Source organism: Miniopterus natalensis, chromosome 15, assembly GCF_054644295.1.
Source record: "Miniopterus natalensis isolate mMinNat1 chromosome 15, mMinNat1.hap1, whole genome shotgun sequence".
Taxonomy (NCBI): domain Eukaryota; kingdom Metazoa; phylum Chordata; class Mammalia; order Chiroptera; family Miniopteridae; genus Miniopterus; species Miniopterus natalensis.
This window is the reverse complement of record NC_142095.1, coordinates 36,563,569-36,850,624: the sequence shown is the minus strand read 5'-3', so window position 1 is coordinate 36,850,624 and position 287,056 is coordinate 36,563,569. Positions and strand designations below refer to the sequence as shown.

The 287,056-nt window shown below is 45.7% G+C and overlaps 4 protein-coding genes across 6 annotated transcripts; 3 read left to right on the top strand and 1 right to left on the bottom strand.

Moving 5' to 3' along the window:
* Positions 1–9,836: 9,836 nt before the first annotated feature.
* Positions 9,837–35,313, bottom strand: PRKCD (protein kinase C delta). Of its 2 annotated transcripts, none has more exons than XM_016210218.2 (18): positions 35,210–35,313; positions 22,811–22,933; positions 21,495–21,694; positions 20,126–20,186; positions 19,795–19,957; positions 19,678–19,709; positions 18,418–18,503; positions 18,027–18,156; positions 17,284–17,384; positions 16,614–16,713; positions 16,294–16,394; positions 16,008–16,181; positions 15,712–15,803; positions 15,072–15,134; positions 13,931–14,069; positions 13,596–13,784; positions 12,887–13,015; positions 9,837–10,536 (listed from the first exon to the last, which is right to left on the bottom strand). In XM_016210218.2, exons 2-18 carry the CDS (start codon positions 22,923–22,925, stop codon positions 10,378–10,380), a joined length of 2,034 nt encoding a protein of 677 aa, XP_016065704.1. In that variant the 5' UTR covers positions 22,926–22,933; positions 35,210–35,313; the 3' UTR covers positions 9,837–10,377. The 2 variants fall into 2 exon arrangements, with proteins under 2 accessions (XP_016065704.1, XP_016065705.1); XM_016210219.2 differs by having other exon boundaries at positions 16,294–16,391.
* Positions 35,314–64,399: 29,086 nt separating this feature from the next.
* RFT1 (RFT1 glycolipid translocator homolog) lies at positions 64,400–101,285 on the top strand. Of its 2 annotated transcripts, XR_001602986.2 has the most exons (14): positions 64,400–64,462; positions 67,998–68,083; positions 70,012–70,128; positions 71,477–71,666; positions 72,465–72,566; positions 75,179–75,316; positions 82,303–82,381; positions 85,563–85,613; positions 86,328–86,458; positions 87,555–87,699; positions 94,024–94,129; positions 98,033–98,282; positions 98,596–98,876; positions 100,637–101,285. XR_001602986.2 is itself a non-coding variant. In XM_016210220.2 (13 exons), the coding sequence occupies exons 1-13, from the start codon at positions 64,400–64,402 to the stop codon at positions 98,761–98,763; spliced, it is 1,626 nt and encodes a 541-aa protein (XP_016065706.1). In that variant the 3' UTR covers positions 98,764–99,006. The 2 variants fall into 2 exon arrangements, 1 of the variants encoding a protein (XP_016065706.1); XM_016210220.2 differs by lacking the exon at positions 100,637–101,285 and having other exon boundaries at positions 98,596–99,006.
* Positions 101,286–128,113: 26,828 nt separating this feature from the next.
* Positions 128,114–234,982, top strand: SFMBT1 (Scm like with four mbt domains 1). Its single transcript, XM_087825028.1, has 21 exons — positions 128,114–128,205; positions 183,847–184,004; positions 192,743–192,837; positions 200,644–200,884; positions 203,185–203,273; positions 206,392–206,638; positions 207,309–207,403; positions 208,362–208,463; positions 210,089–210,239; positions 212,263–212,345; positions 216,380–216,506; positions 220,226–220,339; positions 222,565–222,607; positions 224,120–224,184; positions 226,310–226,449; positions 227,265–227,374; positions 227,907–228,082; positions 231,870–232,048; positions 232,230–232,475; positions 233,349–233,477; positions 234,320–234,982. The coding sequence occupies exons 2-21, from the start codon at positions 183,977–183,979 to the stop codon at positions 234,458–234,460; spliced, it is 2,601 nt and encodes an 866-aa protein (XP_087681154.1). The 5' UTR covers positions 128,114–128,205; positions 183,847–183,976; the 3' UTR covers positions 234,461–234,982.
* Positions 234,983–241,791: 6,809 nt separating this feature from the next.
* On the top strand, positions 241,792–286,742 carry STIMATE (STIM activating enhancer). Its single transcript, XM_016210223.2, has 8 exons — positions 241,792–242,009; positions 271,605–271,653; positions 273,871–273,966; positions 277,657–277,778; positions 282,452–282,576; positions 283,496–283,573; positions 284,345–284,494; positions 286,323–286,742. Exons 1-8 carry the CDS (start codon positions 241,850–241,852, stop codon positions 286,437–286,439), a joined length of 897 nt encoding a protein of 298 aa, XP_016065709.1. The 5' UTR covers positions 241,792–241,849; the 3' UTR covers positions 286,440–286,742.
* The last annotated feature ends 314 nt before the right edge of the window (positions 286,743–287,056 follow it).

Here is a 287,056-nt window from a genome sequence, read left to right as displayed (position 1 = left end):
CCACTTAGTCATTCTTTTTTTATATATATATGTATTGTTATTGATTTTAGGGAGAGAGGAAGGGAGAGGGACAGAGAGAGAGAAACATTGATCGGCTGCCTCCTGCATGCTCCCCACTGGGGATCTAGCCCACAGCCCAGGCATGTGCCCTGACTGGGAATCAATCTGGTGACCTCTTGGTTCATGGGTTGACATTCAACCACTGAGCCACGCCGGCCAGACATGGTGGTAATTTTTGATTGGATACCAGACATTGTGAATTTTACCTGATTGGGTACTGGATATTCTTGGGCTTTGTGCTAGGATGCAGTACCCTCTGGGTACTCTACACAGTGACCCTGAATCGTGAGGTTCTCCAGTCTGGCTGTGAGAACAGGCACTGCTCCCTCTCGCCCATTCAGATGCTTCTTTCCTCAGGCCTTGGGTTTCCTCACATGCGTGCACTAATGAGGCCCCTCTGCAGCTCTCTCATCTCCAGTAGGCTGCACTATTAATTCTACCACCTGGGCTTCCCTGAACCCTTACAGCTCTGTCTTCCCAACTTAGAGTCCACTGGTTCTACCTCGCTGGGCCTCAGCGCGGAGGCTGTCTCCAGGCAGTGAAGCTGGAGTAATCACAGGGCTCTCCTCCTTCATTCTCCATCTCTCAGAGAGCACTGTACTGCCCTTGGTGGCCAGATGCTCAGCTGTTTCATCATTTTCTCTCTCTTTTTTTAGGTTGTGGGGACTTTTTTAGTTTAGTTTTTTTTTTTTCTTCCCTTTTTGGGCAGGAAGGTTAAATATAGTCCCTTTTACTTCATGTTGACTGAAAGCAGGATTCTACATCATCCATTTGGAAAAATTGTGGTAAGTTTATGTGATGGAATATCATACAACCATGAAAAGGAATGCCTTACCCAGTCACAGAAGACTGCATATTGTGATTCTATTCCTACGAAATGTCCTGGATAGCCGAGTCTATACGGTCAGAAAGCAGAGCAGTGGTTCCCTAGGGCTGAAGCTATGGGGACACTGGGGGGTGATGGTGAAAGGGTATGGGGTTTCTTTTCTGGGTGATGAAACAGTTCTAAAATTGTGGCGATGGTTGTATAACTCTATGAATATACTGAAAACCGCCAAATTGCACACTTTAAATGGGTCAAAAAGAACAGAAATGCACTTGAATTTCAGGGTTTTGCAAAAGTTATTTTCAAAAGCATGCCAGGAGGAAATCTGGTGGCAGAAGGATCCTCTGAGCACAGATAACTTTATATGAAGCTTAAAAACCTGCAAAACAATTCTCTAGACATGTCCAGGGACACCTCTGGCCTGTGGTGCAGAGAAATGCACCACCAAGAAGGGGCTGTTTCTCACCAGAAAAACACAGCGGAAATTAGGCTTGTGTTGAGGGTGGGGTACAAAGGGTGGCAATTTTGTCACTAATGTTTTATTTCTTAGTCTGGGCAGCATCAGTCTCTATGCCTTCCTTTATGTCTAGGTCTTTTTTTGGGGGGGGGGTTAATCCTCACCTGAGGATATTTTTCCACTGATTTTTAGAGACAGCAGAAGGGAGGGAGGGAAGGAGAGAGAGAGAGAGAGAGAGAAACATCCATGTGAGAGAGATACATCAACTGGTTGCCTCCCACACCCACCCCGACCCAGGCATGGGGATCAAACCTGCAACCGAGGTACATGCCCTTGACCGGGAATCGAACCCGAGACCCTTCGGTGTTCTGGTCAACGCTCTATCCTCTGAGCCACACTGGCCAGGGCTAAGAGTCTTCTTAATAATATTGCTTGTCAGGTAAATCACCCAGCCTTTCCCCTGACGTCAGGTGCCCCCTCCCCTGTGCCCACAGGGCACCCCATGGACAATGACTTCCCACTGTGATGAACACAGACAGGTTTAGGAGCAACTTCCTGAAGCTTGTTTTTGGTTTCTCCCAGAAAAACGCAATTTTCTCTTCACCCTCGCCCATGCTGTACCTCCGCCAACCTCTGAAAGCCCTGAAAAGCCTGCCACGCACCTGAAGGCAGCTTCCTCTGCCCCTCCGCCCGGGGCCACTCCGCTCTCTCCCTCCAGCCCATTTGTCACTGTCACACTGCTGCTGCCAGGAGTCCCCCCATTAGCAAAGCTGCCCCTGCCGATCCCAACAAGCAATGTTGGTCTCCTAACAAGCCCCACCTTTAGGCCGCAGCCCCCCCCCCACCTGCACCGGGCTGCTGGTGCAAACAGCTGATTAAGCCCATTCCTCTCACCTCCCGCTGGCACCTCTCCTGAGAGGAGAGCTCACTTCCTACCAGCCTCATGTAGGCCTGGGATAAGCAGGGAGCAGAACCTGTCCCAGGTGACAGGCTGACCCCACGCAGCCCAGGCCTGCCCTTCAGGGGACCACCACCCTTGAGCTCAAACTCCCAGGGCCCTGAACCCTTGGGGCTCCTGCCCATCCCTCTGCCTGGGACCCCTTCCCTGACCCCAGCCTCTCGCCTACCATTCTTTTTAACTTCTAAAAACTTGAAATGTCACCTCCATAAAGAAAAGCACACAAGCAGGGTAACAGACCATTTTAAAGGGATGCTGGGTACCCAGCAGTCAGGTCAAGAGACAGAACGCCTACCTGTTCTTTAAAAAATGCTTTCTAAAAATTATGGAACATTTTGAACATAAAGCACAGAGATGAAAATAAGCATCCACAGGCCCTCCACTGAGCCCTATGAACCTCTAATGGTTTTTCTTACATTCAGGTTTTTTCAAAGAGGCAAAACATTGTAGATGGAACCCCAGGCCTTTTCCTCACCCCGCCCCCCTCTTCCCTCCCCAGGAAGAAGCCAGGGTCCTGGCCTGGTGCTCTCACCCCCGCAGGTCTGTGTGCCTCACAGGTGTCTGCACCCCTGAGCTCGGAGCCGCCCTGCTCTGCGCTTCCTCGCCGCACGCGCCCTCCCCATGTGCTTTCCCCTTCACCTGGTCTGAGTTCATCTATGCTGCAGCAGGTGAAAGTGGGTGAGCCTGGATTCTGCTGCAGGAATTCACCTCCAGTCCTTGGTCTAGTCTGCTGAGGACCTACCGGTTGTTTCCAACTTTGCACTTTATAAACGTGGCAATGACGGTTTTCGCACTCACGGCTCTTGATATCACGACCAAGGCCTTCTCAGCAGTGAAAACACAGTCTTCACTCTCCCAAAGGGCGTCAAGGTGTCTTCCAGGGGAAAGGGACCCATATACATTCCCATCTTTGCTCCTAGGGACCCACCACTTCGCCTCTCAGCAATACTTGGTATTAGCAGACTTTAAAAGTGTTGGGGGTCTGACATTCTTTGGATCTCAGGATTAGACGTCTCCCCTTTCACAAAGCCCTCCCCAGTCCCTGCTGCCCTCCTAGGAAGAGCCAGCAGCTGCTGTGTGCGCCCTCGTGTGCACCCACCACCCCCTGCACTGTAACTGTCTGCTTACAGCTGCCCATGAGACCACAAAACCGGGGCCTGTTCCTTCTTTGCACCAGTTTCTCACCCTCCTGCAGAGTCCCCACCATGCAGTCAGTGCTCACTGAATGCTCACAAGGGAATTAAGGAGTTCCGCCTTCACTTCAGGGTCACGACCACAAATGTACTAGAAAAGCCTGCAGCACAGGCTATGACTTTAGTGGCTGCTCAAGAAACATCACAGAGCCCCCATATCCCTGTCCTGATGCTACCAGCAGGGGCTACCCTTGGGGGCCTGTGAAGGTTCTCCTGCTCTGACTCTGGAACATGCTGGGAAAGGTTATGAGGACCGAAGGAGAGACTTCAGTGTGGGCCATGAGACCAAACGAGGGGGCAGAGAAGGGGACACGCTCTAGGCATCGGTATCTCTGCTGCTGTTGCAGCTTTCAACAGAATTTCATGAATAAGTTATTAAAGGCAATTTCCTATTTGTATTTGAAACCAACACCTCTGTTTCAGAACATGGGAAGAGCTCTAGCTTCCTGCTTTGTTACTAAAAATCTGTGTGATATGAGGCAAATCACTTGAACTTTCTTTTTAAAAAAAAATGCTTTTATTCATTTTAGAGAGAGGAAGGGAGATGGATAGAGAGCTAGAAACATCGATGTGAGAGAAACATCTATTGGCTGCCTGCCTCCTGCCCGCTCCCCGCTGGGGATGGAGCGCGCAGACCAAGCATGTGCCCTGACCGGGAATCAAACCACTGACCTCTTGGTTCGTGGGTCAACGATCAGCCACTGAGCCACACCGACCAAGCTAGTCACTTGAACTTCCTGAGCCTCCGTGTTCTTATCTGTAAATGTAGTTAGTAATTTTTCTGGTCTTACCTCTCTCACAGGACTGTTGCCAAGATAAATAAAATGACAAAATGATTTTTAAAGTGTAAAAAAAAAAGGAAGAATTTCATGACAGTGGTAATTACTGCCTTTCATATCATTTGGGTTTAATTTGTGTCAAGAACTGGGACATTTGACATTCAAATGTTCCTTATCATAATTTAAAACCACATGAGACCCACTTGCCATTCATATCAGCCTTAGACACACTGCTGTAGAGCTGGCTGAGGGTCAAAAGACCATGGCGAGGGAGAGAGTAAAGAGCCCTGCTGCCAGGTCTGGAACCTACTCCTGACTCGCAATCCAGGGCTCTTCACTCCACTCCCACCCTAGGAGAATTGTGCCCCCTTTCTAAAGGACCCCTGATGCTACTAGCCTGGGCCCGGCCATGCCTTATACTTACAGCATTGTTAAGGCAGCACGCACGAGGACATAGAAAATGTTCATGGAGTTAAGAATAACAATAATAGCCTTAGATTCCCGAGTACTTATTATGTGCAGGGCTGCACCAACAGTTTTCCATGCATCGGCCTCCTAACAACCATGTAAAGCTGGTACTCTTATGCACAAGCTACAGGTGAGGAAACAGAGGCTCAGAGAAGCCAAGAAGCTGGGGATGGGGCCGGCAGCTGTAGGCTCAGGTCCGTCTCCAAGCTCTGCGCCCAATGGCTTGGCCATGAGCACTGTCACCTCCTGGCACATAGCAGGCTGAGTATGAGTCCAATATAAACAGGGGCATTTGATATCCAGCTATCGCAAACCTGAGCCAGGGTTTAAAGACTTTTTTTAAAACATACCTTGTTTCCAAACAGGACATACAAGAATAATTAACTAACAAGATCTTTTTTTTTTTTTTTTTTAATATAGCTTCATTGATTTCAGAGAGAGGAAAGGAGAGGGAGAGAGAGATAGAAACATCAATGATGAGAGAGTCATTGATCGAGCCCGCAACCCGGGCATGTGCCCTGACCGGGAGTCGAACCCTGATCGCCTGGATCCCAGGTCGATGCTCAACCGCTGAGCCACGCCCGGCCGGGCTGGGCGATCTATTTTTAATTCAAGGCAAGTATTTTGTGAAGTGTGTTATTTTTAACTTGTTAATGATACCGTGTGTCTAATTGGCTTAATTGTTTCTGGACTCATGATTTAAAACCCAGGAAATGGCTCAGAGAGGCCTTGCCAATACTCTTGATGGCAGGTTTCTAATGGACTGTGCCCAGCTGCGGCTGCCTCGCTCTTGAACTAGGTCCCAACCCTCACGTGGGGCTGTGGGCCTCCATCACCCACCAGCTGGTGGACATCCACTTCTGAGGTCCCTGGGCTTTGGTCACCTGCTGCTCTTAATGCCCCAAGTCAGGACTGGGAGCCACCCCTCCTTACCAGATACCAGAGCAGGGGAGCGGAGCAGAGTCAGGGGCAGGACTGCACTGGGAGTGTAGAGCGTGCTCGCTGGACACTGCCAGATCCCTCACTCACCTGTGCTCATTCACCAGCACTTACCCGCCGCCCACTGTGTGCGGGGCTCAGTATGATCTGCAGTGGGCGGAAAGGAGAAGGAGTCAGGCTTCTGCCCTACAGCAGGAAGAAGGTTGGGAACACACCTGGCTGCTCTCTCTGAGGCTCTCCCTGTGTGACCCTGGCCTAGCCCCTTCCAGTCTCCAGCCTCAGTTTTCCACTGTGGATCCATGGAGATTCCCACTGAAATTCAGGATCTCTAAGGGTCCTTCCAGCTTCAAGTCAGCCTACCTTCACCCCATCCTAGCTACCCTCCGCTGTCCCTGCCTGCGACCAGGCTCACCTTCCTTCTTCCCGGTGCCCCTGAGGACCAGGACAAGAGACCCTCGGTTCTCCCTGATAGCTCTTGAGCAAGTCCCTGAGACTGTGCTCATCTCTGCAGGGAACACAACAGAGCCCCCAACCCAGAGCTACTGGACAAATTCCTTAGCCTCTCAGAGCCTCTGTTCGCTGATTTGCAAAATGGGGAGTCATTTCCTCATGAGGTTGTTGTGAGGATTAATTGCTGTCAACAATGCAGAGAAAGCATCAAGCACAGTGCTGGTCCCAGAGCATCACTGTCAGCTCTGGAGCTGCACACAGTGAGTGCTAGATCATGCTGTTGAGTGACAGCTCCAAGTGATGCCCACCCAGCTACTGGCACAGAGCAGGCACTTGTGCCATGAAGGAGTGAACGAGTTTGGGAACAGAGCCCAACCCTGCCACCCCACCCGCAGCTTGAGTGTCTGCCACCACAGGTGAAATCAGAAAGCTAACTCCCCTCTCAGAAGAAAAAGAAAAAACACCTCTGAGCAGCACATATGAGGGCCTTCAGAGTATGTATTTCACAGCAGAAAAAGAGGCTGAGGGTCTTCTCAGGCCACTTAACAAGCCTGATTTGGGGGGTGGTACTAGATTTCCAAAGACTTAACTTGCTGAGGCTAGAGCTAGTGAGCCTTGACTTCAATCACGTGTAAGACCCAGGGGGTGCCTCAGGGCCCCAACCTCATGGGTCTGGCCTAACCAGGGCCACACTGACGCAGGCCTGACTTACACATTTGGGGGGCCTTTCTTTGCCCCTCTTCTCCTTCTTTGCTACCAGGTTTTGTGTTCTCAGTTGTGTGCCCTTCCCCCTTACCAGCCCTAAGGAGATGAGGTACCTGGGAGGGTGGTCAGGACTCAGAAGAACCAAAGCCAGCCCTGCAGCCTGTATCCTCCCAAAGGGCCGTCTAAGGTCACCTGCTGGGCACAGTCAGGCTGCAGGAGGGGGTCGAGGAGGAGGCAGGTGCATGGTGGGCTGAAGAGGTCTGAACCCCCAGCCTGCTGGAATGAGGCCAAGGGCATTAGTGGGGCTCCTAAAGCCCACTAGCCCCTCCCACCCTAGCAAATGCTGCACACCCCCTATTTCCTGCTATTAAAACCGACAGAAACAGGGACCTCCCAGCTCATATCAGTTACTCCCACCTTAAGAAATAATAGATTGAGGAAATGTGACTGCAATGTTGGGTGAATGCCAGAGAATGGGGTGAGCTATGGACTAGCCCAGAGAACCTCTTAAATGTTAGGGGAGATGTCTAGATGTGTAACCTTTGTGTCTCTGAGTCTTTGTAAAATGGTCCTCCACAGATTCCTCACAGGAACATTTCCTCAGGGACTAATGACAGGAAATAGGTTAAGAACCCAGCACTAAACCTGTGCAGAGTCCTCCCGGGTCTGCAACTGCGGACCACCAGAGGGCACTGCAGCCCTGGTGGCTTCTATCCACCGCTCACCAATCTCCTAGTCTCCGTAGGCGTGGGGCAGAGGGCCTCCGCACACAGGGCCTGGGCGGTGATTTTGCCTTCCAGGTTGTGGCCTGCTCAGAGCAGGACTTCCTGGCCTCACCTGGGTGACTGGGCAAGATGCAGACTCCTGGATCTCACCCAACTGACTCCCAATCCTGGTGCAGGTTGGACCCTCCAGGGAGCTTTAAAGATACTGATGCCTGGGCCCCCTCCAGAGATCACCATTTTATTAGACCTGGGCAACCTGGGCATTGGGTTCCAATGTACAGTCAGGGCTGAGACCTGCTGGTTAAAACCTGGCATAGTGGGCATGTCCATGTTACTCTGCCTGGCACACATTTCAGATGGGGTGTGTTGCTCCCACCAGCCCTGCAGTGGAGCCAAGCTCACTGCTCCTTCATGCATCTGCTTGGCCGGTGGGGTGGGGCAAGCCTGCCGGTTTCCGGACCCCCAGGTCCCAGTGAAAGTGTGGCTCTGAGCCAAGCCATGAGAAGCATTTCCTGAGGCAGCCGGATCAGGCTTGGCGCCTGCCCAACTCTGGGAACAGGCCTGGAGCCCACAGCCTCCCAGGCAGTGTCTGGGTCTCTGACAGCTGCTTCCTCACCCCAGGTTGCTTGAAGTGGGCCCCGGAGGCCCAGAAGTGGGCCCCGGAGGCCCAGCCTCTGTCCCTTCCTGGGCTTTGCCAGGCACCATAGGGTACCTGCATCAGTCCTTAAGGGGCTCCCCAGAACTGGGCACTCCATAAGGAAGCAGGGTGTGATGATCCTGTTTTACAGATGAGGAAACTGAGGCCTGATGAAGACATGTATGGAGGTTCCACAGTGTGTGACAGAATGGAACTCAACCCCAGGCTCCTGATTCCAGGCACCATGTTCTTTGCACCACCCTCCACTACCTTTGGCTGATAAATGACTTATTCCCCCATTCCTCACGGGAGGAAACGGGCTCTGGGTGCAAAGCTGTCTTGGAGCTGCAAAGAGGATGGTGAGAGGCTCTGAATTCAAACACCCACCGTATTTTTGTTCTAAACTCACTCTGGACAGCCCCAGTGTGTGTGGGGGCCGGGCTGTGTGTGTTCCCAGGTACCTCCTCTGGGCTCCTCCAGCCCCAGCATCCCCCAGCACAGCCCATGCCATGTCATCCCCAAGGTTTGCGCTGCTCTGTGCAGGGCAGGAATTCAACTATGTTTTCCTGAGAGGATGGTGGGTGGAGAGGGGAGGGGGACATTTGGTCTCTGGGGGAAGAGTTCGGCTCCCTGATCCCCACAGTTCCCTCCCCTGGCCAGCCCCAGCCCCAGCCCCAACCCATCCTACTCCTCTCCAGCTGTGGAAACTTGTACCTCAGCCCAGAAAAGTGAACTTGCTGGAAGTCAGCTGCTTCGCTGCTGGGACCAGCCAATCAGGCGCAGGGCGGGGAGTGGGGGGGGGGGCTCACCCACCTCTAAGGACAAAGGGCTGAGGGCTAGACCAAAGGGGCTGGGGGGGGGGGCTGCCTCAAGGCCTGTGCCCCAGAGACAGAGAGAACAGAAGGGAGAGAGAGAGAGGAAGAAACAGGAAGCTGGAGAGGGAGAGACACTGAGGTGGCGGGAGGAGACACGGCTCAGGGGACACTGGAGCATGGCGATCAACCTAGACTCAGCCACTTGGCACTTTCTCACCTTTTCCTTCTACCCTGCTCCCCTCCCCTTCTCCAGGTAGGCAAGGGATCCTGAGAACTAGATTCTAGAACTCAGGCACAGACTCCTCTATGGCAAGGACAGAGATAAATAGTAATGAGATGGGCATTACATCTAGCATCACCTTGCCTTGTCTCCATTTTACAGATGAGGAAACTGAGGCTTAAAATGATTAAGTGACATGCCCACGTTTTTTGGCCGCTCTGCAATTTGAATCCATATCTGCCTGAAGCCTGAGCTGTATTAACTTTCTCCTCCCTGCCCTTCTTTCCAGTTTGGGCCAGCCTCTAGGCTTTCACTCATCTCTTCCAGCCAGGCCTTCACCTCTCTGCTTTTCCAGACTGGCCCCTCACTCTCCTGAGACACTGCCTGCAACTGGAACCACCTTCTCCCATCACCCCATAGAGCCATATGGGGCTGCTTAAGCCACCCAGAAAAACCCAGTGCCCCAGAGCCAGAGGAAACCCATAAATATAAACACATTTGCATGAAAGCACAAGGGTCTGTGCTTGCACCCATCAACTCAGTTAGCTGTCAAAAGTGGGAGCAGCCACCAGCTTCCTGGGACAAACACTTCCCCACAGCTAGGTTGGTACCATTTGGTGTTTATTTAGACACACAAATAAAAGAACCTGGTGGTTCAAACAGCTTGTGCTCCTTTTTTTTTTTCTTGTCATATTTATATATTTTAAAAGATCAACACATTACCAGTCCCCCATGTTTTTTTCTCTACTGAGCAATATATACAGCCTGTTTTATATATATATATATGTGTGTGCGTATACATATATATGCATATATATATAATACATTTTTTCGATACTACATTCAAGTAATGAAACACAGGATTTACAGTTTCCCTCTGAGGGCAGAGGAAAAGCAAATTCACACTCAGTTCACAGAAGAAGTACCATTAAGAGCCCAGCCAGATAGGAGCCAAGGCCCCTCTTGGGAGTGAGGGGGGCCGGCAGCAGCAGAAATCACCACAGTCACACTGTTGCTTATCGTGGGGGGCGGGCAGGTGCTGATGTAGGGGTCCAAGCCTGCTCTGCCCAGGTTGGGTGGGCAGGCCGTGCTGACTGACTCAGGTTCCTTGGTTGGGATGGGTTGGGGGGTCATGTCTGGGAACCTCAATTTTCCAAGAGCCTCTCGAAATTGGGATTCACAAAGGAGAAGCCAGCGAATGCTGTTTGGTCCATGGAGTCGATGAGGTTCTTGTCGCTGTAGGAGAGGCGTGCCTTCTCACTCAGGAACTCCTGGTCGAAGTTGCTGTAGTCTCCAGGGGACTTCTGTGGGCACAAGGTAGGGGTGGGTGAGCAGGACCCAAGGGGCACCCTTCTGAAGGTTCCCAAACACCAGAATCCCTGTGGGGCCAAGCTAGGCCAGAGCTATCCTTAGTAAGACCAGAAAAGGGAATCTTTCCTAACAACCTGGGAGAAGCCCAGCTAGAAAGTGGATGCTGTTTTTCCAAGGGGAAGAGGGAAGCCAGCAGGGAGCTCTGGGCCTGGATAAGAAAAGGTGAGCATGTCCTGGGCAGGGTCTGGCAAACTATACCCAGGGGCCAGACCCTGTCTGCCACCTGGTTTTGTTAGTCCCACAAGCTAAGAATGGCTTTTAGCCTGGCTGGTGTGGCTCAGTGGTTGAATGTAAACCCATGAACCAAGAGGTCACAGGTTCGATTCCAGGTCGGGGCACATGCCAGGGTTTTGGGCTCGATCCCCAGCGGGGGGGGTGTGTGTAGGAGGCAACCAATTGATGATGTTTCTCTCTCATAGATGTTTCTCTCTCTCTTCCCCTCTCTCTAAAAAAAAATTTTTTTAAATCAATAAACATAAATAAAAGGCTTTTACATTTTTCTTTTCTTCTTTAAATATATCTTTATTGATTTTAGAGAGAGGAAGGGAAAGGGAGAGAGAGAGAGAGAAACATCAATGATGCGTCATTGATTGGCTGCCTCCTGCACACCCCCCACTGGGGATCGAGCCCACAACCCGGGCATGTGCCCTGACCGGGAATTGAACCTCGATTTCCTGGATCCTAGGTCGATGCTCAACAGCTGAGCTACGTCCAGCCAGGTTACATTTTTCAATGTTTAGGAAAAAAATCAAAAGCAGAATATTTCATGACATGAAAATTAAATGAAATTCACATTTCACTGTCCATAAATAAAGTTTTAGTAGCACAAGACCACACCCACTCATCAACATACTATCTATGGCTGCTTTGAGACCATCTGGCCTGCAAAGCCTAAAGTATTTACTACTGGGCTGTTCACAGGAAAGGTTTGCCAGCTCTGCCTCTGAGAACACAGTGAAATGGTGATACAGATCTCAAGCTGATGGCCCTCAGGCCACACTGAGCTGGCAAGTACAGCATTTTGACTAGCAGTGGGTTTTAATGGCATTTGAGCCAATATGTTAAAATTGGGCAATGTGACATAAAAACCCAGATTTCTGGTCTTTTGAAAACAGGCAAAGCAGCCTTGAACCCATTCCAGGGCCCATACTTTCCTGGTGCTAAAGTGCCCCTGGGGCCGCTCACCACAGGCCCCACCACATCCCACTGACGGGCTGCCGATCAGCATCCCCTTGTTTTCTTAGTGCAGAGAAATCAATCTGTCCCTCTTTCTATCATAACCGAGCCTGAGAGAAGGCTGTATGATTTTCCTGCAGCCTGCCTGCCCTGGGAGTAACATGCCCAGCCCAGGAGGCATCGAGCTTGAGGTCCCTGGAGCAGGAAAAGTGCTCTGCGACCTCCAGGCACAGTGGTGGGGCACATCACATGACACAGGCTGCCCAGTGGGACAGAGTGTCCTGATGGAGGAGGGGAAGCAGAGGAGAGGAAAGGCATGGGAAGGAGGAACTGTGATCAGAGAAGGGCCATAGAATCCAACTTCCGAGGTGTTTGGGGTGCTCGGGACTCTGGCCCCAACCTGTCTCTGCTCTCCTGCTGGCTCCTCGGTGGCCTCTGGATTCTGGGCCTTCGCGTGAACCACCCCTTCTACCTGCAACGCCTCCCAGCTGCCTCGAGCCTTGCCCATGTCCCACTTCCTCTCAGACGCACCCCATTCTATGCATTCTGGGCTCCTGCTAACAGACCCGCCTGATGACAACTGATCATGTGTGGCCTTGTGACAGCTCTCGTACTGTTGTGTTATATCACAAATGATCATCTGTGTTCAAGTTTCTTGTCTCTCTTGAGCTGGGGCTCCTCGAGCTCTGGGACTGGGCCTCCCACTCTGCTGAGTAGCTCAGCACAGTGCTCTGCACGTAACAGACACTCAGCATTTATTGTAAAATGGATTGGATAGGGGGAGGGAAGGAGGGAGGCTTTAACTCTGATTCCCAAAGCACAGTCCCCTGCATACAGTGGCACTAAAAAATGTAGGCTAAGGGATGGCTGGATCCACAGTTCCCAGTGTTTGTTGAATAACTGAGTGAGGAGAGAGGGTGAGACTATCAGGGTAGAGGCTGTGACTGAAGGTGTCAAGGAGGTCAGGGAAGCAGGTTTGCTAGAAGTAGAGAGAGGAGAAAGCACGTAAATGCAGGCAAGAGGCACGGCAAAGGAGGAAGTGCCCACCCCGAAGGCAGAGGGGCAACACTGAGTGCATGGCCCCCATTGAAGCTGGAGTACACATACCACTTTGGGCTTGAAGGGAGGCTCCACCAGACGTTTCTCCAGCAGAACCCAGTTGATGGTCTTGAAGAAGGGGTGGGCTCTGATGTTCCCACTCACTCCCAGCCTCCTGGATGGATCCCTTTCAAGCAGCTGCAACCCAGCAGAGGCCCCGGTTAGCACCCAAGGGCTGCAGGAAATTGGAGCCTCAGCAAACACCCAAGTAGACCCAGGGCACCCAGGCAGGCCTGGCAGAGCCCAGTGGTGCAGTCCAGGGCCACTGGGGCTGAGGGGATCTTCCCTGGTGGTATGTTCCCAGGTCCCCCAGAGACAACAGGTTGTGGACAGGGGCTGCTGGGACTCTTGAGTGTTGGCTCACAGGGGCTGTCCCCTGAGTGTTTGCTCTCTGCCTGGCACAGACCTGAGCATCATACATTTATGTGTCTTCCCAACAACTCGGGTTCTTTCCTAGCTCCATTTTGCAGATAAAGAGACAGACTCAGCGTTTAGCCTCAGGTCTGTCCGTCTCCTGATCTAAGCTAACAATCACCATGCCAGGCCGATCCAGTGCAGGGTACTCAGACAGGAGCTCCCGCAACTGTGGCAAGAGAGCAATCCCCCCAACATGTCACCACTGGAGCATTAGTGAAGCTACTGTTCCAGAGGCTCCTGGGGTTCCCGCAGCTCCGCATACCAGTTCTCAGCCCTAGCCGGCCTCGCCCAGGCCTCCCACCTTTTCCAGGATGTCCTTGGACTCCTTGGTGATCCAGCGGGGGTAATGCGGCGTGTCCACGCGGATAGACTCGAAGAGCTCATCCTCGTCGTCCCCATGGAAGGGGGACTGACCAATGAGCATCTCGTAGAGGAGGACTCCGAAGGACCACCAGTCCACAGAGAAGGAGTACTTCAGGCCCTGCAGGATCTGGGCGGGGAAGGGGCCGGAGCTGAGGGGCCGCGGAGCAGGACCCCGTCGGGCGCCTCAGCCTCCCGGTCTGGCGCAGACATTGCTGCCCAGGAGGCCCCCCCGGCTCCCCGCCTGGGCTGGCGGCGGGGCGGGGGCCCGCTCACCTCAGGGGCGATGTAGTCAGGGGTACCGCAGAAGGTGCTGGCCTGCTTCTCCCCGACTACGTTCTCTTTGCACATCCCAAAGTCAGCGATCTTGATGTGGCCGTGCCTGTCCAGCATCACGTTGTCCAGCTTGAGATCCCTGAGGGGAAAGGGTAGGACAGGGGTCTTCAGGAGCCAATTCCGCTCCTGTCCCCCCGTCCCATTTTCACCCTGTAAGCCTAGAATTCTTCCCAAGGGGACAAGGGGGGGAGGAAAAGGCAGTGGAAGGGAAAGAGGCACCAAAACAGGTGCTTCCTGCGGGCCACCTACTTAGGTGTTACATGCTGGACACATGCCGTCCTACTTTCCGGAGCCCAAAATGAGACTCAGAGAGGTGATGTCACTTGCCCAGGATCAACAGCTGGTCAGCAGTGGCTCTGGGTTCAGGTTTGTGTGACTCCACAAGGGCAGGGACCATGTCTATTTTTATGTAGTTGGTTGAGTAGATAACTTATGTACATGGTAACAAGTACTAGAAAAGGGCAAACAGCACATACGAAGTCCACCTTCCACTAACCTCGACGGCCAGGCCCTCCCTGGAGCGACTCTAGGTACTGACAAAGCACAATACAATACGCATCTTACCTCACCTTCTAAAACATGAACCCTAATATTCAATACACACTGTCCCATGGTTGGTTTTCCACTTGACAACCTATCCTGGCATCATCCCTCAGCCTTTTTGACGAGCGCATAATAAACTACTGTCGGACGGGACGGTCATTTATGGGGTGGGAATTTATGGAACCAGTTCCTATTGGTGGAAGCTGAGAGTGCTCAGAGGGGGCCTCGGAGTGAGACCGATTGCACTAAGGGAGACACTGTGCCACTCGGTGCCACACTCCCACCAATGGCGCCGAGTACGGGTGAGCAGTGAATTCCCAGTCCCTGGAGCTATGCCAGCCTCAGCTGAGGGGCCACCAGGAATTCTAGCAATGGAGTAGGAGGTTTAGGCAAATACCCAACTCAACAGTGACTCCAGGCCGAGGTGGGGCCATAGCTGGACCGGGCTCCACTCAGAACATCTCAGAGAATATGATGGGGTTGGAGCTTCCCTTCCTGAAAGCTCCCCCCCCCACCCCAGGTCCCCACTACTCCATACCTGTAAATGATGCCTTTGCTGTGTAGAAACTGCAGTCCACAGACTATCTCAGCAGCATAAAACCTGGATAAGAGAGAGACAAAGTGTTCTGGAATTTCTGCAGACCAGCCCTTACTTCTCCCTGTTCCCTCATCCCCACCTCCAGGGGCAGGAAATGTTGCAAATAACTCCATGGGCAACCTGGGCCTGATCAAGCACATCTTGTATCAGGCAAGTGGAGGCTAGCAGCCAAGGCAGAAAAGGAAATTATAAGGGAAAAGCTCCAAATAAGGCAATTTTCTGTCCTAAGAGTGTATGCATTCGAATTGATATACATATGTATGCACATGCACGCACACACAGTTTGGGAGTGCATGCTAGTCCGAGGGGTCACACACTGGGGTTCTGTGTGACACAAGATTACCATGTGTGAGGCTTTCCTGGCTGAGGTCCAAGGAGGGGACAGGACTCGGCACGTCTGTGCTGTGCGCCCAGCCAGAGGTCACCCACCAACCAGGTTTTCCACACAGTGGGGGGCGGCCCCGGCTACCCCCAATCTGTCCAACCCCAGCTCTAGTCCAGGGTTGCTTCTCCAGGGAAAGGAAAAACTGAATGGAGGGCAGCCTGGCAGTGGCTCTCCCCCGACAGGGCCCTCACATACATGGCACGGTACAGCTCGAAGCGGCCTTTGTCCTGGATGTGGTACATCAGGTCCCCACCGTTGAGGAACTCCATCACGAAGAACAGGTGATCCTGGGGCGGGGAGGGTGGTGAGCAGAGGCACAGAAACAGGAGGGCCACCGACGCAGGGCCAACACTCCCTTGGGGACATGAGAGGAAGGGACATGGCCCTGCTCTGGGAGTAGGAGGGGGACACAGTCCTGCCTCGAGCGGTCTGAGCGGGAGGCTGAGGGGAGCTGTAGCTCCTGGGGCAGTGACAGTGGGGAGGACAAGCACCTTGGTCTGGAAGGTGCAGAAGAGGTGGGTGAGGAAGGGGTTCTCCCAGGCGAGGGCCAGCACCCGCTTCTCCACCATGGTGCACTCGACGTCGTCGTCGATCAGAACCACGTCCTTCTTCAGGGCCTTGACGGCGAAGAACTCCTTTTTGCCCTTCAGCTCTGCAAGCAGCACCTGACGGGTGAGTGGGGATACTAAGTAGGACAGGCCCGGGCCAGAGGCGAGGGCGCCACAGCCCCACCCGACCAGGCCCCTTGGGCTGCCTCAGGGCCGTGCGGCCTCTCACCTTCCCGAAGCTGCCTTTGCCCAGGACCTTGTGGAAGATGAAGTTATCGATGCAACACCTGGTGCTGCCCTCCCAGATCTTGCCGTAGGTCCCGCTATCTGCTGGAGAGATGGCACTTTCGACTCAGGTCTCTGTTGGCAGAGTCCCCTCCCCTGGGGCTCAGGGGTGGGCTGGAGTAAGGGGCCTCAGAGAGGAAGGGGTTCCTTCTCCATGGTGGTGTCTCCTCTCAGGTCTCAGTGGACAATGGAGGGAGGCCAGGCCCCATCCTGGGCCCTAGTGGGAAGCAGGGGCTTTCCTGGGGGAAAAAGGTCCAGCTTTACCTTGGGTTTCATCTCCAAAGACTCCTATTAATTTCTTCTGAAAATTCTGGTAGATCCCAACGGGCTCTGCAGACTCCGTCTCTGACTTCCGGGAGGATTTCTAGAGAAGGGGGTGGGGGTTGGTCATACCATGGTCCCCAGTGGGGACCAGCAGAGGCAAGGCCCGAGACCTCAAGCAGCGCGCACGTGCGTGCACACACACACACAGGCACGCACTCTTCCAGTGGCACAGGGATGCCTGGGGGGTCTGGAAGGCAGTAATTACAAACGAAAGTTTTATAAATTGGATACCACCTTCTCAAACAGTTACTCAATAGATTTTTGTGTTGCCTTCACTTGTGATTGATTCTAAAATTTTACCTTAAAGTTTTGTGGTATCTCTCGCACCCCACCACACCCAACATACACAAACACACAGGCTTTTAGTTTCAAGTGTTTCAACCTTGCCCCCCTTTCCCCCCCAGGTTCACCCCCAAGTACGGAACTGCTGGAAGAACTCATTTCTAATGGAATAAGGCCACCACCCTCTGCTGCCCAATTCTTGACCTGGATCGTCCAGAGGTGGGGTCTTGGGTATAAAGCCCCCACTGTGGCTCCCCAGGAGTGGGTGTGAGCCTTGACTGCCCCAACCCCACTACCCTCTGTCCTGGGTTCCCACAGAGCTGCCCACCTGGGTGAGTTGGTTCAATGCCTCAGCCAAGAGTTTCTGGTTGATGCCGCAGAGGTTGGCAACCTTCTTCTGGCATTTATGGTGCACATTCATGCTACAGTCTGGGGTGAGGGAGAAGCAGGCCCATCAGGGCCCCTGTCCAGGCTGGGCAGCCAGCAGGCCCAGCCAAGGGCAGCGAGGGGTGAAGGAGAGAGCAGGAGAAAGGAGGGCTTTGGGGGGATCTGCTGGGTTTCCTGTCTTTAGAAAAAATGTATTCGATGCCATCATGAGCACTTTAAATTTTTCATTATTTAAAGGAAAGGAAAACTATATGGGACCTAATTATGACCCTTCAAAGAATGTGTGGGACAACCTAGACAAGTCCTTTTTCCTGCAGGGGTCTTGTTTCTCCCCTATCAGTGAAGCTGGTGGGGAAAGGGGTGGTGAGGTGCATTTGGGGAGCACCTGCTCTTGTGCGGCATTGACTCTCTGGGTCTTTCTATACTCTGACTCTTATGTTACATTTGAGGATGCAGAGCTCAGAGAGGTGGGGCCTCCTGTCCAGTGATCACACAGCAGGTAAATGGTAGAGCCAGTGGGGCCAGTGGGGAGGGGTCACCAAGGCCTCCCCATGTGGGGTCCCCCAGCGAGAAGGCAAAGGCAACATCAGTTAAGTGGGGTTTATGGGGTCCCGATGGGTAGGCACAGCTGGGAGCGCCCCTCCCCCACTACCCCCACCCCAGCCCAAGCTGGGTGGCACCCACCTTCACACTTTAATCCCTGCTTCACCAGCCCCCAGAGCAGGCTGCCACAGTGGTCACAGAAGGTGGGGCTCATGTAGTTGTAAACCTTGAACCGGTGCGGCATGTCGATGTTGAACCGTTCTTTCTGGAACTGGGGTGGAGGGATCACAGGTCAAGGGTCACATGGAAGCTCCAGCCCCTTCCTCAACCCCCAGTTCTCCCCCAACCCCATGCATGGCAAGATGCCAACAGGGCTCCAGTGGGGACTGGGCAATCCAGAGGTCCAAGGAAGGATCAAGAACAACGGGAGGAAGGGTGAGTCCCACGGGGGAGGGGGAGGGAGAGCCCAAATCCTTCCCATCTGGCCAAGCCCCCCCAGATCCCCAGGGCGTTCCCCTGGACTCAGCCTCACTATGGTGTCCCGGCTATTGGCAGCAGTGCCAGTGCACCGGCCGATGATCTTGTCGATGCATTTCTTGTGGATGGCGGCGTTGCATTCTTGAGGAGGCGCAGGCCCAGGAGGCGGGGGAGAAAGCACCGGGAAGGGCAGGGTCTGTGAGCAAGCCCGGTCCAGCCCCCTACACAAAGCCACCGTTCTCCCGACCGCCCACACCCTCACCCCACAGAGGCCTTGGGCCCAGAGGTTGAGTTTTCTCTCCTCCCGCCAGCCCTCGGAGGAGGGGCCTGGGAAGGAGGGGGCAGGGAGGGCAGGCCAATCTGGTGGATCTGAGGTTAGAAAGGCTCAAGGAGTCCCGATGGGCACAGAGTGGGACAGAAGTGAGGGGGATGGGGTATAGCAGTGAGAGAAGTGGAGGTAAAGGAGCCCCCTTTCCCTCTTCTATGCCCCAGGACAGCAAATAGCTCCCAAGCTCTCCGTCATGTACATGCACACAGACAGATGCACCCTAACTCAGACATAAAGACATACACAGCATGTGCAATAATGACAAGGCTTCTTACATAGAATGCTTACCATGTACCAATCACACTTAAAATACAGCTTTACATATTTTATCCCACTTGATCTTCATAATGACACTATTATCCCTATTTTATAGATGAGAAAACTGAGGCACAGAGAGGTTAGGTAACTGTGCCTAACGGGCTACAGCTAAGAAGTGGTAGAGCCAGGATTCAAACCCAGGCAGTCTGGCTCCAGAGCCTGTGCTTACAGCTGCCGGCCCACACTGCCTGGTGTATGCACCCTCATGGAGGTGTACTCAGACGTGTCCACCCATATGCACACATATCTAACAGGAATACACATGCAGCCAGGCGTGTGCAGCCAGGGGTGTGCTGGTCCAGGTCTGACAGCCTCTCTGGGGGAAAAGAGGCTTGATGTGCAGCACTGGCTGATTTCGCTGTAAAAACTCCAATGTGTCCTATTTCAGGCTACTAATGTGATGTCACCGAATGCAAAGAGTTGGGAAGAGATATGCAGAGCTGACTTCATGAGCTGGAGCAGGCCAGCTCTGGCACTCATGGAGCGTAGCTATCTATCGTACACACGTGTACTCTGATGTGGAAAACCTCATGTGCACACACTCAAGCACACAGAGTCTTCATTCAGACATGCAGTCCCCAGCATGGGCACACAGGCTCTCCTATGAACACAGCCAGGCACTTCCAGGCACACGGGTGTGTGTACAAAAGGAATTGTGGAGACACTTACGCCTGCATTTGTAGCCTTGCTTGTTGAGACCCCTGAAAGGCAAATCCCCAGGCAGGGTGAGTAGGGGAGGCACTGGATGTGCCCTCCCTTCCCCCAGCAGGCACAGCCAGCCCTCACCAAACAAATTCTTTGCACACAGAACAGAAGGTAGGCTGCCTAAAGAAGGTGGCAATAAACTCGTGGTTCTTGATGTAGTGGATTTTGGCCTGTTTAATAGCTCCACGGCGGTTCATCGTTGGGAACATGGCCTCGTCTTCACCCCGCAGAGACTGCTTGCAATCTGGGGGACATGGAATGGTGAGGTCAGCCGCAGCCATAGGAAGGACACCCCTGCGGTCCCTCCCAGGGTGGCCCTGGATAGATTGCTGATGGGGGCTCCTTCTCTAAACCTCTGTCCTGGCTCTGGCCTCTGAACCTATATCCCCAGCCCAGGGAAGGCAGGTCTTACCTCCGTCTTCCAGGAAATACTGCACAGACATCAACACCTTGGCTTGGGGTTGCAGGTCCAGCTGCAGGGGTGAGGGTGGGGGTCAATGAGGGCGGGCCCGGGCCAAGCCCAACAAAGAACCCGCCCCATGGTTGGCCCCCCAAGGCCAAGGGAGCCTTGGCAGCCTAGCAGGACACCTGTCTGCCTGGTGTGGGTAGGGATGGGCCCCGCCCCTGAGCCCCGCCCCCCACCCCCCACTCAAGGGTATTATTACATTTGGGGAAGTGAAAGGATCCTGCCCACACCCAGCCTGGCCACATGGCCTGGGAACAGAGTGGGAAGGGAAACTCCCCACCCTCAACACCTCTGTCCACTTAACAAGGATATTAGAACAAAGGCCTCGTGTCACCTGCGGAGACACAGACACACACACACTTTCACACCGTGCTGTTTCTCTGTCTGTCAGGGGTTCTGCACGTCCAGTCTCTTCACACAGACTGGCTGGTTCTAAGGGCAGGACCCTCACCTTCCCAGGACCCAGGCCTGGTGGCTGACATTGTCCCTTGCAGTAGTGAAGTGAGAGCTCAGCAAGCGTCTCTGCCTGACTGGCCGAGACACCCACCCTGTGCCCTGGTCAGTGCAGCCCTGAGTCAACTTCTCTCTTGGCCTAACCCCTTCAGCCCTCACTGGAGGCTGACCAGAGTCCCTGATCATCACAGGTCTTTTCCGGTGGGGACACCTTGGCTACAGGAGACCACATGTAACCCTGGGGGGCAGGGGATGCTCTGCCAACGCTGGCACACTGTGACCACAAGAGCCACATGTGTGTGCAGAGTCCCAGTTTGGCAGGTGAGTAGTGGGCCTGGGCCACCAGCCTTCCCATTCTCCCACTTCCTCACTGTTGAAGATCATAACTGCTGTTCCCTAGTGCCTTCCTGGGCTGGAATATCAGCAAAGATTCCAAGCAGAACTGGGAACAATGGGTGCCTCTGAGAAAGGAACCTGGTGCCTGTGGTGAGGGCTGGACATACCCTTACATTCAGTTTGATGTTTTACTATGGGCACATCCTGCCTTTACAAAATTAAAAGGGAAAAAAGTAGTTGCAATAACAAGGATGGCTCTTATTAGCACCCACCCTGTGCCAGGTTCTACAATTAGCTCTTTACACCCAGTTGCTCATTTCATCAGAACAACCCACACTGAGGTAGGGTCTTTTAGAAGCTTCTCCTTTTTACAGATTTGGAAAGTGGCTCAGAGAAGCAAGGATATGGTAAATTGCAGAGCTGGGGTTCGAACTCAGTTGTGTCAGCTGCAAGGCTGCACTGAGCAGCTGCTCACTCCCAGTGCACACACGTACACATACACAACCGCAGCTCACACGCCCCTCACCCAGAACTCAGCCTTGCCGTTGTTCTTCTTGCAGCGCTCAGCCAGCACTGACACGCCCACCGTCACCTCGGACATGGGCTCCTCGGCCGCCCGCATCAGCACGATCTGGATGACGCGACCCTCATAGATGTGGGCGTCGAACGTGGACTTCCACTCAGGGTACATGGTGGGCTTCTTCTGCACCAGCGTCTTCCCGCGCTCTGCAATGCATGCCAAGCCAGTCACATCAGGCCAAGGCCCCTCTGTCCCTCCCTTCCCAGCCTTCAGCCCTGATAGAATCTGCCTGGCTCTCTCCCCAAGGGCCCACCTTGGCTTCCCAGTGTCCTTGGGTCTGAGTCTCCACTGTTCAGTCTGCACAACTGTTCTGCTCACCTCACCAGCCTCATCTCACTCAGAACACAGAACTGCTGGCGGCACCGCGTGGGCATCCTGCCAGGTCCCATCTCCAGGCCTTTGCTCCTGCTGTTCCCTCTTCTTGTGACTCTCTTGTTCCAGCCCCACTTAGCTGTCCCCTTCCCTATGCATTCACTCAGTGAACATGTGCTGACAGCTGCCACACGCCAGCCACTGTACTGGAGGCAAGGAACATGGCAGAAAGTTACACCTGGTGCCTGCCCTCCCGGAGCCTCAGTTGCAGGCAGAGACATGGACCAGTTCATGTCCCCAGTAAATGTTAAATCATAGCTGCAATTATAGTGGGCAAGGCCAGTGGTTCTAGACCCACCCATGTCAGGGGGCCTGCTCCAGCCTAAGAGTTGGGAAGGCTTCCTGGAAGAAGAGACAGCTCAATTGAAACCTCAAGGATGAGCCAGGGTTCACCAGATGAGGGCAGAAGCAAGAAGGAATGGTCTGAGATGTTCACCTCTTCCAGGAAGATGTTCTTGACTCCAGCCCGGGACAGTGCCTACTCTCAGCTTCCCTATCACAGGACTCATTGTCTGGCTCCCCCACCTGACTGTAACCCCAGGAGGGCAGAGCCAGGTCAGCCCTAGAGCACTGCAATGTCCTCAGTGCCCAGCACAGGGCCTGGCACAGATGGACATGTGGAAATTGTTGGGTGAAGCCAACAGGGGAGGAGCCAGAGCCCGGAGCCCCAGTGAGGGGTCCATGCAGCCAGTGCTGGAGGCCCTGTGGGTACTCGGTGGCCTCTGCTGTCCTGCATCCATAGCTGGGCTGGGCAGGGAATGAGGAAGAGTAGGATCCCAAAGAGGTTCTGGGGGAACAAGGCCCTGCCACGGCCACTGCCTCCCACTGGGCCTGGACTCCCAGCCCCACGGGCCGCTGCCACCTCTCCAAGGTTCAGCCTCCAGCCCTACCTGTGCTGAGTGCCTCCTTCATCTTCACAGCACAGAAGGGCGGGTTCGCCTCATCCGTGGCCTCCAGGGAGCCCAGCTCATAGGAGTTGAAGGCGATGCGCAGGAATGGTGCCATGTTGGGGCCTGCGGTGGGGTTGTGTAGAAAGAAGGGGTGAGGCTGGAAGCAGGGCAGGGCCAGCGGGAACAGCCCTGAAAGGTGGTCAGGTATCCACTCTCTCCAGGGCTCTCCAAGCATTCAGTTTGGCCCACATGGTGCTTAGAATGCACTAGTCCCAGCTGACAATGTTAAAATTGAGAGGTTTTATTTAAGTCAAGACTTGTGGCATCCTTGGTAAAACTAGAAGATGGGATATCGGGTGAGAGCTGGCTGGCATGGCCCCCCTGGTTGGGCACCCCTGCCAGTCCACTCCAGGCAGGGACCCTCTTTCATGTGTCTCCAAAACCTACCTGGGCCCTGGGGGCATCTGAGTCTGTGACTCCCCAGCTGTTCTTTTGCAAAGTCATTCAACGCCTCCTTTAATACCAGCTGAACACATCTACTACTATGTGCCTGGTACCCAGCATGTGCTGGCCAAGATGTGAAGGGCAGTGCCCCCTCCTTCCCATACCCAGACCCCCACAGCCCTTCTTGATTTTCAAAATTTTGCTCCTAAATACCCAGGTAGACAAGCAGGGCCAAAATGACCACCCCCACTTTTCAGACAGGGACACTGACACTCTGAGGCCAAGCCAGAACCTAAAGCTGGGATTCCACTGATTCAGAGGCCAGCGCAGTGGAAGGCCCGCCCATATCAGTGTGCCTGACCCTGCTGAATCAGAGCCCCTTGGGGTCAGGGGCCTCTTGCCTTCCCGGAAGTCTGCCTGCACTTTCAAACAAATTATTTTCCAAATATAAAACTATTTCAATGTTCAATGTAATGCTGAATTTGTTTTTTAAACCACACAGGTTGGCCCCACGCTCCCCCATTCCTCACGTTCCTCAATTCACGGGAGATGACCCTGAGGGTCTTCCGGGCTGTCACTCATGAAGGATGCTCACATGTGCAAGCCCATGCTTGCACACTTATACACCTACTTGGACAGTGGCTCCGGGTCTAGGCCCTACACAGGTGGGTGTTCTAGAACCCTGGTTGAAGAAACGCTCACTCATGTATATGCACATACATATGTACTCATACTCCATCCTGAACATCCTGCTGGCAGAGTGGCAGACTCAGACACCAAGCCCTACCCATGCACATGTATGTACACACATGCAGCAGCCACCCCGCCCAGGGACAGCTCCCTTGGCTCCTCCACAAGGCAGCCAGAGCAGCAGCCTTGTCTGCTGGGAGCTCCCAGCCCAGATGAGCTCACAGGAAACACTGACCTCAGCCTACGGCCCAGCCCAGTGGCCTGGCCAGTCCTCTGAGGCCAGCAGCCAGAGCAGAGGGGAGGGACCAGTAGGGGCAGACGCCATCATGTCCCATGCCTGGGCCTGGCTCCTACTCAGAGGGAGTGAGAGTGGGTGTGCGAACTCACATCTGAGCCCAGGCCCCAAAAAGCCTTCATCCTGAGCCCAGCCAGGCCAGCCACCATGATCTCTTGGTAGAAGGGAGGGAGAGCCAGCTGTGGGCTGCTGCTGACTCCTCCCTGGGCCAGAGCACGCATGAGTGTGTGTTAGTGTGCGTGAGGGTACAAGTGGGTGTGACTGCACAGCTGCAGAGCTGTGTGTGCCTGCGAGGACATGGCGGGCGCTCGGGCAATGCTGAAGTGAAGGGTGAGCTGCGTGGGCCTAGCTGGGAGTGGGTGTAGGCGCCTGGGTGAGTGTCCCAAACCCCCAGGCAAAAAGGACATCGTGCTCTCCTGCCGCCTTGCCTAGCCCAGGGTCCAATGTCTGGAGCACCCAGGTGAGTGCTCCCTGGGAGTCCAGAAGGATCAGCAGGGCCCCTCCCTGCACAGCATATACTTGCTACATGTCTGTATCCACACGCCCTGGGCCTGAGCCTCATGCATCCTAACAAGAGAGCCTTGAAACCCAGGGGGGGCAATAACCTCGAGACCCAGGTGGGCAACAACTGGAGTTCTGCGTGTCTCAGAGGATGAGGGCTGAGTGGGAATGTGGGCAGCCCCAAAAGGAGAGTAGTTGTGCTGCAAGGGGCTTGGCTCCTGGAGAGGAGGTCAGGGCAGCCCCTGGTAGCAACACCCCAACACCAATGCTGTCCTGGCTGTGGGACTCCATGCAGGACACTTGGCAGCTTTGAGTCTCAGTCAGCCCCCATCTACAGATGAGGAAAGGTCCCTTGGTGGGGGGCTATCATGATAAGAACTCATGTAGGAGAGCCAACATCAGCCCCACAGGCCCCGGGGTGGGCTCCCTTTAATGCTATCACCCCTTCTTGCTTGCAGCACCCACTTCTTACCTGTGCATCTCCCTTCTCAGTTTGCCAAGCACACTCACATCCCCCACTGCATCTATCCCACCTGCCCACCAGCCTGGGAAGACAGTCCTAACAACTGAGCCCACTTCTCAGATAGGGCACCCAAGTCTCCAGGAACACAGAGCTACTCACCCACAGCAGCGAGTGTGCCAAACATCTGCCAGCAGCTCCTCTTCCCCACTGCCTCCCCTTGGGGCCCAGCCCAGATGGCCCACAGACTTCATGACTTCCCCTGCCTCCAGGTGGCCTGGCAGGAGCCGTCCTTGGGGAACACCGGGGTTACGTGGAGGAGGGGAGAGTGGGAGTGTCAGAGAAGCCCCGGGAGGGAGAGGCAGAGCCTCCAGCTCTCTGTAGCCACACTCAGAGCAGCTGCTGCTCACAGTTAGCTAGAAGCCACCAGGGGAAAACCACAACCACAGTGGGCCCCGGCCCCAAACCTGTACCGCCAGGCCGCAGTGCCACAAGGAGGGAGGCCTGCTGGGGATCTCTGGTAGTAACCCTAGGGTTAGGTCACCTCGTCCCAACCTCCTAGGACTAAAACTAGAATACGGGTCCTGCCATGCTCTACCACCTCTTCTACCCCAACTGTACTGCCTGGACCCCAGGGGAGAGAGAGACATCGTGAGCTGGTATCTCCTTCCATCAGTGTGTGACTCTGAGAGGTCCTGGGTCCCTGCACACCAGTCCCCCACGCACAGTGGAGCCAGGGTCACCCACCTACCTCACAGAGCGTCTGAACACTGGTGGGAAGGCCAGGGGGTAAATTAACGGCACAAAAGCAAGGTGTGCCAACTATTTATAGCCCCATGCAAATAGGCCCAGGCTCACAGGCCTCAGAGGAAGGCTGCTGGCTCAGCCTCATCACCACTCTGCAGCGCCCTGGAGGTGGCAGGGGCTGGACCCCACACAGGGCTCCATAGGGACCAGCTCCTTGGAGCCAGCTGAGGCCAGCCAGGCCTTTCCCAGCAGCCTGTGGGCTCCTAGTCTCTATTCTGCTGCTTCTTCAGCCCATGGCAAAGGCAGCCCAGTGAAGTAGAGAGCACTGGACTTGGAGTCAAGGGCCTCAGTGCAAATCTCAAGCCCCACTTATAAGAAAGATCATCACTTTCTGAGGCCAATAATGCACTAGATCAACCTTATTATGATGGCACTAGATAGTCTACCCCTGTCAGGTCCAGGAGATGGGTATTTGACTGGAAAAAAAAACAAGGCTCAAAGAGGCTAAGTGATTTACCCAAGATTACACAGCCAGTAGTGGTGGAAGAAGGATTTGAATCCAGGCATGCCCAATGTTTTGGCCCACAGTGTGCCATGTCAGAAAGAAGAGATGAGGGGGCAGAAGTAGAGAAATAAATGTGCCAGGAGCAGCACACACAACACATTCACGAGGACAGAGAAACAGAGGTGAGGACACCAGGAGACAGGTCCCCTGTGCTTGATCACAGTCTATCCACCCAACCCCCTGCAGGCAGGTCCTAGGCCTGACTGTGAGGACCACCCCCTTCTATAGGACAAGGGGGTACAGGCCCCTGAACTGCTGCCTTCCCTCCTGTCCCAGCTGCTTGGACCAGCTTCCGGTTCTCAAAACAGGGAAGGCTTGGCCATACTAGATTCTGGTCGTAGGGGATAAAGGCTCACTGGCCCTGCTCCCCAACCTGCCCTAGACCAGCAGCTCAAAGGGAATGGGAGGTAGTGCTCAGCTGGGCCAGAATAGGCATGCACCTACTCGGGGTGACGGAAACCTGCTCCTAGCCAGTCTGGGGCAGTGGGCAAGGCTGACGTTGAGCTGACCAGAGGGACTGGTTGGAGCTCCCAGGACACAGAGGACAAGTATGCACATTGCACATCCGGACGTGTGCACGTGAGTGTGTTCCAGCAAAGGAGGCGGGGTGGGGGACAGAGCCTGAGGGGTGGCACCACCAGGAACAGGAATGCATTTTCTAATTTTTCTACAACCATGTGTAAATTGTTTGATAATAATTTTGTTAAAGGGGAAAAATAAAACCAGCAAGCTTCTGGCTGAGGGAACTGCATATGCAAAAACAGGAAGGCCTGAAAGTGGGCCATGTATTCAGAGTGGCCAGAGGTGAAATCTAAGGTGGGCACAGGCCAGGGGCAGGCTGAGGCACGCGGGCTTTCTCCAAGGTCAGGCTGAGGCCAGGAGGTTCCAAGCCGTGGGGAGAATGAGTAGGGAGGAGCCAGGAGCGGTGACAGGAGGGCGGGGTCCCTGGGGAAAGGGAGAAAGTCTAGGCAGTGGTTGATGTGGGGGTGGGGGGGGCAAGAAGGAGCCCTGGCTGGGGGATGAGGTGCCTGTCGGGGGAGGAGCAGGTGCGGGGAGCATCTCCTGCTCTGGGACTTGGCCATGACCTGAGACCATAGCTGGTCCTCCTCCCAGGACAGGCCACATAAGGGCTGGGGCACAGGCCCTGGTGGGGAGCCTTGGCAGGGTCTCGCTAACCTTCCCCTCCCCCACCTCCTGCTCTTCTTGCTGAGCCCATTTCCTGGGTTGTGAAACCTCTGTGGCCTCCTCCACTTGCTTCCGTAGGGGAAGGCCGCCCGGGGAGGCCATCCTCCCAGCCCAGCTGCTACCACCGGCCTGCCCAGCCTGGCAGCTTCCGCCACACCAGGCCCTGGCTCTGTTGCAACTCTGCCAGGGTCAGCCCTGCTCCCTCCTGCTGATCACAGTGCCACTCACTCTTCTTCCCTTCCACTACCTGGGCCTCCTCCTTCCTTCATTCAACCTTCAAGGCCTTTGTGGGTTGGACCTTCGCAGGTCCAAGCAGGGTCTGCATCTCTAGAAGGGCCTAGTCTGACACCACCACCACCCAGTCTTGGTGGTGTCTTCCGTGGGCAGGCAGCGGGCACCACTCCAAGGCTGGACAGGTATTCGTGGGGAGAGTTGCACTGGAGGCGCATCTCTGCTCCTCAGAGGTCTAAGGGAGAAGACCTCAGACCCACCAGCTGATCTCTACTCTCCCTTGTTCACTGGACCTCAGCCTGCCACCTCTTGCTTGCCCGGCAGACCTTCTGAGAGACCCTCCCTCCACGCTCACACACACTCCAAAAGCCTGGCCAAAGCCTTTCTTGTCAGTCCCCCCTTTGCTCCTCTGTCCAGTGGGCATCACCCTGTGGCCTGTAAGGCAGAATCAAATGCCAGGGAAGGGCTAGGGTGGAGGGAACCAGGTCAGTTCTGCGGGCAAGGGGACCCTCATTGTCCTTGGTTTCCCCATCTATGTGGGCATGTCACTTGCTGAAGGCCCATCTCTTTCCTCTAGCTCACCCTTCTTAACCCTGGTGGAACACCTAAGTGTCCTGGGGACATTCAAAAAAGTCCACTGCTGGGCCCAGCCCAGCCCACTGGAATCAGAGGGCAATCAGTGGAGAGGCATGGGCAGTGTGACCAAAACTTGCAATTGCAAAAGGGTGACAATACCTTAAGAGCCAATGAAAGACCTGGGGCCTCTTCCCAAGAAAACACATGCATGTGCTACCTACATGTGACGGGGTAGGGGCTGCAGGTCCCCAAGGCCCAAGCCTCAGGTCACCCCAGCTCTCCTCAGGCCCAGTCAGCAGGCACCACAGTGACAAGACACAGCAGACCCACGGAACTCACAGCTTGGTGGGGACAGTCACATAAATACATAATTAGAGGGGGATATGACCACTGCTCCGGCAGTGAGCAGGGTGAAGGGAGCGAGAGGGGCTGGGGTAGCAGGGGGGCAGGGGGGGTCATGGAGGGCTTCAATCGGAGCATGAGCAGAGGTGCCATGGGTCTACCCAGCCAGAGGGCCTGGAAGGGTCTGAGAAGCAGGACTTGGAACCCTGGCTGGCATCAGCTCACAGCTGCCTCTGCCAGCACGTGTGGAGGCAGGGCCTCCTTGGGGCACAGCCCACAGCAGGAACAGAGTTTGAGTCACTCAGCTAGCCCTAGGATTGGCGAAGCCCTTGGCTCAGCCAGAGGGAGAAACCCCTGAGTACCCCGAGGAAGGAAAAAAGGCCCCTTCACAGCAGGACCGAGGACAAAGGGGCCTCTGTGAGGAGCCAGGGTGGGGGGTATGTCAGGACCTCTCCCAGAATAACCACATACCTGGGCACACACGGCACACCCACCAACCCAAACACAGTAGCACATGGGGAGCCTGCTTGCATTGGATACACATACACAGAGATAGCTGTAGCCACAGGCATATACACACTCCTATGACAACTCAGTGACGCACACACTGAGAAACACACCTGACTCACTGGCTCTCACAGGCTGGCAGACATCCAGGCCCACGCAGACCATACGGGACATTATTACCTCCGTGTATTCATCAGCACTGAGACATCCACACGCACACAGGGTCCCATAGCTCATAATGTACACTCGGGCACAGAGATAAACACAAGCCTGGAAGGACCCACACATGTCTGACTAGGATCTGGCCCCAGGAAAGTCCAAATGTAGCTTTTTCTACAGCAGCTCCTGGGGCACAGTGGCTGGGAGATGAGGGGGAGGGAAGGGAGCTGGTGTCAGGCAGGCTGGGCTTCCCCATTGAGGGAGGGGAGAAAGTCCCTCCTGGCCCAGAGCAAAGTCCAAAGTGTGCCAGGGAAGGAGTGGGCAGGTTAGGCTCACTGCTGCGCAGGCCTCCTCCACCCACCTGTCTCGGGAAGTCAGCGGAGGATGAGGCAGTCACAGGCCTGGCACATGACTTTCACTGGGCAGAAACTGACAGAGAGGTGAACAATTGACCCAAAGCCACAAAGCCAACAGGGCAGCTCCCGGGGAAGGCAGAGAGAGACCCTCTGGCCCCCAATGGGGCAAAGGCATGTGCACATGGTTGGGGAGGGAACAGCTTCTCCAACAGTCCCCACAGAGATGGGCCCCACATCTACCCCTCACCCTTCTCTCTGTGCACCCAAAGAAGCCTCCTCCTAGAGTCCAGTGGTTTTCCTGATTGTTGACAATCACCTTTGTGTTTGGGAGAAGGCGAGATGGCCACCTAGGGCTTTTGTCATCAGTCCCCACAAGGAAAATAGGCCCATAAGATGCCTCCCCACTTTAGGGGAGAGGCAGGACTGTGCTGTGCCATCCCATGGCAGGTGGGGGCCTGGGTGTGGGCTGGACAGGTCTAGTTCAGATCTGGTCTGCCTTGGGTGACTTGAGAGCTTTGCCAAGGCACTCTGGGGTCATCTGTAAAAGGGAATGATCTAGCCTAGGAGGTTGTGCTGAGTGCAGTTCCTGGCACCATTTCCAGCTCTCCCTGGTAATTACAAGGGCCTCCAAACTTTGTTGGATCAGTGGGTAAAGGGGCTCTCTCAAGCCACTCAGCCCTGTAGTCACCTGCTTTGGTCTGCTGTTCTGGGAAGAGGCCAGGCTGAGCAAAGGAAGCCTGAGTCCACTGGCAGACCCCAGCTGCTGTCCCTCTCAGGGCCTCAGTTTCCCTGTCTTGAAAATGACTACTACTTCTAAGTTTTCTCCAGCCCTGATACTAAAAGACCCTGCAATCCTCCTATCTAGCCCCCCCCCCAATCTCATCCCCAACACCCACAGCCCACAGCAAGCAGACATCTGATCTGGCCTTGGGCATTATCGACTGGCTGCTCCACTGCACCTGTTTACCCAACACAGCCACAGACATGATCCAAAGCTTCCGGGGCTGTTGTGAAAACAGCAGCTCAGCCACCACAAGCCTGCCCTTCTGGGCACCTTGGCAGGGACCTTCAAAGGACAGCCATCCAGACCTGTACCCAGAGCCTCCACCAAACGCCCGCTGAACCCTTTCCTCCCCAATCTGGGCTGTGCATGCTACCTCTCAACTTTCAGCCCAGGCCTTCCTGAACCCACCTGCCTCCATGACCTCAACTCGCTCTAGGGGTACTCAGACACGTCCAAGACAGACCTGCTGATGTTCCCCCACGCAAGTGCTCCCATCTCCTAGTAGCCCCAGTGCTTGCCCAGTTAGTTGTTCAGGCCAAACACCTGAGGGTCGTTTTCCTCCTCCCCCTTCCTCCCTACACAGCAACACTATCATATCTATCTCTGCAGTCAGTCCTGAAGTCCTCTCTTCTCTCCGCCTGCTGCCCCTGTCCTGGCACCACTAGCGCCCCCAGGCTCTGCACCTGCCTGCTCACTGCTTTCCATCCTCTGGTCTGGCTCCCACAGTCCCTCTGCCCCAGCGGCTAGGTGGGTCTTTTAAGATCTAGTCACCCCCTGCCTAAGCTCCCAGGATCCCGTTTCCCCTCTGATAGACCCAGATTCCTCTCCCTGGCCTGCCCCACCCAACCTGCCCTCATTACCTCCCTGACCTTCTCAGCCACTGCCCTCTTCACTCCTCTGCCCCAGCCACAATGAGCCCTTTTCAGTTCTCTGAACAGACAAGTTCCATCCCACTTAGGAGCCTCTGAGCTTGCTGTTCTGCCTTCCGGCCATCTTCCCCAAAACATACACTGGCTACTTCTCATCATTCAGGTCCCTGATCTGTCCATTTCACAGATGAGGCAACTTGAGGGGCAAAGCAGTCCAGTCCCTGGCTCCAGAGTCCATAGCAGTAAATATCCAGCAAAAATTTGAACCTAGGTCTGCCTGATGCCTGCAGAGGTCTTGCTCCTATCCCTTCAGGATGCCCTCACACTCTCAGCTGGTAACTGCCAATCTCCAGCCCTCTAGCCTCCTAGCACCTGCCAACTACCCCACCATTATTACCACTCCCACACCCAAGGTCCCCAGCCTCTTGGCATCGGACAGCAAAGGCCAAAGCTCAGCCCAACCCTCACTGGGCTGAACTTTTGTGTGTCCCTGGGACAAGCAGGTCCTTGCCATCCACTGCCATTTGTCAAGAGTGTATGTGTAGAGGGTATTTCTAGCTCCCCCCACTCCTCCAGCCTCCATCAGCCCCAGATGTCCACCCCCAGCCCCAGCCCAAAGGCTGACTCCAGGTCTGAAGGGTAGGCAGACTGGCAGGAGGGCTCACCATCCACCCCCTCATTGCTAGCCTCAGCTTCTCCAAGCCCAATGTCCTGGGTGGGGAGGTAAGCGGGGGCAGAAACCAAAGAGAGGCCTGAGGGGCAGCAGGAAGCGGCAGACTGCCTTTCCTTTCTATTGTCATAAGATCTATTTTTCTCCTTTTGAAAGAGCGAGGGGGAGAGAAGGAGGGGCTGGGCCCCTGAGTGGGCACAGCTGCTCCACCCTGAAGCTCCTCTTCCCAGAGGACATGGAACCTACTGAACCCACAGAACCCTCCCCACCCTGCCACACTGCCTCTGAAGGCAGAATCAAGGGGGCATCAGGGAGCCAGAGACCTGGCTTCTCAGCCACCTGGCCCTGTGACACTGGGCAAGTGCCCAGGTCATCTGACATAATAAACCCGTCATCATCCGTACCACTTGCTGTTTTTGAACAGTTACATGAACGGGGGTGCTAAGTGCTTTACATAACTACTAACAATGTGCTGGGCACAGTGCAAACTACTTTGCATACATTACCGGTTGTTTCTGGCACACCCCCACAAAGATGGATGCTATCATCCTCTCATTTGTCAGAGGGGGAAACCGAGGCACTAAGCATCAAAGCCACTTGCCCAGGTTCATTCATACAGCTGCTTGGAGCTGCCTCCTCCCAGAGATGAAGCCCAGCCGTGGCCACTCACACACAGGGGGCCGTGCCTGCCGTTTCTAACGCTCTGAGCCTTGGCTTCGAGCACAAGAGAAGCAGGGATTGTGGGGACTGTGGAGGGCTTCATACACGAGGGTCCCTGAGCCTCTGTCAAGGGCTGGCCAGCCCAGGCACTGCAAAGCCTGGTCAGTCGGCCTAACCCACTGGCCAGACACTACTCCCCTCACAGGCAAGGCCGGCGGGGCAAGCCACGAATGCAGGGCTGGTCAGTTCCACTCTGAAACTACTTCCTGGGCAGCCAGAGGAAGTGAGCCTCCGGAAACACCTCCGACAGATGGGCCTCTCCCCTGGGACCAGGCCTTGGAAAGGGCACAGACTGCCTCAGGAGAAGTCCTCTTTCAGCCTTCCAGTCCTCCACTTACACCAGACATGGACACTGTGGGACACTGAAGGGCTGATAGGACCCCCACCAGCCTGTGAGCACTGTGGCCCAATGACCACAGGCAGCCCACTTCCTTCTCTGTGGCAGCAGCCACAAACGGTGCCGGCACAGCTGACATGGCCCTTCCCCCACACCCTTGCTCCCCCAACTTCAATGACAAGCCCTGGTCAGCCTGGAGGGGTGGGCCAGCTGGGCAGGATAACTAGTGAATGCCTGGGCAGAGCTCACCTTTCATTGTGACCAAGCCCCCTGGGACACCTGTGGTCATAGCCACACCTCACATCTCGCTCTCAGTACCAGAAACAAGCTGGGTTATGACTCTGACCAAGGACCCCCCCGATTCCTGACCCAGAATGGGCACAGTGTGGTGTGTGTGGGCAGGCATCTGAGTGCATGCTGGCTGGGTGAGCGTCTATGTGCATGTTTGAGCATGCCTGTGGGTAAGTACACATGAACACCTGTGTGCATGTGTGTGCACGTGCATGTGCAGGCACTCGTGGGTCTGTGGGCATGGGTCCCAAGTGCAGCCTCAGTTTCTGTATCACTGTGTGAGTATACATCTATGCCGACTAGGTAGATGTTGTTTTAGAGTTGAAAGTGGCTGGCTCTGGTCTGGTCGGGGTGGCTCGGTTGGTTGGGTGTCATCCTATGCACCAAAGGGCTGCCAGTTTGATTCTACTCAGGGCACATACTCAGGTTTCACGCTCAATCCCAGGTGGGGAGCGTGCAGGAGGCAGCCGATCAATGTTTCGCTCTTGCATTGTTTCTCTCTCCCTCTCCCTTCCTCTCTCTCTCTAGAAATCAATAAAAATATTTTTAAAAAAGAAAGTGGGCTGGCTCCAAGGCTAATTAATTGAACTTCTTAGGGAATAGGGCTCAGTGCTGGGAGGGGATGGGCCCCTTGACCTCAGGTAGCACAGGCCCCGGCAACGAAGAGCCCATCACCTCCTCCCCACCAGATTCGCAGGTAGGCTGAATAAACAAAAGAAACCCTGTTTTTGTTCAGCCCCCATTCCCACCCCTGCACCCCTACCCCCTAGTGAGGCCCACTTGTCTATTCGCGCCCCTAAGACTTGTAGGCGCTTGGCAGCCAGAGGGGTGGCAGTGGGGAAATGGTCAGGAAGGACTCATGGAGAAAAGACCACCTTTGCCACCCCTCCCCACTGTCACTCCCTAGGTTCTGTGCCCTCAGCATCTCCTACCCTGCCCCCAGAATCCTGCTCACTGGGCTCTGGATATGCAATCGGTAAGTTCACAGGGCTGTCTTCATTACAATGCAGACTAATGGAGGCAAAGCTGGCGTCAAAGAAAAGAATTTCTAGCTTTATGAATGGCCTCCGAGACTGCAGCCTTCCCCAATATTCCTTAGCAACTCTGCCCAGCTCATCCTCAATCTGGAGGCGGTGAGGGAGACTTAGAATCCTTCCTCTGGCCCCAGAGAGGCTGAGGAAATGTAGGAATGGGTGTAGAAGAGAGCTCAGTTGTACCAGGAGCTGGAAGACTTCATTCCATTCCCAGTGTCCAACCCACTCACTGTAGGACCCAGGGCAAACCTCAGTTTCCCTGTGTGATGATGACAGCCTGAAGCAGAGATAAGGGACATCGGAAAAGCTGATACATCCACCTTTAACCCTTGGCTCACACACCACCTTCTCTCTAACTGACCAGCAAAATGTCACTACTCCTCACACCAAACCACTGCTGGGCGCCAGGCTTCTGAGCTCCAAGGTAAAAACCTTGGCTACGCCAGAGCCAGTTCCAGGCAGGCAGCCCTCATTCACTGCTGCCCTCTCTGGGCACCCAGGCCCCACACCCAGACCAAGGACTCTGTGTGCTGCCCCATCCCGACCCCCAACCAAGTCCCAGGGAGTGAGGGGAGGAGCCCAAAGAGGACGTCCACCCTGTCCACTGTCCATCTGTCTAAGAGGATCTAGTCTTACCTGGGGTTCCACGCTCCACCTTGCCCTTAGTCCTGGTTCCTGCCACCACCACCACCACACAAAAATCACCAGGAGAACAGGCCTGCTGCCCTCACCAGGGCCAGTTCCCAGCAGACCTGCAGGAACAAGAGAAAAGAGCTGAGCTGAGAGGCGTCACCAAACAGGCCCTCCCCAGCATGACCGACACAAGCCTGGCTCAGCCTTTTCTGACTCTTAAAACTTCAGATCTCTTTGAACTTGACTTTCTCTTCTGTGAAATAGGGTGTTGGCCCAACTTTTCCAGGGCACTGGGCATGTATTCACTCCAAGCTAGGGGCTGGAGTGCTATCTCAGCCCTCAGCGCCTTTCCAGGCTACATACAGAAACAGCAAGAACTCTGTTCCTAATCCTCCTGTCTGCAAGAGGTTGCCCTGTGGGCCTGGGAGAAGTAGGGTGCAATCAGGTACCACTGCTTTGTGGCCTGGGGCAATTCTTCTGAGCCTCAGTTTGTCTCATCCTTAAAATGAGGAGCATACATCTCCCCAGGTGTATGCTGAGGCTCCAATGATGTGGCCTGCCAGCTCCTGTGCTGGCCTCAAATTGGGAGTGACAAGTGAATAGTGACATGTTTTTGTTCCTTGTTTTACATGTTCTAGTTGAGACGACTCTCATATTACTGCTGTGCCCATTATACAGCTAAAAACAACAACACCCAAGGCTCAGAGAGATCCTTGAAGGAAAGAATGGCAAAGGCAGCAAGGTGCCCTGGTACCCTGAGTACTTTTCCTGCAGGCCAGCAGGCTTCCACAAAAGATTCCCCTCCCCAGATATGAGCCCCTCTTCCAGCTGAAGACCCCCATCACCATTCCCTGGGGGCTGAGGCATCCTCAGGCTTTATCTTTTTGTTTGTACTTTATGTTATTTCTAATTTTAATTTAATCTCCAATTAGCTGTGCCAGCTAAATGGTGTCAGTGCCCTGCAGTCACAGCTCCAAGTCAGCCCCCCCAACCCCCCACACACACACACACAACACCACTCTTCCCCGCACCACTACTTCTGAGACTGGAGGGTGGGGGCAGAGGGGAGTTGTCATGTAGGATGAACAGGGATAGATGCTGGTGGGGTCTCAGTTAGCAGTCTAGTCAAGGGGATGGAAGAGGGGCAACAGACACATCACCAGCAAGAAATTGGGTCGGGGAACTATTTAGGCTTTTTTTAGCCCCAGCTCCCAGGAGAACGGGGACCATACAGTTGGGGGAAAGTAAGTGGTCACCAAATAAGACTTAGCACGTGCTGAGATCTTACTATGGGCCAAAGCTATGCTAAAGGACCTTTGACACAGGACCTCTAGTCCTCACAACAACCTTCTCCCTTCTGCAGATAAAGAAACAGCCTTAGAGAGGCCTAGCTCCAGTCTCTTGCCCTTAACAGGCACAGTGATTTCTGTGCCCAAGTCTTTCCTAGATCCAGAGGTCTTGGTCACAACACTACAAGCCCCAAGCCTTGCCCTCTGGTGCCTGTCAACTTGGGAGAATAGAGGAAGGTAGGAGACAGAAGCCTCCCCCCTCTCCCCAGGAGCCAGGGCTGGGCTTGTGTGTGCTGCATGCACACCCAAAGGCTCACAGCCTCCCACATGCGTGCGCACACGCACACTGGGGCTCTCACCTTCCCTCCCAGCACTGTCACCCCAGGGCGCAGGAACCACACACCTTGTTTCATCCCCCCCTGCTCCTGACACCCACGCCCAACCACTCTCGGTTCCCCACAATCAGTTACTCCCCTAGCACCCATACTCACAGTTTCATACAGTCAGACTGTGAGTCTCCCACCAGTCATAGGCCCACACCGGCAATTGTGCCCCCAGCCCCAGTCCTATCACACACCAGATCCCTTACACCACCCTACAGCCAGACACAGCTGTCCAAACACCTCCACAACATACACAGACACCACAGCTGCCCTCTGCTGGCCTGTCCACCACAGCCTAACTCAGTCCACAGCAGGAACGAGGAAGCCCACGGGACCAGTCCCTTCCCTTGGTGACCAGGTCATCCTGATCACAGTGACTCAGTGGCAGAGGGGGAGAAAGAGCAACATGTGAATGCACACATATACACACACTCGTACAGACACACTCACACATAAGCCTGGTGGGCTGGCACCCTAACACCATGGGCTCCCACAATTAACAGCTTGAGTGTACTCATGGCTAGTGGGTCACCACTAGTGTGCAACATAGGACCATCTAGACACACAGGGATGCACACACACAGGCACACAAAGACACACACACATACGCCAACACCTAGAGGGGAGTCTGCCGATAAAGAACACACCAAGACATAGCACACAGCACACAGAGCCCCAGAACACCCAAACATACATACACACACGTAAATCACACATTCAAAGGACACACAGGGGCAAGTTCCAGGCAGTGACAAAGAACACCCGAGCATACACAGACACACAACACGCCCACAAGCCCATATCCAGAGGCGTCAGCTCAAGGAGACAGGATCCATGCAGACAAGGTGGGGACAAGAGAAGGGGACAACCCTCCACTCTCTGCAAAATTTTCTGATCAGGTTTAAGTGGGGGGCTCAGTGGAGGATTTGGGGGAGTGGACCAGTTCTGACGGTGCCCACCTCCTGCCCCTTCACCCTGGCCCTCCCCACCGCCGCCCCTCACCTGGCAGGGCCCCCGCGGGTGTGGCGTCTGGTTTGGGGAGAGGCCCGGGGCAGACAGGCCCTAGAAGGGGCCACGAGGGCAGGGGGCTCGGAGCCGCACAGGGCAGGGCGGGAAGGGCGGGAAGGGGTGGGGGTGGAGACTGGAGCCACGCCCAGCCCCGAGACCCAGGGAGACCGAGACTGAAAGGAGATAGAGCGAGGAGGCGGCGCCGCGCGGGCCCGGCGGGGACCAGGGGCGGGCGGCGAGGCCCGGCGGGCGGCCTGCTCGGGCCCCGCAGGAGAGCGAGAGGCGGGGGGCGGCGGGGGCGGCGAGCGGGGCCGGGCCGCGGCTCGGGCAGAACTGGATCTAGGGGCGGGGGGGGGGGGGCAATGGGCACGCGGAGGGCGAAGGACAGACGTGGACTCAGGACAGGCGGACGGGGGGGACCCAGAGGGGTGGGGACCGATGGACGGAGAGAGGGCCCCGGAGATTCGGGAGGGACTTGAGGACGCTCGGAGGGGCTGGGGGCGCAGGCGGGCGGGGAGCCCCGGAGCACTCGGACGAGACGGCCCGGGCCCCTACGACTGCACGGAGGAACGGACAGATGGGGGTGCGCGGCGGGTCCCGGAGCGCGGCGGCACTTTATCTGGCCGCGGCTCAGTTTCTCAGTTTCAGAAACGGGAACCGGAGCGCGGCGGGGGAAGGGAGGGGCGGCGCGCCCGCAGGGTACCCCGATCCCACGCCCGGGCTCGGCCCTCACTCACCTCCAGGCGCAGGGCCGGGCGCCCGGGGTCGCGGGGCCGGGGGTCCGGCTCCCGGCGCGGCTGCGGGGCGTGCGCGCGGACGGGAGTCGGGGGACCGCGACCCGGACGGGCCCGCTGGGGAAGCAGCGTCGGGGCCTCGGCGCCGAGGGCGGTGCGGGGGGCGCTCGGCGGGTCCCCGCGCGGCCACCTCCCGCTCCCGTGCCGCCGCTCACGGAAGTGCAGAGGGGCGGGGCGGCGAACCTCACCCAGGTGCCGGCCCCGCCCCGCCCCGGGCCTGCCCCCCCGGAGCCCCGCCTCCGCCCGCAGGGGCGGTGGGCCAGAGCCTCCGCCTCCCTCCCGCGGGTCCTCGGGGCCTGGGCCTCTCCGTCCTCCCGGCACGCCTCGCCCCCGCCCCCATCAGCGCGTGCACCAGCCCGTAGAAGGAGCCCCACTTTACAGAGGAGGTTGAGACCCAAGGATTGCGGGGGGAGGGGGGGCCAATGCCCCCCCCACCCCCAGCCTCATGCACCCAAGCCGGGAGGCGCCTGCTGGGGTTCCCCAGATCCCGGCGCCCACGCCGGGGACTCCCCACGGGCCAGCTGGCCCGCCTCGCCTGGCCTCTCTCTTTCTCTTCCTGTTGGCTGGAGTGCGGACGCGTCCGGGCTCGGTGCCCGCCGCCAAGCCGGCTAGTCTGAGCCCTGCGCCTAGACGGGCTGGGAAGGCTCCAGGGCGGGAGGCTCTGGCTGGTCCCCCGCGGCTGGGCGGGCGATCCTGAGCGCAGCCCCCACCCCGACTCCCCACTCTTCCGCTCTCCTGGCCAGGCTTCCAGAGCTCGCCATCGCCCCTAGCAGGCGCCTAAGCTTCCCTCCCAGACTTGGAACTTTGGCTGTCTGGCATAACTCATTCATTCATTCATTCATTCATTCATTCATTCACTCACTCACTCACTCACTCACTCACTGAGTATTCCCTGGGCTGAAGTGTGGGGACGGAGTGGGGCCCAGGGAATCTATGCCCCTGCCCCCAGAGCTCAGAAAGTCAAGACACTGGCTTTATACTCCAAAGAAATGTCACTTTCCAGAGGCAAAGAAGAGAGTTCCAGGTCCCAGGCCTCCTGGGGGACCACCTAGAGGGGATAAGAGTCCAGACAGCTCTTTTTAGTTGAAGCCAACGGGATGAAAATGGGAGGCAATCCTGAGCAGGCCTGAGCTGATGAAGGGGGCCATGGCTGAGACAGTGCATGGCTAGGATTTCAGTCTTCTCAAGGAGCAGGTGGTGGCAGCTGTTACAGCAGAATGGGCTTCTGGGAGGATGAGTGAGGCAGACGGCAGGACACAGGAGGGGCTGGATGGGGGCAGAAGGGCTGTCACATTGTTTAGATGGGAGAACCCTGGGTTGGTAAAAAGGGTAGGTCACAGGGCTGTGAGGATGGGGGGTGGGGATGTTCCATGTGACCCCCAGGGATGGAGACCCCTGGCAGAGATGTGGACCCTGAAATTCTGTTTTAAGTGTGAGAGGTGCGGAGGGGGGAGAGGGAGTGTCTGGACTGCAAGAGAAAAAGTGCAATGACTCTTCCCACCAGAGAGAGGGGGGGCCTGGTGCCCTGGGAAGGAGGGCCTAGTCTGAAAATGGTTAATGTTCAGGTTCCCCCCCCCAGCTGGGTGTGCCTCAGCGGTTGAGCATTGACCTAGGATCCAGGGGATCGCTGTTTGATTCCCAGTTGGGGCACATGCCCAGGTTGTGGGCTCCATTGCCCCATCAGGGACATGCAGGAGGCCGCCAATCAATGACTACTCTCTGTTTCTATTTCTCTCTTTCCCTCTCCCTTCCTCTTTCTGAAATCAATAAAGATATATTAAAAAAGAAAAAAAATGTTCAGGTTCCCAACCCTGATGTCTGTCCCCCACCCCACTGGGGTAAGCTCTTTTTACCAAACTGGGCCCGTGTAGCCACACTGGACTACCATTTGGGAAACAGACCTTATACCTTACTCCTCACAACCAGGCCTTTGAACATGCTGGTCTCAGGGCTAGGGTGCCATTTCCCACCCATCCCCATATATCTCTACCTGTGCGAGTTGTGTTCAGACATGCTACTCCTCCCTGAGCCCAGCTGTGAACACGTGGGACTTAGCTGAGCTGAGGGACCTTATTCTGTATGTATTCATCAGTGTGCTTTGTGTCCTGGTCCTCCTCACCCCCACCCCATGGCTTCCCCGGGAAGAGTGAGCCAGGGGAGCCTCAAGTGACCTTTGCCCACCTGGGATCACGTTTCTTTTCTGGCTCCTCCCTCCAGGTCCACAGTGGCCAACCCAGCCTCTCCCACAATATCAACAACAGGCTCACCACTGGAGGGAGGGCTGACTGGTTGGGAGCGCTAGGTCGAGCCACCAGACCTTTGCCCCAAACCCTAGGTTCACCTTGGAAAATGGAAAATAAGAATAATGTCTATCACTGATGGAGCTTCCCCCGTGCCAGGCCTGTGCTGGATACTAAATTCGTGCGATCTGTTTAGTCTTCAAATCCCCTTAAGATGAGGCCCACTATTAGTGCCACTTTTGGTGATGGACAAATTGACAATCACCAAAGACAGGTATAGCCACTTGGCAAAAGGTACACATCTAATAAATGGCAGAGGCAGGATTCAAACCAAGGTCTTCTGGCTCCAAAGCCCATATAGTGGTCCCTCGGTTTTCGAATGTCTCCATTGACGAACGTTTCGGTTTATGAATGCCGTAAACCTGGAAGTAAATGCTTTGGTTTTCAAACATGCCTCAGAAGCCACACATGCCACACGGTTTCCAATGAGTGCAAGATCCTGAGGCCTAGCTGTCGGCTGTTGATCCCTCAGTTCTCGAACGTTTCAGAACTTGAATAGATTACATTAGAAAACCGAGGTACCAATGTATTTTACTTCAGTGGTTCTCAATCTCAACATTGCTGACCTTTGGGCTAGATAATTCTTTGTTATGGGCGTTGTCCTGTGCATTGTAGGATATTTAGCAGCATCCCCGGCCTCTACCCACTAGATGACAGTAGCACTCCCCTCCCTCAAGTTGTGACAGATAAAATTGTCTCCAGACACTGCCAAATGTCCCCTGGGGGCCAAAATTCACCCCTTATTGAGAACCACTGCTTTAGAGTGAGGCTGGTATTGCAAGAGCAAGATTAAGTTAGGTTAGACGCCAGAAAGCACTTTCTTGGCCCTAGGATTATGCAGGCCACACAGTGGCCACAGCAGAGGAGGGATGCAGGTGGGCTTTCCTCCAGAGACAGATCCTGGGACTAGGGGCCCCAGGGAGCACAGGCTTTTGTGAGGTCCAGGGAGTCCAGGCCAAGCTCAGCTAGAGCCAGTCTGCAGGCTGGAACTGCTCTTGTGTACCACATTGGGTGGATCAGTGCAGGATCCACATAAACTTGCCTCTGTTTCCCCATAACCTGCCTGGACCCAACCTTAGAAGGGTCTGTTAAGGCCTGGGAGCAAGCCATACTGTGTCACATGCTAATTACATGACCCTGAGCAGACAACCATATCTCTCTGATCCTGAGTCCTCACCTGTGAAAGGGACTGATGACAGACCCATGCCACAGACTGAGTAAGGATTAGGTGAGATGATGTGTGTGGAGCCTCAGCCAGCATGGACACCTGGTGAGGACTCAGCTCACATTGGTCAGGGATACAACAGGTATGGTCACTTTGCTGAGTCACAGGCTGTCAGCCTTAGAAGAACCCTTGATAGCCTCTTGTGACATGGGGCATAAGTCTCCAAGCAGGGCAGGGCTCATAGCAGTCACCCAGAAGTGGTACTTTCCCTTTTCTCCCCTAGGTTTGCAGCCAAGGAAGTGGGCCAATCAGGGGTAGCACTGGGCAGTGTCCAGACTCCTACCCCTAGCATTCAACCAGGGCTGTTCCTATGTGGGCTCCCTGGAGGGTTTGTTCAGAGAAGGGCCAACCTGACCCCTGCAACCACTACCCCACCCAAGGGGTGCCATGAACTTGGCACCCCCAGACCCCTCCATAAGAAGTCCAAGACTCAGCTAAGCAAACTAGAAAAGGCCTAGACCTCCTTCTGTCCCTGGAACCCACCCAGCTACGGGCAGGATGAGGTCCCCCATTGATGCCTGTGAAGAGTTGGTCTTTGTCCTGGCCTTTCCCCTCTCACTCCCTTTCTGTTTCTTCTTCTTCGTATCACCATCCCTGTCCCTGAAACTGGCTGCCAGCACCATTCGCCTCACACCCGAGGACTTGCCTGGCCGAGGGACAATGGGCTCATGTTTCTAGAGTGAGAGGGCCAGGCTAGCAGGGATAGTTCCTGAGCAACTGATAGGAATGGCAGAGCCTTGGAGGGTCCCACTGGGGATAGAGCAGGTAAAGAAGGGCACTTGGGACATGGTCCAACCTGTGGTCAATGCCTCAGGCCACCAAGATGGTCATGAGCAGAGATTTCAGCCTCAGACACTGGGTAGGGAGCAAGTGAGGGCAGTAGCCTTGGGGACAGTGCCACCTGGTAGGGAAGTGTCAGGCTAGGGGGCTGCAGGGCCCAGGTCACATCCTGGCTCTGTGACAGCCTCAGCCTCCTCATCTGTGGGATGGAGGTGATAATGGTAATATTGGCCTGGTGGGTTATTGAGAGGATGGGCTCAGAAGCACAGGTGCAAGGCTCCGTCTGTGTTGGTGTTAACTATCAAACAAAGAGTTGGTGAGGTCTGGTTTATAACAGTCCCCAAGTTCTGTCCTCAGTACCGCCGTGTTTGGGTGGAACTTGAGAAACACTGGGGGTACCCAAGGGGAAGGTGCTTTCTGGGAGTGCCGGGCACAGGGTTTTCCCGGGGCTCTCACAGGGGTACGCAGCCCCTGGACTGCCCCAGGCCTGCGTGACCACTGCACAGCCCCTGCACGTGTGAGCCCCTCTGCGGGCTCCCCTACTCCCCCGCCTTCTGTTCTGATCTACCACGTCACACACCAGGTCTGACATCTGAGAGCCGAGGGGCTCAGTCACCCACAGGGCTGGGAGGGCCGCGGGCCTCAGTCTTCCTCGGATGAGGCAGCTCGCCGAGCCCAGGCTGGCCCGTGGGAAACAGAGGGCAGGGGTGGGGCTGTGCTAGAGGGTGGCCCTAAAGCGAGGGGGGCGGGGAAGAACCGCAGGCACGCCAGCGGCCACGGTGCGGCACCCCCCTTCCCGCTCCCCTCCCCCTCCCCCTCCCCTCCCCTCCCCCTCCCCCTCCCCCTCCCCCTCCCCCTCCCCCTCCCCCTCCCCCGCCGGGACCTGGATCCCGGGTGCCAGCGGGCGCTCAGCCCCGCCCCGCCCGCCTCAGCCTGGGGCGGAGGCCCCGCCCAGCCACGTGACGCAGGCCCCGCTATAAAGGACGCGGCTCTATTCCCGGTTCGGGCAGCCACCTGGAGGCCCGACCCGCGCGGTCACCTGTGCCCGGGCGCCGGGCGCCGGGCGCCGCGCTCCTCTCGCCCTTCCCAGCGACGGGCTCCGTCCAGGAAAGTCCGGGAAACTTGCACACGCCCATTTCATACATGGCGCAGCCGAGGTCCTGGGTGTGAGAGTCGTCTAAGGCACCGCAGCCTGTCCCCTAGCTGGGAACCCTGAGGACAGGGGCGGGATCGGGATGGGGATGGGGATGGGGATGGGGAGGGAGAGTTACAGAAACCAAGAACAGTCATGACACCCGTTGGCTGTTCTCAGGAAGAACAGAGCAAAGAAGGGAAACAAAGACAAGTTAAAGAGGAAAGTCAAAATCTCCCATAACTGCACAGATCTCCCCAGGCAGGCCTACCCTCCACACTGTCAGTGTATCTTAGAAATTGTTCTGTTGGAAGGCACAATCAGGGCAGGCTTTCTGAAGGAGGTGGCGGAGTAGTCTGGGGCTCAGGACCCCTTAATCATTTTGCCCCGGGACTAGAATGGGGGGATTATAAGCTCCTCACCAAGACTTAACCCAGGGTTTGTCAAAAGCCCTTGGCAGGGTTTTGAGCAGGTGCTGTGGGCAGTGCCTGGAGAGAAGTGGTTGGGCCAGTTGGACCAGCAGAGCCTGAGCAAGGTGCCCACATAGCCAGCACCCTCCTTCCCAGGTCCTCCAGGGGTATGAGAGGCCCTGGAGCACCAGAACACCCCTGCCAACCCACTGCCCATCCTCCCACACTGCTCCTCAAGGTCCCTGCTTCTGCTCAGGCTGAGCTTTGCTCCTGGAATGCCTTTCCATCAAGCCCTTAGCCATCTAACAAGGCCCCTCCTCCAGGTAGCCTTCCAGATGCCTGCCCCTAACCAAGGGGGTCCTTTGCTCCCTATGAGCCCTCTCCTCAATTTAACTCCACCCCCACCTCTCCTGAGGAACCGACCACATAGTATAGAGGCTCCAGCATGGAAGAACGTCCACAATAATTGGCTCTATGACCCTGAGCAAGTGCCAGCCCTCTCTGAGCCTGTTTCCTCATCTGTAAAATCCCCACCCCTTGGGGCTGCTCTGAGGATGAATTGAAATGTTGGGTTCAACCGGCCCAGCCCTATATTCAGCACTAGAAACAGGCAGCTGGGCAGTTCATGTCCCTCTCCCCCAGGGCTGTGAGCGCCCTTGGCAGAGACATGTCTCCTCCCCCGTGCTCAGCAGCCTGTGGTGAGCAGAGGCAGAGGTTGGCAGGGGAGGAGCCTCCCCAGGGAGCTGAGTCTCACCCTCAGGCTACTGCCCACTCCACCACCTTCACACGCCTGGGCCCTGTCCCTGCCCACAGGCTTCTCTGGCCTGAGTCTGTGGCCAAGATGGCCACAGCAGCTAGGCAGGCAGCCAGACTGCTGGGCAGGTCTGGGGAGCAGGAATGATGAGCCCTTGGGGCCAGAAACACAGCCAGTTCCCAGGCCAACCCCTCAGGGCCTTTGGGCATGGGGCAGTCATCCCAAGGCAGTGGAGGGAGGGGTGGAAGAAGGCTAGAAGTTCTGAATAGGGTGTAGCATTTGGGTCAAGGACTGGGGTGCACAACCTAAGCCCTCCATGGGCCCCATGTGGGACCCTTTACATCCCTCCTCTAGGCCAGTGAGGTGAGGACAGGCCAGCTGAATCCAGCTGAACAGGCTTTGCTAGTGTGGACACCGAAACTGAGGCCTCAGCTTTAGGTACTGTGCCCAGGATCACAGGAGCTGCCAGGTGTGGGTAAGATATAGGACTCTGCTTGGGGGCCTTGCAAAGAAGATAAACTAGACTTTCCACTGGGCCTTGGGTTTCACAATCTGGAAGCCTGAGATATTCATGGGACGTCTGCTCTCATTCCATCATGTTGCAGTGCAACCATGCTTGTCAGTCCTCTGGGGAGGAGGGTAGCTCCTTGTGTGGGCCACTCCTAGCCTTGGGGGCATCTCTCTGGAGGGAAAGCTGGAATGTTGAAGAGGGAACTTGGGGGAAGTGTGAGTGGGTTTGAGCACTGGGCCGTAGGGGCTGCAGTGGGAGCTTTCTGTGGAATCTGACTTTGGATTCTCGTGTGCACCTAAGTGCCAGTTGGTGTGTATATGCATGTGAGGAGGGCAGAAAGGAAGGGGCTGCAGAAATGTCCAGTTTTCCCTACTGTTCCTCAAGACCCCTCCTTCCACACCACCCACATGAAGCCACTGGAATCTAGAGGAGAAGGCCCCAAGGAAGCCTCCACAACCCCCAGGCTTTCAAGAAGGCAGGTGGGGGGTGTTGTGGGGGCACAGTTATGGTATAAAGGAAGAAAAAGGAACTTTTCTTCCCTCGAGCAGAAGCTTTGCTCCAAGGGTCAGGGGAAAATTCCCAGCTCTTGGGCTGATCCAAGCAGACCTGCACTGGACAGCCTTCTGCCCCGTCCCCATGTTTAATTTCCCACACCCCAGCCAGGCCCCAGGTCATTGTGGAAGTTTGTACAGGTCTTTGTCTCCTCAGTGCCTCAGTCCCCCCCCATTCCGACTTCTTCGTTCATTTGTCCCCACTGCCACCACCCTGGTCTGGGCCACTGTTGTCTCTTATCTGTTTTCCAGGCAGAAACCGGAGAGGGAAAGATCAGGAGAATAGGCGTTCTAGGCAGAGGAAACAGCAAGAGCAAAGTCCTGGAGGCAGGAATAATTGCAAGCTTTAAATGAATGGATAAATGAAGGCATGACCTTAATTATTCATATTAATGCTGCCTGGGTTTCCTGGGCCCCATAGGGCAGGCAATGCAAGTGTGGAGATACAGAACCAGAGACCTCTACCTGCCCACATACACAGCTTGCTCCCCCAAGGCAGTGCCTGGGGCTGATCACAGCCTGCTCCATGAGCAACAGGTTACACATGGAGGGTACACATGGGTGTGAGTCTAGGGCAACTTCACCAATCTGCCCTCTGTGAGTTTGGCAGTTCAGCCCTTAATGATGGGCTTCAGGGACTCTGACCAGCAGACTCATGGGTGAGAGTGTGAGTGTATGTAGGGAGCTCCTGGACCACCTCTAAGACCTTTCTTTTCCTTCACTGTAGATTCTGGAACTTTTACCTATAGGTCTTTGGGCTCCCTGGTGCCATTGTTCTGGCATGTGCCCTTCTTGGGGCCTATCGAGTTGAGCCTTGGACGCTGTATGTCTTTGTTCCTTCCCTAGCTGCAGGGTCACCCCCTAAGGGCCATGTCTTCTCCTGATCACTCCTGTGCCACCACACTCATGGCCCCCACCCTGTGATGGTACACTGTAGGCACTTAGTAAAGACTGGCTTTCCCATGGTGACACCCCTGTGCCCAGAGATGATGCTCAGTGGCATTTGTCAACTGCACATGCATTGGCTTCCCCAGCACCCTGGGCCTTCATGTGGCAAAGGCTGGGAGCACCAGCTCCATGGAGATCAAGCTGGCTGTGGTTGGCCTGAGACTCTGGGCTCCCTGCGCTGCATTGCACCATGGACCTGGCAGGCCCTGCTCTGCAAGCCCCTCTGGAGATGCAGAAACCCTGGGGAGTCAGATGCAGTAGGTGGGGATGTGCCCCCCAAATCAGGAGCAGCAGCACATGATTAAGCAGCTTGGGGGCAGACCCATCTGTGCTAATGCCCAAGAATGTCCCTGAGCACACAGATGCATACAGGATTCTCTCCCTACCTGGAGGGTGACTCCCCAAATCCTGCCTTCTCCCTGCTTCAGGATGGGGGTTCTTGGGGTGGAAAGTCATCACTTCCTTCGTCATCACCCCGGTAGTCTCCAGCATGAATGAGTGTACAAGTATGTGTATGCACATGCATTCTTTTGTGTGAGGAGCCTGGAGTGGGGGCAGCACAGGGGAGAGGATGAGTGTTCAAGGTCACTGGGAGGGCAAGGGGAGGGTCAGGTTCCAGCAAGCAAGGGTATGTGGCCTCCGGAGATGGCTCAGGCTCAGGGTCTGCCCTTGAGGCACCCTTGCTCCAAGCCACCCCAATGGAAGTCATGCCAGTTTCTTCTCATGTAAGCCCCAGGCCTGGGTGGCTGAGGGGGAAAAGGGAAGCGGGCAGAGGGGAAGAAGTAAGGACGGAGAGCCCACTCTGGGTCTCCTGGGTCCTCCTGCCTCACATTCTGCCTCCACGCTATGTCCAAGAGCCTCTGGAGCACTTCCCATCAGCTTTCCCAGCTGCCCCAAGCTCCCGAGAGCAGCCTCTGCCCCCAGCGCCTGGCAGAGGTGGGTCCGTGGAGACCGAGGGATCCTGAACCCTTGGACCTTGTACTCAGAGGTCAACATCCTGGCCTCCTACCCAAAGAACTCGACCTTCATCCATGTCTGGTAGCGGTCAGCCGGTGTGGGGCTGCCCAAGGGCACTGTCTGGGTATCAAAATAAAACCTGACAATTGCTGCCTCCACCCAGTGCCACAGAGCTCTGCCGGAAGGTAATTATAGGTGGCCTGGGATGGCAACTCTGCCCACAGCTCAGAGCTCGGCAGGCCCAGGATCCGCAGGGCTACAGGGAGCCCCTGCCCTCCCCATCTTGTTCTGCCCCAGGTTCAGAGCATCTCATCTCCAGCTCCAGGGCACTCCACAGCCTACATGCCTACGAATCTTGGAAGGCATCCCCTGAGAATCTGGGTGAAATCTGGGCTCTACAGCAGACGTTGAGTGCATGAACTTGGTTCCAGAATCATAATAAGGACTATAACCCCAGCCCGCACATATCAAGCACTCACTGCCAGCAGGCCCTGAGCTAACACTTGGCGTTCATTAACTCTCAAGCTTCCCACAAAGCCCTTATAATGTGGGTACCATCATGAGCTCCATGGGAAACTGAGCTTAGGGAGACTAAGTGACACACCCATTGTCACATGGCTGAGAAGTGGCCAAACTGAGCCTCACACCTCAGACAGCTATGAAGTCCAGGCCAGAGTTCACTGTCACTAGGTCAGGCTGCTCCTAAAGCCACAGGAGCAAGGGTGGGACAGTTGGTAACTGGCCTGGGTGGAGTCAGACAAGTAATGGGTATGAGGCATGGGCAACTGGCAGGGGAAGGGCAGAGCTCCCCTTCCGGAGGCTCGTTCCCCATCTATGAAAGCTTGTGCAGACCCTGCCTACATGATTGTCCAAGGGGCAGTGAGAAGCTGGGGAGAGACATGACGTCTGACTGCCTCACAGCCCTCATAGCCCTGCCACCTCCCCCCTGGCCCAGATTTCCTCAGCCCAGAGGGAGCATCCTGCCTGTCCCTGCCTGCTCTGGTCCCCACAAGGTTCTCCCCCTACAGAAGCTGTGTGAGGGCAGGGGCTCGTGCAGGAGCTCCACCCAGGATCGCCCTAGGCCCAGTGGGAATGTCTGAGCCTGCTGGGCATAGAAGGTTTGGGCCCAGCCTCCTGTATGCAGCACAAGGTGCCACTGCCTAGGCCCTTGCCAAAATTTATCTGTGGCATTTGCCTTGGAAAACTCCTGGTTCCTACTGACTGGTGAGGGCAGAGCGGTGGTTGCCCTTGTCCCTGGGCTCAGGGTCGCAGTCCACGCTAACAGGAGGTTCCTATGGGCATCTCACTCCTCACTGGCTGCCTGTCCTCTCCCATTCTCTTGTCCCCGTTCTCCTCTGGCTTTTGCAGATTACCATAGCAAAGAGGTCAGTGTTCATATTTCTCATCTCCAAGTGGAAGCTCCGAATGACTTCTGTACTGACCTTGTTAGTAATCAACAAAGAACCCACAAACCTTTATTTAATCTCACTCTGTGCTGAGAGCTGAGGAGAGGTGAGAGGGTGGCAAATTTGGAGTTTGGTTACTGTGCCCACCTCTGTGCTTGAGGCAGATGTTGCTAACTGATCACAGCTGTTCCTACTGAGCCTGGAGGGATACAGCTCAGAATCCTCAACACAGCTCCAGGGAGCCTTGGCAACCAGCTGAAATGGACACATCAATCGAGACCGCTTTAACGCCCCTCCTGCAGCCCATCTGCAGGAATTGAGGCCAGGGTTCAGCCAGGGCTTCTTGCGCAAAGCTGTCCTGGTCCTGTCTCACCTCACACTGCCTGTGCCCTGATTTCTTTTCCTTGTTCTCAGCGCCTGACACAGGATGGGGAGAAGGCAGACAGGATCATCTGTCTTTGTGTCTCAGATTCCTGTGAGGCTGTGATGGCCTCGTTAGAGACTTGGCCCCAAAGTGGCATAGTACCTTTGGATGGAAGGCACCTGGGCTGCTGCATTCGAGCACCTTCCACAGCTGCCTACATCTGGGACCTGAGACCCTCCCGAGACGCATGTCTTGTCAAAGCTACTGTGGGGCCTGGAGATCACAGGTGCTCACTGTGCATACCTTCCTAGGTCAAGGACAAAGCCCTGACCAGTCTTGCTTTTGCTGTCATTCAAACATACAGATTAGCCACTCACTGGGTGCTAGAGCTTGGGGGGGGGGGGTGTCAAAGGCCTCCCTGAGCAGAAACAGAGGGTCCCTGATTCAAGGAGCTTGAGCAGTGGAAAGAGGCATGTTCAAGATGGGTTACTGAGAAAGTGTTAGACTCAGGGTCAGACAGGCAGAAGGTGAATCCCAGCGCTGCCGCTGGGCCTCAGTTTTCTTGTCTGTATAATAAGGATAATAGTAATAACACAAGAACACCTGCCTCACAGACTTATTTCAGGATTAAACAAGTTAATTTATCCCATCCTTCAACATTATTTGTTGAGCACATACTATATGCTAAGCTCTGCACTCAACTCCAGGGATATGATTGTTCTCTAGGGGCTGACAGTCAGAGGGAGAGCAGACAGGTCACCAGGAAACAGCCACACAGAGTGAACAGAGCCCAGATGGGGGAAGCCCAGTTGCCGTGAGAGCCAGAAGACTCTGACCTCATCCAGGAAATCAAAGAAGTCTTGGAGGAAGTGGCTCCTAAAAAAGGAGGATGAATGAGCCAGGCTTAGGAAAAAGAGGCAGATCCAGACAGTGGGGAAAGGTGTTTCGGGCAGAGGAAGCAGCCTGAGCAAAGGCTAGGCAGTGAAGATGGTGCGTATGAAAATGCCCAGCACTGGGCCTCAGCATTTGTTTAAAAAGTACAAGGCAGGAGAGGGGCCCAGACAGATTGGCCCAGGTGCTGGATGTGGGACAGATGAACTGGGTTGGGTCTGTCCAGGGAGCTGCATTATTTACTGACCTAGCTATAAAATATTTACACGGGCTTCCTGATGATTTATGGTGTTTGCTTTCCTACCTTGGGGCTCCTGGCAGGTAAACCCTGTGCCTTGCAGCTCACCCCTGGGAGGAGTCCCAGGGCACTGGCGTCAAGCACCTAACTGAGCCAGGAGGAGGGCTCTGGTCCAGCAGGCCAGGCCCTTTGGCAGCTCTGAGATCTTCTAATGAGGCATGAGCTCCATGGCTTAAAGGCCCCACCCCAGAGTCCCTTGGACAGAGCCAGGAATCCAGAGTGACAGAAGTCCCAGCTGTGGGGAGAGGCAGACCCAGGCAGTGGCCCATTGCTCACTGGCTGTGCAGTCTCAGACAAAGTGCTGAACCCCTCTCATCCCGTTTTCTCCCCTGTAAAATGGGATTGACAGTAGTACAGTGTTTTGAGGAGTAGATTGAGATGAGCTCAGTGACAGCTTGAAATTCCTACATGTTTCATTAAGCGTCTGCAAAGTGTAATATTAGGACAGCCTGTCAACTGTAGCACACCTCAACTCTTATAAAGTGATTTAAAAGTGTTCCAGGTGGGAAGTGGGTGATTTTAACCTTCTCGGGTTGAGAGCCAAGAGCCTGCAGAAACCTTAGTATGGTCTGAAACCTCAGCCTCTATGGGAGGAAGACCAGTCCTCTCCTCCGCTCAACACCTCTCTTGGAGTTTTTCTAGAAATCTTTCTTATAATCTTTCCAGAAACTGACCCAGTTTACTATTTGTTTCTGGAAAGGAAAAAAAGGAATAGCCTAGAACAAAGGGAGAGAGGTAGAGTGGGCTGTCTAAGTAGACCTCTCACCAGGCCAGGTGGTGCCTCCTACTCCTCTAAGGAGGAACAGCCCTCAGGCAGACAGAAGGTGGAGCCCTTGACAGCTGGAATCACTCTTGGCCCCAGGGAGCGAGAAGTTTGGGCCCACAGCTGTTGGACTCTCAGGCTCATGAAGATTAGGCTACATGGAAAACTGGACACAAGACTGGGTCCCTTCAGCCTGGGACAGCAGGATGGAAAGACATCTGTTGGGCAGGAATGGTGAGGTCAGCAGATTCCTGAGAAGAGTTGATGGAGAATTGTGGCTTATGTGGATGAAAAATCAGCTCACACACTTGAGGGTTTCTTCTAAGGCCTCCTGGACCAGCCTGACCAACCTCTTCATTGAGCAGATGGCCACACTAAAGCCAGAGAAAGGAGGGATCAGAAAGCCATGTAAGATCAGATTGGGGAGCACTGGGGGAAAGGTGGAGGGAGAAAAGAAGAGACACCTTCTAGGTGAAGTTTCCAGCTATGGTTGCACCTCTTCTGTGGCCTCAGATCCCCCTAGACAAGCCCAATGAGGTTCTAGCTTCTGGATGGCCCAAGTATCAATCAGTAATACTTTAGTGAGAATCAACTGATAAGTTTCCTTAAGTACTGTATTTCCACAAAGCAGAGAGAAATTGACACAGAGCTAGGGTGAGGGAAGGCAGATCTCCAAAGAGAAAGGGGGCTGAAGGAGCAAAGGATGGATGTCGCAGGCAAGCCCTTTGATCCTGTACAAGTGGCCTCACCTCTCTGGACTTCAGAGTTCAACAGGAAAAGAAAAGCCACTCAAGGTATTCTGAACAGAGGGAATTGAATCTAGGGAATCCATTACACAGATAGATAAAAAAACGTAGAGAAGCTATACTGGGAAAGGGAAAGCAGCCTACAGAGTAACACCAGCAGGAAGCCACTCCACCCTTCTGAGCAAAAGGAACAAAGGAGGAGGGACTGGTGTATGTGTGCCAGCCCTGGAGATCCCCCTCTCCAGAGCCCAGCAGCCTGGTGGATTTTCCCCACCATGTTTCTCAATCGGGTATTTGTGGCAGCAACTTCCCCATTGAGCACACACTTCCCTCCCTGGCTGCAGCTCTGGGGCACACAGCTGTCTGGAAAACCTACTGTTTACTCTGCTGGGCTTGTTTATGGACTGGAGAGGCTGGGGCCTGCACGTCACCCCTAGAGTGCCCAGAGGGAGAGCCAGGCCTGCTGGGCCCAAACACCAGGGACTTGGGAAGAGAGCTAAGGTCTGAGACCCTCTGAGCAAGTCCTCGGAAACCTGGGAAGTTGAAATTTCCACCCTACCATCTAGGCTCCAAATAGTACCAGCCTGTCAGAGTCAGAGGCCAACATTCAACCAACCAATGGATCTACAAATCTTTACTAAGGCACCATTAAGTCACCTTGGTTTTACCTGACTCCAAACCTGTGAGGTGAGTATTATTAAAAACTCCCATTTTACAGATGGGGAAATTGAGGCTCTGAAGGGTTAAGTCACTTGCCCAGGGTCCCTACACTAAGATGAGGCTATGTTATTTTACATTTATTCCCCTCAGCTCTGAGGTATAGACGTGGAGAATCCTTGACATTCACCATTTCAACATCAGGAGTTTCAAGTGATTGAGAGTGACCACAAAGATTGGGGATTTTCTGTCATTTGCAGCATTGCTGAAGCATGAATTTGACCCCTTCATAGGTCAAGGCTGGTGGTGGGAGGGCGTCACTGACCTTGAGGCTTAGATGAAGTGAAGCAGGCTGAGCTCCTCACCAGCACCCTGTGGGAAGGCATGGGGGCTACCGGGCTCTGGGCTCAGGTTACCCGCACCCCTCCTGCAGTGGCCTGACCTTGAGCCAGTCTTCTTATCTCCTCAGCTGTAAGATGAGATGCATAATCCTGACCTTGAAGGGTTCTTGTGAAGACGCAATCATGCATGTAAAGGTCCCAATGTTCCTGGCACACAGTAGGGACTTAGGACAATGATGCTGATCGTGGCCTTGCAAATGGCATAATTCAGGGCTGCGTTGCAGGTCACGAGGCCTGAGACCAAGGAGCTCCAAGGGCAGGCAGGGTGATCCCAGGGGACCAGGGCAGCTAGGACCCACATCAGTGAGATGTGAAGGTCAGGCAGGCAGGAGGGTTGGGGTGTGGGCTCAGGGGCTGTGGCCTTTGGAGTCACAAAGACCTGGGTGTAAATGGCAGCTCTGCCCCTTCCTGGTGGTGTGACCTTGTGCAAGTTACTTCAACAAGGCCTCCCTTTCCTCACCTATAAACTGTGGGTGACATCAATACCCATTTCCTAAGGCATGTCGAACAGGTTAAATGCAACCGCACGCCTGGAGCCCCTGCACACACACACACACAAGCTCACATGCACTCATACGTGCACTCACACACTCAATCTGTATGCATACACTATTACACCCTCATGTACACCCTCACGTACACTTGCTCACATGCATACACCACACAACGTAGGTGAACACTTGCACACATATACCTTCTCACTCAGACACACTCACACTCACATACACTCTCACACATACATTCACACATCTACACTTGAATGAACAAGTCACACATATTTGCACTCATACATGCTTACACATTCATTTGCACACTGTCATAATGCACTCATTTGCACCATTCAAGTCACACATGGACTCACACAATGCCTACATGCTCACAGTCATGCTTGCACATGTTCACATACTTTCACCTGTACACAAATGCACTACACAGCTCTCACACACATGCTCACATACTCAAACTATGTTCACACATACCCACTCCTGCTTCCACCTGCACACTCACACACATACACTTACTGTCACACATGCTCTCTCATGCGGTCATGCACAAACTCATCCAGTCACACACATATGCACACACTCACACGCACACATTCACATACACCCCTCTGTTGCACAAGCCCAACCCCCACCCATCTGGCAGCTTGTCCCTCCAAAACCACCCAGGCCTGGCCTCATCCGATGGCTGTTCCCTGCTCTCTTTTCCCTCTTGGTTATATTTATTTTTCTTAGCCACGATGAGCATATTTGGAGAAGGATCTATTTTCACCCTATCTGGAAACACATTTCCCCTCAGCCATGAGCTCGGCAGATCAGTGAGAAGGCTCCTGGCCACCGTGGCACTGGCTGGGAGGGCCGAGACAAAGTCAGGAGGGAGACCAGAGAGCCATAGAGGCCAGAGGGCTTCCTGGAGTGGTCTGGTTGCCCGAACGAGGGCAGCTGCCTCTGAAATCCTTTTTGGGTAACCCTGAACTCAGGGTAGCCGTCCCCATAAAGGTAGCTGTGGCCAAAAGAGTCTGGCACCTCTCTTTGCTCCTTTCATCTGACTCAGGGGTGCCCTTGGCTTCTATAACCTCTCTTTTCTATAAGGGAGCCAGGCCTTTATACGTCATCTTGTCCCTCTCAGTTTTCAGATGACAAAAATAAAAAGTACTAAGAGCTATATTTAGTGAACATTTCTTCTGCCCCCAACCTTTGTAAAGCCCTCTGCATGCATCATTCCATTTCAGCTTAAGAGACTGCACTATTATTCTCCCATTTCACAGGTAAGAGAACTGAGGTCCAGAGAGGTCGGGGGACATGCATAAGACACACAGCAGTTGGGATAGAGCAGCCTCACTGCCTCTAGCACTCACCCTGCAGATCTGCCTGGAGATGACCGGGGAATGTGTAGCTGGCCCTGGCTGGGGGGTAGGGGATTTAAATTGGGACTCCCTGAGGGTGCTTACCTGCTCTGTTGGTGACCTGGGTGGCTGCCAGGCCTAGATAGCTGGCTGCCAGGTATTGATCACGCTGGTGTCAGGTGTGGCAGGCCCCCAAGAGGGTGCCTTGTACAGACAGAGTCTCTGAAACCTGAGGCCCTTGTCCAGTCTGTGCCTCCTCCTTTTTTGGAGCAGTGTCTCTTCCTTCACACACATGCTCCAGCATGACAGCCCTGGGATGAACAGCAAGGGAAGCCTCATGCCTCAAGCCGAGTCCCTGACTGTGTGTCCCTTCCCAACCCCCACTATGTCAGCACGCAGTTGGTGCTCAGTAAGTGTTGGCTAAAATAAAAATCATTTTTAAATTGGCAAAGGATTCGAATAGACATGTCTACAAAAAATATATACAAGTGGCCAATAAGCACATTAAAAGGTGCTTAGCATCATTAGTCATTAAGGAAATGCAGAGCAAAACCACAATGAGATAGCACTTGGAAGCCCCTAGGATGGCTGTGATAAAAAACATGGACTAAGGGAAGTCCTGGTGAAGATGTGGAGAAATTGGAACCTCGTACCCTGCTGGTGGGAATACAAAGTGGTACAGCCACTGTGAAAACAGGGTAATTCCTCAAACGGTTTAACATAGAATTACCACCCAGGAGAACTGAAAACACGTCCACACAAAAATCTGTACACAAAGGTTCATGGCAGCATTGCTCATGATAACCAAAAAGTGGGAGCAACCCAAATGTCCATCAGTGGTGAAAAATGTGCTATATCCACAAAATGGAACATTATTCACCCATAAGAAAGAATACATGATACATGCCACAACGTGGAAGACTCACAAAGACATTATGCTAAGTGAAAGAATCCAGATGCAAAAGACCTCACTCTGTCTGATTCCATTTACATAAAACGTCCAAAACAGGCAAATCCAAAGAGACACAATGTAGATAAGTGGTTGTCAGGAGCTGAGGAGATAGGAGAAAGGGAAGAGCCTATTCATCAATATGGGGTTTCTTTTGATGAAAATGCTCTGGAATTAGTCGTGATGGTTGTACAACTCTGTGAATACACTAACAGCCACTAAATTGTACACTTTCAAACAGGTGAATTTCACCCTAGCCGGTTGGGCTCAGTGGTTAGAGTGTCGGCTCGGCGACTGAAGGGTCCCAGGTTCGATCCCAGCCAAAGGCATGCGCCACAGTTGTGGGCTGGATTCCCAGTGTGTGCGGGAAGCACCCAATCAATGTGTCTCTCTCACATGGGTGTTTCTCCCTCTCCCTTCCACTCTCTCTGATAATCAATGGAAAAAATATCCTCAGATAAGGATTAAAAAAATTAATAATAATAATAAATAAAACAGGTGAATTTTATGGTCCTGAATTAAAAAAATAAATATTTTAAAATATTTAAACAAGCCTAACAAAAAACATCAAAAGAATCTCTCCATGGGGTGGGAAGAATGGAGGTCCAGAAATATTGCATGCTTTTCCAACGTCGGGGGAATGTTATTAGTCCTGTTGATGAAAATGATGCCAATAGCTCCCGTTTGTTGTGCACACTCCTGCGTACCTGGCAGTGTGCAAGCCTCTGAGTGCATGATCTCATTAATTTGCACCATAGCCCATGTGGCAGCTATTATCATCATCCCCATTTTGCAGATGTGGAAACAGAGGCTCAGAGAAACAAAATGTCTAGCCCAAAAGGCATTTGAACTCAGATCAGTTCTTTTCCAAATGGTGGGGGAAATGATTCTATGTGACCCGGGCTTTTTTGTTTGTTTTGGTTTTGTTTCTTGCTGTTGTTATTGCTGTTTGTTTTGATTTTTTACATGGCACTTGGGCCCTCAATGCAAGAAGAAAGACAGGAGTGCGAGTTGGTGGAGCTGCAGCAGCTAACAGACTGCCAGGGCCCAGGGGGACCTGCGCTGTTCCTGGCTCCAGTCTGGTCCCTAGGATGGGATCCTTCAAGGGCAGGTCCTGGTGAGCAGCCTTTGAGAAACTGGCCCAGGGAGAGTCTTGGACAACTCTCCACACAGGACTGCTGTTCCAAAGGGCTGGAAGCACCACATGTGTTCAGGCTAGAGGCCTCTGCTGGCTCTGGCCCAAATTCTTTGGGATTTTGGATAAATGAGGAGGGCTGCTCCATTTTACCTCTGTGTGACCTTTCTCCATGTGTAGCCCTGGGTCCTGAAAGCCAGGCCCCAGGGATGACAGTTCCTTACTCCCTAGCATGTGAGAAGCCCTGGGTGTCTGTGCCAGGCCCTGGCCAGCCATGAGTATGCCAGGGCCATTTCCTCACCAGGAGCTGTTTGAATCAGCTTGTAGGAAATGGTAAAGGGGAGCCTCTGAGGTTTGACAGCCTGGCCTCAATCCCAGCTCTGCTACTTACTGGCTGGGTAACTTTGAGCTAGTCACTTTATTTTTCTGAGACTCAGTTTCTTTATCTGTAAAATGGGGATAAGAACGCCTAAGATTATTATATCACTATCATAAGCCCACCTCATAAGATTGATGAGAGGATTAATTGAGGTGATACATGGAAAGTGGGGGTCTGATAAAATACAAGTCATTATTACACTTATGGAAACCATGGACCCAGGATCAGAAAGCATGAAGGCTGACCCCTGAAGCAGTGCACATATCTGTACATTGCATGCACGCACACCTTCCTACCCCCATAACAGTCACAAGTTGCACGCACTGCATGGGGTCTGACATTCACACTTTCCCTTCCATACTCACATGTAAACTCACAAGCATGTATCCATTCACCCACACGCAGGCTTTATCTGAAGGTAGGCCCTGGCAAATAGGCCTGCACACACATGCAAATGCACCCTCACTTCCCACATGCCTGTGAACATGTTTCTGAGCTTGTATTCATTCACACATGCATGTTGATATCCGTGAACTTGCTGTTCTTTTCAGGGCCGTCAGCCTGGCACTGGCCATAGACCAGCAGGTGAAAGCAAGTTCCCTCCTTTGCTTCTTGTTTGACGAAGCCCTCTGCCCTTCAAAAACAGCCCCTGCAGGGAAACTCCCCTAATACCCCAGCCAGAAAGATCTGACCCCAACCCCTGAATTCCCCTTGCCCATTTTTTCCACCTCAGCCTACTTAGTATCACTCTCATGTTTTCTCTGAGAGGGACCCTCAGCTCTGAAGGGGCAGCGACAGTGGCTCATTCACTCTTATGCCCCCTCCCGAAGCCCAGCACGGGGCGGTGGTTCAGGAATAGAGGCTGCAGTGAAACAAGCCAGGCTGATGTGTGGGCACCGCAGGATACTCTCTTGTCTCTGCACAAATCAATGCCCAGAGGAGCCAGCAAAGCCAGGGCTCTGTGACTGCTCGCCCCCAACCCACGGGCAGACACTGAGACCTAGGGGCCACACTGTACACCCTTCCATGCACAGAATTTCCCCAAGGCCCTCACACAGGCACAGCCTCCAGCCCCTGCTGCCCTGGGCGCTGACCCACAGCCCAATCCTAAAAACAAGACCCCTGGCAGCCGAACAAGCCTGGGGGCAGATCTCAGGACTTGCTTTGCCTGCTTGAAGCAGACAGACTCTTCCAGCCCAGAGAAGGAGGCAGGTTTTCCAAGGTGCCTGAAGATCTGCCCGTAGGCAGTGCTTCTCACAGTCTGGTCCACTGTATCAGAACCACCCAGGCTGTGGGTTAATGCAGATTCCTAGGCCCACCCAGCCCTCCTGAATCAGAGTTGCTGAGGTAGCCAAGGAATCAGATTACTAATAAACACTCTGGTTCATTCCTGGTTAAGGGTCTGAGAGCCACGCTGCCCGGTGCAAATTCTGGAGCCGCCATTTATAAGCCTTTAGGCATGTCCTTTAACCTTGCTGAGCCTCAGTTTCCTGGAGATAATCATGGCGCCTGCCTCATGGGCCTGCTCTTTTTTCTTTTTCTTCCAGTCCTCGCCTGAGGATCTGTTTATTGATTTGAGAGAGAGAGGGAGGGAAAGAGAGGGCGAGAGAGAGAAACAGTGATATGAGAGAGAAACACTGATCAGTTGTCTCCCGTACGCACTCCGACCAGGATTAAACCTGAAACCTAGGTAGGTACCCTGACTGGGAATCGAACCTATAGCCTTCTGGTGTATGGGATACGCTCCAACCAACTGAGCCACCCGGCCAGGGCTCATGGGCCTGCTCTTGGAGTAAAATGAAATCATGAAAGTAAAGTGCCCAGCACAGTATCTATGGACACAACAAATGTGGACCATGAGTAGCACAGCCCTGTTCTCATGCCCAGGGACTTCTGAGTGGAAGACAGAGCCTTGGGGTTCTCTTGAAGGGATGGACCCTGGTGGAGGTCTTCCACTGGGTGGGCAACAGAAAGCCTTGGCAGGGCAGGACCCTCACTCAAGATGCCCCCCACCCAGTGCTGGTGTATGGGACAGTGCCTGGCTCTCCTGCCTCCACCCAGCTGAGGTCCAAGGCCTCGCCTGCCCTAGCTTTCACCCTGCCTCCTCACTTGCTGGCAGCCTCCCTCCCTGCCCCGCTGCCCTGGGAGCCTAACTCCTTGGCGCCAGCCCTGGAGGTCTCTCCAGCTTAGTAATAAAATAGCCAGCTCCGGTCAGCTTTCCTTGGCAAGGAGGCCACCTGGCACAGAGGGCAGGAGGGAGGGGGGAAGCCTGGGGAAACAGCTCCTTAAGTGACCACCAATTATGGTCTGGTATTCTCCAAGGATCACTTGCTCCCCAAGCCAGGTGACCCCTGGGCAAAGAACCTTCTGATTTGTCTTTCTTCCTCTCCTAGTCCTTCCTTATTCACTTACCCACACACTCAGTCACTCAGTATTGACATGCCCACTGTGTGTCAGGCACTGGGGCTCAGCAACATTGGCAAAGATTTCTGTAAATGATCAAACAGTAAATATTTTCAGTGTTTTGGGCCAAACTACTCCACTTGTGTAGCAAGACAGTAGCTGTGTGTAAACAAATGAATGGATGTGTCTGTGCTCAAATAAAACTTTATTTGTGGACACTGAAGTTTAAATTTCATATGATTTTCATGTGTCCTGAAATATTCTTCTTTTGATTTTCCCTCCCAGCATTTAAAAATGTAAAAACTATTCTTAGCTCACAGGTCATACAAAGCAGGCCACAGCCAGTGGGCCACAGCTCACCACCCTGAGCTTAGCTCTCCACACAAAGACCACGGCCTGTGCCATGCTCTGTTGGTGCCAATACTGTTAACAGAGGCGAGGCCGCCAGAGAGGCTCAGTGTGGCTGAGCCACGGCAGCCCACCCAGAGCAATATAACGTCTTATCTGTAATACCTGCCTTGTGGATTGTTGCGAGAATGAAGGAGTAGCACGTTCAGACAGGTGCCTGAGGTGGGGATCAGTGGTCAGGGCCCATTGACTCTCATCAGGATTCCTTCTCCCCCACCCACTCCAGCTCCCAGCATGGCTCTGGGCACAAAGTTCCTGCTCAGTCTCTCCTTGCTAAGTCATAACTTTCAGAAGAGAAAAAGATCCATGACTCCTTGCCAGGAGCCCCTCCGGGTCTGTACCCTGGACTCCTGGGAGACTTTGCCCTTCAGACTTAGCTTGGAGCATTTCCCTTTGGCTTCTTTGCCCCCAGCGAAATGATCCCCTTGTCCCTCCCAGGCCAGCCCACTTGGATGCCCAGGGTTAGGAGCTTGTGGACATGAAGAGCTCTTGGCTCCAGGGATGACCTGTGAAGGAAGCAGCTGCTTGGCTGGGGATAAAGGAGCAAGAGCTTACCTCCCCTGCCAGTCCAAGGTCCATGGGGTAGGCAGGCTGCCAGGCCAAGGCCTTGGGCACCTCAGCCCTTAGGCTGAATACTCCGACGCTCCAGCACTTTGCTCTCCTCTCTAGGTACACTCCTCTCCCAGGTGGGTACCCGGTTTGCTCTGCCTTCCAGAACATCACCCCTTCTTACCCCTCTAAGAGCCTCTATTACCTTCTCTGGTTTTCTTCTTCTTCTTTTTTAAAAAAAAAAAATGTTTTTATTGATTTCAGAGAGAGGAAGAGAGAGATTAAAAACATCAATAATGAGAGCTGATCATTGATCGGCTGCCCCCTGTACCTCCCCTACTGGGGATTGAGCCTGCAACCTGGCCATGTGCCCTGACCTGGAATCAAACTGTGACCTCCAGGTTCATGGGTTGATGCTCAACAACTGAACCACACAGGCTAGGCTGGTTTTATTCTTTCATAGTCCTTATCACTATGTGAAATTTTATTGTTTGTTGTTAGGGTTGTGGTATTTTTTTTCCTCCAGTCTCCCTTTCACTAGAATTTAAGCTCCTTAAGGGCCAGACTTTCATCTACTTTGATTCTTATCATTACCCTCACAGGACAGATAATATCCCCTATTTAATAGTTAAGCATACTGAGGTCACTCAGTTAGTGAGTAGCAGAATGCAGATTCGGGGCCAGGTCTCTCTGACAGTCAAAAGCTCACATTCTGTGCCTCCACAATGAGATAGAGCTTGATTAATCTGCAAGATGGGGATAGGGGGGTACATAGGTCTTGAGACCTATCATCTGTTTCCAGCAGCAGTAGAATCAGGAAGTATTTATGGGAATCCTAGGAACTTTCTCTGCTATCTTGCAGGAAGAAAAGCCAGGTTGGCTTCCCTCTTGCCTTCTTGGAGCTCATAGGCTGTTTAGGCAGAGAAACATTCTAGTCTCTTCATTGCAAAGCAGATTGTACTAAGAGCTTTAAAGGATTGCAAAGTGCTTTATAGGTGCTGTCTTAGTCTGCTCAGGCACCTGCAACAGAATACCATGGACTGAGTGGCTTAAGCAACAGGAATTTATTTTTTGCAGTTCTAGAGGCTGGGAAGTTCAAGATAAAGTACTGGCTAATTCAGTTTCTGGTGAGAGCCCTCTTCCTGTTTGGAAGCCAGCTGCCTTCTTGTAGCCAGCCTCACATGGTGGAGAGAGAGTTCACTTCTCTTTTGTCTCTTCTTATATAAGAAGGGCTCTACCCTCATGACACAATTACCTCCCAAAGACCCCACCTCTAAAAACCATCGCACTGATGATTAAGGCTTCAACGTATGAATTTGGGGAGGACACACATTCAGTCCACAGCAGGAGTTGATGGTGGTACTCAGAAAAGTCAGGACAGCCCTAGCTGGTTTGGCTCAGTGGTTAGAGCATCGGCCGGCAGACTTAAGGGTCCCCGGTTCCATTCCAGCCAAGGGCATGTACCTTGGTTGCAGGCTCAATCCCTGCCCCCGCCGGCGTGTGAGCGGGAGGCAATCCATCCATGTGTCTCTCTCACATCAGTGTTTCTCTCCCCCCTCCACTCTCTCTGCAAAGCAATGGAAAAAATATCCTCAGGTGAGGATTAAAAAAAAAAAAAAAAAAGACAAGTCAGGACAGTGGCGCCTGAGGTTGGGGGGGGGGGGGTCGTCATCAAGGAAGACACTTTGGGCAGAGAGGGCAGCAGGAGCAGGGACCAATGAGACAGGGCCTGTCTGAGGAACATAGAGCCTAGAATGTGCCGGGAAAGGGCAGTGATTATATATGTAAGGTGGTCGAGAAGGTAGGTTGGGGTCAAATCACAGAAGGCCTAAAAGCGATTGGGGAAGTCTGCACAGGAGATAGTAAGAACACCAACAGAGCCGCTGACTGTGCATGTTGGGTGCTTTACATTTTAGAAACACTTCCCGTCCATCCCTCCGCCGGGTCCGCACAGCGGCAGCCGCAGGCAGGGGAGGCAAGCTGAGGCTCGGGCGCCCGAGGCAGGCAGGGGAGGCAAGCTGAGGCTCGGGCGCCCGAGGCAGGCAGGGGAGGCAAGCTGAGGCTCGGGCGCCCGAGGCAGGCAGGGGAGGCAAGCTGAGGCTCGGGCGCCCGAGGCAGGCAGGGGAGGCAAGCTGAGGCTCGGGCGCCCGAGGCAGGCAGGGGAGGCCAGCTGAGGCTCGGGCGCCCGAGGCAGGCAGGGGAGGCAAGCTGAGGCTCGGGCGCCCGAGGCAGGCAGGGGAGGCAAGCTGAGGCTCGGGCGCCCGAGGCAGGCAGGGGAGGCAAGCTGAGGCTCGGGCGCCCGAGGCAGGCAGGGGAGGCAAGCTGAGGCTCGGGCGCCCGAGGCAGGCAGGGGAGGCAAGCTGAGGCTCAGGCGCCCGAGGCCGCGCCGGCCGAGGCGCAGACAGGAGCAAATCACTCCGCCTCTCTGACTCTCACCTTACTCACCTGACAGCGAGGCTCAGTTCTCAGCACTTTAGAAAGGATTCCACAAAACCACATGTGAAAATGCTGTATTTAGCTTCTGGCCTCAGTTTTGTTTTTTTCTGTTAAGTTGGGTCACTTCCTGTCCAGCCTAATTCAGGGGGCTGGGGCTGTGACCTTTGCCTAAGGCAAGAAGCTTCTTAATGCGGTCAGGGAAGTCAGTGTTTTGGGGATAGTAAGCTGAGAGCCTCAGGGAAGGGACTTTGGCTACTTTACAGCGTTTCTTCGCACCGGTCGCTATTTAATCTGAGACAGGCACAGAAAGCGCAGAACCTGCTGCAGAACCGAGAGGAGACGCCGCGCAGGCGCACTGGCGTAGCCCAACCCGGCCCCCTTAAGGGCCATACTTCTCATGCCCCGCCTCCGCCCCCAAATCACCAATCAGCCAGCGAGGTGGTCCGTGACGCTATCTTCTCGCGACGAAGCCGGCTGGCGGCGGCGTTTCCTGGTGACGGAGCCGGGCGCCGAGGCCATGGGAAGCCAGGAGGTGCTGGGCCAGGCGGCCCGGTTGGCCTCCTCCGGTCTCCTCCTGCAGGTACTCTCTGCCCCGCCGCCCCAAGCCGTCCCGCAGCCGGGGTTTGCGGGGAGCCCGCCTGCGGGCAGGCTCAGTCCCCGTGTGAATCCCGCTGCCGAGGGGCTCCACGGGAGGAGGAGGCGGCCGCGGCGATGGGGCTCCTGGGCCCGGAGCCGGGAGCCTGCGCTCAGAGTCCTGGCTCGGAGATGGCAAACAAGCCACGTTCGTTTTGAGAATTGTCGTTCCCATATGGCAGTAGGAGAGAGATCAGGTGGCACGGGTGTTTGCGGTGCTGTAGAATCTGGTATTTTTTAAGGCAAGGGTTTCATTTTCTCCATGCCCCACCCCTTACCCTCAAACACGCTCCTCACATTCCCTGGCTCCCACTTCCAGAGAGACCATACGGCATAGCTAGCAACAGGGACCTGGGCTCAGGCACGCCTGAATTGGTATCTTGGTTCTGCCAAGTTCTTGCTGAATGAACCTGGACTTCACCTGCTAAGCCTCAGCTCCTCATTGGAAAATGGGGGTAATAATAGTAGTAGTAGTAATAATAGTGATAGTTGCTGCTAGGCTAGATTGAAGTTGTTCAGATCATTGCACTTAGCACAGCACTCTTAGAATGCACTTAGTAAATGTTGGCTGTGTCTTCCTTCTGGCTCCGTGACCTTGGACCAGTCACTTCACTGCCTCTGCTTGGCCCTAATTTTCATCATGTCAGATGATGTACATGCCACTTGGCCCAAATGGTATCTAAAGATCCTTTTAACCCTAGGAGCCGGTCATTCTTAGTCAAGCAGCTCAATTCCTCTGTGTCTTGCTCTTGACCCACTCAACCCTTCCTCACAAAAGTCCTGAATCCACCTTGCCCTTATTTTAGAGAATGAGCATTTCACTTGGAGGTTAGGAGAAGGCACCAGGCAGCCTTGGGCTCAAGTTTGGGCCTTGGCACTGGCTAGACGCCCATCCTTGGGAAGATCCCCGGACTTCTCCGAGCATCAGTTTCCTCATCTTAAATGAGAACAATAAGATGCCTGTTATGTGCCTGGCACCTTATAAGTAATTAATAAATGGTAGCTATTTTTATGACGGTCATTAGAATTTTTTAAATGGTCATAATAGGGTTGCAATGACATTGGGGCAACTCACTTTGCTCTGAGTCTTACTTGCTTCATGTGCATTTACCTGGTTGCTTTTAAGGGTCAAAAATTAACATATGTGAAAGAGCTTTTTTTTAAACTAAATTCCTTTACAAAGTAAAGTGGAGACTGTTACTAATAAGCGCCACTATGTGGACCAAATACTGAGTAGCATGAGCAACCTCAGAGCTTCATTGGCTCAAGCTTTTATTCAAACCAATTAAGAGATAAGGAAAGGCCTTCGACATTAGATTTCTTAGACAAGAATAACTTTGACTTTGAAGTTAACATAAACCTGTATATGGTTTTTAAAAAATAACCATAATCTTTAGATTTCTTGAGTGTTTTAATTCAATCTCGTATGCTTTCTCAGCTTACAGTGCAGACACTTGGGGTAGCTTTGCAATTACTTTGTAATCTGCAAGAATTTGAGATTCCTTTGTAATCTGTCTTAACTCTGAGCTGACCACAGTGGAAGTATTAATACCTTTCACTTGTTTGCATTTTTCAAAAATGCTTTTACCTACACAACCTTGTTTGTCCTTGTTATCAATCCTATAAGATAGGCAGCCTCATCTGACAAAGGAGGAAACCGAGGCATATAAATAAACATTCGAGGACAACAGGGCTAACAGTTAAATGGTGACTTGAGATTTTCAGCTGAATGCTTTTTTCCATTAACAGCTCAATGAATTGGCTTCAAACCTTTAAAACTGAGGACAGAATTTGGTATGTATGTACGTACAGGGATGGGCAAAAATAGGTTTATAGTTGTGATACAGATAATACAATAATTAATAACAATACAAGAATAAACTTTTGCATACTCACAACTGTAAGCCTACTTTTGCCCACCCTTGTATATACCTGTATGTTTCTAAGGAGAGCTACAGAGCTATCCCCAGGCTTACAAAAGGCCCCATTTCTCTCCATAAATGTTAAGATTGTGATATCTTTGCCTTCGAGACCTTGCTGCTCTGTGAAACTTCTCACTTTTTGGTTTTACCTTTCCCTGGAGATTTTCAGACACTGGTGGTTCATGGCATACTTTGATTAATATTGCAGCTGTTCATAGGTAACTGAGCATATTTGACAGGGAAGTGATTTGTCTTTAGCTCCCAAGTGCACTTGAGTTCCACCTGTGGAACTGGGTCAGCTGGGCCACATAGGGAGAGTCACTTAGTGGGGGAGGCTTGCATCCAGCCAGTATCCCCATTTAGTAACCTCATTTAATTGCAACCTGTTCTCTGTCTCATGGGAAGAATTCACTGCTAAGGTGGTTTTCTTGAGTTGACAGGTTTGAAAGTCTCAGGATATATTCCTTTCAAATGGCAGTAGCTGGACTCTGTCACCCACCCCCCATTTTACATTATCTTATTGCAGTTGTCATTTAAAAGGTATTTTAACTCCTCTCTGGAAGGTGGCAAATAGTAAATAAATTCAGCCTTTTCTGTTTTCTAATTGAAAACTGAATTTCAAAGAGATTACATGTCATCGGAATCTCTGTAGACAGAGAAGAAAGAGAAATTAGACCCCATGATTACCAGTGAATCTGCTACACCCTGCATGCTCCCACTTGCAAAGTGGGTGCTCTTTCTTCCTTCCTTTCTTTTTAAAATATATTTTTATTGATTCCAGAGAGAGGAAGGGAGAGGGAGAGATAGAAACATCAATGATGAGAGAGAGTCATTGATTGGCCACCTCCTGCACACCCCTCTCTGGGGACAGAGCCCACAACCAGGGCATGCGCCCTGACCAGGAATCGAACTGTGATCTGGATCATAGGTAGATGTTCAACCGCTGAGCAACACTGGCCGGGCAGTGGGTGCTATTTCTAAACAGGCCAGAAGGAGGGGCAATGTGAAGCACTAACAGATTTTCTTTCTGCCTCCTGGAGTGCCTGACTTTGAACCCAAAGAAATGGTCTGTCGGGTCTCTGTCTTCTCATCAGTAAATTAGGGTTTACTTATGGGTTCTTGGACCACTGCCCAGGCATGGTGAGAGACCCCAAGGAGTGACATTTTTGGAAGAAATACAGACAGATTGCTTTAGAAAGGGTCTCCATGGCAAGGCTACTATGTGTCATTACAGTAGGAAGAGCAGCCACGTTGTTTTCATTTCAGCAAATTAAACACTCCCAACTTTATTTATTTATTTATTTATTTATTTATTTATTTATTTATTTATTTTTAAATATATCTTTATTGATTTCAGAGAGAGGAAAAGAGAGGAAGAGAGAGAGATAGAAACATCAATGATGAGAGAGAGTCATTGATTGAGCCCGCAACCCGGGCATGTGCCCTGACTGGGAATTGAACCCTGATCGCCTGGATCCTAGGTCGATGCTCAGCCGCTGAGCCACACCCGGCCAGGCCCAACTTAATTTATTCTGATGTATTTTCCTTCTTTTTCTGTAGGTGTTGTTTCGATTGATCACCTTTGTCTTGAATGCATTTATCCTTCGCTTCCTGTCCAAGGAAATCGTTGGCATAGTGAATGTAAGGTAAGAAGGGATGTGCCCCGGCACTGTCCACAACTCACATCCCTAGTCAGGTTTTCCTCTGTGCCTGTGTGTCACCCTCGGATTTTAGAGGCATGGACATCTACTGGAGTCACAATGTTTTAGCTGTGGGCTGAGGAGGAGCATGCTGGTGGGGGAATGAGTGGGGGATGTTGCTCTTAATGGACCCATGGAGTGTTTTCCATTAGCAGCCTCCAAATGCACATTTCCAAGCCAGCTTTTTCCTGTTTGCCTGCTCTCAGAACCCAGGAGAGGAGTGGGAGTAATTCATGGCAAACCCAGTCTCAGGTGTAATTCTATGTTCTTGTCCTGCTGACAGCAAAGGAAGCAGGAATTCTGCAGCTCATGAGGACATGCTTTGTAATTGTAGGGCTAGAACAGCCACCTTCCTTTCCTTGGTGAATTTTTTTTTCTTTCACTGAATTGTATAATGGAAAATGGTAGCTGGGGTAAGAGCTTGAGTCCTTGCCATTAGTTCCTTGGAGGCTCTTAGCTGACTTGCTTTGTCATTTAGACTCTGTTTCTTCTGCTTCCTGTTCAAGGACACCCACACATGTGCTGTATTCACAAATGACACTGAAGTGTATGAAGTGATGTGAGTGTGCAGAATAGCTCAGCTTCTCAGGTCTTCAGGTCCTGATAAACAAGACAATATGTTCCAGACAGTATTTCACATCTAATACCTACCAAACACGTGCTCTTGGCTCTGTTCTCGGGGCTTGGTGAAGGTTCTTAAATGTTGATGGGCAAAGGAATCATCTGGGGAGCTTTGCACTATGAAGGGCTGAGGAGGGGCCCAGGAATCTGCATTTTGACAGGCTTCCCAGGTGATTTTGAAGTAGAGACCATTCTTTGAGAAATACTGTTTTAAAGGCAGGAAGGAAAAGACCAAATCCTCTTAGGTGCTCAGACTTTAAAGCAGTTTGGGCCTCTCCCCATCTGGTCTCCTCCAGAGTGGATGGTCTCTGCCTTGATAGCACTCGTCTGGCCTGGCCCTGCTTAACGTATAGCTGTCTCCTCAGTCACAGTGTTGGACAGGAGCACTGGGTAGCAAGTTTGGACAGCCTCAGAAACCTTAGCCCAGGGCCATCCCCACTCTGGCTTTCCCTGGGCTGCGGCCTGCTGGGGAAGGGAAACCCAGCTACTCCCTAAGGTGCGGAGGGTCTACCTCGGTGCTGTCAGCTTCGGAGGTATATAGGCAAGCCTTGCTGTCCTGGGCCACAGCAGACTCTGTAATGGCTGCCAGCCTCTTTGCTGTCCTGAGATTCTTTTGGCGGGAGCCTCTGCTCAGTAGAGCCTCAGCTTCTCTCACAAGGGCTGTTGGGCCTCCAGCCTCAGTGACCATGGGGTCCTCTTGTGTAGGGTCCTACCCGGTCCTTTTCCTTATGGTCAGAGCCACACCTCTGCCTACAGCCACAGCCTGAAGGCTTTGGGGGCCACGGTGGCAGTTTCTTCCCAGGTAGAACTATAGGCACGCGCTCAGTTGTCCCTCATTTGGTTCCTGACTTTGTTGTTTGAGTAGATTAGACTAGTGAGGGTTCCTGTAAGAAACCGTCTTCCACATCACCACCAGTGATTTATAACCAAGACTTTTTCTTCCTGTTGCTTGTAAAATCTCAGAAATTCTCTCTATTAAAAAACTAGACATTATTATTATTTTTGTGAATCACCTGAGGATATCTTTTCCATTTATTTTTAGAGAGAAGGGAAGAGGGGGGACAGAGAGAGAAAGGGGAAAAAAACACATCAATGTGAGAGAGACACATCGATTGGTTGCCTCCCCTGCAACCCAAGTATGTGCCCTTGACCAGAAATTGAACCCAAAACCCTTTGGTGCATGAGCTCATGCTCTAATCGCTGAGCAACACTGGCCAGGGCTAGAGACATTGATTTCTACTTTCCCTTTACAGGCTAACACTGCTTTACTCGACCACCATCTTCCTGGCCAGAGAGGCCTTCCGTAGGGCATGTCTGAGTGGGAGCACCCAGCGAGACTGGAGCCAGACCATCAACCTCCTGTGGCTAACGTGAGTTGTGCTTTGTCAGGAGACAGTTTCAAAGACAAGTGTAACAAATATCACAAGTTAAACAGCAACAGTTGCCTAAAGCTGAACTATCTCCAGCTTTGGTTTTGCAGTGGGTTTCTGGGGACTTGGCATCTGCTCTTTTCTCTCTGGGTAGCCAGGAGCCAGGAGGAGGCTCCAGGTGGGGGCTTCTGGGCTAGGTTACTAGCCCTAGTTCTACCCTTTTTGGAAGTTGTTTCTGCTGTTCCTGATCCCCAATCTGGGCCCCCTTGGCCTGTGTCATCTTTTTTATTCCTAATCTTTTCCCCCCTGTGGTATTTTCTGAGCATTTAACAACCACTTAGTCTTAGTATTTTTTGAAAGCCTTTTAGGAGTTTCATTGTATCTTTCTTCAATTTTGTTATGTTGATTTCAGTTCTGGGCCTTTTAGAATATTATTGAAGACCAAGTACATCAGCTAAAAATTATAATAGCTTTTCTGCAGTTAAATCCCTGCAGGGAGGATTGGTGGTTGAAGTTGTTTCCCAATTCTGCCCTTGCATAACTCCTGTTGCCTCATGGAAATGACTGTCATCAAGGCTGCTAAGTTTTCATTTTATTAGAGGAATGACTGTAAACTACCCAGTCATGTAAGTGCTCTAGGCTACACATGGGAAGGAATACTATGCACTGGACTATTGGTCATTAGGGTGTAAGTACCAGCTGTATACTGTCTTTTAGTCATTCTAAGTAGAAACAGCAGGCACACACTTTTGGGGAATTTTGCTTTTTTTTCTAAATGTTTTTATTGATTTCAGAGAGAGGAAGGGAGAGGGAGAGAGAGATAGAAACATTAATGATGGGAGAACCATTGAACAGCTGCCTCATGCATGATCCCTACTAGGGCTTGATCCTGCAACCCAGGCATGTGCCCTGACCAGGAATCAAACCATGATCTCCTGCTTCATGGGTTGACACTCAACCACTTAGCCACGCTGGCTGGGTGGGAAATTTTGTTTTTTGAGTCAGTGTAACACAGTGGATAGGGGTGTAGCCTGGCATCAGACAGATCAGAATTGGGCCTGCTTTTCTGCCCTTTACTAGCTAGCTATTCATGACCTTGGCCAAATTACCTAGTGCCTGTCTGCCTTAGTTTCCTCCTCATTTAAATGGAGATAATGACAGGATCATTATGAGGTGTCAGTGAGATTAAGGGGGGGAAGCATAGTACCTGGCACTTAGTAAGTGCCCGAATAAGAATTAGCTGTTTTTATGCTTATAACTATATTTCTTTTCTGTTCAGTGTGACTATTTTAATATATACTTTATTTTTATACTTAATATATTAAAAAATATTTCCCCCCATTTTTAGGGTCCCTCTGGGTGTGTTTTGGTCTTTGTTCCTGGGCTGGGTCTGGCTACGGTTGCTTGAAGTGCCTAATCCTAATGTCATCCCCCACTATGGAACTGGAGTGGTAGTGTTTGGTCTCTCGGCTGTGGTGGAGCTTCTGGGAGAACCCTTCTGGGTCTTGGCACAAGCACATATGTTTGTCAAGCTCAAGGTCAGTATGCCTTCTACTGTTAATGGGAAATGCAAAGAATAGGGGAAAGAGTGTTTTTTTTAAAATGGGAGAAAATGATGTTTTTCAGACTTGCATCTAAAAAGATATATGGAGAAAGGTAACATGATCAATTTAGTTTATTCACTTGAAAATTGGCAGATGGGCTGGACTAAAGTTTTCCTCTGCTATACTATTAATGAAAAAACAGGTTTGCTAATAGGGAGGTTATTAGTTAAGATAAGAATTTAAGAGGACTGTAAAGGTTTTTCAGATTTTTCTATTGATTATATTTTTATATACTAATAACTTTTCTCTTTATCTTTAAAAATATATAACTTGCTAAATACAAAGGAATGTATATAACATTCATGTAAATCTTAAAGCAGGATAAGATACTGGAGACCTCTGAACCTACCACTCAACACAGTAGAACATTACTGAAACTATGTCCAGCCACGTGCCCCATCCCCATTGCCAGGCAGCCACAAGCCCAGATTTCCTGTTTGTCACTTCTTTTTAAGTATATCTTTATTGATTTCAGAGAGAGGAAGGGAAAAGGAGAGAGAGAGAGAGAGAAACATCAATGATGAGAGTCATTGATCAGCTGCCTCCTGCATGCCCCCTACTGGAAATTGAGCCCGCAACTCGGGCATGTGCCCTAACGGGCAATCGAACCGCCAACTCTTGGATCCTAGTCTATGCTCAACTGCTGAGCCCCACCTGGCCAGGCTTCTGTGCATCTTTTAAAGTAGTTTTTAATTATGTTTGTAAAGTGCACTCTTTGCCACTTGTTTGCAGGTGATTGCTGAGAGCTTGTCGGTAATCCTCAAGAGCGTGTTGACAGCTCTTCTCGTGCTGTGGCTGCCTCACTGGGGACTGTACATTTTCTCTTTGGCCCAGGTACAGTTATGGTTTTTAACTTTTGCATAATCTATTTTTCCCACCTGTTTTTTTCTTCTTGTTCCTGTTACTACATGGCTTGCATTTGAAGTATCTCTGCATGTAAGGAAGGCTAGAAGCTCTAGATGCTCTTGACACTGCTGCTCCTCTGGCTGCCCTGTTTTTCACGCCATGACACATTCTCTGTCAATTTAGGTGTTATAAATCTAAGAGCCAACAGCTCCTCATATCACCAGGCAAGCCACAGCCAATTCCCTTTGTCCAACTGGCCTCCAGGTTCCTCCTCAGATAACCCCTCCCCCCACAGCATCAAATAATAGTCACTCTGGAATATATAAAGAATTCTTACAGCTCAACAACAAAAAGACAAAGTGGGTAAAGTACTTGACTAGACATTTCACCAAAGAAGACAGACAAATGGCCAATAAGCTCCTGAGAAGATGCTCAACATCATTAGTCATTAGGCAATGTAAATCAAAACCACAATGAGATACCACTTTACACCCATTAGGATGGCTGTTATATAAAAGATACAGAAAATAGCAAGTGTTAGTGAGCATGTGAAGAAATTGGAACCCTCATAAGTTGCTGGTGGTAAACTAAAATGGTGCAGCCGCTCTGTAAAGCAGATTGGCAGGTCCTCAAAGAGTTAAATGTAGAACTGCTAAGTGACCCAGCAGTTTCACTCCTAGGTATATACCCAAAAGAATTAGCAACAGGTGTACAAGCAGCTTGTACATGGATGTTCATAGCAACACTATTCCCAAAGCTGAAAGGTGGAAGCACCCAAAATGCCCAACTGATGAATGGATGAGCAACATGTGGTGTGTCCATACAATATAATATTATTCAGCCATAAAAATGAAATACTGATACATGCTACAACACAATGAACCTTGAAAACGTTATACAAAGTCAAAGAAGCTGGACACAAAAGGCCACCTATTGTATGATTCCATTAATGTATAATACCCAGAATAGAAGAGTCCAGAGAGACAGAAAGCAGATGAGTGGTTGCCAGGGGATGGGGGAGATGGAGAGTGACTGCTTGATGGGTACAGAATTTCCTTTTGGAGTGATGGAAATGTTCTGGAATTAGATCTCAGCGGTAGCTGTGCAACACTGTAAGTGTACTAAAAGCCACTGAGTTTAAAATGGTTAAAACAGTCAGTGTTACGTTACGTGGATTTTCCTCAGTAGGAGTAAAGGGGAGGGATCATGGAGTTAGGATATGCTGCATGAACACTACCCGTGGGTTGCCACTGTTTCTCCAGACTCCGTTCAGTGGGAAGATGAGAGGTGGGGAAGGGAGCTGCTAAAGGGTCTTATCACAGGGTGTTGGCAGCAGGTGGTCTGGCTCACAGCAGTGCTGCTGTGTCTTAAAGCATTTGTGGCATGAAAGAAGAAGGGTGGGGGTCTGGGGGAAGGTGGTCCCAGGTACGAGATAAACAGGAACTAGGCGTGTGATGTGCAACATGATGACTGTAGCTAACACTGCTCTGTAATATATAGGAAAGTTGTTAAGGTGGTAAATCCTGTGAGCTCTCATCACAAGGAGAATTTTTTTCCCTTTTTCTCTTTTCTATTGTGTCTATATGAAAAGGTGGATGCTGGCTGAAGCTATTGTAGTAATAATGTCACCATATGTGTATGTCAGTCAAACCATCATGCTGTAAGACTTAAACGTATACAGTGATGCAAGTCAGTTATTTCTCAATAAAACTGGAAAGAAAAAAAAAGATGGTGGTGGGCTCTGTTCTCAGGCATGGACGGGACAGGCGTGGATAGCAGAGGAGCCTAAAGCTTCTAAACTGAGACTCTTTGCTCTGTGCCTTCCCTACAGGTGTTTCTAGATTGAAAGGGGGGCCTGGAGGTCCCATTCCTTCTTGAGCTAGTGTGCACTAGTGTTTTCAGAGGGAAAGAGGGTAGAAGGGAACTTGCAAAACGGGGCTCTTCGAATACTCTTCCCCAACCTGCAAATAAAACCCCAGGCTGCTGCTCCTAGCCAAGAGACATCCTTTGTCCCGGATGGGTGCTGGGAGTGTGGGCTTTCTTATCATTTCACCTTTCCCTCTCCATCCTGTAGTAGCTCTTGCCCTGCCCAGGCGCTGGACAGAGAGGAGAGAGCCAGCAGTTCAGTCCCGCCTTGTAATCATAATGTCACAGGTTTCCACAGTTTATGGAGAATCCCCAGTGCTAGATGATGGTAGGTCCCTGGACGTGCTCAGCTAGGACGCATGGACCTTCACATTGTGCTGTCAAGGCGGGAGAGCCTTTTTTTTTGGCCAAATGCAAATCCTTTGAGAATGTATCTGACATTGGTATGGCAGTTGGCTGTAGTGGATATCTGTCTGGAAATTGTGTCCACTTGCCCAGAACTTCTCTTCTCCCAGTCAGGTGAAGTACTTGCAACACTTTTCCCAGAGATACTGCAGCGGAGCTGGGTCCCAGTAAATAGACCAGAGGGTGATGTGTTGCTTAAGAAAAGGTGCAGTTAATTAAAACCGTTCTATTTTTTGATTGGCCTTTGAGGTCAAATTAATAGGCATATCTTAATTATGCCTATATTAAAATGGTGTGATTTAAACACATTATTTCCTTTTTTTTTCCAGCTTTTCTATACTGCAATTCTGGTGCTCTGCTATGTTATTTATTTCAAAAAGTTACTGGGTTTCTCAGGATCAACCAAACAACAAACTTTTCCTGTCTCCAGAATGACAGATCTGCTACCCAAAATTCTGAGAAGTAGAGTAAGTAATGTATTTTTGTCTTTTATCATTTCAGTCATAGATGCTGGTTATCCTTGAGGAAAAGACCCTGCAACTTGATTGGTTATTATTAGAATAGTAAACATAATTTAATAGTTCATATTTATTGAGTGCTTGCTATGTGCTCAGCCAGGGTTTCTAAATCTTGGCACTATTCACATTTTGGGCTAGATAATTCTTTGTTGCAGGTACTGTCCTGTGCATTGTGGGATGTTGAGCAGCTTTCTCAGTTTTTACCCACTAGATGCCAGTAGCTACCACCCCCCAGCTATAACAAACACACTGTCCCCAGACACTGCCAAATGTCCCCTGGGGGACAAAATTGCCCCCCGTTGAGAACCAATGTGCTAGGCCCTGTGCAGAGTACTCTGCATGCCCTTATTTATAACAACTCTGTGAGGCTGCCACGATTATTTATATTTTACGGTTGAGGAACTGAAGCTCAGTGACTAAATACCTGCTCAAGATGAGGATCACAGTGAGGACGGGAAACTGGAGTAGCTTGAATCCCAGCAGAGCACAGTAACCACTGTGTTCCGCTCTGTTCTGCTGTCTCTTGTTTTTTCCCAGGATTCACCTCTGGCACAGACATTCCAGAGCACTGACAAAACAGGGATGACCCTGCATAGTTCCCTCATCTAGTGTCAGGCCTATCTCTCAGGTGATCCACTTTCCCATGTAGTCCTCTGAGGATTCTTGATGCTAATGTGTGGGAGCGAGGCATCATCTTTTTCTACTCAACTCTTTAACTCTCAATCCCTCTGACCTTTATTTCTGACTCCATGGGGTCAGCGCTGCTGTGTGTGGCCTGGAGTTGCGCAGGTGATGTCATACCGCATCGCCTCTGTGTGGTTGCTTTGTGCACTGCTCCATTCCAGGCTATCCCATTTCCCCCTTCCCCTACCTGTTTGCTGGCTGGATGTGGGGTGCTTAGTTGAGGTAAGGCTTTGACTGCACTTCTCCATATTCCTCTTTTGTGACTCCTTGAAAAAGTAGTAAAATATTTGGGACTTTAAGTCTCAGAACTTAAGGAATCTTGCTGTACAACTTTTCAAGAAAAACCAGATTTATGTAACAAAGCCAGATATGTTCTGATTTGTTAGATAAGGGTTCTCCATTCTAATATACTAGATTTGACCTTTAACCTCAGTGAACATGATAATTTTGGGATACCATCGTTTCTCATCTGCAGGCTCAGAGGCTTAGGACTCGAGATCGCTCCTCTTGCCTGGAGCTTCTGCCAGCTGCCACAGTGGGACTGAGCATGCAGGAAAGTGCCCTCCCCTGAGGCTCCCCAGGGCCCACTGGTACCAGGCCTGGCCAGCTTTACTCACTGGGCCAGCCCCTGCGCCCCAGCAGTATTTTGGAAAGGAGCATTTGGACCATTAATACAGGCAAGGAGGGAGAGGGTAATGAAGGGAGTCTGTCGAGTGTGTATTTAACCCTGTGATGGGCTCAGAACTCCGAGCTTCATTTCCTTAACTGTCAAATGGGCATAATAAAGAGTTCCTTTCTGCTAACGTGGTTGTGAGAGCCAGATGAGATGGAACATGTAAGGTGCTTAACACTGTGGCCTGGCTCAGCTGGGTGTCCATAGTGACAGCTGATACCATCACCACCATCACACTGCTTCTCTGAGAGCAGAAATACCTCCACTGAAACATCCTAGCAAGGCAAACACAGTGGCATTGGTGTGAGAGTTCAGTGGCGTAATCTGGCAGTTGGTCCTGAAAGTAGCCGTGCTCATACTGTCAGGACAGAAGCCTAGTCCATGAGGTCATGTGTACCTGTCGTACACTGTGGCTTTGTTCCTGCTGACAAACAGAGCACAGCCCCATGCGGGCTGCTGGCTGGGATATAGACATGTAGGAAGTGATTGCTGGGCCTCAGAGGCTTCCTGTGCATTTGGAAGGCAGTATGTGCAGAGGTGAAGCCTGCAGGACTCTCTTTAGACTTCAGGGTCCTGATGTTTAAGGTGAGATTGTTGGTCTGCATGAACTGTGAGGCCCCTCTGAAGACTTAAAGAGCTTTGTGAAAGTATTTGAACTTTGGCAGGGAGCCAAATATATAACAATGGCCATTGATTGCATGACTACCCTGTGCTTGGCACTGGGCTAAGCACTTACGTGGACTTTTGTCTTTAATCCTCATAGTAGCCTATGAGATAAATTCTGTTGTTTCCATTTTACAGATGAGAAACCAGGTTCAGAGGAGTTAGGTGATTAACCCAAAATCACACAGCTGGTTTTGGACTCCTCTCTGACGTTTGTCAACTCACTTCTAACTTCTCTCTGTGGACTAACCTTAGTCTGTGTGTTAACCTCTGTGCTGTGTGGTCTTATAAAAGAAATTGGCTTATTACTTCAAGTAGTTTTTTATCTTCTTAAAGATTGTGAAGATCCAGGTAGAACAATTTATTATTCAAGGAAAGAAATGAGATGAGTTTTGAATTCAGTGGATAATTTTACCACTGGCATTATGCCTAACAATTCTCTGGAGCAGCTTTCTACACCTGGGGCTCCCTCATACAAAACTGGGCAAACTCAATTTGACCAAGATGGGAGATTTCTTTCCTATTCTTATAGAATTCCATCTTCTTTAAAGGTAATTATTTAATCTTTAAATTAATGATCCTCAAATAATGACTGCCCTTTATATTCTCGACACTTCTGAGTGATTTAATATGAGGGATCTGCTAATATTTACGTAAAGCTGAGGAATTTAACATAGCAAGCATATATTAAGCAGTATCCTGGGTTAAGCACTGTACCAGGTGCCCTGAATGGGGTTCCTGCCTTCAGAACTTGCATTGTGGTGGGGAGTTAAGATGTGTACTCAGCTAACTACACTGCAAGACAGTGTGTGTATATGTGTGTGTGTGTTCATCTGGTGTTAACAAAATAGAATCACAGAAAGAACTGATGAATTCCATCTGGGAGCATCAAGGAAGCCTTCATGGAGGAAGCTGCTTTTGAGCTGGGCCTTGATACATGGGTTGGCAGAGGTGAATGTGTGTAGTGTGGTGGAAATGAGCATTTGTGGCTTCTGGAAGGAAGAACATTTGCTCAGGGCCTATTATATGCCCATCACTGTGTTAGAATTGGGATTAACTGGGGTACTTAGGTCGGCTGAACAGTTGGGGTGGGAGAGGAAGCAAAAGGTGGAAGGAGGTTATGGCCTGCTGGGCTAGGACCAGGTAGTGGTGGCCTCCATGCCGTGGAGCCTAATGAGAGGTTTTGAACAGTTTCAGGATTAATTGCCTGTGTTGAGGAGCTTACCCTCTGTCACAGGTTTATTGAGTATCTCGTTTTATTCAGTCTGCTCCAACAGGTAGGACTTCTTATCTCATTTTGCAGATGAGGAAAGTGAGGTTTAGCAAAGTTAAGTATCTTGCCCATTGCCTTTGCACTAATAAATTGGGAGCTGCAGTTTGTGCCCCAGTCTCTGAGTGTGACTTCAAAGCCCAAACCCCACCATGAAAAAGATGGGCTGGAGAAAAGGTTGGAAGTGAAAAAGCTCACAAGGAGGTGGGGGCAGTCGGCAGTCGTACAGGTGAGACATAATGAGAACAGTGGGAGGGTGGAAATGGGAGCATGGACAGAGCCAGGGCAGAGTCCATAGCCCTGGAGCAAGAGGGAGAGGAGGGAGTGTTGTGCGGGGTTTGGAGGCAATGGAGGACATTGGGCAGGACAGTGGCCACAGGCTCCTTGGCGACTCAGTGAGGTAAGGATATGGCTGGTTGGACCATGCTGAGCCAAAAGAGTTTGGGAAATGGATAAGTGACTCAGATTAAAGCACAGTGAGCTCCAGAGTTCTGGTGCCAGACCTTCCCTGGAGGAACTGCTCATCACCTTTGTCATCCTTGCTTCAGTTTCTCCATCAGTGCAACAAGGCAGTGGAATGGCTTGTTGGGCATGGGACTCCAGAGAAATTCACAGCCTGTAGACCAGCTCAGCAGTACCAACCCAGCCCTTGTGAAATAGGCCTCTTTTTGACCGTCCCATGTGACAAATCCATTCTGAACAGAATGGTAAAAGCCCAAAGAATGCACTTTTCTACCACTTAGCAAATGCCCCTGAGGAGAAACCTAATCTCTGATAAGACTTCCTGCCTCTTTGTCCTTAATGAGCATTTTGGACATAGCAAGCCATGTGGCATTCCTTCCAAACACTGGGTCCATTTATTTTTTATTTTTATTTTTTTAATTCTCACTCAAGGACACATTTTCATTGATTTTTTTTTAGAAAGAGAGGAAGGAGGAGAGAGAGAGACATCGATGTGAGAGAAACATCGATCAGTTGCCTCTTGCATGTGCCCCGACCGAGGATTGAACCCACAACCTTTTTGGTGTATAGGACGACCCTCCAACCAACTGAGCAACCCTGCCAAGGCATGGGTTTATTTAAAATGAAGGCATTAGGAGAAAGGAATGCTCAAGTATGATGTCTCATGTCAGGGACACTGTTATGATTTCATTCTTCTAAAGAACATTTTTTAGCCCAGCTGGTGTGGCTTAGTGGTTGAGTGTCAACCCAGGAACCAAGAGATCATGGTTCAATTCCTGGTCAGGCCACAGGCCCCAGTTGCTGGCTCGATCCCCAGAAGGGGGCGTGTGCAAGAGGCAGCCAGTCAATGATGTTTCTCTCTCATTGATGTTTCTCTCTATCCCTCTCCAGTCCTCTCCCTCTAAAAGTCAGTAAAAACATTTAAAAAGTAAAAATAATAAAAAGCATTTTTTTTAAAGAGCTCAATCATCTTCCCAAACCCATTCCCAACCTACCAGTAGATGGGCTTCAGAAGAGCCTCCGGGGCTAGCTGTAACTGTATGTTTCCTTTAAAGAGCACAGGTAGTGCTGTGCAGAACCCCACAGAGGATCACATGGCTGTGGGGAATGTAAGAGAGGGTGCTGTGCCCATGGCTCCAGGATATGGGCAGGATCAGCACCCTAAACATGATGTGGTCTACAGTGCCCCCTGGTGGTGGTAGGTAGTCTGGTGCTCTTTGTCCTGGGGAAAGGAGAGACCCAGTTTCCTTCTCACTGGGGAAGATTTACTCCCAAACTAGAGCAACCTCTGGCATCTGCTCCAGGTCCAGTGATACCCTGAAAGAAGTATAGTTTGGGAGGATTCAGGCCTGCCTTTTCAGTGTCTGGAAGAAAGGCTCTGAGACCAAGGGGTAAGGAGATTTGAGGACGACTGGAAATTGTTTTCAAGGGGTACTCTATACTTGCCCTATTTTAAATGGTAGCCACCAGCCACATGTGACTATGGAGCATTTGGATTGCGAGGAGCTGTAAGAGCAAAATACACACTGGATTTCAAAGACTTCGTATAAAAAATAATGTGATATGCCTCTAATATTTTTTTACATGTTGAAATGATAATATTTTGGGTTAAATATATTAAAACTAATTTATTACATATAAATTTAACCTGTTTCTTTTTACTGTTCACTATGGCTGCTAGAAAATTTTAAATTATGTATGTGGCCTGCATTATATTTCTACTAGATAGTATTGCTCTATGCTAGGGGTAGAGAACGTTCTTTCTGCCAAGGGCCATTTGGGTATAACATCATGTGCAGGCCATACAAAATTATCAACTTAAAAATTAGCTATGAAAAATGCTCCTAGATTTATTGAATTTCAACTCCCACCTGCAGTTGCCTTGGCAGGGCCTGACCAAATGATTTTTCAAGCCATATATGGCCCTCGGGCTGGACATTCCCCACCCCTGCTCTATACAAATGGGCTTTGGGCCAAGAGGAGGGGCCCATGTGACCGGGACTGATTCCAAGTTTGCCCTTGGGTTAACTTCTATAGCTAAAGCTGACTTTTTGGAGAGGTGGAGTGGGCTTGGCCTTTGTGATTCATCCCTTTCCTCACAAAGAGCCCCCTAAAATCCCATTTTTCAAAAGTCATCCCTTTGAATTAACACAAGCTTTTCAAAATGCAGGTCCCTGAGATTAAGAACCTAACACCTAAACTGAACATTTTGAGATCCAGAATGCCTTCATGATAGAGTAGGGGACCTCAGAGGGAACTAGGGGAAGTAGAAAAAGAGAAGTCACGCCCAGCTACTGCCCAATCCTTCTCTTTGTGGTCAGCTCTCTGGCTTTGAGGCTGCCTGTCTTTTACAAGTTGACCTCTGCCCTTCCTAAGGACCCCTGGGAGTTTTGGAAGAGCCCTGTCAGAAGTTTCATTTTTGTTTTCTCCTTTCCTCTGTCATACCAATTCTGAGTGATTTAACTGACATGAGAAGTCTGACTTTTTTTTGAAATATAAAAGCAAAGCTCATATACTTTATGTAAAGGGATCCTGGATGGCTAAATACAGCATTAAGATGTGGAGTATATGGAGCAGAATTTGTTCTGCAGCTTGGCATGCTTCAGACATTTTATATATATATATATATAAATATATATATATGTGTCTTGTTTTGTTTTTTAAATTTATTTCAGAGAGAGGAAGGGAGAGGGAGAGAGAGATAGAAACATCAATGATGAGAGAGTTATTGATTGGCTGCCTCCTGCATGCTCCCTACTAGGAATAGAACAGTGACCTCCTGGTTCATAGGTCAACGCTCAACCACTGAGTCACACTGGCTGGGCTAGACATTTTTTAAGGAAAGAACTGACTGTGAGCTATATTGTGAGATGTGGTCAGCTTACCCCCTGGGTAGCAGCAAGGGGACAGCACAATTAATCAGGGATCTCAGTGAATGAATCTGGTCAGGCCCCTTATTGAGGGGGGACACTGTTCTACTTTGAGATCTTGTCTTTGTGTTTAGGAATGTAAATTCTTTGCCAGTATTTGTTGAATGACCCTGTGTGCTTAGCATTAAATGAAAAAGCAGTGGGGACTATCCAAGTTGGGATTTAGGGACCAAAACAGGTTTGCCTCTCATGTAGCATTATTGTATTCTTAGACTTGCAATGCCTGGGATTTTTTGTTTATTTTCTCTTTTAGGCTTTTGTAAATTGGAAAGAGGCTAAATTGACTTGGAGTTTTTTCAAACAGTCTTTCTTGAAACAGATTTTGACAGAAGGTAAGTAAAAGGTCACCCTGAGCAGTTGGGAAACCATAGTATAAGCAAGGGAATTCCACAGAGCTCCTGGTCCCTTGGACCCAGACCGTTGGTGTCTGCAGCCCCTGGGCAGAGGAACCAAGTCCAACTCCAAAACCCCCTGTTATATCATTTAAGTAAATTATTATAAAAGTATTGTATCAATTATAGAAAAATTGGAAAGTAGAGAAAACTATCTGTAGTGTCTATTCCATTCTAGCTTTTCATACACTTTCTTCTTTTGTTTGAACTTTTTAAAGAACCAGGTTTTCATCATTTTATTTTTTTAAACAATAAGATTCACCTGTACAACAGTTTGGTCAGCCTTCCAACTTTCTAAGACTTTCCAGTGTAAGAGTGACAGAGCTCTCGATGCAGAGGGCCACCAAGGAGCTAAAAGCACATCTAGTTCTGTTTATGCGCCTTGGTTTATTTATACCCAGCTTTAGTTCAAAGAATGAGATTTGAGGCAGCTGTAAGCTGCTGAAAGTAGTAGTTTCTCTATGTATATGTGTCATATGTCTATACACCTGTATATCTATTACTGAACATATTTTTAAGCCTTTTCAAAAATTATCTTTTAATTCTAAAAATAATATAACTCCGTTACAAAAATTTGGGAAAATAAAAAGTTTCCAATAATTCTAGCACTCTACAACCATCATTATTATTATCTTATTATTTCCTGCCCCCCCATCTTTATTTTTTACTAATTATACTTCCAAATGGAAGTAACTCCCCGTAAGCCTCACTTGTCCCATCTAATGAGTAAGGGGTAGGGCCAGGAGGTGTCTAGGGTTCTCTGAGCTCTGAGAGGGCATGTCTCTAGCCTGAGCCTGTGACATTGCCGTTATAAAAGTGAAATTGTTCACAGGACTTCTGGGGGAAGTAAGGGTCAGAGGCTTCCAGAGAGCTGAGTGGAGGTGCCTTAACTATAAGTTTCTTGAGAGCAGGGAGGGTGCTGTTCACTTGTCTCCCCAGCACCCTCCTGGGCCTCGCACGTAGTCGGTATTCAGCAAGTATTTGCTGATAAAGAAATGTATGTGTCATGTGATTGTATATTGCGATAGTTCACCTTATTGTTAAAGTTTTGGAAAGAGCGGTTGCTTATATGCACTTTTTCCCCTCCCAAAGTTTTAAGAGCAATTTAAATGAGCTGAGGAATGGATCCAGACCAACCAATGTCCCTAAATTGGTTGTCTGTATTGCAATGGCTAGACATGTGTTTGTAGCAGCAGACGTAAGTTAGCCGCACACTCAAGCCTCCTAGCTAGGCCTGAAAGCGGCACCAATTGCTTGCTCGCTCCACGGTTGGGCCACCCTGGCCTGAGTGGCAGAGGGCCGTAAGGAACTTATAAGGGCCTCTGTCACCATGGCTGTGAAATGAGGAAGTAGCTTGACAAGGACCCCCAGATTCTTTTTATCTCAAAACTATAGCTCTAAAATAGATGAAATCATTCATTGTAATAGCAAAAATGATTATGCTGTTACCTTCTGCCCCCACACTTCCTGAACACTGCGTGCCAGGTGCTGAGCACACACACGAGTGAGTAACAGCCTCGGTCTTAAGGAACTCGTTCTCTCATCAGAGATGCACATTTGTGTGGTTAACTGACACGGAGCTGTGAGGACTGTGCTCAGAAACGTGAGGTCATCTGCCAGACATCTCTGGAGTGCCTGCTCATTTCCTGGAGCTCTGCTAGGGAACCAGGGACAGAGATGACTGAGACATGGTTCCTGCCCTCAGAGAGCTTACAGAGTATAGGAAGGAGAGGCCTACCGTGCCAGAACACGACTCCCCTGCAGAAATGCCATTCTAGGTGATGAGAATGCCAAGAGCCAGCCTGACTCAGAGCAGCTGGAGGGGCTAAAAGATGGTAGGGTATAGCTGAGGAAGACCATGGGATGGTGGGAGGTGGGGATAACGTTGGTGAAAGGAGGCCAAAAAGAAGGCTGAGGGGTTAGTTTATAAAAAGCTTCAAATGCAGAATTAAGGAGCCTGGACTTTTTGCAAATATTAAGGAGCCATTTAAAGGTGTGAAAGCAGGCCCGGCTGGTGTGGCTCAGCAGTTGAGCATCGACCTATGATCCAGGAGATCCTGGTTCGATTTCTGGTCGGGACACATGCCCTGGTTTCAGGCTTGATCCCCAGTAGGGGGTGTGCAGGAGTCAGCCAATCAGTGACTGGCATCATTGATATTTCTATCTCTCTCTCTCCCTCTTCCTTTCTCTCTCTGAAATCAATAAAGATATATTTTAAAAATAAAATAAAATAAAGGTGTGAAAGCAGGGGTTGACCAAGAAGCTGGATTTGCAGAAGCTGTTAGCGGTGAAGACGGGTTGGAGAAGCACAGATGCCAATGGGAGTGAGTCCAGCCATTGGTCCTGGGAGGACCCCTGGAGGTCCCGGCTGCAGGTGCAGTGACTGAGATTGTAGGGAGACAAGGGCCAGAGAAACTTGAGAGAAATCACTGCTTCTAGTCTCTCTCTGTTTTGTTTTTTTTACAAAGTTGCTAGGAGGTAAGAATTTGCTCTGTAGGGCTGTGGGCACTCTCCAGTGCTCTATCACCATAATCGCCAATGCCTTCCATTCATGGATAATAGGAAGATTCATGAAAATTGGGGATGGGGGAGTAGGGCTCTGGGCTGGTGTCTCCACCTTAAAGGCATTAGACTTAAATTTGAATCATGAACTTGGGCTCCAGAGCCTTGCCAGCATCCATGGAGTTTTCTTCACCCAGAGAGGAAAGTTTTAATGAGTCTGTGCACATAACCATGGATGTTTCATTTTACAGAATTCACACTCAAATTATCTGATTTCCCTTAAAACTTGGGACAATTATTTTCATTATTAAAATTTTAGTAATCTCCCCATACTTAAAAAAAAAACTTACCAGACTGGTTTTATTGATTTTGTTTTGTTTTGTTTCTAACTGGTTTGGAGATTTGCTGTCAATAAATCCCCCAGCACTTTCTAAATTGCTGCTATTTTGAGGTTATTTGGAATCAACATTAGGACAAGGAATGTTTTTTTAATTGATTATCTAATTTTTCTCCTTTGAGAATACTTGCCAGAGGGAAAAGTTGACAGATGATAAGAGAAAAGGAAACAGGAAAACAATGTGCATTTGAAATGCTAATTATTTTGCTTTTCCGTTTGCAGGGGAGCGATACGTGATGACATTTTTGAATGTGTTAAATTTTGGCGATCAGGGTAAGGTGAAATTCTGTAGTGTTTTAATTAAAGGGGAATACTGTTAGTAGATGCTTTCTAATATTTTTCTCTGCATTTTGATATGCTTAATGAAAATGAACCTAAGGATTATAAAAAGCGAAGGTTATAAAAACATGAATCCTGAAGATTGAAAATTGTAGGCCTTTATAAATATACACAGTGTACTGACTGTCCCTTCCCCTGTGGCTTGGGTGGCAGGTTCTCTGATGAGATCCCTCCTTACCCTGCTTTCTGCAGAGCTCTGACGCTCACATTGGGGGTGGGGGGTGCTAAGAGAAGAGAAAAGGAAACTCACCATAACAAAGATTCACTCCATATTTATGTGGCTATCTCAATATTTTTTTCATATTTATTTTTGAATATAACCTTAGGGTAGTGGAAATAAAAATAGAAAAAATCAACCTGACACTTGTGACTTTTATAAAAAAGTGCTGGTGAAGGAAGTGTCCTGTATCTTGATTGTCATTGTCAGCATCCTAGTTGTGACATTGCAGTAGAGTTTTGCAAGATGTTACTCTTCAGAGAAACTGGATAAAGAGTACCTGGATCTCTTATTTCTTATAATTACATGTGACTCTATAGTTATCTCAAATGTTTCATTTAAAAAATTGAATTAGAAAAAAAGTTAATGGTGCTGAGAAAATTCAAAGAGGAAACCCACTAGGATTGCTGTTTCTTCCTTTTGTTTTGTAGGTGTGTATGATATAGTGAATAATCTTGGCTCCCTTGTGGCCAGGTTAATTTTCCAGCCAATCGAGGAGAGTTTTTATGTATTCTTTGCCAAGGTGCTGGAGAGAGAAAAGGATGCCACACTCCAGAAGCAGGTATCTTGGTTCTTGTGTCACCATCTCAAATGAATTCTCTTCCTAATTGCAAGATAAATAGACAAAAATGTGGAGCAGTCTGTTTCCCTCCTGTCTGATCTGAAACTTTCTTCTAGATTTTATTTTTCTACACACTCTGAATCCACAGTGGCAGGACCCTGCGCTCACTTCCTCTTTCACAGCCTTCTGCCTTTCTCACTGGCCGGCCCTTCCTTTTCAGCCTTTGTTCCTCTTTGTGACCTTATTTTTGACCCAACCCTCTCAGAACTCTCAATGGGTGTCCCCAGTGCAGCCCACACCCCCTCCCTTGGTCTAGTCTTAGGTGTAACACCCAAAGGTGAGCCAAGGGATGCAGAGACTGGGGCAAAGCTGACCTAGAACCTGGGGAGGGAAGGACCCGGTCATTCAGTTTCTCTCACCACACCAGTCGTTTAAGCTTCTTAGGGACTGTGAAGTGCCCAGAGCCTCATTCTGACCATGGGAATCTACATACTCCGGCTGGTAAATACAGAAGAGATTTTAATCCAGGAGTATTAAGTTGTATAAACATCCCTTTTTCTAAAACCATTGAAAATGTCTGGCTTATTTTAGAATTAAAAGCACATTAAGCTGGTCTCTTCTGTGTCTTAGAAGACATTTTTCAAAGCATAGTTTAAGCATAATATCTCACAGTGAGCTAATGTGGTTCTCCATTTGATTTAGGAATGTTTTCCTAAGTACACTGACAGGAACCTTAGGATGTGGAGATGTTTGTCAGGAGAAGCGCACTGGCAAAGCTAGCTAGCCATGTAAGAAGTTGCTGTATCCCATTTAAGAATAAGTATCAGAGGGGAACTGTCCCTAAGCAACTTTTGAAATAATCTATCCTAAGTGAGTGAAACACTAGTGAAACACTAACCCCCTGCGCTCCTGAAGGAGGCCACAGTGTTTCCCTTCGTTTACTCAATAACAGAAACAAACTCAGGCCACCGAAAAGCAGCGATGCCTCTCACCAGTTGAAAGAGTGAGCAGTTAAACAGCAAAGGGAAAGGCCAGATGGTGAAGTTTTTCTTTAGCTCGTGATTCATCCAACTTCCTTCCCTCTCCCCGGCACCAGGAGGATGTCGCTGTGGCCGCTGCGGTTTTGGAGTCCCTGCTCAAGCTGGCCCTGCTGACCGGCCTGACCATCACTGTTTTTGGGTTTGCCTACTCTCAGCTGGCTTTGGATATATATGGAGGGACCATGCTTAGCTCAGGATCAGGTATGCACAAGAGTTGCCAGATTTGTTCTAATTTCTGAACAGAAATAGGAGAGTTGTATGAAATTCAAGAACTTGTGCACCTACAGTTGAAATCTGTGTCATGTAGGAAGCGTTGTCCATGGCTGGGGCTGTGGAAGGAGCTGTTCCCCTCAAATGAGATCGGACCAGCTCAGGGTACAGTTGGCGACTTTGGCACCAGGTTGATCAGTTCCCTAACCTCACTTGAAGAAGTTGTTAAGAATCCTTGGCTTGCTCTGGCTGGGTGGCTCAGTCAGTTGGAGTGTCGTCCCATACCCCAAAAAGGCAGTTCAGTTCCTGGTCAGAGCACATGTCTAGGTTGCAGGTTTAGTCCCTGTTTGGGGTATGTACAAGAGGCAACCAATCGATGCTTCTCTCTCTCTCCCAAATCAATAAATAAACATATTCTCAGGTAAGGATTAAATAAAAATAAAAAAAGAATCCTTGGCTTTCCTCTTAGGTCTAAACTGTGTTTTGCTGAGCTCTTTCCTGTGCTCCTTCTGGGGTGAGGGGGGAAGGCAGAGAGTAGGCTCTAATGAGCCTCCACTTGGTACTGAACACATCTGAAGATAGTAAACACCACATAAATCTTACGGCCTGATGCATAAAAGTCTTTGAAGGATAACCCAGAGCCATTTGCAGAGAATAAAACTGATGTCAGCAAATAAAATTGCATATATAATCCAGTGACCAGGTTTTTGAAGGAGAAAAGTATTGACTGTGTCGAACTCTGAAACACCTGGTACCCAGGCCACTGAGCGTCTTACAGCACCTGCTAGCCTTGGGGATGTCACAATTTCAGAATGCTCTGGGCCACAGGCTGGCTGTCCATTTGCAGTGTTTCATCTTCGGTTTAGCAAAAGTGCTTTTAATTCCTCAGGTCACTAGACAAGAACCCTGAAGACTTCTTTTTGCTGTCCCATCTCAACTTAAAGGACTTTGTCAATTGCCGTTTTATAAGTTCACTGGCATACTTGTCTCTACTGCAGTGAGCCCAGACTTTTGGTATTAGGAAAAGAACAAAGGTCATTACACTTGGAGAAACACCCACTGTGAAACCAGTGCCAGGGTTTACAGCTCCCTGGGGCTCGTGCTGTGAGAAGTACATTTCTATCAGGCAGCTGCAGGGAGGCCTCAGTAGGAAGCCATTAGTAAGTCTGTGTGCAGAGACTGGGACTCCGCTATTTCACAGCAGCCCTGCCCCTGTAGAAAGGTAATCACCAAGGAGCAGCCTTTAATGTAGTGCAATCCCCAGACATTGCCACGAGGAGAGTGCTGTCCCATCAAGATAATGTTCACCTGGTGGAGTAAGTAGTTATAGAAGATACATAAATGATTGTGATTGTGTATTCCTTTTACTCAAGTGAGATGCTAGTGCCAGTTTTGAGCTTTGATAATACATTTATCAATTAAAAGAGTAAATGTTGCCTGGCTGACGTGGCTCAGCGGTTGAGCATCAACCTGTGATCCAGGAGATCGGGGTTTGATTCCCGGTCAGGGCACATGCCTGAGTTGCGGGCTCAATCCCCAGTCAGGGGCATGCAGGAGGCAGCCGATCAATGACTCTTATCATTGATGTTTCTCTCTCTCTCTCCCTTTCCCTTCCTCTCTCTGAAATCAATAAAGACATATTAAAAGAAAAAGTCAGTGTTAGTTGATTTTTAAGGTAATAAATTCTGTCTCTAATGGTTTATGTCAGTCATTAAGAACTTTATACTTAAAAAGATATTCTCTCAGTATCATCTTCCTAGAGAAGTGAGTCTTGAAAATGTTCTGGTTTCTTAGTTTGTGATAAAAACATGTGGTTTGGGTGCCACCAAGGATCTTTAGGACCCTCATAATCTCTTGCCTGGCCCAGGGCTGTATCAGCATCACTGTCCCAGCAAGGTCTTCTAGCATTGTCTCCTCATTGTAGCTGCCTCTCATTCTGACCAAGCTTCGGCTCTCTGCAAAGCCCACTGAGGCTTCTGGTAGGGTCATTGTGTCTCCCAAGGGTACCTGCTGGCTTTCCTTCCCTCCTCTCCACTCCCCCTTATCTCCCAGCCCTGCTGCTGACTCTTTGGACCAGTGTTGCATATCTGAATGCCTTTTCTGTGCCAGAAAATATTAGCACCGCCACTCCTCCACCCCCAGTCATTTTTGCTCATTTAAATGAGCAAAACAACTTTTTCCAGAAAGTCTTCCTGAATTAATCAGGAAAGAACAGTAACTCTCCGTGGCCCAGCCAACCACCTTAGTTTTGAAAGTGGGACTTGATACGCTGCTGTCCTCAGTTGCCCCAGTTGTGTATTGACCTCTGTCCTCACCTGTGAGTACCTGTGACCTGAGTTGGCCTCTTAGACCCTCCATCCTCTGTGCTTCTATTTCCAGATGTGGGACGTGGACACTGCATTGACAGGCTTTCGTGTGAGGCACTGTGGTTTTGCTTTGCAATATTTGGGGTCAGCACTATATATAATTAGGGGATTTCTAAGTGCCCTAGAGGCTATTCTCAGAAATCGTTCTCATACCTAGTGCTTCCATCCTTAAGAAAAGCACACATTTGCTGAACTTTCCTGAGGTTTCTCACGTTTCTCTCTTAGGTGCTTCTCTCTTGCCTTTCGTTTATTATTTTTAATCCTCACCTGAGGATATGTTTTTATTGATTTGAGAGAGAGGAAGGTGGCGGGGGGAGAGAAACATTGATGTGAGAGAGAAACATTGATCAGTTGCCTCTTGTAAGCACCTGACTGGGGATCGAACCTGCAACCTAGGTATGTGCTCTGACCAGGAATCAAACCTGCAACCTTTTAGTGTATGGGGTGATGCTTTAACCAACTGAGCCACCTTGCCAGGGCTCTTACCCTTTCTATTTATATTTATTATTTTTTAGAGATACGTCCTTTATTGGTTTCTTGATCTCCAGATTCCCGTTCCAGCCATTAAACAAACACAAGCTCTTGGTGTAGAAAGCAAACAGGTTAAAAATGACTTTAAACACAGAGGACTGGAAAAAATTACTTTCAACTTTTCTTGTTATCCTTAATTTTTCCTTCAAGTGTGTGACGACTTCCATACCCCGTTCCCCGGTTCCTTCTAAATGGTCAAGTAAAAGTTATTCTTAAAAGTGACAGGAAGTTTTCTCTGTCCTAATTTACCTGAGCCCTTTCTTTTTAAATTCTGTTTTTTTCCTTCTCTGTCCCTTTGTGTTAATTGCCTCAGGTTGAAATAACAATGTACCACAAACTGGATGGTTGAAACAACAGAAGTGTATTGCCTTACAGTGTAGGAGGCCAGAAGCCCAAAGCCAAGGTTTCAGCAGGGCCAGGCCCTCTGGCGGGTACAGGGCTAGAGGAGGCGTCCTTCTGTGCCTCTCCGAGTTTCTAGTGTTTTCAACACTCCTTGACTTATAGATGCATCACTCCTTTCACATTGTGGCTTCTCTGTGTGTCTTCACATCAACTTTGCTCTGTGAGTGTCCCTGTCTGTGTCCAAACTTCCCCTTGTTATAAGCACACCAGTCCTAACAGATTAGGGGCCCCCCAATGACCTCATCTTTACTTGAGTATCTCCCTAAGACCCTATTTCCAAATGATAGCACAGTCTAAGACACTGGGGCATTAGGCCTTCAATGTGTTTGGGGGGCTGAATATAATTCAACCTATGACACTCCTCAATTCAATCCATAGTTTAATGTTCGATCCAGGAATTTCCCAGTTTCAGCCTCTTTCCCCCAAATTGATTCAAAGCCCTTTTACTTGAGTCATTGTTTCACACAAGAGGTCGTATTCTCCATGACGCAAAGCATTTCATTATCCACCTCCAGACGGACCCACATGTGCCATTAGCTTTCAGTTACCAGGCGGGAGGTAGGTGTTGTAAGAAGAGCCCCATTTCTCTCTGCCAGAGAGAAGAGAATGGAGAGAAGCTGGAAGCACACTGAGCGTGGCCTCGAGCCCTCCCAGGGCAGGCCCAGTTCCTGCCTCCTCTCCGGGAGTGTCCCGGAGCTGCCGTGGGGGCCAGGCTACTTTCTGCCGCAGCTTGGGGGGTGAAATGCACGTGACACGATAAAATGTGGACCCAAGAGAGGGCCGTGCCAGGTAGTTTTTGTTGGGCATCAGGGCTGCCCTGTTAGTATGCCTTTTGTAACCTCTGACTGCCAGAAAACCGTTTAGGATCCTCATGGCACAGGGATCTCCATACCAAGCAGCTTTGGTAAACCGTGAATGAATTCCACATTGAGACTCTGGAACTTCAGTCTCCCCGCCCTCCCCCTTTCCTTTTAGTGGTTAAGTTTTGTCTTTATTGAGGTCTAATTTACATAAAGTAAAATTCTGTGCTCTTGAAATTACAGTTTGATGGGTTTTTTCCACATTTCTTATTTAAATTTTCTATTGTTGACACATTGCAGATGTCCTCCATTTCTGCCCCGTTGCCCACCTCCACCCGGCCTCCTCCCCCTCCCTTGACCTCCCCCACTATTATCTATGCCCACGGGCTGTGCATGTATGTTGTTCAGCTACTCCCTTCACCTTCCTGTAGCCAGTCCCCGCCATCTCTGACGGTTGTCGGTCTGTTCCATGTATCCATGCCTCTGGTTCTATTTTGTTCATTAGATTCCACATATTACTGAGATCATATGGTATTTGTCTTTCTCTGACTGGCTTATTTCACTTAGAGTAATAATCTCTACGCTGTCACAGAGAGTACGAGATTCTTCTTTTTTTACAGCTGCATAGTATTCCATGTGTAAATGTCCCACAGCTTTTTTATCCACTCACCTGCTGATGGGCACTTGGGCTGTTTCCGGATCTTGGCTATCGTAAATAACGCTGATATGAACATAGGGGTGCATATATTCTTTCTGATTGGTATTTTGGGTTTCTTAGGATATATACCCAGAAGTGGTACGTTGGGTCAAAAGACAGTTTGTTCTATTTTTAATTTTTTAAGGAAATTCCATACTGTCTTCCACAGTGGCTGCCCCAGTCTGCATTCCCCCAACAGTGCGCTAGGGTTCCCTTTCCTCCCCACCCTCACCAGCACTTGGTGTTTGTTGATTTATTGATGGCAGCCATTCTGACAGGTGTGAGAGTGTGAGGTGATACCTCATTGTGGTTTTAATTTGCATTTCCCTGATGATTAGTGACGAGCATTTTTTCATATGTTTATTGGCCACAGTTTGAGGGATTTTGACAAAATATAAACCCGTGTAACCACCTTTCAGATTAATATGTAGAACATTTCTGTTACTCCAGAAAGTTCTCTTAGGACTTTCCAGCTACCTCTTCCTCTTCACCTCAAAGGTAACCACTGTTCTGATTTCTGTCGCCATAGGTTAGTATTGCTTTTAGAAAGAATTCCATATAAATGAAATATTAAAACATGGACACTTTTGTGTTTGGCTTCCTTTTAATTTTTACTTATTTATTTTTGTGTTTGCCTTCTTTCTCTCAATGTAAAGTTTTTGAGATTCATCCATGTTTTTACATGGTTCAGTAGTTTTTCTCTTTGATTGCTGAGTATTTCTCTGTATGGATGGCTCACAGTTTATTTTTTCTCCTGTTGATGCCAGTTTGGGCTATTATATGTAAAACTGCTATGGACATTTATGGTCAAGTGTTTTTGTGAACATGTGATTTTACTTCTGTGGGAGGTATACTTAGGAGTGCTATTCCTGGGTCATAGGTTGGCTATATGTTTATTTTATTACCAATTGCTTGGCTGTCTCTTGATAATGACCCTCTTAAACTGGGATCAATCCCATTTTTAAGGCTTCTAATCTTTTGTTAGAGGATTCTTTCACACCTTGTTAGTTAGCTATAGAGCTGCATTACTTTGTTATAGAAAAAATAACACTGTGGGCTGTGACTCTCCCTGCAGATTGTGGCTGTTCCATCCCTGAAGCTTTCTGCTGCTCCTGTTCCCCCCAAGGCCTTTTCTTCAGGACCTTTTCAATTGAGGTTCTGGTAACACGCAGGGACACCAGTGCCCTTGAGTGCTCCAGCTAGCAGGCCTCTTCATGCTGGTTTAAAAAGCAAGAGATTTGTTTGCTGGCCAGATAAGCTTTTAGTTATTAAGCAAGAGATCTGTGCATTTATTCATACTTGTCCTTTTGTTTTCAGCTGTTTATTTTAGTCAGTGCCATGGAATGCTAGGAGCCCTTCCAGATGATTAAGACCACAGGCGTGAGCGTGCATTTGCCCATTGACGATACCAGCAAGGCTTGTGGCCCCCCTCTGGTGTTCTCTGACCACCAGCCAAACCAAGGGTGGAAGTGGGCCTCCCATTTGGGCTGTGGCGTCTCAGTGGGCTGTTCCCTTACAGGTCCTGTCTTGCTGCGCTCCTACTGTGTCTATGTCCTCCTGCTTGCCATCAACGGAATAACCGAGTGCTTCACATTTGCTGCCATGAGCAAAGAGCAGGTCGACAGGTAGGTAACCTTAAAGACACATCTTTAATCATGGCCTTTAGCCAAAGTGAAGTCACCTGTCCATCTTTCTTTTCATTCTGGACATGCATTTACAGAAGGCTCTTTTACAGGCAGCACCCAGCCCCACCAGCACAGTGCCTCCCCCAGGCTCTCCACTGCACACGTACCATTTGTGGAGGAAGAAACCTGGGCCTGAAGGGCTATGTTAGTCCAGGTTTGCAGAGACAGGCACAAGACAAGCTCCACTCCTCCACCTCCTTGCCCAGTACTCCCATGGGTTACCAAGGAGCTTCTCTAAGATTCAAAGTCCTACCCCTGAGAACCTCGGATCTGTGACATTTCTCCTCAGAAAAAGGCTCAAATGCACATACATGTTTTGCCACAATTTCTTCCCATCCATTGACACCAGGTCAGGACCTCTGCCCTGGAACCTCAAGCAATGGTTCTTAACACTGGTTGTGAATCAAAATCCCCCATGGGGCTTGTTAGAAATGCAGATTCCTGTCCACCTACTTCCACCACGCTCTCTCCTTCCACACCTACAGACTCAGCAGGCTCCTAACTATACATGTGTGTTTTCAAAAGCTCCTCAGTGATTCTGAATGAACTGCGGATTAAGAACCTCACACCCAGGATCATTCATCTCTTGTGTCCAAATACCAAAAGTAGCAAGGCAGTATCTTAAGATGTCACTACCAGAAGAGGTTGAGGAGAGGGCTCAGAGTGACGGGGAAGAAGAGAGAGTCGACGGGGTGGCTGTAGGTAATGGGATGAGTGGCCCGCCTTATCCCTTTGCCCCTGAGGCCTGGTTTCCTCAGGGTGTTCTGCTGCCTTGAGTGCTGTCGAAAGCCCTCAGAGGCCCGGTGCTAGGGGGTGGGATGGGAAAGAGGAGTTGAAGAGTTGGGGAACCCTTCCTCTCATTCAGAGCGGCCTCTCTCCCCAGTTGGACTGCCTCACAAAGAATCCTGGTGACTTTGTTTGCTGCACCATAGTTTAGAACTTGAGTCTAGAGTAGCAGTCCCAGCCCAGACTATCAGATTCCCCTAGAAAGTTCTAGCCCCTCCCAGACTGATGGAACTAGAATGGTGGGGGCTTGGGCCAAGGAATCTTCTGTTACACAGCTCCAGGAGATTTCCAATGATAGCTGGGGCCTGAAGAACTGCTGACCCAAACCAGCTTTCACAGTAAAAACTACACTGAGCACTGTGATCCAATATATATTTGGTGGCTACAACTGAAACTTTCTGCTTTCACGAAGCAGTAATAGGCCAGTTATGTGCAAGACACACCAATAGTTTTTAATTCTGTTGTTTCATTTTTAAACTGACATGTCATGACCCATTAAGTTGATTTTCCAGCCTTCTTTTAGGTCACAACACATAGTTTTGAAATAGTGGTCTAGACATGGTGTTTACTTCAGTTAGTTAAATTTATAGCTATTAAACTGCTTTGAATCCATCCCTCCTCCTTTTTTTTCATGGATGGAAAGGTCTATTTAAGTTCAATTTTGAAAATGCTATATTTTTATTTGAAGGGTGCTTCTAATATGAAATAATTTTTAAAATATAATTTAAAATGTACTGAAAGAGGCTCTGAAGCATAGTAGAATGAACTCTGGACTAGCAATCTATCTCTTTGAAGGGAATTTTGTTAAAATAATTTTAGCATTAGTGTTAAGGGGAAGAATCAGCATTATGCCTGCTTAAAATGTTAAAAAATATCCCTTACAATCAAATCATGAGGAAATATAGATGGTTGCTGCTACAGTCAACATCCTTGACCATCCATCTTTTGATAAGCCTGATTTTAAGCCCAGTGTCATAGGGCCATGGAAAAATAAGCATTCATAAATAACTTACTGTTTATATTACCAAACCTTATAGAATAGTTATTGTTACTAATTTTGCATTGATTTAAAAAGTGGTATTTTAATTGCATCTTAAATTTTTCATTTATTCCTGGATTATGCCTTTAAGACTGTAAAAGTTTGTGAGTTCTAAGAAGTTCAACAGCTGTTATTCTAATGAAAAACAGTGTACCCCCTCATCATCGGCTCCTCCCAAGTGGCCACACCAAAGAAGCCACTCTGTCGAATTCATCCCTGCCTTAATTAGTGGCTGGGTTCATTCATTGTGACCATTTTACTTGGAATTGGGTGAGGATGACTTTGAAAGTTTGTGAACCTATGGCTTAACCTCTAAGGATTGGTGGTGTAGTAGACCTTTCTGAGATAGTTTTTTTTGGGGGGGAGACCTGACCAGATCACACATTTCTGCTGCTTTTTGGAAAAGAGTTCAGAGTACTGGTCTATGATGGGTCCCACCTCAGTGGCTTGTTATGAAGTAGGCCATTATTCTGATTATTGATCAGTAGTGAAGAAACTTCCCCTGTGAAGGTGTGGGCTCATGTACTTTCACTGCTCGTCAACAAAGACTCTCTCAGCCAGGAAACAGACAAATTCCCTCTGGACTTCTGGATGAAAGCACACCTCCCCTGTTGGAGTACAGTAGAGAGAGCGAGAGTGTGTGTATTGGGAGATATTCTTACCACCCATTCTGACAAAGCATATCTGCCTAGCACCTTGAGCTTAGTCAGCTGAGGACCAGTACCTGGGTATTCGGGTGGCATAGTGGCTTTCTTACCACGCCTCACGTGCAGAACCTGGCTGGTGGCCTCTGAGGTTTCCTAACTTAGCTGACACAGCTTGGGGGCACCTAAGGGGCTTGGTTCCCTCAACAACTATGTACTTAGAATGCTTGCTGTGCACTGGGTGGAAACCAGATGCTGGAGAATTTTGTTCATGGCTGTATCACAAGCCTTTTGGAGAATGATGGCAGCTCTTTTACCTTTGCTGAGACTCAGTTTCCCTTGCTGAGAACTGAAGATAACTCAGTGACATGTTGCTTTGAAATCAGAGAAGCAGAAGGAGCAGTACAATCCACCAGTCATAGACTCCAAAGAGCTCTAGAGATGCGCAGAGAGAGGGATGTGTAAGAGCCGGGAACACTGAAGACGAGCCAGGCCTTGCTCCCTGTTTACATTTCGTTTTGGAGGCTGGCCAGTTGCTTTGAGTGCTGTCCACTGGCCAAGGTTATGGGGCTTCTGCATTTGAGAGGAAGTGTGTGCAGTGCTAAAGGTTAGAGGCCCGGGGTCAGGTTGGAGTGCTGACTCACCCCTTCGGCAGATTACTCAGGCTGTGCGTCTGGCTCCCTTGTCTGTAAATGAACCTGACTCCACGGGGCAAGGGAGCTTAGAGTCGCCCGCAGCACCCCCACAGTGCCCGCCGTAGAGGCAGCACTCGTGTATAGCTGTCACCCGTGTCATAGTCTCGTGCCTCACATTGAAGACTTGGGTTGAATAGGATTTTTTGTGTGTTTTGATCACAGAGAGCCACTTAAACTAACCAATTATTATCCTTAAAAACTGTAACTCTCTTGAGTCGCTCATTTTCCTTTTTGTTTTTAATCCTAACCCAAGGACGTGCTCTTATTGATTTGAGAGAGAGGAAGAGGGAGAGAGAAGCATCCATGCGAGAGCGGAGCATCCATTGGTTGCCTCCCATACATGCCCCAACTGGGGACTGAACCCGAAACCTAGGTATGTGCCCTGACTGAGAATTAAACCTGTGACCTGTCAGTGCACAAGACGACACCCACCCAATGGAGCCACTCTGGCCAGGGCATGAGTTGCTCATTTTCTTACTCTCCTGTTCAGGGAAGCAGGGGCAGGGACAGTGACATTTCTGACTTATCTATAGAGCATGCAATGTTAGGAAAACCAGTTGGATTCTGGGAACTCGGAGGTGCTTTCTGTGACTTTATGTTCATGGCTACGTTTTTTGCAGGAGTTCTGCCTTAGGACAAGTTGCTCATTGCCCTGCTTTGCTTATTTCCCTCTCCCCAGGTACAATTTCACAATGTTGGCCCTGTCATCTTCGTTCCTGGTGTTGTCCTATCTCCTGACCCGTTGGTGTGGCAGTGTGGGCTTCATCTTGGCCAACTGCTTTAACATGGGCATCCGGATCACACAGAGCCTTTGCTTCATCCATCGCTACTACCGTGAGAGCCCCTATAGGCCCCTGGCTGGCCTGCAGCTGTCGCCAGTCCTCCTTGGAGCATTTGCCCTCAGTGGTGGGATTACTGGTGTTTCAGAGGTAAGAGTCCTTGCAGCTTCACACCAAAGCATTGGCAAGCTCTGCACTGTTCTCACTGTAGGCTTCCCCTTCCCACTCTGCCTGAAGCAGCTGAGCAAGTATTTGCCACCTCTGATCCCTTCCCCTAAGCCTCCGGGACAACCTCTTATGATAGCTGTTACCAGTGGGGACAGAGTAGACCCTCAGTACATAGTTGTCACACCTTTTGTCTGACTCAAAGTTGAAACAGTAGACCTCTGCTTTCCCTGGCTGCCCCAGAGGAAGGAGGTACAGATAGAAGGGCCAGGGCGGTGACGATGGTTTCTTCCCACAGGTCTTCCTCTGCTGTGAGCAGGGCTGGCTGGCCAGGCTGGGGCACGTTGCTGTGGGGGCTTTCTGTTTGGGAGCGACTCTTGAGACAGCGTTCCTCACAGAGACCAAGCTGATCCACTTTCTTAGGACCCAATTCGGTGTGTCCAGACTTGCTGACAAAATTAGGTGACCTTAGGGATTCACTGGCACCTGTGCACCTGGACCAGCTGTAGGAAGAACACGTTTCCTAGTCAAAAGAGGCCTGCAGAGGGGTCTGCAGTGGATTGAGACCAACCTGAGCAGGTGAGACGCTGGAGAGAACCAGTGGACCAGACTTTTACTACCCATTCAAAGTCTCTATCAGGAAGGAGTTCCATTTTTAAGGAAAGACCAAAAGTTCTTTTAAAATAAATACAATTATTTTTTATCACCATTTTGTTCTAAGAAGCATTTTTCCTTTTGATTAATGTATTAATTCCTTTTGAGTGTGATTGACCTGAGGAGCTGCACGCTCCAACAGACTGCACCTTGGATGTTAATAGTCATCTGGCGCAGAGAGACGTAGTCATTTTCCCCTTTGCAGGAATGTATGATTTACACTGTAAAAGAAGGAAGGAACGCTGATGTTAGGCACCGAACAGTAGTGACCCTGGATTTGTAGCTTTTCCCATGTGGGCCTGTGGTCTGGGTTTTTAGAGAAGGAGAAATGTTACTCAATAGAAATCTAAGAAATGAAAGCATGAAGTCTTTCAGCTCACATTTCCCAAAGTTAACCAGGGGAATCCCATGTCATCTTCACCACTGTGTCCCTGGGACAGCCCATGCCTTCCTGGAGTAGGTGCAAGCTGGTCAAGACCCCTGGCCTGGCCTCTTGCAAGGGAATTTTGGAAGAAACTGTGATCTAAAGTAAGCTATCTTGTCCGCGAAGGACACGTTGCTTTGCAGCTGCTGTGACTTCCCATGTGGAGATTGTGCAGGTCACAACTAAAGTGGAGTAGATTTATGTCCTTTTCTTCAGAATAAAATAGGGTAAATTCTATGTGGCAAGTACCACAGGCCCTTCCACCGACGCATTACTTCCAGGACTGGTCAGTACACCCAAATTCCAGCCCCAGGACAAGAGTGGCAGGCCTTTGGGTGTGGTCCTCCAGGATATAATGGGCGTCCAGGCTAAAGCTCACCCTCTACACCCTCCCTATATCCGACGGCGACATCACGGGCATTGTTCATAGGCAGCGAAGCATTTTCTCCTTTCATTAATACACTAATTTCTTTGCCTATGGTTGACCTTTGGAGCTGCATGCACAAACTGTGCCTTGAATGGTAACAGTTATCATTGAGCCCTGACATCTCCACCCCGCCCATGTTTACACCCTGAGAGGGGCACACACAGAAGACAGCCCTCCCCCCGTGTACCTTTTGGTCTCTTGAATGGGTGGAAGTGGTCTTTAGTCTTCAGAATTTCCTGCTCTACTGCCACTGCTGCCCCTATCCTCTAGGACCATGTCACCCACCCCATGCCCACTTGACCCCAGGCTCAATGCGTGGTCCCTGAACTACCTGCCTCAGAACCCCTGGATTGTGATATAAATGAAGGTTCCCAGGACCTACTCCAGACTTGTGGAATCTGCATCTCTGGGGGCAGGGTTCTGGGATCGGCTTTTTTGTCCAGCTGAGGTTGGCACACCCATTGTCCTCATCAGTCTTAGAATCCAGGACAAGTTGCGTGCATGTTCACAGTGTCCCTTCTCTGCTCCAGGAAGAGAGCTGCTGTTGCCCAAGTAGCACTGCCAACTTCTCAGCTCTTCGGGGGCAGAACCACTGAGGTCTCTGCTCCACCCTCCAGCGTGACAGCGAGTGCTGCTCTCTCATCTTTAGTCCCCATGCAGTGCGCCTTCATCCTAGAAGGATTTTTGGATGGAATCACACTTTTGTCTTTAAGTGCCACTTAAAATATAGCGAGGTTACCTCTCCATGGAAACAAGCCTCTAAAGCACATGCTTTTATGAAATGAAAAAGCCTTTGGTGGTGACAGTAACAGTATTTTTTTCTGTGCTGCTCAGGCCACACACATGTGACTTCAGAACTGGCCTCGGAGGGGATGCTGCTGCACTGCTTCAGCTTACTCGGAGGGACTCCTGGCTCCAGAGGTGCTGTGCCTGTCCCCCTCCCTGCCATTTCCCAGCCTCAGGCCCTTCCTCCTGTCTTTTTTCTTTTTAAAATATTTTTGTTGATTTTTTTTAGAGAGAGAGCAAGGGAGAGGGAGAGAGAGAAACATTGATGTGGGAGCAAAACGTCAATCAGCTGCCTCCTGCACAACCCCCACTGAGAATTGAGCCCACAGCTTGGGCATGTGCCCCGACTGGGAATCAAACCATTTCAGTGCTCGGGACGACGCCCAATCAACTGAGCCACACTGGCCAGGGCCTTCTGTCTTTTTCCTTTATTCATGTATTCATGTTGCTAATTGCATGCCAATACCCTGATTTAAAAATCAATAAATTATTCATATCTTCAGCTTTTTCTTTCATACCCCTCCTTTTTCTAAAAAGGAAAAAAAAATTCTTAAATTTCAAAAGTAAAATAGACAAGTAGCTTTGAGTCTGTGAACCATTTCTGTACCTCACAGGGTCCTTTCTCCCTGCATTGACGTTGTGACTGGATGGTGATACCATCTGAAAAGGGGGGATTTCCTGGCCTCTGCCGTGGAGCCTTCTGTGTCTGGGCCTGAAAGGCCTGGCAGTTATTCACTGCTCCTCCCTTCCTGCCCCAAGCAATGTTTCTCATTGTCGATTGTACTTTTCTCTCCTGTCTTCTCTGGCCTGGCCCTTGTCTTGGTCATGTTTTTAAAGGAAGCAGTGTGATTTTTAGGGAGTCCAGGATACCCCTTCCCCCTTATATCTTTCTTAATTGGTGCCTTGAATTTCCTTTCACTGAAATCAAAGGCTATTATTCCATAATTGGAGAGGAGACTGGAAATTCCATTTCCCCAGAGAAGGACTTAGTGATTCATTCACACTGAGATGTAAAATAACCCCCTCAGGGATTCTTTCCTGAGCAGCTTGGATGTTGAGGAGAGACAGGAGCTGAAAGCATCCAGCACCTGAAGGGGAAGGGACTCGGCTGAAAGGCTGTGCAGGCCCCTGAAGGTAGGAGCTCTGAGTGCTGCCGTGTGGCCTCTGGGGTGCATAGAACTCAATCATGGGGAAAATGAGGGAGAACGTGATCCCTGGCACAGTCTTGGATGAGCCGTGACTGAAAATGGAACAGGCCTGGATGGGGACAAGAGAAGGGAAGGAAGCTGGGAACCCTTTCATATAACTACAAACCCCTGCTCCTAGGGGAGGCCAGGCCAGAGGCAGAGGGGTGAGCCATTGGCATTGGTGGCCAAGTGAGGAGAACTCCACCAGGAGCTCGGTCTAGAGAATCTTTGGGAGCTGACCCGCGGGCTCAGGATGCTACTTGCTCAAGGTTCCCAGTGGCTCTATGGGAGCGTTCTAGAAGGCCAGCCAGAAGCCAGGAGGCCATGGAGCTGTCAGACAGGACCCAGTTTGTTAGGAGGATAAGCTGAGGCGTAATTGTCAGGGGTCCCCTAGAAATGTCTTGAAGACAGTAAGCACAGAGAACTGGAAAGAGCAACCAAACAAGAATTCTACTCTGAAACATCACTGTTTGCCGACTCTTCCACGAGTCTCCAGGAAGGAACTGAGACTGAGGTATTTAATTTGGAAATGAGACTTCTGAGCCAATCAGATGCAGATGGAAAATGATTTGTTTTACTATTACTTACCGTATCTGGGAGAATTAGTCCTTAATGCTGTAAATGTTTCATTTGCTAGTTATCTTTTAGGGGTAGCAGAAAAGATGTTTTATTTGAAGAACTTGGGAAGGAAGACTCATTGTTTTGCATCATCAATCTGACCCCAATTTCTGTAACATAATGTCTCTTTATTTAGTGTCATTCATTTTCCACCAGCTAGGGATATCAAACTAAAAATGGAAAAGTGGGCTTCTAACGTAGTTCAGCCTCCCTTAGGGACCCAATGAAGGAAGTCTTGTAAAACTTCTCAGTTATCCTCGCAGAAGTTGCTGGGTGCCTGTAACTTCTCCCCCCTTCTTGGGCAGTGAGGCTTAAATCGAAAGTGCTAGAGGTGAGCTGGAGAGGGTTAGGTCTTTCCCTTCATAAAATAGGTCCTCAGCAGAGTGAGTGTACCCGGAGCTTCGTCCCCACCCCTGCAGCTCCTGCACACTCACTGTGGAGACCACTCCCCAAGCCTGTCAAGCCTATCACAGAACACCATGCTGCACGCTGAACACAGTATTTAGGGGTACAAGAGCTGTGGTCAGCTAATTAGCACGATGCTATGTTTTATAGACATTTAAGCATCGATTTTGAAGCTCCATGTATATTTTGGAGCCAGTAAATATTGCTTTCATCTCAGTCATTTCTGTAGGCTCCTGAAGAGATGAAGGGCCCCGGATGCTGCCCCTGTGAGGCCAAGTGAACAAAGGGCCCTGGGAGTGTGGGAAAGGGACGGGGCCTGTGAGGCTGCCTTGCTACGAGGTACCTGGGCACTGGGACAGCTCCTGGACCTTCCTACTCTTGCTGGCTTTCTTCAGGGGTGACTCTCACCTCTCTTGGGGCCCAGACAGCAGGCTAGTGGGCAGTGAGAGAAAGTGTGCCCAGAACCAGATGCTGCTGTCAGGGTGGAGGCCCAGCTTTTTCCACTGATGAGACATTCCTTCCACCACCGTTCATCCTCAGGCCCTAGTCTCTCCTCTCAGCTTTGAGCTCTGTTCTGAATGTGAAGCCCCTAAAGGAGAAATGGAATTGATCCTGGTCATCTTTATAGGGCAGCAACTGTGGATCACGGGTCATAGGTGAACCACTGGACAGTCTGCCTTTGGGTCAGGTAAGCCTGCTGGGCAGGGGCTGGGCAGGGTGCCTGGTGCACCCAGGATTGGTTGGTCCTTCAGCCTTAGATGAGACACATGAGGGCCCATGACATAATCACTGACTTGTGAAGGAATCTTCTAGACCACCATTTATTTGCCCCATCTCTTCCCTCCCTCCCTCCAATAAATGTGTTCCAAAGTTACGACCCTCTTGACTGTACTGCAGGGGTGGGGAACGTCCGGCCCATGGGCTGTGTACAGTCCACAGAATCATTCGGTCCGGCCCTGCCAAGGCCTCACCAAAGAGAAGCAGTTCCAGCCATCACATTAGGGGTGAGTTAATTAAATAGCTGACCAAATACAGCGGGCTAATTTTTAAGCTGATGATTTTGTATGGCCCAAGAATGTTATAAATCTCCAAATGGCAGAAAAAAGGTTCCCTACCTCTGCTACTGTGACAGTGTTGCCCTGGCCTGACACATTCAGTTGGCAGAGGGCACCTGGGTTCACAGTGCTCAATGGAAAAGACCCAAAACACTGGCAAATCTCGATCCTTAAATCTCATCTGCACCACCCTGTCAGAAATTGGGGTCTTGGACCAGGGCTGGGCTGATGTTCCTAAAGTCAGTGAATAGAGACTAATTAGGACACGACTGCATTAGTCACATTGGAGGTGACAATTGAACAGCATGTTTCTGGTTCGTGTCTGGGAGATCTCAGTTATGTGGAACTAATAGTGTGTGGCTTCCACGCAGCCACGTTGTTTGGGAGAGAAGGGGGACGCCTGAAATGAAAGCAGGTTCACTGTGGGCAGCATTGGTTTTGTCCCCAGCTCACCTTCTCACTCACTTTGCTAAATCACGAAGGGTGATACCAGGGCCGATGGCATAGTTCCCAGAGGGCCTCCTTCAGAAGTCCCTTTAGGGTCCACCACTGTTCCCAGGAGAATCATGAGAACTCCGAGAGCGCGGTGGGTGACATGGCGCCTCAGTCCTTTCAGTAGGTGCGTGCTGAAAACCCCAGGGTTGATTAACTCCAGCCTCGGAGCGCATTCCCGTCAGGCTGCAGGGAGAACCAGAAAGACCAGGACAGTCAAAACAGAGTGGCCACAAGGACAGGACGGAACGTTTTTCTCCACACATAATCCCAACCCAACTAGGGAATGTTGTTAAAATAGCTTCCCCTCTTGTCTCCCTAGGGCACTAACACAACAATTTTATTAACTAACCAGATTAGCATAGTGCATTTTATGGTCTGAACTGGAGCTGAAGATTCCTTTCTTCCTCACATGGCTTGTGAGATCCCTAAGTGGCATCTCCAGTGACAAGAGAATGCTCTTGCAGGTGTGCAGATGTCAGGCCGTGGGGGGCAACGGAAGGGACGGGGCTACTTGCACTTTCTCTTCTGTAACTGTGAGTGAAATCATGTGGAGCTCTGGCTCCCCAGCGGTAGGATGGCATGATGCCCAGGCACAGCGGCGACTTGTCCTCCCTCCTCTCGGCACCCCCGCAGCAAACCCGCAAACACAGGGCGGAGAGCCAGGCTCTGTGGAAGGACCCCAGAGGTGTATGGCCTGCGGCGTTTCTTCCATCTGCGCCGTCACCAGGAAACCCACCCGCGTCCCCGTCTGCCTTCTGAGGTACATAAGCAGGGCTTCGTTTTCCAAATGGCCCATGGTGTTGCATACATTGCCGTTGGTTATACCCCAGCCTGGCCGCCCTTCTCTAACTCTCTGGGTGACCCTGAACAAGTCCCCCTCCCTCTACCCATCATGGCACACTGAGCGTGTGCCAGGTACTGTGTAATGACACACTTGGCACGCGTTAGTTGTTAAATCTTCTCAGCATCCCCCTCTATTGTCTACGTGTTACAGGCAAGGAAACCGAGGCCCAGAGAAATGGCTTGATTTATCCTGGGCCGCCCAGCTAGAAGGAAAGTGGCATAAGGAGTTCACGCTGGGCCGGCCTGGTCCCTGACCCCCACCCTGTACTCCGGGCTCCTTCCTCCCTGATTCAACAAGAGGCTGGGTTTGACCTGTGGCGGCATTAGCACAGCGAGCCTGAGAGGATGGCAAGGCCACCCTGCTCCTACCCCAACGGAAGCAGCACCATTTTTATCTGTTTTGAAATTTGGGGGTCAGTTTAAGAGTTTGCTTGAAAGAAGGGTTCTTTCTGTTAATAAAGAAAAGTTTGGAATCCACAGGATTTGACTTTGTAAGCTCCCTGACCTTCGGGGACTCGTTTTCTCATACTGGCCCTCCTCTGCTCCAGTCTTCCTCCCATCTTAAAGAATTTAGGATAATTGTTTGGCACAGTCATTAGCATTAGCAGGAATAAGTATTGGGGAGAAACAAATCTGGCCAAAAATTACCTTGCGTCACAAAGAACGGGTTCTCTGTATTCCACGGCCACTGTCCATTGTCCTCCTGTCGTCGTTGGTGACCTTGACCCCAGGCGACCCCGCCAGGGAGTGGGAGGGCACTCGCTGACTTTGGGCCTCAGGCCACTTCCATACTCTGTGACCAGGGGCAGGACATCCGTCTCTAGCCAACTTCGCATGGTCCAGGGATGATGAAAGGAATGCAGAGGTGGGCCAGGCAACTTTGGCTCTGAAAGCCTCGGAAAATGCAGCCATAGCAAGCTTCCTAAGCATCCTGCTTGCCGCCTCCCTGCTGCGTCCCCTTCTGCTCCCCATCCCCCCCCCCCCCGCCCCCGACACCCTCCACCCCACCTCCACCCCGAGCCCCGGCTCTGCCCTCCCCACCCTCATCCCTACGGACCCAACTCAAAGGCCTGCTTATGGCTGAGCTAGCGAAGGAGAGAGGCGAGGCCATGGCCAGTACTTGTGATTAACCACTCTCCCCTTCGCCCCGTCACCCACAGCGTGCACTTAACCCAGAACACGTAGCACTGGAAACACAGGTCCCGCCCCTTTCCCTCCTTCTGCCTGGGCTGGTTCCCAGGGTGCTCCCCAGAGCCCAGGACCACCTGATGTCCGCCTGCAACTCTCACACCTCACCTGTCACACTCAGCTGTCTGTGTGTGACCCCCGCCAGCTGCTCTAACCCCATTCTACCCCTGTCCCTTCTGCCAACAGCCCTGTTCTCCATCTGGGCAGTGGCGGTGGTTCCAGAAGGGGCTTGGAGGCTGTGTGAACTCCCTCAAGGTAGTTAATCCCTTTGAGACTCAATTTACTCATCTAAAAATGGGCATAAGAGCACGTGCCCCATAGGATGTGGCAAGGAATAAACCGGGAGGTAAAGCACCCAGCGGGGGGCCTTGTGCCAGCCCCGAGTTTGCCCCAGGAGAGTCATAAATCCGCCCCCACTGCCCCTCCCCCACCTTCCCCATCCACAGAGGGTTTCTTCCTTCTGCAGAAACCTTGCCCCTTCCTTGGAGGTGAGGGGGAAATGAAAGCACCTCAGCCAGTTTGCCTGGAGGAGCTCAGAGGGCTGAGGATGTGGCCAGGGAGCGAGGCAGAGCGGCCGAGGCCCCTGAACTTGGGACCAGGAGGCCAGGCCTGAGGAAGCACAGCCACAGCTTCCCGGGGGCCTAGGAGTGGCTGGCAAATGCCCTCTTTCAGACTCAGCCCGAGCAGCCCCCAGAACGAGAGGGAACGCCTCGGAAGCTTGTTGAGTGATTTTCAGCAATTTCAGAAATTGCCTCAGCCGATTGTTTAGGTTTCTCTGCAGCCTCAGATTAAAGCAGAAAGGAAAAAGGCTCCTGGTGATAGAAGAGAATGCAGCTTTGTCTGAAGAAAACGGAAGGCCTGCGCTAGTCCTGCCACGTGGGTGGGCGGCCACGGCCACGGCCGCGGCCACGGCCATGACCATCGCCATCCACAGGCCGGCCCTGCACAGCCTCACTCCCACTTATGGCCGCGGATCTGGACACCTGAGTTCTTCCTCCTGACCCTACAAAACAACAAACAGGCGTGTCTCTGCATCAGCTGCGCAGACTTAACCTCTGCAAACTCCACATTTGGTTTTTCTTTGCTGGGCTGGGGCGAAGGATCAGGTTCAGATCAAGGTTTTCTCCTTTCAAGCAGCCAGAGGAAGACAAGGGTCAGAACTTAGGGCGCCCGGAGGGTGCAGTAGTCAGGGTGGAGTTTTGCTAAGAAGGGAAAAGCTCTCTGCCCACAGTCAGGACTCGCAGACTGTAGGGAGACGCCAGACATGTCTGGGCCCAATGTGGATCCTTGGGGAAGTCATTGGCTGTTGACATTTGGTGTCTGGGTCACATTTGAACGGCAGGGGCCCATCCATAAGGCCTCCCCCTTGTTTTTCCCCAAAAGAGCAGTGACCTGGGTGTACCTGCTTCTGCTCCCCACAGCCTGCTGCTCCAGGCCTCCCCCACCTCTGCCAGGGCTCTGGTGGCCTTCAGAGCTTGGGAGATGACATTTTGGCCCAGCGACCAGCTGTTGATCCAGATAATCGACAGAGCTGGAGAGCCTGACAATCACATTCTAGTTCCAGCCCTGCCTTTGTCACTTTAAGTGATCCCGGTGGTAGCTTTACCTCTTCTTCATCTACAAAAGGTTCTAATTCCTGCCCACTGTTGCCCCGGGGCCATCGTGGGGGCCAAGGACAAATCACTGTGTGGCAGTTCCGTGGGGCTGGAGAGTTGGAGAGCCAGTGGGCCTGTGTGCTACAAGGCCCTGTGCATTCAGGCAGGGGCACTAGCCCAGAGCAGAAGTCATCACAGAGCCTAAAATATCTCCGTGTATTATGTTTCTTGCTAACAAACGATCTTATCTCCTGATAGTAATATGTATTTTATATATGTCTTAATATTAAATTATAAAATTTAAATTATGAGTTATCCTGGGACAGCCAGTGCCCTGTAACTCCAGTGCCCTGTTTCAGACGTCACTGAAACTCCACATCCCGCCCGTGGCCTCTTCGCTTTGCACGTGGTGCACAGAACGTCCTGCTTATACTGCCCTCTACAGTGCTCTTTTTTTACTGCACGCTGTACCATTTAAGGCGGTCTCTAGTTTTTGATACATTGTACACTATGTAGTTTCTGCATTTTGCCTGCAGATGAACCCTGAGGATGACCCCTGAGAACGCACCCGCTATATCAGAGCAGGTCACTGTCTCAGTCCCAACCTTGCCCCTAAGGGAGCCCAAGATGGAAAGAAGCCTGTCCCGGTCACACTGTTCTTAATGGCCGGCCAGCCTGGAGTCCAGGACTCAGGACCAGCTGGCCGGTGGCTGGACCACTTTTACTTGGGCTTCTTGTATGAAAAGGGCTTTGCACAATGTCAGCCCCCAAGGCAATGGTCAGCATTGACTGTGACATCATGGCAATCGGTCACTTGGTCATTCAACCGGTAGTGTTTCCCACTGCTGCGGCCCTACAGGAGCAGTGTCCCTTGGTGTCCCTGGAAGCACAAGCCAGCAACAAGGACCCGACACTCCAGGCTCTACCACCTCCTCGGGTGCAGCAGGCTCAGCCTTTAGAGTGTGTGTCTGTAACAAGAAGGGTCAATAAGGTCATTTATGCCTCAGCCCTCCTTCTGGAGAAGCGGATTAACCAGCCCAGCTGGATGGGGAATTTAGGGATAAAAGCTACCAGTAAACAGAAAGGGAAGTGGGACAAAGCAGGCAGACGTCTCCACCCTCTGCTCCTGCTCCCCACTCAGGGTGATGTGACCTCCGTGGGCAAGTGGCTGCTGGCCTTGTTTCTCAAGGGTCTTGTTTCCCTGCCCAGAGGAATGGGGTGCAGCCTTTTGGGCTTGAGACCCGTTTTTGTAGCCTCCATGGGTACTTGGTGAGCCACCCAGCCCACGTGAGGAGCCCATGGTCTGTGGCGTCTCCTGACGGTGAGACCCTGGAACTTACTCCACCTCTCAAACCTCAGCTGCTCTCTGTCGAAACACTACCTGTTTTTATTTTCAATTTTTGTTTTGATCAAAATAATACACGTACATGGCTTTGAGGCTGAGAACACGACGAGGCTGGTAATCCGCAGGCTGCAGGCTCTGCTTCCCCTCCTTGGCCCATGACTGTCAGTTACTGTGGCCCTTTCTTCTCCCATGTACCTTCATATTTCTAAGTGATTTGTTTATACTGCTATTTCTTGACCCCCACTACCCCCTTTAGAGTACTGACCTCCTAATATGGAAACGTGAGCTCTGATAGCCACCTCTTCACGCACTTCTTTTCCCAGCCTTCCAATGTCATGATTTGGGGTGAATTGAATCAGTGTTTACATGGTTAAAATGATGGAAACATTGTTCTATCCTGAGCAGCACCCCATTTTCTTTCTGCTGCAACCTGTTGTTTCTCTTCAAGCTATTATCTCATATTTTTTTATTTGCCCCTTTTTTGGGGGGGTACTTTATGCTCTTCCCCATGAAATCATAAAACTCTGACTAAACACCATAAAGCTTTCTCAACATGACTAACCCCAGCCGGTCGTTGGATTCTGTGTTTTCCCTGGAGGCATTGCTCCGGGAGCCCCTCACCCTCATGCTCCACTGTCACCGTCCATCCATTGCCCCCCTCCCCTTCCCAGAGCAAAAAAACTGAGGCTCAGAGAGGTTCAGGAAGTTTTCCCAATGTTGTAAAGGTAGTAAAATCGGGGTGGAGATGCAGGGCCTCGCCCAGGAGATGCAGCTGTGGTCAAGGACCAGCCCCCAGCAGCCATGTAAACAGGAGTGGGGTGTGTTTAACACCTGCAGCCGACTGCATGTGGTGCAGAGGCCTCCGGCCCTGAGCTCAGAGGCAGGTTTCCCTGCCCATCCTGAGTGACCCTCCTGGTGAGTCCCCCTATGCCCACTTCCATCCTTGTATTGGGCAGATCTGAGAACGGCTGGGCCACAAGTCTTCCCAACATCCAGGTCTACACTCTTCTCTCACCACCTATGGCTGCCTCCTCCTAAACATGCTAAACCAGCCCCCACCCGACTGCGAGGCTCACACAGGCCTCCTGGGGCCACCAGCACCCCCCTCATCTCAGATAGGGCCACTGTTTACCAGAGCCCCAGGTCCCCCTCATATGGGGCTGATCTCTGCCCCCGCTTCCAGTGAGCTCTACATTGGAGATGACTTTTTCTTTGCTGAAGGCCTGGTCACCCAGTTGTTCAGACACAGGCAACTCCCTAAGGGCAGCTCACACCCCTGAAGGGGCAGAGAGAGCCTCCTGAGTCCAGAGGTCTTGAGGAAACCCCTGTGCCTCACACCAAAGAGGCCTGTGCATTGTATGGGGCCCCAAAAACCATGGTCTGTTCATGGCCAGGACCACCCCCGGGCACAGGGAGTGGGGCAGGGCACATCTCTCCTGCCTCAGCCATCAAGAAACAAGGAGTGGGCCCTGGCCAGTGTGGCTCAGTTGTTTGGAGCGAAGTCCCAGTACACCAAAAGGTTGATTCCCAGTCAGGGCACAAACCCAGGTTGCAAGGTGCGTATGGGAGGCAATCAGTCAATGTTCCTCTCCCTCTCTCTCTCTCTCTCTCTCTCCCCCCCTCCCCTCCCCCCCTTCTTTTCTCTCTAAAATCAATAAAAACATATCCTCTGGTGAGGATTTAAAAAAAATTTTTTTCTAAAAAAAAAAATGAAAGAAAGAAAGGAACAGGGAGTGGGCGTCAGAGGCAACTGGGAAATGGAAGATACATAGATCTCTCCAAGCCACCACATGCTTTCTAAACAGACAACTACCAGGATTTAGTCTGCAGCTCAGATGTAACCTGTTAAGTCCTGAAGAAGAAAGTGTGTGGTTGTCACGGCAACACCAGATCACCCAAGACCCGCTGGTCTCTACGGGAGGCAAAGGGAGGGAGGCAGAGCCAAGCCTTCTCTCCCTGTGGGGATGTCCTGGAGCGTGGGGGGGGGGGGCAGGCTGAATACACCTGCCTCTTCCCACCACCCTACCCCTACCCCTACCCCAGGGCTGAGGGCCCGAGAGCCCTGTGGTGTAGTACAAAGTGGGCTGGCTGCTCAGGGCTCTCGCTCGGGGGCCCCGGGCCCAGACTGCTCAGGCAGGCATGTTCCAGAACCAGCCACTTGCTGAGGGCCAGTTCTCACTGTCCCCCAGGCCCAGTGCCTCCCCAGAGCAGCTTGGACTTGTCCCTCAGTCCTAGGCCTTCCTGGCAGCTCTGTGCCCGCAGGCCTGCTCATGGGTGTGGGCATAGCCCGGCACATCTTCTGAGCCCGGTCTGGAGGGTCAAGAGACCAGGTCCCACCAGAGAGCACCAACCTGAGCTATACTAGGTAGGACACCAGGCTGATCCTTCCGTTCACAAGCACACCACGTTGCCAGCCTAGCCTTCTCCTCCCACCTAGAATGAAATGGAGCCAGCCCAACGGGTTGCCCCGCGTGGTCTATGCCAACCTGGACCCAGGCCTGAGTGGGGGTGGGTGGAGAGGAGAGAGCTGCTCAAGACCCACCTTGTCACTGGTCTTTGACCACCTAGTGCCCCTAGGATGAGGCCCTGGCTCCTTAGCCTTTAAGGTCCTGCTGAACAGCTGCATGTCCATCTCTGTGGTCCTAGGGCCTGGCCGTGGGAGGGGCTCCAAGGATACCTAATGCATGAAGGAATGAGTGAATGAATGAATGAATGAATGAGTGACATGGAGAGTGAGGACTGCGAGCAGAGGAAATGGGAGAGGCCAGATTGGGGTAAGGAGCTGGTGGGAAGGCTTCAGATACCAGGCTGAGAGAGGGTGTTTGTCAGGCTTCCCACCCCCAGCTTCTGCCCTGGGCCTGGGGCAGCTGCCGTCTTCCAGAGGGACCCCTTGGGTCCCTGGCAGATGTGGCCTTGTCACTTGATCCCCCCTCAGAAAGATGCAGACCTCAGGGCCCATCCCCCAGAGCCTGGCTCACCTGGCTCACCTGGCCCCTGGGCTGCTTCCCTGGGACCCTGCAGACCACACTGCTTTTGCTACACAGTGTGTTTTCCCAGTGGTCCAATTAGTGCTAATTGGGAGCAGAAGTGTGTGTGGTGGGGGTGGGCCTGGAGCTCTAATGTCCTTGTCAGAACCTAGAGGCTTCTTGGGACAGGCCCTTTCCCGGAGTGGCGGGGTCCCCCATGGAGCGGGAGTGACACTGGCTCCTCCCGAGCATCGGGTGCACCAAGTTCCCGTGCTGTCACCAGTCACCTCCCTCCCTGGGTGCCAGCCACCCCACAGGGCCAGGCAGACCCACCTTGTTCATACTGAATCCTTAGGCCAAGCCCAGAGCCATGGCTTTTCACAGTTTCAGACTCCAGGAATGAAGGGAAGAAAGGCTCTGGGCCTGGCAAAGAGGCACAAGGGTCTGCGGGGCTCCTGAACCCCTCGCTGACCCTTGGTCCTAGCCTCGGCCCGCAGCTCCGTAAAGGCAAGAAGAGGTGTGCTTTTTCTGACTGGGCACACAGTTGTGCCTCTCTTGAGGGACAGGAGGTGTGGAGGCCCTTCCTAGAGAGCTGGGACTTCCCCTCAGTTTCCCCACCTCCCCCATGTCCCCCACTTTCTTTCTCTTGGGGCAGAGATGGAGGTGTCCAGAGGCAAAGCACCTTTGGCTCTCCCCACCCACAGGCACTGGCCACAGCCTGATGACAGGCTGGAGAAGGGAGAAGCATGGGGTGTGGGCATGTGGGGGAATCCCAGCCTGGGTAGAAGCACATCCCCACTTTGCAGCTAAGGGTATTCCTGTTTCTGTAGTGTTCGTGTTGACCATTTCCTTGAGTGCCCTCATCCTGGGCACAGTCAGGCCTCCCTCTTAGTGGACTCAGGCCCTGTGACCCTAGGACCACCCAGAGCCTCAGGTTTGGGGACGGGGGGGGGGGGGGGGGGGGACTCACATCTGGAAGCAGGGCCCTCAGGGCTCAAAAGTGCTCAGAGATTAAGATTCCTGGGTGCCATTCCCAGGACCAGCCTCAGTTCCAGCCCCTGTGAAATGGGTTTGTTTCTGTGCAGCAGGCACTAGAGAGGGTACAGGGTGCAGCTGGCTCCTGTGAGGTCCAGGAGCGGAGAGGAGAGGCCTGGCCGCCGGTGGCCGCTAGAGGGCAGAACCCTCCCATGTGTGTCCTCCAGAGAAACGGTGCGCGAGGGCGCGAGTGAGCGGGGCCCACCGTAGGAGGTGACACCTCCTTTTGGTTTCGGTCTGAGGATTAGGGATATTGTCTCATGTACTTGTTGCCCATTTGTTTGCCTTCTTCAGATAAATGTCTGTTCAAGACTTCTGCCCATGTTTTAATTGGATTGTTTGCTTTTGGCTATTGAGTTATACGAGTTCCTTAAATGTTCTGGGTATTAATCCCTTATCAGACACATGGTTTGTAAGTATTTTCTCCCACTGCATAGGTTGCCTTTTCACTGTGTTGATTCATCTTTTATTATTTAGTGATCGTTTTATTTTCTCCTCTATGAAGAGTCTGTTTATATCCTTTGTCCATTTTCCCACTGTTTTAATCTTTTTTTCGTATTGATTTGTATGTCGCACTATGTATTCTGGATTTTAATCCTTTGTTATATGTGTGGCAAATATTTCTTCTAGTCTTTCACTTATATTTTAACTTTGTTTACGGTGTCACTTGTCACATAGACACTTACTTTTTTTCTGGAATGCATGCCTGGACTTGTCATTTCCTCACTACGATTGTTTGTTATATCTACAGATTATAACCCAGCCGGTAGCTGTCAGGAGAGTGCAAGGGCTGAAGGCATGGGCTCCACCACTTATATACTGGGTGGCCTCAGAGAGTCCAAAGCTGTAAATGGGGCTGACAGTCCCACCTAATGCTGTTGCTGTGGAAATATCACAGCAGGCGTGAGCCCTAGGTCCTGGCAGTGTCAGCAGCATCATCGTTCCTGGCATCAGGGCCCTTCATGATCAAGCTCCCAAACCCCTTCCAGCCTCATCCCAGGGACTCCAGCCCAGAGGAGTGCTCATTGTTGCCCACACTGGCCCATATTCCCACCTCTGGACTTCTGCACACTCAGTTCTTTCCTCCTACATGTCCTTCCTTCCTCTCTGCTTCCCTCCCTTCCCCAAGCTTTTCAAAATTCTTCAGTCTACCCCCACCGAATTTCCGTTCCCCCTACTGGCTGAGACCTGGCCTCCTCCACCCCACCCCACCCCACCCCACCCCACTCTGGGATCCTACCTATTTCTCTCTCTCTTCTGAGTCTCACCCCTCGATCTTGCCCCGAACTTCTGTGGGTTGGAGCCTGGCTGGCCTTCCCATTGGCAGAGGGAAGCCAGGTCTCACTCATCTTTAATACCCATCCCCCCAACACCCCCACCCCCCCACCCCCAGCGCATCCTGAGAATCTCTCTGGGGCCTGGGGCTCACATCTGCTCTCCTGTCTGAATTAGGAAACCAAGGAGACACTTCCTGCACTGAGGTCACATGGAGGGGCAGGGGCAGAGCTGGGAAGATCACCCAAGGGCTGGACTTCTGCCCAACCTCACATAATATGCCCAGATTCCAGAGGTGGGAGGCACCTGGTCCCATCGCAAAGGTGTGTGTGCTGGCCGAGGAAGGAGCTGTCTGGTGAGGCCTCTTCTGAAGGAGAGCCCATCAGCTCCTGACCCAAGCTCCTTCCTCCAGCCCAGGAGACCCTGGAGGTTAAGGTCAGCTGCCTGCTGAGCCCTCTCCAGGCTGGACCTGGACTACACCCTGGCCCCAGGTTTCTCCCTGACATCTGACAGCAGGGCTGACTGAAGGTATGACTATCCCAGGGACCTGCCCCGAAGTGACCCTCTAGGAAAATGTTGACTTCTCCTGGACCTCTGACTCTGAATAAACAAACCCCAGTCTCTCTCCGGCTTCGCTTTCTGCCTCCAGAGAGTGGGTGAAGGGGGACCTGGGACAGGAGGTTGAAAGGCGATGGGCAGGCGGGTGCTTTGGGCAGCTGGAAGGTCGGGCCCAGGTCCTGGGAGCTCAGTGTGGATTCCAGCATCCACCATGCCAGGTGCTGGGGGAAGCTGAGTGTCGAGTTTGGGGCTTCCCTGGACCTGCATCAGCTGTTTTCCTGGCCCTCCCTGAGCTCACTGTCCCCCTTCCCCACCCTCCCACAAAGAGCACTGAGGGTTTCCTGCCCACGAGGCATTAAGGGATCTAGAGAAACAGAGGACAACCCCAGCTGATGATGGAAGCGGGCTTTCAAAAAAACTGACTTTTGGAGGCCCTGAGCTCTCTTGCCTTTGACCAAAGAAGGCCCCACCTGGGAAAGGGTGGGTCGGGAGGAAGTGCAGGGACAGGGACGAGGACAGGCCTGGGCTGTCTGCCTGGCTGCAGTGTGCTCTGGGTGTTTCGTTGGAGAATGTCTGAGTGGTCGGATCGCAGGTGGGTGACTTTGCTCTGAGCTTCTGTTTCATCACCGGAATCCTGCCTACTGCATGGGACTGAGGTGAGAACAGAGTGAGTCCACGCGTGGACAGACCACCTAGTGTAGTTGGGCACACGTATGAAATGGGCCACAAGCAATCGCTGATCAGAAACTGCCCAGACTTGTTCGGTCCCCATATATGGTGACATCCTGGCACTGGTTGTTTATATACCCACACCCATGGGCACCCGGGCACATCTGTAAGTCCACGCCTGTTGCTGTGGGTCCTCCTGGGATGTGCGTGTGCATGTGTGCGGTGCATTTCCACGAGGAGACAACCATGTCTTGGCACAGATGTAGGTGTGGATCCCTTGGGGTTGTTTCTTCCGCAGGGCCAGTGCTCAGAATGTAACAGGTAGGGGGTAGCCTGAGGAAGGGCTGGCCCTCGGATGGAGAGAGGAGTGGGCAGGCAGACAGGGCTAGTCCATCTTGGGTACAGTTGCTAAGGCCTGTTAAGGTCCAGCCTGTTGCCTCCTGCACCAGAGCTGCCCCGGGAGAGGGCTGGGCCGAGCCCCTCTCCCAGCCCCTCCGCCAGCAAGGTTAGCTACCACTGACCCTCATGCCCCATCCCAGCCAGGCAGCCTGGGGCTCAGCACAGCCCGGGGGTCAGTGGTGACAGGTGGTCCAGCTCACTCGAGGGCCTGACATAGCCCATCAGGCTGTGCTCTGCTGGCCCGCTGGCGGTAAAGCCTCCGAAGTCCCCATGCTGTAAACTGCTACTTACATTTCTGTGACCTCATTCAGCAGCCAGATAGTCAGTGGGCTAGATAGTCAGTTGTCACCGATACCAGAACCAGGAGGGCCCATTACCAACCAGGGCCCTGCAGGATGGATTGGATAAAGGGAGAGCTAATGTGCAGGCGCAGGCCACTGCCAGCTGCCCCCTCCACGGACTGCTCATCTCAGGCCTCCCCCTGAAGGCTCATTTCCCTATTGAGGAATAACTTCCATTCAGTAAAATGCGCTAACCATGACTGTACAACTTGATGACTTTCACACAGATGGACACCCGTGTAATCACAACCCTGAGCAAGGCTCGTCACCCCAGAAAACATCCTTTGTCAATATCTCCTACCTGAGAAGTAACCACGGTTCTGACCTCCATCACCAGAGGCAAGTTGTGCTGTCCTAGAACCTTCAGGATGCTCTTTTGTGTGTATGGCTTTTTTTTTTGATCAGCAAAATGTGTTTTAGATTCACCCATGTTGTTATGTATAACATTTGTTCATTCCTTTTTACCACTGAGTAGTAGTCCATTGTGTGAGTGCACTACCCTTAGTTTACCTGTTCTCCTGCTGATGGGTATTTGGGTCGTTTCCAGTTCCTGGCTATTATGAATAAAGCTGCTATGACTATTCTCATGCAAATCTGAGGGTATGGACATGTATTTTCTATCCCTTGGGTCAATACCCAAGAGTGGAGAAGCTGGATCACACAGTAAGTGTGTAGCTTTATGAGAAACTGCCAATAGCAATGCATGTGAGCTCCAGCTTTTCCTCAGCCCTGGAGGTCCCTCTGCTCCAGAACCCCCGGTGCCTCACAGAGCCCACCCACTGTGCTATCTGGAGGTGGGCCTGGCTGCTGAGGTGGCAGGCATCCTCCAGGAACCCAAAGTCCTGCCGAAAGACTGATGTGGGTCATACATCAGGGAGTCAAGTAGGAAACAAGGGAACTCAGTTGGTAAGCACCAACTACTGGCCAGGCCTTAGGTACATGCTCTTATTTAATCCTCTGGGTACTGGAGTCCTGCCAGGAATGGCAGACAAGACATTTGCTAGAGAGCCCTGCCCCCACCTGCCAAGGCCTCTGTCCCCAGCTGCTGCTCCCTGGCCACCATGCTGGATCTATCACAGGACCCAGCACAAAGACTCTGGGAAAGTCCGCAGAGCCTCTCTCTAAGCCCTCACTGCAGAGAGCAAGAGCAGGGCCCTGGGAGAGGACTCTGCGCCCCACGGTTGTAAGCACAGCTGGGCTGCAACTCAGGTGTCTGCCCCCCAGCTCAGGAGAGGAAATCAGGCCTCCTCCCTTGGAGAGAGGCCCTTTCTATGCCCCCTCTCATCAAATGGACCCGAGGGAAGACTTCACTGGGCTGGGAGCACCTCTGGGTGGGCTATGTCACATTCCTGTCTGTGAGCCTCAGTCCCTGGTGCAGGCACACAGCAGCCATCAAGGAGAGGAAAGTGAATGAATGATTGAGTCTGGCTCTGCTGCTTGGAAAAATGCTAGAAAACGCCTTCTCTAAAATATTCAGAGGCGTGTTCACAGCTCAATCCCAAATCTTAGAGTGGAAAGAACCTCTAGATACCTTTGAGTGCAGTGCTCTGCTTTCAACAGCCCACATTACTAGCTGAATTTTAAGGATAAAGTTATCAATATTAGGAAGTTAAGTGGCTGCCTCAGGATTTGTACTCCAGACTGGACAGAATGACTGGATGAAGCGGTGGAGATGCAGACTGGAGGTCTTAGGAGCAAGACCCAATAGGAATGAAGAGCACACGTCTTAGGAATTATAAAGTAAGTAATGAGAAAATTAGGATTCAATTGAGCACACTTCATTTTGCACAAAGCTACTGGGGAAAGCAAGGTCCATTGGCATTTGCCCTGATTTTGTCTGTACTATGCAGAAATCTCTTTTCTCCCAAATCTACCCAGTGCTGACATGCAGGGACCATGTTGGGGGCCTAGAGGCGGCACTACGCACGTGGCTGGTAGTGAGGCTCTCATTCATCAGGGAGATTGAGCTGGCCTGTTGCTACAACAGGCATCAAGCAAACATTAAATGTCCTTGTCAACGTCTTATAGAGTCCCATCAATGTCCTACAGCTATTGTATGTAAGCTGCTCCTTAATAAAAAAGGAAAAATGCAGCCCGGGGAGAGGCAGGGGGCGGGGCGGGGGCATGGGACAGGCGGAGGCTGTGGTCCCCCATCATGGCAAGCAGGCAGGGTGTGGAAAGAGGACTCTGAGCACCAGAGGGATGCAGGCTGCGCTTGTGGGGGAAACTGGGAGGGTCTGTGGTCATACATCCTTTGGGCTTGCCTTTCCAACTCCCTTCCTAAGGAAGGCCTGATGGTCAGTCCCCTTCATGAGCCTCCCACCCCTGGCCCTGTGCCTGAGCTGGCGCCGCTCCCTACTCCTCCTGGCTCCCGAGCTGCAAGCAGCTAGAGACGGGAGCCCTTTGCCCACCTTGGTGTCCCGGTTCCAGACGCTAGTCCCTCAGCCCAAACCAACCTCAGCCCCAACCCAGCTTAGAACCCCAGCCTCGGAATTGGCCTCTCTGGGGTGAAGCCTCAGTGGCTGCTTCTTTACTTTTTTTTCTTTTTGTTAATTCTTACTCAAGGATATCTTTTTCCATTGGTTTCTAGAGAGAGGGAAGGGAAGGGAGAGAGGGCGGGGGGGGGAGAAGGGAGAGAGAGAAACACCAATGTGAGAGAGACACATCTGTTGGTTGCCTGCAGCACTCGCCCCAACCAGGGCCTGGGGATTGAATCTGCACCCCAGGCTCTTGACTGGGAATCAAACCTGTGATCCTTCAGTGCTCGGGCCGACGCCCTAACCACTGGGCATGCCAGCCAGGGCAGTGACTGCTTCTTTTCAGTGCGGTGTTCAGAGCAGGTGGCTAGAGGCCACAGGAAATGGGGGCTAAATGCCCCATTGAAGGCATACACATTAAATAAAAGTGTGTGTGTGTATCCATATATTTACATATACAATTGTGTGTGTATATATATTTATGTATATATATACTTTTTAATGCTTATGACTGTTGGTGGGGCATTTATTATACGCACCCATGTATATTAATTACATTTTATTATACACTATATTTTCATTTATATATTACAAATTTCATAGTACATGTACATTTAATATTTCACTTATATATCACATATTTCACATTGCATTTAATTCTATATTATATTTTCATATATCATATGTTATATTATTTATTATGTATATTATGTTTAATATTTAATATATTATGTTTAATATTTAAAATATTATGTTTAATATTTAAAATATTATGTATGCTATTAAGAGGAATGAAAATACATGTTCACAGAAAGACTTACACATGAATTCTCATTGCAGCGTTATTCATAATAGCCTCAAAGTGGAAACAACAACGCAAATGCCCATCAGCAAGGAAATGGATAGACAACTGTGATACATCGTGTGATGAAATACTAGTGAGTAAGGAAAAGAAGAGAGTTACTGCCACAACATGGGGGGATCTCAAAATCATGCTGTATGAGAAAAGACAGGCAAAAAAGAGAGCCTACTATAGAATTCCATTTATATAAAATTCTAGAAAATGCCAACTAACTTGTAGTGACAAAAAGCAGGTCAGTGGCTCGCGGGGGGGGGGGGGGCATAAGGAGGGATGGATTTCCAAGAGACATGAGGAACTTCTGGTGGTGATGAAAATGCTTGTTCTCTTTAATGTAGTGATGGTTTCGAGGTATATTTATATGTCAAAGCTAATCAAATTGTATAGTTTAAACATATGTAATTTACTGTATCTCATTTATAGTTCAGTAATGTAAAGAAGAAGCCTTTTCAATATCTCTTTAACAGAATTATTTTATTTATTTTAAAAAATATATCTTTATTGATTTCAGAGAGAGGAAGGGAGAGGGAGAGAGAGAGACAGAAACATCAACGATGAGAGAGTCATTGATCGGCTGCCTCCTGCAGGCCCCCAACTGGGGATCGAGCCCGCAACCCGGGCATGTGCCCTGACTCGGAATCGAACCTCGATCTCCTGGATCCTAGGCCGGTGCTCAACTGCTGAGCCACGCCGGCCAGGCAACAATATTATTAATACTTTTAATATTGTAATTTACTTTAATATCCTTTAACAATAATCATTTTATATAATATTTTGTGAGGGGCAAAATGATCATACTCCTTTAATAAATAAAATAAAATTTATTTTAAAATAGTCTATCTCATCTTTGCTTCTTCCTTTTAAAATTTCTATATTTTGTGTATGTTTTATAATGCATACAATTTTTTACTAGAATAGTATATATATGTGTATAAAATAATATAACTTAGACATAAATAAACATACTGGAGGACATATGCTCAGAACTTCACTGATACGGGTACAATATTTTGAAGACCAGTGGAATAGAGAGCTGCTGAATCTCCATTTCTTGGGCATTCTGTATGATCAAAATAATATTATTTAACCTGAAATAAAGAAGAGGTTGAACATTAAAGAAAAAAAAGGAATAATCTTCAGATACATGTAACAATGTGGATGAATTTCAAAAACAGACACAACAGAATATTACTCTATGACTAATTTTTTAAAATCAGACAAAATTAATCTACAGAGATAAAAGTCAGATTAGTGGTTGCCTGTGGGTGAGGAAGTCGCTGGGAGAGGGTGGGAAGAACTTTCTGGGCTGATGGAACACTTTGTATCTTTTTTATATTTTGTTTTATTTTGTTAATCTCATATTTCTTTCCATTGCTTTTCAGAGAGAGTGGAAGGGAGGGGAGGAGGGAAGGAAGGAGAGAGAGAGAAACATGGATGAGTCTCTACACATCAACCAGAGTGAACGCAAAACCCATATGTGCCCTTGACTGGGAATAGAATCCACGACCCTTCGGTGCATGGGCCAACGCTCTAACCACTGAACACACCGGCCAGGCCAACGCTTTGTATCTTGATTGTGGTGGTGGTTACCCCTGTCAGCACTCAGAGAACTGTACAGTTATAAAATAGGTGCATTTTATTGAATGCAAATTACACCTTAAAAAAAACAGATCATTGTAAAAAACCTCACTGTGCTAGTCAAGCCAAGCACCATGTGGCTGCATTTGACCATGGGCTACCAGTTTGTGTCCTCACATCAGTCACTGTAGACTTTGTTTTTCTCATATGATGTTTTAATTGAGATACTATTCGCATACCATAAAATTCACCCTTTTAGAAAGTGTACAATTCTGTGGTTTTTAGTACATCACGATGTTGTGCAATCATCACCACATCTAATTTTAGAACATTTCACCACCCCAGAGAGAACCCCCAGCCCTGTTTTCCCTGCACTGCTGAGTTCCATATCCTTGGTCACCTGCTTGGTGCCTGTGAGCTCTTGCTGGGAGAGAAGGTGAAGGTACAAAAAGATTTAAGAAAAGTGCATGGCCCAATAATATAAAATTGAGAATGTTGTGCCCATTAATTTATTTTTTCCTCCATGAATGGGGAAAAGAGTACTGTGGAGGTACAGAGAGCTTCCTGGGAATGAATGGGGCACGGCCCTGGGCTGGTGGCACTTGAGAGTAGAAAATGGTTCAGAGGGGGCCTTGCCTTTCCCAAGGTAAGTGGCTGGGGGAAAACAAGCTAAGTGACTCGAGTAGATCCACAAGGAAGTGGAGGGATCTCGGAAGGCCCCCTGGAGTAGGTGGCTTTGGGACTAGGCCAATTACTTCTCATAATTTTGTTGTGCTTTACAGTTTGCAAAGAGTGTTTCTAAACATTACGTCCTTGGATTTTCAAAACCTGGCAGATAGGTAGCTTCACCTCCATTTTACAGAGATGAGGAAACTGAGGCTCAGAGAGGGAAAGGGTCCTATAAAGGTGTCACAAAGAAGCGATGATTGGCCCAGCCAGTGTGGGTAAGTGGTTGAGTATCGACCTATGAACCAGGAGGTCATGGTTTGATTCCCGGTCAAGGCACATGCCTGGGCTTCGGGCTCGATCCCCAGTGTGGGAGGGGGGCATGCAGGAGACAGTCCATCAATGACTCTCTCTCATCATCAATGTTTCTGTCTCTCTCTCCCTCTCCCATCCTCTCTAATCTGGACTTGACCCTCAGCTGTCTGCCACTTCGCCCAGTGCTTTTTTCCTTACTACATGGCACAAGAGAGAGAGGATGCCTGGTGGGAGATTTGCAGGAGCCAAGACATGGTGGTGGAGCAGGGCAGGTGTTTGGGAGACATATGGCAGCGGCCTGTGCCATCAGGGCAGCACAGTGGGCCAGCCTCAGTGGAGAGTGGCATTAGGTGAGCGGTGACTCTTTGGTGGTGATCACTTGGATAATCAGCCACGGGGAGTTATTGTGTAACTTGCCTCACTTGGACTGATTGAGGGGAGCTGGGACACTCAACTCAGTGGTAGGGAGGGACACTGATTGACGACAGGGCCTGGAAGTCTGCAGAACTTAAGATCTTCTTGTTTTGAAAACGGCCCCGTGCCCTGGCTGAGGGCTCTACCGGTCCCCAAGGGTCCAGGCCTGGCCCTCATGTTCTCCTTCAGAACAAGGCCCTGAGCTTACTCCCACCTGCAGAGAGCAGACCTGCTTGCAAATAGCAGACAAGGCTTCAGGGGAGAGGGGGTTCATATGGGATGGTCAAGCACTGACCCCTTCCTCAGTGAGGAGAGGGGTCCTAACCCCAGGGAGACAGTAGGAAGTGGAGACAGAGATGAGAATGGGCAGGGTGGCCCATGGGTATGCCAACTTCTGGTCCTGGATGCTGCCAGCTGACCTCTCAGGGAAAGGACCGGCTTCATGGTAAATGAGACGGGCACATCACTGCCCTCAGGGGGACTGATGTCTGTCTGTGGGGTTAGATGAGGTGACAGAAGACAAATAAATTATAAATACAATTGTGAAAGAAAAAACTAGGGGAGGGAGATGGGGAGGGAACTTTCTCTGAGGAGACCACATTGTTAAACAGATGCTGAAACAATGAGAAGGTACCCACTATATGAAGGTGGGCGCAGAAGGTGGGATGGAGAGTGTGCTAGGCAGTGGGAACAGTGCGTGCAAGGGCCCTGAGGTGGGATGGGCCTTGGTGTACTTATGGGATGGAAAGGAGAGAGGTACAGTTGAACCACAGTAAACAAGGCAGGTGAGTGGTAATAGGTGAGTTTGGAGGGTGAGCAGAGCCAGGCTCACAGGCCGGAGTAAGTTCTCCAGATTTATTCAAAATGCAACAGGGAGCCATGGCAGGCTTTCAAGCAGGGGTGTCCCATGACCAGAAGTCAGTTTTGTCCATGCTCCTCTGGGGGCTGCCTCTTCTGTGAATCACTCCCACCTCAAATTTGCAAGTAGCAGAGTGGCCAAGGAGCTGGCATACCTGGTTTGTGGCCCAGCTCTGTCTCTCACTGAGGGTGACCTGGAAGCACTGTTTGTTCTTTGTCCACAGGAAATGCCGTAACTTAACCTGAGGGATGTTGCAAGCGCTAAAGGAGATTTCACACTTGTGCACACACACCCACCCACACCGAGCCCAGCACGAGGCAGACTCTCAAAGGGTAGTTTCCCACTGTTCCCTGTGGTTCTCTGCTCTTCCTCTCCCTCAAGGGTCACAAAGGTGAGCAGTGGAGAGAGGCTGGAGTCAACAAGAGAACTGGCTTCTGTCTGGATTTTAAAATATTTGAAACCCTGGCTGGGTGGCCCAGTTGGTTGGAGCACAGTCCTATACACCAAAAGGTTGTGGGTTCGATTCCCAGGCAGAATATGTACAGGAGGTAACCAATTGATGTTCCTCACATCGATGTCTCTCTCTCTCCTCCTTTCTCTCTCTCTTAAAAATCAATTAAAACATATCCTCAGGTGAGGATTAAAATAAATAAATAAAAATGTTCATAATAGCACAATTTATAATAGCTAAGATCTGGAAACAGTCCAAATGCCCATCAGTAGATGAGTGGATAAAAAAGATGTACATTTACACCATGGAATACTATGCAGCTGTAAAAAAGGATCTCTTACCCTTTGGGACAGCATGGAGGGACCTAGAGAGTATTATGCTAAGTGAAATAAGCCAGTTAGAGAAAGATAAGTACCACATGATCTCACTTATATGTGGAATATAATGAACAAAATAAAGTGATGAACAAAATAGATCCAGAGATATTGAAGCATGCCACAGACTGACCTATTTCTGGGTGATAGGTCATCCCAGCAACTGGTGATGCTGGGGTGGGGGAAGAGATTAACCAGAAAACTAATATGCATATATGCGTAACCCATGGACAGACAATAGTGTGGTGAAGGCCTGGGCGGGGGGGGGGGGGGGGGGGGGGCAGAAGCAGGGTGGAGGTGGTCAATGGGAGAAAAAAGGGGACATCTGTAATACTTTCAACAATAAAGATATATTTTAAAAAATATATCTTTGGGTTAGGATATAAATAAATAAATAAATAAATAAATAAATAAATAAATAAATAAATAAATAAAATATTTGAATAAATTGAAAGATAGCACATGTCCTGGTTGGGAAAATGAGATATTATAGAAGATTTGATCTGTTTAAATCAATTCATACATTTAATGCAACTTCATGTAAAATTTCAATTTTTTTGGAACTAAAAATATCAGTAAAAACATCTGACACTTACTGAGCACTTACTATGTACTAGGTATTGAGCTTGTGAGGCAGGTGTTATTCCCATTTAAAATGTTTTCATTGGCTTTAGAGAAAGAGGAAGGGAGAGGGAGAGAGAGAGAGAAATATTGATGAGAGAACCAGCGATTGCTGCCTCTTTCAGGCCCCCTCCTGGGGATGGAGCCCACATGCCAGGGCATGCACCCTGACCGGGAATTGAACCGGTGACTTCGGTGCAAGGAAAGACACTCAACCAACTGAGCCACACCAGCCAGGGCCTTATTTCTATTTTTATAGACTAAGATCCTAAGGCCTAGAGAGGAGATAAGTAACCTGTGCCATGTCACAGGGCCGTTAAGTGTTGAACATGGATGGTCCCATCCCCAAGCCCAGCACTCTTAACCTCTGATTGCCAAGAATGTGTACACACACATAAACCGGTGTGAATTTCAAGTGATATGCTAAATAAAAGAAGACTGACTCCATGAGGGGGAATCTGGACATGTTTGTGCCTATTTTAAAGCACCAATATTTAGATCCATATGGTATCTACTCAAACTGAGGTTTATGAAAGGAAATGGAGACTTCACAAACAGACCGAGCAACATCAAAAGCCTATCATTAAAGCAGATTTTACTAAACGAAGGATAAGGGAAGAATTATTTAATAAGTGATGACTGACTGCATAAGCAATAAAAACTGGTGATGCTGGGGGTGAGTTAAACCCATATTTTACTTCACACAGCAAAATAAACTTGGGACGGGTAATCATCAAAGAATTAAATGTAAAATGAAATTGTAGAAAACTAGCAGAAAATAAACTGTTAGATGGGTGGAAGAAAGCTCACTTTGTCGGTATTGAATCAACAACAAAAAAATCACAAAGGACTAGAATTACAGATTGAACACTAACACAGAACAAAAATGAACAACAGGCTGGGCAATATTTGCATCATCGATGATACAGGAATAATAACTGTAATATAAAAAATTTTTCATCAAAGTTAAAAGAGGTTCGAGTCTCCAACAGATGAATGAATATGAACAGGTCATTCACAGAAAGGGGAATACAGATAGTAAATTCATGGAAGAACATTCATTTTTAAGGTCATCTAAGAAATGCTAAAGTAACTACCAATAGACACTACTAAATTATAAGGAAAATGAGATGGTACCCAATGTTTACAAATGGATATTAAGCTCCTTACACTTGCTCTTGGGAGGCAGCAGAATCAGTGGGGCAGCTCTTTGGTAAAGTCCTTTGGCACTGAGAAGCAAGACCACTCTCCCGCTTCTTAGCCTTTCCCCTGGATAGTTGGCTGCCAGGAATTTATCCCAAGTGCAGAATTAAAGCATGTATTAGGCAACAATTGTAAAGAACCCAAAAATACCTTATTAGGAGACTGACTGAATGGATGAGCATACCTGCACACCTTAGAAATTAATCATATGAACAAAAGAAAAATGTTAGTGAGAATAGCAAACACGAATGAGACTGTGTGGTTGCAACAATGTAAACACGTGTATTTGGATGGGAGGTTTTATAAGTAAAAAGTTGCATAAGTAGTAGTATTACAGATACTTTATTCTTTTTACAATTTTCTTTCTCTCTGTCATATTATCTTTTCAGTGGTGGTAAAGTAAAATAAAAAATCTGGACTTAGAGCAAGTTTGTAAACTGGGGTAATATTTCCCAGCGCGGTGGTGAGGTCAGTGGGAAGTGGCTTGAGCTAGCGTCTGGCACCCAAGACGTCCTTCTTGAGGTGGGCGTCTCCTCTTTCCCGAAAGGCAAAAGCCTTCAGCACCCTTTCCGAGACTTCTCTTCCCCCGCTCCTGGGTCCCCATGGCGCGGGTGCTCCCTTCTGGAGGGAGCTTTCCAGAGCAGGTGGGGATCGGTATGTCCGACAGGCACTTGCTGTCGCTGGGTAAGGGGCGAGCTTGGGGGACAACCGCCCGTGGGCACCTCCGGTTTCGGGCCAGTCTGAGCTTCTGTCCCGACCCTGGGTCCTCGGCTCTCCTGCCCAATTTCAGCAGCCGTGCCCCTGGCCGAGGCCCCGAACGGCAGGAAAACTCGCACTTACAGGGCGCCTCCTGCGGAAGCCTGGAGACATCGGGTGCGCCGCGGACCCGAGTCTGACTTCGCAGATCAGGGCACTTGGGTGCCCTTTCAAGTCTCAAAGGACGCGCCAGAGCCCAGACGTGGGCTAAGCGGGCGGCCGCAGCCCTCTCCAGCGGCGACACGTGCCCATCTGGGATCGGGCCACCGCTCAGAACGTTCCTTTGCTAATGCCATCTTGCCGGAGGCGGTCACGTGTGGACGACGGCAGTGAGCTTCGCCCCGGCCCAGACGCCAGGACGGACCCGGGGACGCCAGTGGGTTTTCAGGGCTCCGTCCACAGCCCGAGGTGAGGCGCGGGGGACCTTCCATAGTGGGTTGGAGCATGGATATGGTGGGCGCTGGATCCCTGGGGGCGCGTCTCCCCGTCGGGGCCGGTTCGCGCAGGGCCGCAGCGCTGTCGGGGACCGGAGGCGCCGCTGCGAGCCCTGCGCCACGGCCTTGGGGGTGTCCGCGGCAAGTTGTGGGCTGGTGACACGAGGGGCGGGGTTGGCGGACGGCGCTGGACCCCCAGCACCACAGCCCGTGGACTCCTCGCATCCCGCGCGGCCCCAGCTGGGCGAAACCACTCGCGGGCGGATTCGGGAAGGCCGGGCTGGGGGGCGCCACGCGCGCGGCGCGAGGGGCGCGGGCTGCCGGGAGGAGCGCGGATGGGGGGGGGGGGGCGCGGGCGCATGCGCCCTGCACCCGTGCCATATTGGAATGAGTCGGAGCGCGGAGCGCCGCCGCCGCCTCCGCCGGAGCGCGGGTGGAGGGGGGCGGGGAGAGCTGCCGGCCGCCCCGCTCCGCCGAGCCCAGCAGGAAGGAGGGCGCGAGCGGGCGAGCGCGGGCGTTGTGAGCGGAAAAAGCACCCGGGCTGGGGAACGAGAAGAAGGAAAGAAAGAAAGAAAACGAGCGCGAGAGGGGTAAAAGCGAGCGATTGAGGAGCGCGCGCGCGAAAACTCCCGGCAGGTAAAAAAGCGGGGCTGCCGGCTGGGCCTTCCCGCGCGGCGGCCTGAAGGGGCGGCGGCGGCGCTGGGGCGGGGGACCGCACGGAGCTCCGCTCGACGCGGCCGCGCAACTTTGCCAACGAAACCGCCCGCAGGCGGAGGCCGGCGGGCGCGCGGGCTGAGGCGCCAACGGGCGGCGGCGGCACGTTGGGGGCGGGGGCGGTCGGGGGGAGCGCGGCGATCGCGCGCGGCCTCGCGCGCCCCCGCGGCCCTGCGCGCCGACCGGCCGGGCCGCCGGAGCGCGCCTGGGCGCCTCGCCGCGGCGGGGAGCGGCGGCGGCGGTTGGCAGCTCCGCGCGGGCAGTTAGGCGCGCGGCGGTCCCCGGGGTGTGAAAGGAAAGTGTCCGGGCGGCGGCACCGGCGGGCGCCCAAGTTCCCGGCGCGCTGGGCCCGGCGCGCGCCCCTCCCCGCGCGTCCCGCTCTCCCGCCCGCCGAGCCCCCGCGGACCCGCCCCCCGGGCTCGCTCCGGGGCCGGGGCGCGAACCCGCAGCCGAGGCCGGGGGCGCGCCGGTCCGAACTTCGGAGGGCCGAGGCGGCGGCGGCGCGGCTGCGGAGCGCCCGGAGGCCGTCGCAACCGGTTGCTTCGGGCGGGCGTGGTGGAGCGAACCGGGCCTTCCCCGGCCGCGCGGGAGCGGGCAGTGGGCTCGCCGGGGCCCGGGCGCCGACCTGCCACTCGGGGCTCCGTGACCGTTTCGATTTCTGTTCTTGAAGTCTCGTTTTGGAGACTGAAAAGGAGGCTGTGGAGAGGCGAGCGGTGTCCCGAGAAGCAAGGCCTGCTGTGTGGGGAGCAGGAACGCCTTCTGAGAACAGAAATAAATTCCCGCGGAAAGGATGTAGGTTATGTTAAGTTTTTCGCAAGATGTCAGCTGTCCGCTGGGGTGTAAAACTAAACGGTAAAGCACAGGTCGCCTACCGGTCTTGTAAGGTGCTAGGAGTGGGGTAGGGCACTCCCGTCCGAGTCAGGGCTTTTATTTAGTGGGGGTTATTCCCGGGGGGGGGGGCGGGCACCTAAAGCAGTGCTGGTGAACGGCCCCAAGCCATGTTTCGTGAGCCCTACTTACCAGTGATGTAGTTTGAGAACCAAGTAACCATCGGAGAGATTTGAAAGGAAATAAGGTGCATTTTGTCAGTCCCTGCATTGCCTTGAACTGCATTTTTAAGGTGTCGTACTTTGCATCGGAAGTAAAATGCCTGAAAATGTACTTGTTCCATTTGCCAACCGTCTTCAGAGGAGGAAGACGAGTGCGTCTCCGTGTGTGTACTTTGGGGCCCTTTGGCCCCGTGTTTTGAGGGATATGTTAAGTCCTCCAGGCCACAGGTAGATTCAGTTCAGATTTGTTTACAGCGTCCGAGAAGTAACGGCGTGCTGGAAACGGGAGTGGCCCGAAGTCAGGAAACAGTTCTGTTGCTGTCGTTGTCATGGAGTGGCTGCCTTATCTTGGGTAGTCTCCTACCCTTTATAGATACGGTTTTCCTTATTTGCAGAATTAGAGGATGAATAGGTCATATTTTTGTGTGCTTTCAGTTGTAAAACTCAGCTACTTTTTAAAATGAAAGATTAAAAAAAAATCAGTCTATATTTTGAAAGGTTCTACATAAAAGTGTTCACACACAGTATGCATCTTTATTAAAATACATTTGGGAAAAAATCTTTGTAGCTATATCTAGGATGATTTTATGTCACTATTTGAACAATTTCAATGTATTATTTTTTAATCTCCACCCAAGGATATTTTTTCCATTGCTTTTTCAGAGAGAGTGGAAGGGGAGGAGAGACAGAGAGAGAGAGAGGGGAAGGAAGGGAGAAACATCAGTGTGAGAGAGACACATGGGTTGGTTGCCTCGGGAACTGGCCCCAAATGGCTGAGGATCCAGCCTGCAACCGAGGTCCCTGCCTTGGCTGGAATCGAACCTGTGCTCCTTCAGTCTGAGGGCGACGCTCTAACCACTGAGCCAGACAAGCTGGGGCTATTTCAGTGTATTTTTAAAATTATTTAAATTTTTTTATTGAGGCCTAATTTACAATAAGATCGTTAAGAGTACAGTTCACTGACTTTTTACATATGATAACCATACTCAAGTCAAGGTAGAAAACATTTTCAGCCTCCCAAAGGGCTCCCTTTACATTTCCTCCCATTCATTAAACCCTTCCGGCCTCCCCAAGGCAACCACCACTGACTTCTATCACCACTGATGAGTTTTGCTTCAAAACAGGACCCTTTTGAGAGTGAAAGGGGGTGATATTAATAATTAAGCTGAAGGACAGCATGTAAACCTGGAGTTAGGGTAATTTTGCCGTGAATCTCAATGCTTCAATAACACTCCTATCTAGAATGTCTAAAAATTCTGCCCTTGGAGACTTTTTACTTAGAAGGTCACTTTTTAGCTGAAGCAATACTTTGCATGTTTGGATCTGTGGTTCTTGGGAGTCCTTGTGGTCACAGGCCCGGTATTAATCTATTACTTCCCATTTTTGGAATACAAATATATTTGCAGAAAGTAGGTTTGAATCATGAACTTTCTCAGCAAGTCAGAGTTTAAGGTGTCAGTAGATGAATCAGTTCCCTAAAGCCAGGAATTTGCTGAGAAAATTGAATGAAAATTGATCTTTTAAAAGTTTAGTGAATTATATTAACCTTTTAAGTGACAGCAATTAACTTGATTTATATATGCAGGATATTTGCCTGGTTTATCAAATTATTAAAACTAGAAAACAAAAACAAAAGGTAACTAAAAATTATGTCAGGTGTGAATTTTTTTTTAATTTCTCCATGATAAAGATACCATTTTTTTAGACTTGTAGGAAGTTGGTTTTTACATTCTCCGTTGAAGCAAGTGCTTCAACAATCTGTTTATCCTTCCCAAATGCCGTTTAGTACATTCTTGTGCCTTTTCTTGTTTCTGCTGCTAAAGGAGAGGAGTTAGAGGTTAAAAGTGTGTTTTTTACTGTGAGGACACCTGTGTAATAGAAAGTCGGGAATGGTGTAAGGCCTTTGGTAGGGATGAATGGGGCATAGGCCACAAAGGTCAAAGAGTCTCTTGTGAAATAAGTGTTTTCCTGCAACTAAGCAAGCCAGTTGGCTAAAAACTAAGCTGGATTTGGTCACTCTGCCCCAAGATTCATAGCTTCATTAGCCAGGAGAGTATTTGATTATTGAGTTATTGATGCACCTTTTTTGTGTGTGGCTCTTTTTAGATTTCTTATCTTTTGCATTGTCAGGTATTTAATTTGAAACTTATTAAAATTTTAAGAATGCAACTACAGATATATACAATGAGAAACAGGAAATACATGTAAAAGAATTTTCTCATAGGGAATATAGTCAATAATATTGTAATAACTAGGTACCAGGTGGGTACTGGAAAATATGGGGAGAACACATTGTCAAGTATATGATCATCTAACCACTATGCTGTACACCTGCAATTAATACAAAAGAATATTGAATGTAAACCCTAACCGAAAAATAAAATTTCAAGTTCTTTTTTAAAAAGAATTTCTCTTGATGTTTGTTTCCCTGTAAACTCTGATTTTTCTCTTTAAATAGACTTTGCCTAACCATAATCTTCTGGCTTCTGTAGGGTACTCTTGCTTTCACAGTGATAGCTAGACTGGGCTTAGCTGTAGGATGATAGTGTCGAAGCAGATATTGTTTGACTCAAAAGTCTATAGAGAAAGTGAACTGGCCACACCTCATTGGCTTTTTTTTTTTGGTAATGTTTATTGATTTCAGAGAGAGGAAAGAAGAGGGAGAGAGAGAGTGCAACAGCAGTGATGAGAGAGAGTCATTTATCGGCTGTCTCCTGCATGCCCCCTACTGGGATGCAGCCCAAACCCGGGCATGTGCCTTGACCTGAAATCGAACCGTGACCTCCTGGTTCATAGGTTGGCTCTCAACCACTGAGCCACAGCGGCCAGGCACTTCATTGGCTTTTTAATGATGACTTCATGTTATGTTCACATTAAAGAAATGAATACAATCCAAAAAAGCAGAAGACCATGATGTACGTAGGTAATTTGAATGCTAAATGTTTTTATGTTAAAAATTTTCTTATAATATCCTGAAACTTTACTCTCTGGAATTATTTGGCAGTTAGCCAATATTTCAGAATAAGTGAAAATAAAAGAACATTTAATGAGTAAATGGTACCTCTTTGTTATGGAAGGACATTTTTCTCTCAGTAAATAGCATTTGTTATCTAATTGTGATGTTTTGTAATTGAAAAAAAATATTTCTCATTATACATAGTTATTAAGTTGGATGAAAGTCTCTGGGGATTTTGGTTACCAGGGAGATTTGGACCATTAGACTTCGGGAGTGGGATTTTGATACGACTGACTGACTGCTGCTCTAAGTGGTACTAGCTTCATTGGAAAATGATTTAAAATAGAAAGGATGTGGTCAGGTTGTTGCAAGTTCATTTTTAAACTTTACAAAAGTGGGAGAGAGGATAAGAACAAAGACAAATTATTAATAGAAGAATCACGACTTCACTGCAGAAGGTTTAACAAGCTTGATTGTAAAACTCCGCGTGTAACTCAGGTGCCTGAAGATTTGCATGTTATTGCCGCCTGGTCTCTCTTATTCAAGGAGATGTTTATAACCTACTCACCTCTCTCTACCTTTAGATGACTACTCCAAGGACATCATTGAAAAACAAAAAATGTGGTCTATATATGTGCTAAGTGACGTTAAGTCCCTCTTGAACTTTGTGGTTTGATAGTTGAGTAACTGAGAACCAAGCCCTTCTCTGTGCGAGGAGAGGCTGTAAGGTGCCATTTCTAACGCGGTGCACAGCGCTGCATGTAGATTCCTTTTGAAGTTTCTGCTTAATCTAGAGAAAGGCTAATGACTAGACCGATTTGAGGTGGATAGGGCAGTTGAGAGTAGCTGCTTGGTCTGGGAAAGTTCTGGTCTGAGGAGACATTTGGAGAGAGTCTCAGATGAGAGATGGAAGATGGTTTGTTGTCACTTGCAAGTGCAGGGCAGTCACGTATTTGGAATGACAACATGAGGTGGGTTGAGAAATTTAGCAGTTACTAAAATATCTCAAAGAGTTTTTCCTCATGAGAATCAGTTTGAAGTATTAATCAATAGTCAACAATATTATGATAAGTTTACACAGTGACAGATGATGATTAGAATTAGTGGGGTGATTACATTGTAAGGTATAAAAATGTTGAATCACTATATTATACACCTGAAACTAATATAACCAATATAAGATTGTGTGCCAGCTACATTTAAATAATAATACATTTTTAAAAAGAAAAACAAAGTGTTAACAAGTACTTTGACTTCCAAATTATTATTATTATTTTTACCCTGAATATTTTCTTAAAAGTGTTTGAGATGGCTGTCATGTAATATATGCTGAGTGGTAAGGCCACTGGTTTTTCATTTCTTTTCACATTAATTTGCTACCTGGACTAGGATCCTTTCTTATCTCTGAGTTTTTGCTAGTGTCCTTTCTTATGGATCAATTTCTATAAAACATTAGCTTTCCACATTAAAAACAGTATATGGTAATTTGGAATCATAATGATATGAAACCATTTTGGCTCGTTTTTACTCATGTCATTATAAAATAACCTTGGAGTGATTAGATGATAATAACACAACACACTTAATGTAATACCTATCTAGAACATAGTAAATAATGAAGTAACTTTTCATTACTTAAAAAAATTTTAATTTTTTTAGTTGTGGTAAAATATATATAACACAAAATTTACCATTATAAATTGTACAATTCAGTGGCATTAGTACATTCACAGTGTTATGCAATTATCACCACTATTTATTTGCAGAACGTTGTCACCTTCCCAAACTGAAATTTGTACCCATGGATGATAATTCCCCATTCCATTCTGCCCCCAGCCCTTGGACACCACACTGTTCTACTTTTTGGACTACTGAATTTACTACTGACTACCTCGTGTAAGTGGAATCATACAGTATCTGTCCTTTTGTGAGTGGCTTATTTCATTTAGCATAATGACCTCTTTGCTGGTCATCCATATTGCAGCACGTTTGTCAGAATTTCTTTTTGAGAAAATACATTTTTAAAATGATTTCCACAGCTGGTAAAAGAAAGGTCACAGAACCCTGTGCACTAGTTCACCTCCCTTGGAAGAGCTCTCTAGGTATCCAGCAGAGCTGTGAGGACCAGGTACCCTTTCCTTAGATGTGGTTCCGGCACAGTTACTGGAATGAAAGGGAGAGATGGAAGCAGACTATGACAACATGTGGAAGACAGGAAAAGTGTAAAAGCAAAGGTTGCATCGTTCTAAGATTTCATCTGGATAGGGACAGAGAGCCTTGTGGTTTTAGCGCACCATCTTACTGTGTAGGCACTGATGGTCACAATGTTGGCCTGAGTCAAATCATTCTACCCAGAACAGTTAACCAAAAAAGTTTGTGTGTTCAGAGTTGTAAATAAGCCTTTAGCTATCTGAGAGGCAAGATTATTCAATGACTCATTCCCCAGCTGTTTTGGTTAGTAGAGGTTTTGCCATATTTTACTCTCATTTCTATATCAATGGAAAACTAGTGAGTATTTAAAGAGGCTAAATAGCCTACATAATAATAATAACATATAATGAATGCTTTATATTTTAGATTTATTACATTACTTTAACTCTGTATTTGTAAGATGTTCAGTCATGGAGAGAAAGCGGGTTGACAAAATTAAGAATTATGAGCTGAGTAGTTAATCACTTTCAGAATGGCTAACGGGGTGTAAGTTTTTTCTTTCATTATTGTTTTCATTCTTTATTTCTAATCCCTGTATTAGCATAGTAAACATGGGGTGAGTTTCCTGAATACTGTGTGTTAGCAGGGGAAGGGCAGACACCTTAGAGCGCCTCTTGATCATCCCCCATTCCTTCTTGACAAGGGTACTTTTGACTGTCTTGAAACCCTTGAAGAAGTGACAGTGTCATGAAGACTGATTTCGTGTGTGTGTGAGATAAATTAGTACTTAGTTCTTTTTACTATTATTATTAATCATTTTTAATCCTCACGCAAAAACAATGGAAAAACAATGTTTTTGCATTGTTTTTTAGAGAGAGCAGAAGGGGGAGAGAGAAACATTGATGTGAAAGAGAGTCATCAATTGGTTGCCTCCCAAATGTGCCCCGACAGGGGCTGGAGATTGAGCCTACAACCGAGGTACGTGGGATCCTTGGCAGGAATTGAACCTAGAATTGAACCTGGGACCCTTTAGTCCTCAGGCCAACCCTCTAACCACTGATCAAAACCAGCTAAGGCACTACTTAGTTCTTAAGAAAATCAGAGTGGTTAGTTGTTTCCCAGAGTTAGTAAGGCTTTTTTGAAAGTGTGTTTGTTAGGCAAGTTTTTGTCCCTGGGGTACTAGTGAGCACCTTTTTTACACCATTCTGTCCTGTGTATCATTATACTCCCGAATTGACAGTTAAATATTTTGAAAAACCTAGTTTGTATACCAGAGGCAATTTGTTAATTTGTAAAATATGAATTGGAATTTCTAAGTAAATTGTTAAAAGAGACATCCTTTCCTTTTTTAAAAAAGAAATTAATAGGTAGACGTTCTTTCCAGTAATATGTTTTCCTTTTGGTTAGTTGTCATTTTTATTATTGAGCAAAATGGGCAGAAGTAGGTGGTCAAGGAGCTAAAGCTAGAAATTTGAAAAACTTTGGATGTTTAGTTGTTATGGTCATTTATGATACCTGAATCTCTTGACCTCTTACTGTAATTAATGTTTATTATTTTTGTTTTGTTTCCCTATAAGTAACACTGTATACAAATTAGGAAATAAACTTAGATCTGTCCCTATGCTTAACTGCACCTGATTTTTCTTAAGGGCACATAGTGGCTCCTGGGTGAACTGAGAGAAGCTTTAAAGGACTGTTGCCAGACCCCCATTGCCAGTAGTGGCTGTGACAAGGGAAACAGAGGGCTCGTGGGCTCTTCTGGCCTCCCGTTTTTGAGTGGGCCTCCCTTCTCTGCAGTGAGTGCTTGAGGAGGGCTCAGTGACTCCTATAGCCAGACCCAGGACCTTAAGGCACAACAGGGTTCTGAAGACATGCCCCCCCCCATTGACCTTTACCCTGACTTTGGCTTCCTAGTAACTATAGTTGAAAGGAGCTCTTTCCAGAATAGCTCTACCAGTGAAATCTTGGGTTCTGGTGCTGTATTCTTCTATAGCCTCCTGGAGGGGCTTCCCTACTCTCTGTCCCGTCTTTGACCTCCTTGTGACCTCCTTTTTCTCTCAGAGTTTCAGCCCCTTCACGCCTGGACCCATTGTCTAATCTTTCATTTGCTTCCTGGCCAATACTCTTTACTCAGGCCCCCTTGCGTTTCTGAGGCCTCTGCTCTGTAGAATACCACCCCCAGCCGGTCCAGCCTGTGCCCTCTCTGCTCCTGGGTACAGACTACCCCAGATTCAGGGTCTCCTCTTGAAGTGGCCTTCAGTGGCTCCACACGGGTCTGTCTTGAGGCAGACCCTTTCTTTTTGCTTTCTATGACCTTTTCAAACCCTCCCTTGTTTCTTTCTTTACATCTCTCTGTAAAGAAGTCTCATCCACGTTTAGACTTCACATAGCTCTCCTGCTCTCCTACACCTTTCTGCTGAGCTTCAGATGCCTATGTTCCCTGCTGTCAGGACCTCTCCAATTTGGATGCCCCACTGGCCCAAACAGAATCCTTCATTCTACCCTAAAGTTTCTCTTCCTCCAGGAGGACTGTCTCCCTTAGTGTCTTTCTTTACATTCCTCCTCAGTGATGGTGTTTGTTTTGTCCCCTGGCAGCTTTCCTGTGGAACTTGGAATCTTAATCATGAGTTATCACCCTCTGACTTTAGAATGTGCAGTTCTGACTCTTTGGCTTTCAAATATTTTTAAAGCTATGGAACTCTTTGTTCAAATGAAATCTTTCTAGGAAGCCCCAAATAAATAAAACTAGAGTTCTCCTGGTAGAAGAGGAATGAAGGACCTGTTCTCCTAGGTAGGCCACGTTGGGCTGTAGCCTTCCCCTTGAGTTCTGTACATTGGATCTCCCTGGAGTTGCTGTCTGTGGTGCCCCATGGGCACTCTGCATATTTGAAAACTGGTGGCTATTCTGCACCCCACCCTTTTCCCATTGGTTTTCTTTGGAAATTTTTATTTTTAGTGTGACTGATAAACATGAAATCAGTGCCAGCGATGAATCTTGGCAAGAAAAAAGAAAGCCACTTTGGAAAATGAAACTAGGTATTAAAAAGAGCCAGCTCTGCCGTGGCCGGGTGGTTCAGTTGGTTGGACTGTCCTCCCATACACCAAAAGGTGGTGAGTTTGGTTCCTCATCAGGTCACATACCTGGGTTGCTGGTCCCAGTCTGGGCGTGTAAGGGGAGGCCAATGATATGTCTGTCTTTCTGTCTATCTGTCTCTCCCTTCTCTCAGACGAGAAGAAAAGAAAAAAAAGAGCCAGCTCTATTAAATGCTTCAGAAGTGCTCAAGGGTTTCTTTCAAAATTTATGTGTCTCTGCTGACTCCTCTAATGCTGCATTTCTACAACATGGACATTCAATTACAGATGACAAAAGTTGTAAAATGTTATAAACTTCCTGTTAACTTGTATATAACACTAAAAGTGAAAATATTTTTGTTGTTGAAGAGAATCCTAAAAAAAGGGATGGAAATGGAATTATGAATTTTTAGAAACTTAAGTTACATTTGGGTTATCTGATCCTGCATCCGGTGAGCTACAACATGAACATTCAAGATAAACTTAGTTTAGTTTTATTGTTTTTGTTTTTCTTATTTACCAGTATTGCAGGTTTGTTCAACCCATAATATAACTAAAATGCTAGATATTTGCTGTGAAAAAAACAACACCTTGTTCGGTTGCCTTCAGTTGCCCCCATCTCTCCTCTTTAGTTTACGTAACACACTAGGACCACATAGATTTTTCTAAACAAACTTGCTTTTATCACAAAAAAGCCCACTACCAGCAGGGTAAAGTCCAAACTTCTCAGGAAGATGCACAGGATGCTTGGAATGCTTCTCCACAGTCACCTGTCAAGCTCATCTCCCTCTCACACTTGCCCTCACTCCAGCCATGCCAAGACCACACTCTTCTGTAAATCCTAAGTGTCCTTCCATCAGTGCAGTGCTCCCAGAATGTCAATCTGGCATGTACCACTTTCATACTTTTTGCCATATTTGATTACAATTATTTTAATATTTTTAAAATTAAAAAATATTAATTAAAAAATTTGACTTTTAAACCTAAACTTTATAAAGTATTATTACATTTAAAAAATAAGGATAATGAAATATAAGTAATAATAAATCTAATCAGTTTAGGCTATGATTTTTTTGACTTGGACCCCAAAGCAAAAGCAGCAAAAGCAAAAATAAACAAGTCAGACTCCATCAAATTAAACAGCTTCTGTATAGCAAAGGAAACAATCAAAAGAATGAAAAGGGTACCTGTTGGCCCTGGCCTCTGTGGCTCGGTTGGTTGGCGTCGTCCGGCACACCAAAAGGTGGTGGGTTTGATCACCAGTCTGTGGATGTTTCTCTCTCTCATCGATATTTCGTTTCTCTCTTCCTCCCTCTCCCTCCTTCCCCTCTCCCTTTCCCTCTCTTTCCCCCTCTCCCTCTCCCTCCCCTTTCCTCTCTCTAAAAAAAAAAAAAAAAGGCAACCTGCTGAATGAGAAAAAATATTTGCAAGTCATGTATCTGATACGGGGCTAATATCCAAAATATAGTATTCTTACAACTCAGTAGCAAAAAAACAAATAATCTGATTTAAAAATGGGCAGAAGATCTGCATAGACATTTTCCAAAGAAGACATACAGATGGCCATAGGTACATGAAAAGATGCTCAAGATCACTAATCATCAGGGAAGTGCAAATCGACCCTGTTAGAATGACTATTATCAAAAAGACAAGAAATCAAGTACTGGCGAGGCTGTGGAGAAAAGGGAATCTTTGTGCAGTGTTGGTGGGAATGTAAATTGGTACAGCCACTATGGAAAACAGTATGGAGTTTCCTCAAAAAATTAAAAATGGAACTACCATATCCAACAATTCTACTTTTGAGTGTTTATCTGAAGGAAATGGAAATACTAACTTGAAAAGATATCTGTACCCCCATGTTCATTGCAGCATTATTTTCAATAGCCAAAATATGGAAACAACCTAAGAGTTCACCCATGGATGGAAGGGTAAAGAAATTGTGGTAATATCTGCAATGGAATATTATTCAACCATAGAAAAGAGTGAAATCTTGCCATTTGTGACAATCTGGATGGACCTTGAGGGCATTCTGCTAAGTGAAGCAAGTCAGGGAAAGATAGGAGACTCTAAAATGAAAAAATAAGCTCATAGATACAAAGAATACATTTGTGAGTTGCCAGAGGTGGGGAAGGGGATAGGGAGTAATAAATAAGTGATTTGTTTTCATTTTTAGTTTAAATAAATAGAATTTTTAAATAATAAAAATAAAAATAATGAAATAAAACTAATACATTTAATCAGTTTATTAAAATACATTTCTTCTGTAAGGTTCTCAGCAAAGTCCTTTGTACTTAAAAATTTTTAAATATGTACCCGATAATAGGTGATATTAAAGAATTAATTTTCTTTAATTGTGATAATGACATTGTGATTATATAGGAGAATGCCCTTATTCTTGGGAGATGCAGGTTGAAGAGTTTTGAGGTGAGGTATGATGAGGTCTTCAACACTTTCAAATGGCTCATAAAGTATATTCAGGGGTGGGCAAAAGTAGGTTTATAGTTGTGAGTACACAAAACACAGTTTATGCTTGTATTATTCTTTGTTAATTACTGTATTATTTATTTGTATTACACTGTAAACCTCTTTTGCCCACTCTTGTATATATGTATGTGCATATATAGAAAGTTAAAGCAAATAAGGAAAATTTTAATAATTTTTGAACCTGGTGGAGAGTATTTGGAATATTTTCAGAATCTCTGTATTTGAAGTTTGTTTTGAAGTTTTAATATGTTTGAAGTTCTAACCCCAGCTCACAATGGGTAACACACATGCTCACACACACACAGCACACACGAATAGAGTCACAGACCAACTTGTTAAAGTGGCATTTAGATTATTATATTTCAGTGTTGTAGGAAAATCAGATAATTGAGGTTTTTAATAAGCCTTATTTAAGCAATACCTGTGAAGTTGCAGTTGCAAGTTTTATATGTTAACTTTTTATGCCCCATTCCACCTTAATAATCTTACATACTTTATTTTTAAAAAATTTTGTATTGATTTTTAGAGAGAGGGGAAGGGAGAGGGAGGGAGGGAGGGAGGGAGAGAGAGAAACATTGATGTGAGAGCAAAACATCAGTCGACTGCCTCTTGCACACCTCCTCCCAGGGATTGAGCCCACAACCGCAACGGGCATGTGCCCTGAACTGGGAACCTTTTGATGCATGGGACAACGCTCAGCCAACTGAGCCACACTGGCCAAGGCTTACATAAATACTTTAAAATGGTCTTTTAAATACTTTAAAAGAGTCCCCTAAATTTTCTTGTGCCCCACCAGTGGTGAGGGTGTATGCCTAGGGGAATGCACTAAGGAAATCCCTGCCTGTACCGTAAGACTCAGGTATTCTGTGAAGTCTTGCTTCTGGGACTCCCCCAGGGTGGATTAACAATCCTTTGCCCTAGGCGCCTACAGCATTCTACATATTCCACTCTTATAAATATTACAGTTGTAATTATTTGTTCAGTGTTTCTCATCTCTGCCAACTTGTGAGACCCTGTTTTATTCCTCATCACTATTTTGCACTTAACTTCGCGAGAATGGATAGTAGATAAATGAAGGCACAGAAGCAATACTGCAGCTCCACCATTTATAACACTGTTTCTACTTGAAAATGTATCGTGTTCTAAACCAGGAACTATTATACTTAATCAGATCCCTCTTGCTATTCTCAGGCTTAAAGCCTGCCATTGGCTTTCCATAGTAATTAGAATAAAATCCAAACTCCTTATGTGTCCTGTAATGCACTTTGTGATTTGTTCCAGGCCCACCTCCTCTGCCTGCTTCCCACAGTCTAGCCACTTGTTTTTTTCTGTCCCTCGAAGTACACTGTTTGTTATACCTACTTCCTTTCATCAGAGAGGGTTCAGTTCAGTTCAACGATGAAGCCTTCCCTAGACATACTCACCTCCACTCCCCAGGCGCTTTATTTTCTCATTACTGTTTGGTTTTCTTCATGGCACTTATCACTATATGAAATTTTCTTACTTTTAGTTCACTTTAATATTTTAACTTTTAAATTTTAATTTATTATAGAATGCTTCAAACCACACAGTAGAGAATCTTAAAACCTACTCTAAGGATATTTTTCCTAATTTTTCCTTGCGGGAAAACTAGACAGTGCACGAATGCATTGCTCCTTGTGTTTACTGCTGTAAACTCCATGAAGACAGGAACCAGATCTGTCTTTTCAGTAGGGCATCCCTGGTACTGAAGACAGTGCGTCGCAAATACATATATGTTAAATGGAGGTATGAGTAAACAATCAACTTGTAAGTGATCTGAGAAATATCATTTTTCTAACTAGAAATTTTTGTACAGTGTTATAGTAGTTCTGAATGTTCAGAAAATATTTTTCTGAGAAATCAGTATTTTGTCACATTTTGCTGCATGGAGTGTGTATTTTGATTAATGTTTTAGGTTGGCAGAATTCCTTTCCTCAACTTCATTTTCTTTATCATATTAACTTATAACATCACTTTTTTAAGATAACTGCATACCTTTACATCTTTGACAAATGCATTCCCATTAGTAAAAATCAAATTGAAGGTTGTAATCATTTGCTTTACTTTTCATGGTAGTAGTTACAAAGTGACAATCAGCAGTCTGGTTCTATGTGGGCTTGGGGTGACGCAACTTCACTTCCTTTTTCCTGGTGTCACCGATGAGAGCCTGTTGTGCGTAGGTGCATGAGCCCCGGGTTGAACTTCAGAATCAAAACCAGTGGATCCACTGTTACTGAATCAGTGCTCTTACATGGTGGGAACACTGATGATGGCTGTACCTGGATGAGGTCTTGGGGTCCCTGAGACCAGGGGAGGCATCTGCAGAGGTGGAAGAGAGTTGGATAGTCTTAGGCTTTGCCTACTGTGGGCCAATCCTGCTTGGAAATGGGGAAGTTTTCTAAAATTTGAAGTTTGGGGGGAGAACCCTCTCTTTTTTTACTGAACTGATTTTTGGCTGGGGAGAGCTTAGGAAATTTTGACTCTTAAGTAATTCTTAAGTTCTTTGTTTAAAAACAAAAAAATATATAAAACTTTATTTAAAATATGAATAGTATATAATATTAACATAGGATATGTAATTGAACTTTAGTTGAGGGCTTAATATATTCAAATCTTTTAAACTTTTATTACAACAGAGCAAACATTTAAGGGATTTTTGCATCTTGGTTTGAGGAGCAGGTGTAACTTTTCTTTTAGCATTATGGCAAGAAATTGAAAATTACTATGTTTTTGAAAAAAGGTAGGATGGACCTCTCCATATCCCACCTGTCCACCCACCCATGGTTTGCTGAATTCGAATTTTGCCACTAAGAATTTAGAGATAGTTAAGAAAGATGAGATTGCTTTTAGTAGGCATCACTTTTTCTTTTGTTGCTTTATTTTACTACAATCACAGACTTAAGTACTCCTTTAAAAATTTTTTTAAACAGGGATACATGTACACAGTAAAATATTTCTTAAATAATGAAAAAGAATGTACTCCTTTACTGAGACCTTCAGTCCCACAGTCCCATCTGTAGGCCATTGCTATTCCTAGTTTCTTTTGTATTTTTCCAGAAAAGTTCTATTTGTATAAAAACATATATTTCCCTATCTACTTTAAAAAATTAATTGGTAGTGCTCTTTTCATTTAAAATATCTTGGATGTATCCAAGTACAGATAGATCTTCCTCATTCTTTTCATGGTTGCCTAGTAGTCTATTATATATATATGTATAAAATATATGATGTATACCACAATTTATTCAGTCGGTTCCCTGTTTGTATACATTCTAGGTTATTTTTAGTTTTTTAATACTACAAATAGTATCAAGGACTGAATTTGCTTGGATTAAGACAAGCTTTCTAATACTTAAAGTGGTTTGTTTTTTGAGTTAGTGTATTTGTAAAGGTAGATAGTTCTACAACCACTCCCTGCCCCCCAAATGCAGAAGAGTAATGAATTGCATGCAGTAGAGAAGAGTGAGCTGAAGGTGAAGTAATGCAGAGGTTTTCCACCTGCCCTGTTATTCTTTCCCTGCCCCTGTTGCAGAAGGGGTAGTGAGGCAGACTTCCCAGCCAAGTCTTGGGAGACTGAAGCATCTGAGGATGTTTGTAGACTCCTGAGATGTGATCATGCTTCTAAAGCCCAAGGCCTGAGTGCATGCTGCTTGTTATACATTTATTTATTTTTAAGATTTTATTTATTTATTTATTTATTTACTCTAAGAGAGAGAGAGGAAAGGAGAGGGAGAGAGAGAGAAACATCCATTGGCATGCCCCCTGCTGGGGATCCAGCCGCAACCTGGGCATGTGCCCTGCCCGGGATCGACTGCCCACTTCTCAGTGTGTGGGATGATGCTCAGCCAACTGAGCCACACTGGCCAGGGCTGCTTATTTAAATTTAGATTATTATTATTATTATTTTTTGTATTTTGGTTTTGAGAAACTTGCAGCAGCATGGATTGACTAACAGATTATACTGATTTCTGGAAAATTTTCTGTATTTTTTTGTTCATTGGCAGAAATACAGCTAAATTTTAAAAAAATAGTTGATTTTTATCTGAGCTACTTGGTATGGAATTTTTAACACAATGCTGTGGTTTCAGTGAGTATTTCTGAAGACACTGAATTTGGAACCTTGAGGCATTGTGTAATTGAACCCTAGCATATTGTATATCTTGGTAGTTGAAGTTCTTAGCTATTACCCTTTATTGGAAGAACTTCAGAACACTTCTCAGAGCATATTTTCATACCTTCATCCGTTTCTCCTTTGTGTTCTGCCATTGCCTATAAAATGTTTTCCTCAAAAATATGTGACGATTTATGGTTGTATAATGTGCGTGTGTGTGTAGGTATATTCCTAACCCATGGCTGTTGCTTGCTTAAAGGGTATGCACACTGAGCCAGGGGCGGGTGGTCTGTAAGCACTAGTGCACTTTCCTGCAGGGTTTCTCAGCTCCTGAATGCTTGACTGAGTGTTCCTGAGTCAGGTGTGTTTGCTCTGCTGTAGCCTTCTTTCTGCCCTTTATTTTGTGTTCTAGTGAGTAGTTTTGACCCCTGAAAGCTTGGACTTGTGACAAAGAAACAGTATCACATTGTATGTCAAAAAGTAAGTTTTATGGATCAGTAATGTGCCTTCAAGAAGTGATCTGAGAGCCTGGCCGGACGTGGCTCAGTGGTTGAGCATCGACCTAGTGATCCAGGAGATCAGGGTTCGATTCCCCATCAGGGCACATGCCTTGGTTGCCGGCTCGATCCCCAGTCTGGGGGTGTGCAAGAGGCAGCTGATCAATGACTTTCTCATCATTGATGTTTCTCTCTCTCCCTGAAATCAATAAAAATACATTAAAAAAAAAAAGTGATCTGAGAAAAAGAAGCACAGTAATCCCCCCTTATCTGTGGGTTTGCTTCCTGCTGTTTCAGTTACCTATGGTCACCCATGATCTGAAAATATTAAATGGAAAATTCCAGAAATAATGTATAAATTTTAAATTGTGCATTGTTCTGAGTGGTGGGATGAAATCTCACACCATCTCACTCTGTCCTGCCTGGGAAGTGATTCATCCCTTTGTCCAGGGTATCCATGCAGTGTAAGCTGCCCACCCAATAGTCACTTAGTAGCTTTCTCTGTTTTCAGATAAACTGTCACGATATCACAGTGCTGATGTTCAGATAACCCTTATTTTGGCCCCCAAAGTAACCCTTAATAATGTTCAGGTAACCTTTAATAAAGGCTCCAGAGTGCAGGAGTGGTGATGTAGCAATTTGGATATGCCGAAGAGAAGCTGTAAATGCTTCCTGTAAGCGAAGTTCTGTGAGTAGGGTTCGGTACTCTCTGCAGTTAAGGCATTCGCTAGGGGTCTTGGAATGTATCCCTCATGTATAAAGGGGGGACTTCCGGATAGAAAACAGCAGGCAGTCAGGGTTATTCAAGATCTGGGTGTTGTTAAAGGCTTTGTAAATAACAGGACAACCTTATAAGTTGAACCATCCAATATTTAAAGGAAAGTGGAAGAAACAATGGCTTGAAGGTCTGTTTTAACCGGAGGGTTTGAAGAAGGCTGAAGAGCAAGCAAACTGCCTAAGGATGACGCCTCATACATTTACACAGGGACTTTGCTTTCATGACCTCTCAGATTCCCCCCTCCATTCTTATTGAAAAAGGCACTCCTGGTCGGCTAGTATACCCGAGGGCCAGTCAGAAGTACTGGCCTCGGAGCAGATGGCAGGCACTGCATTTCCTTCTCCCTGAAAATCACAGCACCTCTCCCTATGCCTTAAAAAGTTGTATATTTTTTTCTCATTAGTGAATTGGAGGTACCAAGGTCTGATACCGTAGAAATTCATTTAGCAAATGCTAAATAAGTGTGAAGTAAAGCAGTGGTGCTAGGGGTTTAGTGAATGCAAAGTTTCTTAAGTTCCCTGCCCGGGAGATGCTTATAGTACTGGGATAAGATATGCTACAGAATAGCTTGTTGAAAAGGTGCAAAGTGCCTACTATGGAAGATATTCTGACAGCAGTGTGGGAAGGGACTAACATTTTTGTAGGGTATTGTATCGAGCAGTAATTTTTGTGGAATAATTTTTGTGGGAGTAAATGATCTGTGAATACGTATTCATGTATTATATTGTTAGTTGAAGACTTTCTAATAAGCTAAATATTTGTTTTTTTTTAATATGTCTTTATTGATTTCGGAAAGAAGAAGGGAGTAGGGGAGAGAGATAGAAACATCAACGAAGAGAAAGTTGTCATTGATTGGCTGCCTCCTGCACGCCCCCGACTGGGGATCGAGCCTGCAACCTGGGCTTGTGCCCTGACCAGGAATCCAACCATGATCTCCTGGGTCCTAGGTCAATGCTCAACCGCTGAACCATGCCCAGCTGGGCTAAATATTTGTTTTTAATGGAGAAAGGCTCAGCATAAAATAAAAGTCCCTGAAAGTTTTCTTTTCAGATCCCTTTCCAAGCTTTTATATTTAATGGTGCTTCCTTCTAAAGCTACTTTGGTTAGGTTCCTGCCAACTCTTCCTCTTTGAGAGTGGTAGAGAAAGCAGAGAACCAGCCACAGATATATGGGCTATTATATCTGAAACTGTAGGTAGGTCCACAGGGACCCTCCTGGAACTGGAGTGAGCAGCAGTCAGAACATGGGGGTGGAGGGGAAAGTGTTAACCTGTGGCTGAGCTTGCAGCCTGGCAAGAATTACAGTATATACTAAATGGGCCCCAACCTTTTACTTCATATTACCTGTTCAGCTCCACTATTTGCTCTTTAATTGCTAAGAGAAGTTATTATGCTGAGTGCTTATTATATGTGAGTCATTTGCTATTTTGATTTATGGTTCTGTGTTTTTGTGAATCTTCCCTTTCCGATACAGATTAACCTTAAACTTTTTTATTAATTTTTAAAATAAGCTACTTTGGTAGAATGGTAGGAAAGGAACCAGAAAATTGAGCTCACCTGGCTGTGTGGCTCAGTGGTTGAGCATCGACCCATGAACCAGGAGGTCACGGTTTGATTCCCAGTCAGGACACATGCCTGGGTTGCAGGCTCGATCCCCAGTGGGGGGCGTGCAGGAGGCAGTCAACCAATGATTCTCTCTCATCATTGATGCTTCTCTCTCTCCCTCTCCCTTCCTCTCTCTGAAATCAATAAAAACATATTAAAAAAGAAAGAAGTTGAGTTCACATTAGCTTACTGGAGAATTTTGGTGGGGTAGTAGGGTTTAGAAGAAAAGAAGTGCCCTTTATTAAAGCTTATGACTTTCCTGTTTATACTTTTAAGTTGTTTGAGATGTAAATATTACCTTGGCAATTTGCTTTTTAATGTAGTGATGTATATAGTGTTAGTGGTCAGAAAGTTATTTCTCTTTTAAGTAATTTTAAAACTTTACACTTCCTCAAAAGTGATGAATTGCATTTGTGGGGGTAGAAATTTTTCTAAAGGACTGCACATGCATCACCTTTGCAACCATCCACTTGGGGGACAATCTTAGCCCTGCAGAGCGCAGCCTAGTACCTTGGATAAGCAGGGTTCCCAGGTGCTGGCAATAGTTGTTATAGAATTCCTGTACCAAAGTTGATCGTTTTTTTCCCCTTTGATTCTTACCCAGTTTCACTTTAATTTATGTACAATTCTTAACTATGGTATTTTCCAACCTTCTGTGGATCAGGGACCATCAACTGGGAGGGAGATGGGTAGAGCAAAGCCCAGCATTACCTCTGGGCTGTACATAAGGGCTCTTTTGAGAGGAAAACTTAAACTGTGTTTTAAGACTCTTGGTCTTATGAAGATTAGGAAGTAAAATTGTATTTTAGAAATACTTCCATCAACTGTTAAAACATTTTGATGCCTGTAGAAGGGATGAGCTTTATTTCTGGGCTTTATTACCTTGGTCCAAAAATGAAGAGAGTGGGACTTCCAGATTCTTTCTAGTTCCACAATTCCTAATAACTTTATAGAAAATTTACATGTGATTTTCCTCTTAAAAATAGAGTTAATAAGGTAATACTATATCTCTAATTTGATTAATTAAATGAAAACTGAATTTATAGGTACATATTGTTTCTTTAATATTTTTACTAAAATATTAAAAAATTTATAACTGGCATTTTATACACTAGTTTTTCCCTGCATTGATTATTGCAGAATGTTAATTTACATTTATTACATTTTCTTTGGCTAAAGCCATTATATTCTCACTTGGTAGGAGTCCTTTAGAAATTTCTATTAATGTGAGTCCCAGGAAGATTCAGGGACCAGCCCCTGACTTTTTAAGGATCCTTTGGGAGTTCAAAATAAATATTCAGAATTTGCTCAGCATCCTCACTGTCACCACTTTGGTCCAAGCTATGATCCAGTCTCAGGTTATTGCAGTAGCCTCCTGACTCCCCTTCTGCTGCCCTGGCCCCCACCAGCCTCCCTTTGACACGGAGCAATCCTCTTAACAGGTAAGTTAGATGATGTCACTCCTCTACTCAGAATCTGCTGCTCTAGCTAAAGTCTTTATTGTATCCACAAGGCCTCCATGGCCTAGCCTCCCCAACTCTCAGACTTCCTCTTAATCTGCTCTGGCCACATAGGACTCCTGCTATTCTGAAATATGTCAAGGGGGCTTCCTCCTTAGCACTTTTGCATGTGCTATTCCCTCTGCCTGGAAGGCTCTTCCTGTAGATGTGTGCATGACTAGCTCCCTCACTTCCTTGGGGTCCTTTCCCAGAAATCACCTCAGTGACGTGTGTATCTAAAATTTCAACCCTCTTCCAACATTTCAAATCCCTGCCCCTGCTTCGTTTTTTTTCTCCTTAGCATTTATTACCTCACACTACATATTTCATTTATTCTGTGTATTGTCTCTCTTCTCTACTAGAACATAAGCTCTTCAAGGATGGGGCTTTTTGTCTGTGCTGTTTACTACTAAATCACTAGCACCTAGAACAGGGTCTGGCCTATAGCAGGTGCTCAGTAAAAAAAATTGCTGAGTGAATGGATGAATGAACTTTTCATAGCATGGCTCCCCATCCTGGTCTGTGAATTATAGAAATCCTGAATTTGGTGGGCTATCTACCAGTCATTGTCTGGTCAAGAAACCACTCCAGGTGCTTCAGTCAAAAGGGGATATAATTTTAGGAATTGGATACAAAAGGAAAGGCCGGAGGAGCTAAGGGGGAAGGCCAGAGTCCTCAAGCCCCCATTTTCACCACAGAGGAGGTTGTACTCCTGCCAGTGCTGCTGCTAATGGGAGCACAACTGACAAGGGGGGTTTGGGGATGTAGATTTCAGGCCTGATGAGTTAGGGAGAGTGTAGAGAAGGGAAGGTGTGGGGCAAACTACCAACATACACTATCCAGCATGGGTGGTATTTATTCAGCTCGTGTGGAGATAAACTTAGATGCAGGACAAACTGAAGGGAGTAGTTTGGGCAGTGATGCCAAATTAATAGCACAGAGTAAGATACTAGATTGCGAGTGAAACATTAGAAAGCTAAGAATTAGATCCCAGTTTAGCCTAGTCATATCCATGTGTTGAACAACAAAACTGAACTCAGCTCTAGGAATGGAACATGACAGGAAACATATCTTCACCGTGGCCATGATCTCTTTGTGTGATTAAGTGCTCATTTCCATGACTTCAGTACATCTGTGTTTAGGCCCAGTTGTGTCCCACATTAGATCTTTGTCACCTAAAGGGTCATACTGGCCTCCCCTAATCTGATTACAGAGTTATTACTCAGAGCCCGGCTTTCATTTGCAAGTCTGAGATGTGACAGGCTTGTGTTTGTGTCACCTCTAGGTGCTACTCCCTTCACCACTGAAATCACGCCTTGCTCCCATCCCCCAGGACATTGCCAGGATCCTGTTGCTCCTTTCCTCCCTTTCCTCCTCTCACCTTGTAAACAAGGACACCAGCGTCTGAATATACTTTCTCCCTAACTATATTCATGTTCAGTGTTTGTCAATATTTATAATGGGAATCCAACACTGATAAGCTTATTTTTTTTTCTGTTAGGGATAGTAACATTTTTAATCTCAAGATGGAGAGGGAGAAAGTAGCGGAAATGGTAGGAATTGGTGGGACCTTTGTTCCCCTTGCTCTTTTCCTCACTTCCTTAGGTCCAGGGAAACTACCTCCTCTGCCCACACCTCCCCCAAAAAGACAAAATGAAATTCTATGCAATAATTACATCTACAGATTTAGATTCTACCATAATTAATTTTTTTACAAAATTCACATCCTTGTTTTCCCTCAAAACCTGAAATTCTAAGGGATTTGAATGATTAAAATTTTCTGAGTAATATATCATGTTTTTGATGAATTAAACAATTTATGTTCAAGTATCAGCTTATTTCTTCATCAGGTTTGGATTTTTGTATTGCTAATTATTTTTGTTTAAGGATGGTCTGTGCTACTTGTAAACATAAATAAATGGACCTTTCATGTGCGAGTTTGAATTCATCTCATCATGTTTATGGATTCACTTGTAGGTATATAATTCGTTTTCAAAAATTGTACCACCTGTCCAGCGTGGCTCAGCTGTTGAGCATTGACCTATGTATGATCCAGGAGATCTCTCTTCGATTTCCGGTCAGGGCACATGCCCGGGTTGCCAGCTCGATCCCCAGTCGGGGGTGTGCAAGAGGCAGCCAATCAATGGCTCTCTCATTATTGATGTTTCTTTCTGTATGTCTCCCTCTCCCTGACTCTCTTTGAAATCAATAAAGATATATATATATTTTAAAAATTGTATGTAGCTGCAGTTCCTTAATTTCCTAATAGGATTAAAAATTATTTTCTTCAAAGCCAAACTAAAATAAACTATTACTTTTGTTTTGCGACAGACCACAGTATTTCAATAGCAAAAAAGTTAACAACTGCCAGAGCAGCTTAAGAGTCTTCTGTTCTTTGTGCCTCCTCATAATTGAGGGCTTAGTATTTGCCATAACATTTTATTTGATGCTATAGAGAAGGAATCCATGAGAGGAGGAACTGTATTGGGCACGGATGCTGACCTCTGGTATATTTGCATTTTGTTTTCTGTAAGTCCCTTTCTGAATTTGAAGTGCCACTTTAAAGAGAAATATCACCTCATCAAAATTCTAGGAGAAAAATAGTGTTTAAGCAAATAACGTTTATTTTCTCCTTCTACCTGTTTCCACTACTTTCCCCTTTTAAATGATTTATTCCTCCTAAAGTTGATCTGTTTTTGAGCTGTGGGTATTGGAGGCACATAGAAAGGTGCTGGGCTGATTGCACTGGGACTGGAAGGCTGTGACACAGAGCTGGTAGGAGGACAGCCCTGCTTTCCTGTGTCCCCAGGTGCTCCCAAGGAGCTGATGTCTTATGAAAGCACCTTTAGAAATTATCAGTTGATTTACATTAAATCTCCAAATAGCAACAGAGTATACTTGAGCCAGGAAAATATCTGTGACTCAGATATTTATTTGCTTTTAACTTCTTAGAGGCATTTACTTTTATTTATTTAACTTCTTATTATTGGAAATTTTAAACGTACTTAAATGAAGAGATACTAATATAATGTGTCCCCATATACCAATCACCCTCCATTAATATTTTGCTATTTTAGAGGCATTTTCTAATGAATTTAGGCATGAAACACTTGCATTTTATATTTTCCTCCCCTAGGCATTATGTTTGAAGCAGATTTTTCTCCTAATTTACATTGACAAATTTAGGTTTGCACTAGGAACTCCTGAGACTAGTTATAGAGAAGCAATAACTAAATTTGATCTTTCAATGGAAAGGCAATGAGTGTAAAATGAACAGCTTGCTGCTAGAGCTATAGTTTATGAATAGGTTGTTATATATAGAATATTACTGTTAGGCTCAGCTTAGCTAGTGGGGAACCTTTACTTTTACTTACAGTATGGAAAGATCTATATTATGAAACTTTGGTGGAAACCTAGATATAGGTTGGAAATATTTTCTTTTCTCCCTCTCTTCTTTCTCCATTCTTTACTTGTGTTTCTTCTTTCTGCCATTCATTCTACAAGTATTTATTGACAGTGCACATACAACCTAAAGAAGATGGAAACTTATATTGTGGTAAAGTAGGGAGATAATAAAGCAGTAAGGAAATAAATAGACTTTCGTATTTGTGACAAGTATTTGGCAGCTAGCCTGAGTGATGTTAGAGAATCAGATGGGAGTGTGCTCAATAGGGTGAATAGAAAAAACCTTTATGTGCTGGTGATTTTAGGACTAAGATGTGAGGGTGAGAAGCAGCTGTGTTAAGAGCACTTTGAGGAAGGGAATAGCACTTGCAAAGGCCCTGCAGTAGAAGATAGTGTGTTAAATTAGGAACCTATAGAGGGAGTATGAATGGAAGGAAGATGGGATGGTAAGTAGGAACCAGATCTTGCAGGGCCTTGTAGATCCTGGTAAGAAATTTGGTGTTTATTATTTAGGAGGCTACTGAAAGCCTTTATGTAGGATTGTGACAGGGTGTGCTTTGCCTTTTTAAAAGATATCTGTCTGCTGTGTGGAGAATGAACTTCCAAGGGTAAATGGGAGGCAGTTTGGAGGCTACTGAGATAGTCCTGGTGGATTGGATTAGGATGATGGCAGTGAAAACGGAGAGAAGTGATTTCAAGATACATGGTAACAGTGGACTCAATAGAGTTTGCTAATGGATGGGGCGAAGGTGAGGGAACCATCAGTGATGGTTTCTAAGTTTTTGGCTTCGTTGGCTACGCAGTGCTTGAGATGGGGAAGCCTAGGCAGAGTTGGGTTTGAAGCAAATTGAGTCTGTTTTGGTTGCCGGTGCAACATTAAAATGGAGACTCCAACTAAGTATGTGTCCGGAGCTCAGGGAGTAAGCCTCATAAGATTCATGTATTTATAGTCACGCATCTACATGACATCACCTCGGAAGAGAATGTGAAATGTATATGGGGAAAAAAGCAGAGAATTTAGCACCCAATCTTAGGAATGCCAAGATGAAGAGTTCGTGTTACTCTGGAGGAGCCAGGAAAGGAGACCGAGAAGGATTGGCTAGAGGGGAAGAACTAAAACCAGGAGAGTTAAGAATTTCTTAAACAAGGTACGAAAAGCACTGTCTGAAAAGGAAAGGTTGATAAATATGACTGCATTAAAATTAAAACCATTATCAACAGACACCATAAAGAGAATGAAAAAATTAGCCACAGAGTAGGAGAATAAACTTTAATCACATGTAACTATCAGAATATATAAAGAGCTCTTCAAATCAATAAGTAAAAAAGATAGTAGAAAAATGACTTGAGCAGGCACTTATCAAAAGAGGAAATCCAGTGGTCAATAAACATAAAAGGTGTTTAACCTCGCTTTAATTGGGGAAATTCAAATTAGAACACTGTTAGATACTATTACACAGAGATTTGCAAAAATTTCAAAATCTTTCTGTAGGAAGTGAGTATGTGGAGCATGGGAGCTCTATTCATTGTGTGAGATGGTACAACCACTTTGGGAAAATTAGACATTGTTTTAAAAGTCGGATATACGCTCATTCTGACCTCAGCTAGATTGACAGGGCTGTGGCCTGAGACTGGCATTGCGATGAACAGGGCTGTGATTGTAAGGTTACTTGAGTTTAGAGTGGCCCTTGGTGCCTGATACTAAGCAAAGTGCTCCTACTTTGGAGTTAGGAGTATGTACTTAAAGTTCTAGTAATTTTTCTTCCTTTGTCCTTTAATTTATTAATGACTCTGTTCTGGATTTTAGGAAGCCAATATTTTTTTTTTTTTAAATTCTTTTCTTTGATAGCTAAAAGGGTGCCAAAAACACAGCAGTTTAAATAAAAGAATAAAATATTATATTGTTTTTGATGAAATAAGTCTTCCCCACTCCATACTTGCCATGTGAGGTGGAACATTGAAAAAACACACAATTGTAGTCTTAATTTTTTTCTTATTTTCAAAAGAGCTTTATTGAGATACGGTTTTCATATTATAAAATTCACCTACTTACAGTATACAATTCAGTGGTTTTTAGTATATTTACAGAGTTGTGCAGCCATTATCATCATCTTAATTTTAGCACATTTTCATTATTCCAAAAAGAAACTTTGCACCTATTAGCAGTTACTCCCCATTCTTCCTTCCCCTGCCTCCACTAATCTACTTTATGTCTCTGGTTCACCTATTCTGGCCATTTTGTGTAAATGAATATATATGGTCTTTTGTGATTTGCTGCTTTTTAATTTTTATTTTTTGGTCAATCCTCACCCAAGGATATTGTTTTCCATTGATATTTTTAGAGAGTGTGGAAGGGAGGGAGGGGGGAGGGAAAGAGAGAGAAACTTTGATGTGGGAGAGACACATCGCTTGGTTGCCTCCCACACGTGCCCCAGCCAGGGCTGGGATGGAGCCCGCAACCAAGGCCGTGTGCTTGATGGAATAGAATCCGAGACCCTTCTGTTCGTGGGCTGATGCTCTAACCACTGAGTCAAACCGGCTAGGGCTGCTTCTTTAACTCAGTATAAAGCTTTTGAGATTCGTCCATGTTGTAGCATGTATCAGTGTTTCATTTTTATTACTAGATAATATTCTACTGTGTGGATATATCACATTTTATTCATTATTTGATGGAAATTTTGTTTCATGTTTTGACTGTGATAAATAATGCTGTTACGGACATTCACGTACAAGTTTTTGTGTGTAATATTTTCATTTCTCTTAGTTGCACATACTTAGGAGTGGAACTTTATATTTAACTTTTTGAAAAAACTGGAAAACTGCTTTCCAAAGTGGTTGCACCGTGCATTCTGAGCAGCAGTGTATGAGGCCTTTAGTTTGTCCACATTTTCTTTTTTTTATTTTTCAATAACAGTTGATGTTCAGTATCATTTTATATTAGCTTGAGGTCAGTTTGCCCACATTTTGCTCCCTTTCTCTCTTATTATAGCCATTCTTGTGGCTTTAATTGAGGAAATAAAAATTAAAACACAGTGAGATTCCATTACACATTCATCGCATATACAGATATTTATAGGCAGTGAGTATGTGGAAGTCAATTATTTTTTATTTGAGTCAGATGATGTTGGCTTTTTAAATGACTTTTGTTGAGGTGAAGTTGCTTTATGCTTGGGGGGCATTCTACAGGTTCATGATTTCTCTCTCCTCTGTTGAAGTTTATGCTATTCACTCCATCAACACTCATTAGGGGCCTGTCCCTCCTGAAGAGTCCCATCCTGAGAGCCTAAGACACTCCTGTGTCATAGGGATTAGGACATTTGATTTTGTGATGTGAGAGTCAAGAGTTTTGTAAAAACGCTATAAAATTATGAGGTAGACGAGATGTGCCGTTGTTCCCCAGAGCTTTTTACAAAGGCATTCCTGTTACCAGTGACAGCTCTCAGATGCATTTCTTACTTATTGTTAGCAGATTAGGTGGTGGTTTAAAAAGCTTTTTAAGAAACGGTCTGTCTTATTTCCTGAATTGAGGCTTTAGAATGTACAGTAAAATGTCTAAGAGAAAATAATAGAAGATGAGGAAATCCATTTTGGGAAAAGCTTACATGTAAAGATTTTGTTTGTGAATTGTAGCTTGGTAGGATGGAGAAATAATGTATATGAATTTGGCTGTCATTTACTAGTTGTATACCTTGGTAAGTTAAATAACTTCTTTAACCCTCATTTCCTGACCTTTATTTACAATGGGAGTATTTCAGAGGGTGGTGGAATGGATGAGGTTATCCTATTGCAGAGTGCCTGGCATAACGAACAATTCAGGTGTCACTTCTCTTCTTCCCTGACGTCAATACATTAAAAAAATTCTTTTCATAAGTTAGCCATGTTCCTTCTTGAAGTAATTAAAGCTACTAATTAACTGATTATTATCTAAGAGTAACAAAATTGTGAGAGCATTTTGGGGGAAGAAAAAACAAGCGTAAACATAGTAATATGTTAGTTACAATCATTTTCTGGAATGTGACATAATTGATGCAATTTTAAATCATTCTTAATTCGTATGAGTTACTCTGTTTTTTATTAATTATAGGTTCTTCTATTACTTCAAGGCGTAAGTAATTAAAAATTCCTCACAGGAGCTTTTTAGGAGCCCTGATTATATGTATTCTAAAACAAAATGTACGTTTTTACAGTAGTAATTTGTAAGAATGTTTCTGATAAAAGCAGGGGAAATGACCATAGATTCAACATTTTGTTTTCCATCCTATTGAAAATCATTAATATGTCCTTACCTGAAAAAAACTGCTTTTTAATATGTGGTAAGATGTCATCAGGCTGTGCTTTGTAACACATGAGGTTTGTATCCTGAATCAGTGACTTTAGTAAGTATAAGTATCTCTTATATTTCAAATGAACATAAAAATCCATAGGAATCTGTTGTTCAGAATTTCTTTCTTTCTTTCTTTTTTTTTTTAGTGTTCACCCCAGAGCACTTTTTTCCATTGCTTTTCAGAGTGGAAGGGAGAGAGGGGAAGAGAGAGGAACATTGGTGTGAGAGAAACACGTTGGTTGGTTGCCTCCTGAATGCTCGCCTGTTGGGGTGGGGATCATGATGCCTGCAGCCGATGCCCTTGACCGGAATTGAACCCGAGACCCTTCAGTCTGCAGGCTGACGCTCTAACCACTGAGCCAAACTGGCTATTGCAAGAATTCTTTTATTTGGTGGCATAGTTCTTGCTTTCTGTTCAGTATTAAGAAATTCAGAACCAGTAGTGGATAGAAAGGTGAATTTAGCAGGATGTTTGCCTCTAGTCAGCTTTGAACAACTCAGCTATATATACCACTAACAGTTGTACTCATGTCATACTCCACACATTCTAGGTTTGTATATTGCTTATGGTTCCCTTTCTAGAAGAGTTTATTCTTCAGGTGAAGGATTGAAAAATGGCTACTTTTATTATTTTGAATACAGACTAATGCATAGGTTGTAACTTAGCAAGTTTTTTGACTGGGTTGGGTATCTCCATTTAAGACTCAGCACTGGAATCAGATGGAAAAAAATTTTTCATTTAACCAGTGAGTGTTTTTGCCAACATTATAATCAAATCCTATAGCACTACAATTGCTATAGCAAGTTTCTAGATAATTGTGATTGGTCTTTCAGATGTTTTACTTATAAAAACAAGGTTTAGGATTTGGGGAAGGTAGTATGAAATATTTGTAATTTTTTATAGCACAACAATCTTTGTATTTTTGTATTTCTCAAATCTTTTCCATTTGTTAATCTCTTTAGCACTCAGTTTTGAGAGATGCTAGCTTTTCAACTGTAAAGCAGGTGGAATATGCTTTAATCAGTGTATGTTAATTTGTCATATTTATAGCTGAACTCTATTTGTTGGCCATGGAATTGAGCCTGCAAAAACTAAAATGTGTCTGTCATTTTTCTTTAAGTCTAGCACCTTAAATAATATGCATTATGGGCCTTAACCTTTGAGGTTTATTGAGCAGTATTTTCCTAATTACAAAAAAAAGGGGGAGTTATAAGGACTGCAGGACATTGCTGCCCTCCTTTTTTTTTAATTTAAAAAAAATGTATCTTTATTGATTTCAGATAAGAGGAAAGGAGAGGGAGAGAGATAGAAACATCAGTGATGAGAGAGTCATTGATCGACTGCCTCCTGCACACCCCCGACTGGGGATCAAGCCGGCAACCTGGGCATGTGCCGTAACCGGAAATCGAACCCTGATCACCTGGATCCTAGGTAGCCGCTCAACTGCTGAGCCACGCCCAGCCCGCTGCTCTCTTTAAGTGGCCTTTAACTCATACTCATTTGTTGCCCAGCTGCCTGAATATATACACTTATTTCTTCATTGCATTCACCCTGTCTCCTCATTCTCTTCTCAGCCACCATATCACAGCCTCTGCTTCTACCACACAGCTGGAGAGTCTCCCAGAAGTTGCCAGTGATCTTTGCGTTGGCAAATCCAGTGCCATTTCTCAGCCTTCATTCTCCTTCCTTTCATATTTGGCTTTGTTGATGGTACACTCTTTGTGAGGAAACTTGCTTGGTTTCCTACCTCTGGCTTTCCTCTCTATTTAATGTATACACAGTGTCTCTTGTAGTAGCTGACAAAAAGTGTTCATTCCTTTCCCCCTTTTTTCTTACCTCCTGTTCTGCATTCTCTTTTTTTTCTCCTTGGGTTTTTCTGATATGTAGCTACCTGCACTGTGCTGGTTGACTTGTAAATCTACATTTCAGCCTGTCTTATACTTTGTCGTCTGACAGCAGCCTGGTTTTCAGCTGCTTCCGGGACTTTCTCTTCACCTGAATGGCCCACTCTTAACCCCAGAATCCACAGAGGTAGCAGTGGAATGCATGAGTCTGACACGCCCCCAACCCCAAAACTCAGTTCTTCTTCACGATTATTTGGCCTTTACATGATGGAATTTGGAGTCATTTCTGATTTTTCTGTTACTTCCTACCTTGCAGTGTCTCTTAGGTTCAGTCTTTCCACACCATTCTGATGGCCGTGTCTCTGCCTTTCAACCAAGCCTTCGGGATAAGGGCTAGTCGAGCAACTTCCTGCTGGTCTGCCTCTAGTCCTAACTGTCCTTTACCTGTGTGTGTCAGCTGACAAACTTTAAGATGTAGTACTTCTCAAATCTTTTCTGTTGTGTAGCATATAACTTTTGTGTAATCTTGCCTTTTGTGTAGCATATAACTTCTGCATTCTATATACACTCTTTCGTGTGGCCTTGTTATCCTGCACACCAGCAGACTGATCTCTCCTGTCACCTTACATGCAAGCGTAGCCCCGCACACACGTGTGCATGTGCGCGCACACATACACACAGCTGATGTCTGCCTAGCTGCTTTTTGCATGCTGCTTGCCCTGCTTGGAATGTCTTTCACTCTTTCTGTTACCTTTCCAAAGTTCTGTCCATCCTTCAAGATGAAGTTCATGCTTTGCCTTTGGCGAAGCTCTTTGCAGCTATCTTGACCCACAGTTAATGCGCCCCTCTCTTCCTTGCATTTCAGAAATATCCCCAGTGGTTCTATCCCTACCCGGAAAACCCTTTAGGGCAAGACTGAGCTTTGCATCATGCTCAGCCATCACTAGGGTAGGGCCAGGAAAAAAGGAGGTTCTCAGTAGAGGAAACATTGTAAACATACAGGTTTCTAATAGCATTGGTGAATATTGACAGACAGTTCTAAAGATATAAAATAGATGTTTTTAAGGTTTGTGGCCTTTCCGTAGGGTGGTTTTCTCTTTTACCTGGTGGTGTTTTGTTGATATGATATGACAGTATTGTGGAATTTAATTCAGTGGGAGAAGCTTTGGGCGAATCACTTTATTTAAACATCTTGTTTTGTAAGTTAAGTTCTAAATATATACAGAGAGGCTCATTTGCCACTTTCTTAGTTAGCTACTGTAAAACAAATATGATGCTATAAATACAATGTCATTAGACAGACATAACTATATTTTGGTTGTACAAATGTGGTCTTACTTTGAAACTTGGCTCCACTTATCCCCTTGTTCATTTTTTCATCTACATCTTGTAAAGAAAATTTCTTGTATAAATTCCTTTCCCAAAAGCATCTCTGGAATATAAAGGGCATCCCAACTCTACAGAGGGTTAAATCAGGCCCCAGGAGCTGCTTCCCCTGGCTGGGCAGCAGTGTCCAGTCAGTGCCCAGTTGCTCCCTCCTCATGCCTGTCTCCTCGTGCCCTCCCCTGGGCTTGGCCAGTAGGAGCTGCCTGCACTCCCTGCACTCCAGGGCGTAGGAGCAGCTAAGCCAGGCCCCTTTAGCCAGTGCTTGCTTGTTTGGTGAGAGTGAGAGAATCTCTCCACTTGAGTCCAGAGGTTTCTTTTGTTCTCCTCTTGTACTTGAAGACAGTCTACCTTGTTACTTTTGTCTCTTTTTCTACTAGTTTGAGGGAAGGGTAATGTTTTATCTTTGTAGCTGTTACCTAGGAGAGCACAGTATAGGAACTTAGTTCAGTGTGTAAGTGACTTGTGTTTAAAAGCCAAACTTTTCTCCTCTGTGGTCTCTCAAATTCTCAGCAGGTTAACAGTGTTGTTCTTCAAAACTGGGGGTTCTTAAACCTTTTGGTATTCATATACCCCTTTGGTAAACTAGTGAAGCTAGTGGACCTGTTCTCAGATTAATGGCTTTAACTAAATAAAATACATAGTATTGCCCTGAGCAGGTGGCTCAGTTCATTGGTCCCATACACCAAGAGGCTGTGGGTTTGATTCCCGGTCAAGACACATACCTAGGTTGTGGGTTCAGTCTCCATTGGTTGCATATGGGAGGCAATCAATTGATGTTTCTCTCTCACATCGATGTTTCTCTATCTCCCCCTCTCTCTAAAAAATCAACAAAACATATCCTTGGGTGAGGATTACAAAAAAGAAAATTACATAGGATTAAAAAGGAAATCAGTTATATATATATAACTGTGTATATATGTGTGTATATATATATATATATATATATATATATATGCCATCTGTAATGTGATATGAAAATATCTGTTCTGTGGTCACAAAGATATTGCTAATGTTGCTGTGATTTGTTGTCTACACTCATATTTGAAGGAAGTCTTAAATTTCAATTTGAGGTTAGTGAAAGCAAATGTAAAAACTCATTCAAATTCACAGACCCCCAAGTTCTCTTTGTGGCCTCTAGGACTCCAGGTCAAGGACCTTGCTTTAAACAGCAGAAATAAGAAAAACTGCTTAAGGTGGAAAGACATCTTGAGAAATTTATCTCATTTAGCACTGTTGCTGATTTTTATTTTTTTAAATTTTTATTTAATTAATTAATTTTTTTAAACAAAGCTTTTTTTTTTTTTTTTGTATCTTTATTTCAGAGAGAGGGAAGGAGAGGGAGAGAGAGAGATAGAAACATCAACGACGAGAGAGTCATTGATCGGCTGCAGCCCGCAACCCGGGCATGTGCCCTGACTAGGAATCGAACCCTGATCACCTGGATCCCCGGGCCTGTTGCTGATTTTTAGTAAATGAGTTTGGGATAGGAGAGTGGACAAGATCATTGTTAATTGCTGAGGATGCTGATGGACAAAAACTTAGGGTTAAATGATTTCTGTTTTACACTGAAAACATTTTGGCAAGTGTGTGAGTAGTAGAATAATTTCTTGAGTGCACACCTTTCAAACGTGTGTGCTGTCTTTCTTACTCATGCTTAGAAATGATGGAGAGAACACTTAGTGGGAAAATTCATGAAATTTGGAGTCAGAGAGACTTGAATTCTGAGTCAGTTTCTTAATCTTGCTTGAGCCTTGATTCCCTTCCTTATAAAATAATAATACTTGCTTCAGCGAAAATGAAATGAGAGCATGTCCAAGTGCTTGGAGCTCCAGACCAAGCAGGTGTCTCTGTGATGGGAGAAGCTTCGCCTTGCCTTGCCTTGCCTAAGTGCAGGGTCTCATTTTCTTATCTGTAAAGCAAGGGTATCAGAGTAAAGGATCTTTAACATCCCTTTAACCTGAAAAGCGTTTGAGATTAAGAAACCTACTTCTTAGGCTTATTAAGTAGATGCAAGCTGTAAGTAGATTGCTTGGAAATGGGAGAGAACCAGCTTTGAGTGTTTATAATATGATGGGAATTCTCAAGCATGCCATCTTATTTCATCCTCAGAGCCACTCTGTAAAAAAGATGGTTTTTCCACTTTTATAGATAAGGATATTGAGATCCCCCAGAAGGACGAAAAATCCTCCAAGTTTATGTGATGAACTAGAGTTTGAAGTCTAGGTCACTACGTATAAAGCCGGTTTTTTTGTTTCACACTACTTCCCTAGTGATCAAATGCAAGACTCCTTTAGTACTCTTCCTACAAAGAGAATACTCTTGTTGGAAAGAATACATATGTATGTATTAAACACCTTGCTCACCTGCTGTTTCGAGTCAGAACTTGCTATGCGGCTGGCTACTTTGGTCAGCAAGGTGTTTAAAATTACTTAAATTAATGTAAGGGCCCGTGCACCCTTTTTACTTCTGTGATTATAACAATTAATGATGATGCTACTGCTTTGTTGTAACCTCTGAGAAGACTGATCTATTGCTATAATTTTATTTTATGGTTTACTTTTTAGTATGACAAAATTCAAACATACCCAGAAACAGAAAATCTTGTTACTTGGCTTCCACAATTATCACCATGTAGCTGGTTTGTTTTATCTATTGTCATCTTTGACACACATACAGTAGTTCTCCTCACCCCCACCTTCACAATTTTGTTTTCTGCAGTTTCAGTTACCCATGACCAACCACAGTCCAAAAATATTAAATGGAAAATTCCAGAAATAAACAGTTTGTAAGTTTTAAATTGCCTGCTTCATCCTGCCCAAGACATGAATCATTCCTTTGTTCAGTATATCCATGCTTGTTTGCTACCACCCGTCAGTCATTTAGTAGCAACCTCAGTTATCAGATCGACTGTTGCGGTATTGGTATCGTAGTGCTTTTGTGGTCCAGTTACCCTTATTTTACTTAATAATGGCCCCAGAGTACAAGATTAGTGATGTTGGCAATTTGGATATGCCAAAGAGGAGCTGTAAAGTGCTTTCGTAAATGAGAAGGTGAGTGCAGTACAGTAAAATATTTTGAGAGACAGACCACATTCACATAACTGTTATTACGGTATATTGTTATAATTGTTTAATTATTACTTACTGTTGTTACTCTCTTATTGTACCTAATTTATAAATTAAAGTTTATCATAGGTATGTATATATAGGGAAAAAAACAGTATATGTAGGGTTTGTTACCACCCACGATTTCAGGCATCCCCTGGGAGTCTTGGAACAGATCCCCTGTGGATCAAGGGGACAACTATATATTGCAGTCTCAGCCTTATCTTTTCATATCATAGTACTTTGTAATGAGTATATAGTAATTGCTTGCTTTTTTTTTTTTTACAGTTTTGATTTATATTGCTATTGTCTCTTATGCTGCTTTTTTGTTGTGAAATGCTTTCTGTTCTTGATCTTAAGTGTAAATCATAGGAGTTATAAAGTTGACATAAGTTCTCTTGACCTTTTACTGTTTTTCAAAAATAGTTTTTTAATTGGTTTTAGAGAGAGAGGGGAAGGGAGGGGGGAGAGAGAGAAACATCGATGGGCTGCCTCCTCGATGCCCCCTACTGGGGATCAAGCCTGCAACCTGCGCATGTGCCCTGACCAGAATTGAACTAGTGACCAAACTGGCCAGGGCGTACTTTGTTTTTTCTTCTTCATTTTTTTTAATCTTAGTTGTTAACCTTGTTTTCAGAATTCTTCCCAAACGGGATTATTTTTTTTTAATATATGTTTTTGGCTGTCAGTGCATCTGTTTTAAACACTAATCTAATGTCACAATAACTTTATAGTGTTTTGTAAGATGATGTACCTCCTAATAGGAGCTATATGTAGCAGACACTTAGAATGGTCAGGGCTAGTGAATGGATGGGGCCAGAGGTGGAAAAGATTTGTATACCAATTGATCAGCCTAGAATTAGCCCTTGAAGGTACAGAAACTTAGTGCGGGCACATAAAGATCATGTGTTTTATAAGTAACTGCCATGAATGTAGCAGGCATTTAAAGTGCAACAGAATAGCTAGTCTGTGCCGGATGTATAATAGGTTAGATTTTAAATTAATCTGTTTTAAAATAGGCTTTTATGTGTAATATATTAGATGTAATAACTATGCTACAAATAAAAAATATCACCCAAGAAACCTATAATTAAACATATGTCTATTAGCATATGGATCGAAGTGCAAAAACACAGGTTCTTAGGGGTTTTTAGTTGGAGTTTATAAATGTTAAGGCATTTGTTCAGAAAAAAGTTTTTTTTTTTGGTCTCTTTACTCTCCATGTTTATGTGATACTTTTAAAATTCTTTATTCTTTTAAACTGGTGAAGCGTAAGATTTTCAGAGTTGGGTACTTTTCGATAATTATTTTAGTTTTTGGCACTCTTTTTTCCTTAATCCCCACCCTAGGATACGTTTATTGATTTTAGAAAGAGATGGAGAGAGAGGGAGAGAAAGAAACATCGGTGTGAGAGAAAAACATCAACTGGTTGCCTCCCTTACGTGCTCTCACTGGGGATCAAACCTGCAACCTTTTTGGTGCATGGAACTATGCTCCGAGCAACTGTGCCACCTAGCCAGGGCAGTTTTTTGCACTCCTTTCAATTAAAGGATGCTTATAAGACGTATTGAGAGTTGAGACTCCAAATTCTATCTGAATAAATGACAGAACTACCCCCAGCTTATTTCATTCAGCAGACATAAATTTAATGATTACTGCTGTCAGACACTGTCCAAATCATAGAGAAAGACTACTGCAGGGCCAGTCCCTGAGGTGCAGGTAGGCCAAAGTGCCCTTTCTGAAGGTTCCATGAAACGCTTTGCTAATCTTGTAGAGGAAGAATTTTATTCTGCTTGGGAATGTGTGTTTAGTTATTTTCCCCTTCATGTTACAGGGTGCGCTGGTCTACTTGGGATTTTCCTTAGTTTCTCCTTCTGAAAGTGGCTCTGCCTTTATGAAATGATTGGTAGATTTCCCTCCCCTCTTCCCCTCTCCGCTTCTCCCTCCCTCCCCCTCTCTATCTGAAACTGGAAATTTAAAAATCATAAACCAAATTGCAGCCAACTGAGATCACTTGAGAAATAGGCTCCTTTCCTTCTCTGGCCTTCGTCATTTCCATCTAGCTCTCCACTTAAGTTATAACCTCAGTATGCTTACGAAATCTTGCCAGGAGATCTAGCTTCTACCCAGACTCAGACTAATCTTCACCCCAAATGAGATACACATATATAAATTGCTTGAGTGTGGCAGTAACTTATGAGTGCAGCCTCAAGGTCAGTCTTATGATTGAGTATTTTCGACCCTGGTAATATGTTTCCCAATAAGTGGATCCTTGCCGTTTTCCCCAGTTACAATGGTTAAGTTGGTGCATTGAACTCCTGAACACCAATGGCCAGAGTCTGTCCTAGAAACTTAATTTCCCCAATATTTGTTCTAAGTCTTTATATATGCCACCAGGCTGTTTGTTTATTATATGGCATTATGTTGACCTGCATAGATTTTCCTTTCTCATGCAAACAAATCTCTGAGCTTTAGAGTTAGGTTCTTATTCCTTCTTTTCTTCCTTTCAAACATTTATTGAGTCTCTTTTTGGACCAGGATCTAGAGAGAGAAAATAACCAAGTCTCTGACTTTAAGAGTAACTGTGGGTATCAACATCAAAATTATTTTTTCTGGTTTTATGGAGATATAACTGACATATTACATTGTATTAGTCCAAGGTGTACAACAGACTGATTTGATATATATAAATTGCAAAATGATGACCGCAGTAAGTTTAAGTAACACCTATCACCTCACATAGTTACATATTTTTTCTTGTGATGAGAACTTTTAAGATTTGCTCTCTTGCCCTGGCCGGTGTGGCTCAGTTGGCTAAGTGATGTCCAGTGCACCGAGGGGTTGCTGGTTCGATTCCAATCAGGACATATGCCTGGGTTGGGGACTCGATCCCTGGTCAGGGTGCCTACTGGAGGCTGCCAGCCAGTGTTTTTCTCCCAACCCTCCCAAAAAATCAATTTTAAAAAATTAAAAAGATTTACTCTCTTAGCAACTTTCAAATATACAGTGTAGTATTAACTATAGTCACCATGCTGTACATTATATTCCAAGAACATATAACTGGAAGTTTCTAACTTTTTACCATCTTCACCTGTTTCCTCCAACCTCCACCCCGTGCCTCTGGCAATCTGTTCTCTGTATCTGTGAGTTCAGTGTTTTTATAATCCACATATAAGTGGGATGATACAGTATTTGTCTTTCTCTGACTCACTTCACTTAGCATAATACCCTCAAGGTTCACCCGTATTGTTGCAAGCGGAAGGATTTCCTTTTTTATGGCTGAGTATTATTCCATTGAGTATGTGTGAGTATATTTTCTTTATTTTTTCACCCCTCAGTGGACACTTAGGTTGTTTTCATGTCTTGGCTATTGTAAGTAATGCTGAAATTAACTTGGGGGTGCAGGTATCTTTTCGAGGTAGTGATTTTGTTTTCTTCAGATAAATATTGGTTCAGAAGTGGAATTACTGTATCATATGGTAGTTCTATTTTTAATTTTTTGAGGAACCTTTATACTGTTTTCCATAGTGGCAGCACCAATTTACATTCCCACCAACAGTGCAGAATGGTTCCCTTTTCTCCACATATACTTGTTATCTCTTGTCTTTCAGATAATAGTCATTCTAACAGTTGTAAGGTGTATCTCTTTGTGGTATTGATTTGCATTTCCCTGATGATTAGTGATGTTGAGCACCTTTTCATGTACCAATTGGCTATTTGTGTGTCTTTGGGAAAATGTCTGTTTAGTTCTGTGATTGGTGAAATTTAAATAAACATTGGGAAAGGAACAGTTCTTTGTTCCATCAAGCCTGATTATCAAGATCTTAGTGTCAAAGTCTAATTAACTGAGCAAACTTAGCTTTGAAATATTTTGCCTGGTCACATAAGTAGTAGAATGTGTAAAGTTAAATCAAGTCATTTTAAGGTTTTAATTTGTTCTTCTGTTTTCTGCTGGAATTCAGATAAACTGAAATGTGTTTCAGAGGAAGACTGGCTTGGGGAGGGAGCACAGGGCCCATTTTGGGAAGAACTGTTAGCTCTCTCAGCTGTGGGAAGGGCTCTTGAGTGAGTGAAGGCACAGACTCGTTCTGAGTGGCAGCACCAGTGGGTAGCAGCCATCCTGACTTGGGGGTGGTTTAAGGATGGACTTTGGGGTGGAGCTGCTCAGAAGTACGGTAGATTGTCCAAGAAGGTATTCATGGGAGTTTTCTGTCACTGTATCATTGATGTTTGAATGCAGAGTGGACTACCGCCTGCCCAGGAATGGGTGGGGAACTTGCTAGAGAAGCACCATAGATTCATGGAAAGATGTTATTTGTGGAAATGTTGGGGCCTGAGGATGGTGTATAACCAAAAAACTGCAAGAACCATTGGACTAGATGTGACCTGTTAAAGTTCCTTCTAACTTTTGGATTCATCAATCTCAGTTATTTAGTGAAACGAAAGATTTTAAAAAAACCATCCAGGCAGTTGACTTAATATATGTCAGAGTAAAGGGCTAGCTATAGTTCCTGATAGCACTAAGCAAGTGTTTGTAAATGAGACAATGTTGTGAGTATAAAGTGTTTAAGTATTTGGGGGGGTGGGAATGAGCAAAAGGAAAAATGTTTATAGTTTGAACTTCATCACTCATCATTTGAGTAAAGGGGGAAATTATTTTATTCTTTTCATACTTTACCCCACTCCGTCAGTGTCTCTTCAAAATTACAGGGTTGACTGGGCAAGCCCCACTGTAGTAATATTTATTTATTAGGTTTATTTATTTGTTTTTCAAAGTATGCTAATATCTAAATCCCCAACGCCAAAATTCCATGATGTAGAAGTTGTCATCGTAGGATTTGTTGAACTTGGAAACACTTTCCTTCCCTTCTTTCTTGATGAGACTTTTTTTCAGTAAGTTGGCTCTTTGATATCTAACTGGCAATCTGAGTGAATTTGACATTTTGTTAAAGATTCTATCAAGAGTAGTACTCTGGTTTTTGCATGGCTTATTGATTTTTTTTTTTTTCTTAAAAGGCTGCTTTGAGAGGAATCTGAACTAAGCTTATGACTTTTTCATAGTTGGATTTGACATTAAGGCTCTTCAACCATTGGGTTGTGGTTTCCAAGTCAGCGAGCGCCGACTGAATGCCCCCGTCATCTGACCGTAGGCCATGAAATTACAAACTTGATGTGGCAAAGCTTGTGATAATTTTCAAATTATCGTTTTGGAGGAATTTAATGTGAACTTAAACAACTGAACCAAATTCTCTTTCATACTTTAATAGGGATAACACTGTATTTATAGTCTCAGATCCTGTGAGGAAAAACCTGTTGATGCAGAGTGTGTGCTTTATCTTTAAGATGAAGTTTTTCCTGAGAGAGTGGCTGTGTTTTGACCAGCTAGCTCATTTATTTTCTGAACAGTTTAAATACAATTAAAATAACCTTGTTTTCTCTACCCCCGCACTCCCCCTTCCTAAAAAACAACTAGCCTTTCGAACGTAAGCTGGACATTTTCTCCCTCTGAGAGATTAATAACCAGTTATTTGGCTCAAGGCTGTTTTTTCTTAATTTGAAAATAACAAAGCTTTGAATTCTTGTTAACTTACTTTGATGACTTCATTTTTGTCCCAAGACCGAAAAGTTATATATTTTGTAAAATGATTTTTTAAATAAAACATCAGAATTAGTGTAATATAATATTATTAAGGATGGAAAATTATGTAGATAATTTTGTATTACATGCTAGAAAGTGGAATTGACTGGTAAGTGCTGATCTTAGAAAACTGGCAACCTTTGTAGTATTGTATTTAAGTTTACTTAAATAATTAATGGTAACAAAAAAACATTGTTTTTAGGGAAAGAATAGAAAAGAGGAGAGGACATCGGGTTTCTTTTGTTTAAAAAGTGTAGAGATTTAACCAAAAAGTTATATATATATTTAAGATAGGCACTTCTGGCTTTCAGAGGATGTTCCCTGTAAAAATTAGTAAATGTGGGTATTGAAATCTACGAAAGCAAATAATAAGCTGCAACTAAGTTCAATACTGACCCCAAGAAAGGCTGCTACGCACCGGCTGAGCTCTAGAACAACAGGTTAAATGCCTTGTTCTGCCAATTATGGTTTTGGTTTTACATCTTGCATATGCATTTAATTAGATTTATAATTAGCATAATTTAGGCTTTTTTGCTCTTATTCCTATTTAACTTTTTGAGCTAAATTATTTACAGATTTAACATGTGTTGCAGCATGTTTCTAGTAATAACCAGAGGTTTATTCCTTTTCTGGAAGCTCTTACTTTAAAACCTCCTGAAGGGCTTTTGCTTTTTTAAATCTAAATAGTGTATACTTGTTCCATACACCATTGTTAATTGTTCAGCATGTTTCTTAGGTCGTGGATGTGACCTGATGGCCCAGTGTTTTGCAGCAGCTTGTCGACATCATGCTGTTTCCCCAAGGATGCCCCAAAGGGCAGCAACATTGTCTTGGAGCTGGCAGGAGTTCCTGAGGGGCTGGTTTTTATCTGAGCATGCTGTATAGGTGCATGTAGTGATTCTGAGGGATGGTAGCCTATCCAAAGGTCTTTGGAGTTTACAACTGATAATCTGCTTATTTTAGGGCCTTAAATTCTTTTAAAAATTGCATAGCACATGTGATTATAGCCTAGGAGTCTTTAAAGTCTGACATAAAGCTTTTAAAAATATCTGTGTGCTTAATATAACAAAACAAAGCAGGAGAACCCCAAAGCATCCAGCCTTAAAATCACCCCATTTGTTGAAGCCTTTGAGGAGAAAGAGAGGAGGTTAAACTTTTGTGAACGATTGGATAAGAGGCAGCTCCCAGGGATCTGGGCACATTAATCGCTATGCTTGCCCCTGGGGTGAAGCAGAAGCCTCTCATTCCTCTGATGCAAAGGCTTTGTTTCTGTGCTTTCCTTCAGAATCTCAGATTTTTGATGATAGCTGTTTATCACACTGATTTCTTTTTAGCCTCTTGAATGTTCTCTAAATTCAGTGTCATTCCATTCCATCAAAGAATTAATAAACAATTTTTTTTAATTTTAAAAATTGTGTACTGTATCACTTGCTAGGAAGGGTTATAAAGATATTTGGTAAGAATCAAGAGTATTTCAGTTGCTTGTGGGCTGGGAATCATCTTTGAAACAGTAATTATTCTACTAAGAGATGTGTTAGAACAATAATTACGAATATTCTTTGAGGGCTTACTGTGCTATAAACTTTTACATGCATTAATTGATTGAATAATCAAAGTAACTTTATGGGATAGGTACTGTTGTTAACATCTCTGTTTTACAGATGAGGACACTGAGTCATAAGTTGGTTTTATATACCTTGTCCAAGGCCGCACAGGAAGCAGGCTGTGCCCCTGGGACTCAAACCTAGCAGTCTGGCTCCTGAGGCCACATGCTTTCTTACGAGGACTGCCCAGTTACTTTTTTTTTTAAATCGTCACCTGAGAATATTTTTTCCATTGCTTTTTCAGAGAGAGTGGGAGGGAGGGAGGGAAGGAGGGAGGGAGGGAGAGAGAGAGAGAAACATCGATGTGAGAGAGATACATCAGTTGGTTGCCTCCCACGCATGCCCTGACCAGGGTGGGGGATCAAGCCTGCAACCGAGGTACATGCCCTTGGCTGGAATTGAACCCCACACCCTTCAGTCTGCAGTCTGACCCTCTAACCACTGAGCAAAACTGGCCAGGGCAACCACTTACATTTTTTATTTAAACTTCTGTACTTTTGAAAGTTGTAGTGTCGGTTCAATAGCCTCTAAAATTTATGACCCCTTCCTTAGTTGGGAAGATGTGGTTATATGGGAACATGAGGGTTGAGACATATTTCTAATACTCTAATGAATATGATTTGTTAGGTACCTGCTGTTTTGTACGGTTCTATATTTTATGCAAATTATTATTTAATCTTTACAACAATCCTTTAGCATTTGTGTATTCCCTAGTTAACAGATAAGGAAACTGAGCTAGTAAGTAGTAGCCTGGGGAATTTAAACTGGTTCTCACTTTCATGGTCTGTTTAGTCGTCATCTCACTATTTGCTATTCCCCGGCAGTTAGTTTTGTTGTTTTTCACTATTTGGAGAAACATTTACCCAACTGATGAACACAGAAGCACAAAGTCAGAGACCTGAGTTCTGTTCTGGGCACCTCTGCTGGTTTTGCTGAGTGATCTTTTCAGGATATTTACTGTGCTGAACTTCGGGTAGAACAAATAAACTCCTTACTCAGATTCAGTTGATTATTTTATTCTCTTCAAGAGAAGTCTGCTTTTAATGAAATATAGTTGGCTTTTATGAGTGCCTTTACTTTATTGCAGCTTTATCAAGATATATTTCATACACCATAAAAGTCACCTACTTGAAGTATTCAGTTCGGTGGTTTTTACTGAGAGTTCTGCAGCTGTCACAACAATCTAGATAATCAACATCCCCCAAAAGGAACCTTATAATACAGTAGTAGTCACTCCCCATTACTCTCTACCCCCAGCCCTTGGCAGCTACACTGATATACCCTTCTTTCTCTATAATTTGCCTCTTCTGGACATCCACATCAGTAGAAATGTACAATATGTGGCATTTTGTGTTTGACTTCTTTCACTTGGCATAAGTACTACATTTCTTTTTATAGCCTAATAATACTTCATTGTATTAGATCTATCACATTTTATTGACCCATTAAGCGGTTGGTGGACATGTGGGTTATTTCTACCTTTTGGCTATTAAGAAATAATGTTGCTATGAACATTCATGTACTAGTTTTTGTGTGGACATATGTTTACATTTCTCTTGGGCCTGTACCAGGGAGTGGAATTGCTGGGTCATATGGTAACTCTGTGTTTAACGTTTTGAGGATCTGCCAGATTGTTTTCCAAAGTGATTGCACCATTTTACATTCCCAGCAACATTGCCTTTATGTTTTATCCCCCTAGAGGAGTAGGGTCACCGGGTAAATATCATAATTCATGAAGAGCTGTAGGTGTGGGACACTCACAAGGGGACTGGGGTCGTGGCAAGCAGCATGAGGCTGATGTCTCTCTTCATCTCCTGCTCTGACTCCTTTGTTTGCTTATGTGGCCTCTCCTACCCTGGCCACCATGTTATTCTTAGAACACAGCTCACATGCTCTCGCTGTAGGGCCTGTGTGCTTTTTCCCTCTGCCTTTTTCCCTCCTGCTTTTTCCTTCCATGTCTCTTTCACGTCTTTGTCTAAATGTTACCTGCTCGGTGAAGTCTCCCCCATCAGCCCTGTATGACTTCCAGTCCATGCCGTCACCCGTGTCCGGCTCTGTCACCTGCACGTTTAGAGGAAGTATGCTATACTTTCTATACTTTTTCCCACTAAAATGTAAGCTTCACGAGGACAGAGGTTTGGGCCAGTTTTGTGTACTGATATCTCTCTCTAATATTTTGGTAGGCCCTGACACATAGTGGGTTTCTGTTAAATATGTGTTGAGAATGAATAAATAACTTTTCATGTCAATGAAAGTGTTTCTCTCTTCTTAAAATGAAAATTTAAATCATAGATGTACACAAATATATATTAGCATCATAAAAAATTTACCCAATGCAGATAAAATTTACTTTTCCCCGACTCTCCCTCTTATGGAGGTAACCCCTGGTGGTGATTTGGATGTGTTCTTCGGGACTGTTTTAAAGGTATCCACATTTTGTGTATGTTTGAGTGGTTCTCTATACACACACATACACACATAAACTACTATTTATACACAAACCTTTCATCACCCCAATCTAAACTCTGTACCCATTAAACTATCTCATTCTTTTTAACTCTCATTTTATGGGTGTGCCCTACTTATTGATTGATATTGAGGCTTTTAACTTTTCCCTAATACAGACATTGTTCAAGCGTGCATTAAGGCTCTTGGACTTTGTGCACATGGAGGTGTTTCTGTGTGTATGCCCTGGGAGTGAGAACAATTTAATCTCTTTGAAATCGTTATGCTACTTATTTCTTTATTTTCTTTGGGTATTTTTCTGAAATAGATATTGGAAGTGGAATTGCTGGGTTGTAGAGAATGCAAATAAAATTGTTTTTTTAAATATATCTTTATTGATTTCAGAGAGAGGAAAGGAGAGGGAGAAAGAGACAGAAACATCAATGATGAGAGAGTCATTGATCGAGAGCCCACAGTCCGGGCATGTGCCCTGACTGGGAATCAAACCCTATCGCCTGGATCAATGTGCAACCACTGAGCCACATCTGTCCGGGCAAAATAAATATTTTTGATGAAATAAAGTTTCTCTCTAGAAGGATTGTATCCATTTGTGCTCTTCAACTGGTGATGGGAGTGTCAGTCTCTCCATACTTTCTACCAAATTGGGTGTTACTAATCTTTTATTTTTGCCAATATGATTGAAAAATAGCTCGTAGCTTGCTTTTAAAGTTGTTTTCGCCAGTCAGAAATTTAAATCTTTATGTGGTCAAATGTATCTGTTTTATGGCTTCCTTGCTTAAGGAAGTCTATGCTGCCCGGCCGGGCGTGGCTCAGCGGTTGAGCATCTACCTAGGATCCAGGAGATTGAGGTTCGATTCCCGGTCAGGGCACATGCCCGGGTTGCAGGTTCGATCCCCAATGACTCTCTCATATGTGTTTCTATCTCTCTCTCTCCCTCTGCTGCCCTCTCTTTGAAATCAATAAAGATATATATATATAAAAATAGGAAGTCTGTGCTACCCCAGTTACGTCTATAACAACTATATTCTCATGTTTTCTTTTAGTTTGTTTAGAGTCTTGTTTTTCATGTTTTACTCTTTTAATTCACCTGGAATTTTTTAATGTGGCATGAAGCAAGGATATAATTATTTTTCCTCTCAGAATGGATAGCCAGTTCTTACACACTGTTCATCTGTTCACAATTGATATGCGATTCCATTTTATCACAAACTATACTCATGCAAATGGATCTGCTTCTCAACCTTACTCACTTGCCTTTTCTTATACCAATACCACACTATTTTCATATTTTAATAGAAAGAAGTAGTCTTATACCATCTTTTACAAAAATGTAGCTGGGTTGTACATTTTCTCTTTTAGATGCATTTTAAAATTAGCTCAACAAAGTGAATAAAATATCTTGTGGGATTTTGATTGGGAAGAAAAACATTTATCAATTTTTAATGTCCATTTAGTATTTACATTGTACACTTATGCCATAGTTTACTTAAAATTTCTCATTGTTATTCCATAATAACCCTTATAAAATATTGCCTTATAATTTGGCTTTTAAAAAATTAAGATATAATTGACACATAACATTGTGTTGTTCCAAGGTGTACAATATAATGATTTGATTAATTTTTATATTGCAAAATGATTACCACAATAAGTTTATTTAGCATTTATCACCACACATAGTTAAAAATTTTTTTTCTTATGATGAGAACTTTCAAGATTTATTCTCCTAGCAACTTTGAAATATACAATACAATATTGTTAACTGTGGTCACCATGCTATGGGTTACACCCCAGGACTTGTACATTCTGACCCCTTCACCCATTTCATCCATCCCTCACTCCCTGCCTCTGGCAACCACCAATCTGTTCTCTGTATCTATGTGTTTGGGTTTTTTTTTAAGATTCTACGTATAAGTGAGATCACATGGCGTTTGTCTTACTCTTTCTGACTTCACTAAGCATAATGTCCTCAGGGTCCATCCATGTTGTCAAAAATGGCAGGATTTCCCTTTCTGTGGCTGCTTGATATGCGTGTGTGTGCGTGTGTGTGTGCACACTCCACATTTTCTTTATCCATCCACCCGTTGATGACACTTAAGTAGCTTCCATGTCTTGGCTATTGTAAATAATGCTACAGTGAACATGGGGGTGTAAGTATCTTTTTGAGTTAGTGTTTCCATTTCTTTTGTGTAAACACCTAGAAGTAGAATTGCTTACTCATACGGTAGTTCTATTTTTAGCTTTTTAAGGACCCTTCATGCTGATTCACATGGTGGGTGCACCAATTTACATTCCCACCAGCAGTGCGCAGCAATTCTGTTTCTTCCACATCCTCACCAGCATTTGTTATTTCTTTTCATTTTTACAAGAGCCATTCTAACACATGTGAGGGGATATCTCATTGTGGTTTTCATTTGCATTTCTCTGATGATTAGTGATGTTGAGCACCTTTTAAGAAAATTAGGGTGTTCTTGAATTCTGGGTTTCTTTTAAAGTTTTATTGGTTTTATAAATGTATTAGTACTGATTTGTTAAACTGAGTTAGGCATGTCCTGTGTTTGGTTTACACAATCATGAAAAAGTTAAGTTAGGATCAAGGGTCAGAATTAATTTAGATGATATGAGAGGCTAAGATTTGTCAATCCTGGTGTCTGAGATTGATTTTACCTGACTTATTTTTTATTTTTCTAGTTAGACATGTAGCAGTAGGCTAAAAACAGCAGTAACAATCAATAGACTACTACCACTAATAGGTAAGTTATTTGGTATTCGACAGATGGAAGCACAACATTTAATTAAGATAATGTATCAAGCTTGCTGCTGTGGCTCAGTGGTTGAGCGACAGTCGTCCTGTGCACCAGGTGGTTGCTGGTTCCATTTCCAGTCAGGTTTCGGGCTCCATCCGATAGTGCAGGAGGCAGCTGATCGAAGTTTCTCTCTCATCGATGTTTCTGTCTCTCCTTCTCCCTTTTCTCTCTCTAATCAATAAAAAGTATATTAAAAAAAAAAAGAGGAGAGGAAACAAGATGGCGGCGTAGGTACCAGCTGCACCTGCCGTCTCCCACAACCACATCAAAATTACAACTAAAATACAGAACCACCAGTACTCAGAGCCTCCTGAAATCAGGCTGCACAGAAGCCCTACAACCAGGGAACTGAAGGAGCACCGAGACCAGTAGGAGGGGTGCAGATGCGGGTGGATCGGGGCTGAATCGGGGAGACCCGGGCCCACACCCGGTGCTGCAGGTTAAACCAGGAGGGACATCTTGGCAGCGGAGGTTTCCCGGAAGAGTGAGGGGTCCCAGCCCCACTTCAGGCCCCCAGCCCAGGGCTCCAGGGCAGGGAAGAGATGTCCCCACAACTTCGGGCTGTGACACCAGCAGGGACTATTGCTGAGGGTCGCGGAGGCTGCGGGAGCCCCAGGCTTTCCTTTTAAAGGGCCCCGCATGGACTCACTCGGATGCTGCCTCTGAGCCCAGCGCCAGGCAGCAGCCAGAAAGGAACCTGGGACACTTGGGGAGGAACTAACCTGCCTAAAATTGGGGCAAGAGGTTGAGGGGCAGCTTTCTCCCAGGCAGAAGCGCTGGCAGAGGCCATTGTTCCTTTGGCGAGTCCTCCCCACACAGCCGGCAGGCAGGCGCCATATTAGAATCACCAACACCTGACTCACACCTTTGGCCCCGCCCCGTGATTCCCACAGCCCCCACCCCCCACCCCCACCCCACCCCCGCAAGCTCATCCAGGCCGTTTCCAGGGCTTCTCTATGCAAGTGGCGCCTCTAGCCTCATTCTTGGGACTTTCCTAAAATCTCTCAAACAAGCAGCAGCGTGCCCCATATGGCTTGATAAGTGGCCCCAGGCCTGGCACTAGCGGCAGCCTACATTGGTCCATAGCTTGACCTCTCCTGGACACCTCCAAGCCCAGCAAAAGTAGCAGCCTTCTATGGACTGCTATGTAGCTCATGCTGGGTGGCCCTGGGCAGGGCACAGGCAGAGGCTGGCTTTGCATCTCCCAGGAGGCCCCAGAGACAGTGCACCTGGTGGTCAGACTAGACCATGCTGGATTACAACCCTACCACATCCACGAGTGACACACTTAAGGGATGCACTTGGTGAACACCAAAGCTGTACCAAAGTAAATCCTGCTCCATAGGGGTGTCTCCAGCACAGTGGCTCTTTGGTTGTAGTTGCAGCAGGTCCTCACAGCCGATTGGCCTGGGGGTCAATTCCTCCCAAAGACGCCAACAACAACCAAGGCTCAACTACAACAGGACAGTGCACACAGCCCACATAGGGGAGCACCTAGAAGGCCCAGCTCAGGTGACTGGGGAGGCTGAGCCACTGGACCCTGCAGGACACCTGCTACACAAAGCCACTCTACAAACTCCAGGAGACATAACAGCTCTACCTAATACATAGAAACAAATACCAGGAAGCAGCCAAAATGTGGAGGCAAAGAAACATGTCACAAAAGAAAGAACGGAAGAAATCTCTAGAAGAGAAACTAAATGAAATAGATCCAAGCAAGCTAACAGATACAGAGTTCAGAATTTTGTTTGTAAGGATGCCCAACCATATTAGTAAGAGTATGACAAAAATAACTGAGAAAATCGATGACATCATAAAGTACCAATTTGAAATGAAGGCTACACGAACTGAAATGAAGAATAATTTACAGGGAATCAGCAGTAGAGTAGAGGATGCTGAGAATCAAATCAGCAATTTGGAACATGAGGAAACAAAAAACACCCAACCAGAAGAGCAAAAAGAAAAAAGAATCCAGAAATATGAAGATAGTATAAGGAGCCTCTGGGACAACTTCAGGAGGCCCAACATTTGTATTATTGGGGTATGCCAGAAGGAGAAGAAAGAGAGCAAGAAATTGAAAACCTTTTTGAAAAAATAATTACAGAAAACTTCCTTTACCTGGGGAAAGAAATAGACTTACAAGTCCAGGAAGCACAGAGGGTCCCAAACAAAAGGAACCCAAAGAAGCCCACAGCAAGACACATCATAATTAAAATGCCAAAGGTTAAAGACAAAGAGAGAATCTTAAAAGCAGCAAGAGAAAAGCAGTTAGTTACCTATAACGGAGCTCCCATACGACTGTCAGCTGATTTCTCAACAGAAACTTTGCAGGCCAGAAGGGAGTGGCAAGAAATATTCAAAGTGATGAAAAACTTGGAACTGCAACCAAGATTACTCTACCTGGCAAAGCTATCATTTAGAATTGAAGGTCAGATAAAGAGCTTCACAGATAAGAAAAAGCTAAAGGAGTTCATCACCACCAGACCAGCACTACAGGAAAAGTTGAAGGGTCTTCTTTAAGAGGAAGCTAATGAACAGAACAATCTGACGAACTAAATAGATCCAGAGACATTGATGCAGGCAACAGACGACCATATTTCAGAAGAAAGAGGGAAGGTGGAGAAAGAGAAAGGTGGAGGGTTGGAAAAGATTAACCAAAGAAGTTATATGCATAACCCATGGACACAGTCAATAATGGGGTGAAGGCCTGGGAAGTGGGTGGGAGCGAGGTGGAGGGGGTCAATTGGGGGAGGGGAATGGGATACCTGTAGTACTTTCAATAAAGATAAGTTTAAAAAAAAGATAGTCTGTCCAATAGGACATGTACAAGGTCAGGGAGTGATGATTTACTTGTAGAGAATGAAAAGTCAACAGAAATCTATACCTGTGGGGGAACAAAAAATACAGTGACTCTACCGCTAGCATTTCCTGTCAGGGTTAGGGTTACCTATGCAAGTCTGCCAAATATAGAGCATCTGATTTGCTGAATGTTTGCATTTACCAAATTTAACAGTACCCTTGAAATTATTATTGGACTTTCATCTGTTGAGTAGAGGGATAGAACTGTAAATTCAAAGATTTTAATGGGAATTCTCCCTTTGTCTGTTTGTTTGCTTATTTATTTTAATTGATTGGTTGCCCCAGTAAGGGATGAAACCTGCAACCTAGTTATGTGCCCTGACTGGGAATCGAACCCTCAATGTTTTGGTGTGTGGAACGACACTCCAACGAAGCCACCCAGCCGCCAGGGCAGGAATTTTCCTTTTAACTGCCAGGTAAATATTTATTGAATTAAAGTATTTTGTTGCAACCACCATCCATACTGGATACATACATCTTTAGAGCCACACTGACTGATTTGTTATTAAAAGTTATTTGTTGGACATGTCAAATCATTTGGCTGAGGAATCATCCTACAGAAGTCTCACTTGCATTATTGTAACTTTTCACATAATAAATATTCTTACTCATTGTTTCATTTTAACAAAGTTCATTAATATGAAGCCAAGTAGTATAGGCTTAGAGTGTGGATTGCATCTGTGGACTAAAATCAAGATGGAAGGGGAAAGCATCCTGTAGCTGTTTGTTGTTCAGATGGCTTTTAAATCTTTTAAAGGATTGTTAAAAGGTGTAATTATCTCATGGTGGTTTTATTTCACAAAAATGAAATAGTGAATTCAGTTTGATTTTATTCTGCCTTGGTTTTGTTTTGTGTGTGTGTGTGTGTGTGTGTGTGTGTGTGTGTGTGTGTGTGTGTGTGTGATCAAAGCTTGTTTTGTACACTTAGCTTTGCTTTTTAGTTTTATTTATATTTCTTAGAAGTGTTTCAAATTTAATATGGCTCATTATGGCTTCATGTCTTATTAGTACCCCCTATAAATGTCTAGCCACCTATTTAGTTGACTGAAATATTCTAAATAGGATGAGCAAGTTCCAGATCAGTTAGTTCATAAAAACTTATTTAAATAAATAACTCTTGATGTATTCTGGTCACCACAAGAATAATTATACTGCCAAAATCAACAGTAAAATACAGACAATAAAACAATTTAACATGAATAGGAAATAAATGAAATAAAAGGAAATAAATGGAAAGTGAATTAAATATCCATATTCTAAGCTGGATATTTTATGGCTTTTTTCCCCTCATCACTACATAAGAAGACAGCATACTAGCAATAAAGAGAGAGATCTAACAGATGTTCTACAGCAAAAGGCTTCATCAGTTTATTTCTCATGATCCTATTAACATGATGAGCTGATTGTCCATTTGTTAAAATTAAAATTAAGTGATTTTGTAAGAATAAGCAAAAAAGAAAAAAGAAAACTCATGGACACGGACAACGGTGGTGTGTGATTGTGGGAGGGAAGGAGGTGGGGGAGGAAGAGGGTATGGGGGATAATAGTGATGGAAAGAATTAAGTTGAATTTTAAAAGAAGAATAAAGTTTTTTCTCTGCTTTAAAGAAAAAGAAAAAATATCACAATGTTCACTTTTCAGCTACATAAGACTTGCATTTCTCTCAACTCATGTTTTTTAGGCTTTGAAGCTTAATTTGTTGTTGTTATGATTTTTGTACTACGTGGTTCTCTGCACAAAATATGCTGGCATATTTCAAGAGTTTATGAATATAAGCAGTGAATGACATCTTCAAAGCATAGTGAACCTACAGGTGTTTATTTAGCACTGGCTTTGTTACATCAAACCCATGGTGAAGTGTTAAGACTTTATACTGTATGTAGAGGTGATATACTAAGTGCCACAGGAACTTGAATAGTTAACATTAACTCCACGTTTACTGTGTAGCCAGCTCTGTGCTAAGTGCTCTTCAGTCCTGTGAGGTAGGGTAGGTACAGTACCGTTATCCCCCTTTAACAAGTGATGACATTGGCACAAATAAGTCATTTGTTAAAAGTCACAGCCAACCAAGTAAACAATGAACACAGGACTTTTAAAAGTTAATATAATGTCCTCCATTTGCTTTTTTTCACTCAGCAACATTCCCCTGTGTTTTTATGGATCACCTAACTTCTAATGATTATAGGTATTTCCTGGTGTAGGTGCATCATAGTGTATGTGGCCATCCCATTCCCATTCGGTGGACACAGGTTGTCTGCTTTCTCGCTGTTACAGATGATGCTGTGCAAATATCACTGGTTATGAGCCTTCCACATGTGTTTTGTGTTCCTTTTGTTAATCCTCACTTGAGGATATTGTTTCCATTGCTTTTCAGGGAGAGTGGAAGGGAGGGAGAGAGAGCAAGAGAGAAACATCAGTGTGGGAGAGGCACATCGATTGGTTGCCCCCCACATGAGCCCCGACCGGGGCCAGGGATCGAGCCTACAACTGAGTGCATGCCCTTGGCCAGAATAGAACCCAGGACCCTTCAGCCCAGGGGCCGACACTCTAGCCACTGAGCCAAACCAGCTAGAGCTGTGTGACAGATTCTTGATAGTAGAATTATTGCTCAGAGTTTGTCTTTTAAATGTTTATAGGCTAAGTTATTATGCTTAAATTACTCTCCAAAGAGTGGTACCAATCTTTATATACCCCTGGTTCTCCCATTTAGCCACATTATTTTTCTTTTGCAAACATCAGATATTTTTAGCTTAAAAAATTTTTACCAGTCTGAAAGGTGAAAAAATAGTGTGTAATTAAAAATTTTTATTTTCCTTACTACCAATAAGATTGAACACATTTTTATAAATATTAATTCTGATTTTTAAAAATGTGGGTTAATTACATATTTTGCCCATTTTCTTTTCTTGTTGAATTACACAAGCTCGCCCTGGCTGGTGTGGCTCAGTTGGTTAGAGCATCGTCCTGTACACGGAAAGGTTTTGGGTTCAATTCCTGGTGAGAACGCATGCCGAGGCTGGGTGTTCGGTCCCTGGTCAGGGCCTGTTTGGGAAGGCAACCCATTGATATTTTCCTCTCTCACTCTCTCCTTTCCCTTCCTCCCTCCCTTTCTAAAAATCAGTGGGAAAACTGTCTTTGGGTGAGCATTAACAACAACAACAAAATGCTTAAAAAAAAGGTCAGTAAGCATGTCCTCAGGTGAGGACTGAAAGAAAAAAAATTACATGAGCTTGTATATGGAAATTTGCCCATTTTATATATTGCTAATATTTTCTCATTTGTCATCTCATTTGTCTCATTTCTCATTTTGTCATCTCATTTGTCTTATTTATTTATTCACTTTTATTGAAGTATAATTGCCATATAACATTAGTTTCAGGTACAACATAATGATTCAGTATTTTACCAATGGTCACCTCAGTAAGTCTAGTTGACATCTGACACCATACATAGTTACAAAATTTTTTTCTTTTGATGAGAACTTTTAAAGTCTCTTATCTTTGAATTTATTTATGGTGTCTGTTGCCGTCTAGGCTTTTATGTTGTCTTTGCTGTTACTCCTTTGTGATTTCAAACAGATTTGATAATTTACTTTCCCTGCTTAAAAAACCTTCAGTTACTTCCCGTTGAGAGGCTGTATAAGAGTGTTTGAGGATGTGGAATGTAGATACTTTGCTGTTTGAAACCTAGTTCTTTTACTAGCTGTGGGACCCTGAGTAGGTCAGGTGCTGTTCTGGGCCTGTTTCCTCATGATGATGCTCACTTTGTGGAATTATTGGGAATATTAATGGGTTAACACGTTTGTTTAGGACAGTGCTGAGCACATTGTACATCCTGAGTAAATATTCTCTGCTGCTATTCCTTCTTTTCCTGTTCAGTTTTGTGCCATTTTCCCTGTTGGTTCCTGTGCTGCAGCCACAAGGGCCTTCCCCTGTCAGTGCCCCCCCACCGTAGAGCCTCTGTGTGTCTTGTTCCCCTGCTGGGAAGAGTCTTTTCCTTCTCTCCCTTTTGCCTGACTGCTGTTTCCCCTTTAGTCTCAGCTTAAATACCTCCCCCCCCACCCCCCAGGAATGCTGTCAGTGACCTCTCAGTTTAGGTTAGGTCTACCATTATGATTTTTCTTAGCACCCACTGCTATTTCTTCATAGCACTTTAAATAATTATTTTAAATTGTTGGCGTAATTTGTCTGCCCCCTGTTGAAAACAAGCTTCATGAAAGCAGGAACCATGTCTCGCTTTACCTGTATCCTGTAGAATACTGAATGGTTGGTCATGAGCTGGTGTTTGCTAAATGTGGGGAGTTAATGAATTAGTAGGTGGAATGGTAAAATTTGAATGATTTGGGCTTAGAATATAAAGATAAACTGAGAGAAGAGAACATATTTAGAGGGTTTAAATTTTACTATTAAGTTTCTATTTAGTTCCTACCTGAAAGTGTGGGTTCAGTGCTTATGTTGTATGATATGATTGGGATAAGTAGCAGTTATCTCAAATGCGATATTCATAATTTTAATAGTTAAGACATTCTCTGTGCTCATTATGAAATACAATTTTAAAATCTGAAAAAGATCTCATACCCATTTTACAGATTAAAAATTGACATAATATGGTCTATATAAGATTGATAGTGATCTGTAGAGCTGGAACTAGAACCTGGATATCCCTGTTATCTACCTGAAGCTGTTGTGCTTTAGGTAGCTTATACTTTTTCAAGGAATATATTAAAATTTTTCTTAGTGCTTAAAGTTTTTTCATGAGAATTGATTACTGGGGGCTCTAATACAAATTTAAAATCTTTTTGAGGTATATAGAGTTCCTTGATCCTGTAGAATATCACACCCTGCAGCTGTGGCTGTTGAGACCTATCCCTCTCATAGTTTTCTGTATTGTTGTCCTTATGGTTGGTTAGTTTACATCATTCCTTCCGGTAGAAGCTCCTGGTCCCCCTTTTGTTTCCTTTTTATAACCTATTAGGCATATGCAAAGGCAATATCTTAGATTGTTTTACATGTATATAAAGCAAGATTAAATAGATTCATCCATGCTACAACATGGATGAATTTCAGAAACACACTGAGTGAAAGAAGCCAGAAGCAAGAGACCACATATTGTGTGACTCCATTTATGTGAAATGTGCAGCAAAGTCAAAATCTCTAGAAACAGAAAGCAGATTAATGGTTGCCTGAGGCTAGGGAATGGAAGGGGGAGGAACTGCAAGTAAAAATGAAGTTTCTTCTCAGAGTAATGGAAGTATTCTAAAATTAGATTACAGTGATGGTTACAAAACTCTGCAGATTTACTAAAATCTATTGAATTATCCACTTAAAATGGTAAATTTTGATAGGTGAATTATATTCCAATAAAACTTTTAAAAAAGAACAAATGGGTTCAGAGCTTATTTTGGAGGGGTTCTCTTTTATAATCGTAGACTAATATAGTTGATTCTTTTTGGTTCTGCATAATATTTTAGATAAATGGAATGGGAAACTAAAAAAGGTAATATACTATATCGTGAATGTTACTCATTAAGTAAGACATCATTAAAAGGTAACCTCCCTGCCCCCTGCCACTCCCCAGAAATTCATTACAAATTAGAGTTTTTGTGGATAGGAATCATGGTGCTAAGTATTAGAATTTAAGTTTCAAGGGTAGTGATTCATATATATGTTAATTTCTTGTGATTTTTAGATATCAAGATCTCGATAGCATTCTCTCTTCACATACACACACATACAGAGTCTTCAAAATTAGAAAAGGTATTGATTTTTTCCCTCTAATCTCATCTGTTCTGCCAGTATATTTTTGTTTTATCTGCCCTCACAACCCACTGGAGTCCCACATCTTATGAATGAGTAAACACACTTGAGCTTCAGGCTATTTATGTGTTCTTTTTTTATTTTTAGCACTTTCATTTATTTGGACCCTTGGATGCCCATTGATGGATGCTTGAGACCTGCAAGTAATCTTCAGATCATAGCAGAACTGTAAGGCCTGTCCTTTGTATGGGAAGGAGATAGTCCCTGTGCTGTGGAAATGAACGGGGAGCAGCAGCTTGATGCAGGTATTGGTTTTGGTGAGCAGAATTCATTCTTCAGAGTGCAGAATTATATTACCTTCCTGTGTTACATTGTCTGACTTCTCTAACACTAAAAAGGAAGCTCTTCAAAGGTACGAGTTGTCTTTCTCTGTACCTGGCAGAGAACCTGGTACTAGGGGGTACTCATAATGCTTCCTGGAAAAGTAAATAATTTTTATGAACGGACTTCTTTTTTGAAAAAACAAAATCTTAATTTTTATAATTGCTTTTGAATTCTTTTGAAATAATTACATATTCATAGGGAGTTGCAAAGATAGTCCTGCTAGGTACCATGTACCCATCACCAGTTTCTACCTTTAGTTACATCTCATATAAGTATAGTACAGTGTAAAAGCCAAGAAATTGACATTTGGAAAAAGTATTTAATTCTGTGTCATTTTACCACGTGTAGATTCCTGTAACCACCACCTCAGTTAAGATGCGGAACTACTCCATCACCACAAAGAGCTCCTCTGTTCTATCCCTTCATACTTACACTACCTTCTTTCCCCCAGCCTTCCCTAACCCAGGCAACCATTAGTCTGTTCTCCATCTCTGTAATTTTGTCATTTCAGGAATGTTACATGCATAGAACCACATAGTATGTGACTTTTTGAGGTTGGCTTTTTTCACTAAAATAATGCCCTTGACCCCTGGCCTGTGTGGCTCAGTGGTTGGAGGATCTGTGTGTGCACCGAAGGGCGTGGGTTCGATTCTTTGTCAAGGGCATGTACCTGGGTTGCAGGTTCCATCCCCAGCCCAGTTAGGGCGCATGAGGGAGGGAACCAATCGATGTGTCTCTCTCACATCGATGTTTCTCTGTTTCTCTCTCTCTTTCACTCCCTCCCTCCCTTCCACTCTCTCTAAAATTAATGGAAAAAATGTCCTTGGGTGAGAATTAACAACAAAATTAAAATAATGCCCTTGAGATCCATCCGGATTCTTGCAAATATCAATATTTTGTTCCCTTTTATTGCTGAGCAGTGTTCCATGGATAATACTACAGTTTGGTTAACTATTCATCTGTTGTTGTACATTCTGGTTGCTTCCAGCTTTTGGTTATTAAAAATAAAGCTGCTTGAGCAATAGTATACATAATATTTCATTTTCCTGGGGTAAATTTCTAGGAGCACAATTGTGGGATCATATGTTTAATAAAGAAACTGCCAAACTACTTTCCAGAGTGGTTATACCTTTTTACATTCTCACCAACAATGTATGAGAGAGCTAGGTTCTTTATACTTTCACTGTCATTTGGTATTTCGCTATTTTTTATTTAACTCATTCTGATAGGCATCTAGTATTGACAGCTTATCCTCATCCTTAATTTGCATTTTCCTAATGGTTAGTGATGTTGAATATGTGCTTATTTGACATCCCTGTATCTTCTTTAGTACAGTGTCTTCATGTCTTTGGGTCATTTATTTTGTTTTTCTGCTTTTTTGTTAATCCTTACTCGATATTTTTTCCATTTCTTTTTAGAGAGAACGAAAAGGAGGGAGGGAAGTGGAGCAGTGGAGAGAGAGAGAGAAAGGGAGGGAGGGAGGGAGAGAGCAACATCAATGTAAGAGAGACACATTGCTTGCCTCCTGCAGGAGCCCCAACCATGGCAGGGGATCAAACCTATAACCCAGGTCACGTGCCCTTGAGTGGAAATCTAACCCTAGACCCTTTGGTGCTAGGGCCAGTGCTCTAAGCACTGGCCAGGACTGTTTGTATGCTTTTTAATTAACAATGTTTTCTTTAACTATTTACGTTTTTAAAAAACAATTGAGGTATTTTTCTTTTTTGCGATATAATTCACATGCCATAAATAATTCACCGGTATAGAGTGTACAGTTCAGTGGCTTTTAGCATATTCACAGAGTTTTGTGACCATCACTACTATTTCTAAAACATTTTCATCACCCCAAAAAGAAACCATTAACAGTCATTTCTTGCTCCATTCAGCCTCTGGCAACCACCATTAATCTACTTTCTGTCTCTATGGATTTACCTATTTCTGCTTCCTTTTGATTAATGTTTACATGGTCTTTTTCATTCTTGTACTTTCAACCTGCCTATATCATTATATTTGAAGTAAGTTTCTTGTAACAGCACATAATTTTTTTTAAAATTTCAGTCTTACACTTCATATGTTTAGACCTTCTACATTTAATGTAATTATTGATAAGTTAGGGCTCAAGTATGCTATTTTTTTTCATTTGTTTTCTGTTTTTCCCCCCCTGCCTTTCTGTAGGTAACTTGAACATTGTTTTAGAATTTCATTTAGATTTGTCTGTAGTGTTTTTGAGTGTATGTCTTTGTATAGCTTTTTAGTGGCTGCTCTAGCTAGTACATTGTACGTACATAACTTGTCAGCCTGCTGGTATCGCCATTTTATTGGTTTGAGTGACGTGTAGAAACTTTACCTACTTTTATATGTCTTTACCTTATAATTGTCATAAATATTTGCTTTGCATATTTTGAGAACCATATCAGATATTAAAATTTTTGTTTCAACTTTCAAACATAATTTAGAAAACTCAAAAGACGAGAAGGAAAAAATATTTTAAAATATCTTTCCATTGTTTTTTACTCCTTCCTGATTTTCCAAGATTCAAGATTCCCTTCTGATGTTCCATTTCTGTTTGTAAAATTTCCTTTAGCCATTTTTTTTAGAGTAGGTCTACTGGTGATAAAGTTTCCCTTCATCAGGACAGTGTCTTGATTTCCCCATTTAAGACTGAAGGATATTTTTGCTGGATATAGAAAAAGTTCTTTTCTTTCATTTCTTGAAAAATGTTGTACCTTGTGGCCTCCATGGTCTCTGATGAGAAATCTGCTGTCATTGGGATCCCTTCTCCCCCACCTCGCTTAATAGAAGTATTGTTTCTCTTGATGCTTTCAAGATATTTTTATTGTCTTTAGTTTTTGGAAGTTTGACTTCAGTATATAGTTGCACAGATTTCCTTTGGTTTATCTTGTTTGGGATTTTCTTAGCTTCTTGCCAAATTTGGAAAATTTTCAGCCTTTATTTCTTCAAATACTTTTTCAGCTTTGTTCTCTTTCTCTTCTTCTGGGACTCCGATGTCTTTTGTTGTTCCAAACCTTCATGAGGCTCTTTTCATTTTTTTTCAGTGTTTTCTCCCTGCTGTTTATTAATTTTTTAAATTATATTTTAATTGACTTTATTGGGCTGACATTGGTTAATAAAATTATATAGGTTTCAAGTGTACAATTCTATAAAACATCATCTGTATATTGTATTGTGTGCTCACCACCCCAAGTCAAGTCTCCTTCCGTCACCATTTATCTCCCCTCTACCCTCTTCAACTTCCCCCACCCCCCCTAGCCCTCTGGTAATCTCCATACTGTTGTCTGTGTCTGAGTTGTTGTTTTCTCTTTGCTTAAATCATTCGCCCTTCTCACTTAGCCCCCAAAACCCTCCCCTCTGACATCTGTCAGTCTGTTCTCTGTATCCAAGAGTCTGTCTCCATTTTATTAGTTTATTTTGTTCATTAGAATCCACATATAAGTGAAATCATATGGTATTTGTCTTTCTCTGATTGGCTTATTTCAGTTAGCCTAAAACTCCCCAGGTCTATCCATACAGTTGCAAAAGGTAAGATTTCCTTCTTTTTTATGGGCGAGTAGTATTCCATTGTGTAAATATATGACAGCTTTTTTATCCACTCATTTATTGATGGGCACTTGGGCTGCTTCCAAATCTTGGCTATGCAAATATTGCTGCAGTGAATATAGGAGTGCATATATTCTTTTTAATTAGTGTTTCAAGTTTCTTTGGATATATGCCCAGAGGTGGAATTGCTGGGTTATAAGGTTGGTTCCATTTTTAATTTTTTGAGGAAACTCCTTACTGCTTTCCACAGTGGCTGTACCAATCTGCATTCCCACCAACAGTGCACGAAGGGTCTCTTTTCTCCACATCTTCACCAACACTTGTTGTTTGTTGATTTGTTGATGATAGCCATTCTGATAGCTGTGAGGTGATATCTCATTTGCATTTGTGATTTTAATTTGCATTTCTCTGATGATCAGTGACGTAGAGCATTTTTTCATATGTCTATTGTTTTCTCTGTTGTTTAAATTGGGTATTTTTTCTTGCTCTGTCTTTAATGTTAGTGTTTTTCCCCCTCTGTCCTCCCTGTACTGCTGTGGAGCTTACCCATGGATTTTTTTTGTGTGTACTATATTTTCAGTTCAAAACTTTCCATTTTGAGCTGAGGAGGGCTGAGGAATGGGAATAGCCCCAACCCAAAATGCTACAACCCTGCTGTTCTGTTCAAACTGTGGTTCAGTAGCTTATCTTGAATAGATGCTTTTCAGTTTGTTCTGTTCCTTCAGTTAACTTCAGAACTTTGAAATGGTTGATTTTCATTATTTAGCCAGTATTTTTGTTGTTCTTCTGGGAGAGTGGGTTTACTGAGGTACTCACTCTACCATTTATCAGGTTGATTTGTTTTCTTGCTTTAAATGTTATTAACTCATGATACATATGGAGAGAGGGAGAGGGAGAGGGGGAGAGAGAATCCATTGCTGTTATCATTCATGTGATGATCAAATTGCCCCATTCTACAGCAGTGAGAGTTCTTTCACATTGGTTCCTGCGTTCTTTTGATGTGATGTCATATATTTTTTTTATGTCTTAATTTATCTTTATTGTTGAAAATATTACAAATGTCCCCCTTTCCCCCTCCATTGATCTCCTCCACCCTGCACCCCCTCCTCTCCAGGCCTTCTCCACACTATTGTCTGTTTCCATGGGCTATGCATATATGCATATATGTTCTTAGGTGAATCTCTCTCCACTCCCCACCCACCCTTGCCTTCCCTCTGAGATTTGTCAGACTGTTCCATGCTTCTGTGTCTCTGGATCTATTTTGTTCATTGGTTTATTTTGTTCATAAGATTCTACATATCAGTAAGATCATGTGATACTTGTCTTTCTCTGATTGGCTTATTTCACTTAGCACAATAGTCTCCGGGTCCCACCATGCTGTCTCAAAGGTATAAGGGATCCTTCTTTTTCACAGCTGCATAGTATTCCATGTGTAAATGTCTGAGAACATGCTTGATATGATTGTCATGTATCTTTGATAGTTCTAATCCTAGCTGTATGGCATTGTAAGGTTCCCAGGCACCTAAATATACAATCTGCCATTTCTCTAAGGAGCTTTTTTTTTTTTTTTTTAAAAAGTGGACATGGTATTTAGAGACCACAGTCTAGTGCCAGGGTGCTCATTGATACTAGGTTGTCATTTCTTCTAGGCCTTACTTATTCCCTAGCCATAGCTAGGAAATACACATTTTTTGAAGAGAAAAGACAATCAGATGGCTTCATCTGATAGGTATAATTTTAGTTTAAAATTACAGGGTTCTTATTTCTTTGATTTTTATGCTTGTGTCTCTTCTTTTGGAAGCATGTTGTTTCATAATGAAGATAATATCATTATTTATTTTTACCCTATAATACTGGTATGATTTTTTTCAAACCAACAATACCAACAGTCCAAATATCAATAAGGTAACAGTGCAGTTTAAGAATTTTTCTGATTTTTGTCTTTAAATATATTGCACTGGGGCTTGTGGTCAGAATATTGTATTTTAATATGACTTACAGGAATCCTGTTTTATTTTTATAGCTTTGCTACCAGCAGTTAGGCATATTTGTTTCAGATCATTTTCAATTTTTATTATTTTTTAAAATTTAAATGTTTCTTAATCATATAAAGTATCTACATAGTTATTAAATGAAAACTTTATAACATCATTCCCACTTTAAACCTGATACCATTCACCCTTTTTATTATTCTTCTTATACTAACTAGTTTTATTATTTATTTCTACTGTTCATTTAAAACTATAAACAAATATGTGTATGTACATATATATTTATTTTCATACCTCTATCATCTTATACAAAAGTAGAGATACAATAAAAACTGCTTTGCAGTTTAGTTTCACTTAATATATACTGGAGATTATCCAGTATGTAGAAATTGTTCTCATTCCTTTTTGTAACTGTATAGTATTGGACGTATAAACCATAGATTGTTCAGACAGTTTCCTATTGATGGACATTGGGTTGTTTCCAGTCTTGGTATTACAAGTAGTGCTGCAATGAATAGCTTTGTATATATGTCTTTTTGTATTTTTGCCAGCATATCTTTGGAATAGATTCCTAGAAGTGGGATTGCTGGATCAAAAGGTAAATACATCTATCATTTTGCTAGTTTGCAAAGTTTTCTTTCACCAGGGTTGTATCATTATGCTTTACCTGCTTTAACTATAGCCTCACCATAGAGTATATTGTCAAACTTTGGAATTTTTTCCAATGTGATATTTCAGTGTAGTTTTAATTTGCATTTCTCTTAGAAGTGAGTAGATTTGCATATGTTCCATATGTTTAAGGACCTTTGCATTTCTTTTTGATAAATTCTCTTTTCCTGTATTTTGTTCATTTTTCTATTCGATCATTAACCTTGTTTCTTCCCAGTTTTTTAGTAGTTTTTAATGTATGACAGATTTTAGTTGCTTAGTTCATTATTTTTATTGTTATTTTTATTTTTAAATTAGCATGCTGTTTCACTGACTAGGGTCCTTGCTAAGGACCATGAATGGCCAGCTCTGCTATATCTTAGTAATGGAAATTGACTTTATACCGGCTCATACTTCTAGGATATTCCCAACGTAGTCCTTGTTTCTTGTTCTATTTCTAATGAAAATTTTCAAATACATAAAAATGAATGGGAAACAATATAAGAACACCCACATAGCTACCATCATTGTCTTATATTTGTTTCCATATTTTTATTGTGGTAAAATATCCATTATACACAGTTTACCATTTTAACCATTTTTTTAAAAATTGTACTTGTTCAGTACATTCATATTGTTGTGCAACCATTACCATAGTCCATCCCCAGAACATTTTTCATTTTCTCAAACTGAAGCTCTACACTCATTAAGCAGTAACTCCCCCTTTCTCCTCTCCCCACAGTTTTGGAAACCACCATTATTCTTTCTGTCTCTATGAATTTGACTACTCCAGCTACTTCTTATAAGTGGAATCATACAGTATTTGTCTTTTTGCAGGTGGCTTATTTCACTTTGCATAATGTTCTCTAGGTTCATCCATGTTGTATTATGTGTCAGAATTTCTTTCCTTTTTAAAAGACTAAATAATACTCCATTGGATAAATGTATCACATTTTGTTTAATTTCTTCTTCTGTTGGTGGATACTTGGGTTGCTTCCACCTTTTGGTTATTGTGACTATTGCTGCTATGAACATTTGTGTACAATTATCTGTTTGAATCTCTGCTTTCACTTCTTTTGGGTATTATTCCCAGAAGTAGAATTGGTGGATCCTGTGGTAACTGTTTTTTTTTAAATCCTTACTTGGGGATATTTTCTCCATTGCTTTTTTCAGAGAGTGTGGAAGGGAGAGAGAGAAAAACACTGATATGAGAGAGACACATGGATTGGTTGCCCCCTGCATGCACCCTGACCAGAGCCGGGGATCAAACCTGCAAACCAGGTACATGCCCTTGACTGGGAATCAAACCAATGACCCTTTGGTGTTCGGGCCAACACTCTAACCACTTAGCCACACAAACCAGGGGTATTTTCTGCTTTTTTTTTTTTTTTATAATAGCCATACTGTGGGTATGAGGTGGTATCTTGTAGTTTTGATTTGGATTTCCCTAATTTCCCTAAATAATGTTTTTGTGTGTTGTTTCCATTTTTAAAAAGAAATAAGAGACAACACAGTTTATGCCTCTTTAGTACTTCTCTTCTAATCCTATCTTCTCCTCTCCATCCCTAAAGGTAACACTGTTGAAACTGATGTATTTTCTTCCCATCCTTGTTTTTATACTCTTACTAATATGCGTGTATTTATAAACGTACTACAAAGTTTTGTTTTAAAGCCTAAATTGTATCTTCTTGTGTTTTTCATTCTGTTTCTGCCATTTTTACTTGGTGTTTTTTTCGAGATTTATCTATGTCAATATTACTTCATTGATTTTTAACTGCTATATAGTAGTACTCCATTGTACGATTGCCATAGTTTATCTTTTCTGCTGATTGCTCTTTCTGTTGCTATTGCAAACAGTGCTGTGGTGAGCATACCTTTATTTGCCTCGTTGTGTTTGCGTGAAGCACAGGCTCCCCTAGGGTGTACTCATTCAGCAGCTGTTTATTGCAAATGTGCTAGTGCCAGGCATTGTTTTGGGCAGCGGGGATACACCAGTGAACAAAACCCTGCTCTTAGGGGGCTTATGTGAATTGTAATGATTGGATTATGGAATGTTTGAATCTTTGCTCACTCAACAAAGATCTATTGAGTCTGCTATGCCGAGATATAGGAGTGACCAAAACAAAGTTCTTGTCTTCATAAAGCTTGCTATCTAATGGGGAAGGTAAGAAGATGTGGTACACAGTCAAATAGGAATGAATGCCTTGAAGCAGAGCCTGGGGTTTTCTACTGCATTTACTGATGGAAGGCCTTTTTGGAGAGGAGACAGCATGCCACACTTCTATGCTGTTGAGATTGATTGACAATCAGTGCACTAGGGGAACCTACCATAAAGCCAATTGGCTTGTTGTGAAGTAAATTGTAAGTTAGGATTATTGCTAAGTTTATGTTTGTGTACCTTGAGTTTTCTTTAATTGGAGTTCACCTGTTTTTGTTTTGTTTTATTTTGTTTTTAATTCCAGATGCTGGATCTGGTGTAGAAGAAGTGGAATTAAGCTGGGAAGATTATCTAGAAGAGACAGGGGCCACAGCAGTTCCCTATGGATCTTTTAAACATGTGAGCAGTAACTGTATTGCTTTACTGTTTATGTCTGTTTCCTGACATACTAAACCATCATTAGAGAGCTTGGAGTTGTTATAAGTTGGGGTGCTTGAAAGAACTTGAGTGCTTTTTCCTTTTTTCTCCCTCTGCTACTTACATTAAGAAAACTTGATTTACTCTTAAAATTATTTTTTGGTTTTGTGTATTTTCTGCCACTTAATACAGTCTTTTTGACTGGTCATGAATATTCCTATATTTTTGTCAGAAAACCTTTTTATAAGTTGAAGGTAATGGGTTTTTTTTTGCACTTTATGACATTTTATGACTATTGGTTTGCTCATTGAAAGTAATTCCAATAATACTATTTGCTTTCTCTCACATTGAGCAGAAACAGAGTAATATCATCCAGTGAGTCACATGAGTGGCCTGTGCAGCATAATTTTATGCCTTAACTGCCCAGTTTAATGCTTCATCAATGGACAACATATTTACCTGTGTAATGCCTTTAGAATGTAAGAAAATACTCCAAATTTTATTAATAATTTATATTTAGACCTAGTGTTATTAACCTGGTCACCCTTTACTCCCTCTTAAAAGACACAAAATTATTGATTCTAAAACTGCTTATTTCATGTTTGTCTTAGTCTGCTCAGGAGGCCATAACAAAATAACACAGACTGGGTAGTTTAAACAACAGAAGTTTATTTCCTTCCAGTTCTGGAGATTAGAATTCTGAGATTAGGGTGCCAGCATCATCAGTTTCTGGTGAGGACTCTCTTCCTGCTTTGCAGATGTCCACCTTCTTGCTCTGTCCTCACATGGGGAAATATGAGAGAGCAGGCTCTCTGGTATCTCTTCTTATAAGGACACCAATCCTGTTGGATCAGGGCTCTACTCCTATGGCCTCACTTGATCTTTACTGCCTTCATAAAGTTTCTCTCGCAAAATATAGGTTCATTGGGAGCTGGGATTTGAACATATATAATTTGGGGAAAGGCAATTCAGTCTATAGCAGTGTCCAACAGGACATAGTTCCTTTGTTCTAGGATTTGCAAAGATACTCAGTATTGTCTACGATTTTGTGAAGTGGGACTGTATTCTTTTAGGTGTCTTTATAAGCTAAAGAGTGCTGCTGTTTTCAGTTCTCATGTAAAAACTCAGCCATAGTAGTTGTCATATTTTTCTGCCGTTTGAAGATGATATGCCTGGGTATAGGTATTTTTGGTTTTTATCCTGCTTGCTGTTCTCTGAGCTTCTTGGATCTGTGGTTTGGTATCTTATCATTGGTTTTGGGACATCTCAGTGATTATTGCTTTAAATATTTCTTCTGTTCCTTTCTTCTCCTAGTATTCCCATTATGTGTTACACTTGTAATTATACCATAGTTCTTTGATACTGTTTTATGTTTTTCATTCCTTTCCATTTTGTTTCTGTTGACATTTTTTTCTAGCTTACTGATTCTTCCTTGCCTGAGCCCAGTTTCTTGATGAACCCAGCAAAACCAGTCTTAATTTCTTTTACAGTGTTTGTGGGTTCTAGCATTTCCTTTTGTTTTTTTCTTGCGTTTCTATTTTTCTGTTTACATTACCCATCTGTTCTTGCATGGTCTCCTTTTTTTCTATTTGAGATTTGCTTTTTTAGTGTAGTAATTTAGCTGTAAATTTCCCTTTTAGCACTGCTTTCACTACCTCTCATAAATTTTGATATGTTGTATTTTTGTTACTTGTCTCAAGGTATTTTCTAATTTCCCGTGTGATTTTTTTCTTGAACCATCAGTTCTCCCTTATCTGTGGTTTCAATGTCCAGTTTTAGTTACCTGCAGTCAACTGTAGTCCAAAAACATCAGTTTAAAAATTCCAGAAACAAACAAGTTTTATTTGTTTTTATATTATTATTATTATTTTTCCATAAGTTTTAACTTGCATGCTGTTCTGAGTAGCATGATGAAGTTTTGTGCTGTCCTGAACCATTGCACTCCGGTTCCCCCTGGACATGAGTCATCACTTTGTCCAGCTGTGTACGCTCCTGCCTTTCAGTCACTTAGCTGTCTTGGTTATCAATTGATTGTCAGTATCGCAGTGCTTGTGTTCAAGTAATCCTTATTTTACTTAATTATGCCACATTCTTTAATTTATTACAGTATATTGTTATAATTATTCTATTTTAGCATTGTTGTTAATCTCTTACTATGCCTAACTTAGAAATTAAACTTTATTATAGGTATGTATGTACAGAAAAAAGAACATAGATATACAGGGTTTGGCACTGCCTGTGGGTTCAGGCATCCACTGTAGGCCTTGGAATATATCCTTCGTGGATAATGGGGATGGCCCTGTATTGGTTGTTCAGAGTGTGTTTAATCTCCACATATTTGTGAATTTCCTAGTTTTCTGTCTGTTACTATATTTCAGTTTTATTCCATTGTGACCAGAAAAGATGATTTGATTTCAGTCTTTTAGTATTTGAGACTTGTCTTGTGGCCTAACATTCTGGCCTGTCCTAGAGGATGTTGCGTCTGAGAAGAATGTCTGTTCTGCTGTTGCTGAGTGAAGTGTCCTATTAATGTCTGTTAGCTCTCATTGGTGTAGTCTTGTTCAAATCCTCTGCTTCCTTTCTGTCTGGTGGTTCTGTCCATTATCGATTGTAGGGTACCAGTTTAGAGATCAGCATAACCTTGATATCAAACCTAACGTGAATATTTTAGGAAAGGAAAATTACAGAGCAGTGTCACTCATGAAGACTGATGCATAAACATCTGCATACAAAGTGATAGCACACCGAATGTAGCTGTATTTAAAAAGGATAATGCATTAATAACAAGTTGATTTTTCCAGGAATGCAAGAGGATTTAACATTTAAAAATCAACCAGCATAATAATAGTAGCAAAATAAAGGAGAAAAATCATATTATCATCTCAATATATAAAGAAAAATTATTGATAAAATTCCATACCCACCATAATAAAACTTCTAGCAAACCATAGATGGTATTTTTTTTTTTTTAACTTTATAAAGATATCTACAAAAAAAAGCTATAGAAAAATTTTATTAATGGTAATATAGCTCATGCTTTCTTTCTAATATGGAATAAGACAAAGATACTGGTTAACACGACTTTTGTTTGATTTTTGTATAGAGGGTCTAGCCATTAAAATTAGGTTAAAAAAACACATAATAAAATGTATAAAGATTAGGAAGGAAGAAAAAATGTCATTTTTGCAGCTAAAAATAATTTACAGACATACTAATTAATGAGTAATTTCAGCAAGATTATTAGCTACAAGGTAGCCTCAAAATTATATTATATTTCTATATACCAGCAACAAAAAAAAATGAAAACTGAAAGATTTGATTTACAATAGATAAAAAAAAGTCAAATGGCTAGGAATAAATGTAACAAATATTTGCAAATAAACTTAAAACTATTATTGATATAAATTAAAATGAAGGAATATGCCTTGTTTATGTAATGGAAGACTCACTATGTAAAGATGTCAGTTCTCTAAACAGATCTGCTGCTAACCCAAGATTTACTTCAACCCAAATCAAATACACTCACCCCCCCGAAAAAAAATCAAGGTAGAAATTGACAAGCTTATTCTAAAGTTTATGTGAACTATAAAGGAGCAAGGATAGCCGGACAAAGCTAAAAAATAAGATGAGAAGACTTGCTGTACTAGATATCAAAGTTGATTAAGACAGTGAAATGCTACTCTAAGGAGAAACAAATCAGAAACATCTACATCTGTAGGGATGTTGTATAGGGATGATTTATAACAAAGGTGGCAATTTACAGTGGTGAAGAAAGGTAATAGGTCAATTGTATATGCATTTAGAAAGAAATAAAACCTGACCCCTACCAGTATCATACACAGAGATTAATTCAAGGTGGACATTAGTCCTAAATATGAAAGTCTTCTAGAAAATAATATAGTATATCTTTATGACCTGTAGGAGTAGGGAAAATTTTGTTTTAAGATACAGAAAAAGCACTCTTTAAAGGAGAAACTTTTTAAAGGAGAAACATTGATAAATCAGTCTGTATTAAAATTATGAATTTCTATTCCTCAACATCGTCAAGAAAGTGAGAAAATATTTGTAATGTAAGTAACTGACAAAGAACTGATACCCAAAATATACATTCAATAAAAAATACTCAATAAAAAAATTAGACAAGAAACTTAGATATTTTCCAAAAGAAGAAATATAAACAGTTAATAAATATAAAAGTTCCTAACTTTATTAATTAGGAAATTAAGATTAAAATCATGAGGTATACTACACACCTTCCAAAATGGTTAAAAATGAAAAAGACAGAAAACACAAAAATGCTGGTTAGAATGTTAGAGCAAAGGGATTTTTGCTACTGGGAGAGTAAATTGGTACGACCACTTTGTAAAGCAGTTTGACTGTCTGTTATAGAAATCTATGTATGTATGCACCAAGAGACATACAAAACTATTCATATTGTCATGTTAGTATTCTTTTTTTTTTGGTCAATCCTCACCTGAGGATATTTTTTCCATTGAGTTTTACAGAGAGTGGAAGGAAGGGAGGAAGGGGGGGAGGGGGAGAAAGAGAGAAACATTGATGTGAGAGAGACACATCCATTGGTTGCCTCCTGAATGTGCCCCAAGTGGGGCAGGGATTGAACCTGCAACCCAGGTATGTGCCCTTGACCAGGAATTGAACCCAAGATCCTTCTGTGCAACAGCCAATACTCTAACCTAGGAGTGGGGAACGTCCCGCCCTGCCAACGCAATAGCAGGTGAGACTTGAAAATCAGTAAGTCTAGGAGCTTTTTTCATAGCTAATTTTTATTATTATTATTTTTTAAAAGTTCTCACCAGAGGATATTTTTTCCCCAATTGTTTTTCAGAGAGAGAGGAAGGGAGAGAGGGGGAGAGAGAGAAAGAGAGGGAGAAGCATCAATGTGAGAGAGACACATCAATTGGTTGCCTTCTGCTTGTGCGTGCCGACTGGGGCCAGGGATTGAGCCTGCCATCAAGATATGTGCCCTTTGCCGAAATCAAACCCGGGACCCTTTAGTCCACAGGCCAACCCTCTAACCACTGATCCAAACTGGGTAGGGTGCATAGCTAATTTTTAAGTTGATAATTTTGTATGGCCTGCGAATGATGTTATTAACATCCAAATGGCCCTTGGCAGAAAAAAGGTTCCCCACCCCTGCTCTAATCACTGTAAGCATACCTGGTAGGGCCATGGCAGTATTCTTTATAGTCTTCCAAAACTGAGAACTACCCAAAATGCTTACTATTTAGTAGCATTATAAAGGATAAATTGTGGCACATTTGTAAAAATGGAATATTATACAGCAGCGAAAAATAATAAAATACTGTTACATGGCCCAGCCGGCATGGCTCAGTGGCTGAGCATTGACCTATGATCCAGGAGATGGCTGTTTGATTCCTGGTCAGAGCACATTCCAGGTTGTGAGCTCAATCCCCAGTAGGGGGCGTGCAGGAGGCAGCTGATCAGTGACTTTCATCACTGATGTTTCTCTCTCTCTCTCCCCCTCCCCCTTCCTCTCTCTGAAATCAATAAAGACATATTTTAAAAATAAATAAGTAAAATACTGTTACATGCAATAGCATTTATAAGTCTCATAAGCTATGCTGGGAAAGAGAAACTTCACACAGAAAAACATTCATACTGCATAATTCTAACAGAGTGTGAAAACACAGGCACTGTTAAACCATAGGATAGTGATTACCATTTAGGAGTAAAACAGTGGGAGGAATTTTTACACAGAATGTGGGACTTTCCCTCTTTGGCTCTCTTCTTTCCAAGATTCCTCCTCTTTTCCAGTGGTGGTGGTTACCACATTGTATTTAGTGGTCAGGGTCCATAGTCTCCTACAATGCTTGACAGTTCCTCATGCTTTATTGTCTTTCATGGCCTTGATACTTTTGAAGAGTATATTATTTATCAGTTTTTTTATAGAATATTCCTCGATTTGGGTTATATTTTCCCCATGAATGATTAGCTTGAGTTTATGCAGATTTGGCAAAAACGTCATAAAAATTATTTTGTGCTTTTCTTGTTTTATGATACCAAGGGTATATGCTACTGATGTTTTCACACTGTTGATGTTAACTTTGATCAGTTAGTTAGGGTGGTTTCTGCCAGATTTCTTTATTGTAATGTTACTGTTTTCCCATTGCATTTAATAAGAATCTTGCAAGGAGAACCACTGAGATTATGTACATTGTCATACTCGTCATAGTCATTTTAGCATTGACCCATGATTCTTACCTGCAATGTTTATTTCTGTGGTGCTTGTCTAAAGGTGATTTTCTGTTTCCATCATTTTCCCCTGTTTTTATGAATTGGCCTTCTACTCTAAGGAAGATCTGTCCCCTCTTCTGTTAATTATTTTTTATTTTTATAAATATATCTTTATTGATTTCAGAGAGAGGAAGGGGGAGAGAGAGAGAGAGAGAGAGAGAGAGAAACATCAATGACGAGAGAGTCATCATTGATCGGCTGCCTCCTGCAAGCCCCTGACTGGGGATCGAGCCCGCAACCCGGGCATGTGCCCCGATGGGGAATCAAACCCCAATCTCCTGGATCCTAGGTCAATGCTCAGTTGCTGAGCCACGCCTGGCTGAGCTGTTAATTATTTCTAACAATACGAACTCATGGGTATCATTGTAAATCTATGGGTTATAATCCACTACTTTTGTTATTTTATTGCTCACATTGTCTCACATGTGACCATTTGGAGATACTTCTTGTTGACTCCCATACCCTTTCCAAATGTCCCCATCATTTTTGGAGCATTCCCATACTTTCTGGCATTACAAGATATTCCAGGCTCCTACTGTGTGTTCCTCAACCCAGAATTGGGATCAGTTATTTCTCTACTGAGCCCTTGTTCTTTTTTATTGGAGGATGCTATTTAGAAAACAACATTTGGAAACTAATTTCACTATTTCTACTGAGTATCATTCTAGTTTCTGTTAATTTACAGAAATACATGTATATTAACACATACGTACATACATACGTACACATGCATCTATACTTCTTTCTGTATCTCTCTTTCAATTTGTCTTTCTGTCTGTCGTCATAACCTCATTCTGATGCCTTGATTCCAGTTCAGCACAAGGTTCATCCTCTAATCCCCCTTCCTTGTTTTTACTTCTTTCTCCCCCAGTGGGAAACCTGTCTCTGATCATCTGTAACATGTCGATTTATTTAATCTTAGTATACACACGCAATACTAGAATTGCTAACCATACCTTTGTGACCCTATGACTTATCTCAATTAGGACACTTTTTGAGAGAGAAAAGGGGCATTATTAATTAATTTTCAAGGACAGCAGGTGTGAACATAGACCATTTCAGGGAAACTGGGAGCTATAGCTTCCTGCATATGGTACATATTATACTAATTTTTTATTATTATATCTTATTTTTGTCCGTTCTCTTCTCTAGAGTCATAAATTTTCTCTAGAATGATCTGGAAATCACTCTTGAAAACTAATGTGTCAAAAGCTATTAAAATGGTAAACATTTAGTGATGTATACACCTAATAGAAAACATTGTCTGTGATCATAATAGACTGCTGTATGAAAGTACTGAGTTCTGTTGAGATGGAACTGAACAGCATTGCTGTTCCTTGTTTTGTTTGGATCACTCCTGTAAGTTAGGATTGGAATTTCTCAGGTTTCCCTTGAGAAGATTTTATTGCATTTAGTGCTTCAGAATTGTATAAGTTTTTTTAAAAAAATGTCAGCCAAAGAAATACTCATTTGAGGTACTTGTCTAGCAGTTAATAATAATTCCCTGTTCAGGTGGACACACGTTTGCAAAATGGATTTGCTCCTGGGATGAAATTGGAGGTGATTGTGAAAAAAGATCCTGAAACCTACTGGGTTGCCACCATCATTACCACCTGTGAGCAGCTGCTGCTCCTCCGCTACGACGGCTATGGGGAGGACCGGAGAGCGGACTTCTGGTGTGACATCAGGAAGGCTGACCTCTTCCCCATTGGGTGGTGTGAGCAGAATAAGAAGACGCTTGAAGCCCCGGAAGGTAATAAAATACTCTGGTTGTGACACAGCAGGATTTGCTGTAAGAAATCTTGTCCATAACCGTGAGGTTTTCAGTCTCCCCTGCACATAGGGTTTTCTGAATTTCTTGGGTTAGTGTCTTGAAGGAAAATATTTATAAGAAATAATGCACATTTTCTTATCTTTTACAGTTATTTTCTGTGCTCCCTAAAGCCTCGTGTTTGTGACACTCACAGGGAGCATCAGCTACTTACCGTTCTGTAGGACTGTGAGGCTCTGAGTTTGAGACTTGTATGTCTGGGTGTCTTTAGGTCCATTGGGCCAGATTGATTCTCTTTTTTGACTTTATTGTCCTCTCTCCTCTAACCCACAAGTGACCTGGTACCTGTGAAGTCTTCAGAAGGACGAAAGCTTTCTTCCAGAAAAGAACCATACTGGAGCTAGAATCCAAACTCGCAAGATAGAGAACAGTACAAAAGAAAGAAGGGCCATATAGAGGTGGAGGAGGGGAACAGAGAGCAGACTTAAGAAAATACTAGACCTTATATGTTTTTCTTTCAGCTTCTTATTTTGATATAATTTCAGATTTACAGAAAAGTTGCAAAAATAGCATAGAAAATTCTTGGAGACTTTGCCTAAATGTTGACATTTTGACAAATTTACTTTATCCTCCCTTCCTCCTTTCCTTCCGCCTCTTTCCCTCCCTCAAACCACACGCACACACACGCACATGCATGCACATGTGTGCGCGCACACACACACCCCTGCACCTGCACACACATGCAGTACCTGACTGTTTAGTCAGGGGCACTGACCTCTTTTCCCTTAGATTGTCAAATAAAAAGTAACAGCCAACACAACATTAGCCATCCAGTGTGAATGAATCAAAACTATACCTATTTTTGTTAGATCAGCAAAACATACATTTTGTGGTGTGCCACAGAATTTTAGTAATGAGTTTATGTGTGCCATGAGATGAAAAAAGTTATCTTAAGGTAATCAAACAGTTGAAGAGAATTTTTTCTTTATAAAAGTAGTATATTGCTTAGTAAACAAAGAACGGGTCATAGAAAATTATCATGGGTAGCCCCCAATGAGTAAATGTATCTATGTAGTGACTCTTAAAAACCTCTGACATCACAAAAGGAGAGACAAACAGACTGAATATACCTCTTGATGGGAAGATGCAACCCCGCTTGTGGGGCACCCCCCCACCCCACGAGCCAAACCTAAATTTGATTAAGCCTCTGGCTCTCAACACTGATTTATAGAAAATACAGAGGTCAGTAGAACAACTGGTTACCACCAGGAGGCAACCAGTAAAAGCAGATTCAAAAAAACTCTATATAGGATAGATAAAAGGCTGAGTCTCTAAAGAAATGTGCTTCAAGAAGAAGAGAGAGACTGGGGGCTTTGAGGGAGGAAAAGGAACATACAGATTAAGAGAGATTTAGGTGATAAACATCAACCTTTTGCAATATATGGACCTCATTTGGATCCTGATTGAGCAAATTGAAAAAAATCATTTATGAGACATTTGGGGAAACTTGAACATGGACTCTATATTTGATATTAAGGAATTATTGCTAATTTTTTAAGGAGTATGGTTATGTACTCCTTATGAAAGAAAAAAGTTACTTTCAGAAATATATACTGAGATTATATTGGATGACATGTGATATCAGGAATTGGTTGGGTGGGGATGGAATGTGTGAGGTTATAGATCAGAGGTTGGCAGAGCATCTGAAAAGGACCAGATAGTAAATATTTCAGGCTTTACTAGCCATGTAGTTTCTGTAACAGTTGCCTACCTCTACCTTTGCAGCGTGAAAGCAGCCACAGACAGCTGTGTTCCAGTAAAACTTTATTTACAAAATAAACAACAGGCAGAATTTAGCCCACTTCTTGTAGTTTGCCAGCTCCTTCAGATCTAGGTCGAAAGATTGACCATGAAGTGACAGTTTTTGGATCTAGGGTACAAGAGAATTCATTATACTATTTTCTCTATTTTTATATATATTTGAAAATTCCCATTATACAAAATAAACTAGATACCTTTTGGATAAATTATAGTAACGGAGTTGGGGTCTGTTCGCCATGTTTTGCATACAACTCTTATTAAACTTATTAGTCAGGAGGTAGCTCTGTCTAGGAGGATTTTTATCTTAAGCTGTCAAAGAAGCAATTGTTGGACTCTTAGGTATTAAAATGACATATGCACCTCTAAACCATTTTCAGTGGTTTAATTTCTCTGTATTCTGTTTAGTTTCTCTGTGTTCCATGGCTATTATGAGTAATTACTCATTTTATTCCCTCATTTAGGCATCAGAGATAAAGTGTCTGATTGGGATGAGTTCCTGCGGCAGACTCTGACCGGAGCATGTAGTCCTCCTGTTCCGCTGCTAGAGGGCGTGAGTATTCCTGCTTGCAGGATCAGTGTGGAAAACCCTTCCAGACTTTAGTGATATTTATTTCCTCTGTAAGGAATCTTAAAATTGGTTGCTTGTTTACTGCCCCAAGGCAAATATACATTATTACTAAAGACATAGGCATGGGTATTGGGAGGTTTAAATTTACCCTCAGAGGTTACAAACTGGTGGCTTGCTCAGTGCCTAAAGAATTCTGAATTAGTTGCTAACATATAAAAACCTAGTTTTCCAGATTCTTTTATGCTCCTGGAAAATGTGTTTTGGGGCTCTCACTCTAACTGGGCAGGTGTTGATTCTACTTGAGGATGGGCATTTGTAACTCCTACACCAGGTGACTTGAGACTCCCCATTTTTCCGCTCAGAAGACAGTAAATCTGTAGTACTTCTACCACCTACCTGCTTTCAGCAATCCTTTCTGGTGTAGGTTTTGAGCTTGTTAGTGATTATAGATTTCTTGTTTTTATGAAGTCAGTTTATTGGTTATGACATTTCTGAATTATATTTTGTTACTTTCTTTGTGGCATATGTGAAATGTGGTGTATGAAGGTTCCAGTTTCTCTACATCCTTGACAGCACTTGTTACTCTCTTTTTGGTTGTAGCTATCCTAGTGAGTGTAAAGTAGTACCTCATTTTGATTTAGGGAAATCACTCATTTTCCTAGTGACTAATAATGTCAAGCATCTTTTTAACTGCTTATTTGCAATTTGTGTATCTCTTTTTTGAGAAATGTCTTTGCCTTTATTTATTTATTTATTTATTTATTTATTTATACTCCTCCCCCAAGGATACGTTTTTACTCTTTTGTTTTTTGGGGCAGGGGGAGAGAAACATCGATGTGAGAGAGACATCCATCTGTTGCCTCCCATATGTGCCCTAATCAGGGATTGAACCCCAACATGGGTATGTGCTCTGACTGGGAATCAAGCCTGCAGCCTTTTGCTGTACCGGACGACACTCCTACCAATGGAGCCACCCGGCCAGGACGCCTGCTTTTAAATTGGGTTAATATCTTTTGAGTATTGAGTTGTAAGAGTTTCTTATAAACTCTAGTTGCAAGTCCAGATCAGATAGATGATTTCAAAATATTATCTCCAATTCTGTGGGTTATCTTTTCACTTTCTTGATATCATTTGCAGCACAGAAATTTTTTTATTTTGATGTAGTCTAATTTATCTGTTTTTTCTTTTTTGGCTTGTGCTTTTGGTGTCATATCTAGGAAGGCTTTGCTTTAACCCAGGGTCATGAAGATTTCCTCTTATATTTTCCTCTAAGTTTTTTTACTTTTAGCTCTTCTATTTAATTCTATGATCTATTTACATTCCCTCGTAAAACTCGGTGAACGTTCTCTTTCAAGCTAATCTTTATATTGTATACTCTGACTCATTTCATTATGTTTAGCCAGGACTTGGCACAAACTAAACACTCAGTAAAATTTGAACGAATGGGTGAAATCATGTACCAGTGAATTACTAAATATCGTACTCTACATTGACTTTGATTATGCCATTCTAATCTTTAGCTGTGAATGTGTTCCTCCACTTGTTCCTATGCTCTTTTGCATAATAAGAATATGTGTCACAGTGCAAGTCTTGTTAGGAAAAATGTAAGTTTGAATATTAAGAAATGGTTATGTGATAATGGAATCAGCATTCCTTTTTATTCTGTATTGTAGCTTTTAATATATATCTAGAGAGTGAGTATTAAACTTTTCTATCAGTGTAATCAGAACACTGTGTTCATAAGAACATTGTGAAATGAGTAAAAAATCAGAAACAACTAAAATGCTATCACTAGATAAGTGGATAAATTACCTCCCATTTGTAATACAGAATAGCAATAAAACAATTTCAAAAGATGAGGAAAATTTGTATATGCTATTATAAAAAGATAGCTATGATATATTAATTGACAAATACAAATTGAAAAGCAGTATACAGTGCTCCTATTTTTTAAAAAAGAGAGAGAATCAGACTTGGGTATTAGAAAACACAGTTTCAGAGAGTGTGTGCAAAAGTGATTATTGTGTGTTTTTCTTGAAGGTGGGATTGTGGGGTATTTTGACTTTTGTTTGATTTTTTTTCTTTGATCATATTTGCTTTTACAATTAGACTAATGATGGTACTTTAAAAGTCATTACTAGATGAAACTATGTAACAGCCTTAGAGGTCCAGACCTGTTAGGATAGTTTTGTTGCATTATAGGTAGATTTTTTTTACCCTCACCCAAGAGTATTGTTTCCATTGCTTTTCAGAGAGAGAGGGGAAGGGAGAGAGAGAAACATTGATGTGAGAGAGACATATTGATTGGTTGCCTCCCACACATGCCCTGACTGGGGCTGGGGATTAAGTCTACAACTGAGGTACGTGCGCTTGGCCAAAATCAAACCCAGGATCCTTCAGTCCACAGGTTGATGCTCTAACCACTGAGCCATACTGGCTAGGGCTAGGTAGAGTTTTATTTATTTATTTTTTATTTTATTTTTTTAAACATATCTTTATTGATTTCAGAGAGAGGAAAGGAGGGGGAGAGAGAGAGATAGAAACATCAATGATAAGAGAGTCATTGATCGGCTGCCTAGCCCATATCCCGGACATGTGCCCTGACCGGGAATCAAACCCCGATCTGGATCCTAGGTCGATGCTCACCTGCTGAGCCACGCCCTGCCGGGCTAGGTAGATTTTTAAATATATATATATTTTTATTGATTTTAAAGAGAGGAAGGGAGAGGGAGAGAGAGAAACATCAATGATGAGAGAGTGTCGTTGATCGGCTGCCTCCTGCACGCCCCCTGCTAGGGATCAAGCCTGAAGCCTGGGCATGTGCCCTGACCAGGAATCAAACCAGAATCTCCCGGATTATAGGTCGATGCTCAACTGCTGAGCCATGCCAGCTGGGCCCAGGTAGACTTTTTTTAAGACAAACATTTTTATATTACCTACAAATAATGCTATAGGTTCTTATATGATATTAGACAATTCATTGTCACTGACTTTGAATGGGTAAAAATATAAAGGCTTATTTGAGGTTATTTAAAACTTGACTTTTTGAAATACTATGTTAACATCTCTTATTTAATAATTTCTCTTTTTTTACCTACAGCTCCGTAATGGGAGGAATCCTTTAGATCTCATTGCTCCAGGTTCCAGGCTAGAATGTCAAGCTTTCCAAGACTCTCTGAGCACTTGGATTGTTACTGTAGTAGAAAACATTGGTGGACGGCTGAAGCTATGTTATGAAGGACTTGAAAGTTCTGACAATTTCGAACATTGGTTGTATTACTTGGATCCATTTCTTCATCACGTTGGTTGGGCAGCTCAACAGGGATATGAACTTCAGCCCCCATTAGGTGAAGAGTAATATAACATTTTTCTTTTAACTATTACATTACTGTTATATTATGTTCTTATTAATATTTATGAGACTGAGAAAAGCACTATTCCGCATATTGCAAAAGCCTTTGTTATTTGGCATAATAGAGATATTTATTGCAAACAATGTATAAGGAGTTGTTAAACACGTATTTTTCTTTTATTTTTATTGCTTTTGTAATTTGCCACACATACTGATATACATACCTTATAGACTTCTGCTCTACCTCCTGACCTCTTACCAAAATTAAAGAAAAATTCCCTGGGTAGCATTCATATAGGTCTAGGAGTGGGACAGATCTTGGGTTCAAAGCAAATTATTGATTAAGAGATTATAACTGGAGTTACCGTTTAAATCAATTTGCATTTATTACTACATACTCCAATTTGAGTGTTGTGTTATGTTATTTTGTGGACTACAGCAGTCCTTACGATCTCACTGTAGGTATTTCCCCATATTTTACTGCCCAGGCTCCGAGCAGGGGAGACAAAGAGGTACACGTTCTTTGAGTGAAGGTGGTATAAGTGGGCTTGAACCCTTCCCTTTTCCCAGTGGGAAGTGACTCGTTTACTTATGTGAATGCTTTCAGAATAGTTATTGTGTACATTCTGTCATCATTTAAAGTTACCTGTCTCATTTTACTAAAGCCATCAGACATCTGAAAAACGAAACTGAGTGGAAAGAGATCTTGGCCAAAGTGAAAGAGGAAGAGGAAGAGCCATTACCATCTTACTTATTTAAGGTAAAAACAAGTAGAGTAAAGCAGTTTGCATGAGGTGCAAAGTATAAAATAACCCCAAGAGTCAGTGAGAGTGCTGTGGAGTCTGGAGGAGGGAAGGGGTGTGAAGGCTGGAGTGATGCTCCTCCTTCTCTTCTTCTAAAAATGGTTTAGGTTTTCTCCCAAAGTCCCTCTTAAAGCATTTGGAGTCTTTTCTATTCATAAAACAAAACTTTAAAAATTTTTTTAAAAATTGTGGCTAACACAATATTATTTAGTTTCAGGTGTACAGCATAGTGGTTAGGCATTTATATAACTTACACAGTGATTCCCCCCCATAAGTCTAGTACCCATCTGACACCACACATAGTTATTACAATATTGTTGATGTTTCATATGCTGTATTCTACATCCCTGTTACTGTTTTATAACTGGCAATTTATATAGCTTAATCCCTTCAAAGTGAAGGGATTTTTTTTTTCTACTCTTACGTACATAGTTTTGACTCTTTATCAAATAAACTTGTTTTTCCACCCGGCTGGTGTGGTTCAGCGGTTGAGCATCTACCTATGATCCAGGAGATTGCAGTTCGATTCCTGGTCAGCACACATGCCCGGGTTTCAGGCTCCATCCCCAGTAGGGGCGTGCAGGATGCAGACAATCAGTGACTGTCTCATTTTGATGTTTCTCTCTCTCCCTTCCTCTCTGTCTGAAATCAATAAAAATATATTAAAAATAAACAAACTTATTTTTCCTTCAGGCCGCCTTTGTGTTCAGAATGTAGAGATTTAGGAGTGCGTCCTGTGGTTTTATTCCTGAATAATTTTTTTCAGAGAAGAAAATTATAGGAGTAGGCTATTTACCAGAGGTTGGACATTTCCATTATTTTAATTAATTAAGAGTAGTATTCAGCTATATATGAGTAGAATATTAATGTGAAAATACTATATTCTTATATTCCCTCTTGGTGTTTACATTTCAGGACAAACAAGTGATTGGTACGCATTCATTCTCTGTAAATATGAAATTGGAAGCTGTGGATCCCTGGTCTCCTTTTGGGATCTCTCCTGCTACAGTTGTTAAGGTAAAGTGGGGGAAACTTTCTTGGTAAGAATTCTCATCAGGATGACTGGTTTAGGAAATTGGTAGTATTTTGATTTCAGGCTCTACCAATCCAACCCATTGTTTTTCCTAAGCTGTGGGGCTAGAATTACTTCTGTACACATTTTGTATTTGTACTGTCCTGTGTTCTATGGCCCACTCCTTCTGAGGTTGGTTGCCCCAGCCAACCAAAGTGTGGGCACCAGAGTAGAGGGGCATGTTTTTTGGGGGGCAGGCCTAGCTATACTAGAGAAAGTTCAACTGGCAGGTGGGCCATGGTATCTGAAAAGTACGGAGGTGGGCAGTGTCGTCAGTGTCCAACTAGGTGCAGGGCCCACTGAGCTGAGGAGATGTGTGGGGAGCAGGTGATTCGTGTCACAGGATCTGCCAGTTGGATTGCTCCAGCCATGGATTCCAGGTCCAGACTTTAATCTTTTGAAAGACTGACAGAAGTAAGGCTCTTGTTAGGAGTAACCACAAGAACTGGGCAGGTTGTCAAGGCCTAGTTACTCAGGTACTAGAACTGAGGTATAAAAGAGAGGATTTCAGTTTAGATACCCATTCACTGAAAGCAGAACCAAAAGTCAAGTACGACTAGAGGAATAGTTGCTTTGATGCTGGGTATCCAAACTATTAAGATTTAAAGTTTCCGTGCCTTGAAAGAAAATTATTTTTAGGTTAGGGAGAGATTCTGGTCCTGCAATGGGTCAGAAGGCCATAACTGTGGAGTCTGAGGGTTGTGGGGCAGTAAGGAGCCAGGGGGGTTTATAAAACCTCTTTGGCATTTGAAACTAGGCTGGGATGTGAAAATCTAACATACTGGTGTAGTTGACTCCTCAGTAAGCCTAAACTGAATTTTGTTTGGAACTGTAATACTTAGATTTTGAATCCAGGTTCTGCTTATTCCTGGCTGTGTAATGTGGGGCAAGTTATTTAACCTCTTTTTTTGGTTACTCCTCACCTGAGGGTATTTTTTCCATTGGCTTTTTGAGAGAGTGGGAGGGAACAGGGGTAGAGAGAAAGAAAGAGAAGGAGACATCAACTGGTTGCCCCTGCACGCTCCCGACCCGGGCTGGGGAATGACCCTGCAACCCAGGTATGTACCCTTGACCAGGAATCGAACTCGTGACCCTTCGGTCCCAGGAGCTGTGCTCGAACCACTGAGCCAAACCAGCCAGGGCTTAACCTCTTTTTACACTTAGTGTCTTTATCTGCAAAATGGGGTTGATAGCAGTGCCTACCTCCTTTAGGTTGTTAGGAAGATTAAAACTGAATTAATCCATGAAAAGCATTTAATTAAACGGTGCCTGGCCCAGATAATGCTTCCTGAGTGTGTGGCACTGTTAGTAATACCACTGTGGCCGTGAGCTTTTTCAATCCTCACCCAAGAGTACGTTTCACTGATTTTTAGAGAGAGAGGAAGAGAGAGAACATCAGTGTGAGAGAGAAGCATCAATCTCCTACCTCCTGCGTGCGCCCCGACCAGGGATCAGCCCTGCAGCCTAGATTGTGCCCTGACTGGGCATCAAACATGAGACCGTTTTGGTGTAGGGACACACACACACCTGAAACCATTCATCTGTCTTATCAATTAAATTGTGTGTACAGGTTTTTGATGAGAAGTACTTTCTGGTGGAAATGGATGACTTGCGACCAGAGCATCGTACAAGGAGATCCTTTGTGTGCCACGCTGACAGTCCTGGTATTTTCCCTGTGCAGTGGAGTCTGAAGAATGGCTTACATGTCACCCCCCCTCCTGGTATTCATTTGTTCTGTTCTGAATCGTTCACTGGGAGCTTCCCTTTGAAATGAGATTTATCAGACGGCATTACCCAGATTTCTTGTCTTTCTCTCTCTTCATGCCCCAGCCCATCCTTAATATGTGGGAGCCCAAGACAAGTATAAATGAAGCCCCAGATTCCATATATTTACATATTTGAAAGTTATAAATTAAGTTAAGCTACTAAATAAAGCATGTTCTGTCCTATTACCTTGATGAGTGCATCTTCATGACAACCTGGGGTTCCATGCAGGTTCCCTAGTTCCTTCTATCTTGTTTCTGTTGGGAGGTCACAGAGGGATGGGAGCAGTATGTGCAGTGAATGTTGGGAGCTGACTTTTGAGAAGAGACGTTAGAGCCAGAGCTAGGAGGTAGATTATTGGTGATTTTTAGGGTTTTGGGCCTCTTCTTGGAGGGAGACTCTTCAGATTCCAGAGAAAGGTTTATGGTCAAGAGTAGGACATAGAGAGGCTGTAGATAGGAAAGTAGCAGGTCATTTTCTGGTGTTCGAAACTTTGTAAAATATAATATTTGACCCTTTAATCAAGGCTCATAAATATGACTTAGTTGAGCTTGAATGAAATTTTTAATATTTTTTAACTTGGAGTATCTGGAAGTGTCAGACAGTTTTCTGATTTTTCTATCAGCAAACCAGATGGGTTGGCAATCTATATGTCATTTTTTAGTAGGCTCCTGGTAAAGCCCAGCTTTACTCTCTAAATGCTGACTGCTGGAACATGGGGTGGAAGTACTCTGTGTGTTAGCAGGTGTCATAAATTTGGAACCTTTGCCTTCCATTCAGCTTTCATTCATCCAGCAGACATTTATGAGATGTTTGCTGTGAACCAGGCATTGGGTTTGCCACTGGGGAGACAGAAGTGAGTACAACACATCTTCTCCAAGGAACAAATGAGGGTGAACAGTAACAGAGCCTCCAGTTCCTCCTTCATCAGTGGACAAAATGGGAGTGCCTACTAGTGGTGATGTGGGGAAGGGCACATCCACAAGAGCAAATTCTTGTTTTGCAGGAAGGCTCTGGACATCCCAAATTCTTTATTCTGTCTGCTGCCTTTATGTGAAAACGAAGACTCATGATTAAAGCTGTTGGAGCTTTCAGCATTATTATAGACAACTCAACTGTCCTTGCAAATAGAAGGAAAGCAGTGGAATATTTAATTGAAAATGGCAGATAATTTACTGTGAGGAATTGAGGTGGAGTCAAAGGCAGAACATGATACCAGTCTCAGTTGGGCAGAAGAGATGATTGCAGGGGCTGTTTGGCTGTAGGATGGCATAGTCTTGAGTAGCCTGCTATGTGCCTATGAGATGTTAAGCTCTGCAGCAGAGCAGCTCTGACACAGCAGGCCCGGTCCAGCTCCTTGCTCACAGATGCAGAGACTTCTACCAGGAACCTTGGCCGATTTAAGTGGGGAGTTAAGCTCAACTTTTTTTTTCTGAAATGAATTTATGATTCAGGTAATAAGAACATTGAAATTCTGTAGGGCATGAATCTAAGAACCAGTGTCAAGAGTATCATATCTGTAGGAGCTAAGATATGTTTAAGGAAATAGCTTTATGAAAGAAAAAAGTCCTCATTGATTAAATAGTAGTGTTGTCTCGCTTCCTTTAGAGACTTCGTCATAATAGAATTGATAATAAGATTAGACTTATTGGTACAAATCAAATCCAGTTATAACTGTCCTAAATTTTTTGGTAAATTGCCAGTAACTAATCATAGAAAATACTGCTCAAAATAAAGACCTAGTTTGAAACATAAAAGTTTTAAAATTTATCCAAAGAATTATATTGTCATGTAGTTTGACCATATTTGCTTTATTTTATAAAATTAACAATGCTTTGGATTTACATAGTGTTTTTCCCCCTTGAAAATATCAGAGTTCCCAAATTAACAAAATTAGAAGTTGTGGGTGGACACTTGACAGAGCTGTAAAACTAGGTAGGCTTGTGTGGTGTGAATCATGGTTCTTTTGTCTCCACCTAGGTTACTCAGGCCAGGACTTTGATTGGGCCGACTACCTCAAACAGTGTGGTGCTGAAGCTGCTCCCCAGAGGTGCTTCCCTGAGGTGAGAAGCCCTGACCCCACGTGGCCACTGCTTTAGGACCACTACCTGTCCTTTTTATGATTATTACTCTTAAGTCAGTCCTCTCACTCAACCCAAATAAGCATCTTGTTGATTGTAATAAAATGGTCCAAGGAAAAATCCATTCACTGCAGAAGTTAATTTGTTAATTAGTACTTAAAGTTTATCAGTTTTATTTTTTATTAACTGAAATATTAAATAAAAATTTAGTTTATAATGATTTTTGATGGTTCAATAATATGGAAAACATTAAGTGGAGAAAAATTTCTAAACTTATTTAAAAATACTTTCAAAATAATAATAATAATAATTTATCAAAATAAAACCATGCACACAGTTTACAAAGCCAAACAGTAATAAAAAGCTTAGACTATAAAACAACAGTTCTCTGTCCTGTCCCTTTCCACAGCCTCCCTTCCCACAAGTAGTCACTTGCTATTCTTACTATTATTGTAATAGTTATATTTCTCATTTCAAAATAACGTGCTGCTGTTTTTTGAATCATTAATTTTAAACATGTCTGTTGGTTCTATATTATGGCAAATAAGCATTTAGCTATTTTACATTGCCTTTCTCCTCTGTCTTACCCCCACCTCTTCTTTCCATTAGAGTTATATTACAATTTTTGGTTAAATCTGAATTAAGTATTTACATTATCATGTACAGTCAGATATTATTCACAGCTGAACACTGCAGTGTTTTATAATTGTTTCCTTTTAAAATTTGTCCTTGTTTTTCATAGCTTAATTTTCTTTTATTGCTAGTTTTTAAAGAACTTTTTAAAAAATATGTTTTTATTGATTTCAGAGAGAGGAAGGGAGAGGGGGAGAGAGATAGAAACGTCAGTAATGAGTCATTGATCAGCTGCCTCCTGCACGCCCCCTACTGGGGATCAAGCCTGCAATCTGGGCATGTGCCCTGACCAGGAATTGACCCATGACTTCCTGGTTCATAGGATGACGCTCAACCACTGAGCCACACAGGCTGGGCTTTATTGCTAGTTTTCCCCACACCTTCCAGTAGCCTTTCATAACTATTTACACAAAGGCAATCACATTAGAAAATCTGTCATTCCCCCACTTTATGAAACAGTTTATTTGAAAGGTGGGAGAGACATTAATAATATATGTAGAAGTTCCCTTATCTGACTCTGTCAGGCATATAATTAGTGGGTTAATTGAAAGTCAGATAAATCAGGGAATCATCTTTTTGATGAAACAATCTATTTTAATTTAAGATGTATAAATATGCATTCATTTGTTAATCTTTTCCCTTGAGTATAGATTGTCATCAAGTGTTCCCTTGAGTCTTTTCTTGCATAAACTATACCTAACATAAACCCTGTGATTTTTTTAGTAGAATGACAGCTTTGATACTTTGAAACAATATGAATGTAAAATTTTGCAGCCAACCACTTCTGCAGGTGTCTGAAGTTCCACCATTAGCTCATGTTGTTTTGGCTCCATCCACCTGGTAAATGAACCCTGAGTGATTTGATTGTGTGGGACACAAGCACCAGTATCCCTGTGCCTGGGTCATAGTCTCATGTTTGGCGCCAAATACGCATGCAGCTGCCTTGCAGCATTTCCCGGAAGTCTCTTTGGTTCAGCTAGACCTGTGTATTTTCTTTCTAGTTAAAGGGTTTTGTTGTTGTTGTTTTAGTGTAGCGGGGTTAAAATACAATATGTTCTCTAGCCGTGTTTTCTTTGTCATATGTACATTGCCATTCTGATACCCTGATGTAGGAAATCTGACATTTCTAATATTTTTCTTTGAGACATCCCTCTTAGCAACCTCCATTCTCTCTCCCTAGATGGGTTGCTCTCTAGGCTTGCAGGGTAGTTTTAATCCTGGAAACTGCCCTTCAGTGCCACCCGATGAATTGAGACTCTCCTTTCTGTGTGGCCTCCTTTCTTTTTGGTTTACTCTCCTGTTTCGATGGAGCCTGTTTCTCAGTAGCTTCCTGAAATGTTATGCAAGGGAGGTAAATTTTTATAGGCTTTGCATGTTTCACAGTGTCTTCATTCTACTCATTTGATTGATTGGCTCATTGTGGAATTTTAGTTTCAGAAGTTACTTTACTTGAGAGTTTGAAAACATTACTCAGTTGTTTTCTACTTTCCAGTGTTGCTCTACCTTCCAGAGGAGTTGAAAGCCATTCCTATTCTTGACCTTCTGTAGATGACCTGCCTTTGCTTCCTCCCTGGAGGATTATAGAATCGCTCTCACCACGTTTCACAGTGACAAGTTTGTTGTGGCTTGTCTTCATTCATATGCTGGGTTTTCACTGAGCACGTTGTCTCTGGACATTTGTGCCTCTCTCTGTGCTGGGAGGTTCTCTTGAATTTCTTCTTTAATTTCCTTCCATTTTTCTAGAATTTTAAAATTTTGTATGTTGGGCTTCTGGATGAGACCTTTGCTTTGCTTTTTTTCCTCCTGTTTTCTGTTTCTTAGTCTCTTTGCTTTGCTTGCTGGAAGATTTCCTAAACTTTATCTTTCAACCCTTTTTAAAAAAAAAGTTCACTTAGAGAGAGAGAGGCCCTTCTTTTGAGTTTTTAATTTTTACTATCATGGTTCTGATATCCAGAACTATTTCTATTCTGAATATTTGGTTTTAATAGCATATAATTCTTGTTTTAAGGATGCGATAGTTCCTATCACTAAGAGGATGTCTGTATTCCTGCCTTTTGGGAAGTTTTCTTCTTGCTTCCCCCCCCCCCCAAATTGCTTGCTTTGTGTGTTTTGGTCTCTAGCTTTCATATCTTTAGATGTCTGTTAATTCTTGGTTGTTTGCTTATATTTAAGAATGATGGACTAAAAGAAAAAACTGATTGGAAGCTCTGAGGATGGTGGTGGGGCTTGTCAACCTTGAACTTCCCTATAGGGTGGGATCTGGCTGGTCATTTGTTGGGGACCCCTAATCCATATTTTTATGTGTTTCTTCTTGGGCTTATCATGTTACCACAAGAAATCTCTCCTAGTCCCTTGCCAGGAAAGTAGAGGCAAGGGCTGGGTCTTTCACATTCCATATGCAAACCCCTGTTTTGGGCACTGCATGTTTGTCCTCAACAGTCCCTATGTCCTCTTGCTCAGGGGTCTTGTGTATTACCCTCCCTTGAGGATTAAATTTCATCTTTGGTAGGGAAGGGGAAAGGACAGTTGCACTGAGCTGTGGAGTGGAGGAGCTGATGGCATGACCTAAATTTCAACAAGTCTTTTTATTTTACCTATTTCTTTTCCACCTCTAGTTGCCCCCTACCTGGTGCTGCCAGTTTGTAGCTTTCTTTGCTGTCCACTTAGATTTACCTTTCTTTAATCTGTTAAGTTAGTTCTAGACCCTGTTCTAAATTTTAGCTTATAGAATGTTGTTGTTGTCTCCGTTTCGGTTCATCTATCCCAGCAGGTTTATTTCTTTAAAAACACTGCTTTAGTTTTAGTGAATTGTCAGAAGGAAGAGAGAACAATCAGATACAGAAGTTCATTTCTTTATCCTGACCCAGAAGCTGCAAATTTGAAAAACACATATTTAAAATAACGCTTTCCCCTAATTCATATGCATTATTCATCCTTGACTGCCTTTTATGATACACATAGCAGTAGGAACCAAACAGTTTATTGTATGATGGGCCCTTTATGGGAAGGTCAGTGAACCAACAGTGGTGAGGAGCCATTTGGTTCAGGGCACAGAACCTTAGGTACTTTATTTTATGGAAACCTCATACTGACCTGGTGAGGTATGTGTTCTCAATGTCATCTGACATATGAGGCAAAAAGAGGCTACTAGCTTGAGCAAGGTCACAAAGGTAGCAGTAGTGCAGGTGTATCTCACCTCAGAGACTGCCTGTAACACCAAGAGGAAAGACATTTTTCCTTTGCTTCATTAAGAAACAAACAAAGCAAAGTTAATTTATAGCCTTGAAGTATTACTCTAGGATTAAATATTACTTGGAAAGTTTTCTCAGAATAGCACGAATTAACACCTAGTATGTTTTGGATTGGATTCATTTATTTTCTAGTCAATTTCTGAGCACGAATTTAAGGAGAACATGAAGCTTGAGGCGGTGAACCCCCTACTCCCTGAGGAAGTGTGCGTTGCCACCGTCACTGCAGTGCGAGGCTCCTACCTGTGGCTCCAGCTGGAGGGTAAGTGCCAGCACCCCAGAAGCCTTCCTTCCTGTGGCTGCTCTTCTCTGTTCACCCCTATACGATCGTTTGTTAAACTTAGTAGATTAGCTAAAAACCCCTTGTTTAACCTGGCTGGTGTGGCTCAGCAGTTGAGCATTGACCTATGATCCGGGACATTCTGGTTTGATTCCCAGCCAGGGCACATGCCTGGGCTACAGGCTTGATCCCAGGCCGATCAATGACTCATCATTGATGTTTTTATCTCTCCCTCTCTGTTCCTTTCTCTCTGAAATCAATAAAATCTATTTAAAGGGGCGGGTGTCTTGTTCAGAGACTTGTATTTTATAATGCAAGATTCTAAAGTAAGAATTTCTTTTCTTGTTCTTGGCTTTCAAAGTTTAGGAAATGAATGTAAATGAAAAGCCTTTGCCACAGAGTCCCCTGTTTTCTTAAAGGGGAAAGTATAAGTCGAATAGCATATATTTTGATCTGCCCAAAATATATGGGCATGTGCATTAATGACTAGCTTATTCAAGAGAGACTATTTTGGTTGTCCCCATCCATTAGAACCAAAATATATGTAAAATAAAAAAGATATACAGTGGTACCTCGGTTTTCTAATGTAGTCGGTTCCGGAAGACCATTTGAGTTCTGAAACGTTTAAAAACCAAGGCACAGTTTCCCATAGAAAGTAATGCAAAATGGATTAATCATCCCAGACCTTTAAAATCAACCCCTAAAACAGCAATTTAACATGAATTTTACTGTCTAATGATACCACAGATCCATAAAATGATACACAATGAAAGCAATAAACACAATGTACTGTACTGTAAAAGCAATAATAAATAAACACAATGTAAAAACAGTACTGTAGGTGATAAAAATGAAAATGTAATTTTTCTTACCTGCAATGATGATAGTCATGGTTTGGATGGAGGGGTCCCCTTCAGTAATCACAATAGTGACTGTTGTTGAGGTGTTCTGTGGCCCTCTTCCATAATCACTGTAGGTGACTCCTCTCCTGCCATTCCTTCCCTTGGTTTTTTTACACCACTGGCACCTGATTCAGACTCACTGGATCTTTTCCTCACTAAAAGATTTTCAATTGACATTTGCTTTTTCCGATGTTTTAAAATTTGTCTAAAGTGAGACACAGCATTATCATTGCAAGTATTAGTGGCGTGACTTACAGCAGCTTTATCAGGGTGATATTTTTCAACAAATATTTGCACTTCAACCCATTTTGCACACATTTCTTTGATCAGTGCATTAGAAACACTTTCTCTTCCCTCCTCCTGCTCCGAAGACGGTTAGTTCCTCAGTTGCCACCTGTTGCTGCTCCTTCAGAACGTTTGGAAGTTCTTCTGTGACAAGTTCAGTCCTGTGGTCCTCCAGTGACCCCTCCCCATCATCACTACTCACTTCCAAGCCTGTGGACTTTCCCAGAGACATGGTATCAACAATAGGAGCATCCTCTTCAACACTCTCAGATACGTGTTCAGGGGCAGCTTCTGGCCACAGTTTCTTCCATGCTGACTTCGTTGTTCTGTGAGACACATCCCTCCATGCTTTGTCTGTGAGCTGTAAGCAATGTAGGATATTGAAATGATTCTCCCAGAACTCTCTGAGGGTTAGCTGTGTGTCCGAGGTCACCTCAAAGAACCTTTGGAACAGTGCTTTGGTGTAAAGCTTCTTAAAATTAGATATGACCTGCTGGTCCATGGGCTGGATGAGTGGAGTTGTGTTGCGGGGCAAAAATTTTACATCGATAAAACTGAACTCTCCCATCAACTCATTCTCCCAGCCTGGAGGGTGAGCTGGAGCATTATCCATAACAAGCAGGCACTTCATTGGAAGATTTTTGTCTTGGAGGCATTTTTTTTTACACTTGGCCCATACACTTCATGATACTACTCAATAAAAAATTGCCTGGTTACCCAAGCTTTGCTGTTTGCCCTCCATATCACATGCAATTTGCTTTTTATGACATTGTTTTTCTTAAATACCCTGAGGTTCTCAGAATGGTAGACTAGCAAAGGCTTCAACTTAAAATCCCCACTCGCATTCCCACGAAATAAAAGGGTCAGCCTGTCTTTCATGGGTTTGTGTCCTGGCAGTGATTTCTCCTCTTTTGTTATGTAGGTCCTCTTTGGCATTTTCTTCCAGAAGAGGCCTGTCTCATCACAGTTGAAAACTTGTTGGGGAAGGAGACTCTCTGCCTCTTACATAATCTTTAAATTCCAAAACAAGTTGGTCGGTGTTGTCTTTCTTGGCACTGGCAGCTTCACCGTGTCTCACCATACTGCGTATGCCACTTCTCTTAAACTTTTCAAACCACCCTCTACTTGCCTTGAAAATATCACTCTCAGCACTTGTTCCAAGGGTGTTTTTGATGAGGTCAGCATGCAAATGTAAAGCTTTTTCACAAATCATGCTCTCAGAAATGCTTTTGCCAGCCAACCGTTTTTCATTTATCCATATGAAAAGCAATTTTTCCCCTTCTTCAGTCATCTGTGTTCTTTGTCTTGTGTTTTAACACCTCTTGCAACATTGGCTCCTTTAATGGCTTCTTCGTTTTTTAAGATGGTACAAATTGTAGATTTGGCCATACCAAACTGTGTTGCCAAATCACATACACGGACACCACTTTCATGTTTGGAAATAATTTCCTTCTTCACTTCCATTGTTGTTCTGTTAATGATTCTCTTAGCTTTGTAGCTTTTATCCATTTCTCACAGCAAAGGGTGATTGGCAGAGGGCTCTTGAGATGACATGAACACAGATTGATTGCATACGGTCACAAAAACAAATTGGTTGCAAGCGTGCTCCTGAGATGAGCACAGATTGATTGCACACAGTCACCAAATAAGCCCAAATATCACCTCTGTGTTGTGCGGGTGCTCAGGGTTCAACAGCCAGCAGCTAGGCCTCAGGATCTTGCCCTCAGCAGAAGCTGTGTGGCATGTTTGACTTCCGAGGCATGTTCGAAACTGAAGCATTTCCTTCTGGGTTTACAGCTTTTGTAAACCGAAATGTTCGTTAATGGAGGTGTCCGAGAACTGAGGTACCACTGTATTATGCTAAAAGTAATAATCATTAGTTGGACATGTTTGTGGACAGAAACACAGGGTGAGTACTCAGCGCTGTAGTTACTGTATGTGGCCTAGATTCCGTTTTTACTTGGCTGCCAAATAGACCTAGTACCTTCTGTTTCCAGTTTGTAGAATTGGCATTTGATACAGATATCAAGGAGAGTATTGAATATAGACTTTATTTTTTAACCCTGCTGAGCAACTTGCCTATATCACTTCCTAATTTGAATTCACTGATCTACCTTCTGGCTTGTTCCCAAGTGCCACAACTGATATTCTCATTGAGTAGAACTGTCCCTTTTGTCTTTGTTTTCCAGTTATTTCATGGAGTTGACTGATATTTGTCAACCATCTGAATGATACTGCTGGTAGTTTCAGTTGCTTATTTCCTGTTCCCTAACGAAGGGTCACCCTGTATATTCACTCCCCCCATTTTGGTCTTTATACAGCTATGCATGAGAAACAATTAACTTTTTTTCTCTTAATGTTTGCCACACATGAAAAAGTATGACTTCTGTGTAAAAAGAACTTGTTTAAGAGACTTTGTGTCTGTATTATTGCAGCAGTAGAACATTGATTGTCTAGAAAGTAGTTTATGAAGAAGGGTATTTAATGGTTCAAAAATTTTAAAAATCTAAACAGGTTCTAAGAAGCCTATACCTGAATGCATCGTGAGTGTGGAATCCATGGATATATTCCCGTTGGGCTGGTGTGAAACCAATGGCCATCCCCTCAGCACTCCTCATCGAGCTCGAGGTACCTGTCTTTTTCTAGGTCGGAGGGTTGGTGGTTAAATAATCTGTTGTGTGGCTGCTACCAATTAGGATGAATCTGGACATTTCAGAGAAAAACAAAATGATGTTCTGGTTATCTGTTCCTGCATAGGGAATTATTTATTGCAACAAACATTTATTATCTTACAGTTTCTGTGGGTCAGGAATCTGGGCACACCTTAGCTGGGTCCCCTGGGTTCGTCTCTCACAAGGCTGCCATCAAGGTGTCAGCCAGGGTTCTAGAAATCTCAAGGCCCAACTGGGGGAGGGTTTTCCCCATGTCTACCCAGAGGATTGTTGACAAGGATACATTTCCTAGTGGACTGTTGGACTGAGGGCCTCAGTTCCTTGCTGGCTGTTGGTTGGAGGCTCCCCTCAATTTCTTGCCACATGGGCCTCTATAGGGGAGCTCACAGTGTGGCAGTTGGCCTCCATCAGCCAAGTGAGAGAACAAGAGAGGTTGAGCAAGATGGAAGCCAGACTATTTCTGTAACCTGATGTTAAAAGTAATTCACCCCCACCCTTAAAACAGCTTTATTGAGATATCATTTATATAACAGAACATAAATTTTGTTCTTTTAAAGTACAGGAGGTCCTCAAATAACGTGTTTTGTTCAACGTCATTTGTTATAACGTTGATGAGGTGCCATAGGAACTTAACTTTTGTTAATTAGCCTATGGTAAAATTGGTTTTGTAATATGTCATTTCGCTTCAAGTGGCAGAACCTATTGAAGGTGTTAAGTGAGGACTTACTGTATACAATTCAGTGGTTTTTAGTATAGTCACAGTTATGCCACTGTCACCACAATCTGAGAACATTTAATCATCTCAAAAGAAAACCACGCTCTTTAGCAGTCCTGCCCTGCAGCCTTAGGCTGCTACTAATCCAATTTCCATCTCTATAGATTTGCCTGCTCTGAACAGTTCCTATAAATAGAATCATGCACTATGTGGTCTTTTGTGACTGGCTGCTTTTACTTGGCATACTGTTTTCAGAGTTTATTCATGTTTTAGTATATATCAGTACTTCGTTTGTTTATATTTCTGAATAACATTCCTTTGTTACAGCTCTACCAAATTTTGTTTATCCATGCACCAGCTGATAGACATTTGTATTGTTTTCATTCCTTAGCTATTATGAATAATGCCACTGATGAACATTTGTGTACAGATTTTTATGTGGACTCAGGTTTTCATTTTATTTGAGTGTATCACCCTGTTTAACACTGCCAGACTGGTTTCCAAAGCAGCTGCACCATTTACATCCCCACCAGCAATGTGTGAGGGTTCCTTTCTTTCCATATTCTCCCCAACATTTATTTTCTGGGGTTTTTTGTTTGGTTTTTATAATAGCCATCCTGGTGGGTGTGGGGTGGTATCTTAACTGTGGTCTCCACTTGCATTTCCTTAATGACTAGTTATATGGAGCATCTTTTTGTGTGCTTGTTAGCCATTAGTATATCTTCTTTGGAGAAATGTTTGTTCAATTCATTTGCCCATTTTTAATTGTTTGTTGTTGTTGAGTTGTAGGATTTTGTTATGTATTCTAGGTATCCCTTATCAGATACATGATTTTGCAAATATTTTCTCCCATTCTGTGGGTTGCCTTTACCTTTCTTGATAGTGTCCTTTGATGTATAAAACTTTTTCATTTTGATATAGTGCAATTTGTTTTTTCTTTTGTTGCCTGTGCTTCTGTTGTCATAACCAAGAAATCATTGCCAAATCTAGTGTCATGGATATTTCCCCCTATGTTTACTTCTAAGAGTTTTAAAGTTTTACCTCTAAAGTTTAGGTCTTGATCCATTTTGAGTGACTTTTTGTATGTGGTGTAAGGTAAAAGTCCAACTTCATTATGGATACTCAGTTTTCCTAGCACCATTTGTTGAAAAGACTACTTTCCCTACTGCATCTGTTGGCATCCTTGTGAAAATCAGTTTTTCTTTTGAATATCTATCCCTGCTTAGAAAATATTCATGAGAGTTGATTGACACCGGGAGCCTTAAAAATATTATTTTTGATCTTTGTTGAAAGACCTAGAAAATGTGCTTCAGTCTAGATATATAAAATATATATATATATATATATATGTGTGTATATATATATATCACCAGGTTTCAAATATGCTAATGTTATATTAATACATATATAGCTTCTCTGTCTTTTAATTTTTCTTGACAATACACGTTATTGTTTTCTTGTTACAGTACACAAACAGAGGAAAATTGCAGTGGTTCAGCCTGAAAAACAGTAAGTAATATGATAGTAGGTTTGAACAGTTGATATTTGAAAGTTAGAATATCTAAGAAAAAAATAAGAGTGTATCTCCTCACATGTTATTTTCTCAGGTGGAAGCATAATCCTTTAATTCCGCTTTTGGTAGTTTATGTACTTCTCTTTACAGTTTATACATTTCCTAAATGACATTATATACAGAAGGGTAAAATCCACTCTCAAGATGTTCCCCAAATTGAGTTTTCTTTGGCTTTTAGAGCTGGAAGGCATTTGAATATGAGAGAAAATAGAGTCTCAATGCTGAGATTTGTTAAGGAAGAGCAAAAATTGTGAATTAGGATATTATTTGTCACAGTGAAAAAATGCTTGAGCTAGAAGACAAGTCTAAACTAAGAGGCACATGAAAGGAGTCCCTTTGTGTCCTATCGGGAGAATCTTTGTAGCACATCTTCCTTCACAGCTTTTGAGAAGCAGCTAATTAGTGTTGCCTTAAAAATACAAGGGTTCCTGTGTATATGTGTGTGTTTTTAAACATTGGGTTTTCAGTTTTGTATTAATTTGCTTAGGCTGCCATAACAAAATGCCATAGATCGGGTCGCTTAAACAACAGATTGATTTCTCTCAGTTCTGCAGTCTGGGGAGTCTGAGATCAAGGTGCCAGCCTGATTTGGTTCCTGGTCAGGGCTCTTTTCCTAGCTGGCAAACTGCTATCTTCTCACTGTGTCCTCACATGGGAAGAATGGAGAGGGATCTTTCTTCCTCTTCTTATAAGGCCACCAATCCTATTAGATTAAAGCCTGACCCTTATTTACCTCCTAAAAGCCCTAGTTCCAAATACAGCCATATTGAGGATTAGAATTTCAACATGTATTTTAAAGGGACACAATTTTGGTTGTTGCAGATTCTAATTTATATCTGCTTTTTGTGGCTATGTGAGTAATTAAACTGACAGTAGAAGTAGGAAGGCCACAGAATTCCATTCCAGGTAGTGACATGAGACAGCAGTGACAAAATCTGGCCTTGGGTTTTTCCTTGATTTAGTTGTCAAGACTGATCCAAAGTTTTAGTTAGGAAGTATTTTAAAAAGATAAATTAGCCTTTTTCAGTGATTGCTGCAAATACAGTAATTCTCTTTTTTAATAATATGTCTCTAATTTTTAAACTGATGGGAAAAGATAGACCCTATATTAAAAATGTTTCTGTTCTTTGACGATTAAAAGAAACGAATAGTTTACTTGTGTTTTTAGAATCACTGAAGGAATTCTGTAATTGTCGCTCACATGAATGAAAGGAGGTTTGTTTGAACATGCAGTATCACATGTCTATAGACTGCTGGTTCCTTAGGCTGTGTACACAGTTTTAAAAACAGTTGCCATTTTTAAAAAAGTAAGATCAAGGAAGCACCTTCTGTTATAGATTTTGCAATCTGCCAACTTTGCTTTCTTCTTAGATTTGAAGGAAACTAACCCTCATACTTTCCTGACTTTAAGGATTATCTTACTATTTTGTTGTGTTTTCTTGACTCAGGATACCATCCTCGCGGACTGTCCATGACGGCCTGAAGAGTCAGGAGCTGAACTCCACAGACTCAGGTAGAAGTGCATGTAGCCTTGGGGAAAAGAGGACCTTTAGTTTATTTTAATGGACTATATCTAAAAATAAACAACACACTTGATTAATACAATATACTTCATAGAGAGGTCTCTTAATTGTGATTTTAAAGAGTTATAATTGTCTAAGATATACTTATTAATAATGATCTTTAGGCCAACATCTCTGTCCTTTTATAATAATTGTAGTTTTTCTTTACTGATCACTTATTGGGTGCCAAGGGCTCCGGAGGTCAGTATTATTATCCCTGAGTTTAGATAAAGAAACTAAGGCTTTCTGGGCAGTGCTCTTTCTTCAGTGGGGTGGTTGAGAGGTGACTGTTTATTCTCTTTTAAACTCTTATTATGATATACACAGTTTGTATATATATATTTCACAATTTAAAAAACAAAGCACTGGAAAAACAGACTATCCCAGAGACAATGCCTGATAAATGAAACAAGGCTCTTTTCTGGGAGGCCAAATCTTTTGTCCAGCAGTCTTTCCCTGGAACTACTCTTGACTACCCCTTTGCTGGTTGTATTACACTTAATATCTTGGCTGTGTGTCTTCTAGCACAGGTTAGGTATCTGGATGGTATTTAGTAAATGCCTAGAAAAGTAAAGAAACCAAAGCTTAGAGAGATCATACAGTTTATGAGTAGAAGGATCAGGAATGGAATTCAAATCTTTCTCAAGTTCAAGACCTGCATTTTTTGTCTCTTCTACCCATTGCCTTTTCATTATATCATTTATACATAGAGGATCAGGGCTGCGTAACTCCTTATTTTTGATGTATTACTGGCCATTCTAATGGCTACGGAAACTACAAAACTAAGGCATTAATATCTCCCACATGACCACAGTCACGTTTGGGTTTTGTGAGAGGTCAGGTTACCTTGGAAAACAAGTCTGAGACTGATATTTACGTACGGGAGTTTTATTGGGGATTGCTTTTGGGAACGGCTCCTTGGAGGAGTAAAAGAAGCAGGACCAGGCAGAGGGAAAAGTTGAGCTGCAATTCAGAAGTTTTTTCCAGTCTCACAGGGAGCCTTGGCACTGATATGACCACTCAGAGTCGTCCCTAATTGAGGCAGTTGCTGGAAATAGACTGCTGCTCCCTCTCCACCTCACAAAGGGTGGGTCTTGGGGAGGGTGGGTCTCTCCTAGAGAGGGCAGTCCTAGGCTGAGTGAGGGTAATTTCAGGATAGCCTTACAATTGAGAACTATAAACTGCCAACATTCCCAGCAGCAGGAAGCATAAGTGCTTTATCCTGAAAAGGGGCATCTGGGTGGTGGAGTTCAAATGGAGAAGTAGGTGCCAACATGTGACCCCTGTGCTAAGACTGCATTTTTAGGGTGACCATTATGTACTTCAGGGTCCTGCCAACAGTGGGCAGTGTACACATATCTTCTTTCCTCAATGTTGGCTAACAGTATCCATCAGAAGAGCTTCTCTCTGCTTGATATGAAAATGATGTTCTAGTATCTTTGAATTTTTTACATTCAGTAGCTGAATTGCCAACAACTATGAGGGGATTTTTAAAATACTATATTGAAGTACAGTATTCATACATAAAGATAGTTGAATGAGGGAGTCGCTAGGTCCAGTTATACCCCACAGTACTTGAAGAATTAGAGATGTGTTCACAGTGTACTTTCAGCCCTCTGAGAAATCCCAGAAATGGGAGGACACCCACATCATAGTAGTTTAGTGGTTTTAAGGGGACAAACTGTGGTTCTGGATAGTATTCACCATCACTCCCTAGAAATATTCCAGAGTTGATTATTGAATAGTTGCTTGTCAGGACTCATCATGGGTTCTGCAAGTAAATCTTCCACTTCCTTTATTGATAGAAGCATAAGGCTCTGGAACAATGTCACATTAACCCAGGAGTTAATCTGCACGTAATTCAGAATGTTGTCTGATTTCAGCAGTGATAAGCTCTGTAATAGAGTTGTTGTAAGTATTTCAAGGTCACACTCATATAACATGTTAAGTTTCAAAATATGTAATTTCTAACTTTATATAATGGTGGAGGTGCTTGTTTTTCCCGCAGTAACCCAACTTTGGAAATAGGGGTTATAAAATGACTATTCTAAATATTTGTTTCTTTTCATTTCCCAGTTATGATTAATGGAAAATACTGCTGTCCAAAGATATACTTCAACCACCGTTGCTTCTCAGGGCCATATCTTAACAAAGGAAGAATAGCTGAGCTGCCTCAATGTGTAGGACCTGGGAACTGTGTTCTGGTCCTCAGAGAGGTAAGGTTCTGGCCTAGAGTAAAAGAACTTGGAAATTTTACAGCAGTTCCTTAAACTTATTCATACAAGGATCTATCTGCATGTCACAAATGTGACAACTCTAGGTTTTATCATAAGTGATTAACTTTTCCGTGTTGGACGGTGAACTTGGCATGAAATTATTTTTGCTCCCAGGGAACATTCACGTAAGCAGTTCTTCACGTAGCAGGCTCACCTCTGTCAGTGTAGAAAGGTCTTCGGTCAGAGATGACATGGGAACTGTACAAGAGTCAATGTGAGAATAGTCAGTCTGTGACTGAGAGACTGGCATTAATCAGGACCATGATAAAGCTACGCACCTGCTGGACTTGCAGAGCTTCCCAGCCAGGGTGCTGCAGTGCAGGTAACACATGTTAGGAGTTCTGAACTGTTCACCTAGGGTGGCAAGGTGCAGGGTCTGGGGAAGCTGGAACTTCTGGGCCAGGCTGCTTCCCCCACATGAAGGCTCAGCCGTCTACAAAGTGTCCTGAACTAATACAGTTTTCTGAGTTGACCATTACTGGGAATGGATTGGGAAGCATATGCTAGAGTAATTTTAAATTCATGGTTCTATTTCTTTCCATCCATAATGTTTTGAATATTTAAGAGGGTCTGGTTACTTTCTTATTCACAACTTTGATCAACTGTCATATCTTCAGTATAATTATTTTGTTAACATTTGTTAACTAATATGACTAGAATTAATCTCACAAATGACATGATGAGGGATGGCAAGGTTCTAATGGTCTGCTTTTCTCTTTCCCAACCCATATTTCTGCTTTAAAAATGGAGCACAGGTCCTCACTTTACTTATCAATGCAGCTTATAAGCCCAGCCGTGTGCTTCGGGAGCTGCAGCTAGACAAAGACTCTGTGTGGCATGGATGTGGGGAAGTCCTCAAAGCCAAGTGAGTAGGCTCCTCCACCCTTTATGAATATTCATCCTTAGCAGGTCACAGAATTAGATTTAAGAGGCATAGAATTATTTTTTCAAATTACTGTGAGAGTTCACAAACATTTATTTTCTGTCTTGCACTTGTCATGGACATGTGACAGTTGTCAGGTTTTATTGGGCCACAGACCATACTCTGAGGATCACTGCCTGAGGGTAAAGAAAGACTTAGTGAGAGTCACTTTTCTTTTAGTAGTTAGTGTAGAAGTTACTATTTGAAAACCTTAAACTTAGGGACAGAAAGCAGGAGCCTTATTTTGCTAATTTAAGTAACTCAGCTTTTAGTTGTCATAGCTTAATAGATTATAAATTTGATTTAAGTACAAAATACATAAACTCCATATTATTTTCAGAGTCCTCAAAATATAGAAAACATAGAATATTCTAATAAGCAAAAATATTCTAACAAGCAAATATTAATATACTTGACCTTTCTCTGGATAATCACTAGCCCAGTAAACTTGGTGTCTGATGTCTTCCAATGGCAGATACAAAGGAAAGAGTTATCGGGCTACTGTTGAGATAGTGAAAACTGCAGATCGGGTGACTGAATTCTGCCGGCAAACCTGTATCAAGCTGGAGTGCTGTCCCAATCTGTTCGGTCCACGGATGGTTTTGGATAAGTGTTCTGAGAACTGCTCTGTACTTACAAAGACAAAATATAGTGAGTCATGTTTTTCAGATTTGTTAACTGTAGCAGCTGACCATACCTTATATCCTGGAAAGTTTTTATTTTGCAGATAATCATACATAGCAGAGGTATACAAACTTATTCTGTGAAGGGCCAGATAATAAATATATTAGGCTGTGGGTCATATGATCTCTGTTGCATTTTTGGGGGTTTGTTTTATTTTCACATTTAAAAAACACACACTTACCATTTTTAGCTTGAGAGCTATACCAAACAGGCCAGATTTTGCCAACTTTTATATATAGCATGTATATGAATTAGTTACTGCATGTAGTAGGATATGTAAATCATTCATACAATCTGCAGGTCTTCATTAGGACTGCTTTGTGCTGCCTGTTCTAGCACTGGGATACAAAAGTAAAGAGAAACGTTTTCTGTCCTCATTGAGTTTATTTTTTTTAATCCTCACCCGAGGATATTTTTTCCATTGCTTTTCAGAGAGCGTGGAAGGAGGAGGGAGAGAGACATTGATGTGAGAGAGACACATTGATTGGTTGCCTCCCGCATGTGCCCCGACCGGGGCCAGGGATCGAGCCCGCAACCAAGGTACGTGCCCTTGGCTGGAATCGGACCTGGGACCCTTCGGTCCACAAGCCGATGCTCTAACCACTGAGCCAAACCAGCCAGGGCAGAGTTTACATTTTAATGTGGAAGACGGATAAAAAACAAATGAACAAATATAGGGAGGTAACTACTGTGGATAAGAATGAAGCAAGATGAGCGAAATAGGAGGCTGAGGAAGGAGCCTTCCTGACAGGAAAGGAAACAACCTGAAGGAAGCCAGGGAGCCAGCTGCACAGACTTGGGGTGAGAATGTTCTGGGTAGGGGCAGCAAGAGTTCAGGCCGAGGCCCGAGCATGCTTAGTGTCTGTGAGGAGCAGCAAAGAAGCCACAGTGTTCGAGAGACGTAAATAGTAGGAGGGAGGTAGTTGCGTACCTCACTCTGAATTGTTGTAATGACCCCTGTTTCTTTTCATTGTTTATCATCTCTCTTGTGAAACTGCAACAAAAAAGCAAGTGATGCAGGATGAAATTTCCAGTTTGGAACTTTTTCAAGGCACTGTTATCCAACCACAAAATTCAGTTCCTGCCTTTCCTTAAATCATACAAGCCCTTGATATCACCTGGGAGAAGTAATACAGAGCAGGATTTTACCTTGTTAAATTTGAAGATTGCCTTTAGAGATCTCTAATTCTGTGCCTCTTAAACTTTATCATGCATGCAAATTACCTGAGGATCTTGTTAAATGGAGGTTCTGATTCATCAGGTTTGTGGGTATCTAGGACCCAACATCTGCATTTCTAATAAACTCCCAGGTGCTGCTGCTGCTGCTCTAAGGTCCACATTTAGCATGATGAATTTTCTAATCGGTATTTGAATGACAAACCATATATGAGTAACCTTCTAATTTCTATTTGTATTTATTGGGTTGTAAATTTCTTAAGGGCAGAGATTGTCTTAGCTTATTTTGTCAGATTCAGCACTTAGTTTAACAAATTGCCCAAAAAATGCAGTTATTAGTAGGTAAGTGAAATATGCTATTCATGTAAGTGAGTATGTAACTATACCACTTTGAGCCTTTGGAAGATATATGAATTTTATAATGCTTTTTGTCTGAATTTATTTTCACAGTGATACAGTTGAAATTAGCCTAGATGTTAGGAACCTTTATAATTTTCCCCAGTCAGTTTAGTGATGTTAAATGGATTTATATCCTTTAGAATTCTTTTTTTGTTGCAAAAATTACATTACATATTGATATTACTTTAATATATAACAGAGCTAAAATATATGTTTCAATTTTAGAATTATCTATATTCTAAGATTTATATGAGAATGCAAAGGATCTAGAATAGCCAAAACAATCCTGAAAAAAGAAGAATAAAGTTGGAGGACTTTGTGTGACTTCAAGTTTTACCATAAAACTATAGTAATGAAGAGTGGGGTGTTGATGAAAAAATGGTCAGGTAGAATGATGGGAGCAAATAGAGGGTCCAGAAATGGAGCCAGACATATACGGTTAAATGATTTTCAACAAAGATGACAAATTTAATGGGGAAAGAAAAGTCAGCAAATGGAACTGGTACAATTAGATATCCAAATTGCAAAAACAGAAGCAAAACTCCTTGGCTCCTACCTCACTAAATATGAAAAGTAACTTGTTATGTCATAGACTTAGTATAAAAGCTAAAACTATAAAGCTTCTGGAAGAAAACAGGGAGGATATCCTCAGATCTTGGGGTAGGCAAGGATTTCTTAGAGAAGAGCATAATACACTGACATAAAGGGGAAAATTAGTAAGTTAGACATCATCAAAATTAAACACTTTTGTTCATGATACTATTTGTAAAAAGGAAAAGACAAGCTGCAGTCTTAGAGAAAATATTTTTTATATATATATATATCTCTAACAGAGAGCTCTTCAGAATATATTAAAAACTGCCACGATTCAATATGAAGAGGAGTTTTGCGATTAGAGAAAGGTGGTAGCTGTACAATATTGAGAATACACAGAATACCACTGAGTTGTACGTGGTGGGGCAAAAGTAGGTTTACGATTGTGAGTATGCAAAGCAGTTTATTCTTATTTATTAGTCATTGTACTATTTCCCATACGAACAACTGTAAACCTACTTTTGCCCCTGTTTGTTTTTAAATGGTTAATTGTGTGTTATGTGACTGTTACCTCACTTTTTTTAAAAAAGAGAAACAAAATGTTCTGGAATTAGATAATGGTGATGGTTGCATAGCATAGGGAATGTGCCCAAACCACTGAGTATGTGCACTTTAAAATAATGAATTTTATGCTATGTGAATTATATTTCAATAAAAATGAAAGAAACAAAAAATGAATAAAAGACCTGGATGGACATATCACAGAAAAGCATATGCAGATGGCCAATAATACATGAAAACATATTCCGTATCATTAGTCATCAGGGAAATGCAAATTTAAACTATAATGAGAAATTACTGCATATCCACCAGATTGGCTAAAATGAGAAAGACTGACAATCCCATATGCTGACAAAGGTGTAGAGCATCTATATCTCTCATACGTTGCTGATGAGAGTATAAAATTATACAATCCTTTTAGAAAACTGTTTGGCAGTTTCTTCAGAAGTTAATCATACATCTGTCATATGATCCAGCAATTCCATTCCTAGGTATTTATCCAAGGAAAATAAAAACATGCCCACTAAAAGCTGTGTACAGAATGGTCATTACAACTTAGTAATAACCAAAACCTGGAGATAGCCCAAGTACTCACCAACAGGAGAATAAACTGGTATATTCATACAATGGATTGCTATTCACCAGTAGGAAGCATCAACTACTCATACACATGACAGCAAAGATGAACCTTAAAAACATTCTATGCTGAATGAAAGAAGCCTTGCACAAAAAAGTACCTACTGAGTGGTTCCAGAGATGAGACAAGCTAGCTAACCTACAGTGATGAAAATCAGGATAATGGTTGCCTCTGGTGAGGGGGACTGACTAGAAAGGGACCCTGGGAACTTTCTAGGTTGATGTTCTGTGTTTTGATGGGGGAAGGATTATTCAGGTTTAGGGATTTGTTAGTACTAATCAAACTGTACATTTAAGAGCTGTACAGTTAAGATTATTACACTCTATGAAATTTAAACTTGAGCCAAATACAGTGTACCTGTTTCATGCTGTGCTAATAGAATCTCTTGTGATTTGAGGTGCACAAACATAATGAACTACTTCATTTTTCTTCGTCATTCACATTTAGCACATTATTATGGAAAGAAGAAAACTAAAAGAATTGGGAGGCCGCCTGGTGGGCACAGTAACTTAGCGTGTGCCCTGAAAAAGGCCAGTAAGCGGAGAAAGAGGCGGAAAAATGTTTTTGTTCATAAGAAGAAACGCTCCTCTGCATCTGTTGATAACACCCCGGCCGGCTCTCCTCAGGTATGAGATCTGATATACCTGTAACATCTAAAAGCCAAGAGGTCACTGCTTTACAACAGAGACACAGAAAGAATACCTGCAGGTCTTTCTAATTCAGATCTCTGGCCAGTAGAAGATGGTGGTGTGGCCCCAGAGCTAGTTTGTCCTGAATTTCAATGAGCCTTCTCCCCTTTTCCTCTAGGGAAGTGGGGGTGAGGATGAGGATGACCCAGATGAAGGAGATGACGACTCTCTAAGCGAGGGCAGTACTTCCGAGCAGCAGGACGAGCTACAGGAAGAATCAGAAATGTCAGAGAAAAAGTCATGTTCCTCTTCTCCCACCCAAAGTGAGATATCCACATCACTGCCTCCAGACAGACAAAGGAGAAAAAGAGAGCTTCGCACGTTTTCATTTTCTGATGATGAGAATAAGCCGCCTTCGCCAAAGGTGCCCGTTTTTAAAGTACACTGTCTTCTTTCTCTTTCTCCCTCGAATTTCTTTCTAGAATATAATTGTCAACAGTGTTGGCATTCTACTCATTTCAATACAGGCTTCAGTTGAACTTCTAAATGATTCTAAATTCAGTGAGTTACTTGTGTTTCAAGGATTATTTGGAGATTATTTGTCAGGAGGAATGACTCAGTGGCTGCTTCTCTTAAGTAAAAAGATGTTTTATTGCTAGCTTATTTGTAGCCTGTCATTTAGTTTAGGGAAAACTTCCTTTTTAATGTTTTTCATAATATGTATGGCTTTTATAGAAATATAACAGTTTTATAGAAATAAATTATCCTTTTGATTTCAGTTAAGCCATCTTGTTTAATATATTTAACATATACATATTAGATAACATATATACTATATAATTAAAGAATTGCAGTTAAGTTAGTGTTTTAAAACTGGGTTGCTTTTTCAGTATGTTCTGTGAACAGAAGCCATAAACTCTTTCTCCTGATAATTTAGCTGATCCTTCTCTCATTGTAAATATCATCCCATTCACTTTAGCACCTACCAGAGAGAGAGTTGAAATAGACCGAGGAGCAAATGGGAGACTTAAAGACTGTTTTTCTCTGTTAAACTGTCCAAATGATTTCTGCTGAAACTTTGAGATAAAATTTTTCCCCATTGACATTTCTTGTTATAAAAGACCGACATTTCCTGAGTACCTAGTATATATGGGCCTTTGCTGACTTTGCTGGGGGAAAAATCATGTTGTAAAACCACTTTAATTCCTGCCTTGCGGGATAATGAATTTAAGTAGAGACTTTTTTAGAATATAATAGCTCTTACACCACTTCATTTGATTTTGTTGTGGGAATGAAGGAAATAAGGATTGAAGTTGCTGAAAGGCTTCACCTCGACAGTAACCCCCTGAAGTGGAGTGTGGCAGATGTGGTGCGGTTCATCAGATCAACCGACTGTGCACCATTAGCAAGAATATTCCTAGACCAGGTAGGTAACCACCAGCACCTTTCCTTTTTGGTAATGTGTTTCTTTAGCAAAGAACTATGGGTGGTATAATAGCAATTTATTTACAAGTATTAGGAAAAATATTTCTGTGCAAAAGAAAAAGTTATTTTAGCCCCTGTTTTAGGAGCACAAATATGTCAAAAAGTTGTTCATCTGACTTCCCCCGTAGTTGAGGCAGATTATCTTTGTGTTCCCAGTTTTCCTAAGAATTTGTTTCCATTCCTCAATTAAATGGCTTAAAATTAAGTCTGCCATGCTTATTGTCCCCGTTTTCCAAAATAACAATAACATGTGTAATATATTAGGCTCTGAATTGTGATCAATTTTAAGGCAAGTTTTCTGAAACAATTATCTGTGGCCTTAAATAAATATTGAAATAAATTCGTTTTGATAACTGGGGATATTCAAGACTGAACATCTTTGAAGTACTTATCAGGCTTTTATAAATGTTACAGAATAGGGAAACATTGAAGTTTATAGTTAATATCTTCTTTCAGATTTAGAAAGAGTCCTTTAAAATGTTTCTTTTGGCACATTTAATTGCCAGTTACTAGGCTAGTTTACTGAATTTCTGCAGAGCAGAAACTGTAGAGCAGATTCTTATCTTTGGTAAAACTTTGTTGTTAATTCTGAAGATTCATTGGTATGGAGGACTATGAGAGGCATCTAAAAGGAAATGTGTGGTACTCATTCAAAGGGGAAAAGTAATGAAAGGAAAGCACAGGGACTCTGATTTTGACTAAGCCAAAGTGAATGGGGGCTGTCATGATCGAGTTGCAGTTCATGTGCACATCAGAGATAATTTATATTTTGTGCTTTAACAGGAAATTGATGGGCAGGCCCTGCTGCTCCTTACCCTTCCCACCGTTCAAGAGTGCATGGACTTAAAATTAGGCCCTGCCATCAAACTTTGCCATCACATAGAGAGGATCAAGTTTGCTTTTTATGAGCAATTTGCCAACTGAGAAGGACAACCAAAGTGAGCTGTATCTTTGAAGCACAAATGCAGCAACTCCTTTGCCTGCTCTATGAGTAGAGCTGAAATAGTCTGGGGCTTTGGGCCCTGCGGGTCTTGGCTTGCTCTCTTTGCACTTTCAGGGAAGGAGGACCCACAGTGAGGAAGCAAAAACTGCACTGAAGTGGCTCTCCTGCCAGTGGAAATCTGAGCATCTCTCCTTCAGCAGATTGCAGATTTTAGAAAATAAAGGTTGTGAAGAAAAGACTCATATAAGAAGAATAAGCATTTCCAGTGGTGTGGCTTAAACGAAGACTAATTTAGGCTGCTGGAAAGCACCCTTTTGTTTGTTTTCTTTTTGTTCTGTCCCCTCCCATTGTAGATTGAACTTTGTTCTCTGCTTTCTCTTTCTTGGAAAGAGAGGACCTAGCTTTAAGTCAGCACTGATTTGGAACTGCGCCTAAGGCAAACCAGTGCATCCTTGTCATTGTGTTTTTGAGCTTTTTTAAATTAAAACAGTTTCTTTTGGGGATGTTTATGTGGCTCTAGGGTTTTGAATGTGCAGTCACACTTTGATCCAGTTGAAAATCTGTTCTTAGGAGTTCCTTTGTTTACTACCTCTGTTGATAATTGAGCTTGCAGCCATGTGTGAGATTTTTTTGTATGGTGCCACTTAAAGCTACATGAACACTAAAACTATGGCAGAAGTTGGAGGGGAAAAACATTGTGTGCTTTCTCAAAAACATTGTGTGAGCACTTACGCCAGTTCCCTAACTGACCTGATCTAAGAACTCCACTGTCATTGTTTTCCATCTTGACCCAGCTTGGGCTACCTGTTTTAAGAAGTATCTCTAATGTTGGTATTTCAGTTTAATTCCTCTCTCCCCATTAGTTTTCAGAGGGACTTCAGTGGCTTTTATTGTATGTTTACTTTTCTTCACAGTTATTTGTCTGTTTAATCTCTAAAGTCCTTACTTTGGGTGAAAATCAGTAGGTATTCCTTGGACCCACCGTCAAGTCCATTTCCCCTTGTTTCTCCATGTCTCTAGGCAGATAGTGTAAAAGCACAACAGAGAAAACAGGTTTTGGGGAGTTATGCACAGCATGGAGTTTTTGTAACTGTTTCCTCAGTGGCTAAAGATTGAAAGGTTGTTAAGGGTTCTGGAAACCTGTTTGCCTAGTCAGGTTTACAATTTTGTTCAGTTAAATCTTTAAATTGAATGTAATTTACAGTCTGAGAATTCCCACTCAATAACTCAGTTTTCTTTTAGGTGTTTCTTTTGACCCAGCTCAAGTTGACATGAAACTACAGGTGATTTTTACTTATGATTGCACTGCCAGCTATTATAGAATAATAGCATTAGCTGTATTATTCTAGCCATGAGAAAAGAGGAAAGACACATACACAGATTGCTTCCTTTAAATGGTTTACTTTGCTAAGTGTATTTTTTTTAATTATCCTAGTCACCTGCAAATTTATAATATAATTATTCCTCTTCAAGATTTGAAAATGTTTTAGAACTACAAACTGGGTAAATCCTAAACAGCTATACGTATATAAGGTAATATTATTACAAATGTGAACTGATTGTGATGTTCCCTTACCTCCCACCTGTGTTTATGGACATTGGCAAACATTCTATAATTTGGATCCTCTCTTCATTGGATAATTTATGAACCACCTTAATTCAAGCCCTCCAACCACACCTTAATTCCAGCCCTCCAACCAAACCATATATTAAAACATCAACATTTTGTTTCGGCTACTACCAGATATACCTGGAGTAAAAATTAATATGCTCGGCCTTACTCAGAGACCCAGTTTTTAAGAACTTGATTAATTCTGTGCCCACAGAAGAGAAGCATATATAAGGTGCTTGGGAACAACTGGCATTAAGCAGATAGACTTTGGAGGAGAGATGTAGCTTGCTTAATAAAGTTTCCTGAGAGCTCATCAGTCAAGGCACCAAGGCAAAGAAGTTTACTTGAAGATCAGTGAAACAAAAAAAATGGAATTATGTTTGTTTTAGAAAAATGAGATGTGTTTTCTATAAGAGAGAATTTCCACATGTGACAATGAATACAGGGTGGGGCAAAAGTAGGTTTACAGTTGTTTGTATGGAAAATAATACAATAACAATAATACAAGAGTAAACTTTCACGTACCCACAACTGTAAACCTACTTTTGCCCTACCCTGTAGGTTACACTGCCTCTCTTTTGACTTCTCCAGAAACCATAGAATTAGGAACACCTCCCTTCACAAGTAAAGGTTGAAAACTGAAAGTTGAAACAAGAAGTAAGATTTCCCTTAATATTTCTTGCATTGTCATACTGAAATATAGTTTATCAGGCATTCAAGAATAGTGATATACCCCCAGCCTCCAGAGGATACTTGTTTGGGAAGTTGGTACAGGGCATTTAAAAAAAAATACACTGTTTAGACTCTGTTTGCCTCATGGGGCGGGGCGGGGCGGCACTGACAGTCAGATTCCTATGACTTTGAACCACGTTTTAAGCCTAACACTAGTTCACCACGTTGGGGTGAATGTTTGTATGTTGCACATAGGTGCTGAACTTTACTTTTTAAAGGTACCAACCTCAAATTTAAGAGAGGTGCGTTGTGAGGTACTGTGTTTGTCTGAATCTCACCTTTAGCTGGCCCCACAGCCTGCCCAAGGTCAGTAAGTTTTCCATGATTCCCTTTTGCTCCTAAACTGACAAGCTTGGAGACTGGTGAATGAACTATATCATCCCCCTGGACCTTGAAGTCGGCTGACCAATATTAGCTTATTACTGCTCTGTGAATGTGTTAGGGAAACCTTTTACAGCACATGAAGATTTGCGGTGACATTTCGACTGTATTTTGTCAGCTCTGGGAACTATGCTGTTTTCCTTTGTAAACTACCTTCGTCCTTCCCAGCTGAAGAGAGTTGAAGGGGCTATTGCAGGGAGTGCATTCAGGGCTTTCACCCTATCTGGCTTTCTTTGGCCATGCAAGTGGCTCCCAGCATCTACATTATAGATACATAGATACTTACCAACTTATGGAAAAGGTGGGCTCCTTGATAAATATTTATTGACTTGTGATAGAGTCAAACATAGAAAAGCAGTTCAGAACTTGGCCTTTATATGCCTCTTCTCCTGAAAGTAAAATTATTCTCACTGTGAGGGACTGGGCTTTGAACCAAAGCTTCCCAAGGACTTGAATACATTTTACTCAAGGACTTGAATACATTTTACTCACTTTCTTGTACCAATTCAGTCACTAATGTGGTACCTGAATACAGATTACAAGCTTTAGAAAGCCTTAGGTAGCATAGGATTCAGAACCATTGCCCTCTCTCAAGCCAAAAAAGTGCTTCTCGGGGACAGAGAGAACATCAGGGAATTGTTAACAGTAGGTAAGATTTATCTAGCTGGGGACATTAGGAAAACAGTCACAGGCGCTTATATTTACTTGGCACCTATCACCAAAGACTTTTATATTTAAGACACCATTTACTGGTTTGATTGATGCCCATAGAAGCTCTGAGGGAGTTGTTAGAAGCTTAGCCGCAGCAGTGGAAATCCACACTGGGTTTGAACTCTGGTCCTGTATATTAGGGATGTTGTGTGTGTGTATGCGTAAATTCAAAAGTGTTCTGTGGTAGTAGTTAGCCTTAGAAAGGTGAAGAGGAAGAAACCACTAACAGATGCAGTATAAGTTTTGGTGGGGACTGGGCACCCCCTTTTAAAATTTGAATGTCTTTGGTCCTGGGTCCACTGTGAATAACCATGTGTCATGGTCATGGTGCTGGCTCAGAAACTGTAGGATAGAGCCTCCTGCAAAACCAAAAAGAAATCCGTTACAGTCATGCAATTTTAATTATTCCTTGACTTTAATCACTACAATGTTTCGCTAGTGAATTTTGATGATTCCCACCCACTCTGAGAATGTGTATACTTTGGAAATTTGAATTAATTCAGATAACCACCTTGGAGTTTTGGCAGAAGATTTCTAAACTCAAAGCCCCATTTGAATGGGTCTGGTTTCAAACCTGCTCACTGGGGTTTCCTCTGTGCTTGTTCCAGACCACATAGGAAGCCTTGTTCTGAGGGCTGCCTTAGGGGTTACGGTGTAGAAGGTGGTAGGTGGTAAATGCACTGGAGATTGATTTTCTTGGTTCTGCTATTTCAGGAGTCGTAGATTTTCACAAGAACCAGGAGTGAGGGTTGGGAGAATGGAGAAGCAGGCCTAAAACTCCCTCCCCTTAAGTCTTTTCTGACTTAACTTTTGGATCTGTCCTTGTGCTATGGCCTGTCACAAAGGACTGTTTCAAAAGGGAAACAAACCACGGCCTTGCAGGACAAGTCTTGAACACCAGCAGTGAAGTGCGACCCTGAGCCATGGGAAGCAAAAGATGATACTGATGAGTGAAATGAAGCCACCATTTCTGATGGGGGTTCCTGTTCTCAGGATGTGTGGAAGCCCAGTCCTAAGGGCTCCTACACACTGTATTCAGTCTAACTGCATGCCTAGCTTGGCAGCATGGCAAATAGTGCTGAAAGGGTGAAGGTAGGCGCTGGGGCAAATCAGGTCACAAAGCAGATGATTGAGGGCAGTTACAATATTTGGACAAAGTTAAAACTGGACAGTTTCTTAGCTCCTTTACAAGAAGCCTCTAGGGAAGTATAGTTTGAGTGTTTTCTCTTGAGATTTTAAAGCACTCTTCTTTTCCTTTCCTTTCCTTTCCTTTCTTTTCTGGGTGGAGTATTCTCTAAAGACAATCAGAGGCCTGCCAGGGCAGGACTTCTGGCGGGCTCCAGCACTGTCCTTAGGCCTCTTTCTAGTACTAACTCCTTGGAACTGATGCACTTTGTTTAATGTATTTTGTGTGTGTGTGTGTGTGTGTGTGTGTGTGTTTAAGCTGCTTGTTTGGAACAAAATGAAATGCATATTGTGTTGTATCCTTGCTTGCTGTTTTTCTCTTAATTTTAAAAGTTATGCATTGAGGATAAAGTATACTTAAGGAGAAATATGCACAAGAATACCTATTAAAAAAAAACTTCCACTAAGTTTGATGATATTTCAAGGGATTAAAAAATAACTATTTTGGATGAATATTTTGCGTGGATTTTTTTTTTTTTTTTTGTAAATAAGAGTGTATATAAACTTGTGGTATATCATGGCTGTTTAAAGTGGTTATAAGAAAATGAAAACAGGTCTTAAGCTATGTTTACCTTCTAACAGCAAGAAGGCTTCTTGGCCAGCATAAATCCTTCAAAAAACTTTCCATTGAGGTCTCATAGAATCATCTCTGAATGGAGGAGAAAGTTCCTTCCTATTTTAATAAAATGAATCTTTGCAGAGTTCTCCCCCCTCTCCTGCTGTCTAATTCTTTTCCTTTCCAGATTTAGGTACTTTTTATTGCAGTTCAGGAAATTCAGAGCAGAATTTCCCCACGGTGACTGCTCCTGGCATTGGGGACTCTGCTTCTGACTCTGAAGACTGCTTCTTGTTCCATGACATTTGCCTTGGAGCAGCAGCAACAGGCCTTAAGGATTCCTCCACGTCTGGATATGCAGAGCAGTGCTTTGTCAAAAACTTCACTTTTCAGCTCTGTGTGCAATTTTCCTTGAGCTGTCTGTGTCTTCAAGCAATCAAGAGTCTCCTTATGCCCAAACAGTTTCTTCTACTTGAAGTACATACACATCTTGTTTGGTTCTCTCTGAACATGAACTGTAACTGTTGAGCATCCCCATAAGAGACCTTCTTAGATTTAAAGATAGTAATGCGAATTTCCCTTACCTATTTATTTTCTTCACCTGATTTTCTGTATTTTCCCATGGTCAATACTTGTGGAGAGTTTTAAATTTTATAAATTAAAATTCAGTTTAATTTAAAAAGCATTTTGTTGCATGTTTTCCCTGCCAGGCACTATGTTGGATTCAAGGGCGAATAAAAATCAGTTCCTGCCCTCAGGAGGCTCACATTCAGCTGTGACAGAGTCTAATTTAGCAATCTGAAACGTTCTAGTGGAGCAGCACACAAGGTAATGTGGAAGTGTGGCAGGGAGAGGGCGGTCAAGCAGGCCGTGAAGCATAAGTACCAGCTGAGGGAGCAGGGAAAAGGGACAGTATTCCATGCAGCGAGAATTCCACGTAAAGGCACAGAGGTGCGAAAGTGCATTGTAAGAGAGGACTGGAGAATTGGCTCTAGAGAAATGATACCATTTTTGTTCTCTGGATAATGAGGTTAATATTCCAGTTAACCAAGAAAGCTTTTGTATAGCATTTAACTTGTGTAATTGGAATTTCTTGGTGGCTATCTTTTAGGGGAAATCTCCCTAGATAGGATATTTATTGTCCCACAGATGGAGCCTAGTGTCCACTGGAATAGCACCATGTATACACTGGCATTAACTGGACGCAGTAGGAAGGTCAGGGGCCCTATAGCACCAGCAAGAGGTGTCTGGAGAGAAGCCTTGGGGGCTGGGAGGGTAGGTGAGGGAATGTGGACTAGAGGCCCTGGAAGAGGTAGAGAGCAGGTCCCAAGGAATCAGAAAGGGTTAGGGGAGAGGAAATGTGTATGTGTGGAGGGAGGTGGCAAATACCAAGTTCACTTTCTTTTATGAATCGTTAAAAATAAACAGAATTGGGATATAGCCACATATTTTCAGTGTAAGTATTTTATATTTCTAAGTGAAGGCGATTGGATTGAAATGACCATTTAAGTTACATTTAGCAAAGAAAAAAAAAGTCAACTAGGGCCTCACTGCTGACTCTAAGATACCTAAAATAAGCCTTTGGTCAGGACACCGGTACTAACAGGGAAAGTAGAAGGGCGCCGAATGTCTGGATTGGTAGGCATATGCCTCTCTGCTGAGTTTTGGATTGTTTTCTCAACAACCAGTTTCAGAATAATCCAGGATGCTTTCTGAAAACGCAGGTTATTTGACCCTGTCTCAGAACTACTGAATTGGAATCTGAGGGGGGAACCCAGGAAAATTTTTAATAAATTCTGCAGGATATGAGGGATTTGTCTTGGAGGGGGAAAAATTTAGTCACAGACCGTCCCTGCTCGTGCCCTACTGCCCTAGAGCAGGCGATCCCACAGCCCGCTCTCCGCTGCCGCGTTTGCTCCCGGGGCTCACCTGGCCTGTCCCACCTGCGAGCCAGTCTCACGGCCCCGCCCCCTCGCCCTGGCCGAAGCCCCGCCCCTCGCGGGGGGAGACGCCGCGGCCGAGGCCCGCCCCCACGCCGGGCCGGGCCAATCAGGCGCTGCAATCTCAGACGTCGGGTTACGCGCGGCGCTGAGTCGGCCGCGGGGCGGAGGTACCGGCTCCCGGCTCGGACTCCGGGCTCCCGCCTCGGGGCTCGCGGCCCGCGGCGCCCCGCGCTCTTCCGCCAGCTCCGTCATGCAGGGCCCTGCGGGGAACGCGAGCCGCGGAGTGCCGGGCGCACCGCCCGCCACCGTCGCGTCCGGGGAGGGCCGCTGCGAGAGCGGCGCGCTCATGCACAGTTTCGGCATCTTCCTGCAGGGGCTGCTGGGCGTCGTGGCCTTCAGCACGTTAATGCGTGAGTCGGGGACCCCCGCCCCTCCTGAGGCCCTGCCCTGCGAGTCGCGGGCCCAGGCCCCTCCCTGGGGACCCTCCTGCTTGGAGAGCTCAGGCCCGGCGACCCCGGCCCGTTGGCGGAGGTGCCTTGGTGCCGCGAGCCCAGCCCGGGCTTTCCAGACCAGGGGGAGCTCCGGTCCCCTACCCGGGGTCCCAGGCCCCTAGCTTCATGGGTGCAGCCTGTAGCCGCGGGCCACCCCCGTCACTACAACCCGTACACACCTCTCCTGAGATACCCGCCTGAAATTCGCTCCCCTCCCACCTCGTCATCGCGAATTAACCACTTTCAGCCCGGCGCCTTGACCCTAGGAGGCTCCTCTTGGCCGCCCCTCCGCACTTGGAACCCGCATCCCTACAGCCGCAGTTTGATACTGAGCCTTTTTCTGCACCTACACTCAGAAGATTTGCCGTCTCCCCTTCGCATTTAAATCCCGCTGCCCAGCAGTACCTGACTCCTTAGCCGTGCATTGCATGCCCTGTACCACCTCCTCTCCTGCATCTCCTCCCACCCTGGAACTTGTTTCTCAGTTTTATTTTCTGTTTTGGTCGGAGCAGGACCCACCCAGACTCCCTTCTGCACATTTCCTCCTTTCTTCCCCAAACAGGCCCCACCTGTTCCATCTTTGTCCCAAACTTTCCTAATTAAGTCTCAAACCTCTCCTGGCTGTTGCCTTTCCCAGCCCACACTTATTATTTACATTTAAAATTTCTTTTCATGAGAATTGAGCAACCTCGTGGCTTATTGGAGAAAGAGACACAGAGGGTCTGGGAGGTCTCCGAATCCCTGTACTAAGTCACCAGGGGCCCATCCCTGAGAGTTTCATGGTGGGGAAAAAAGCCCCAGGTGGCCCTTCTGGAAGACTGGAAGTTCCACCCTGCTGTCCTGTGTGCTGTCGGGTGGGGGTTGTGTGTTTTCTTAGTGCACATCCTTCCCTTTATTAAAATAAGAAGCAGCTTCACTTGGCTTGTAGGCCTGGGAGTGCCCCTGTGATTGCATTTTGTGGGAAGGGAGAGTTATAACTATCTGGATAGAGGCACTAATTCCAAAATGACTTGTTCTCAAAACTTCCCCACTGTGCTCAGAGTGGGAAGTTCCTGCAGAAAGTACACCTGGGAAGGATCCTGCAGCCGTGTGCCTATGTCTCACAGGGTCCAGTGGCTGCAGTAGCGGCTTTTCTTGTTTATAACGTGGGGCTTATTTGGGTGAATTCTCCCAGGCTTTAGGTATCCCTGAGGAGGCTGATCTTGGACATCACTTTCTTCGGTTGCCTGGCCTTGATAAATCTTGCAGCAAGTGCCCAAGTGTATGTGTTTGCCACTCTTTCTTTTCTTTGTAGTCTCTACTTGCCTTGCTGTTTTCCTTGCTGAACAAATACCCGCTTGTTCCCACAGCAGTGATTTGTGATGGTGGAGCCAAAATCAGCTGCTGACTTGGGTGCTTGAACTGTGTGTGTTTTCTGGAGATCATGTGTGGGTCCTCACGCCCCTCCCACTTCGCTGTCCTCCAGCTCGCCTTTCTCTCCAAAGGAACTGCAGGCTTAGTTATTATTTTGTTCTCTAACCTAGGATTTCTTAGCTTAGCTCTGGTTATTTTCGTGGAGTTGATTGAAGCTGAAGGCCTGACTTACTCCCTAGGGTATGATATTTGTGATTCAGAGAGGGAAATGTGACTATGACAGGGCAGAGTTCCTCGCAGCTGAGAAGCGTGCCGGGTTGTATGTGTGCAGAGTAGTGGCACTGGCCCTGCAAGTATTCAGGGACACACTCGCTTCTTAATCTTCAGTGTGAGTGCATGTGCAGATACCACTGTGGTTGGTACTTTGTGTGTGTAAAGACGGGACTAGAAGGTGTTCTCTTGCTTAGTGTAAGGCTACGCGTAGAGGGAGCTTGTGGTCCTGGGGCAGTGAGGAGGAGAAGTGATGGAAGTGCTGGAAGGACTAGAGCTGTGTTTGCCCTGGACACAGAAATGGAGATGAGATCCTGGCAGGGCGTGGCTCAGTGGTTGGGCGTCGACCTGGGATCCAGGTGATGGGGGTTTGATTCCCAGTCAGGGCACATGCCCGGGTTGCGGGCTCGATCAATGACTCTCCCATCATTGATGTTTCTGTCTCTCTCTCTCCCTCTCCTTTCCTCTCTCTGAAATCAATAAAGATATATTTAAAAAAAAAAAAAAAAAAGAAATGGAGATGAGAGCCAGAGCCTTAGGCCCCTACCTAGAAGCAGACAGCAGGCCCAGGAGGATTCTACCGACTGGGATCAAGTCAGGGAAGTTCCTTTCTTACCTCTTAAACTTGGTTCTGTTGAAATACACCTGTGGGGGCTCTTCCATCTTGCACTGCTGGGGAGAGGAGGAACTCCAAGGGGCTGCTTTACGTTTGGAATGACTGCTGGGGAGAAGAGGGGGGGAGGGGCTCAGAAGCACACTTGTGAGCTGTCTGGCTTTTAGTCTTCTGGTCACAGCGTCGTTTCCTCCGTCTGGCACAGCTGTCAGGCTCCTATGACAAGAGTGTCCACCCTGCAGGCCCTGAGGGAGGTCTTGTTTGTTAAGATGAGGCCATTCCATCCTTCATCAGTTCCAGCATTAATCGTCAAGCCTATTTTAAATATCAATCTTCTCTGAGCAGTTTGAGCGAACAGTCCCTGTCTCTGCTAGTCTGTTTTTTCCCTTCCGGTGCCTTCCTCCCCCAGGCTGTGAGCCCAGTGCCTCTCATCCCTGACACTCCCCCTAGTTCCAAGAGCAGGTGCTGTTCCTTGTTCCTGTTGGACCAGCTCTGTTCTATACTAGGGCCCACTTCTCTGCCAGATAGGCTGTGGGGTACTTCTCATCACTCTGCGTACCCAATTTCAGTGACTCCCCAGATCATTGTCTTTATGTTTTTTTTCCTACCCAGAAAATCACTTTTTTCTCTATTTACAAGTTGCTTGTGTTTTTTTATCCTGGAGGATTTTGTCCTAGAGGAAGACTTTTCATATATATTTATGTCTCGGGGGAGGATTTTGATTCTCAAAAGGATTTCTCATCCTGGCGCTTGGCTTACCGTGTGGGATTTTCCAGACAGTCTCAGTCCAGGCAGTTGAGAGTCTGTGCCAGGTGATATAGGTAGCTGATGCTTCAAGCCCCCTAAACAAACAGATTGTTACAGGCCTCTGCCCCCGGCCATGTCCCAGTGTCAGCATCACCTTGTTAAGTTGTTGAGCCTTCCAGGGGCTCCAGCTAGGAAGGCTGAACAGACTCAGAGGCAAGCTTATACAGGGACTCCCCACTCTGGGTTTTCTGGGATGTCAATGAAAGGCACCAGGTGTCCGAGTAGAAAGAAGTGCTTTAAACGAGGGGGCTTTGTTATGATCTGCCTGCTGAGCAGTTCCTCTTGTTTTGGTGGCTTTGTCTATGGTCTGTGACTTGGAGTCACAGCAGAGTGGAGCTGAGCAGTCCTGGAACTCAGCAGATTGCTCCAGTACAGGGCAGTGGGCCTGCTGTCAGCCAGAAGTCAGTACTGGCTAGGGTGTGTGTTGGCATTTGGGAGTGTTTGCTCTCAGGATGTGTGAACATAAAGCAAACCCAATCCTCAGCCACTGTGCACAGAGTTCTGGGCTGAAGTGTAGACAGAATTGGTTTCTTACAGAACAAGCATTTTGAGAGCTTGAGTAGATCACCCTGCCTATTTTCATGTTACAGACATGGGGACAAGCCAGCTGGGAGAAGGTGTCAGTGTTTCACAAAAACACTGCTGGTGTTGAGAAATGGTAGCTTTTTTCCTGAGGCTCAAAGTAACATCGCAGATGAGTGTACCCAGCTTTGAAACCTTAATCTCAAGTAGTCCCTGGTGTTGTCTCCCGTGGTGAACTGGCCTCCCTGTGTGTTCTGTGCAGACACACTCAGGTTGGGACAGCCATTCCTGGGATTACCTCCTCCCACCCTATTCCAGGTTTTATTTTTAAAAATGTCAAATGTATGGAAAAGATAGACAGTAATAGAGTAAATAACTGTCTGCCCTCCACCTAGATCCAGAAATTGTTCACATTCTGCCACATTTACTTTATCTCTTTTTTTTTTTTTTTGGCCATGCTATTCAAAGGTAAGTTGCAGCCAGCATCACACTTTACTCCTAAGAACTTTGGTTGAATCTCCCAAGAATAAGGACAGTCTTCTACATAACCACAGTTTTATGATCACACCAAAGAAAATAAATAACTTCACAACATCATCTAACGTCCCAACCATATTCATACTTCCCCAAATGTCACAAGTCTCTCCTAGCTGGGATTTTCAAGAACCATGATCACATTGCTTTTTAAGTCACTTTTACTCTAGAAGAATCTACACACACACGCTTCTTTTTTCAATGGCATTGCCTTTCTGAAGGGTCCTGGCCAGTTGTCATGTACAGTGTCTCGTTCTAGAGCTGTCCGGCATTTCCTTGTGGTGGTGGTTGAGCTGTTTCCTGAGTTTGGTCTAGAGGAGCTATGCGATTCAGATAACTTTCCTTATAGCAGGAACACTCCATAGGCGGTGCTGTGCACTTCGTATGGCATCCCACCTGGAGGCCCGTCACACCAGGCAGTCCCACTATTAGTGATAATAAGGTCTATTGCTGGGCTGAGCAGGGATGTCTCTCAATCTCTCCCTTGAAAAGATACGTTTTCCCCTTTGCAAATAATAAATGATCTCTATGGTGGTGATACTTTGGGGTCATGTGAATATCCTGCCCCCACCCCCCCTGTAAATTTTCACTCAGTGACCACCTCCTGGTAAAATAATGAAACCTAGTGATAGCTGAATTAGAGCTCATGAGTCAAGGCACCTACCTCTGGGCCTGACACCCTACACAATCAATGTCAGTATCCTTTCTTCCTTCCAGAGTGCCAGCCAAGGCAAAGGAAGAACGTCCCTGTTTCCTGTCTCAAGCTGGTATCATGCCCATGGGAGAAAGGAGTGTGACCAGCGTTAGCATGGCGGCTGGTTAGGAGTCTTAATTTGTAGAAACTTTCAGGTTTTCTAAATGCTGACTTATCTGGTAACATTTATTCATAGTGGTGATCTACTCCTTTATTTATAATAAAATTTCCTTAATTTGGAATAAAATCAGGGCAAGAGAGAGTTGACAATCTGAATTGTAGAATAATTTAATGAAATGCATTTTTTAGCCTTTTAAATACCCTGTTTGTTAAGTGTTGCCCTTTAGGGACCTATCAAATCTCTACTGCTTTAATAATCTGTTTTAAATCTTTTGCAATTAGTATAATATTTACATGAAGGTGAAGTCGTGTTGACAAAGTTTTACAGGTGGTTAAAAATAGCAGGATCCCTGGCTCTGGAACCTGTCTGACCCAACTTCATTTCTGCCTCTGCCCTGAAGTGCCCTTGGGCAACCTACAGATTTCTTGAAGCTTCAGCTCCCTCCCCAGCCAGAGGTGGATAATACTTTTTCCGGGAATGTGGAGATTGGAAGGAATGTGTGTAAGGAAGCTGGATCAGTGTCAGGCCCTCTGTAAGGGGCAGAGGTTGGGGGCTGATGTCATCATCTGCATTATTACAATATTTGCATTCAGGAGTTCTGTTGGAGAACATTTCACAAGTGCTTGAGTAACTTGTTTCCTGAATTAGGTTAAACATTTCCCGTTTCATCTTGTTTGCATAACACCTTTCCCTTTAGCCCTCGTTTCATAGACTGAATAGTCGTAAAAACTTTATGGCAACCAGCACAGTGACTGTGAATTCCAAATTAGCATGTACCCAAAGCAGGTGGCTGTAGTATATGCAATGATCTCCTTTCTTCACCCAACCCTTTCTTGTGTTTTCACCTACGGAGTCTCCCTTGGGCCTTGAGAGGGCAGTGGGTGGATGGGGCAGCCCACTTCTAGGTGATGAACCTGCATCCGAGTCCCTGGTGTTATCAGCCCCAGGTCCACTGGTTGCTGAGTCCCCAGTGTGTGGGCTCTTGTGCTCAGCACTTGATGTACTTCACAGGATCCTGGAGAGGGGTTATTTTTATTTTACGAACAAGGACAGTGAGCAGGTGAAGCGTCCAGTACGAAGTCCTGGTTAGTAGGTGCAGAGTGGAGTGAGCCGGGTCCCCTACTCTGCCTGCCTTTCATCCCTTCCCACACAGGGGCACTTTCTGATTACTCTCTAGCCCTGGCTCATTCCTTTCTGTTTGAATAATTTCTATTTTCTTCCTTAATAATTCTTTTTTTTTTTCTTTTTAATATCCCAAGTATTATCTGATGCTTCAGACTGTTTTATAGGCACTGATAGCATTAAAAATAAAATTTGAAAAGAGTTAGCAATCATTTAGTATATGTATGAGTCACATCTGAGGTTTGCTTTTCCCGCCTGGCCCTTTGTGAATGTTTCCCTTGACTGCAGGACTGGCAATCCTACCCTGGGGATGAGGTCCAGTGTGTAAGAGGCAGGGCCCTGGGGAGCAGCGGGGGGAGGAGCGAGTACCTGAGTCCATTCAGTAACTGGTGAGGAGGGGTTTCCAGGGCCCTGGGTGGTTTCAGGTTACCTGCTGTTTTCACAGAATGTTTCTCTGCTTCTGTGTGACTATAAGGAGAGTAGTTAATAATTTTGAGTTAGGAATAACCCTTAAGAGCTATCCTGTTCTTCATGTATGCTAAAAGTGATCCTGATCCTCTTTTAGATTACTCCACTACTGGGAAGTTATCCATCCAACCCAGGGTTTTTCAACTTGGCATTTCCAGCTGTTGACATTTTGGGCCAGGTAATTCCTTGTTGTGGGGGTGGTTCTGTGCATTGTAGGCTGTTTAGCAGCAACTCTGGCCTCTACGCACTGGATGCTGGTAGCTCCCCACCCCTCAACCCCTGTTGCGACAACCCATAATATCTCCAGACATTGCCAAGTGTCCCCAGAGGACACAGTCATCCCTGTTGAGAACTACCTTTGTTTAGTTTGTGGATTAGTCAGCAGACTCGCATGAGCTGTAGCAGAACAGATTAGAAAGCTGTTGTGTTGCCCCTGCAGGGTGAGAACAGTGGGCTGTCGGGGTTTGTTAAGGCCCTGAGTGCTGAGTGTGGTGCTGGGCGCTAGCTGAGGCCCAGTCCCCTGTGCTTGAGGGACTCGCAGCTGGATTGGGCTGCAGGTGGGTGTGCTGACAGGGTGAAGAGGTTGGAGAAGTTTGGCCCGGCTGGCGTGGTGCAGTGGTTGAACGTCGACCTATGAAACAGGAGATCACGGTTCAATTCCTGGTCAGGGCACACGTCTGGGCTGCAGGCTTGATCCTCAGTAGGGGGCGTGCAGGAGGCAACTGATCGATGACTCATCATTGAGGTTTCTCTCTTTCCCTCTCCCTTCCTCTCTGAAATCAGTTTTTAAAAAATTAAAAAAAAAAGTTTGAATAGACTTGAGAGGAGGGATGAAGGATTCTGCCAGGGGACTCAGGGAAGGATTCCCAAGAAAGCCCTGCTTGAGCACAACAATGGAGATGAGGAAGATGTGAGGGGCTCTGAACACCGAGGGAGTGGAGAGAGCAAAGGGCCACGTAGGAAATCAGGGGCATGGCTCTCAGTTCTGGGGGCTGGAGAGTGGTTCTGGGGGCTGGAGAGCCTGTGGGTAGAGGCTTCCAGGAAAAGAGACAGTGATTTGGAAGGGGTTCCAGGGAGCCGTCCTTATGCAGTTTCAGGCCTCTTTTCTAAAGCTCGCACTTAAAAAGGATCTGAGTTAAATTGTTGGGTGGCAAGTCAGGCTCTGCATTTACCTCAGGCTCCATTTGAGTTATTTCTTTGAGAATCTTTCTTTTAAAGCAGTTTTAGCATATCTTTTTAGATCTCATGGAGTCCCCCTGAGGAACCTCTACTGTTTGTATCCTTTGGGCTGTCAGAGAAGAAATGGGGACCCAGTGACCCTCTCCCAGCCCTGTCCTGTTGCCAATACCTCCTGAGGTAGATGATGTGATGATGCAGGCAGACCTGCTGCCCTTGTTCGGTGCCAGGCATTGTGTGTTAGCCTGTTTGAGAGGTAGGTGCTCATACTAGCTTCGTTTTATGGTAAGGAAATTGAGCCACAGGGAGGTTAAGTAACATACCCAAGGTCACTCAGCCAGTAAGAGGTTGAGACGAGCTGTCTGGCTCTGGAAACTTTGCTTTTAGTTAACAAGCAAAACAGCTCCTTATTGCGAACTAGCTATTATTGACTGTTCGCCACCTTCCACACAGATGTAGAGAAGCAGAGCTGCTTCCACCCCTGGCTTTCTAGTCCAGCCTTGAGTCCAGATAGCTAAGACTAATGCCAGGGCGGGCGACTCTTGGTACCCTTTAGCCCACTCTGTGAGCGTGGGCCCAGGATGAGTGGGGTTGGGTTTTGCTGAAAAATGTCTCTTATGAGAATTCCAGTTATCAGCATGTCCTAGAACTCCTGTACCTGCTCAGCAGGATTATCAACCACTGGATTCGCCTTCATGCCAATGGCTTCTCACTTGAGTTAACCCAATTTTGTCTGGTCATCAGATATGTCTTCCCCTGTCTCATTTTTAGAGTGTCCTCTTCATTCTAAAAGGTATTCTGTGCCACAGTCAGGTTCCACTCGAGCATCTCTTCAGGAGTGGAGATAGGAGCTGGTGAGGCTTTGGCCTTACCCAGGGCCAGGTTTCATGGGCGGAGGTGGCATGCAGCAAAGGGATGATGGAGGAAGGAGGGTCACCCAGCTGGCTGGGGCACTCAACCAGTATTTCTCTTGGCTCTAAAATTGCTTTGAAAACTTGATGTCAAGTATTTGTGGCATTTCCTGTCACCAACCATTGCCAGGTGCCAAAGCTTTCATGCTTTTTCTTTATTTTTTTCTTTCATGGACAAAATTGCATGCACAGCAGGTTGGGACACATGCAAGGCCAACACTTCGTTTTTCATTTGTTCACCTTTCTCAAAATGCCCCCTCTTACCCCTCCCCCCCAGCTTTTTGTGGGCTGTTCTGACCTCTTAAGCTCATCACAGTTCTTCATGGGCCTTTCCTTTTTCTTAGAAGACATTTTCATTAATGGCATGAACAGGGTTGATGAGGTGGTGACAGTTCCTGGGTGAAATGACATAAGCTCAAGAGGCTGTCCTGCAGGAACAGGGTGGATAGCCGTGGCGCACACCGCATCTCTTTCCCAGACCCTTGTGCAATGTGAATGAACGTCTTGGCCAAGGCAGCATTGGAGCTTTGGAGCAGGCTTTCTATTTGAATAGTGTTTGGGGCTTAAATATTTGCAGGTTGTCCAGCAAGCGAGGCCTCCTGCACCTGGTGTGCCACTCTACACATGGAAAGGAGTGGCGTATGCAGGGGAGTTCCTCTGAGCTCACGTGAACGTGGTGCTTTACAGATGCGGCTGCTTCTCACTGGCCCAGGTTGCTGCTGGGGTTTCTGAGGCAGCAGACATGAAGACTGCAGGTCTGCCATTTCCACTGCTGGCCCCACCCTTGGCCCAAGGGATGGGTGTTAGGGTCCTGCAGCCACAATGCAGGGAGACTTAATGTGTTTTTTCCATCAAGAGCCTTGGTTTGCAGTGATATGAGGGCAAGGAGGGATGGGGGGGGACAGTGCTGTCTGAAGGTATTCATAGCATGTGAAAACCACTGATTCATACCAGTGAGCTGCCCAGCCCTCGCTCCCACTGCTGTAGCTGCCAGTAGTGTTATGTGGTGAGCCCTTCGCCTGGGACTGAGGTGGCACTCAGGCATCTTGCCCGACAGCCAGACTTCTGGACCTGCCCCATGCTCCCTTTCTGGGCTGTGGATGTCCATGCTATCAGACACTGTGCTGCAGCAAGATGCCACAGAGCTCCTCTTCTCCCAGTCCCTGCACCCGCCACACCTGATCCTGCCCCGTCCCCTACCCACATCCCTCTTTCCCCTAATACTTTTCACTTTCCGTCTCACCTAGCCACATCTTGCCCTCTTCCAAGAAACTTTCCTTACTGACCTAATACTGTTCTCCTTTGAAGTCTATAGGATGTACAGTCTGTACTGTACAAGTTAGGCCTCTGTGTGTCTCTGTGTCTCATTGGGCCTGGTCTGCGCGTCTGCCAGGCTGGTGCTGGCATGGCCCCTTCCTCTGGCCAAGTGCTCAAGCCCAAAGTGGCAGTTTGCTCTCTGCCGGGAGGGTGGTCATAAAGAGAGCAATGAGACCTAGGAGATGGGAGTAGACTGAGATCTTTCTTTTCTAATCACTAAATAGTTCAGCATGCATTTTCTAAGGGCACCGGTGTTCTCTTTTATAACCACAGTACAGCTATCAAAACTCGGGATAGTTAGTGTTAATGTTATCAATCCACAGTCTATATTCAGACTTCTTCAATCGCCCAAATACTGTCTTCACAGCTCTTTTATCCTGGTCTAGAGTCATGCTTTGCATTCATTTGCCACAGCCCTTTAGTCTCCTTTAGTCTGGAACAATTTCTCGGACTTTCTTTGTATTTCTTAGCCTTGATACTTTTGCAGAGTCCAGATCAGAGATTTTGTAGAACATCTCAGATTGAGTTTGTTGGATGTTTTCTTGTGATTACATTCAGGTTGTGAGTTTTGGGCAGGGGTGTTGCATAAGCGATGCTGTGACCTCAGTGTGTCAAAACCAGAGGCCCCTGGTCTTGAATTGTCCCAGTATTGCTGAGGTTCTCTGATGACTTGGGGAAGGTGGTTCCTTCATGTCTTTCCACTGTGTAGTTACAATTCTCCCTTGTAATTAATAAGTAATTTGTGGGAAGATATTTTGAGACTATGTAAATGGAGGGTTTACTTTCGATCTTCCTTGTAATCCTTCCCCAGTTGGGAGGTCAGAGCTGCAGGCTCTGAAGGTGCTTTGGCTGAAGGTGTTTTGGCCAGTGTTTGATCTGGTGACCGTACGGAGTCACATTTGTAGAGTGCTCGTTATGTGCCAGGCCCTGTAAGTGCTTTACGTTTGTTGACTTGTGTTTCTCACATTAGCCACATGAGGTGCATACTCATATTATCCTATTTTATACCAGGGGAAACTGAGGCACTGGTTGGTTAAGTGACTTGTCTAAGGTGTGGCAGCCACTGCGTGGAATACCGGGATCAGACCTGCTGGGTCTCACCTGATGCTGGGGCTCCCGCTGCTCTGCCTGCATGCTGTGTGCAGTGTTCTCGTGTAGTTGTGACACAAGGACACTGCTTCTCTGTCTGCCAGGCTTTCTGTCTCCTGAATGTGAAGATCTTCAACACCATTTGGTTCTTTCCCATTGTTCCTCATCTGCTTGGCTTTTCACTGGGAGCATCGTTGCAGTCGTCTTTCTAGGCATAAGGTGGACCAGAAAGGAAAAAGCGAAAGACTTTTCATTATGACACTGAAATCAAATAGGGCTTGTCATTGAAGTCAGAGGGCCCTTTCCTCTACAGATAGATAAATTCAACATTTGAGCCTGTTCAAAAGTGGATGAAGAGGCTTTTGTCAATAAAGGAGTCACCCATATGGAATTTGTCCTTCTTCTGTAAGCAATCAGAAAACAACCCAAAATATACAAAACAAGTGTTTGCAGAGATTGGACACAGGCAACCATGGCAGTGATTTCTGAGGGAACAAAATAATGAAGTGAGCCCTCTAGTCTTCCCCTCATCTTCCTGCTGGAGGCAGTTGCCAGGTCTCAGAGCAGTGAGGAGGAAGCCAAGCAGAGCCCAGCAGCCTTGCTGAGTTGAGAAGACAAAGCAGTTGGAATTTTCAGCGCCAATATGGAGAAAAAAGAGCTACATAGAAGAAATACTCTAGACATTTGCTTTTAAGGGTCTCCTCAAGTCTTTTTCTAAACATTAATCTGTGTGTGCAAAGGGTAAAATTTATGAGGCAAAGCAAAGAACAGCTGCTGGGAGGCTGTAAGCTGAACTGTTTCTAGGACTGGGAGTTTTTCTTTCCAGTTAGAGTAGAGACTGTGTTGAACACTGAGGTGTTCAGTAGACACCTCAAAAGAATCATGCCTTATCTAGCCCCAGAGGGAAGGGAACATAGCTTAAAAACAAGTCTTGATACTATACACAAAAATTGAGTAGAAATAGATCAGAGATCTAGATGTAGAAGTGAAAACTGTAACACTTCTAGAAGAAAATATAGGAGAAAAGCTTTGTGACCTTGGAATGGGCAAAGACTTCCTAGGACACAAAAGCTTGAACCATTTTTTTAAAAGATAAATTACACTTCATCTAAAGCAGGCATTCTGGCTTTCAAAACATGCTGTAAAGCCACAGACTGGGGGAAAATATTTGAAATATGAATATCTGACAAAGCACTTGCGTCAAGAATATGTAAAGAATTCTTACATCTCAGTAAAAAGACAATGCAATTTAAGCATAGGCAGGGGATCTGCATAGACATTCTCTACATGTCTATAAGCACATGAAAAGATGTTCAGTATCATTAGTCATCAGAGAAATGCAAATTAAACAATGATTAGATACTACTGTATGCCTACAAGAATGGCTAAAATGAAAAAGATTGACAACACCAAGAGTTGAAGAGAATGTGAACTTTGGAACTCATACGTTCCTAGCAGAAATGTAAAAATGGTATGACCACTTTAAAAAAATGAAATTTTCTTATAAAGATAGGTATACCTACCATACACCCCAGAACTTCACCTCTAGATATTTAAGAGAAAAGAAAACATGGCCACAAAAGGACTCGTACATAAATAGGAACTTTATTCATAATTTCCCCAAACTGGAAACAATCCAAATGTCCATCAACACATGAATGGATAAACAAATGATAGTATATCTGTACAGTGTAATACATGTCAGCAACAAAAAGCATTGGACTACTGATACAGCAGTGTGGTTGAATATGCTGAGCAAAAGAATCCAGATAAAAAGAATACATAGCATACATATGAAATTCTAGAAACAGGAAATCTAATCTCTAATGACAGAAAGCAAATTAGTTGTTGCCTTGTGGTGTTAGAGGGGGGGGCCAACTACAGAGGGACATGAGAGAACTTTCTGGGGTGATAAAATTACTGTATTTTGATTGTAGTGAGGGTTACATCAGTGTACACAGTTCTCAGAACTCAGCTGTATATTTAATATGAGTGCATTTTTGATACATAGTACACCTCAAAATTGATTTAAAAGAGAAAGGGGGGAAAAACCTTGAAACAATGAAGCTGCTCTACAAACTTAAGAGCTTACACAAACAAACTTCAATACTCATTAAAGGAAGGCAACAAAATTCAAATACTTAATGTAGCAATCAGAATGGGTAGCCTCTAATAAAAAGTTTCTGGACATGTGAAGAAGCAGGAAATTGTGACCTATAATCAGGAGAAAAGTCAGTCAGTATAAATAGACGTGGAAGTTACAGATGATAGAAACATCAGAAAAAGACTTTACAACAGTTACAATAAGTATACTGAAGGTTTTAAGGAAAAACTGGAGCATAGTGGGGGGCACAGTGGAATACATAAAAGTGAACCAAGTAGAATGTCTGTAACTAAAAATACAGTCTCTGAAAAATTCACTGGGTGGACTTAACAGAAAATTAAGCTCTACAAGAAGAATAGATTAGTGAGTTTGAGAAAATAACAGAAGCCTTGCAGATTGAAGCACACCTCTCCCCTGGTGGATCAGGGTTAGTCCATGCGACTGGAAGAATGGCAGACGTAATGGTATGTCACTTCTGAAATTAAGTTAATAAAAAGACTGCAACTTTTGTCTTATTTGCTTCCTCTTGGATCACTTGTGCTGGGGAAAGCCAGCTGCGCTGTCTTGAGGACACTCAGGCCGTGCTGTGGAGAGACTCGTGTGGTAAGGAGCTGAGAACTACCAACAGCCAAGTGTGTGAGCCTTCTCAGAAGTGGGTCCTCCAGCCCAGTCAAGGCCTCAGGTGGTTTGTAGTTTGCAACCTTACTAGAGACGGTGAGCCAGAACTACCTAGCTAAGCCAATAAGAAATGTTTATTGTTTTAAGCCACTAAATTGTGGATTCATTTGTTACAGAATTAGAATACTGATATAGTGAAGATGAGTATGGGAAAGGTTAGGAGACTTGATCTCTGTTCTCCAAGAGTCCGCAATCTGCTTAGGAAGACAGATCACTTGAACCAATAACTAGCGATTTCAGGCTTGTATGCTGAGTGTCTATAGAAGGTCTATGAAGGTATAATCTACATACAAGTGAGGGCAGACAAGTGAGGGCTTATTGACTGGATTTCATCTTGGTGAGCAGGGCTGCCAGAATCCCAGAGTGGGTTGTAGCACCACTATTCCTCCTGAGTTGTTGAAGGCTCAGCGATGCCAGTGGACATCTCATCCAGGGTGGCAGTCGGCTGCTTCCTCAGTCTTAGGGGCTCAGAGAGGCAGTTTGTCATATCCTATGTTTGCCTTGTCCATGGCAAACCTTCCTGGTTGCTCACTGATGTAATTTAACTGGTAGGAAATCAGAGTTTCTATAGTCCACACTGGATTGTTGAACAAGATAAAATTTCAGACTAATTTGTTGTATAATGAGCCTTTGAGTTACGGGTGGGAGTCAAATGGGCTAGTAATGGAAATGGAGCCCGCTTATTCTGTGCACGGTTACTTTTTACCCATTTTCAGTCTTCTCAATACCTTTTTTGTAAGGAGGGAGTCAATGGGTCTTCTTTTCCCCCTCTTTCAAACATACAACAGCCCAAAGAGCTCCTGTCTCAATGTTAAGGGAGAGGAAGCGCTAAAGTTCTAGCTTGTACACAGTATAGAGCTTTGTTACATCGAGTCTTTGTGTAGAGTCTTTGTTCACTACCCTGAGCTCATGGTCTCTCCCAGCCACCTGCCATTCCCTTGCCCCTAGAACGTGCTTAGGCATAATCACCACTGTCTTGATTCTCATGTCAGATTGTTTGGTTATTTCCTGGCAGAGTGCTTTAACTCTGCTTGCTTTGGGTTCTGTACTTGTCCACCCACACGAGTGGTGCAGCCTCTGGCTCCTTGCGTAGCGTCAGGTGTGGTAAGATGCTTAGCTAAGTATGCTGCAGATAGCTTGGTTGACGACTAAGCCCAAAGGAAGCATGGTCCCTGGCACTATAGTTGGGTCAGAGAGCCTGAGGACAGGTCTTATGAGTGTGCCTGGCCTTTCTGATCAGAAGCTGGCATATGCAGGCCTGTCTCAGATGAGAAATAGCAGAGCCAGGGAATGCTGATTCTCTGAGGTTGATTTATGTTCATTCTAGACTTCTAGGAAGGCTGGAACTAACGAGGACACAGTTGTAAGACAATCCCAAAACATCACCCAGCGAGCCCTTTTCCCAAACCCAAGATGCTCAGGTGCTTTCCCTCACTACCTGTAGCTGTGGTCCGTAGCCCTCAAGGAAAGAGATGGAGACAGACCTCCCTTTTGACTTGGTCTTCAACCAAGCTATATGCCTAGACCTCATCCCTGAGGTCACTCACTCTGTATTCCGTGTAATAGGACAAGGGGTGCAGAAAAACTTGGTAGAGCTTCTCATGACCACCATGCCACATGATGGTGGTCTTCCTTGTGCCTTCATGGAAGGAAAATTGGAGGGATCCCAGCAGATAGATGAACAAAGTGAGCACTGGGGTTCAAGAATCCTCATTTGACTCAGACCACCTTTTCTAGGACAGCCTGGTGCTCCTGGCCGTATGAGTCATGGTTTATTTAGTGTCTCCTTCCTGTACACAATTCTCATTTGTCACCCTTTTCCCTCTCACCCAGACCCTCTGTTGTTTCTAAGTGAGGAGATTAAAATAACTGTGAGAGGAACTCCAGTGTGCCTGAATTACCCATCTGACCACTCTGGAGGGATTCCTATTGCTGGCCAGGGAGGACCACATGATATTTTAGCTCATAGGAGACTGATGATTTCTTCACTTAAGGTCCAAGTCTCCTTGGGGTCAGGTTATTACTTAAAGTTAAGGCTTCCTCTGCTGCCCTGCCACCTGATTCCCAGGCTTTGGGACTGAGGAAGTGAACTCTGTTGCTGCTGCTGCTCAGATTCTGGTTGGTTACACAACTTGTATTGTTTGAAAAGAAAAGACGCTGGGTGCCAACTTCACTGGGCCAAGAAGCTAGGGGAAAGGTCTTAAATGTTTTATAACTGATATCAAGAGAAGAGCTGGTCTTCTATTAATTGTTTTGCTAAGGGTGCTCATTAATTCACTTCCACCAATAAAGTTCAAAGGTGAAGCCCCAGTGCAGGAAGTCTTCTGCTGGGTAAATGCATGGTATTCTAGACACTGGCCATCCGCCACGCAGTTGACAGGCAGTTGGCAGTCCCATCAGGTCCTTCTGAAGCTAGTGCCACATTGGCTCTTACCTGTTGAGCAGGTCAAATGAGACCTTCTGAAATACTAAGGAACTAGTCCTCAGAACCCCAGCTTTTCCTTGACCTCTTTCTGTAGCTTTGTAACAAGCCATTCATCTGAAAACTGGGTTGATTGAGTGGACTTATCTTGAGTGCCTGGAGCCCTCAATATTCCTGATGATGATGATACCTTATCTCAGCAATTTTCAACCTTTTTCATCTCAAGGCACACATAAACTAATTACTGAAATTCTACGGCACACCAACCTTCCTAACTGTGCCACTTGGCCATGACAGCCCAAGAGCACAGAGCCTGGAGCAGGTGCCGGTGGGAGGTGGGGACGGATGTAGTGATAGTGGAGGGATGTTGCACTCTCTTGGGAAACAGGGCTTTCCTCTTCTCTGCTCCCAGCAGCTTGGCCTGGGCTGAGGCAGGAGCAGGGTTGCCCAAGAGCCTGAGTTGTCCTGAGGGAGGCTGACTGTGGCAGGAGCAACCACAGGCACGGCTTGTCAGAGACCTCTTACAGGCTCCACCAGGGTGGCCTCTTCCCTGTACTGATGAACTTCAACGGCCAAACATTCTCAGTTTTAACTTGCCTTAAGACTTGAATTGACTTGTTACCACAGCCTTGAAATTTTGAGCCATGCATGTATTGTGGCTATACACAGTACTAGCTGGCTTCATTGTAGAATAAAGTTCTTGAATTGTTTTCCTATCTACATATATTTAAGTTTTCTGAGCTAATTCTCTTTTGGAGGCTATTCTTGACTTCTGATAATGCTTTCTGGATTGCACATAGAGGTTTTTGTTTCACAAGCTTTACATTTTGTACCAAGAGGCCAAGCTCAGTCTATTCCGATGCCAGAGCATGTTTAATGGGGAATGAGGGTCAGCAGTGGCCTGGGTTCTGGTCCTGACCACTACTTGCTGCCTGTGGGACTTTGGCAAGTTCCTTGTTTAATTCTCATAATAACCCATTAAGATAGGTTATCACCTCCCTCATTTCAGGATAAGACATCTCAGAGGATGAAGTCACGCAGCACTGGAAAAATGTGGCATGGTGGTCATGAGAGGCCAGGGCTCAAATTCAGGCAGTTTGATGCCAGAGCCCATGCACTTGACCACTGGGTTATATACCACTACTGTTCCCTGGTCCAGGAACCCTACTCTCCAGGTATAGTCCCACTGTTCCCTGGTCCGGGAGCCCTACACTCCCAGGTGTAGCCCCTCTGTCCCCTGGTCCAAGAACCCTATTCTCCAGGTATAGCCTCTCTGTTCTCTGGTCTGGGAGCCCTACACTCCCAGTTGCAGCCCCTCTGTTCCCTGGTCCAGGAACCCTACTCTCCAGGTGTAGACCCTCTTTTCCCTGGTCCGGAAACCCTACTCTCCAGGTATAGCCCCTCTATTCCTTGGTCCAGGAGCCCTCACTTTGGATGACAGGCATTCATCTGCCAGGTTGTCCTGAGAGCCTCCCTAAATGCACTTGTACACTGAAAGCACTGAACAGAAACATCTCTACTGGTTTTCCAAGGACACACACCTAAAACAAACAAAAAAAGGTATAATTTTGATTCATTCACACCAAACGGCTATTGTTGTGTTGGTTGTTGTCATTTTTTAAATTTGACAGCTAAGGGAAAAGAGGTCAGTGACCCTGACTAAATAGTCAGGTATTGCATGTTTTAAAAATTCTGGCCCTGGCCAGTGTGGCTCGGTTGGGTGTCATCATGTGCACTGAGAGGTTGCTGGTTCAATTCCATCAGGGCACATGCCTGGGTTGTGGGCTTGATATCCCTGGTAGGGGGTGTGCAGGAGGCAGCTGATGTTTCTCTCTCACATCGATGTTTCTCTCCTCCTCTCCCTTTCTCTCTCTTTAAAAATCAATAAAAAATATTTATAAAAAAATTCTTATGGCACACTGGTTGAAAATCGCTGCCCTGTCTGGTTGGGCTTCCTCAGAAATACTCCTAGGAACTCAGTTGAATAGGTAATGTGTATTCAGTCTGGGTAGCAGAGGAAGCGAAGAGGACTTAGGTGCGGCACCCTGTTGGATGCGAACCTGTCCGTGGCCAGTCTTGCTCACACTGCTTCCCAAAATGTTCATAAAGGTTGCTGGATGAGGGAGGTGGGTGGCTGGTGGCCCCTTTACCTCTGCCAGGGAATGGCACTTGAAGTATATGGCCAGCAGGAGGTCATATACTACAGATGGAGGGCAGGTGGAGTCATCGTTATGAATGAAGCAGTACGTCAGGGGTTTTCTCCTAGTGAAATTCTTGGAGTTGAGTGACCCGGTTAAGTGAGTTGGCAGTTCTGTGTTCACTCCTTTGGCTTGCATCTTAGTGGTTGGATATATGGCTGGATCTCCATTCTTTCTCGCCAGGTTCAAGGTGTGAAAACGAGCCCTCCCTATGCCTGTTATATGTTCTGTTCTCTGCTGAGTTGGGATCCCCCTAAGCAGCTGGGGTCACGTCAGAGCCTTGCGGTTACAAGGATGAAGATGCATCCTGCTATTTGCAGCCCATCACTGCGCCTGGGGCTAGTGGGTGCCTCCTCTACCACAGGGTGCAGTGGCAAGACAAGCTTTTGCTGCCTGAGTTGAGGATCATCTTCTGTGGTAGGGCTACATCAGGGGCTGCAAATGTTACCTCTGAGAAATGCAGACTCTAGGGCCGTGCCTCCTTCTGTTTGACTAGCCATGGGGTTGCAGTGAAGGCAGTCCTTTCTACAAAGGCCTCTTAGTCAACACAGCTAAGATTGATTAGTGTTTGGTTAATTTTTTAAAGGTAGGAAAATGGAGGAATCTACAAAATACAAGCATATGCAATAAACATTTTATTTTAGCTATGCCCGTGTGCATGAAGTGTGAGGGGAGTCCCTGGCCTGGCTGACAAGAGCACGGTGGGACATTTTGGCCAGCAGAGATAATAAATAGCACAGCAAGGATCCTAGCCCTGGTTGACGTGGGCTAAATGAGCTGAAGTGACATCTCTAGTGAGTTCTGCCTGCTGGAGTCTTTTCTCTCAGAAGGAAATTTTCTAAATAAGGTTTGAGGAAGGCTGTTAATTACCTAATGTGCAAAATTGTAACTTTGTTATTTTTTAATTATTGTGTTTAGCAGCAGAAGCTTTTTTCCCCAAATCTTTTTTGACTTTTTTTTCTTACTACAAAATACGTGCTCTTTGTAAACTAAAACATGGAAATATATAGCATAACTTAGTGAAAGCTTCCTATAATTCCATTCTCTAGAGAAGTAACCATAGTTAATAGTTTTCTGTGTATGCCTACAAATTTCTGTATGCATACATCATTTTTAAAAAATAAGTTCACACAACATATTACTGTTTTGGTGACTTGCTTTTTCCCCCATTTAACGTGGCATTTTTCCGTATCAATACAGATAGAGTTACCTCAGTTTTTAAATAACTTTATTGAGGTATAATTTCGTATCATAAAATTCACTCATCAGAGGTGTACCATCTCTACCTCACTGTTTAACAGTTGGATTCCATTGTGTGATAGCTTATATTTAGCCCTTCTCTGACTGGTGGACATTTAGGTGGTTTTTAAGTCTTCCACTCTTATAGACAATGCTGCAGTGCACTCTTACAGACTGCTGGGCATTTGAGTGTGTAACCGTAGAAGAAAACCCTAGAGCTGGAGTTTCTGGGTCACAGCATATAAACATCTAAAATCATAGTAGATGTTGCCAAAGTACCTGCTGCAACTTTTCAGGTGATCTGTAGATAGGAAAGAAAAGCACACCCGTCTTTGCCCACTGTGAGATTAAATGAAATTCAGAAGTTCACTTGGCCAGGGAATGTGGGTTAGCAGTGCAGTGGCAACAGCGCAGGAGCAGGTGCCGTGTGTCATGAGTTCCACGGACCTAGAGCGTCCCTAGCTGCCCAGGAGCACCAGCTCGCAGGGTGGGGTCCTTTCAGGACAGCCCATTCATACTTGGAGCTTCCGTCAGTATTCAGGAAGAATTTACACCAACAATCAAGTTCTCATTAGGAATTCTTACAGGTCTCTAGCTCCTCCTGGTTCTTAAGTCCAACTCGGCATCTTAGAGGCCTCATTTGTCACACCTCCAGCAGCATCTGTAACATCTCTTCCTCCAGTGTCCCTGGGTCCCAGAAGGTTCTGTTCACTGTAACCACCCCATCACCTGGTCACCAGTTTAATGCCTCCTTTTACCTGGTGGCTCTGGGGACTAGGGTCACATACCCACTTCCCCCACTTCCCCAGGGTTGTACCATTTACTCTTCCACCAGCAGTTCAAGAGTGCCTGTTTCCTAATATCCTCACCTACTGTTTGCTAATCTGGGAGAGAATAATTAATAATTTACATTTTTTAATCGACATTATTGAGGTTGCATATCTTGTGTGTTTGTCAGCCATTTGTATTTCTTTCCATCAAACATCCCAGTGGAAGACTCACAGTGACCGTGCTCCCTCACCCCCGCTGAGATCATCGGTAACAGACGGCCCTGCCCTGTTCCCTGGGAAAGCTGTGGTTCTAAGGAGGCCCCGTGTTTAGACAACTAAGCATATTTATTTCCTAGATAGTTTAGCTTTTTTTCTTGTTTCTCTCTCAGCCTTTGGCAGAACCTCCACGTAGGAGGATTAAAGTTGGCTAACTTAGACCCTTGACTTCATCTGGTCCCAAAATAGCCAAGTCTCTACCAAAAAATGTTCTTGAGCACTTTGACTAGAAACCCAGGTTGTCTGGTTCTTGCGTCTGTGGCTGGATATGATGAAGGAGGGAGACTTTGATGGGCTAGTTCACCCTGGCTTGTGGTTGGTTAAGAGGGACAATGGTTTGGGGTAATTGTCCTCTGGCAGATTCCTGTTCAAAACCAAGAGAGCTAAGCAATTTTAGCTCCCTTGTGGGATTAATGGCTTGCAAACTAAGCTTCTGGGAGAGCCCATTGTGCAAATGCATGGAACTCACTGATTTAAAAATAAATACCTGGGCAGTTCTCAATAAATACGTTTTCAGTGATAGACTGGATGAATTCCTTTGTTCCACATATGTTGGTTAGCTACCAGTTAAGAGCCAGAGACTCTCTAGGGACCAGGAATATGAGGGCAAACTGAGCAGAAGTTCCTGGCCTTACAGAGCTTACTTTCTAGTGGGGAGAAAAAGGACAGTGGTCAGGGAAACATGTAAGGATTTCTGAGATGAGAGGGGGTTAGAGCTGTGAAGAAAATAAAGTGGAAAGGAAATTGAGGGATGAGGAAGGCAAGGGGTGCCGCTGTGGGTGTGGTGGTCCGTGGAGGCTTCTAAGGAGGGGGCCTGGAAGCTCAAACAGGAATGAAAAGGAGCCGCCCCCAGCGAGCTGGGAGGAGTGTTCCAGGCAGAACGTGCAGCATGCGCCAGAGAGGAGGTCGAGGAGCAGGCACAGACCTAAGTCTTGCAGTACCTTGGCCGTGAGAAGGAGCCTGCGTTTTATTCTGACTGCTGTGGAAAGGCTGGGGAGGGGGTTGTGTGTATTTTGTTCTACTTCTTTTCTGGAGGTATCATTTACATAAAGTAAAATACACAGATCTTAAGTGTAAAGTTTGACTTTTGACAAATTTATGTATCATGGGAGTGAAGGGTGACAATTTTATTTATATTTTGAGCCCTCCACCAACAACTGTGGGGGATGGATGGACAGGCAGACAGATGGACAAATAAACAAACAATAGTCTTGTCTTATTACATAAAACATGATGTAGCTCTGAGCGGGACGTTTTGTGGAAGAGTCATGGAAGGTGGCCTTTGAGGCCGCTCCTCTGCCTTCCCTGCCCCAGGAAAAGACTCAGAGGTGGCGCACGAGGTGTGTGTGGAATTCACAGTCCTTACAGGTTTACCGTGGCTCAGGCCTGCAGTTCTGCATCTCTTCCCAGTCACGTTTGTAGTGGTTTCTGCTCCAACAAGGTGCTTGTTGATTGTGGCAAGCAAATCCAACCTGGGTTCTGCTCTCTGAATGGGCCTAGCTGACCCAGCCTTTTCTCTGCCCAGGATCCATTGTGTCATGTCATTGAAGGGTGATGGCATTTACCCCTGAGTGTGATTTTTGAGAGTTTGTTAAAAAGGTCCCTCTTCAAAGATAGCTTTTCCTTCAACCTTTTTTGGTGCCGAAATTACACCATTAAAATGTCTTGGTTTTGAGTGTGTGAAGCCACCATGGGTCACTATTCTGAATGACAGGAGGCAGCAGTAGTTGGTTGAATTACTTCCCAGCATAACAGTGGGAGGGAGCAGGGTGCAGGGCATATGGGTTTGGAAGGTTGTTTGGGGATCGAGAGAGACCAGGCCTGAGGCACGATGTCCTGAGTGGACAGGTCCAAGGGAGGGGCCGGCACCAAGGCCTGGGAAGCCTTCAGGGGAAGGAAGGAGGAGCAGTACCAGGGGAGTGATGCCAAGGAGCCCCCATCTCCTCAAGCACCTCCCTGTATTTCAGCAGTCATCACACGATTAATCAGAGCCTCAGTGGCACCCCATGGAGGGGCACCCTTAGCCAAATTCTGACTGCAGCACTCTCTGCTGCATGAGCAGCAGCAGTGATCTTGGCTGTATTCAGATGGTGACATTTTAGATAACTTTCCTCTTTCTCTAGTTTCTGTTTTTCCTACCGGATCGGAGTAGGATGACAGGATGTCTCATTTCATGGTGTTTCTTGACTCGATGACGTGTTACAGAATTTTTTCCTCACTCTGATTATAGAAGAAATTCTGCAGCATCCCCAACTTGAGTTCATGGTGCATCTCCTATCATCAGCTAAGAGCAGTGGGAGACAGCTTGACAAGAACCAGCCCTTCCCTCCAGTGATTATTGGAGCTTTCGGAGTTGTTCTTGAGCCCTCTTTCCTCCCAGTCCTTTCTGAGCATGTCCACGCTTCCTGCCCTGATGGATGGAGGTGAGGCAGGGGGACAAGACCTGCCTGCGTGTGCCGTGCCAGCCAGTGGAGTGTCCTGACACTCCTCTTATGTGCTTACCTTTAAAGCACCAGCTTTTGGAGAGTTGGAAAGGAAGCAATTCTTAGAATTGTCTGAATTAAAACTGGAAGCATGCCTAAGAACTGTGCAAGTGAAAAAAAATGGGAGGGTCCTCCCAAACCAAAGGGACAATGTGAGTGACATCACTAAAATGGGAGGCCAGGCCAGGGGACCTTGTTTGCCAATTTGAAAAGTATGAATTGGCCCTGGCCGGTTTGGCTCAGTGGTTAGAGTGTTGGCCCACGGACTGAAGAGTCATGGGTTCGATTCCAGCCAAGGGCATGCACCTCAGTTGCAGACTCGACCCCCGGCCCTGGTTGGGGCATGTGCAGGAGGCATGCCTCACCAATCGATGTGTCTCTTTCACATCGATGTTTCCATCTCTGTATGTCTCTCTCCCTTCCACTCTGTCTGAAAAGCAATAGAAAAAATATCCTTGGATGAAGATTAAAGTAAACAGTACGAATTGGGGTGAACACAAAATACAATATACAAATGATGTATTATATTATAGAATTGTATCCCTGAAACCTATGTAATTTCATTAACCAATGTCACCCCAATAAATTCAATAACATAAAAAAACCCACATTTTTTTAAAGGGGAAAAAAGTATGAATTGTGTTTCCAGTGACTCGAGGGGAGATCCTTGTGTCTTCCTTGTCTCTCCACTGCAGGGTCCCCTGGTCACAGCTGGAAGCCCAGTCTGCTTGTCTTCACAAGGCCCCTCTTCCTGAGCACCACCCCCCCCCATCTTCTTCTCTTCTCTCTCTTGTAAGGATACTTGTATTTAGATTTAGCACTCATCTAGTTAATCCAGGATGATCTCTTCTCAAGATTTTTAACTTAATTACATCTGCAAAGACCTGTTTTCCAAATATGGTCATGTTCACAGGTTTAGTGGGTCAGAATTTGGACATGTCTTTGGGGACCACCATTTCAAATCACTACAATTGACAAACAGATTAGCGGGGTGGGGGGAACTCACCTATATGCTCCTTACAGTAGAACCACCTTCAATGTAAAGTTAAAAGGAAGGGATTGACAAAGATATACCATACAACTAACCAAAAGAATGTACTCTCTGAATTTTATACCCTTCGCATATCCACCTCTTCCAAAAGAGGAGCACTCGGCGCTGGGGAGAGGGAGGGGGCAGGAGGCCCCTGAGCTGCCCGCAGGTATGGGAGTAAGGAGGCTGGAGTGGAGAGCCTGGTTGCAGCTGGGAGACCCAAGGTCACACGCCAGAGACCAGAGACCAGGATGGGGCATCTCAGTCCAGGACTGAGTGGAGCGGACACAAGGGAGGGAAGACAGGGCAAGGACACAGAATGTGGTTTGTTTTTCTGAGCATGGGTTCTGTGCTTGCCCCTTCATCTGTGTTCTCTCATTTAATCCTTATGCCAGCCTGGTAGGTCATAGCTGCACGCCTCCAACCCCCCTTTTTTTAGCACAAAGTAACATAGCTAGATAGTAGCAGAGACAGGACTCAAAGCCATGTCTGTCTGGCTTTTGGCCAGCACTCCTTTGCAGGGAGACAGGACCCCACGCCTGTCTTCAGGATATGTGTGCGTAAAGTCAGAGCCTGCTTAGCAGCCCACCGTGCATGGAGGCGGCAGCACAGCATCATGAGGGCATGAAATAGCCTTGTGTGCTGCGTGCTCCCTAATGTACCCCCTTTTCTGTCCACACCCTCCATCCCCCACTCTCCTGCCTCCTTTTCCCACCAGGGGCTCTTAGGCCCCGCCATCTCTGGTGTTGCTGTGACCTACACCTGAGCTGTGCCTGCTGCCCCTCCACCAGCCCTCCCCCCTCAGGCGCCATATGGTAGAAATGAATGTTAGAGAGAATGGATTGCATTTTGCCTTGGCATCTTGCTCCAACTGAGTTCTTTCCATCCTTAGTCAAGAGGAGATCAGTCACCCTAGGGCTGTGCCTGAGCCACTCTGTGGCCCCTGAGGGAACAGCTACAGGCCCCTGGAGAGAACAGCCTTGTTGCCATGGGAGTGGGTACCTGGCTCACCATCCAGGAGGGACTCAGAGGCAACTCTGTGTTTCTTACCTGCAGAGAAGTCTTGTGTCTCCCCAATTTAACTTGACCCCCTAGCACCACCACCGCCACCAGACAAAACTGGAAGCACAGTGGAGCAGTACAAAGTCCCAGCTCTGGAGTAACTTCTCAGCTGTTCTTTCTCACACCCACAGCCACTCCGTCAGCATGTCCTGTCAGGGCAGTGTTTAAGATAAAACCAGGATGCGACCTCTTGTCACCCTCTCCTGCTACCACCCCACCAAGCCACTGTTGTCTCGCGCGCTCTGGGTTGGTGTCACGGTGGTGGTCTCTAACTGGCCTCCCTGTTTCCCATGACCCGGTCAGGCTGCTGTCAGCACAGCAGCTGCGGTGAGACTGTGCCGCCACCCCCAGGCCACTGCAGGCAAAGGTGGAGCCCTCACCCTGGCCACAACCCCCGAGAGATCTGACATGTCCACACGCCCCTTCCTTTCTCCAGGTTTCTGTTCCCCTTCCAGACCGCCTTATCTACAGTCACAAACCCCACTTCCAGCCCTCCTCTTTATTTTCCTGCCTTAGTGTCACTTATCGCAGTCTGACATGCTCCATCTTTACCCCTCCCCTCAACCCCCCACCCTCACCAATAGAATGTAAGGGAGGCGAGGATTTTGTCTGTTTCTTCTCTGGCCAAATGGGTCTGTCAGACAGCAGGAAAGATGAATAAATTTTTTTCTGTGTTTTTTCCCTATCAAGTTAGATGTGGAGCCCGGCTGGGCGTGGCTCAGCGGTTAAGCGTCAACCTAGGATCCAGGCAATCAGGGTTCGATTCCCGGTCAGGGCACATGCCCGAGTTGCGGGCTGCAACCGATCAATGACTCTCTCATCATTGATGTTTCTATCTCTCTCTCTCCCTCTCCTTTCCTCTCTCTGAAATCAATAAAGATATATTTAAAAAAAAAAAAAGTTAGATGTGGAATAGCTCTTTTAATGTATCTTATTCCTTTAATTTAAAAAGAAAAGATTTTAGACTCAGATTCTAGGGCGAGGGGATGATAGACAGAGAGCAGGAGCCACACTTCTGCTCTAGCCCAGAATCTGAATCCATCTCAGTCACTGCTGTTTGAGGCTGCTCCCCAAGCATGACCGGCATGCACACCCCCTTCTCCCTGTCTTGTCCCAGAGCCCAGCTGTGAGTCACATGGCTTCTCCCACGTCCCACTCTGCTACGTTAGCACAAGTCTCTTGACACAGGTTTCTCTTTTATTTCTGAACTTTTGATATAAAAGCAATGTGAATATGGAAGAATGTTTTAAACCATCATGATGTAAACAGTCTACTCCCCCAATCCATAATTCCTTTCATCAAAGGTGGCCCTTATTAATAGTCACATTTCCTTTCAGGGGGAAAAAAACACATACATAATACCAGCATAAATATATATCCTTTAAAATGGATGTGAACAGAATCATGGTGTGCATGTTACTCTGCCGTTAATACAATTTGGAAATCTTCCTATATTAGTCCATACAGACCTACCTTGTTTTTAGTAAATGCCTAATGTTGCATAGTACCATGATGTATATGCCCAGCCCCATATTAACAGGCATTGGTTTCTTTCTGGGTTTTTGTTATGACAATATTACAGTAAAGATCCATATACGTCTTGGCACATGTCGCAGTAATACCTGTCAACACATACCTGGCAGTTAAAGGGCCTGACATGTAAAATTTTGATAGATATTGCCAAATGACCTCTGAATGGGTGCATAGTTCATTCTTCTAGAGTATGTTTTCCTCCAACTTTTTATTTCAAAAAGTGTTAAACCTACAAAAAGTCTAATAATTTAATGAATACCCAAATATTCTTTATTTAGTTCACCAATTATTGTTCCCACATTTATTAGTTTGCTAAAGCTGCCACAACAAAATACTGCAAAATAGGTGGCTTAAACAACAGATGTTTATTTTCTCACAGTCCTAGAGGCTGGAAGTCCTAGGTCAAGGTGTCCTCAGATTTGGTTTCTTCCAAGGCCTCTCACCTTGGCTTGTAGATGGCACCTTCTCACTGTGTCCTCACATGGTTACCCCAGTCTCTGTGAGTGTCCTGATCTCCTCTTATAGGGATACCATCATGTTAGATTAGGGTCTACCTGTATGACCTCATTTTACCTTAATTCTTTTAAGGCCCTGGTTCCAAATAGAGTCACATTCTGAGGTACTAGGGCTTAGGACTTGAACATATGAATTGGGAGGGGAGACACAATTTGGCCCATAACACTACATTTGCTTCTCTTTATATAATATATATCATATTAATATAAATAATAGATTTATTATATAATTATTTATATTTGTTGTACTTGTTATTTATAATGATAATGTATTATGATTATACCATTTATAATATGTTTATTGTATATAACTATATCATGTGTAACTTTTCTCCTAAACCATTTGAAGGTAAATTGCAGCCATTCTGGTACTTCAGCATGTGTCTCCTAAGACTGAGGATTTTCTCCTTGGGCTCTGTTTTCACATTTTGTATTTTATACTGATGGGAAGAGATTCCCCTGAGGCAGAAAAACAAATGAGCTTGACATGGCTCCAGCCCTGACTGGGGGCTTTCCCTCCAGACTGTTTTGTCCTGGCCCAGTTTTCTTCCCCTTACTGATCCCCCAGCCCCTTGGTGACACTTGGGTGCTGTGGGAAGGAGGCTTCCTGCCCGAGACCCATTTGCTCGAGCAGAACCTCTTGGCATCAGCTCCAGATTCCTTAGCATTGTTGATGTTTTGCATGTGTGATATGTCAACAGAATGACAGACCACCTTACAATCCCACCTGCTATTTGGTCTCTAAAATGTCTCTAAACACCAGGCTTACTTCATTTCTCTGTACATGGTCCTTACTTTGCAAACTGCAGACTGCCTGTATTCATTTAGAGAAGTCGGGTTTATTGATTGGACGCCGTTTTCTCCCTGCCTGTCTCCCTCCTCCTCTCCCCGCTCCCTCTTTGGCAGCTTGGGGCTCTGCAGGATTCACTCCTGCCTGCTACCAGTGGTAACTTGGCATCTGCCACGGGCTCTTGTCCATGTCTGGTTCTTCCCAGTACTTCGTGTGGGACATCATCACACGTGCACACTCTGCGTGTTTGTTTCAGTAAATAGAATCCTTGTGGAAATAGTCTGCCTGGAGCTTCACTGGAGGACAGGGAACTCAGAAACCTTTGTGCTTTCCTCTGTTCAAGTGGCTGTGTCTGTAGACCCAAGTGAAGGTGTCGATCTGGGGAGTCCTTTACCCTCTGAGGTCAGTCAGGCTGTGGCTGAGTGAGCACCCGCCCCTGCTGGCGGTTCTGTGGCTAGGAGTCCCACCGCCACCTGGGAGTCCCGCCACCTGGTGCTGTGACAGAGCCAATGTCCGTCCTCAGCCCTTGCCACCCCAGGAACCCAATTCTGAATCTACCCAATTCAGAGCCCTTTTCTAAAACACAGTTCCCACCATATCTTTGACTTTGCTTAGCCTCTTTCCTGCCTTTTTCTCCCCTCTAGGACTCAGTCCAGATTCCTTAGCCTGGCATTCAAGACCCTCCCTCATGTGGCCCCGGCTCATTTGTCTCCCTTGTTACCTGCTATAACAAAGCCAAATCAAATTATGCCAATCACACTGTGCCGTGTTATATCCCTGTACCTATGAGCTCATGGTGTGCGCTCTGTCCAGAATGTAGCTCTCTCCCCTCCCTGATCCATTTCTAAACTACCCAGCCTTCAGGACCTTTCCCTCACCAGTGAAGCCTCTCCTAGCTGCACCCTTCTTCCACCCTTCTCTTGAGCCCTCACTCTGCCCCACACTTACCTCTTCTCCAGCACTTCCACACATTGGTTATGTGCCAGCCCTCCTGCCCAACCACTGCCTTTGCCAGTGTCTCTTCAGTGGCTCCCTGGGAGTGGCACTCAGTGAGCCTTGGGGTGGGTGGCTGGATTTGTCGTTGGGGAGAGTACATCCCGAAGCTAGAAGTAGTTACATCCCACTTTGTGGTTTCCAGTCCCTATCTGAGAGCCTTGTCACAAAGAAGAAAATACGATTTTCCCACACACTGTGGGAGTCCTTCTTCGTAAGTGTCCGTTTCTGAAGAGTCTACCGGTCGGCAGCAGGACAGGGCCTCTGTGACCTTCACGGCTGTGACCTTCATACATTGCCACATATTAAAAGAGCAAGTAATGTGACATTGTAAACAGTGCATGTGCTCATAACCCAACTTGTTATATGCACTTCTCTCTGTTATCACTGTGGAAAGCTACTGAATGTGTGTCTTTTCTTTCAGTCAAACGCTTCCGAGAACCAAAGCATGAAAGACGTCCATGGAGGATATGGTAGGTATTTAAGTATTAACTCAGTTCTGGAATGTTTTTATGGTTGGGGGCATGGGGGTGGAATGTGAGCAATTATACATAACAAAGTGTTAGACTCCCTTAAATGAGTGAGTCGTTAGGAACTATGTGTAATATGAAAGCATTTCTGTTTCTCAGATGCATGTTGGGCCTACCTTTATTCTGTCATCACTCTTGTCCGATTTTAGAAGGTGGGAGATAACACCTATATCAGTCTGGGTTGCAGCCTCCTGTAGTTAAAGGCTCCCTGTTAGATTATGTTAAACCCTGGGATTCTATAGTCTATGTGCATAAGCAAAAAATAATCTAAATTTGGAGATTAGTCAAAAACAGCATGTAAATGCTCTTCTCCCCAAAGCTAGTTTTTCTCGCTCCTCAGTTAACCCTGTGGTGACCTCTTTTCCTTCATAAAAATGGCAGTAAAGCTTCAGGTGTGGCTTCTATAGACAAAACTCAAAAAAGAAATTACTGGGAAGGAGACAGCCAGCTCTTCAGGACATGATGCCCACAGAAGCCGTCTTTCTTGGGCTGCCTTAGGCTTGTTCCTGTCCTAACAAGATAGCCATTTTCCCCTCCACAGAAAACATCTGATAAATCACTGTGATAGAGGCCTCTTTATAAAACTTTAAGGACATACTTGATTGATCTTTAATGCATTATTTCTGGATGTTCATAGCTCTTACTTGTATTCTCTCCCCAGCGGTTTCCCTAAAATCTGAGTTTCGAGCCTGGGCCGAGGGACCTAGGGAGGACCAAGGGTTGGGGCGCTCTGTGTTTTACACATGTAGCCCTTTGGTGACTCCTACTTTGCCATGATTTAGGAACTGATTTTCAAGCTTCAGTTGTAGAGTTGGTTTGGATCACCTCTAAGGTCTAGTGCAGCCCTAAGACCCGTGGCCAATGTCTCATGCCTGTGTGCCCATTCATCACCCCCCTTCCCTGGCCAAGCCCCACCCTGAATGCTCAGCCTGGGGGGCTGAGAGATGGCCACAGTCCAAAGGCTCCTCAGCCACACGCCACAAGTTGTCTCCAGGTGTTCATGGCAGAGGAGGAACTGAAGGGCCTCATTGTCTCCACCTGCTCCTGGGATGTGGACGGGCTGGACTGGGGGAAATGACAGGGTGTCCCAGCAACTAACAACCTCGTTTTGTTCTTTCTGAAACTCCTGTCCTCTAGCCCAGGGGTCGGCAAACTCACCTGTGCCCGTTCTGGCTCACCCTTTTCATAAACTGCTATAGGAATGGCAGTGATTGTGGCTGCTTTTAGGCTACAGTGGCAGCGTTGAGTAATTGCTGCAGAGAACCACGGCCCACAAAGCCTAAAATATTTACTCTCTGACCCTTCACAGAAGACATTGCCCACCCCCGATCCCAGCCCTTGTTAACCGGCAGCAGCTGACCGTGGCTCGGCGTAGGCTGCAGTCCAGGGTTTCGCAGGGCTGGTTAGTCCTGCACAGCAGTTAGCTCCTGGGAGTGCATCGAGTGGGGGCACCTTGGACTTCACCACAAAGTTGGCATTAGGCATTTTATTTTGAAGTAACAAAAAGTAACAAAGTAAAAGCATATTTTATTATTTTATTTTTTTTATCCTCATTGAAGGATATTTTTTCCATTGCTTTTCAGAGAGTGGGGAAGGGAGAGAGAGAGAGAGAGAAACATGGGTGTGAGAGAGACAACATCAAGTGGTTGCCTCCTGCACGGGGCCCGGGGGCCGGAGCCTGCAACTGAGGTGCCCTTGGCTGGAATAGAACCTGGGACCCTTCAGTCCTCAGGCCGATGCCCAAACCACTGAGCCAAACTGGCTAGGGCTGGAAACATATTTTAAATGTGTGTTTAATGTGTTTAAATATTCAGAGTGAGGCAAAAATAGGTTTACAGTTGTGAGTACACGAAAGTTTATTCTTGTATTATTTATTAATTGTATTATTTTCTGTGTTAACAACTGTAAACCTACTTTTGCCTACCCTGTGTGTTATTAATCAGTGGTCTTTTAGGAATTTCAGTGCAGTGTTATTGAAGGTTTTGAAAAGTAGCTGAAACACCAGGCCCGAGTAAATATGATGCCCCAGGAGGAGGTGCCTGGTAATTGAAAGCTGGGGTCTCCCAGTGGCTTTTTCCTACTTCAGACTTAACATTTTTCCCAGATTGGATATTGTCCTCCTGTCGGTGTGATCACAAGTACCGATCCTATTTTGTACAGGTTTTTAGACACTTCCAAACAAGCCATAGGAATGCTGTTCATCCACTTTGCCAATGTGTACCTAGCAGATCTCACCGAAGAGGACCCTTGTTCACTGTAAGTGGTTCATATTTGAGTACAAATGTCACCTTCCCCATCACTGAAAATGTTAGCTGGCCTCGCTTTCTGCTGCTGGTCATGTTTCCTCCAGCTTGGGGAAGGGCAGCTTGCTTTTCCTCCAGCTTGGGGAGGGGGCAGCTTGCTTTTCCTTTGTGCTTGGGGAAGGGACAGTTTGCTTCTCTGTGCTTGGGGAGGGGGCAGCTTGCTTTTCCTTTGTGCTTGGGGAAGGGACAGTTTGCTTCTCTGTGCTTGGGGAGGGGGCAGCTTGCTTTTCCTCTGTGCTCCTCCGAGAGAGCATCCTGTGAGCTCAGACACACAGCTTAGTTGGCTGTTGGGGCTTTACCTGGTGATAGTTGCCCCGTGCATGGGCTTTCTGCCGATCCATCTAAGTTCTGTTTCTTGGCTTTCTAGTACTCCTATGTCTCCCAGTTCTCAAGCAGCCCCTTGCTGGGCAGCATAATGCCCCAAGGAGTGTCTCTGTGCTGGAACAAGACACACGGGGCTTCTCTGTGCTGTCAGCCACTGAGGGTCAAAGCCATTTTTGACCGTCATTGACCTCTTGACCCGAAGACCGTGTGTTGTTCTCCTTGTCAGTGTAGTGTGCCTTCCACACAGCCCCCGAGCAATCTGCCTGAAGCCCCTGTTGGGCCATGATGTGCTGTCCTCCTTGCTGACAGCGCCTGAGTAGTGCCTCACTTAGCAGATGGAGTGGAAAGGAGGCTCACCTGCCTTATCCTGACTCCATCTGCTACCGTCCTGGCTCAAACTTGGTGCCTCAGCCATGGTGGGCTACTCCTGGTGGCTCTCCACCCTGACAGCTGTCTCCTACCTCTGTGCATTTGTCAGCTGCCCTCTGCCTGGAATGCCCTCCAGCCCTGCCCAGTCTCTTGGAGAGTGGGGTGGAGGGCTAGTGAGTCCCTTGCCAAGAGGTTTCATGGGTATTTAAGACCATTTGAACTGGAAGAAGCGTAAAGCTTCTCTTTTTTGGTGACAGTGTACAGTTTTGAGATTTAGTAAGACCTAGATACAGTTGTGATCTGTTTGGATGTTTGAATGTAGTCCCAAAGCAGGGGACTGGAAGGGTGATCGTCCTGCAGGGGAGATGGTTAGGAAAGGGCCTTGTCTTTCCAATCCTTGAGCCCAGCAACAAGCTCATGTCATCCTCTGGTGAATCATTTTGATGTCACTGGTGGAGATAGTCTGAGAGCCAGCTCTATGCACTAGAGACACCGGGGAGAGAAAACCTAATTCTCCCTTGCATCAGCAAAAAGAAAATGAATCAGCTCTAAATGGGACATGGACAAACTAAATCACAGCCAGGATGGAAAAGGGGCTGTTGACAGATCTCGAGTGCTTGACCTGGAGGAGAAAAGGCCCGAGATAGAGCTCGGGGTGGTAAAAAGAGCACTTGACGGAGAGCCAGACTGTGGGAAGGCAGCTTAACTTCAGTTTCCTCCTCTGTCTTGTGTGTCCTGTCAGATCCCCAGGATCATCATGAAGGTTTCATCAGATGAGGAGTATAGTGCCGTTGGAAACCATAGGGGCAGTTACCAATGAAGATGTTAATAGTTCAGTTAGAGATTATTGTCGTTAGAACTTCAGGAAGACATGAGAGCTCCGGCAGTCTGTTGAGGAGCTGCTAGGTGGGAGGCTAGAAGGCAGAGCAAGCATTGCTCCTGAAGTGAGAGGACCTGGGCCTTGAGCAAGAGCAGGTGCTGCCCTGGGATTTCCTCCAGTCCACCACTGCTTTGCCCTGTGACTTTTTACAGGTGGAATAAGGATTGGGCTAGACCGGGGGCACCTTGGGAGTCTGCAGACCTAGAAGGGGAGCCAGTTTCTACTCAGGAAGAGGAGAAACTTAAACAGAGGGGGATGAGCTGCTTCCTGTGGCTTCAGGGGCCCCTTGTTATAAGGATGCTACTTTGGGTGGGAGTTGAGCTTTTTTGACATCAGGGTTCAGTGACTCTGAGGGCCTATGATTCTGAGAACACACTTGTGTCATGTTTACTCACTGTGTGGCGGGTACTGTCTACATTTATTGACTCATTCGATCTTCATATATCGATACAGCCCTGCAATATCGATACTTTGATTTCCTCATTTACAGTTGGGGAACTGAGGCACAGAGAGATTATATAGCTCACAGCTAAAGAGTAAGGGAGCAGGGATTTGAACCCACCCAGTCTGGCTCCTGGGGTCACATCATACTGTGCTGTCTGCCATGGTGTCTCACCTGTATTGGTTTCAGAGTATAGAGCTTTCTATCTTTATCCCAAGGCATGGCACACTGTAGGCTCAAATAAATAGTTGGTGAGGGAACGAGTGAACTAACGTATGTACAGGCATACCTGAGATAGTACAGGTTTAGTTCCAGACCCCGCAACAAAGTGAGTATCACAGTAAAGCGAGTGGTAATCTTCTTGCTGGTAGAGGGTCTTGCCTAAGTTTGTAAAAAATGTAACATCTGTGAAGCACAATAAATTAAGGTATGCTTGTATGTGTATTAGTTGTTCATGCTTTTCAGGATGGGTCTCAGTTGTGAGAACCACTTGAAACCAATTAGACATGGGCATCTAAGAGCAGCATAGCCTGGGGCCAAAGCTCAGCTGTGAACTTGGAAAAATTGCCTTGGAAGCAGTTGCTCTTCCTTCCATCTCTGGTCTGAGAGTGACCCCTTGTGATTTTAAAGAGGAAGGGCAGGCGGGAGAAGAGGCTGCCCCTCCTTCTGGTTTTCTCACCATTCCAGGGCCCTGATCACACAGAGCAGAGTGTGCACCCTCTGGTGTCAGAGAGCTGTGCGCATCTTGAAGCCCAGGCCTTGGAGTGGGGCTCAGTCTGCATAAAATGCCTCAAGTCTCAGCAACTTGAAAGCACCACAGGTGGTCTATGGTCTGAGCCAAGTGGCATCTGAGAGGGCTAGAGCCTGACCCAGTGACTGCTTAACTTCTGCAGTCTGGAGAGCTGGGGCCTGTGGTCAGTGGTGCCCAGTGAGATCTTGGTACAGGGCCCGCGAGAGAGGTCCATTGGGCGAGGGACTTTTCCTTGATAAGGAAAGACATGTGTGTCAGACAAGTGGAAACAGACCTTACAAGAACACATGGTCAAGGTAGGCATGCTCTTCTGCCTCTCCTCCTCCCCTTCTTCCATCATCTGGCTTTTTCCATGGGAAGTAAAGCTTTCTCCTTGGAAATATTGACTAGCATGTGTCTCCATGGCAGGCTTGGAAGCACAGGGATGAATGAGGGCCGTGTGGCCCTGCCCTCTGGTCTGACAAATCCCCGATGCCACTTCCTGAGCTTCAGGGTCAGTGGCACTGACTTGGGGCCTTGGGTGGGCTGAGCTGTCAGGGAGTGAACAGAGGCATTGAGCAGAGTTTATTAAGTTCTGTTTTCCTGTTGACTTCCTTGGCTGCTTCCATCACTCTGTCTTATGCCTTAATTCATTTGATGGGAACACTTGTAGTCTTTAAAGTTTCTTTGTCTCCCCTCCACCCCTCTCTCAAGCTGTCCAGCCCCTGAAGAGTGTCTGTACACTGGGGTCTTCACCGGGGCTCCCAGAGTGAGCACTGCAGCCTCCTGCACAGGCACAGAGTGCTTGTCATCAGCGCTGACTGTGGCCCTGGTAAGCACTCAGGGCCCAACTTGGATTCTTGCTCTCTGATGGTGCCACTGTGCCCTCTCCTCACAGGTACCTCATCAACTTCCTCCTGGATGCCACCGTGGGCATGCTGCTCATCTACGTGGGTGTGCGTGCCGTCAGTGTCCTGGTGGAGTGGCAGCAGTGGGAGTCCCTGCGTTTTGGCGAATATGGTAACGTACCATGGACACTGATGGAGCATGGAGGGGGATTCCTAGAGGGGGCTCTGCTCCTTGTCCTGTACAGCCTTCCAGGCCATTGGATTCAGAGAAGGTTCAGGAGCTGGTGGCTGTCTCTTCTGTGGTGGAGGGGCTTGTTCTGGGGCTGAGCGTCATCCCTCTGTCAGTGTCAAAGTGTCTCCCCCCACCTGAGGCACGTGAGTGCTCACCTCACTGCTTAGGCTCCACCTTGGCAGCTGGAGGCACCTTAGATGCAGAGATGGGGACAACATTGGCCTCTTCCACCAGAGGGCACTGGCGGCCCCACCACAGGGCCATGAGGCCACTCTACCAAGCTGCCACATCATTAAAGAGATGGGGGTGGCTGTTGGTTTGGGAGATGCTCAGTAGGGAGCTGCCCCTCTTTCTACTGCATGTCTGTGCTTATCCTCTTATTGGACCATTTTATTACTGAGGCTTAAAAAGTCAGGACTGGAGGGTCCATCCCCCTGGGACCATGTTGCTGTGCTACCTCCTAACTTCGGGCTGGCCCTCCACCCAGCACCTGACACACATAGTCACCGAGGACATCAGTTCCATCCTCACTCACAGATACATGACTTAAAGCAGGTGACTAGTGGAGGCTGGCCCAGCTTTGACCCCCTTGGGATGCAGCTTGGGTAGGAGGCTGCCACCATGCTTGTTCTGAGCACAAATGCAATACCTTTTACTCTGTACTCCGAGAAACACGGCTAGATGTGGCCCCAAGAGGGCTGCAGTGAGAGGCACCTTCTCCGGGCTTTGCTACAGCCTGGTGATTCAGGACCCAGGGTTGGGGGACAGCAGCTCTCCCACCTCGCAGCTGGCCTGCTATCTGGAGGAAGGAGCACCTGTTGTTGGTGGGAACAGTATGAGTGGAACCTTTGCCATGAAAGGTGCACACGGGTCAGAAGGGAGGGGATGCAGGTGGAATTCCAGATCCCTTTCTCTCCTGGGCCTGAGGGCTGCTCACTCCTACATGGCTCAGCATGTACTAGGGACTGACATTTTAAAAGGGGAGCCGATTTGAGGAGCCTGCTGTGAGTGCCTGGGGTATTTCTAGAAATCTTAGTAATTGTCTGTCTCCATTGAAGGGAGATGAGCTCAGGGGAGGGCTTTTCTTAGCTTTTCGTTACCTGATGCCTGATGAGTCACTGACCTAAGATAGTGTCCAACACACAAGTGTGCTCCTGGGGATCCAGGGAAGGCTTCTGAGGAGCTCCGAGTCGTGGGCTCCCCAGCTTGGAGGATGGAAACGGACCATAGCGTACATCGGCCAAAGCAGCAGCATCCTCGTTTGTAGGATAGGCACCCAGAGTGGTTGAGTGGTTGAGCAGGAAGCTCACCCAGCCGGTGCATGGTGGGGTGGGGGAGGAAGATGGGTGCCTTGTGGCTGCCACACTGGGCTCCTAATCCTCCCATCACCTCTAAGAACAGTGCTCAAAACGACTTTGCTGTTAAGATCCCTCCTGGAAGGGAGAGCTCTCAACTATAGCTCCCAGTGCCCGGGAAGTCACCTACAGCCAGTTGCATGCCACTCAGTGACCTGAGAGTAGAGACTGTGTCCAGTCCTAGTGCTCCAGGCATTATGGTTCCACCTGTTCCCAGCGTACTGTCTCTGCATCCCCAAGAGTAGATTGGAAAGAAGAAGGCAGTGGTTGTTTGAATCTCCTATTTCCATGCCACCCTCCTCTTACCTATTTGGCCTGCCTTGCCCCTTCCTTTGGGAACCTGAGTCTTCAAACCAGGTGTCTCCAGATGAAGCTGCCCTTTACCAAGGACCATCCCAGTCCTCCCACACCGGGTTGAGGAAGGAGAGCGTGTGTCCTCAGTCGCCTGATTTCTATTTCTACCAATTTCTTTTGTTTCTGCTGCTGTTATAACAAATTATCACAAACTGGTGGCTTAAAACAGCACAAACTTACTATCTTACAGTTCTGTAGTTCATAAGTCCGACACAGGTCTCATGGACTGAAATCTCTGTCAGCAGGCCTCGTTCCTCTGGGAGTCTAAGGGCAGAACCATGTCCTTGCCTTTTCCAGCCTCCAAGGCTGCCTGCATTCCTTCGCTGGTAGCCTCTTTCTCTGTCTTCAGAGCCAGCAACAGCAGGTTGAGGGTTGAGTTCCTCTCATATCCTATCGCTCTGACCTTCTGCCACCTCCTTTTACTCTGAAGTGCCCTTGTGATGATACTGGGTGCCCCCCCACCCCAGATACTCCAGGGGACTCTCTCTGTCTTAGAGTCAGCAGACTAGCAATTCCATTTGCACTCTTTAATCCCCTTCTTCCACGTTACCTGACACATTCACAGGTTTTGGGGACTAATATGTGGCTCTCTGTCTCTGTGGGGCCATTGTTCTATCTGCCACACCAGTTAACTGGCCGGCCACTTGAGGCGGTGATTCCATGTAGGCCCCATAGTGCTCTTCTCAGGTAAATGAAGAAGAGGGGCTTGTTTTCTAGGTGCTTCCATGGCCCCTAGAAGAGAAGTTGAACTTGCTAACAAGAACATGGGACTTGGGGAATGCCAAACACCCTGAGGGTGAGACAGGATCCAGGCGATACGTGGTGTCTGCAGTGCGGTGACCGGGCTGCTCTTCCCCATGCAGGACCCCTGAAAACAAGGTCTGTGTCCCACGGGCACCAGTGGTTTGTGGGCCTGGCCGCCCGTCCTGCCCTAACGCTCCCTTCTGAAGCCTCTCTAGATACAGACGTGTTCCCTCCTTTTGGCCCCTTTCCTGTGATTTATCCTGAGGACATAATTCAGCAAAGCAAAGCACTCATGTACCTGGGGGTGTCCATTGTGGTAAAAAGCATAACACAGCAAGAATGCCTGGCTTGTTTGTCCTTAAAAGGTGGGACCACGGGAAGCATAAGACTCTGAAATGGAACAGAAATCAGAAAAACCAGCACGTGCACTCATGATACACAGGAGGAAATGATGTAAGAGTGGGGTTACACTAGATTTTTTTCGTTTTTCACCATGTTTGTTTTTTTTAAACTTTCTTATTAAAGCATCTAAATGAAAAAGGCAATTGCAGCTAAGTTGTGGTCCTGAAACTCAGCAATGTGAGGGAGGAGGCAGATGGAAGGAAAACATTCCCTCTCCTGTCAGTCACTTAAAACTGGAGAGCAAGGGAGTAAACACACTCTGAGCAAGTAGGTTTCTTTTCATATTGAATGAGTGTTGCCACTTGTTCTGTTGACTTTTAAACACTCTAGTCCCCATTCAGAGATACTTCCTACCAGTGCTTTCTGTCTGACTGTCCCCAATCTTAATGGTTTTTAACAAATACTTTGATCTGTTGTTTTTGAGAACTTGTCTCTGTAAGGTAAGGTAGTTTGCTGAAAAGATTACAAAACTCCACTGAAGATCTAGCTAGGAGAGATTGTGATTCTGAAATGACTTTTTGGCTCAAATGTGTCTTATTCCAGAAGTAGAAAAAGATAGGATGACCTCAGAAGAGGTAATGATGTCTTCAGCGTGCTTTCTGCACACTTCTCCCAAGGTTTTCCAGAAAAGGGAATGGCCGGGTGTTGATCCATTACAGCTGCATGAAGGCATTCCCTGTGCTTCCACTGGGTGCAGTAAGCAGGCTCGGACAGGGCTGGGGCCTCTGGTGCTAGGGCCTGGACAGGGATTGCTACGAAAACCATAGAATCAAATGAGAAACTGGAGATTTCTCTCTGGTCCAGATTCTTTTCTCAGCCTGGATTGGGGCCTTAGCCTGCCCTGAGATGTTACTCTCCAGCCCCTGTTCTGGCCAGCTATGGTCAAACAACCCTGGCAGCCTCCCCTACCCCCTCCTCTCCCCTGGGTCTCCCACTGGGGATGAACCCAGAGGCTCATCCTGTGGGTTCTGCCTGTCACTGAGGATGTAGATCTCTCCCTGGAGGGGCTGGTCCTCCACCCTTCATCATGTCCCTTTTGAAACATTCTGGAGGCATGTCAGGGCCTGAGTGTCCCCCAGCGTGGACTGGTGGGTTCCTACATTTCTCAAGCATAGTGACTGATGGGACCACAGGTGTACCGTTGTCAACCCTGAGGCATAGCCCATCACTCCTTACCTTGAGAACTTTTCTTCCTTGTTCCCAGCCCAAGGTGTTTTGGGGGACCCCATCCCAGACAGAATCTTTTAGAGCTGAGGCAGCAGGAACGGCAGAGGAGGGGGGTGGGAGATGCACAAGGAGGTTGTTTGCTGCCTTCATAATTCGTAAACATTGGCCGCTCATGGGGCGGGGTGGATAGCACCACAGTCAATGGAAAAATAACAGTGGGTAATAATAGCAGTCTTGCTTAACACCGCTTCTGCTGCCAGCGGACGAAAAGAACCAGCTCTTCCGAGCTCCAGCAATAGGCACTTACTAACTTTAGTGCTTTTTAATTATATCTTAGAATCTCTTAAAAGAAAAGCCACTCTGGTATCTCCAAATTAGGAATTCTCTGGTTTTGTTTAAAACACCCACGTTTGTCTGTCTGGGCTGAGGTGATTCTTGGTGCTTTGGGGGCTCATTAAGTAGCTTTAGATCAGGGTTCTCGTGGGGGAGGGGCACGTGAGTGCTCCCGGGAGCTTGGGGAGTGGGGCGGGGCATCGCCAGCTGCAGTGCCCACCTGAGCTGCCTGTGACTAAGCGCCCACTCTCCCTGCAGGAGATACTCTGCAGTGTGGAGCCTGGGTCGGAGCCTGGGTCGGGCAGTGTGCTCTTTACATCGTGATCATGATTTTTGAAAAATCTGTCGTCTTCATCATCCTCCTAATTCTTCAGTGGAAAAAGGTTTGCCTCTTGTCTCTTCTTTAGCTCCTTGAGATGCTGAGACAGTACTTCCCTCGCCACTCCCCCTACTCCAACCCTACTGGAAAACCAAATTTATTGTTGTTGTTTTTTGTTTTTTTTAACTTAGTGAATACAGCCCGGACTTGGTCTGATATGGCAGCAATTGGCTACCTATCAAGAGCAGTAACTAGTCAATTTTTTACATAGCATCATCCACTTCAATTACACAAATGTCTGCTTCAGATTAAGCCAATGAAATATACAAATCCAATGAAAATTCAGACCTGTCCAATATTAGTCTTCAGGCCTTGCACCTGTACATGTCCGACAGGTGTTCTTTACATTTGCAGATGTCTTCCTCAAACACACCTCTCTTGGCCACTTGTTTAACAGAACCTTTCAGTGCCAGAGGCAGCAGCTGGGCACACATTGTTTCACAGGTTCCTTCGGCCCTGCCTTCTGCCCTCTGCCCTCTGCCCTCTGGCCCCAGCACAGTGCAGATAAGCTTCCACTGCCCACTTCCTCCACATGCCCACATGAAAACAGCCAAAGCACCTTTGGAAATAAGTAGCTTGGCCATCCTTTGGTTTTATTTGGCTGAGTTTTATTTTTAAAGAAAATAAACCAAGGCTTTTTAGAGCTGTTGTCCTCTAGGAAGTGGTTGGGATGCAGGATTCCTGTTAGCAAGTGGCCCGGCACCTCATTGCTAGTATCTGTAATGACCTCACTCCCCATGTCCACATCACAGGGAGCACTAACTGCTCTAAGTGGTCTTGCAGCCCTGGGTATGAGGTGGTGGGGTGAATGTCTAAGCTAAGTCCCCCTCTTAGCACCTCATGGATGATTTTCCCTCCACCCCTCCTTTCAAGCACTCTCTCTGTGGCCTTTCTCCACCTCACCAAGTCTGCTTCTCTTACAGGTGTCCCTGTTGAATCCCATTGAAAACCCAGACCTGAAACTGGCCATCGTCATGCTGATCGTCCCCTTCTTTGTCAATGTCAGTGCCTTGTTGCATTTTTTTACCCCAGTTTGTGCCCTGCCTTCCTGTGTTCCTGTGCAGAATTCTGAGTCTGACAGAGAAAACACCTCACAGCTCTCAGGCCCCTCTGTGTGAGCATTGGTCACCTCCCATCTCCACCCCAGACCTGGAAATGGCAAGATTGCTTCCTTGCCAGGCAGGGCCTCTGTACAAGGTGGAGGGTGCTAGGGACTTGGTCCTGCCCTCCCAGGCTTCTGCGGCGGGGGTCCCACCCCTCGAATAACAATGACTCCTAGATCAGAGTCATTAAGAATTCACCCGCATCAGCTATTCTCTACCACAGAGTTCCCAGAGAAACTCACGAGCACACTGGCTAGAAGCTAGGAGATCTGAGAAGAAACCAGAAAGGAACCTGGGTTTGACAGACATGGCAGAGTATGGTAGCCGATGGGCCCTGGGAGGAGCCGGACCAGGAGTCTGGAGACCTTGGTTCCGGGCCCGCTCTGCCAATGGCTGGGGCAAGGCCAAGGCAGGCGGTCCCATCAGTTACCACATAACCTTGGGCTAAATAGGGCAGGATGTTCTCTGATAAGAAAGCAAAGGAAATAGAGGCTAGAAATCTCTTTTTCAGCTTCTGAGAGATAGCGGGAGGGTGGGGGGCTGGATAAGGTTCTCTCCCTGGTTTGGGATATTGTCATCTCCAGTGGGGTGGAGGATGGGGCTGGGCTGCTCTGCTTTGCTTTCACAAGGGCCTTGTCCCCGCGTAATCTGCACTTTTGCTCCCCACAGGCTTTCATGTTTTGGGTAGTGGACAACTTCCTCATGAGGAAGGGGCGGACGAAAGCTAAACTGGAAGAAAGGGGAGGCAGCCAGGACTCGAGGAACGGGAGCAAGGTCCGCTACCGAAGGGCCGCTTCTCATGAGGAGTCCGAGTCCGAGGTAGGGCCGAGCCCTCGTGCTGCTGACCTAAGGATCCTCTGGTCTCATGTCTCATGCCATCCAGGGGAGGGAGAAGAGGCTGACAGCTCCCATCCAGCCTGGACCCATTCCTGCTGTCCCATGGGCCTTCCCAGGGCAGGGAGGGAGAGCACCTGGTGGAGGTGGCTTCCTGCCACCTTCCCTATGCCAGTAGAGACAGGAAAGGGAGGAGCTGCCTTGTTCCAGGGAAGCTGGCAAGGACTCTCCTGGGCCTGACCGTTGACCTTTAAGCATTCAGGTGTTTGACTCCCTGCCCACCACTAATGAGCAAGGGAAGTGTTGGCCAAGCAGCTGGAAATTTCTAAAATGTAGGGGTCCTCACCTCTTATTTTCAAGGCTCCTAACTTAAAGTTTTGGACTTGAGGGAGACTCCTGGTTGTCAACAGGAGCATGAGGCCAGGTTGTGTGTTCTGGGCAGGCGGCAGCACTCAAGTCCTACTTCTGTGTCTCCAGAGAGGCAGGGCTGCCCTGTGAGAGCCCTTTGTTCAGCTCCCATGGTGTGCTAACCAGTGGGCTCGAGGGGCTTCAGAAATGGCTGAGAGAATGTCTTCCCCAGAGGCCTTCTTGCTTGTGGTTGAGGAGAGGGCAAATGCCTGACCAGCTTGTCATGACACTGCTGTAAGTTCTAAGATTGAGGCATTAGCAGAACCCAAGGACCCTGAGGCAGTCTAACTCTAGGGGCATCCTGAGGGAGTTTCGAAAGCTGGATAGATGGCAGGACAGAGGGTAAGCCCTGGAATGTGGCCTGGGGCCTGTCATATAAGAACCCAGTGAACGTTAGGTGAATGACAGCATTGCCAGCAGAAGCAGCTGCTCGTGAGCAGTCATGGTCATGTGGTTTGGCGCTGGGGTAACGTGAAAGTTGCTATGGCCAGAGCAGCGTGTATTCCAGAGGATAGGACAGAATGACAGAAATAAGCTAGAGGCAGAGGTCTGAGCTAGATAGGCGAGGCGCTTTGTGGTCCAGGCTGAGGAACTGAGGTGTGCTCATGCAGGTGGTAGGTAGCCAGAGAGAGTGTTTGATAAGGGGCCGGAAGCTGGAGTCAGGAAACCCTATAAGGGAGTGGCCGGGGGAGAGGTGGTGAGACTCTCTGGCCCGGAGTAGAATGAGTTCGCCTCACACAGGTGCACGTTAGGCCTCTCCATCCTGACCTGGGCTGTCCCAGTCCTTCCCTGGTGCTCAGAGGTCTGAGGGGGCAGTGGGGCAGTGAATGGGTGGGGATTCCCTGGTGCCCTGGCTGCATGGCCCAGTCATTCCAGGGGCTCACAGAAGCAGAGAGCTCCCTTTTGTCTTCAGAAGCTACAAAGTCACTTCAGAACAGCTGCTCTGAAATCCCCCTGCATTGTGTGTGCCCCACAGATGTTTTCTTCCCCTTTTGAAAGGGGCTTTTCACTTTGCATTCGCTGGATTTGAGGCAGCTTGAAGGGCCTGGGACTCCATGGTCAACATCGGGCCATTTTGCCAGGCTGACCTTGGGCGGCAGGTCCCTGCGACTTTGCTCTAATTGGGGTTCCGCCACAGCTGGAGGATGGGGGAGAAGTGGGGAGCACCAGCAGATGGCAGGGCATGTTGACTCAGTGCTGGTTTTAGTAGCCCATGGATGGGGTCTGAGTGGGCCAGCTTGTCTCATTCTGTAAACGGGGCCTCCCCACCATGTTCTTTCAAAGAAATATAAGACTGAGGCCTCCTGGACGGGCTGCCCCCCCTTCCGTGCCGGGGTCCAGGGAGGGCAGAGGAGGAAGGCACCTCAGGGCGGTAACTCAGGGCCATGCCTCTCCACTGCCTCAGATCCTGATCTCGGCCGATGACGAGATGGAGGAGTCCGACGTGGAGGAAGACCTCCGCAGACTGAGCCCCCTGAAGCCTGCGAAGAAAAAGAAGCACCGCTTTGGGCTGCCTGTGTGACACTGTCCTGTGTGGGGGTCAGGTTTGGGGGCCCAGCCTGCTGCTCTGCAGTGTCATTCCTTCCCTCCTCTCTCTGCCCCCCTCTTCTACCTCCATCCTCTCGCTGTCTCTGCCCACTCCCGGATGACTGTGACTTGAGAGAGGGAGGAAGAGCCAGCGCCGAGCGGGCTGCGGCAGTTGGAGGTCCCCACTCAGTTGCACTACAAACACTGACCAAATATGCAAGCAAGGCGTTTTCTTCATTTGTTGTCGTCCCGACGGTGTTGTGAGGGGTCCAGAAGCCCTTTCCTGTGTTTGGCTGGGTGGAAAAAGCTCTCCCCAGGGCTTGGGGAATGAAGACATAACATGTTTGGGGCTAAAAGTCACTCATTGACCAAGTTGGAACCGCAACGCTTTCTTACTCGAAATGGCTTTTGTAACTTGATTTCTAAAGCTGGTTTTATGGACTGTCACAGTGTTAATGTTTTTGAGTATGTGTTTATTTCCTATGGGACTAATGGGCAAAACACAGATTTTTAAGTCTTCCGTATGCTGTTGACTTTTATATTTTTAAGTTATATTTTCATACTATTGTATTTAAAAACTCTTTTTAATCCCCAAAGAAATGGGTTTATTTG

What these genes read in the sequence shown, in the direction of transcription:
- PRKCD (XM_016210218.2), bottom strand. Translation starts at nt 22,925, where the DNA reads ATGGCACCATTCCTGCGCATCGCCTTCAACTCCTATGAGCTGGGCTCC. An exon ending in GTGTGCAAAGAATTTGTTTG is followed by an intron (nt 19,710 to 19,794) that starts GTGAGGGCTGGC and finishes TTTGCCTTTCAG; the next exon opens with GGGTCTCAACAAGCAAGGCT. An exon ending in AGCAAAGGCATCATTTACAG is followed by an intron (nt 14,070 to 15,071) that starts GTATGGAGTAGT and finishes CTTTCCCCTCAG; the next exon opens with GGATCTCAAGCTGGACAACG.
- RFT1 (XM_016210220.2), top strand. Translation starts at nt 64,400, where the DNA reads ATGGGAAGCCAGGAGGTGCTGGGCCAGGCGGCCCGGTTGGCCTCCTCC. An exon ending in GAAACAGATTTTGACAGAAG is followed by an intron (nt 82,382 to 85,562) that starts GTAAGTAAAAGG and finishes TTCCGTTTGCAG; the next exon opens with GGGAGCGATACGTGATGACA. An exon ending in AGCAAAGAGCAGGTCGACAG is followed by an intron (nt 94,130 to 98,032) that starts GTAGGTAACCTT and finishes CCCTCTCCCCAG; the next exon opens with GTACAATTTCACAATGTTGG.
- SFMBT1 (XM_087825028.1), top strand. Translation starts at nt 183,977, where the DNA reads ATGAACGGGGAGCAGCAGCTTGATGCAG. An exon ending in ACATGTCACCCCCCCTCCTG is followed by an intron (nt 210,240 to 212,262) that starts GTATTCATTTGT and finishes GTCTCCACCTAG; the next exon opens with GTTACTCAGGCCAGGACTTT. An exon ending in CCCCGGCCGGCTCTCCTCAG is followed by an intron (nt 232,049 to 232,229) that starts GTATGAGATCTG and finishes CTTTTCCTCTAG; the next exon opens with GGAAGTGGGGGTGAGGATGA.
- STIMATE (XM_016210223.2), top strand. Translation starts at nt 241,850, where the DNA reads ATGCAGGGCCCTGCGGGGAACGCGAGCCGCGGAGTGCCGGGCGCACCG. An exon ending in AGACGTCCATGGAGGATATG is followed by an intron (nt 271,654 to 273,870) that starts GTAGGTATTTAA and finishes TATTTTGTACAG; the next exon opens with GTTTTTAGACACTTCCAAAC. An exon ending in GAAGAGGACCCTTGTTCACT is followed by an intron (nt 273,967 to 277,656) that starts GTAAGTGGTTCA and finishes CTCTCCTCACAG; the next exon opens with GTACCTCATCAACTTCCTCC.